The sequence below is a fragment of the Salvelinus alpinus genome, chromosome 1 (assembly GCF_045679555.1).
Source record: "Salvelinus alpinus chromosome 1, SLU_Salpinus.1, whole genome shotgun sequence".
Taxonomy (NCBI): Eukaryota; Metazoa; Chordata; class Actinopteri; order Salmoniformes; family Salmonidae; genus Salvelinus; species Salvelinus alpinus.
In genome coordinates, this window is record NC_092086.1 from 103,428,261 (window position 1) to 103,649,962 (window position 221,702).

The 221,702-nt window shown below is 44.3% G+C and overlaps 3 protein-coding genes and 1 long non-coding RNA gene across 6 annotated transcripts in view; 1 reads left to right on the forward strand and 3 right to left on the reverse strand.

Annotated features, from left to right (window-relative positions):
- The window catches only part of LOC139555023 (membrane-associated phosphatidylinositol transfer protein 2-like), an 81,123-nt gene extending 11,810 nt beyond the window's left edge, over positions 1-69,313 (forward strand). Inside the window, exons 3-28 of the mRNA XM_071368447.1 lie at positions 17,383-17,591; positions 30,011-30,225; positions 33,130-33,248; positions 38,144-38,377; positions 44,239-44,580; positions 45,409-45,504; positions 48,258-48,368; positions 48,552-48,616; positions 55,138-55,228; positions 55,365-55,518; positions 55,600-55,789; positions 56,585-56,704; positions 56,964-57,184; positions 57,317-57,483; positions 61,885-62,055; positions 62,559-62,705; positions 63,076-63,243; positions 63,377-63,676; positions 64,694-64,842; positions 64,971-65,087; positions 65,238-65,354; positions 65,564-65,712; positions 65,957-66,106; positions 66,625-66,808; positions 67,198-67,326; positions 68,813-69,313. Of these exons, the coding sequence (XP_071224548.1) occupies positions 17,514-17,591; positions 30,011-30,225; positions 33,130-33,248; positions 38,144-38,377; positions 44,239-44,580; positions 45,409-45,504; positions 48,258-48,368; positions 48,552-48,616; positions 55,138-55,228; positions 55,365-55,518; positions 55,600-55,789; positions 56,585-56,704; positions 56,964-57,184; positions 57,317-57,483; positions 61,885-62,055; positions 62,559-62,705; positions 63,076-63,243; positions 63,377-63,676; positions 64,694-64,842; positions 64,971-65,087; positions 65,238-65,354; positions 65,564-65,712; positions 65,957-66,106; positions 66,625-66,808; positions 67,198-67,326; positions 68,813-69,169 (4,341 nt within the window). The 5' untranslated portion in view covers positions 17,383-17,513 and the 3' untranslated portion in view covers positions 69,170-69,313. The remainder of the gene's footprint in view (positions 1-17,382; positions 17,592-30,010; positions 30,226-33,129; positions 33,249-38,143; positions 38,378-44,238; positions 44,581-45,408; positions 45,505-48,257; positions 48,369-48,551; positions 48,617-55,137; positions 55,229-55,364; positions 55,519-55,599; positions 55,790-56,584; positions 56,705-56,963; positions 57,185-57,316; positions 57,484-61,884; positions 62,056-62,558; positions 62,706-63,075; positions 63,244-63,376; positions 63,677-64,693; positions 64,843-64,970; positions 65,088-65,237; positions 65,355-65,563; positions 65,713-65,956; positions 66,107-66,624; positions 66,809-67,197; positions 67,327-68,812) is intronic.
- A 16,217-nt stretch (positions 69,314-85,530) lies between these two features.
- Positions 85,531-136,773, reverse strand: LOC139537388 (kinesin-like protein KIF2A). 3 transcript variants are annotated; one of them, XM_071338634.1, is made up of 20 exons: positions 136,751-136,773; positions 114,543-114,637; positions 105,979-106,107; positions 105,631-105,679; positions 97,842-97,973; positions 97,170-97,270; positions 96,935-97,030; positions 96,739-96,796; positions 96,395-96,557; positions 95,560-95,650; positions 91,919-91,982; positions 91,713-91,804; positions 91,365-91,507; positions 90,906-91,221; positions 90,726-90,793; positions 90,335-90,466; positions 88,040-88,193; positions 87,543-87,644; positions 87,304-87,439; positions 85,531-87,177 (listed from the first exon to the last, which is right to left on the reverse strand). In XM_071338634.1, the coding sequence occupies exons 2-20, from the start codon at positions 114,618-114,620 to the stop codon at positions 87,092-87,094; spliced, it is 2,190 nt and encodes a 729-aa protein (XP_071194735.1). In that variant the 5' UTR covers positions 114,621-114,637; positions 136,751-136,773; the 3' UTR covers positions 85,531-87,091. The 3 variants fall into 3 exon arrangements, with proteins under 3 accessions (XP_071194735.1, XP_071194727.1, XP_071194745.1); XM_071338626.1 differs by lacking the exon at positions 136,751-136,773 and adding an exon at positions 116,055-116,254; XM_071338644.1 differs by lacking the exons at positions 90,335-90,466; positions 136,751-136,773 and adding an exon at positions 116,055-116,254.
- A 12,712-nt stretch (positions 136,774-149,485) lies between these two features.
- Positions 149,486-149,724, reverse strand: LOC139537412 (uncharacterized). The gene is made up of 2 exons (XR_011667528.1): positions 149,608-149,724; positions 149,486-149,561 (listed from the first exon to the last, which is right to left on the reverse strand). It is a non-coding gene; the product is annotated as an uncharacterized lncRNA (long non-coding RNA).
- A 966-nt stretch (positions 149,725-150,690) lies between these two features.
- On the reverse strand, positions 150,691-214,792 carry LOC139537405 (zinc finger SWIM domain-containing protein 6-like). The gene is made up of 14 exons (XM_071338656.1): positions 214,319-214,792; positions 182,502-182,858; positions 180,242-180,390; positions 179,937-180,087; positions 173,214-173,384; positions 172,480-172,671; positions 172,193-172,339; positions 168,406-168,552; positions 161,222-161,482; positions 160,983-161,118; positions 156,618-156,775; positions 156,318-156,481; positions 152,251-152,332; positions 150,691-151,883 (listed from the first exon to the last, which is right to left on the reverse strand). Exons 1-14 carry the CDS (start codon positions 214,743-214,745, stop codon positions 151,021-151,023), a joined length of 3,405 nt encoding a protein of 1,134 aa, XP_071194757.1. The 5' UTR covers positions 214,746-214,792; the 3' UTR covers positions 150,691-151,020.
- Between the last annotated feature and the right edge of the window lie 6,910 nt (positions 214,793-221,702).

Below are 221,702 nucleotides of genomic sequence, written 5' to 3' on the forward strand. Positions count from 1 at the left end.
TACAGTTAGCCTGTTAGAGCTGGACACTTGTGACTAGCTGGCTACCACCCGCTTACTCAACCCTGCACCTTAGAGGCTGCCCTATGTACATAGACATGGAATCACTGGCCACTTTAATAATGGAACACTAGTCACTTTAATAATGTTTACATACTGCTTTACTCATTTCATATGTATATACTGTATTCTATTCTACTGTATTTTAGTCAATGCCACTCCAACATTGCTTGTCCTAATATTTATATATTTCTTAATTCCATTATTTTACTTTTAGATTTGTGTGTATCGTTGTGAATTGTTAAATACTACTGCACTGTTGGAGCTAGGAACACAAGCATTTCGCTACACCCACAATAACATCTGCTAACTATGTGGATGTGACCAATACAATTTGATTTGATTTGAGTATTAGCACATTCCTTTATTGGAAACATTCAAACCTTTGCCTTATCAACAAGCAGATGGTGGTGACATTACATTGGGAGAGTGGTACACGTGCAGAGTGATTCAAAAGGAGACAGACTCAGGCCTAGAACATCACAGCCTCTGTGATCTGGACCTGAGCTCAGGATGTTACAGTAGACTGTTCAGGAAGGACCTGAGTTCAGGATGTTACAGTAGACTGTTCAGGAAGGACCTGAGTTCAGGATGTTACAGTAGACTGTTCAGGAAGGACCTGAGCTCAGGCTGTTACAGTAGACTGTTCAGGAAGGACCTGAGCTCAGGATGTTACAGTAGACTGTTCAGGAAGGACCTGAGTTCAGGATGTTACAGTAGACTGTTCAGGAAGGACCTGAGCTCAGGCTGTTACAGTAGACTGTTCAGGAAGGACCTGAGTTCAGGATGTTACAGTAGACTGTTCAGGAAGGACCTGAGCTCAGGCTGTTACAGTAGACTGTTCAGGAAGGACCTGAGCTCAGGATGTTACAGTAGACTGTTCAGGAAGAACCTGAACTCTGGATGTTACAGTAGACTGTTCAGGATGGACCTGAACTCTGGATGTTACAGTAGACTGTTCAGGAAAGACCTGAGCTCAGGATGTTACAGTAGACTGTTCAGGAAGGACCTGAACTCTGGATGTTACAGTAGACTGTTCAGGAAGGACCTGAGCTCAGGATGTTACAGTAAACTGTTCAGGAAGGACCTGAGCTCTGGATGTTACAGTAGACTATTCAGGAAGGACCTGAACTCTGGATGTTACAGTAGACTATTCAGGAAGGACCTGAACTCTGGATATTACAGTAGACTATTCAGGAAGGACCTGAACTCTGGATATTACAGTAGACTATTCAGGAAGGACCTGAACTCTGGATGTTATAGTAGACTGTTTAGGAAGGACCTGAGCTCTGGATGTTACAGTAGACTGTTCAGGAAGGACCTGAGCTCTGGATGTTACAGTAGACTATTCAGGGTGGACCTGAACTCCGGATATTACAGTAGACTGTTCAGGAAGGACCTGAACTCTGGATGTTACAGTAGATAACATGAAGATGGCGTCAAAGAACATGGCTGACGTTTTAATTCTACCAACCAATTGTGCTATTTTGTTAGTGTTTTTGCATTTTGGGTAACTTATTTTTTAACTTATTTTGTTACCGTTTCTTATGACTGAAAATAATTTCTGGACATCAGAACAGCGATTACTCACCACGGACTGGAAGAAACTTTTTCCTTTAATGAGTCTGGCGAAAAGGATATACTGCTTTCACTGGAACAGGCCCAGATCCCCGTAATTTGCTTGAAGAAAAGATGCAGGAAAAGGGGCCGCAGATCAGCCTGCCTTCTGAGAATCCGTAGGCGAGCAGGTAAACTCCCACTGCCGCCCGTTCTTCTTGCTAACGTGCAATCATTGGAAAATAAAATTGATGACCTACGATTAAGATGATCCTACCAACGGGACATTAAAAACTGTAACATCTTATGTTTCACTGAGACGTGGCTGAACGATGATACGGACAATATAGAGCTGGCGGGATTTTCCATGCACCGGCAGGACAGAGAAGCTACGTCTGGTAAGACGAGGGGTGGTGGGTGTGTCTATTTGTCAATAACAGCTGGTGCACAATGTCTAATATTAAAGAAGTCTTGAGGTATTGCTCGCCTGAGGTAGAGTAGCTTATGATACGCTGTAGACCACACTATCTACCAAGAGAGTTCTCATCTATATTATTCGTAGCTGTCTATTTACCACCACAGAACGAAGCTGGCACTAAGACCGCTCTCAACCAACTCTATAAGGTCATAAGCAAAGAAGAAAATCCTCACTCAGAAGCGGCGCTCCTAGTGGCCGGGGACTTTAATGCACACAAACTTAAATCCGTTTTACCACATTTTTACCAGCATGTCACATGTGCAACTAGAGGGGAAAAAATCCTAGACCACCTTTACTCCACACACAGAGATGCATACAAAGCTCTCCCCCGCCCTCCATTTGGCAAATCTGATCACAGTTCTATCCTCCTGATTCCTGCTTACGAGCAAAAACTAAAGCAGGAAGTACCAGTGACTCGCTCAATACGAAAGTGGTCAGATGACGTGGATGCTACACTATAGGTCTGTTTTGCTAGCACAGACTGGAATATGTTCCGGGATTCATCCAATGGCATTCAGGAGTACACCACCTCAGTCATCGGCTTCGTCAATAAGTGCATCGACGACGTTGTCCCCACAGTGACCGTACATACATATCCCAATCAGAAGCCATGGATTACATGCAACATCTGCATCGAGCTAAAGGCTAGAGCTGTCGCTTTCAAGGAGTGGGAGACTAATCCGGACGCTTATAAGAAATCCCGCTATGCCCTCAGACGAACCATCAAACAAGCAAAGCATCAATACAGGATTAAGATTGAATCCTACTACACCGGCTCTGACGCTCGACGGATGTGGCAGGGCTTGAAAACTATTACGGACTACAAAGGGAAACCCAGATGCGAGCTGCCCAGTGAAGCAAGCTTATCAGACAAGCTAAATTCCTTTTATGCTTGCTTCGAGGCAAGCAACACTGAAGCATGCACGAGAGCACCAGCTGTTCTGGATGACTGTGTGATAACGCTCTCGGTAGCCGATGTGAACAAAACCTTTAAACAGGTCAACATTCACAAAGCCACGGAGCCAGAAGGATTACCAGAACGTGTACTCAAAGCATGCACGGACCAACTGTCAAGTGTCTTCACTGACATTTTCAACCTCTCCCTGACCGAGTCAGTAATACCTACATGTTTCAAGCAGACCAACATAGTCCCTGTGCCCAAGGAAGCGAAGGTTACCTGCCTAAATGATTACCGTCCCATAGCACTCACGTCGGTAGCCATGAAGTGCTTTTGAAAGGCTGGTCATGGCTCACATCACCAGTATCCTTCCAGACACCCTAGACCTACTCCAATTCGCATACCACCCCAACAGACGCACAGATGACGCAATCTCAATCGCACTCCACACTGCCCTTTCCCACCTGGACAAAAGGAACACCTACGTAGCCTTGTTATTGTTATTCTTATTGTGTTACTTTTTATTATTATTGTTTACTTCAGTCTATTTGGTAAATATTTTCTTTACTCTTCTTGAACTGCACTGTTGGTTAAGGGCTTGTAAGTAAGCATTTCATGGTAAGGTCTACACTTGTTGTATTTGGTGCATGTGACAAATAAAGTTTGATTTGATTTGACTGTTCAGGATGGACCTGAACTCTGGATATTACAGTTGACTGTTCAGGCTGCCTGGCTGATTGGGTTAACCAGGCTCTGCTCTGCCGATGGCTGGATAAACAGTGAATGACTGTGTGTGTGTGTGTCCACTTGGTGGAGGACCTGTCAGTAAGCCATTTCATTTTGAGAGCGCGTCTGTCCATCACCACAGCCTCGTGGTCCTGTATGACTCAATAGGTAGTGCATGGCGCTTGCAATGCAAGGATTGTGAGTTTGATTCCCGGGGCCAACCAAACATAAAATGTATGCATGACTTTAAATCGCTTTGGATTAAAGTGTCTGCTAAATGGAGAGAGAGATCCTACAGTTGGCTGCTGTTATGAATGAGAAGTCTCTTCTCCAATCTCTGGTTTCCTTCTTCCCTCCTAGCCAGGTTGCCAGATCTGGTTGTGCTTTAGCCAACTCGTCTGTCAGTCCTTTCTTGACATGTCATGTCTGGCAAGAAAAACAGACATACACATTCAAACATCTGATACATTGAGACATTAGAATTCCATTAGAACATGTATAACAATCTATACACATTTGAAATCATGATAATAAGCATTTCTAAAACAGCATTTACAATGTCTAGGGTGGGATCACTGGTTGGTGTTTGGTGTGACTTATGATAATGAATGCATGGATCAGTGATTTGGTAGTCAAAGTGAAAGACCCATGTTGTGATTCAAGTTATGCTCATTCAAAATACAGTATGCAATACAACACCAGGCCAGGGACAAATAATATTATAGGTACAGTACATGGTTTTTTTATGACACCCTGCAGGTGGGAAGTCATTTGGTACTGTGTACTTAGGCTACAGTATGTTTTGCATATCTTCACCCTATTCCAAACTGACCTCTGCAGTCATGAATAGGTTTTTGAAAGCCTGTACAGTGTGCCTCTGTTTTTTAGGAATTCTAACTTGCTTTTGTTTTACGTGTGGATCTCTGTGTGTGCGTGCTAGTGCGTGTGTGTGTGTGAGACTGTGACTGTGGCACTTGAATCAGTAAAGGATTTGAATCAGTAAAGGATTTGAATCAGTAAAGGATTTGAATCAGTAAAAGATTTGAATCAGTAAAGGATTTGAATCAGTAAAGGATTTGAATCAGTAAAAGATTTGAATCAGTAAAAGATTTGAATCAGTAAAGGATTTGAATCAGTAAAAGATTTGAATCAGTAAAGGATTTGGATCCGTAAAGGATTTGAATCCGTAAAGGATTTGAATCCGTAAAGGATTTGGATCAGTTTAGATCAGCGAACAACACATATATCCAGTCTTATGAATACATTTACCATGTAACAAGAGATGGCAGCACAAATATGGAGAGCAGGCAAGAGATAAACATTCACAGTGAAGAGAGGATGGATGAGAAAGAGAGACGATAATAGTGAGAGGGAGGAAAAGGGAGAAGTGGGGTGAGAAAGATAGAGAAAGAAAGAGGGAGAGAGAGGAATGAAGGAGTGCAGTAGCGTTGATTAACCAGTGGGCCGTCCCTCGGACTCGATGCATCATAACAACACCGACCAATCACATCACAGCCTCGTGCATCTCCATGGTAACTGGGCTTCCTAGCTCCAGAGGAGGTGGAGACAAAGGGAGGAAAGGAGAAAAAGGTGGTAGGTGAAAAGATGAAGAGCGAGCGAATCGATGTCTTCTGTTTTTTTTCTTTCTCTGATGGCTGTTTTCACACCAAGCGCTCCTCTCATGCTGCCTTAGCCACATCACAGCTGATGAGACCACAGACCAACACAACAACAATAACAACAACATCATAACCAGACTAAGGCCAGTCATTGATGGTGATACTGTAGGGATGTCAGTGTGGCAGGCTTTCTGGCTGATGGGGCTGTCGAGAGCGGGGAGATGAGATGACCCTTCAGTCACCGTAGATTGGATCTGCTGGTTATGACAAGCTGTCTAAGTGTCGTTCTGCTTCTGAAAGGTAAAACGCCTTGTTTTGAGAACGCTCTTCTATATCAGCATTAGACCTGCTTTTGTTCTGGACTGTGTCAGTGTATGTGTATGTGTTTGTATGTTATTGTATCTCTGATGCAGATGAAGGAGAGGATGCCTGTGTAGACTGTTGGGATGAAGCCCTGGAGTATAGCTGGTTTAGGGGAAACAGGTGGAGTGAGTGGAGTACTAGTCGTAGTGCGTAGCCATACACCATATTATCACATTCATTCTTCATCCTAGAACCTCGACTTAGCTAGGTTAGGTTAGCTACTGTATTGTACGTTTTACTGAACCTGAATTTGTTGAATCTGAATGTGTGTACTGTGCTCTGCAGTAGTTTTTGTTATTGTTGATCCTGTTGTTGTTGTTGTTGATCCTGTGGTTGTTGTTTATGCTGTTGTTGTTGATCCTGCCACTGAAGCCTGTATTGATTGACGCTGTTAAAAACAACATATTGATAAAAGCCTGGCATGTCTGTCTGTGTGTCTGTCTGCCTGCAGGGCTTCAGGAGGGCAGCAGCCATATGATTCGGTGGAATGGAGGCTTGTGATGTGATGGTAATCATAGAGACATCACTGGTCCCTACTGTACTGAATACCCTCCTTCAGATTCTTCATTTTTTAATTAGATTTGGATGTTTAGATGTTTTTGACATTGTATGGCAGTATGGTCCCGCACCCTGACTGTGTCCACAGGATGGAATAATAGACTCAGAGTCTTGTGAAGTGGTGCTCTCACTCCGGAAAAGACATTCTAATAGGCTACAATAGACACATCGTCTGAGTAGAATGGATGGGAGGTGTCCAGTACATTTAGCTGATATAGCTTGCTCCAGTGTGAAAGACAAACCCCCATACAATCAATCAATCAATCAAATGTATTTATTTATATAGCCCTTTTTACATCAGCCGATTTCACAAAGTGCTATACAGAAACCCAGCCTAAATCCCCAAACAGCAAGCAATGCAGATGTAGAAGCAGGCCCCTAGGAAAGGTTTTATTGTTCAGACTGGGCAGCAGCACTCTCAGCTGGACCTAGTAGTGGACATCCCCAAAGTAATCACCAGTCTGGAGCTCTGCCACCTCAGACCCCACGGGGAGTCAAATACAGGGAGAGGACTGGACAGACAGTTGCTGAGGGAACCAGCTGGCGACAAAGTCCCTCCTACATTTGTTGGAATAGAGGATGGAATGGAACTGGCCCGGCTCCAGCTAATTACTGCAGACTGACTATAATACATCACAGTTTGGCTTTTCCTGCTTCTGGTCCAGTAATATCAAATCAAATTGTATTTGCTACATGCGCTGAATACAACAGGTGTAAACCTTACCGTGAAATGCTTACTTACAAGCCCTTAACCAACAATGCAGTTCAATAAATAGTTAAGAAAATATTTAGTAATAAACTAAAGTAAAAAATTTAAACAATAACAATAACGAGGCTTTATACAGGGGGGTATCAATGTGCAGGGTTAGGGTTAGTCGAGGTAGGGGTAAAGTGATAATAAACATCGAGTAGCAGCAGTGTACAAACAAGGGGGGGGGGGGGGGGGGGTAGAAACTGTTAGGGAGCCTTTTGGTCCTAGACTTGGGCTCTCTGGTACCGCTTGCCATGCGGGGGAGAACAGTCTATGACTTGGGTGACTGGAGTCTTTTACTTTTTTTAGGCCTTCATCTGACGCTGCCTAGTACAGTATATACTGTAGGTCCTGGATGGCAGGAAGCTTGGCCCCAGTGATGTACTGGGCTGTACGCACTAGAGGTTGACCGATTATGATTTTTCAATGCCGATACTGATTATTGGAGGACCAAAAAAAGCCGATACCGATTAATCAGCGTTTTTTAATTTTTTTTTTATGTATTTATTTATTTGTTTGTAATAATGACAATTACAACAATACTGAATGAACACTTTTATTTTAACTTAATATAATACATCATTCAAATCAATTTAGCCTCAAATAAATAATGAAACATGTTCAATTTGGTTTAAATAATGCAAAAACAAAGTGTTGGAGAAGAAAGTAAAAGTGCAATATGTGCCATGTAAAAAAGCTAACGTTTAAGTTCCTTGCTCAGAACATGAGAACATATGAAAGCTGGTGGTTCCTTTTAAAATGAGAATTATAGGACTATTTCTCTCTGTACCATTTGTATTTCATATACCTTTGACTATTGGATGTTCTTATAGGCACTTTAGTATTGCCAGTGTAACAGTATAGCTTCCGTCCCTCTCCTACCTGGACTCAAACCAGGAACACATCGACGACAGCCACCCTCGAAGCATCGTTACCCATCGCTCCACAAAAGCCGCGGCCCTTGCAGAGCAAGGGGAATAACTACTTCAAGTCTCAGAGCGAGTGACGTTTGAAACGCTTTTAGCGCGCACCCCGCTAACTAGCTAGCCATTTCACATCGGTTACACCAGCCTAATCTCGGGAGTTGATAGGCTTGAAGTCATAAACAGCGCAATACTTGAAGCATTGCGAAGAGCTGCTGGCAAACGCACGAAAGTGCTGTTTGAATGAATGCTTACGAGCCTGCTGTTGCCTACCACCGCTCAGTCAGACTGCTCTATCAAATATCAAATCATAGACTTAATTATAACATAATAACACACAGAAATACGAGCCTTAAGTCATTAATATGGTCAAATCCGGAAACTATCATTTCGAAAATAAAACGTTTATTCTTTCAGTGAAATACAGAACCGTTCCATATTTTATCTAACGGGTGGCATCCATAAGTCTAAATATTCCTGTTACATTGCACAACCTTCAATGTTATGTCATAATTACGTAAAATTCTGGCAAATTAGTTCGCAACGAGCCAAACTGTTGCATATACCCTGACTCTGCGTGCAATGAACGCAAGAGAAGTGACACAATTGACCTAGTTTAATATTGCCTGCTAACATGAATTTCTTTTAACTAAATATGCAGGTTTAAAAATATATACTTCTGTGTTTTGATTTTAAGAAAGGCATTGATGTTTATGTTTAGGTACATTCGTGCAACGATTATGCTTTTTTTCGCAAATGCGCTTTTGTTAAATGATCCCAGTTTGGCGAAGTTGGCTGTCTTTGTTAGGAAGAAATAGTCTTCACACAGTTCGCAACGAGCCAGGTGGCCCAAACTGCTGCATATACCCTGACTCTGTTGCACAGAATGCAAGAGAAGTGACACAATTTCCCTAGTTTAAAAGAAATTCATGTTAGCAGGCAATATTAACTAAATATGCAGGTTTAAAAATATATACTTGTTTATTGATTTTTAGAAAGGCGTTGATGTTTATGGTTAGGTACACATTGGTGCAACGACAGTGCTTTTTTTGCGAATGCGCTTGTTAAATCACCCGTTTGGCGAAGTAGGCTGTGATTCAATGATACATTAACAGGCACCGCATCGATTATATGCAACGCAGGACAAGCTAGATAAACTAGTAATATCATCAACCATGTGTAGTTAACTAGCGATTATGTTAAGATTGATTGTTTTTTATAAGATACGTTTAATGCTAGCTAGCACCTTACCTTGGCTCCTTGCTGCACTCGCATAACAGGTAGTCAGCCTGCCACGCAGTCTCCTCGTGGAGTGCAATGTAATCGGCCATGATCGGTGTCCAAAAATGCCGATTACCGATTGTTATGAAAACTTGAAATCGGCCCTAATTAATCGGCCATTCCGATTAATCGGTCGACCTCTAGTACGCACTACCCTCTGTAGCGCCTTACGATCAGATGCAGAGCAGTTGCCATACCAGGCGGTGATGCAACCGTTCAGGATGCTCTCGATGGTGCAGCTGTAGAACTTTTTGAGGATCTGGGGATCCATGCCAAATCTTTTCAGTCTTCTGAGGTGGAAAAGGTGTTGTTGTGCCCTCTTCATGACTGTCTTGGTGTTTTTGGACCATGATAGTTCGTTGGTGATGTGGACACCAAGGAACTTGAAACTCTCGACCTGCTCCAATACAGCCCCATTGATGTTAATGGGGGCCTGTTCGGCCCACCTTTTCCTATAGTCCACGATCAGCTCCTTTGTCTTGCTCACATTGAGGGAGAGGTTGTTGTCCTGGCACCACACTGCCAGGTCTCTGACCTCCTCTCTATAAGCTGTCTCATCGTTGTCAGTGATCAGGCCCACCGCTGTTGTGTCGTCAGCAAACTTAATGATGGTGTTGGAGTTTTGTTTAGGGTTGCAATTTTTGGGGAATATTCAGAGGTGGAAACTTTCCGTGGGAATTAACAGGAATATATGGGAATAAACGGGAATATATGGGAATTAACGGAAATATATGCAAATTCATATTAATACCATTTAAATGTAGATGTTTTTTGTATGGGACATATTTACCATATCATATGGAGACAGAAACATAAACATTTTACCTTATCATAAGTAGACATAATGTCACCTTTATTTCCTTTGTTTTGTCTTTATTTAGTATGGTCAGGGCGTGAGTTGGGGTGGGCAGTCTATGTTTGTATTTCTATGTTTTGCAATTTCTGTGTTTGGCCTGATATGGTTCTCAATCAGAGGCAGCTGTCAATCGTTGTCCCTGATTGGGAACCATATTTAGGTAGCCTGTTTTGTGTTGGGTTTTGTGGGTGGTTGTTTTCAGTCTTTGTGTGTCTGCACCAGATAGAACTGTTTCGGTTGTCACTTTTGTTGTTTTGTATTTTGAGTGTTCACCTTTATTAAAGTAAGATGAACAATTACCACGCTACCAAACTTATCCTCCTCAGACGAGGAAGACGACAGCCGTTACACATAATAGCAAATGATTAAATCCTTCCAATAGATATTTTAAAAAACGATTTAGTTACGAATTGAACTTTAAGTAAGTGAGTTGACTCTTCACATGGGATAATTTCACTGAACAACAAAAGAAAGGGAATATTGAATGATCCCCAATGATCCATCGCAACTCCCAAAAACGTTTCCAACATACATCTGTAAAATGATGGTCTAGAAACTAAAGCTTTGGTTGTCTTCCTCTCAGTCTTCCATGTCTTCTCCCTGGACCTCCTCAATGTCCACCTCTTGAACATCAGACTCTGAGGCCTCATCTTCACTGTCACTTTCCAACCTTGTTGAGGATGGCTTGTTGTCAGGCTCAAAAAGCCCAAAAATTTGCCCGGATGGCCACCAATTTTTCAGCCCTTGTATTGGTCAGCCTGTTGTGTGCTTTGGTGTGTGTGTTCCCAAAGAAGGACCAGTTGCGCTCTGACGCGCCTGATGGTGGGATTTGAAGGATGATGGAGGCAACAGTGAAAAGAGCCTCAGATCCATAAAATCCATTTCCAACAGGTGGCTGATGAGATATGTTGGCACGACTGCCATATTGCATCTCCATCCCAAAGCCCTTGCTTGGAAGTGTACTTCGCCAGACTGCCAAGAACCTTGCCCTCATCCAGGCCAAGGTGGCGAGACACGGTAGTGATGACACCATAGGCTTTGTTGATCTCTGCACCAGACAGGATGCTCTTGCCAGCATACTTGGGTCCAACATGTACGCTGGGGCGTTTATGGGCTTCAGGCAGAAGTCTTCACACTTTTTGATGTATTTCAGAACTGCAGTTTCCTCTGCTTGGAGCAACAGTGAAGTGGGCAGGGCAGTATGGATTTATTCTCTTACATCTGCAAGCAGAGTCTGAACATCAGACAGGATGGCATTATCTCCCTCAATCCGTGCAATGGCTACTGCTATAGGTTTCAGGAGTTTCAGGCTGCTTCCCACTCTCTCCCAAAATACATCATCCAGGAGGATCCTCTTGATGGGGCTGTCCATATCGGCAGACTCTGATATGGCCATTTCTTGGAGAGACTCCTTCCCCTCCAGGAGGCTGTCAAACATGATGATAACACCACCCCAACGGGTGTTGCTGGGCAGCTTCAATGTGGTGCTCTTATTCTTCTCACTTTGCTTGGTGAGGTAGATTGCTGCTATAACTCTATGAACCTTCACATACCTAACCATTTCCTTGGCTCTCTTGTAGAGTGTATCCATTGTTTTCAGTGCCATGATGTCCTTGAGGAGCAGATTCAATGCATGAGCAGCACAGCCAATGGGTATGATGTGAGGGTAGGACCCCTCCACTTTAGACCAAGCAGCCTTCATGTTCGCAGCATTGTCTGTCACCAGTGCAAATACCTTCTGTGGTCCAAGGTAATTGATGACTGCCTTCAGCTCATCTGCAATGTAGAGACCGGTGTGTCTATTGTCCCTTGTGTCTGTGCTCTTGTAGAATACTGGTTGAGGGGTGGAGATGTAGTTAATTATTCCTTGCCCGCAAACATTCGACCACCCATCAGAGATGATTGCAATACAGTCTTCTTTCTCTATGATTTGCTTGACCTTCACTTGAACTCTGTTGAACTTTGCATCCAGCAAATGAGTAGATAAAGCAAGTCTGTTTGGAGGTGTGTATGCTGGGTGAAGAACATTCAGAAATCCCTTCCAATACACATTGCCTGTGAGCATGAGATGAACCAGTTTCATTCTCTGACTACGTTCCTCCATTAAGTCAAAAAAACTCCTGATTCCAGAAGGACCATGAGCTGTTGCTGTCGATAAGGTGTCTGATTCATCATTTTCACCTCAAATAGAAGTAGAGGGACTTTTGTCAGAGGTTTAACCTTTATTGTTGTGAGTGCTGAGGGAACTTTATGCACTTGGCCAGATGATTCTGCATCTTTGTTGCATTCTTCACATATGATTTGGCACAGTATTTGCAAATGTACACAGCTTTTCCTTCTACATTGCCTGCAGTGAAATGTCTCCACACATCAGATAGTGCCCGTGGCATTTTCCTGTAAAGATTAGAAAAAATGAGTAAAAAAAAACCAAATACAATTCCATGTACAGATAAATAGTTAAGCAGTTAGATTAAACAACTCCTTCGTAAGATAAATGTTTTCAAATTAAATATGTATGGAAACAGGTGAATTAACACTTGAGCCTGCTTGCTTTAGCAGGCTCAAACAAGCAAAAACCCACATGGTTGCAAAAACTAACTAGCAGAAAATGTTAACAAGTTAGAAATGATTTAACACACTTTTCTGTAGGCTACTGTTCAAGAAATCATGTATGTCATATAATATATATTAACCCCCCCCCAGTATCGGGGTGGCAGGTAGCCTAGTGGTTAGAGCATTGGGTCAGTAACTGAGAGGTAGGTGGCTCAAATCCCTGAGCTAACAAGGTAAAAATATGTTGTTCTGCCCCTGAACAAGTCTGTTAACCCACTGTTCCTAGGCTGTCATTGTAAATAAGAATTTGTTTTTAACTGACTTGCCTAGTTAAAGAAAGGTTAAATAAAAAATAAAAAATTGTAATAAAAACTTACCAGAAAGCATGTAGTCCTTGGTTCCGACAGTGTAGTAGTGTGGGCTCAATAGCATCTCATTTGTGTGCAAGATCTTGAGAATCAGCTGTACATGTGATGGAAGAGTGCACTGTGCAAAATTCCCCAAATTCCCATAAAACAGTTTCGGAAAAATTCCAGACATTTACCGGAAAGTTTCCGACCCTTTGCAACCCAGGTCGTGTTTGCCACACAGTCTTGGGTGAACACCACTGAAGGGCCCCCATGTTGAGGATCAGCGTGGCAGATGTGTTGTTGCCTACCCTTACCACCTGGGGCGGCCCGTCAGGAAGTCCAGGATCCAGTTGCAGAGGGAGGTGTTAAGCTCCCTTAGCTTAGTGATGAGCTTTGTGGGCACTATGGTGTTGAACGTTGAGCTGTAGTCAATGAACTGCATTCTCACATAGGTGTTCCTTTTGTCCAGGTTGGAAAAGGCAGTGTTGAGTGCGATTGAGATTGCGTCATCTGTGCGTCTGTTGGGGTGGTATGTGAATTGGAGTAGGTCTAGGGTATCCGGGAGGATGCTGTTGATGTGAGCCATGACCAGCCTTTCAAAGCACTTCATGGCTGCCGACGTGAGTACTACGCGGCGGTAATCATTTAGGCGGGTAACCTTCGCTTCCTTGGGCACAGGGACTATGGTGGTCTGCTTGAAACATGTAGGTATTACAGACTCGGTCAGGGAGAGGTTGAAATGTCAGTGAAGACACTTGCTAGTCGGTCTACGCATCCTTTGAGTACACGTCCTGGTAATCCGTCTGACTCCGCGGCTTTGTGAATGTTGACCTGTTTAAGGGTCTTGCTCACATTGGCTATGGAGAGCGTGATCACACAGTCATCCAGAACAGCTGGTGCTCTCATGCATGCTTCAGTGTTGCTTGCCTCGAAGTGAGCATAAAAGGCATTTAGCTCGTCTGGTAGGCTCCTGTCCCTGGGCAGCTCACGGTTGGGTTTCCCTTTGTAGTCCGTAATAGTTTGCAAGCCCTGCCACATCTGACGAGCATCAGAGCCGGTGTAGTAGGATTCAATCTTAGTCCTGTATTGATACTTTTCCTGTTTGATGGTTCGTCTGAGGGCATAGCAGGATTTCTTATAAGCGTCCGAATTAGTCTCCTACTCCTTGAAAGCGACAGATCTAGCCTTTAGCTCGATGCAGATGTTACCTGTAATCCATCGCTTCTGGTTGGGATATGTACGTACGGTCACTGTGGGGACGACGTTGTCGATGCACTTATTGATGAAGCTGGTGACTGAGGGGGTATGCCATTAGATGAATCCCGGAACATATCCTAGTCTGTGCTAGCAAAACAATCCTGTTGCGTAGCATCCGCATCATCTGACCACTTCCCTATTGCGCGAGTCATTGGTACTTCCTGCTTTAGTTTTTGCTTGTAAGCCTGAATCTGGAGGATAGAATTATGGTCAGGTTTGCCAAAAGGAGGGCGAGGGAGAGCTTTGTATGTGTCTCTGTGTGTGGAGTAAAGGTGGTCTAGAGTTTTTTTCCCCTCTGGTTGCACGTGTGACATGTTGGTAGAAATGAGGTAAACAGAATTAAGTTTGCCTGCATTAAAGTCCCCGTCCACTAGGAGCGCCGCTTCTGGATGAGCATTTTCTTGTTTGCTTATGGCCTTATACAGCTCGTTGAGTGCAGTCTTAGTGCCAGCATCGTTCTGTGGTGTTAAATAGACAGCTACGAATAATATAGACGAGAACTCTCTTGGTAGATAGTGTGGTCTACAGCTTATCATGAGGTACTCAACCTCAGGTGAGCAATACCTTGAGACTTTTTTAATATTATACGTCATGCACCAGCTCTTATTGACAAAATATAATAGTGTGCGTGTGTGTGTGTGTGAAGCTGTGTGTTTGTGTGTGTGTGTGTTATCACATTTAACCTACGTTAGAGCAGCAGCTCTCATAATTAACTGTAATAGGAATCATTTTAAACCATTGACGTATCACATTGTTGGGCCGTGGAATCGTTATAAGCCAATGACATGAAACAATCATGGGGAGGGGCGAATCCTGTTAAGCCAACGACAAAGGCTGATGCATTCTTTGGACAGCAATAATTTTAAGCCATTGACGTACTCTCTCACATTCTTAGTACCCAGAATGCTCTATACACCCAGTCTTAATCCCAGACCACCTGTTTAACTCTACTCTCTTTCTCTCTTTCTTTCTTTCTTTCTTTCTTTCTTTTTCTCTCTCCCTTTCTCTAGTTCTATACCTCTCTCTCTCTCTCCCTCCCTATCTATCTCTATCTCTCTATCTCTCTCTGTCTGTCTAGGTCCTCCCATACATGCTCTCCCCCTCGGGCAGCCTTCCACCCCCTCTCTTCCATGTCTCCCTCTTATTCCCTCCCTCTTATTCCCTCCCTCCTTTCTCTCTCACACACACACACAAATACACCCAAATTCTGGGTGTAGTGGAGAAAAGTATTGGCACGCTGTTGTTGTGGACAATATGAATGTAACGGAACTCTGTTACTGTTACTACTCCTCAAGAGCAAATCTCACCTAGGACAGTGATTTGACCCCAGGACATAATCCTAGAGGATTATGGGTGATTAGGTCACCTGGTGACCCCTAACGGAGTAAACACATTCTGCTAGACCAACACTTGATGCAGCTCCTACCAAAAGGTCGCCGTTTTGAAAAACCAAGCCGACAAGATGAAAAATCTGTTGATATGCCCTTGAGCAACACACTTAATCCTAACTTGCTCCAGGGGCACCGTACTACTATGGCTGACCCTGTAAAACAACACTGCACCTATCTGGTGTCTGTGACAATAAAAAACATACAGTATATGCTTTGTTAATGTAAACGTAGTAAACCTTACCCACACACACTCCGTCTCGCTATCCATCAGGGTAGCGTCACAGCTGAGCTGCCAATGTCATCAACAGCAGCATGGCAGTGTCTGCCATCAATTGTTTGTAGTGAGAAATTATGATTTGAGAGAGAGAGGGAGAAAGGGGAGGGTTGGGGGAAGGAGATAGGGGGGGGGGCAGAGGGAAGCGAAATAGAGACAGAGAAATATTTGATTTTGTATTGTTTTTAGAGAGTATTTGTATTTGCATTGTGGCTGTAGTCCCTGGGCAGCACTTACCTGCCCAGGGACTACAGGTGCAAATGAGCTCTTGGGTAACCCTGACACATTTACATGGATGTTGCATTACTGTAATATTAATGTTGATTAATGTGCACTGTCCCTGTAAAATAAAAAATAAGACAGAGTTGTGTGATGCTGCGTATTTAATCCCTCTTACACTAAGCTCCCTCAGTCATGTGACGTACTAAACTCGTCCCTGTCAGTCTGTCTGTCTGTGTCTGTGTGTGTGTGTGTTGTCATGCTGCCTTGTCGCTTGATCAGACTTCTACTGTCCACTGGAGGAAACGTTGTTTGGACTTTGCTTTGGCATTACTTTGATTGGATTGGTTGGATGTTGACTGAGTGTTTATGCTTGATGCCTGGGACTTGCCGATGGTGGAATCACGTTGTTAGCAGACTGACTCTACAGTGAATAGGGACTTTGACTTTTTGGGATTTAGTTTGGACGTTACTGGGAAGTTGCTGGAACGTTGGATGTACCTGGATATAGCGTGTAATGACTTGTAATAAATAATATATTAAATGTAAGTAAAGGTTTTGATATATCTGGTGCAGGGCTGAACGTTGACTGAGGACATACACACACAGGATTTGGAGAAGAAGTGTTGTCTTGACTGGATTAAGCATTTATATGGGGAGTCAAGTAGCCTAGTGGTTAGAGCATTGGACTAGGAACCAAAAGGTTGCAAGATCAAATCCCTGAGCTGACAAGGTAAAAATCTGTTGTTCTGCTCCTGTACAAGGCAATGTCTGTTCCGAGGCAGTCATTGAAATTAAGAATTTGTTCTTAACTGACTTGCCTAATTAAGTAAAATATGTTATTCAGTTTTGTATTCACTTATGATGTAAATTTCTCTTGTGAAGATTAGCAGTACAGTTTTTTACATTTTATTTATTTAGCAGATGCTCTTATCCAGAGAGACTTGTGGTTAGTGCATTCATCTTAAGGTAGCTAGGTGGGACAGCTACATATCACAGGCATAGTGAATACACTTTCCTCAAAAAAGTAGCTATCAGCAAAGTCAGATCTTTAAAGGGGGGAGTCAAGAGCAAGTGTTGGTTCAGGGAAGTTGTTTTTGTTGTAGTCTTCATAGTCTTACCCTTGCATGCGTGTGTGTCATCACACAGACATCTTCTAAGACTACTGATCATTCTCACCACCTTGACTTGACCCAATCAAGTATTACATGATACGCGTTTCCTCTCACCCTGTGTTAACTCAGGTATGTGTCTCTTCTGTTCACCTACAGGTCTAAACCGTAATGTGTTCCATCCCGGCTGTTTGATGCTGCTGCTGCTTGGGTAGAGCGGCTCGTTGAGACGACCCTCTGCCCCCCCCCCCCCCCCCCTCCCTCCTGTGTCACCCCACCACCTAGCTACCATGCTGATCAAGGAGTACCGGATCCCCATGCCTATGAGCGTGGATGAGTACCGCATCGCCCAGCTCTACATGATCCAGGTGGGTGGCTACTGGCTAGCATACATACTGAAATACAACACACGGAATACATGTATGTAGCATAGCATTGCATGGCTAACGTGCATCATACAGAATACATTACCTAGCATAGCATGGCTAACACACAGCAGGCAGAATACATTACCTAGCATAGCATGGCTAACACACAGCATGCAATACAACATATGAAGAGTTTATTTCCAAAACACTACAGTGTATATCCACAAATTTTTCACATTTGTGTCTTTTCATCAGAAATGATTGCTTATGAGCACCTTCATGTGTGTGTAAAATATATCTGTTCACAGATTTTTAAGTAATAGATTTTAGATGTGTATGAAAATGTTTTGTTTTTTTTACAAAATGCTATATATCCGTTGTTTAGCTGGAATGGAATGTTGGTATCCTGTGTATTTGACTGTGACATGTGATCGTCTCACCTAGCTATCTTAAGATGAATGCACTTACTGTAAGTTGCTCTAGGTAAGAGCATCTGCTAAATGACTAAAATGTAAAATATAAATGTTTCACATACAGATCTCAAATTACTGTATTGAATTAAAAAATATATATACAGTACCATTCAAAAGTTTGGCCACACCTAATCATTCCAGGGTTTTTCTTTATTTTTACTATTTTCTACATTGTAGAATAATAATGAAGACATCAAAAACAGGAAATAACACATATGGAATCATGTAGTAACCAAAAAAGTGTTAAACAAATCAAAATATATTTTATATTTGAGATTCTTCAAAGTAGCCACCCTTTGCCTTGATGACAGCTTTGCACACTCTTGGCATTCTCTCAACCAGCTTCATGAGGTAGTCACCTACAATGCATTTCAATTATTAACAGGTGTGCCTTGTTAAAAGTGGAATTTCTTTCCTTCTTTATGCGTTTGAGACAATCAGTTGTGTTGTGACAAGGTAGGGGTGGTATACAGAAGATAACCCTATTTTGTAAAAGACCAAGTCCATATTATGGCAAGAACAGCTTTACTTACTTTAAGACATGAAGGTCAGTCAATCTGGAAAATGTCAAGAACTTTGAAAGTTTCAAAGTGCAGTCACAAAAACCATCAAGAGCTATGATGAAACTGGCTCTCATGAGGACCGCCACAGGAAAGGAAGACCCAGAGTTAACTCTGCTGCAGAGGATAACTTCATTAGAGTTAACTGCACCTCAGATTGCACCCCAAATAAATGCTTCACAGAGTTCAAGTAGCAGACACATCTCAACATCAACTGTTCAGAGGAGACTGCGTGAATCAGGCCTTCATGGTCGAATTTCTGCAAAGAAACCACTGCTAAAGGACACCAATAAGAATAAGAGACTTGCTAGGGCCAAGAAACATGAGCAATGGACATTAAACTGGTGGAAATCTGTCCTTTGGTCTGATGAGTCCAAATTTGAGATTTTTGGTTCCAACTGCCGTGTCTTTGTGAGACGCAGAGTAGGTGAATGGATTATCTCTGCATGTGTGGTTTCCACCGTGAAGCATGGAGGAGGAAGTGTGATGGTCTGGGGGTGCTTTGCTGGTGACACTGTCAGTGATTTATTCAGAATTCAAGGCACACTTAACCAGCATGGCTACCACCGCATTCTGCAACAATACACCATCCCATCTGGTTTGCGCTTAGTGGGACTATCATTTGTTTTTCAACATGACAATGACCCAAAACACACCTCCAGCCTGTATAAGGGCTATATGAACAAGAAGGAGAGTGATGGAGTGCTGCATCGGATGACCTGGCCACCTCAGTCACGTGACCTCAACCCAATTGAGATTGTTTGGACCGCAGAGTGAAGGAAAAGCAGCCAACAAGTGCTCAGCATATGTGGGAACTCCTTCAAGACTATTGGAAAAGCATTTTTTTTTTTTATTATTATTATTATTGTTTTTTATCCCATTTTCTCCCCAATTTTCGTGGTATCCAATCGCTAGTAATTACTATCTTGTCTCATCGCTACAACTCCCATACGGGCTCAGGAGAGACGAAGGTCGAAAGCCATGCGTCCTCCGAAGCACAACCCAACCAAGCCGCACTGCTTCTTAACACAGCGCGCCTCCAACCCGGAAGCCAGCCGCACCAATGTGTCAGAGGAAACACCGTGTACCTGGCCCCCTTGGTTAGCGCTCACTGCACCCGGCCCGCCACAGGAGTCGCTGGAGCACGATGAGACAAGAATATCCCTACCGGCCAAACCCTCCCTAACCCGGACGACGCTATGCCAATTGTGCGTCGCCCCACGGACCTCCCGGTCGCGGCCGGCTGCGACAGAGCCTGGGTGCGAACCCAGAGCCTCTGGTGGCGCAGCTAGCTCTGCGATGCAGTGCTCTAGACCACTGCGCCACCCGGGAGGCCTGGAAAAGCATTTCTTATGATGCTGGTTGAGAGAATGCCAAGAGTGTGCAAAGCTGTCATCAAGGCAAAGGGTGGCTACTTTGAAGAACCTAAAATATATTTTGATTAGTTTAATACTTTTTTGGTTACTACATGATTCCATGTGTTATTTTATAGTTTTGATGTCTTCACTATTATTCTACAATGTAGAAAATAGTACAAATTAAGAAAAACCCTTGAATGAGTAGGTGTGTCCAAACTTTACTGGTACAGTATACATAATTAAATATTAATGTCACAAATGTGCCATTTGTAGAGCTCTTTGTTAAAAATTGAATTATTTGTTACATTTGACTGTGTAAAACCTAGCAATACTTCTTATTTCTCTGAGAGTTAGGTGGATATATAGCATTTTGCAAAAAAACATGAGTATTTGTCTCTCTGAAATGAAATCATCAAGTGATAGATTTTAAACAAATACATGTCTGTCATTGAACAACCCCATGCCATGATTAGATAGTGAAAAAACACACCAATCTCTTTCATAATTTCTTTTAACAGTAAAAGCTCATTTACCAACATTTCTGAAAATTAATAAATAGCATTTTGAAAAAAAACTCTTCATATTGCACACGGTGCATCACGTAGCATATATGGGATATAACATCATCCTAAAACAGCGGTCTAGGTCAGAGTCAGCAGATTGTACCTGTGACCCAAGAGCCCTACTGACCCTGGATAATAGGTGGTGAGTTAAGCTGTGTGTGTGTTTGTGCGTTCTTGCTTGTTTTTGTGTATGTGTGTGTGTATAACATGCTGTCAGGTTGAGTTCATGTCTTATAGTTCAGGTCACTAGGTTAATGTGATCTGTCTCAGGCCAGCTGACTCTCCATATGCTTATGGACCATGTTTTATTGAGACTAAACACACACAAACACACACAAATACACCCAAATTCTGGGTGTAGTGGAGAAAAGTATTGGCACGCTGTTGTTGTGGACAATATGAATGTAACGGAACTCTGTTACTGTTACTACTCCTCAAGAGCAAATCTCACCTAGGACTGTGATTTGACCCCAGGACATAATCCTAGAGAATTATGGGTGATTAGGTCACCTGGTGACCCCTAACGGAGTAAACACATTCTGCTAGACCAACACTTGATGCAGCTCCTACCAAAAGGTCGCCGGCAAGATGAAAAACCAAGCCGGCAAGATGAAAAATCTGTTGATATGCCCTTGAGCAACACACTTAATCCTAACTTGCTCCAGGGGCACCGTACTACTATGGCTGACCCTGTAAAACAGCACTGCACCTATCTGGTGTCTGTGACAATAAAAAACATACAGTATATGCTTTGTTAATGTAAACGTAGTAAACCTTACCCACAGACACTCCGTCTCGCTATCCATCAGGGTAGAGTCACAGCTGAGCTGCCAATGTCATCAACAGCAGCATGGCAGTGTCTGCCATCAATTGTTTGTAGTGAGAAATTATGACTTGAGAGAGAGAGGGAGAAAGGGGAGGGTTGGGGGAAGGAGATGGAGAGGGGAGCAGATAGAGAGGGAGGAGGATTGGGGGAGCAGGTAGAGAGGGAGGAGGATTGGGGGAGCAGGTAGAGAGGGAGGAGGGTTGGGGGAAGACAAACAGAAAGAGAGACTGGCAGAGAGACAGAGAAAGATACTGATGGAAATAGACACACAGAGGAAGATTGAGACAGAGAAAGAGAGGCAGAGAAAGAGAGAAAGACAGAGAGAGAGTGGCAGAGGAAGGCATTGAGATGGAGGGAAATGGAGAATGAGGAGAAGTCACAATGATACAGACAGTGTTTCCATGACAACATTATGCTGCTGATTTTGTTATCCTTTCGATTGGATAGGGTGTCTTCCTGTTTGTGTATGCTATACTGAGATGACATAACACCAAATTAGAGACAAAACACTGGGAGAAAAGCTTGGACAAATGATGCAGCTGGAAGGAGAGCCACCTCATGCTGATCCTATTCAGTATGTCCATGTGAAAGACTGCAGGGCTGCAATGTGGACTGTGCTTCATATACTGTACTGTATATCCTTTGTACGTATTCATACATTACTGCCACTTATTGGTCACATACTAGGCCCAAACACCCCTGGTTTCCTTGGGCTGGAGTAGGCTGGAAGGGACTCTGCAGGGTAGACCTTGATAACCAGAGTTTTTGCTGTGTGTGTGTATGTGTTTGTGTTTGTGTCGGTGTGTGTGTGTGTGTGTTTGCTAACCTTGGCGTATCATATAAATGATTCAGGCCAATACATTACTTATTCTGTGATGCTCTGAGTCTCTGCTGCCCTTTCCTACATCCTACATCAGACCTCAGCACTCTCAGCTCCCAGCCCTACATCAGACCTCAGCCCTCTCAGCTCCCAGCCCTACATCAGACCTCAGCCCTCTCAGCTCCCAGCCCTACATCAGACCTCAGCCCTCTCAGATCCCAGCCCTACATCAGACCTCAGCCCTCTCAGCTCCCAGCCCTACATCAGACCTCAGCCCTCTCAGCTCCCAGCCCTACATCAGACCTCAGCACTCTCAGCTCCCAGCCCAACACCAGACCTCAGCCCTCTCAGCTCCCAGCCCTACATCAGTCAGACCTCAGCCCTCTCAGCTCCCAGCCCTACATCAGACCTCAGCACTCTCAGCTCCCAGCCCAACATCAGACCTCAGCCCTCTCAGCTCCCAGCCCAACATCAGACCTCAGCCCTCTCAGCTCCCTGCCCTACATCAGACCTCAGCCCTCTCAGATCTCAGCCCTACATCAGACCTCAGCCCTCTCAGCTCCCAGCCCTACATCAGACCTCAGCCCTCTCAGCTCCCAGCCCTACATCAGACCTCAGCCCTCTCAGCTCCCAGCACAACACAGCTTGCTGCCACCATTACTTGCACACATTCATTTCTCTTCCCATTCTCTTTCTTTCTTTTCCATTCAGTCATTTTAGTTATCCTTTCTTTTCTTTCTGCCCCCGGGCTGACCCTCCCCGTCCCTCCACGCATGTCCTCAGGCTCAGATTCTGTAACCAAGGAACTCTCTTTTGTCTCCCTAGACTTTTTCCTTTTTCTTTTTGTTGTTGATTTCTTATTTTTCTAGTTGTCTTTTGGTCCTTGGTGACTGGGCTTCACTCTTCCTCTCATCACAAAACATTCGAGCTGAGATTCTCTGTTCAATGTTTTCTCTCTTTCAACACTTCTCTGTCTTTCTTTACTCTTACAAGCACTATTTAATAGACTTGGTGCATCTCAGTAGTTTACTGTTGTCAAACTGCATGACAGGTGGAAGCAGATTCCTAGTAGGCTTCCAACATGTAGCTTTTTTCCACCTATCCCCCTTTTTCAAAGAGAAGACGAGGAGAGAAGACGAGAGGAGCAGACCTTGTAAAGGTTTTCTTCCTGGGGTGAAGGAGAGGACCAAAATGCAGCGTAGCCAGTGCTCAACATGTTTAATTATAAGAACAAGTGAACACTACAAACAACTTACAAAATAACAAACGTGCAAAACCGATACAGACCTATCTGGTGCAGAACACAAACACAGAGACAGGTAACAACCACCCACAACGAACACAGTGAAACAACCTACCTAAATATGACTCTTAATTAGAGGAACGCAAAACACCTGCCTCTAATTAAGAGCCATACCAGGCAACCCTAAACCAACATAGAAACACACAACATAGAATGCCCACCCAAAACTCACGCCCTGACCATCACACACATACAAAACAACAGAAAACAGGTCAGGAACGTGACAGAACCCCCCCCTCAAGGTGCGAACGCCGGGCGCACCAGCACAAAGTCCAGGGGAGGGTCTGGGTGGGCATCTGACCACGGTGGTGGCTCAGGCTCCGGACGCTGTCCCCACACCACCATAGTCACTCCCCGCTTCTGTATCCCCCTCCCAATGACCACCCTCCAACTAAAACCACCTAAATGAAGGGGCAGCACCGGGATAAGGGGCAGCACCGGGATAAGGGGCAGCACCGGGATAAGGGGCGGCAGGTCCTGGCTGAGGAACTCTGGCAGGTCCTGGCTGAGGGACTCTGGCAGGTCCTGGCTGAGGGACTCTGGCAGGTCCTGGCTGAGGGACTCTGGCAGGTCCTGGCTGAGGGACTCTGGCAGGTCCTGGCTGAGGGACTCTGGCAGGTCCGGGCTGAGGGACTCTGGCAGGTCCGGGCTGAGGGACTCTGGCAGGTCCGGGCTGAGGGAAGGCTCTGGCTGATCCGGTCTGGCGGAAGGCTCTGGCTGATCCGGTCTGGCGGAAGGCTCTGGCTGATCCGGTCTGGCGGAAGGCTCTGGCTGATCCGGTCTGGCGGAAGGCTCTAGCGGCTCCTGTCTGGCGGACGGCTCTAGCGGCTCCTGTCTGGCGGACGGCTCTGTAGGCTCATGGCAGACGGGCGGCGTTGCAGGCTCATGGCAGACGGGCGGCTTTGCAGGCTCATGGCAGACGGACAGTTCAGACGGCGTAGGGCAGACGGGCAGTTCAGACGCCGCTGGGCAGACGGGCAGTTCAGGCGCCGCTGGGCAGACGGGCAGTTCAGGCGCCGCTGGGCAGACGGGCAGTTCAGGCGCCGCTGGGCAGACGGGCAGTTCAGGCGCCGCTGGGCAGACGGCAGACTCTGGCCGGCTGAGACGCACTGTAGGCCTGGTGCGTGGTACCGGAACTGGAGGTACCGGGCTAAGGACACGCACCTTCAGGCTAGTGCGGGGAACAACAACAGGGCACACTGGACTCTCGTGGCGCACTCTAGGCCTGGTGCGTGGTACCGGAACTGGAGGTACCGGGCTGAGGGCACGCACCTCAGGGCGAGTGCGGGGAGAAGGAACAGTGCGTACAGGGCTCTGGAGACGCACAGGAGGCTTGGTGCGTCGTGCCGGAACTGGAGGCACTGGGCTGGAGACACGCACCATAGGGAGAGTGCGTGGAGGAGGAACAGGGCTCTGGAGATGCACTGGAAGCCTGGTGCGTGGTGTAGGCACTGGTGGTACTGAGCTGGGGTGGGAAGGTGGCGCCGGATATACCGGACCGTGAAGGAGGACACGTGCTCTTGAGCACCGAGCCTCCCCAACCTTACCAGGTTGAATGGTCCCCGTAGCCCTGCCAGTGCGGCGAGGTGGAATAGCCCGCACTGTGCTATGCAGGCGAACCGGGGACACCACCTGTAAGGCTGGTGCCATGTACGCCGGCCCGAGGAGACGTACTGGAGACCAGATACGTTGGGCCGGCTTCATGGCACTCGGCTCGATGCCCAACCTAGCCCTCCCAGTGCGGCAAGGTGGAATAGCCCGCACTGGGCTAAGCACGCGTACTGGGGACACCGTGCGCTTTACCGCATAACACGGTGTCTGACCAGTACGACGCTCTCTCACTCCACGGCAAGCCCGGGGAGTTGGCTCAGGTATCCAACCCGGCTTCGCCACACTCCCCTTTAGCCCCCCCCAAGAAATTTTTGGGTGAGCCTCTCGGGCTTCCAGCCTCTCTTACGTGCTGCCTCCTCAATCCACCGCTCCTGGGCTGTGGCTGCCTCCTTCACCTCCCGAGAGCGGCGATTCTCTCCAACCCTTCCCCAGGGTCCTTTTCCGTCCATGATCTCCCAAGACCATTCCTCCTGTGTCCAGTAGTCCTGTGTACTGGGCCGCTGCTGCTCCCCGTTGCTACGCTGCTTGGTCCTGGTTTGGTGGGTGGTTCTGTAAAGGTTTTCTTCCTGGGGTGAAGGAGAGGACCAAAATGCAGCGTAGCCAGTGCTCAACATGTTTAATTATAAGAACAAGTGAACACTACAAACAACTTACAAAATAACAAACGTGCAAAACCGATACAGACCTATCTGGTGCAGAACACAAACACAGAGACAGGTAACAACCACCCACAACGAACACAGTGAAACAACCTACCTAAATATGACTCTTAATTAGAGGAACGCAAAACACCTGCCTCTAATTAAGAGCCATACCAGGCAACCCTAAACCAACATAGAAACACACAACATAGAATGCCCACCCAAAACTCACGCCCTGACCATCACACACATACAAAACAACAGAAAACAGGTCAGGAACGTGACAGACCTGGGTCAAATACATGCGTATTTCATTATTTGTTATTTAAAAACTTTTTTTCTGTGTATTTGAATATTTTTTTAGAATGGGACCAAATCAGCTATTTCTACTTGAAGTATTTTAATGTATTTTCCAATCATTTCATATAAATGTCCGAAACTATTTCAAAAAACATAATTTCAATTACCCCTATAAGACCAAACCTGGGTTAGGGTTAGACCTGGGATCAGATGCATGTAGTATTTCAATATTCAATATCTGTGTATTTTAGTATTTTCAAATATATGCCAATAGATGTACCCCGCCTAGACACACTCTTAGTTCCTTGGTCTCTTCATCAATCTCTCACTTTCTGTCCTGTTTTGCCCTGGAAGCACTCCTCAGGTCCAGATCTCTCTCTCTCTCTCTCTCTCTCTCTCTCTCTCTCTCTCTCTCTCTCTCTCTCTCTCTCTCTCTCTCTCTCTCTCCCTCTCTCTTTCTCTCTCTCTCTCTCTCTCTCTCTCTCTCTCTCTCTCTCTCTCTCTCTCTCTCTCTCTCTCTCTCTCTCTCTCTCTCTCTCTCTCTCTCTCTCTCTTCCTCTCAGGGTGTGTATGTATGTGGGTAGGTGTGTGTGTGGGAGTGATTGTGTGTGTCAGGGCAGGTGTGATGTGTGAGCAGACAGTGTGAGCAGACAGCGCCGCAGGCATCGTTCTCAATACAGCGCTGGAACTGTTTGTGTGTGTGTGTGTGTGTGTGTGTGTGTGTGTGTGTGTGTGTGTGTGTGTGTGTGTGTGTGTGTGTGTGTGTGTGTGTGTGTGTGTGTGTGTGTGTGTGTGTGTGTGTGTGTGTGTGTGTGTGTGTGTGTGTGTGTGTGTGTGTGTATATACTTGCATGTATGTGTGTTCCAGCATTAAACGTCTCCCCTTGAGCTGTCTTAATAGTATCTAACATTTCCTTATTAAAGTGCCTTTACACTGTACAGTATAATGACTTACTGACTCCCTAACCGAGCCTCGATACTCTCTGAGTTTATCATATTAGGCAGCTAATGCTCTCTGTTCCCTGTAGTAGAGCCCTTCAGAGGGGTGGGGAGGATAATGTAAGGCCTCTGCTCCTAAACTAGATTACCTGCTAAATTACTGCAATTTCCACTGCCTCTTACGACCTTCACTTCTCACCACTCCCTAAAACCCATCTCATATCTACAGAATGAGAGAAAGGGTGCGTCCGAAATGGCACCCTATTCCCTATACAGAGCACTACTTTTACAAAAATAGTGCAGTATTTAGGAAATAGGGTTCCATTTGGGGAACCTGGCGGCTACATGGTAATAGTGGGACCCTCATTCTGCAGTGTGTCTGTTACACTCCACTATTTCTTATAATGATGACAATTTTTTTATTGTGCTTTTCTTATGCTCAAAGCACGTATTGTATCAAGTAAGGGTCACAGAAGTGATTAAGCTGAATATGACCTCGTGATGGGTAACCCAGCTTCAGTTGGATTAATCAGACATGAAAAGGATCCGTCTGCTACAGTTTCCCAGGTTGACTGCGGTATCGTGCCTTCTCACTTCTGGTGCTTTGTCAGACCCCTGTGTCTCCCAAATGGCACCCTATTCCCTACATAGTGTACTACTTTTTGTCCAGGGCCCATCAAAAGCAATGCACTAGATATGGACAGGGTGCCATTTCAGAAGCAGCCCTGTGGTCTCAGAGAAAGCCTTTTAGTAAGAGTGGCGTGTTACTGTGTATCTAATCCTCCATACCTCCCCTACAGGAGCAGAATAATACACTGGGCTTATTTACAGGGTCCGCCATCTGTCTCCTAGTCTACCAGAGACTGCTCTTCTCTGTGTCACGGAGGCTCTCCGCACTGCCAAAGCTGATTCTCTCTCCTCTGTTCTCATCCTCCTAGATCTATCCGCTGCCTTCGACACCGTGTACCATCAGTTCCTACCTGGTGACATGGAGAGGATCTGTGTCTGCACCACGTACTCCCTAGAGCTCGGTTCTAGGCCCTCTCCTCTTCTCTTTATACAACAAGTCACTCGGCTCCGTCATATCATCACATGGTCTCTCCTATCATTGCTATGCGGATGACACTCGACTACTTTTCTCCTTCACCCCTTCTGACACCCAGGTGGCGACATGCATCTCTGCGTGCCTGGCAGATATCTCAGCTTGGATGTCGTCCCACCACCTCAAGCTCAACCTCGACAAGACGGAGCTGCTCTTCCTCCCAGGGGAAGGCCTGCCCGCTACAAGACCTCTACATCACGGTTGACAACTCCATGGCGTCTCTGGAGTGGCGTGGCGTCCCTGTCGTTCTCTGCAAATGTCAAAGCAGTGACCCGCAGTGACCCGCAGTGACCCAAAGCAGTGATCTGCAGCCTGCCTGATGTTCAACCTTCCGAAGTTCTCCCATGTCGCCCCGCTCCTCTGCACACCCCACTGGCTTCCAGTCGAAGTTCACATCCACTACAAGAGCAGGGTACCTGCCTACGAAGCAGCAAGGGGAACTGCCCCTCCCTACCTTCCGGCTATGCTCAATCCCTACACCACAACCCGAGCACTACGTTCTGCTACCTCTGGTCTCTTGTCCTTCCCACTCCTACGGGAGGGCAGCTCCCGCTCAGCCCAGTCCAAGCTCTTCTCTGTCCTGGCACCCCAATGGTGGAAACAGCTTCCCCCTGAAGCTAGGACAGAGGAGTCCCTGCCCATCTTCTGAAAACATCTAAAACCCTAACTCTTCAAAGAGTATCTTAAATAATCCCACAGCACCCCCCTCACACCCCATTCTCAACCCAACCCAAATAGCCCTCGCTCTTGAATTTCCCCGCTTACTAGCTCTGACTTTATTGAGGAAAAAATAAATGTACTTATGACTGTGATATCAGCTATCTATCTTAAGATGAATGTACTGTAAGTCGCTTTGGATATGAGTGCCATAGGGAATGAGAGGAGCGGTGTTAAAATCTGCTCACACACACACATGAGCACACACACGCGCGCGCGTCCTGGTAGCAGCTGAGTCATGTACCAGTGCTAGTAGGTAGTGGAAGAGAAAGGTGCATGATAATCAATGTGCAGCCTATTGATTACTGCAGCAGACTAGGACTTCCACCATCCCTCTCTCCTCCCTCTCTCCTCCCTCTCTAGTCCCTCGCTCATCCCTCTCTCCTCCATCTCTCCTCCATCTCTCCTCCTTTCTCTCTCTCTTTCTCCCTCCCTCTCCTCCTTTCTCTCTCTCTTTCTCCCTCCCTCTCCTCCTTTCTCTTTCTCTTTCTCCCTCCCTCTCCTCCTTTCTCTCTCTCTTTCTCCCTCCCCCTCTCCTCCTTTCTCTCTCTCTTTCTCCCTCCCTCTCCTCCTTTCTCTCTCTCTTTCTCCCTCCCTCTCCTCCTTTCTCTCTCTCTTTCTCCCTCCCCCCTCCTCCTTTCTCTCTCTCTTTCTCCCTCCCCCCTCCTCCTTTCTCTCTCTCTTTCTCCCTCCCTCTCCTCCTTTCTCTCTCTCTTTCTCCCTCCCCCTCTCCTCCTTTCTCTCTCTCTTTCTTCCTCCCTCTCTCCTCCTCCTTCTCTATGGGAAAGATGAAAGGTAATACATCACCAGAATGCCATGACTGCTTAGCGAGAGGAAGAGGAGGAGGGAGAGAGGAAGAGGAGGAGGGAGAGCGAGAGGAAGAGGAGGAGGGAGGGAGAGAGGAAGAGGAGGGAGAGAGGAAGGGAGGGAGAAAAGGGGGGAGGTATACATTTGAAGAGGGGAATATTTTGGAGAGGGGAATTTTTTGAAATTGTTCTCCTAACTCAGCACTTTGGTCACCTTTGTGCTTATACTACATTAAACTTTGAGCCGAGGCTAAAGTCTCGAACCCTAACTGTTTGTATGTCTGTGTGTGTGTGTGCGTGTGTGTGTGTGTGTGTGTGTGCGTTTGTGTACGCTGCAAACTGTTCAGCTGGAAAGCAGGCCCTGACTCTCCCCCTTCTTCCTCTCTCCCCTCCTCTTGCAGAAGAAGAGCCGAGAGGAGAGTTGTGGTGAGGGTAGTGGGGTAGAGATCCTAGAGAACAAGCCGTATGAGGATGGTCCAGGCGGGTCGGGTCAGTACACACACAAAGTGTACCACATCGGGAAACACATCCCCTCGTGGTTCTGCTCCATCCTGCCTCAGGCTGCTCTACGCGTGGAGGAGGAGTCCTGGAACGCCTACCCATACACACGCACACGGTGAGAGGGAAGACACGCAGGTAGTAATACAGTATGCATCAACACACCCTTACATCAATCTCACCCTTACATCAATACACCCTTACATCACACACCCTTACATCACACACCCTTACATCAATACACCCTTACATCAATACACCCTTACATCAATCTCACCCTTACATCAATACACCCTTACATCAACACACCCTTACATCACACACCCTTACATCAATACACCCTTACATTAATACACCCTTACATCAACACACCCTTACATCAGTACACCCTTACATCAATACACCTTTACATCACACACCCTTACATCAGTACACCCTTACATCAATACACCCTTACATCAATACACCCTTACATCAACACACCCTTACATCAGTACACCCTTACATCAATACACCCTTACATCAACACACCCTTACATCAACACACCCTTATATCAATACACCCTTACATCAGTACACCCTTACATCACACACCCTTACATCAGTACACCCTTACATCAATACACCCTTACATCAATACACCCTTACATCAATACACCCTTACATCAACACACCCTTACATCAATACACCCTTACATCAGTACACCCTTACATCAATACACCCTTACATCAATACACCCTTACATCAACACACCCTTACATCAATACACCCTTACATCAATACACCCTTACATCAACACACCCTTACATCAATACACCCTTACATCAACACACCCTTACATCAACACACCCTTACATCAGTACACCCTTACATCAACACACCCTTACATCAACACACCCTTACATCAACACACCCTTACATCAACACACCCTTACATCAACACACCCTTACATCAGTACACCCTTACATCAACACGCCCTTACATCAATACACCCTTACATCACGTTACGGCCCTGAGGCCGGGAGTTGTGCATCCCTACCCTACACCCCTACCTTACACTCCTACCCCACACCCTTACCTTACACCCCTACCTTAAACCCCTACCTTGCACCCCTATCTTACTTCCCTACCCTGCACCCCTACCTTGCACCCCTACCTTGCTCCCCTACCTTGCACCCTACCCTGCGCCCCTACCCTACACCCCTACCCCACACCCCTACCCCACACCCCTACCTTACACCCCTACCTTACACCCTTACCTTACACCCCTACACCGCACCCCTACATTACACCCTTACCCCACACCCCTACCCCACACCCCTACCCCACACCCTACCTTACACCCTTACCCCACACCCCTACCCCACACCCCTACCCCACACCCCTACCTTACACCCGTACCTTACATCCTTACCTTATACCCCTACCCCGCACCCTACCTTACACCCTTACCCCACACCCTTACCCCACACCCCTACCCCACACCCCTACCCCACACCCCTACCTTACACCCTTACCTTACAACCTTACCTTACACCCCTACCCCACACCCCTACCCCGCACCCCTACCTTACACCCCTACCCTACATCTCTACCTTACACCCCTACCCCGCACCCCTACCTTACACCCCTACCCTACATCTCTACCTTACACCCCTACCCCGCACCCCTACCTTACACCCCTACCCTACATCTCTACCTTACACCCCTACCCTACATCTCTACCTTACACCCCTACCCTACATCTTTACCTTACACCCCTACCCTACATCTCTACCTTACACCCCTACCCTACATCTCTACCTTACACCCCTACCCTACATCTCTACCTTACACCCCTACCTTACACCCTTACCTTACACCCCTACCCTACATCTCTACCTCACACCCCTACCCTACATCTCTACCTTACACCCCTACATCACACCCCTACCCCACACCCCTACCTTACACCCGTACTTACACCCTTACCTTACACCCCTAACCCGCACCCTACCTTACACCCTTACCCCACACCCCTACCCCACACCCCTACCCCACACCCCTACCTTACACCCTTACCTTACACCCTTACCTTACACCCCTACCCCACACCCCTACCCCGCACAACCCTACCTTACACCCCTACCCTTCATCTCTACCTTACACCCCTACCCCGCACCCCTACCTTACACCCCTACTCTACATCTCTACCTTACACCCCTACCCCGCACCCCTACCTTACACCCCTACCCTACATCTCTACCTTACACCCCTACCCCGCACCCCTACCTTACACCCCTACCCTACATCTCTACCTTACACCCCTACCCTACATCTCTACCTTACACCCCTACCCCGCACCCCTACCTTACACCCCTACCCTACATCTCTACCTTACACCCCTACCCTACATCTCTACCTTACACCCCTACCCTACATCTCTACCTTACACCCCTACCCTACATCTCTACCTTACATCCCTACCTTACACCCTTACCTTACACCCCTACCCTACATCTCTACCTTACACCCCTACCCTACATCTCTACCTTACACCCCTACCTCACACCCCTACCTCACACCCCTACCTCACACCCCGACCCTACACCCCTACACAAGGACAAGATGTGAAAGAGGCATGCTCCTAACCCCCCAACCTCCTTCTCCCCTCATACTACTTTGCTTACTCTCTCTCTCTCTCTCTCTCTCTCTCTCTCTCTCTCTCTCTCTCTCTCTCTCTCTCTCTCTCTCTCTCTCTCGCTCTCTCTCTCTCTCTCTCTCGCTCGCTCTCCCTCTCTCTCTCTCCCTCTCTCCCTCGCTCTCTCCTTCTCTCTCTCTCTCCCTCTCCCTCCCTCTCCCCCTCTCTCTCTCTCTCTCTCTCTCTCTCTCTCTCTCTCTCTCTCTCTCTCTCTCTCTCTCTCTCTCTCTCTCTCTCTCTCTCTCTCTCTCTCTCTCTCTCTCTCTCTCTCTCTCTCTCTCTCTCTCTCTCTCTCTCTCTCTCTCTCTCTCTCTCTCTCTCTCCCTCTCTCTCTCTCCAGGTATACCTGTCCATTCGTAGAGAAGTTCTCCATAGACATTGAGACATATTATAAACCTGACACAGGGACCCAAGAGTGCTTCAATCTGTCATCAGCAGACAAAAGAGCGAGGACTGTAGGTATGGTACACACACACACACACACACACACACACACACACACACACACACACACACACACACACACACACACACACACACACACACACACACACACACACACACACACACACACACACACACACACACACCTCGCCTTCTCAAGCGTACTGTTCTCAGTCTGTCTGTCTTGGCTTCATGGATTTCAGAGAGCAGTCAGTGATTCACTGTTTCACACACACACACACACACACACACACACACACACACACACACACACACACACACACACACACACACACACACACACACACACACACACACACACACACACACACACACACACACACACACACACACACACACACCCACACCTCGCCTTCTCAAGCGTACTGTTCTCAGTCTGTCTGTCTTGGCTTCATGGATTTCAGAGAGCAGTCAGTGATTCACTGTTTCACACACACACACACACACACACACACACACACACACACACACACACACACACACACACACACACACACACACACACACACACCGCACCTTTCCGGCGCCGAAAAGAGATGGCCGCCTCGCTTCGCGTTCCTTGGAAAATATGCAGTATTTTGTTTTTTTATGTGTTATTTCTTACATCGGTACCCCAGGTAATCTTAGGTTTCATTACATACAGTCGGGAGGAACTACTGAATATACGATTAACGTCAACTCATCATCGTTCCTACCAGGAATATGACTTTCCCGAAACGGATCCAGTGTTTTGCCTTCCACCCAATACAATGGATCTGATCCCAGCCGGCGACCCAGTGCGACGCCGAAAAAGGGGCAAACGAGGCGGTCTCGTGGTCAGGCTTCGGAGACGGGCACATCGCGCTCCACTCCCTAGCATACTACTCGCCAATGTCCAGTCTCTTGACAATAAGGTTGATGAAATCCGAGCACGGGTAGCATTCCAGAGAGACATCAGGGATTGCAACGTGCTCTGCTTCACGGAAACATGGCTAACTCAAGGGACGCTAACGGAGTCGGTGCAGCCAGCTGGTTTCTTCATGCATCGCGCCGACAGAAACAAACATCTTTCCGGTAAGAAGAGGGGCGGGGGGGTATGCCTTATGATTAACGAGAAGTGGTGTGATCATCATAACAACACACAGGAACTCAAGTCATTCTGTTCACCTGATCTAGAACTCCTCACAATCAAATGTCGACCGCATTATCTACCAAGGGAATTCTCTTCAATCATAATCACAGCCGTATATATTCCCCCCCAAGCAGACACATCGATGGCCCTGAACGAACTTTATCTGACTCTTTGTAAACTGGAAACCACACACCCTGAGGCTGCATTCATCGTAGCTGGGGATTTTAACAAGGCTAATCTAAAAACAAAACTCCCTAAATTCTATCAGCATATCGATTGTGCTACCAGGGCTGGGAAAACCCTAGATCATTGTTATACTAATTTCCGCGACGCATATAAGGCCCTCCCCCGCCCCCCTTTCGGAAAAGCTGACCACGACTCCATTTTGTTGATTCCAGCCTACAAACAGAAACTCAAACAACAAGCTCCCGCGCTCAGGTCTGTTCAACGCTGGTCCGACCAATCTGAATCCACGCTTCAAGACTGCTTCGATCACGCGGATTGGAATATGTTCCGCATCGCGTCCAACAACAATATTGACGAATATGCTGATTCGGTGAGCGAGTTCATTAGGAAGTGCATTGACGATGTCGTACCCACAGCAACGATTAAAACATTCCCAAACCAGAAACCGTGGATTGACGGCAGCATTCGCGTGAAACTGAAAGCGCGAACCACTGCTTTTAACCAGGGCAAGGTGACCGGAAGCATGACCGAATACAAACAGTGTAGCTATTCTCTCCGCAAGGCAATCAAACAGGCTAAGTCCCAGTACAGAGACAAAATCGAGTCGCAATTCAACAGCTCAGACACAAGAGGTATGTGGCAGGGTCTACAGTCAATCACGGATTACAAAAAGAAAACCAGCCCCGTCGCGGACCAGGATGTCTTGCTCCCAGACAGGCTAAACAACTTTTTTGCCCGCTTTGAGGACAATACAGTGCCACTGACACGGCCCCCTACCAAAACCTGCGGGCTCTCCTTCACTGCAGCCGAGGTGAGTAAAACATTTAAACGTGTTAACCCTCGCAAGGCTGCAGGCCCAGACGGCATTCCCAGCCGCGTCCTCAGAGCATGCGCAGACCAGCTGGCTGGTGTGTTTACGGACATATTCAATCAATCCTTATCCCAGTCTGCTGTTCCCACATGCTTCAAGAGGGCCACCATTGTTCCTGTTCCCAAGAAAGCTAAGGTAACTGAGCTAAACGACTACCGCCCCGTAGCACTCACTTCCGTCATCATGAAGTGCTTTGAGAGACTAGTCAAGGACCATATCACCTCCACCCTACCGGACACCCTAGACCCACTCCAATTTGCTTACCGACCCAATAGGTCCACAGACGACGCAATCGCAACCACACTGCACACTGCCCTAACCCATCTGGACAAGAGGAATACCCATGTGAGAATGCTGTTCATCGATTACAGCTCAGCATTTAACACCATAGTACCCTCCAAACTCGTCATCAAGCTCGAGACCCTGGGTCTCGACCCCGCCCTGTGCAACTGGGTCCTGGACTTCCTGACGGGCCGCCCCCAGGTGGTGAGGGTAGGTAACAACATCTCCACCCCGCTGATCCTCAACACTGGGGCCCCACAAGGGTGCGTTCTGAGCCCTCTCCTGTACTCCCTGTTCACCCACGACTGCGTGGCCATGCACGCCTCCAACTCAATCATCAAGTTTGCGGATGACACTACAGTGGTAGGCTTGATTACCAACAACGACGAGACGGCCTACAGGGAGGAGGTGAGGGCCCTCGGAGTGTGGTGTCAGGAAAATAACCTCACACTCAACGTCAACAAAACAAAGGAGATGATTGTGGACTTCAGGAAACAGCAGAGGGAGCACCCCCCTATCCACATCGACGGGTCAGTAGTGGAGAAGGTGGAAAGTTTTAAGTTCCTCGGTGTACACATCACGGACAAACTGAATTGGTCCACCCACACAGACAGCGTTGTGAAGAAGGCGCAGCAGCGCCTCTTCAACCTCAGGAGGCTGAAGAAATTCGGCTTGTCACATAAAGCACTCACAAACTTCTACAGATGCACAATCGAGAGCATCCTGTCGGGCTGTATCACCGCCTGGTACGGCAACTGCTCCGCCCACAACCGTAAGGCTCTCCAGAGGGTAGTGAGGTCTGCAGAACGCATCACCAGGGGCAAACTACCTGCCCTCCAGGACACCTACACCACCCGATGTCACAGGAAGGCCATAAAGATCATCAAGGACAACAACCACCCAAGCCACTGCCTGTTCACCCCGCTATCATCCAGAAGGCGAGGTCAGTACAGGTGCATCAAAGCAGGGACCGAGAGACTGAAAAACAGCTTCTATCTCAAGGCCATCAGACTGTTAAACAGCCACCACTAACATTTAGCGGCCGCTGCCAACATACTGACTCAACTCCAGCCACTTTAAAAATGGGAATTGATGGAAATTATGTAAAAATGTACCACTAGCCACTTTAAACAATGCCACTTAATATAATGTTTACATACCCTACATTACCCATCTCATATGTATATACTGTACTCTATATCATCTACTGCATCTTGCCATCTTTATGTAATACATGTACCACTAGCCACTTTAAACTATGCCACTTTATGTTTACATACCCTACAGTACTCATCTCATATGTATATACCGTACTCTATACCATCTACTGCATCTGCCATGCCGTTCTGTACCACCACTCATTCATATATCTTTATGTACATATTCTTTATCCCTTTACACTTGTGTGTGTGTGTAAGGTAGTAGTTGTGGAATTGTTAGGTTAGATTACTTGTTGGTTATTACTGCATTGTCGGAACTAGAAGCACAAGCATTTCGCTACACTCGCATTAACATCTGCTAACCATGTGTATGTGACTAATAAAATTTGATTTGATTTGATTTGATTTGACACACACACACACACACACACACACACATATATGTAGCGACCTGTAGTGGCTATAGCCAGCTGTATACAGCAGGGACCTCTAGTGGCTCCTAGCCAGCTGTATACAGCAGGGACTTCTAGTGGCTTCCAGCCAGCTGTATACAGCAGGGACTTCTAGTGGCTCTAGCCAGCTGTATACAGCAGGGACCTGTAGTGGCTTCTAGCCAGCTGTATACAGCAGGGACCTCTAGTGGCTCCTAGCCAGCTGTATACAGCAGGGACCTCTAGTGGCTTCTAGCCAGCTGTATACAGCAGGGACCTCTAGTGGCTCTAGCCAGCTGTATACAGCAGGGACCTGTAGTGGCTCCTAGCCAGCTGTATACAGCAGGGACCCGTCGTGGCTTCTAGCCAGCTGTATACAGCAGGGACCTCTAGTGGCTTCTAGCCAGCTGTATACAGCAGGAGCCTGTAGTGGCTTCTAGCCAGCTGTATACAGCAGGGGCCTGTAGTGGCTTCTAGCCAGCTGTATACAGCAGGGACCTGTAGTGGCTCCTAGCCAGCTGTATACAGCAGGGACCCGTCGTGGCTTCTAGCCAGCTGTTTACAGCAGGGACCTGTAGTGGCTTCTAGCCAGCTGTATACAGCAGGGACCTGTAGTGGCTCCTAGCCAGCTGTATACAGCAGGGACCTGTAGTGGCTTTAACCAGCCGTACTATTTTCCCTCTAATGGTTTTAAAGGTCTATGCTTTTTTCAGTTCTATTCTGGTTCCCTCCAAACCCATTCACTCCAAAATGTGAAATAGTCAAGAAGTAACCATCCAGAATTCACTACATGGCTCATTGTGGTCTGTGCCCTTTACTGACAGTGTGATTGTGTGTTCATCCCCCAGACCCCATTGATATTGTGAAGGATTACATTGCGCCCCATGAGTACCTGGTTGAGGAGGACCCTAAGCTTTATGTATCGGTGAAAACCCAGCGAGGACCACTGACTGACGACTGGATCGAAATGATCAACCAGAACCCCACCCAGAACCCGGTCATGTGTGCCTACAAGCTCTGCAAGGTGGAGTTCAGATACTGGGGTATGCAGTCCAAGATAGAACGCTTCATACACGATGTTGGTAGGTACTGTGTGTGTGTGTGTGTGTGTGTGTGTGTGTGTGTGTGTGTGTGTGTGTGTGTGTGTGTGTGTGTGTGTGTGTGTGTGTGTGTGTGTGTGTGTGTGTGTGTGTGTGTGTGTGTGTGTGTGTGTGTACTGTATTGTGTGTGTGACTGCTCTGTGTGTTGTTCCTGCATGGTGCTTGATCAGTACATGAGGATTGACAGGTTCATTAGTGTATTTCTAATGAACGTATGCATGATTGATGGCTACTGAGAGAAAGAAAGGAGAATCATTAAATTGTTTGGAATTGAGAGAAATGGTTGTGATAATGTTATTTTTTTAATGTATTTATTTATAAAAAAAAAATAAATTGGGGTGGATCAGCTTAATATTGCGGAAAGAATGTTGCTTCCAATGTAATTGTCTGCATCATTTCCAATCCCCCATATTTTTTGGGGTAAATATATATATCCATACACGCATGCATACATATACACATATATACATACACATACCTACAGTGGGGAGAACAAGTATTTGATACACTGCCGATTTTGCAGGTTTTCCTACTTACAAAGCATGTAGAGGTCTGTAATTTTTATCATAAGTACACTTCAACTGTGAGAGACGGGATCTAAAACAAAAATCCAGAAAATCACATTGTATGATTTTTAAATAATTAATTTGCATTTTATTGCATGACATAAGTATTTGATCACCTACCAACCAGTAAGAATTCCGGCTCTCACAGACCTGTTAGTTTTTCCTGTATTAACTGCACCTGTTTGAACTCGTTACCTGTATAAAAGACACCTGTCCACACACAATCAAACAGATTCCAACCTCTCCACAATGGCCAAGACCAGAGAGCTGTGTAAGGACATCAGGGATAAAATTGTAGACCTGCACAAGGCTGGGATGGGCTACAGGACAATAGGCAAGCAGCTTGGTGAGAAGGAAACAACTGTTGGCGCAATTATTAGAAAATGGAAGAAGTTCAAGATGACGGTCAATCACCCTCGGTCTGGGGCTCCATGCAAGATTTCACCTCGTGGGGCATCAATGATCATGAGGAAGGTGAGGGATCAGCCCAGAACTACACGGCAGGACCTGGTCAATGACCTGAAGAGAGCTGGGACCACAGTCTCAAAGAAAACCATTAGTAACACACTACGCCGTCATGGATTAAAATCCTGCAGCGCACGCAAGGTCCCCCTGCTTAAGCCAGTGCATGTCCAGGCCTGTCTGATGTTTGCCAATGACCATCTGGATGATCCAGAGGAGGAATGGGAGAAGGTCATGTGGTCTGATGAGACAAAAATAGAGCTTTTTGGTCTAACTCCACTCGCCGTGTTTGGAGGAAGAAGAAGTATGAGTACAACCCCAAGAACACCATCCCAACCGTGAAGCATGGAGGTGGAAACATCATTCTTTGGGGATGCTTTTCTGCAAAGGGGACAGGACGACTGCACCGTATTGAGGGGAGGATGGATGGGGCCATGTATCGCGAGATCTTGGCCAACAACCTCCTTCCCTCAGTAAGAGCATTGAAGATGGGTCGTGGCTGGGTCTTCCAGCATGACAACGACACGAAGCACACAGCCATGGCAACTAAGGAGTGGCTCCGTAAGAAGCATCTCAAGGTCCTGGAGTGGCCTAGCCAGTCTCCAGACCTGAACCCAATAGAAAATCTTTGGAGGGAGCTGAAAGTCCGTATTGCCCAGCGACAGCCCCGAAACCTGAAGGATCTAGAGAAGATCTGTAGGGAGGAGTGGGCCAAAATCCCTGCTGCAGTGTGTGCAAACCTAGTCAAGAACTACAGGAAACGTATGATCTCTGTAATTGCAAACAAAGGTTTCTGTACCAAATATTAAGTTCTGCTTTTCTGATGTATCAAATACTTATGTCATGCAATAAAATGCAAATTAATGACTTAAAAATCATACAATGTGATTTTCTGGATTTTTGTTTTAGATTCCGTCTCTCATAGTTGAAGTGTACCTATGATAATAATTACAGACCTCTACATGCTTTGTAAGTAGGAAAACCTGCAAAATCGGCAGTGTATCAAATACTTGTTCTCCCCACTGTATATAGACATACATACTTTTTTAAAGAATATACCTTTATTATTATTCCCCGCAACCCTACCACCGATCCCCCAATTGGAGTAAACTAATAAACACTTCTGCTTTTACCTTCAATTTATACATCTTATACCCATTTTACAGACACAGTCTACTTTATAATAGTTCTCTCTTGTTTGTTCTTAGTCCTTCCTCTATTTCTGTTGTCCATCCAATTTTATTTCCACTTGTAACTGTTCTATTTCACAAAAGCTCCGCACCTATACACATTTCACAGATCCCGTATGCCCTACATTGTTTATCTTGTTATTAGTCCCACCCTTCAGTTCCACTCAACACTTCCCATCTAGCTTCCAACATCATCCATTTCGGATTTTTATTTGCCATATATTTTTCAACTGTGCTGTGATGCTTCACAAAAGATTTTAACCTTCCTATTCTCATAGCTTCTACTGATTGTAAATTAAAAATAAACATTTTTGCTAAAATAATAATTATATTATTGATTGATCGACTATGGCTTTTCAAATCCCCCAGTATTGCTATCTGTAGCGTTAGTTCTAGGCAAATGTTGCAATTCTTCAGCCATTCCTGGACCTGTGACCAAAAACGAGCTACATATGGACAATACCAAAATAAATGATCTAATGACTCTGCCTCCTCACAACAGAATCTGCAGAGCTGGGAAGATTGTATACCCCATATATATAACATTCTATTAGTTGCAAGAATTTTGTACAGTAATTTAAATTGAAAAATTCGAAGTTTTGAATCCGGCGTTGTTTTGCGTATCAATTCATAAACCATGTGATAATGTTATTAATGTCCTGCCCTTCCCTTTCCCCTTCTCCCCCCAGGTCTGTGTAAGGTGATGATATGTTAGGTCGGTAGGTAGTTAGTTAGTTAGTTAGTTAGCTAGTTAGTTATGATACTAACCTGTCCTCTCCTCCCTGCAGGCCTGCGTACGGTGATGATGTGTTAGTTAGTTAGTTATGATACTAACCTGTCCTCTCCTCCCTGCAGGCCTGCGTACGGTGATGATGTGTTAGTTAGTTAGTTATGATACTAACCTGTCCTCTCCTCCCTAGAGGCCTGCGTAAGGTGATGATGTGTTAGTTAGTTAATTAGTTAGTTAGTTAATTAGTTAGTTATGATACTAACCTGTCCTCTCCTCCCTGCAGGCCTGCGTAAGGTGATGATGTGTTAGTTAGTTAGTTATGATACTAACCTGTACTCTCCTCCCTGCAGGCCTGCGTAAGGTGATGGATGATTCGTTAGTTAATTAGTTAGTTAGTTAATTAGTTATGATACTAACCTGTCCTCTCCTACCTGCAGGCATGCGTAAGGTGATGATGTGTTAGTTAGTTAGTTATGATACTAACCTGTCCTCTCCTCCCTGCAGGCCTGCGTAAGGTGATGGATGATTAGTTAGTTAATTAGTTAGTTAGTTTATTAGTTAGTTATGATACTAACCTGTCCTCTCCTCCCTGCAGGCCTGCGTAAGGTGATGGATGATTAGTTAGTTAATTAGTTATTTAGTTATGATACTAACCTGTCCTCTCCTCCCTGCAGGCCTGCGTAAGGTGATGGATGATTAGTTAGTTAATTAGTTAGTTAGTTATGATACTAACCTGTCCTCTCCTCCCTGCAGGCCTGCGTACGGTGATGGATGATTAGTTAGTTCATTAGTTAGTTAGTTAATTAGTTAGTTAGTTATGATACTAACCTGTCCTCTCCTCCCTGCAGGCCTGCGTACGGTGATGATGTGTTAGTTAGTTAGTTATGATACTAACCTGTCCTCTCCTCCCTGCAGGCCTGCGTACGGTGATGATGTGTTAGTTAGTTAGTTATGATACTAACCTGTCCTCTCCTCCCTGCAGGCCTGCGTACGGTGATGATGTGTTAGTTAGTTAGTTATGATACTAACCTGTCCTCTCCTCCCTAGAGGCCTGCGTAAGGTGATGATGTGTTGGCTAGTTAGTTATGATACTAACCTGTCCTCTCCTCCCTGCAGGCCTGCGTAAGGTGATGATGTGTTAGTTAGTTAGTTAATTAGTTAGTTATGATACTAACCTGTCCTCTCCTCCCTGCAGGCCTGCGTAAGGTGATGGATGAATAGTTAGTTCATTAGTTAGTTAGTTAATTAGTTAGTTAGTTATGATACTAACCTGTCCTCTCCTCCCTGCAAGCCTGCGTAAGGTGATGATGTGTTAGTTAGTTAGTTATTATACTAACCTGTCCTCTCCTCCCTGCAGGCCTGCGTAAGGTGATGATGTGTTAGTTAGTTAGTTAGTTAGTTAGTTAGTCATTATACTAACCTGTCATCTCCTCCCTGCAGGCCTGCGTATGGTGATGATGTGTTAGTTAGTTAGTTAGTTAGTTAGTTAGTTAGTTATGATACTAACTTGTCCTCTCCTCCCTGCAGGCCTGCGTAAGGTGATGATGTGTTAGTTAGTTAGTTAGTTAGTTAGTTAGTTAGTTAGTTAGTTAGTTAGTTATGATACTAACCTGTCCTCTCCTCCCTGCAGGCCTGCGTACGGTGATGATGTGTTAGTTAGTTTGTTATGATACTAACCTGTCCTCTCCTCCCTGCAGGCCTGCGTACGGTGATGATGTGTTAGTTAGTTAATTAGTTAGTTAGTTAATTAGTTAGTTATGATACTAACCTGTACTCTCCTCCCTGCAGGCCTGCGTAAGGTGATGATGTGTTAGTTAGTTAATTAGTTAGTTAGTTAATTAGTTAGTTATGATACTAACCTGTCCTCTCCTCCCTGCAGGCCTGCGTAAGGTGATGATGTGTTAGTTAGTTATGATACTAATCTGTCCTCTCCTCCCTGCAGGCCTGCGTATGGTGATGATGAGTTAGTTAGTTAGTTATGATACTAACCTGTCCTCTCCTCCCTGCAGGCCTGCGTAAGATTATGGATGATTAGTTAGTTAATTAGTTAGTTAGTTTATTAGTTAGTTATGATACTAACCTGTCCTCTCCTCCCTGCAGGCCTGCGTAAGGTGATGGATGATTAGTTAGTTAATTAGTTAGTTAGTTTATTAGTTAGTTATGATACTAACCTGTCCTCTCCTACCTGCAGGCCTGCGTAAGGTGATGGATGATTAGTTAGTTCATTAGTTAGTTAGTTTATTAGTTAGTTATGATTCTAACCTGTCCTCTCCTCCCTGCAGGCCTGCGTAAGGTGATGGATGATTAGTTAGTTCATTAGTTAGTTAGTTATGATACTAACCTGTCCTCTCCTCCCTGCAGGCCTGCGTAAGGTGATGGATGATTAGTTAGTTCATTAGTTAGTTAGTTAATTAGTTAGTTATGATACTAACCTGTCCTCTCCTCCCTGCAGGCCTGCGTAAGGTGATGGATTATTAGTTAGTTAATTAGTTAGTTAGTTATGATACTAACCTGTCCTCTCCTCCCTGCAGGCCTGCGTAAGGTGATGGATGATTAGTTAGTTCATTAGTTAGTTAGTTAATTAGTTAGTTAGTTATGATACTAACCTGTCTTCTCCTCCCTGCAGGCCTGCGTAAGGTGATGGATGATTAGTTAGTTAATTAGTTAGTTAGTTATGATACTAACCTGTCCTCTCCTCCCTGCAGGCCTGCGTAAGGTGATGGATGATTAGTTAGTTCATTAGTTAGTTAGTTAATTAGTTAGTTAGTTATTATACTAAACTGTCCTCTCCTCCCTGCAGGCCTGCGTAAGGTGATGGATGATTAGTTAGTTCATTAGTTAGTTAGTTAATTAGTTAGTTAGTTATGATACTAACCTGTCTTTTCCTCCTTGCAGGCCTGCGTAAGGTGATGGTGCGTGCCCACCGGCAGGCGTGGTGCTGGCAGGATGAGTGGTACGGTCTGACCATAGAGGACATCAGACAGCTGGAGCTGGAGACCCAGCTAGCCCTGGCCACGAAGATGGCCCAGTACAGCCTCAGTGACACCGAGGAGGGGGCAGCAGAGTCCAACAGGACCCCCGTCACGCCCGACCGGGACTTGGAGGGGGCCCTGCGGGACGGGGGAGAGGTGGAGGGAGGAGGGGCAGGGCTGGGAGATACGTTACAGACGCGTGGAGAGCTCACCAAGCAGTGGTCAACTTCGTCTAGGTCGTCTAACAGATCCTCGATGAGAGGAGGTGAGTGGGAAAAGCCTTTAACTTTACAAATCTCAAATCAACCCCTAGACCCTAGACACTTTTTAAGTGGGCAAGGTGGAGCTTATAAACATCACTGCTACACTACAAGACGTTTCCCTAGCAGGAGTTTCACTTGACCCAAAAAAACATGAGAGAATTGTGCCCTCACCATAGAGAATGATAAAGGCCTCTAGTGGCCAAAAGGCTGTGTTAGCATGGGCAGCGACATTGAGGGCTTCCACCATTTTAATGTAATCAACTGGGTGGGACTTCCAACTTCATTGGCTGTTCCCTCCTGGTGACCCTGTTGGAGTCATGTCCAACCGGGTCATCAGGAGGGATCAGCTAATCATGAAGAAGATAATTGACTACTTTAAAATGGAGATGGCCTCAATGGCGCTGCCCATGCTGTCACAGACGCTATAATGGCACAGATACAAAGATTAGTCATCAATCTATCTATCTATCTATCTATCTATCTATCTATCTATCTATCTATCTATCTATCTATCTATCTATCTATCTATCTATCTATCTATCTATCTATCTATTTATCTATCTATCTATCTATATATCTATCTATCTATCTATCTATCTATCTATCTATCTATCTATCTATCTATCTATCTATCTATCTATCTATCTATCTATCTATCTATCTATCTATCTATCTATCTATCTATCTATCTATCTCTTGCTCTCTCTCTCTCTCCCTCTCTCTCTCTCTCTCCCTCTCTCTCTCTTTCTCTCTCTCTCTCTCTCTCTCTCTCTCTCTCTCTCTCTCTCTCTCTCTCTCTCTCTCTCTCTTCCCCCCCGCCACACACACAGGAAGTCCTGTGAACCAGAACATTTCAGAGTGGCGGATGCAGAGTATCGCTCGTGACTCAGAGGACAGCACTGACGACGAGTTCTTTGATGCTCCCGGTATGCTATTACATGTTATTACAAACAGTTATTACAGTGACTACAGTAACTACTATCAGCTCCTACTGATGTTATATCTATCTCATCAGAAGATTTGTCTGACAACGAAGATATCTTATTCCATTATTAAATGTTATTCCATGTCATTAAATGTTGTTATATTACTGTTATTACAACGACAACTGTTACTGATGTTAACCTCTAACGCCTACCAAACCCGGATCCGGGATCCCCCCATCAACAGAGCTGACTAGCGTAGCCTAGCCTAAAGCCACAGGGATATCATATAATCAAATGTTCATGAAATCACAAGTCCAAGACACCAAATGAAAGATACAGATCTTGTGAATCCAGCCATCATTTCCGATTTTTAAAATGTTTTACAGGGAAGACAAAATATGTATTTCTATTAGCTAACCACCATAGCAAAAGACACAACTTTTTTTTTCTCCACCATTTTTCCCTGCATAGGTAGCCATCACTAATTCGACCAAATAAAGATATAAATAGCCACTAACCAAGAAAAAACTTAATCAGATGACAGTCTGATAACATATTTATTGTATAGCATATGTTTTGTTAGAACAATTAGCATATTTCAGGTATAAATCATAGTTTACCATTGCAGCCACCATCACAACTCTCACCGAAGCGACTAGAATAACTACAGAGAGCAACGTGTATTACCTAATTACTCATCATAAAACATTTCTTAAAAATACACAGCGTACAGCAATTGAAAGACACAGATCTTGTGAATCCAGACAATATTTCAGATTTTCTAAGTGTTTTACAGCGAAAACACAATATAACATTATATTAGCTTAGCACAATAGCGAACATCACACCAGCATTGATTCAAGGCAAAAATAGCTATAACGTATAAACCACCAAAATATATTAATTTTTTCACTAACCTTCTCAGAATTCTTCAGATGACAGTCCTGTAACATCATATTACACAATTCATATAGAGTTTGTTCGAAAATGTGCATATTTAGCGGCACAAATTGTGCTTATACATTGAGAATAGTGTCCAAAATCTCAAGCAATCTGTCCGGCGCCATCTTGGAACGGCACCTATACTTATCGAAAACTATTCATAAACTTGACTAAAAAAATACAGGTTGGACAGCAATTGAAAGACAAATTAGTTCTTAATGCAATCGCTGAATTACATTTTTAAAATTAACCTTACTGCGCAATACAGGGTCCGATAACGCAAGGCTACACTGCAAGAAATGGCGTCTCATGCATTTTACTTTTTTCAACAGAACAATGAATTATCAGCATAAATAGTTCTTACTTTTCGATGAACTCTCATCAGAATCTTGGGATAGGTGTCCTTTGTCCAAAAGAATCGTTGCTAGGTTGGAGAACGTCGTCTTCAGAGTTGCAATTAGCAGTAAACATTAGCACGAAAGAGAGAGATACCCAAGTTCCTACAGCGCCAAGGAAATAAATACCCGAAAATTGCAATATACTGACATAAACTGATATAATTCGGTTCAAAATAACAAGATTATGATGTCTTTAAAGCCTATATCGAATAAAAACATGACCGGAATTATCTAAGGAGCTAAAACCAGAGCTTCTACAACGACATGCCAAGCTCCTCTTTGCGCCCGAGCGAAGATCCAAAAGAACGGCCACCGTGATTCCAATCAATTTATAACCTTTGGGAACTACGCAGAAACTCCATTTCAAGTCTCCCTATTCGCTGACACCCAGGGGAAGGCGTATGCAGTGCATCTCAACCAATAGAGGACAGGCAAATTAATACACAGGTCTCAGAACAGCCAGTAAAATTCTGCATTCTGACATACACATAGGAAAATTGCTCTAAGTCGAGTTCTGTTTCACCCACAGATATAATTCAAACGGTTTTAGAAACTAGAGAGTGTTTTCTATCCAATAGTAATAATAATATGCATATTGTACGAGCAAGAATTGAGTACGAGGCAGTTTAATTTGGAAACGAATTTGTACTATGTCGAAATGGCACCCCCCTAGTGGCAAGATTATACTGATGTTATGCTGATATGCTAATGTTGAACTGTTGTTGAACTGATGTTATGCTGATGTTATGCTGATGTTATACTGATGTTATACTGATGTTATGCTGATGTTATGCTGATGTTATACTGATGTTATGCTGATGTTATGCTGATGTTATGCTGATGTTATACTGATGTTATGCTGATATGCTAATGATGAACTGTTGTTGAACTGATGTTATACTGATGTTATACTGATGTAACGCTGATGTTATGCTGATGTTATACTGATGTTATGCTGATGTTATACTGATGTTATACTAATGTTATGCTGATGTTATGCTGATGTTATACTGATGTTATACTGATGTTATGCCGATGTTATGCTGATGTTATACTGATGTTATGTTGATGTTATACTGATGTTATGCTGATGCTATGCCGATGTTATGCTGATGTTATACTGATGTTATGCTGATGTTATACTGATGTTATGCTGATGTTATACTGATGTTATGCCGATGTTATGCTGATGTTATACTGATGTTATACTGATGTTATGCTGATGTTATGCTGATGCTATGCCGATGTTATGCTGATGTTATACTGATGTTATGCTGATGTTATGCTGATGTTATACTGATGTTATGCTGATGTTATGCTGATGTTATGCCGATGTTATGCTGATGTTATGCTGATGTTATACTGATGTTATACTGATGTTATGCTGATGTTATGCTGTGTCTGTCTCTTCAGAGGACTTCTCTGGAGATGAGGAGATGTTATTACATGCCAAGGAGATGAACAAGTGGAGTTCCAATGACCTGATGGACAAGATAGAGACTACAGAGACAGACGAAGGCCAGGGTAGGAGCACACACACACGTTCCGTTCCTCATTTAGATTCCAGATCTTCATATCCAATCTCGTCCTTCAGGAAGTTCATTTGTTTAATGAAACTTAATGGTGTGTGTGTGTTTTCACATGTGTTTGTCTTCGTGTCTGTCTGTGTGTGTCTGTCTGTCTGTGTGTGTGTGTGTGTATTTACAGAGAGCCTGTATCAGGAGTCGGGTGAAGACTATACAGTAACCAGTAGTGAGGAACGACTGATTGAGGTATGCTTCCACTGTAGCTACAGTATGAAGACTGTATGAGAGTATTCATGAGGTTCTCACAGACCTGGTAAACAACAACATGAGGTTCTCAGAGATGTTAGGTTCTAATTATTAGATTAAGAACTCAACGGACACTGTGAAAGCTTAAACCAAGTTTATTCTTCCCAAAGGATGGAACAGCTGAATCAACAAAGACATGGTTACTATAGTGGTAGTATATGTACCCCACTTTGGGTGGAGTCTCCTCCTTCTCGCTAATTGCTAGACAGGAAACTACTTGATACGGGCAATACACTTTTTCTTCTCCCTTAACGTGACCTGACCTGACCTCGACCCCCCTCATCACTAATCCATGGCTCTCTCCCCTTATCAATGCCTGCCACGTGATCGCTTTCCCTACACTCAGTACATTCCAAGCTTAATTACACACACTATATACCTTCCTCCTACAGATAACCATTCACTTCTGGTGTAGCCCCTCTAAACCTAAGCACTCAATATTTCAATAGGATACCTGATAATGAACCCTATCCCAAGTTTAGGAGTTAGTACCCAGAATCCATCACAGACAAGAGTAAACATCATTGTGAGGTTCTCACAGACCTGGTAAACTACGAGGATTATTTACTCTAGAATCACAAGTTCTTAACAGCATTTCTTAACAATACATTAACAGCAGTTAATGCAGTTAATGTTTGCAGTTGAACTGTACGTCTTTGGTACTGTAACAGTTGACTTGGTAAAGTTGTCTGAAGCTGATCCCAGGAGGAGAGAGAACATCACAGCGTCTCTGGGGATCACACACACACATATTATATGAATGTTTGTTGTTGCGCTTTGTGTTCAGCGGCACGTCTCTCTGATACAGACACGTAGACACCACATAGGCACACACACAGACACACACAGACACACACAAATACACACAGACACACACAAATGCACACAGACACACAGGCACACACAAATACACACAGGCACACACACACACAGGCACACACACACACACACACATACACACACACAGACACACACACACATACACAAACAGACACACACACACACACACACACACACACACACACACACACACACACACACACACACACACACACACACACACACACACACACACACACACACACACACACACACACACACACACACACACACACACACACACACACACACACATCATCTCAGTGTGTTATCCTCTCTGTGTCCAGCGTCACGTCTCTAGTAAACGGAGACGTCGTTCCACTGTCAGGTCCCACAGACGACCAGCTGTAAGTCTGACCTTTAACCTCTGACCCCTAGCCCCAGCCGCAGTGCACTGAGGTTCAGAGGTAGCCTTTAGAACTCCAATGTCCTGTGGTGTGAGTAGGTTCCCAGTAGTACAAGGTAAAACAAATCCTGTTGTGTTTATGGTAACTTACTGGCATCCAGTTACTTGTAAGTTACTGTCAACTGTTAAACCAAAGTTTCTTTGGAAATTACGGTAACATACTGTACTTTTTTATACAGTAAATTGCAGGTAAATGGCTGCCAGTAAGTTACAACTGGATATTTTTGTTCGTGTAGGGTGTTGTGTTAGGTGACTCAGATCATACTGTAGGCCAATGTTCCCTCTAACCTGCGCCAGTGTGCGGGTGCTCAGTAGCCCAGAGACTGGCGTGCAGGGCGCAAAATAAATATCAGCCAACAGAGACAAGCACGAGATTGAACTTCACTCAACTTTGTAGAGTTTTCCCGGTTATTTAAAACTATCAACTTTCCCTTTACTGTGGCAATTGTGACCGAATCAACACAATATTAGCCACTTTCAATAAAACATACCGAAACATGATAGAGATTTTGTTGTAGGCAGAACACATTGGAGTAGGATTCTATTGCGCATGACTCAGCCCATACTCTACACAGACCGGTGTGGCATAACCAATCAGAGCTGCAGTAGGCCTATATGCAAATAGACCATTGCCATAAATGGATCTGTGCCATTTACTTTGAATTGGACTGTGTTTGCAGCTGTGGTCGTGAGTAGATGCGCTTGTTTTGAGTTTAAAGTAAGAGCTGCATGTAGCCACGTGTGAAAATGTTGTTCATATCCTTTGCTAGTTAGTGAGTTATTAGCCCAGTTATAAACTCAACAAAAAAAGAAACATTCTCTCACTGTCAACTGCGTTTATTTTCAGCAAACTTAACATGTGTAAATATTTGTATCAACATAACAAGATTCAAAAACTGAGACATAAACGGAACAAGTTCCACAGACGTGACTAACAGAAATTGAATAATTGTAAAGGGGTGCGTAACTGGTGGCAGGGAAGTCAGACCCAGGAGAGCAGAACTAGGTAGTAGCCAGAGCAGTTTAATCCAAAAACCAACGGCATAAAAATACAACAGAATACGGGTACAAAACCCGACGAGCACCAGTAAACATGTGCACAAACACTTACAACAAACAATTCCACACAAAGACATGGGGGGAACAGAGGGTTAAATACACAACAATTAATGAGGGAAATGGAAACCAGGTGTGTAGGAAAACAAGGCAAAACAAATGGAAAATGCAAAGTGGATCGACGATGGCTAGAAGACCGGTGACGCCGCCCGAACACGGAGAGGAAACGACTTCGGTGGAAGTCGTGACAATAATGTGTCCCTGAACAAAGGGGGGGTCAACATCAAAGGTAACAGTCAGTATCTGGTGTGACCACCAGCTGCATTAAGTACTGCAGTGCATCTCCTCCTCATGGACTACACCAGATTTGCCAGTTCTTGCTGTGAGATGTTACCTCACTCTTCCACCAAGGCACCTGCAAGTTCCCGGACATTTCTGAGGGGAACCCTCTGATCCAACAGGTCCCAGACGATGGGATTGAGATCCGGGCTCTTCGCTGGCCATGGCAGAACACTGACATTCCTGTCTTGCAGGAAATCACGCACAGAACGAGCAGTATGGCTGGTGCTGTTAGTGTCTTAACGACCATTCCACGGGTGCATGTTCATTAATTGTTTATAGTTCATTGAACAAGCATTGGAAACAGCGTTTAAACCCTTTACAATGAAGATCTGTGAAGTTATTTGGATTTTTACAAATTATCTTTGAAAGACAAGGTCCTGAAAAAGGGATGTTTCTTTTTTTGCTGAGTTTATATAATTTGTAGTGAGCAATTTCTTTATTAACATTTATTTAACTAGGCAAATCGGTTAAGAACACATTCTTATTTACAATGACAGCCTAGGAACAGTGGGTTAACTGCCTTGTTCAGGGGCAGAATGACAGATTTTTACCTTGTCAGCTCAGGAATTCAATCTTGCAACCTTTCGGTTACTGGACCAATGCTCTAACCACTAGGCTACCTGCCGCCCCAGGTGATTGCTTCCTACAAGAGCACAAACCGGGTACAGTGCATTCGGGAAGTGTTCAGACCCCTTGACTTTTTCCACATTTTATTACGTTACAGTTTTATTCTAAAATCGATTAAATCGTTTTTTCTCATCATTCTACACACAATACCCCATAATGACAAATTGAAAACAGGCTTTTAGAAATGTTTGCAAATGTATTAAAAATAATAAACGGAAATATCATATTTACATAAATACACATTTGTACACAGACCCTTTACTCAGTACTATGTTGAAGCACCTTTGGCAGCGATTGTAGCTTTGAGTCTTTTTGGGTATGATGCTACAAGCTTGGCACACCTGTATTTGGGGAGTTTCTCCCATTTTTCTCTGCAGATCCTCTTGAGCTTTGTCAGGTTTGATGGGGAGCGTTACTGCACAGCTATTTTCAGGTTTCTCCAGAGATGTTCGGCTGGGTTCAAGTCCGGGCTCTGGCTGGGCCACTCACGGATATTCAGAGACTTGTCCCGAAGCCACTCCTACGTTGTCTTGGCTGTGTGCTTAGGGTCATTGTCTTGTTGGAAGGTGAACCTTCGCCCCAGTCTGAGGTCCTGAGTGCTCTGGAGCAGGTTTTCATCATGGATCTTTCTGTACTTTGCTCTGTTCATCTTTCCCCCCGATCCTGACTAGTCTCCCAATCCCTGCCGCTAAAAAAAAATCCCACAGCATGATGCTGCCACCACCATGCTTCACCGTAGGGATGGTGCCAGGTTTCCTCCAGACGTGATGCTTGGCGTTCAGGCCAAAGAGTTCATTCTTGGTTTCATCAGGCCAGAGAATCTTGTTTCTCATCGTCTGAGAGTCCTCTAGGTGGCTTTTGGCAAACTCCAACCATGCTGTCATGTGCCTTTTACTGAGGAGTGGCTTTTGTCTGGCCACTACCATAAAGTCCTGATTGGTGGAGTGCTGCAGAGATGGTTGTCCTTCTGGAAGGTTCTCCCATCTCCACAGAGAAACTGGAGCTCTGTCAGAGTGACCATAGGGTTCTTGGTCACCTCGCTGACCAAGGCCCTTCTCCCCCAATTGCTCAGTTTGGCCGGACGGCCAGCTCTAGGAAGAGTCTTGGTGGTTCCAAACTTCATCCATTTAAGAATGATGAAGACCATTGTGTTCTTGGGTACCTTCAATGCTGCAGAAATGTTTTGGTACCCCTCCACAGGTCTGTGCCTCGACACAATCCTGTCTCTGAGCTCTACGGAGAATTCCTTCAACCTCATGGCTTAGTTTTTTCTCAGACATGCACTGTCAACTGTGGGACCTTATATAGACAGGTGTGTGCCTTTCCAAATCATGTCCAATCAATTGAATTTACCACAGGTGAACTCCTATCAAGTTGTAGAAACATCTCAAGGATGATCAATGGAGCCCAATTTTGAGTCTCATAGCAAAGGGTCTGAATACTTATGCAAATAAGGTATTTCTGTTTTTTATTTTTAATAAATTTGCTAACATTTCTAAAAACCTGTTTTCGCTTTGTCGTTATGGGGTATTGTGTGTAGATTGACGAGGGAAATGTAAAAATATATATATTTTAGAATAAGGCTGTAATGTAATTAAATGTGGAAAAAGTCAAGGTGTCAGGTAAAGAGTTGTTTTGTCGTTAAGGGGCAGTGTTGTATTTTGAGATAGGCTTGAATAAAATAAGTAGCCAATAGGCAGAGGGTAGCATAATTTGTCTGATTCTCTGTAATAATGGTATGGGAATAATGACACATTTTATTTTGTGAAGTGGTTTCTTGCATCGAACAACACAACATTTTCAGTCACCTCCTTGTCTGAAGGACAAGTGGATAAACAGGTTAATGTCAAGCCCTGCATGTTTTTTTCAAAAGGCTCATGGAATGGGCTCCCGAGTGGCGCAGGGGTCTAAGACACTGCATTACAGTACAAGAGGTGTCACTGCAGTACCTGGTTCGAATCCAGGCTGCATCACATCCGTCCGTTAAAATGTTACGGGATGCATTTTCTCCATTCTTTTTGATGGTAGGCCACTCTGGTAGGCTTACATTATGATCAAATAGCTACGGTGGCCTACTTGGTCACTGTTAAAACTGTACTTTAAAGTGGGTACAGCCTCAGCGTTCACAGTAACTTCAATTGGGTACAGCCTCAGTGTTCACAGTAACTTCAAGTGGGTACAGCCTCAGTGTTCACAGTAACTTAAAGTGGGTACAGCCTCAGTGTTCACAGTAACTTAAAGTGGGTACAGCCTCAGTGTTCACAGTAACTTAAAGTGGGTACAACCTCAGTGTTCACAGTAACTTCAAGTGGGTACAGCCTCAGTGTTCACAGTAACTTCAAGTGGGTACAGCCTCAGTGTTCACAGTAACTTCAAGTGGGTACAGCCTCAGTGTTCACAGTAACTTAAAGTGGGTACAGCCTCAGTGTTCACAGTAACTTCAAGTGGGTACAGCCTCAGTGTTCACAGTAACTTCAAGTGGGTACAGCCTCAGTGTTCACAGTAACTTCAAGTGGGTACAGCCTCAGTGTTCACAGTAACTTCAAGTGGGTACAGCCTCAGTGTTCACAGTAACTTAAAGTGGGTACAGCCTCAGTGTTCACAGTAACTTAAAGTGGGTACAGCCTCAGTGTTCACAGTAACTTAAAGTGGGTACAACCTCAGTGTTCACAGTAACTTAAAGTGGGTACAGCCTCAGTGTTCACAGTAACTTTAAGTGGGTACAGCCTCAGTGTTCACAGTAACTTAAAGTAGGTATAAACCTCAGTGTTCACAGTAACTTAAAGTGGGTACAGCCTCAGTGTTCACAGTAAAAACGCGCTAGACGTTGCATAGAATTTCCACAATGTTGAAGTTTGCACTCATCAGACCTAAAATTTGCTCAATGGTGGAAAGAATTAGAGGGAACATTGCTGTAGGCTGTGAAAATATGTTGTTTTAGTTTTTCTTTAAAAAATCCATGCCATTGTTTACTTCATTGTGCTCCTTCACATATATACTCTATATGCCATTTATCAAAGCGACTTACAGTCATGCGTGCATACAGTAGAACCCACTACCATGGCGTTACAAGCACCATGCTCTACCAACTGAGCTACAAAATAATAATAATAATCCGTGTCCACCGTCTCTCCTCCTCTTTATCCTGTAGGATGGGTCGTCTCAGCAGTGTCTGACGCCTTCCAAGATCCACGTTCTGGTTCTGGTTCTTCACGGGGGTAACATATTAGACACTGGAGCAGGTATACACTATAAGAACTTTATTTATAGAGTGGACAACACTTAAACAGTTACAGTAAACACTAAACAGTGTTCTTACTTTGTTTATTATTGTAAAGACAATGTAACAATTTTGTATTTACTCATAATTACTCCCAGGTGAGCCAAGTAGTAAGCAGGCTGACGTCAACACTCTGAGTGGAGCATTTGAGACGGTGATGAGAGTGCATTACCCAGCAGCCCTAGGACACATTGCCATCCGCATGGTCCCCTGCCCGGCGGTGTGTGCCGACGCCTTTTCACAGGTTTCCAAGTGAGTACACAGGTTTCCAAGTGAGCACACGCACACACACAAACACACACTCTAACCCTCGCTCCTCTCTCTCTGGTCCAGTCTCAGTCCCTATAGTTTTGATGAGGGCTGCCTTTCCAACAGTCAGGACCACATCCCTCTGGCTGCACTGCCTCTATTGGCCACTTCCGCTCCGCAGTACCAAGACGCCGTGGCAACCGTCATCCAACGAGCCAATCAGGTGTATGGAGACTTTATCAGGTCCTTGGAAGGGGCATCCTTCTCCGGACAGGTCAGTGCAGGAGTCAGGGGTCAAAGTTTAGGGGTTAGTGATTTTTGCTGATTATACAATACAGTGAACTCCGAAAGTATTGGGACCGTGGTAAATATTTGTTTAGGATTTGTACTCCAGCATTGAAATGATACAATGACTGTGCAGTTAATGTTCAAACTGTCAGCTTTCATTTGAGGGTACTTTCATCCATATTGAGTGATCCGTTTAAAAATTACTTTTTGTACATAGTCCTCCCCCAAAAGTATTGGGACTAATTCACTTATATGTGTATTAAAGTAGTCAAATGTTTAGTATTTGTTGGATGCATTTGCTGTTTGTTTTGGTTGTGTTTCAGATTATTTTATGCCTAATATAAATGAATGGTAAATAATGTATTGTGTCATTTTGGAGCCACTTTTATTGTAAATAAGAATAGAATATGTTTCTAAACACTTCTACATGAATTTGGATGCTGCCATGATTACGAATTGTCCTGAATGAATCATCAATAACGATGAGTGAGAAAGTTACAGAGGCATAAATATCGTACCCCCCCAAAAATGCTAACCTCCCCTTTTACTTTATAGTAATGGTGAGAGGTTATCATGTCTTGGGGGCAGGATGTTTGTGCGTCTGTAACTTTCTCATTCATCAATATTCATGATAACCTCAACGTCATTGTATCATCTCAAATCCAAACTGCTGGAGTACACAGCCAAAACAACAAAACGTGTCACTGTCCCGATACTTTCAGAGCTCACTCTATATACTGTATGTACTCAATTTAAAGGTGTGTGTTCTCTCCTCCTGTAGGTGTGTGTGATCGGGGACTGTGTAGGTGGTATCCTAGGGTTTGATGCGCTGTGCAGCAGTAACGTCATCGTTTCAGAAAGCCAGAACAGCAGTAGACGAGGCAGCACCGTCAGCGTACAGGTACCTCTATCTCCTTTAATTCCATCCCACAGGGCTACTCTAGGACTAAAAAGCACTTTCAATGTAACTCTCTTAATCTCTGTCTGGGAAACCGGTCCTATCTGTAGCATAGATCTGACAGCTACTAACTATGTGTGCCCTCTCTCTCCCCCTCTCTTTCTCTCCCCCTCGTCCTCTCTTTCTCTTTCTCTCCCCCTCTCCCTCTCTTTCTCTCCCCCTCTCCCTCTCTTTCTCTCCCCCTCGTCCTCCGTCTCTCCAGGACACAGACCTCCTCTCCCCTGGCATCATAATAAACAGTGTCTCTCTGTCTTCTCCGTCTTCTCCGACTCTGGAGAGCAGTCGCCATCTTAGTCGCAGTAACATTGACATCCCTCGCAGCTCAGGACCTGACGACCCCAAGAGAATGCTGCCTCGCAAACGCAGCGACTCCTCCACCTACGAACTAGACACCATCAAACACCACCAGGCATTCCTGTCCAGGTCAGACACACACGCACATTCAAGGTATAGCTACATTGACCGACCAGTTATCAAATGTTAACTTTTCTACCATTTATTTCCCCCCCACTCTTTTGCCGTTCCCTCTCTCTCTCTCTCCCCCTGTCTCTCCAGTCTCCACAGCAGTGTATTGAGAACAGACCCAGGTTCGAGGCGCTCCAGCGGGAGTACCATGCTAGAGGGAGGGAGGCTGGACTTCGAGGTGGCAGACTTCTTCCTCTTTGGTTCACCTCTGGGGCTGGTGCTGGCACTGAGGAAGACTGTGGTGCCGTCCATAGATGGTGAGGGACACCTTCATCAGTGGTTGATCTCACTAGCCTGGGTGTGAATATATTACTGCTGCAGCCAACAGTCTTTGCCATACATGGAGTTGACTTTTTAAGGAGTTGGCTTAAGCAGAAATAGACTATTTGCTAAGTCTGCACTTTTCATGATTGCATTCATGTGTGCAGTCTTCAATTTTGCGTTCAGCCAATTCAAACATATCAAACATTCAGACAATTCAAAGATTCAGACAATTGAAACATATCAAACAATCATCCAATTGAAACATATCAAACAATCATCCAATTCAAACATTCATCCAATTCAAACATGTCAAACATTCATCCAATTCAAACATATCTAACGTTCTAACAATTTAAACATATAAGTGAGAATCTGTAAACTAAGCCAATCAGCATCTGTGTGGTGAGAGTGACGTTTCCTGCAGTTGTGGGGTCGGGCTCTGCCGGGACATCGCTAAGTGAGGTCACATCATAGTTCAGAGATTAGAGGTCATGTTTTACATCTCTGATGCCAGACATCCATTAGCTGTGACATTTAAGACACAACATGGTCCAAAGTAAACTAAGAACTAAGATAAATAGGAGGTTTAGGAAGGAGCTGAGAGGCAGCAGAGGAAACAGACGGGGTTGTGACACAGATTCTTCAGGGGTTCCATGGAGTTCTAGAGAGTTCCGGAGATATGACTCATCAGCAGTTGCCTGTGTCACTTCTGGACCCTTGAGACAAGAAGCTTTGATTGAAGTTGTCCTTAGTTCCGCCATTGTTTGGTCAAATGATTTTCAATATGTGAGCTTTGGAAATAACTTGGATGGCTGTTGTTATTTTTCCCTGCTCTTTTCCTCATCTCTCTCTCTCTCTCTCTCTCCCCATCTCTCTCTCTCTCTTTCTCTCAATTCAATTCCATTCAAAGGGCTTTATTGGCATGGGAAACATATGTTTAAATTGCCAAAGCAAATGAAATAGAAAATAAGTAAAAGTTAAATAAACAATTAACAGTAAACATTACACTCAAAGGAATAGAGACATTTCAAATGTCATGTTATGGCTATATACAGTGTTGTAACGATATGCAAATAGTTAAAGTACAAAAGGGAAAATAAATAAGGGTTGTATTTTCCCAATGGTGTTTATTCTTTACTGGTTGCTCTTTTCTTGTGGCAACAGGTCACAAATCTTGCTGCTGTGATGGCACACTGTGGTATTTCACCCAATAGATATGGGAGTTTATCAAAATTGGATTGTCTTTCAAATTCTTTGTGGGTCTGTGTAATCTGAGGGAAATATGTGTCTCTAATATGGTCATACATTTGGCAGGAGGTTAGGAAGTGCAGCTCAGTTTCCACCAAAAAAATTTGGTAGTGTGCACATAGCCTGTCTTCTCTTGAGAGCCAGGTCTGCCCACGACGGCCTCTCTCAATAGCAAGGCTAAGCTCACTGAGTCTGTACATAATCAATGCTTTCCTTAATTTTAGGTCAGTCACAGTGGTCAGATATTCTGTTTGGGGCCAAATAGCATTCTAGTTTGCTCAGTTTTTTTGTTCATTCTTTCCAATTATCTTTTTGTTTTCTCATGATTTGGTTGGGTCTAATTGTGTTGCTGTCCTGGGGCTCTGTGGGGTGTGTTTGTGTTTGTGAACAGATCCCCAGGACCAGCTTGCTTAGGGGACTCTTTTCCAGATTCATCTCTCTGTAGGTGATGGCTTTGTTATGGAAGGTTTGGGAATTACTTCCTTTTAGGTGCTTGTAGATTTTAAGTATTTTCTGGATTTTGATAATTAGCCGGTATCGGCCTAATTCTGCTCTGCATGCATTGTTTGGTGTTTTATGTTGTCAATTTTTTTTGCAGAATTCTGCATGCAGTCTCAATTTGGTGTTTTTCCCATTTTGGTTAATTATTGGTTGATGAGCGGACGGACCCCAGACCTCACAACCATAAAGGGCAATGGGTTCTATAACTGATTCAAGAAGTTGGCATGTCGAATTTGATGTTCTTTTGATAGCGTAGAAGGTCCTTCTTACCTTGTCTTTCAGATCGTTCACAGCTTTGTGGAAATGACCTCTGGCACTAATGTTTAGGCCGATGTACGTATAGTTTTTTGTGTGCTCTAGGGCAACGGTGTTTAGATGGAATTAGTATTTGTGGTCCTGGCAACTGGACCTTTTTTGGAACACCATTATTTTTGTCTTACTGAGATTTACTGTCAGGGCCCAGGTCAGACAAAATCTGTGCAGAAGATCTAGGTGCTGCTGTAGGGCCTCCTTGGTTGGGGACAGAAGCACCAGATCATTAGGAAACAGTAGACATTTGACTTTAGATTGTAGTAGGGGGAGGATGGGTGCTGCAGACTGATCTAGTGCCCTCACCAATTTGTTTATATATACAGTTGAAATCAGAAGTTTACATACACCTTAGCCAAATATATTTAAACTCAGTTTTTCACAATTCCTGACATTTAATCCAAGTAAAAATTCCCTGTCAGTTAGGTCTTTATTTTAAGAATGTGAAGTGTCAGAATAATACTAGAGAGAATTGATTTATTTCAGCTTTTATTTCTTTCATCACATTCCCAGTGGGTCAGAAGTTTACATACACTCAATTAGTATTTGGTAGCATTGCCTTTAAATTGTTTAACTTGGGTCAAACGTTTCAGGTAGCCTTCCACAAGCTTCCCACAGTAAGTTGGGTGAATTTTGTCCCATTCCTCCTGTCAGAGCTGGTGTAACTGAGTCAGGGTTGTAGGCCTCCTTGCTCGCACACGCTTTTTCAGTTCTGCCCACAAATTTTCTATGGGATTGAGGTCAGGGCTTTATGATGGCCACTCCAATACCTTGACTTTGTTGTCCTTAAGCCATTTTGCCACAACTTTGGAAGTATGCTTGGGGTCATTGTCCATTTGGAAGACCCATTTGCGACCAAGCTTTAACTTCCTGACTGATGTCTTGAGATGTTGCTTCAATATATCCACATAATTTTCCTCCCTCATGATGTCATCTATTTTGTGAAGTGCATCAGTCCCTCACAACATGATGCTGCCACCCCCGTGCTTCACGGTTGGGATGGTGTTCTTCGGCTTGCAAGCTTCCCCCTTTTTCCTCAAAACATAACGATGGTCAGTATGGCCAAACAGTTCTATTTTTGTTTCATCAGACCAGAGGACATTTCTCCAAAAAGTATGATCTTTGTCCCCATTTGCAGTTGCAAACCGTAGTCTGGCTTTTTAATGGCGGTTTTGGAGCAGTGGCTTCTTCCTTACTGAGCGGCCTTTCAGGTTATGTTGATATAGGACTCGTTTTACTGTGGATATAGATACTTTTGTACCTGTTTCCTCCAGTATCTTCACAAGGTCCTTTGCTGTTGTTCTGGGATTGATTTGCACTTTTCGCACCAAAGTACATTCATCTCTGGGAGACAGAGCGCATCTCCTTCCTGAGCGGTATGACGGCTGCGTGGTCCCATGGTGTTTATACTTGCGTATTATTGTTTGTACAGATGAACATGGTACTTTCAGGCGTTTGGAAATTGCTCCCAAGGATGAACCAGACTTGTGGAGGTCTACCATTTTTTTTCTGAGGTCTTGGTTGATTTCTTTTGATTTTCCCATGATGTCAAGCAAATAGGCACTGCGTTTGAAGGTAGGCCTTGAAATACATCCACAGGTACACCTCCAACTGACTCAAATTATGTCAATTAGCCTATCAGAAGCTTCTAAAGCCATGACTTCATTTTCTGGAATTTTCCAAGCTGTTTAAAGGCACAGTCAAATTAGTGTATGACCCACTGGAATTGTGATACAGTTAATTATAAGTGAAATAATCTGTCTGTAAACAATTGTTGGAAAAATTACTTGTGTCATGTACAAAGTAGATGTCCTAACCGACTTGCCAAAACTATAGTTTGTTAACAAGAAATTTGTGGAGTGGTTGAAAAACGAGTGTTAATAACTCCAACCTAAGTGTATTTAAACTTCCGACTGACAAGCTGCATCCCTGTCTCCCCCACGGCCCATGGAAAGAAATAGGTGTGTTTTTTGCCAATTCTAACCCCACACTGTATACATTGATTTTATAATGTTGAATGTTTTTCTCCCAACACTGCTTTCCATCAACTTGTATAGCAGACCCTCATGCTCAAATTGAGTCAAAAGCTTTTTTGAAATCAATAAAGCATGAGAAGACTTTGCCTTTGTTTTGGTTTGTTTGTTTGTCAATTAGGGTGTGGAGGGTGGTCTATCGTACGATAATTTGGTTGAAAGCCAATTTGACCTTTGCTCAGTACATTGTTTTCACTGATGAAATGTACGAGTCTTCTGTTAATGATAATGCAGAGGATTTCTCCAAGGTTGCTGTTGCTCTTGACACATATCCCACGGTAGTCTTTCTCTCTCTCCCTCCAGTCTCATCCTTGCGTCCGGCCTGTCAGCAGCTATATAACATGTTTCATCCAGCGGACCCCTCTGCCTCCCGCCTGGAGCCCCTTCTAGAGAAGAGGTTTCACCAGCTGCCCCCCTTCTGTGTCCCCCGATACCAACGCTTCCCTCTGGGGGACGGACACTCGGCTCTGCTGGGTGAGGATTGATACACACACACACCAGAAGTATTTATTTATGTCTCTCCTCCAAAAGCAAGCACTCAATTGGCTGTGTGGTTTGCTTTCCATGTCCATATGCTGTCATGGTAGCGCATCTGTGTGCATGTGTTATCAGATATAATGTACTGTGCTTTACGTCCGTCCAGTCAGTCTTATTTTGTTTTATTTTTAAATTGAACCTTTATTTAACTAGGCAAGTCAGTTAAGAACAAATTCTTATTTTACAATGGTGGCCTACCCCGTCCAAACTCTCCCCTAACCCAGATGATGCTGGGCCAATTGTGCGCCGTTCTATAGGACTCAGCAGTTATTACGCATTGAACTGGTCTGTAGTCTATTACATACGTTTATTTCTGCCTCTCTGTCCCATGTCTCTTCTGCCTCCCCTGTCCCCATCTCTCTCCCCTGTGTCTCCCCCCTCTCCACATCTCTCCGTCTCCCTCTTGCCCATCTCTCTATCTTCCCCTCCCCATTCCCCAGTGGAGACTATGCAGAGTAACCCCCATCTCCTGTTGGAGTCAGTACCCCTGTCAGTACCCCTGCGTTGCCAGGAGGGGAGCGTCAGTGAGACCTCCATCCCCGTCCCTGTACTCAGCTGGCCCCAGCAGGCCTCACAGCTCAACGACAGTGTGTACCCTTTCTCTGTCTCTGTCTGTCTGTCTGTCCACTGCTTGGTTCCCTTTCTCTGTTGCTCTGTCTGTCTGTCTGTCTGACTGTCTGTGTCTCTCACTCTCTTTGTCTGTAAAATGTAATTGGTTGCCTGATCAAAAATCTCTCTCTCTCTCTCTCTCTCTCTCTCTCTCTCTCTCTCTCTCTCTCTCTCTCTCTCTCTCTCTCTCTCTCTCTCTCTCTCTCTCTCTCTCTCTCACTCACTCACTCACTCACTCACTCACTCACTCACTCACTCACTCACTCACTCACTCACTCACTCACTCACTCACTCACTCACTCACTCACTCACACACACTTTCTCTCCGGTATCTCCTTCCCTCCATAGCGGACATGCTCCACTCCCACTGTGGTATGTTTGTGGACACCCAGTACCCGTCCTCCCCGCTGACTGGACCCCCCCACTCCAGGGGCCCCCGTAGGTCCAGTGAGGCCAGCATCGCTAGCCAGGTGTCAGGCATGGCCGACTCATACACTGCCTCCAACATCACCAACAGTCAGTATGGACTTTATACTGTTTATACTGTTAACAGCAGTGTTTGTGGCTCAGAGAGATAACATTAATTCTCTGAAATGTTTCACATTTTGTTTATTTCTTCCTTTGTACCGTCTGTTTTGTTGTTCCGTAGCTACTAAATGCTATAGCAGTTCGTCTAAGAAGCTGGGTCTCCTCTCCCAGCTTGCTCTTTCTAAACTCCCCTCGAGGAGCCCCTCTCCACGAGCCAGGAAGAAGATACGACCCTTCCTCACTCTCAGACACACCGACTCAGAGCAGGGTGACGATGATGTCACCTCTGACGTCACTTCCTATGATGTCTCCTCAGACCTGCCCTCTGACTTCACTGATGTCACCTCTGATGTCACCTCTGACATCCCCGATACGAGCTCTGACCCTCCGTCGCCAGATACGCTGATGGACATAGAGCAAGGTAGTCTGGGTACTGTAGTTTCCCTGGAAGGAGGAAGGTTTGAATCCTGTGTGACCCCCAGGACACTCATCTGTGTGCCCTGTCATTGGTCATCTTCCAGCTACAGTTGAACCATCACACTGTACTAGATGTCCTCTCCATCCTTTTCTCCTCTACAGCATTTACCCTGTACCGTACTGCAGTGGTTCCCAAACAGGAGTTATGGCAATGTCCTCAATCAAGGACTGGATTAACCCTATCAGTCCCGAGACCCTCATATTTAACCATTTTCCATTGACAAATGTCAATAAAACAAATAAGGTCTGCCAAAGCAAACACCTGATAAAAAGGAATTTATATGAATGCTGTAAGTACAGAATTTGTTTGCTTAGTGGAAAATGAATATCCAACTAGTCAGTGACAACTGTGGGGAGTTTGTGAAAACAACTATGTGAGCCTATTACAGCATTATAGGTGTTTTTGTAGAAAGACCCCGGGCCCCTTGGGATCCACCCTTGTCTCACAAACAATGCTCTAGCTCCGCCCCCGTTAATCACACAGACTAATCCAATGACACAACCTGTAGTCTGTAGCTCAAACACACTTATGTTTAAAAGGAATTAGAAGTCCAAATTGCGCCGGCATCAAGGTGGGACTCATTGTGTTAAAATGAGGGACCACTGTTTGGAAATCGCTGATATTGTATGTTACCCTGTCCTTCCTCCTTCCTCCAACCAAAACTGTCCCTCTACTCCAGTTTAATCTGTCCCTGGACTGAAAGCCCATTCTTCTCCTGTGTGGACCTGTGACTCTCCGTCTGTAATATACAGCCTCTCCCTTGGACTGTACATCTCTGGATGAGCACACATCCCTCTACTGTGGAACCCCTCTTTATCTGGAACTATCATTGACCAGAAATATGTCTATCTCTTTTTTTTAACACTATCTTCTTTTCTCAACCGTGATTACCTATTGCTTGTTTTATGCCAGGACTGTTTCTGTTGACTGATAGACTTCTCTCTCACTCTCTCTCCCTAGTTGCGTCTCGGTGGTGGGGCAGTAAGCGGATGGACTTTGCCCTGTACTGTCCTGATGCCCTCACAGCCTTCCCCACTGTAGCTCTGCCTCACCTCTTCCATGCTTCATACTGGGAGTCCACTGACGTCGTCTCCTTCCTACTCAGACAGGTACAACTGTTTATGAATGCCCTATGAATGTTTACAACATAATAAAGGCATTGCCTCCTTTGACCTGTTATAAGGGCTCATGTATTCTATATGAATGCTTATGTAATCATCCCTGTCTGCTTCTCCAGGTTATGAGGCATGAGAACTCTAGTATTCTGGAGCTGGATGGTAAAGAGGTGACCGAGTTCAAGCCCTCTAAACCCAGAGAGAAATGGCTGCGCAAGAGGACACATGTCAAGATCAGGGTGAGCACAGGCCCCTTCCTAACCACCTTTAGCCATTAGTGATATCTCAAGCTAATGCATTTATCAGGAGTTTACTGGTTTCTGTATCAGTACACCAATGGTAAATATATATGTGTGTGTGTGTGTGTGTGTGTGTGTGTGTGTGTGTAGAACGTTACGGCCAACCACCGTGTGAATGATGCTGTGTTTACTGAGGATGGAACACAGCTGGTGATGGGACGCTTCATGTACGGACCTCTGGACATGGTCACTCTCACTGGGGAGAAGGTAAAGCATTGATGCAAACTTGTGGGACAAACTTGAGTTCTGCCACTGATTGAGAGACACTGGGATAGAGCCAAACCCTAACTTGAGATACTTCCATGCAACTCAATTTTTGTTTGCATAAATAATTTATTTCTGTCAATGCAACATATGGGTGTGTATGGGCGTGTATGGGCATGTATGGGCGTAACCTCCTCTTGCTCCTCCTCCAGATTGACATCCACATCATGACCCAGCCCCCCTCAGGGGAGTGGGTGTACTTTGACACCGAGCTGACCAATAGCAGCGGACGCATCTCCTATGTCATCCCAGAGAGCAAGAGGCTGGGCATCGGAGTTTATCCTGTCAAACTGGTCGTCAGGTAGGTTACAGGATTCATCTGATTAGCTGATTTTCATGGTGTTTTTGAGTATTAAAACAAGTTTTGAATTAAGTGTATTTGTTACAATTCCCCTTTCCTGCACCTCTCCTCCTCTCTCTCTCTCTTGCCCTCCCGTCCCCTCCCTCTCTCTCTCTTGCCCTCCCGTCCCCTCCCTCTCTCTCTCTTGCCCTCCCGTTCCCTCCCTCCCTCTCTCTCTCTCCCCCTCCCTTCCTCCCTCTCTTAGGGGTGACCATACGTTTACGGACAGCTACCTGACGGTGTTGCCGCGGGGAACAGAGTTTGTAGTGTTCAGTATTGACGGCTCGTTTGCTGCCAGTGTGTCCATCATGGGAAGTGACCCCAAGGTCAGAGCTGGAGCTGTAGACGTGGTCAGGTAGGAACATGATGAGTTTTATTGAGTTTTATTTAATGTACTGTTATGTGGTTGTAGCTATATGTTCCTGCCCAGGAGTCACACTAGCTAATGTTGACATACAAGTTGTGAATAGTCCCTGGCAATCATCAAATTAATAAATTAATAGACAAGACACCCAACCCTTTGGGCTTCTACTTGTTCACCCACATCCTGGTCTCCCTCCCTCCCTCCCTCCCTCCCTCCCTCCCTCCCTCCCTCCCTCCCTCCCTCCCTCCCTCCCTCCCTCCCTCCCTCCCTCCCTCCCTCCCTCCCTCCCTCCCTCTCCCTCTCTCTCTCTCTCTCTCTCTCTCTCTCTCTCTCTCTCTCTCTCTCTCTCTCTCTCTCTCTCTCTCTCTCTCTCTCTCTCTCTCCCTCCCTCCCTCCCTCTCTCCCTCCCTCTCTCTCTCCCTCTCTCCCTCTCTCTCTCTCTCTCTCTCTCTCTCTCTCTCTCTCTCTCTCTCTCCCTCCCTCCCTCCCTCCCTCCCTCACTCCCCCAGACACTGGCAGGACCTGGGCTATCTGATAGTGTATGTGACGGGTCGTCCAGACATGCAGAAGCAGCGTGTGGTGGCCTGGCTGTCTCAACATAACTTCCCTCATGGCATCGTGTCCTTCTGTGACGGCCTGGTCCACGACCCCCTCAGACACAAGGCCAACTTCCTCAAGGCCCTCATCTGTGAGGTACAGTAACGGGGGCAGAGATGAGGGTGTAGGTGTAAGGTGTAAGGGGTTAGGGTAACACTGGGTTTGAGGAAGGGTAAGTGGGTTGTTCAGGGTGAGGGGACTAGGCGAGGTAGGTTTCTACTGTCAAAATACAATGTGATAGAAACAACAAAACTATCCCTACTGATGTGGTGTTTCTAACAGTCCATTCCTCTGTGTGTGTGTGTGGGTGTGGGTGTGTGTGTGTGTGTGTGTGTGTGTGTGTGTGTGTGTGTGTGTGTGTGTGTGTGTGTGTGTGTGTGTGTGTGTGTGTGTGTGTGTGTGTGTGTGTGTGTGTGTGTGTGTGTGTGTGTGTGTGTGTGTGTGTGTGTGTGTGTGTGTGTGTGTGTGTGTGTGTGTGTGTGTAGGCCCATATGAAGATCTTTGCTGCGTACGGCTCTACTAAGGACATTTCAGTGTACTCCTCAATAGGCCTGCCCCCATCACACATCTACATAGTGGGACGGCCCACCAAGAAGATGTCCAGCCAGTGTCAGGTACTTAACTAGCTCTTAGAAAATACACTGTCCCCCAAAAAAAAGTCATACATTCAAGTGTATAATAGGCAGAATCTACTACACACCCAGAGCTCATTAATGAAGGTGCTGAATCTACCACACACCCAGAGCTGATTAGTTAAGGTGCTGAATCTACCACACACCCAGAGCTGATTAGTTAAGGTGCTGAATCAACCACACACCCAGAGCTGATTAGTTAAGGTACTGAATCTACCACACACCCAGAGCTGATTAGTTAAGGTACTGAATCTACCACACACCCAGAGCTGATTGGTTAAGGTGCTGAATCTACCACACACCCAGAGCTGATTAGTTAAGGTGCTGAATCTACCACACACCCAGAGCTCATTAATGAAGGTACTGAATCTACCACACACCCAGAGCTGATTAGTTAAGGTGCTGAATCTACCACACACCCAGAGCTGATTAGTTAAGGTGCTGAATCTACCACACACCCAGAGCTGATTAGTTAAGGTACTGAATCTACCACACACCCAGAGCTGATTAGTTAAGGTGCTGAATCTACCACACACCCAGAGCTCATTAATGAAGGTGCTGAATCTACCACACACCCAGAGCTGATTAGTGAAGGTGCTGAATCTACCACACACCCAGAGCTGATTACATTTACATTTACATTTAAGTCATTTAGCAGACGCTCTTATCCAGAGCGACTTACAAATTGGTGCATTCACCTTATGATATCCAGTGGAACAACCACTTTACAATAGTGCATCTAACTCTTTTAAGGGGGGGGGGGTTAGAAGGATTACTTTATCCTATCCTAGGTATTCCTTAAAGAGGTGGGGTTTCAGGTGTCTCCGGAAGGTGGTGATTGACTCCGCTGACCTGGCGTCGTGAGGGAGTTTGTTCCACCATTGGGGTGCCAGAGCAGCGAACAGTTTTGACTGGGCTGAGCGGGAACTGTACTTCCTCAGAGGTAGGGAGGCGAGCAGGCCAGAGGTGGATGAACGCAGTGCCCTTGTTTGGGTGTAGGGCCTGATCAGAGCCTGAAGGTACGGAGGTGCCGTTCCCCTCACAGCTCCGTAGGCAAGCACCATGGTCTTGTAGCGGATGCGAGCTTCAACTGGAAGCCAGTGGAGAGAGCGGAGGAGCGGGGTGACGTGAGAGAACTTGGGAAAGTTGAACACCAGACGGGCTGCGGCGTTCTGGATGAGATTAGTGAAGGTGCTGAATCTACCACACACCCAGAGCTGATTAGTGAAGGTGCTGAATCTACCACACACCCAGAGCTGATTAGTTAAGGTGCTGGAGGCAAAAGGCAAAACTGGATGAACAGGACATAATAAATTCAAGTGTATAAACGCTCATCTACCAACTTCCCTTATGAATAAATAGAATGCATAAATGTATCCCTATAGCTGGATAGTTTAGTAGATACATAAAGTGATTGATCTGATCTCTCATCCATTCATTCCCCTTCTGTCTATCTGATCTCTCTCAGTTCATCCCAGATGGCTATGCGTCTCATCTCTCCCAGCTGGAGTACAGTCAGAGGTCTCGTCCTGCCAAGACCGCCAGCGCCCGTATCGTCCTCCGTAAGGGCAGCTTTGGACTGGGCGCGGCCGGGGGGGACTACCTCCGCAAGCGCAACCACATCCTGCGCTCAATCAACCCAACTGGGGGGGCGGGTTCTAGCTCCTCTGGCCAACCAGGACGTACGGAACGTACGCTGAGCCAATGCGAGGTGGAGAGGGAGAAAGCAGCGGGGACCCAGAGGAGTATGAGTATAGCAGCTGGGTGTTGGGGCCGCACCGGGAGCACCAAGGAGGAGTCAGGAGGATTACTCAGCCCTAAGTAGGGCTCACCAGACTGGGCTACAGGGGGAGGGGACCCTGCCTGACTGGACCTGAGCACCATCTCTGGACTGGCCCTGAGAGAGAGATGGAGAGAGGAGGAAATATGGTTAAGAGAGAGATAAAGAAAATGATGGGATGAAAGAGGGGAGGGATATGGTTAACAGAGGGATGGAGAGGGAGGGAAAAGGGCAGAGAGAGGGTCTCTGGGGAAATGGATATAAAGCCAGAAAGATGGGTGTTGCTCTAACTTTGATGTACATTTTATAAAGACGTTCTACTGTATCATGAGAGTCTCACAGTCAAGACTTTTATATTACCTATCTTGGCCACGAAAAGAACTGTAAGGAAAAACGAAACATTTAAACAAACTATCGTAAGCCTTAATCGTTGCCCCCTTGGGGCCTGGAGGGCCCACCCTGGTCCGAGGAATGGTTGAATTTACTCTCTGCATCTAAAGGACAATGGGAATTCACAACCACTCCAGCTCAGGACAGGCCCAGACAGTGGAGCCACCAAAAGAAGTGTCAATGGTGACCTGGAGGTCAGGGTGGTCAGTCTGTAGCCATGGCAACAAGCCAACAACTTCACCTCTGATTTTATCCCTTTATCTCCGCTGAGATACTGTCAACAAAGAAGCACCATTACCCTAAGGAAAGATTGAGGGAAGAGGAGAAGAAAGAGGGAGAAGGGTAAATGGAAAAAGGGTAGATACAGAGAGAGATGCAAGGCAAAGGGGAGGGAGGGGCAAGGTTATGGATGAGGTGTAGAATTTCCCTCTAGTCTCTATTTTCCTCTACTGTTTTCAGTGTGGTACTACACAGTGATTTGCATTGTCAACGTTGGCTCCGCTCCAGTCCTTTTCAGTCAATAACAGAGTAGCTACAGTACAGTACCATGTATCTCAGTATGGCCTGTGGGCTGTCCCAGGCCTTAAACACCAACGACATGTTTATGAGTCAGACTCTGAAGGAACCCAGGACTGAGCTAAACAAGACTTGGCTTTGATATAACAGAAGACATTAGTGACACTTGACAGAAAACAGCAACAATCCCTTTACCAGACCATCTGCTTGCAATACCTTTGAGCCACAAGTGGTGGGCGTTGCCACTCTCCCGCTCTGTTTTCCATAAGCATGATGCTGTTGGTAGTCATTCATTCATCCTGCGGCGCCCCCTAGTGCTCAACATTTGTCATTACATACAATTCAGTGGACTTTCCCTATGATACTCTGAGGAGTCTGAGCTCTTTCATTCTTGAGGGATGGGATGAATGCTATTCATTAGACATTACTACATTTCAGTCTGGATAAAGACATGATTTGATTTGATTACACTTTATTTTACAGTTCCCCTATCTTGTTTTAGTTTACCTGGTAGTAATACCTCATGATAGACGCCTTCTGATACCAAGTTGTTTCCAACTGTGATTATCTGAAGTACCAGAGAATATACAATGTTATTCCTTAGCAAATACCAGCTGTCATAGGACTGTAAAATAAAGTGTTACTGATACTTTGACTAAATCTATGGCAACCTGTACACAAAATGAAAGATGAACACCTAACAGAGAAGCAGTAGTAGGGTTGGCACCCTTTTCTCTCATACTGTCCTGTTTTCTGGCTCCTACTGGTTAGATATTGATATGAGAGAGTGTTCCTTTATCATCCACTTCAAATATATTCCCATTACTAATCACACAAAGCCAACGCACGGCCAAAACACCTATCTCTCTCTTAACGGCTGCAGTATCTCAACCTGTTCAACCTCGTTGTTCTTAGCACTAGTTTATGGTGGAGAATCTAGTTACCATCTCATGTAGCTACATATTGTTACCTTTGTAGTGCATGATATAATAACTATTCATTATTGCAGGGTATGTGTGCTACAGCAGTACTTACACTCATGTACATTTCTTAAATGTCAGGATGACTTAATAATGTAAGTAAATGTGCCAAGTACAAGACAGTTGTTGGTTGGGTGTGGAAAGATGATGTACCAGGCTGTAACCCACCTTTCCTTTGTGCTGTGTATGGTGAGATGAGTTGGAGCTTGTTGCATTCAGATCATGACGGCGTGGCTTTAACTAAAAGGCTGTGCTGTTATATACTGTATTTTACAGATGTAAATCAGATTAGATCTATGAATTTGTAGATATGTTTTAATCCAATATATTGTCCATATCTAAGTAAAGGACATAATTGCTGATATAGGATGTGGTTATGGTTTTACTTATGACTTGAGCGCTTGTAAGCTCTAGCATGTTGCCTTGATTCTAGGGACATGCTACTATTGTCAACTACAGTAGGGTGGCAGGTAGCCCAGCTGTTAGAGTATTGGACCAGTAACTAAAAGGTCGCTGGTTTTAATAACCCAGGCTGACAAAGTGAAAGAAAATCTGTTTATGTGCCTTTGACCCTAATTTGCCCCCTTATAATACAACTAATCTTACCTATGTGGTGGGATGTAGGGATACCTAGTCAGTTGTCCAACTGAACATATCTTCCGCATTTAACCCAACCCCTCTGAATCAGAGAGGTGCGAAAGGCTGCCATAATCGACATCCATGTCTTCGGCACCTTGGCACCCGGGGAACAGTGGGTTAACTACCTTGCTCAGGGGCAGAACGACAGATTTTTACCTTGTCAGCTCAGGGATTAAATCCAGCATCCTTTTGGTTACTGGCCCAACACTCTAATCACTAAACTACCTGCCACCCTATGTATGTGACAATAAAACACCCTTGTATTGTCAACCTAAATTGAAGGTTTTATTTATTGCTACCTGTTATACAACGGGTGGGTCTAATACTGAATGCTGATTGGTTTAGGTGAGGATTGTTCGTGTGATTAAAGCAGTAGTTTTTGTCAGACATTGATCAGACCAAAAAAAGAATCATCTAATGTCAAGTCAATTTGTTGTGTACAGTAGATCCAGTTACCTAAGGCCACTTTTGAGGTCTTAAAAAAGAAAAAGGTTGAAATTTGGTTCTGCAGTGAACTACGATTTTAACCAAGGATGTAGACTAGAGCTGTAGCTGATTGGCTGGAAGGCACTGTGAGGTTTTAGATACAGCCATACTGTTCCCCTTTGGCCTGTGGGTTTGTGATGATGAGCTAGTGAAATGTCCTCCTGCTACAGGGCTGGAGAGCCAAGACTGTACAGGAGCCACAGATGTCTGTCTCAGTGTAGATAAGGTCAAAATGCTACTGTATATGTAGGAATATAATGGTTGAGAGGTATTTATTTACATAACTCATGAGGTTACTTAATATGATGAATCTTTCAGGTGAATAGCGTTTTGTTTATGATGATGATCTAGTTGTGAATTGGAGGACCAACAGTCAGTGGAAGGTGTTTTGTTTATGATGATGATCTAGTTGTGAATTGGAGGACCAACAGTCAGTGGAAGGTGTTTTGTTTATGATGATGATCTAGTTGTGAATTGGAGGACCAACAGTCAGTGGAAGGTGTTTTGTTTATGATGATGATCTAGTTGTGAATTGGAGGACCAACAGTCAGTGGAAGGTGTTTTGTTTATGATGATGATCTAGTTGTGAATTGGAGGACCAACAGTCAGTGGAAGGTGTTTTGTTTTCTTAGCCAGTGCAATATTATTATTGTTCCAGTCGCAGAACCACAAGGAGACACAGACAGTCAGAGACCACAGCAGAGACAATCTACATATTGTATCTAACATGCACGAGCATAGACAACATCTAGTTCTACTCTCCCGCCCCTTCACACTTCTACTGTCCCTTTACAAAGGTTAACTGTTACCATTTTATAGTGCAAACAAAACTATTTTTCAAACCGGACCATTTTACAAAGCCTTTGACAGAATACTGTATTGCTTCCTATCTTGTGTGAAGGTAGATTTTTTAGTCAGAATGAAGAAGTGGTTGAATGTGAACATGTGAACGTGAAACTCCATCCGCTATTTGAATTGTATTAGGTGGTGTTCATCATTCAGACTGGGTTAGCCTTCAATACTGTATACAGTATGTATATATCAGTTATGTTAAAACCACTTAACCGTACAGTATGTCTTGAAATAGAAATGTATGTCAGAAAAAACGACTGTTTATATTTGACAATATTACAATTATTGCCACTTTAGTAGCAGTCTTGCATGTACTCCTATTAGAGGTCAGTGTACACACTGTACAGGACATGTTCTACTGTATGGGGCTGAAATCTTATTAATAGTTCTACACCTTGTAGAGTTACAGGTATAACGAGAACTATATAACAATGTGTTCCATCTGTTCTGTACTAGCATTCCACTCCTTGTCATGACAACAATTTTTTAAATGTTTGGCATGGCAAGGAGTAATGTAAACCTTTTTGGGGGGAGGTCAGTTAATGCTTTTTACTAAGGAGTGTAATATTAGCACAAACAGACTGCATTTCAGGCTAACAATGTGTACTTACACTGTACCTGCTTATGTAGCTACCATGTAAATACATAGATTTCTGAATACTTAATATACTGTAAAGTGGGACCAATATATTTAGCTACAATACAGTACATACAAAAAATGTATGTAATTTACTCAAGTATTAATAATATAAAATGTACACAAGCTGAACATGATTATATCCATGAACAGATTGGGAATGTTTTGTACAGTATTAGTACAATACAGTAATGACATATATTATCACTCTAAATATATAGATATATAGGGGTAACTTATACTGGTTGAGGTGGCAATAATTTAATTCTATTTTGAGTATATGCAGTTTATTGGACGTAAAGGTAGAATAGTAATCATATAACGCATATTTGAATTTGAAGGCATGTACATAAATGAAGTAGTGTTCTGTACCTCTTACAATCTCATCCATTTCCCTTTGTAGCAGGTCTGAATTTCACATTGTTTCAGATAGTTTTTATATTTGACAGTTTATCATTGTTTTCTTTTACAGAAAAACAAAACCTCAGCATCAGCATTATTAGGCAAGGCCGTAAGACGTATACTTATGTACTTGAAGTGGCACATATTTGAAACACCTCCAACATCAGATTTTTTTTCTCCCAAAAGAAGGAGCAGGTACTAATATTTAGATCTGTATGCAGATCCCTCACTGCTCACTCTCTCCTCTGGTTCATAGCTCACTTTTAACCTTCCTGGGTGAGAGCTCGCTGTATCATTGTCTCTGTACTGTGGAATAAATACATTTGGAAAACAAGCACTCTCTCCTTGTGGATTTTATGGTTTATGTGGGATAAAATTTTATAGCGAAGTATTATTTGTACATGTAGTGTTTTGTTTATGATGATGAATCTATTGTATTAATTGGAGGACCAACAATAATATTGACATAGAGAAACAGACACAGCAGAGACGAGATGTTCACATAGATAATATTTCCCACAGATAACAAATCACACCCACACACAGATCCAGATTTAGTTACCATCATTCCAGAGAAAACATGTGAGTACCTACACTCTTATTACAATCTACTTATGCAACTACTGTATATTACAAAAACATGTATACATCATGTCACAAAACTTTAATTTTTAAAAATAAAATAGCTCCATTTAAGCTACAAAGCTGTCATAACTGTTGTATAGGCCTACAGGACACCTTTATGAAACAGTCATAACACCTTTATAGTGTTGCAGTATTATTCATAACCATCAAAACACATTTATTCAACATCATTAATAAGCAGTTTTCTAAATAAATACCAACATTAAAGTTTGTATTTTTTCTGTCACAGTACCAAACTCCTGGCACACTGTTCAGGCAACAGGCTAGGAGCAGCACAGGGTCAGCCTTACAGCATTACCCTGGTAGCAGTTTAGGGGTAATGTCTTGCTCAAGGCCACAATGGTAGTAGGGGATGGAACCAGCCCAGGGGAGGAAGATGAAGAGAGAGGCTGGTGATGGCAGACAATACAATGCCAAATTGCTTAGAGTTACACCTAACCAAATATCTACCCCAATCTCTCACCAGAAGTCTGGAAAGAGTCAAAGGTTATTCCACTACCTAAGGATAAAAAAGCTACATTCACTGGTCCTAATAATCATCCTATAAGCTTGCCGACTGTGTTAAGTAAATTATGGATAAAAATTGTATCTGTACAAATCAAGGATTATTTCTCATGTAATGATCTGATAACGGGTTTCCAGCATGCATACAAATAAGAGCATTCTATGAGTACGGCCTTAGCACAAATGACAGATGATTGTTTAAAGAGTATGGATGACAGGAAGTAAGATGGTGCAGTGTTGCTAGATTTAAGTGCTGCTTTTGATGTAATTGATCATGAACTGTTAATAGGTAGGCTATCTATCCAGGAGAAGGCAAAAAGTGTTCTTCGATGGTAACTTTTCAAACAATTAAGATATACACTGTGGTGTTCCTCAAGGAAGTTGCCTAGGCCCACTTTTCTACTCTCTTTACTAATGATTTACCTTCAGTAATGAACAAAGCAAGAGTGGTCATGTATGCTGATGACTCTACTAAGCCCTCTGGTGTTCATCCGGTGTGTTCTTGACCTGCAGTTACTCCCCCTGTACACTCTCTCTCTCCCTCTCTGTGTTATTGTGTGGTTGGAGACAGGTGTGCTGGAGTCAGAGCAGATCCTACCAGCTGCAACTCGTTCCATAATCAAGACCTCTACAAATAGTCAGTCCTGCCACTTCCACTCTGCCAGATTGTAATCTCTGCTCAGTCAGTTCATGAGTCTAGCCATTTATGATTATTCAAGATCCTGTTACTCTGATGTGCCTGTTTCCCGGCCTGACACCGTTTATCCTCTCATTGCAGTTACCGCTCTGTCTCTGGCTCCTGTCTCATGTTCCACATCTCACCACCCAACTATCTTGCTCTGGATTTTACTCACCACCACTACCTTGGATTCCCCTCAGGACCTGTTTACCCTGTTCTACTCAGCAAACTCCAACCTCAGTCTCCACATCTGATTTTTCTGCAACTCATCTGAGCTTCCCCGGATCTGCACTCCATATCTCCCTGTGTAACAATAAATATTTTGGTTCATTCATCCCTGTTTCCTCATCTGAGTCTGTTCTTGGGTTCCCCTATGTCGCTCTGGTTAACAGAACTAAGAATGGTGTCTGAGTAGGTTGATATGAACAAATTGGTGTTGAACATTTCTAAAATGAAATGTATTGTATTTGGTTCAAGATATATGCTTGCTGATGATCCCCAGTTGAATTTGTTGATGAACAGAACACATGTAGAGCACGCGAGAAAAAAAACGAATCTACTAGGCGTCTGTAACGATTGTCGTCGGGAGAAGGAGAGGAGGACCAAAGTGCAGCGTGGCACGTATCCATAATACTTTTAATAAATATGAACACGCAAACAAAAAACAACAAAACGACCAACGAACAGTTCTGAAAGGTGCAACAAACACTAAACAGAAAATAACCACCCACAACTCAAAGTGGGAAAACAGGATACCTAAGTATGGTTCTCAATCAGAGACAACGATTGACAGCTGCCTCTGATTGGGAACCATACCAGGTCAAACACAATAGAAATAGAAACCATAGACATACAAACATAGAATGCCCACCCACATCACACCCTGACCAAACAAAAAATAGAAACATACAAAGCAATCTATGGTCAGGGCGTGACAGCGTCATGTTGGACGCAGCTTTATCATGGTCAGAACACATAGATAATATTATTAAGATGTGTAAGGGAATTGCTGTTACAAGAAAATGGTCAGAGTATGTAACATCTAGCACTCTGAATTTGACTTGTTGGGGAGGGATTAATAGTCAACAGTACACACCTTGAATTGCTATCAAGCACCTGAGCAAATATGCATCATGTGACATGTCTCTTCTTGGTTTCAATCAAATGCAGGCGTGGCAGCTTGTGTCCTGATATGCAGGATGAACAGGTAAATACAGATTATTCTGTTTGCATTTGTTCCTTATAAATCAGCTTGACTCTGACTTCTTGTACTGCTCATCTATTGTGGTGTATATTTGAGTTATCTTCAGTTTCCCTTGATGTAAGTCATTGACATCACTCAACCTCTTATCTTTTTTTTCTGCATGGTAGTCAAGTCAAGCCCCCATGGTAGTCAAGTCAAGCCCCCATGGTAGTCAAGTCAAGCCCCCATGGTAGTCAAGTCAAGCCCTTCATGGTAGTCAAGTCAAGCCCCCATGGTAGTCAAGTCAAGCCCCCATGGTAGTCAAGTCAAGCCCCCATGGTAGTCAAGTCAAGCCCCCATGGTAGTCAAGTCAAGCCCTTCATGGTAGTCAAGTCAAGCCCCCATGGTAGTCAAGTCAAGCCCCCATGGTAGTCAAGTCAAGCCCCCATGGTAGTCAAGTCAAGACCCCCATGGTAGCCAAGTCAAGCCCCCATGGTAGTCAAGTCAAGCCCCCATGGTAGTCAAGTCAAGCCCCCATGGTAGTCAAGTCAAGCCCCCATGGTAGTCAAGTCAAGCCCTCCATGGTAGTCAAGTCAAGCCCCCATGGTAGTCAAGTCAAGCCCCCATGGTAGTCAAGTCAAGCCCCCCACAGCGCTACTGGCAAAATATTCTGTGGACAGATGAAACTACAGTTGAGTTGTTTGGAAGGAACACACAACACTATGTTTGGAGAAAAAAAGGCACAGCACACCAACATCAAAACCTCATCCCAACTGTAAAGTCTGGTGGAGGGAGCATCATGGTTTGTGGCTGCTTTGCTGCTTCAGGGCCTGGACAGCTTGCTATCATCAACGGAAAAATGAATTCCCAAGTTTATCAAGATATTTTTCAGGAGAATGTTAGGCTATCTGTCCGCCAATTGAAGCTCAACAGAAGTTGGGTGATGCAACAGGACAACAACCCAAAACACAGAAGTAAAGCAACAACAGAATGGCTTCAACAGAAGAAAATATGCCTTCTGGAGTGGCCATTGAGATGCTGTGGCATGACCTCAAGAGAGCACTTCACACCAGCCATCCCAAGAATATTGCTGAACTGGAACAGTTTTGTAAAGAGGAATGGTCCAAAATTTCTCCTGACCATTGTGCACGTCTGTGCAGAAAACACTTGGTTGAGGTTATTGCTGCCAAAGGAGGGTCAACCAGTTATTAAATCCAAGGGTTCACATACATTTTACACCCTGTACTGTGAATGTTTACACTGTGTGTTCAATAAAGACATGAACATGTATAATTGTATAAGTGTGTTATTAGTTTAAGCAGACTTTGTTTGTCTATTGTTGTGACCTAGATGAAGATCAGATCAAATGTTATGACCAATTTATGCAGAAATCCAGGTATTTTCAAAGGGTTCACATACTTTTTCTTGCCACTGTAGTTGTAACTAACAAATCTCACCATCTCAACTGGAATTTCTTCCTGAGCTGAAACCAATTGCTGTGTTGGACTTTGACCCAGAGTCAACTAAAAAGGGACTGCACCGTGTCTTTGATGATAAGATGAAAACAAATGCACTTACCAAAACAATATAGAATCCCAGACACAGTGGAGGACCTCATTAGCAAACAAAAAATCTCAAGAATCACCAGTTGGGTTTTCTGCAATGGGGGGGTGGGGGTCAATAGAGAATCATCCTCAACTGTAGATGAATGGCGAAATGAGAAGAAAGCCTCTGTGCAAGATGTGGTTTCACTCCTGTGCCGTGAGGATGTACTGCCAGAGAAGGAATTTCTTTCTTTTGTTGTCTCTGTGAGTGACCGTTTCAACCCTTTATTTGATACCTTCCTTATGTTCCAGGACAGACTTTATGTACAACAAATCCTATGTTTGTTTGAAAACCAAAATACAGTCACTTGTTGGAAGGACCTGAGTCTGACTGAGGCCTGCAGAATCGACATTGAAAGAAGATGTATATATGAGCTCAGTTTGGCTGAGATCAGCGGAACTGTCCTCAGTCTGTATTCTGACAATCATAGGTCCAGACGTTTCTTGCTTGGTTTGGGAGAAAGCAAGGTGCTCCTAGAAAGGAAAGTTGAGAGCTGCCTGGGCATCCTGGACATTCTGTGTGTGAACCAGTGTGAGGGAGGAAATTAAGACATAAACTCACTATAGGATAACTTTTACAAAGGGGGCAAGGTGGAATGGTGTGTTGTGTCTTTGGCATCATTAAAGATGAAGACTGTTATTTTATCAAATCAATTCTCTGTAATTATTCTTACGTGATTAAACTAATCATGTAAATTTAATTAACTAGGAAGTCGGGGCACATGGAAAATCTTCAGATTGCAAAGTTAGAATTTTCCGAATATAACTCTTCAGATATTTTAATATCTGATCAATGTCTTCTATTAATGAATTATTCTTTACCTCATGTCAGTCTCATTCCAAACGTCGTAAATTGTTGGTTATCTGCACAAACCCAGCCTAAACTATGAATCATCCATACACCAATTGGCTTAATCATTTATTTACTAACAAACTAAATAATCACAGAAATGCATAAACAAAAAAACAGTAGATTTTGGTTACTAACAATGATAGGGAAGATCCCCTTGTGGGCTAAACCGATATGACGGCTTGGTGGACAAAGAGAAGGGGGTGTGGACTGAGAAAGAGCGGGAAAGACAAAAGGGATCACTACACACTGTGGTTAATTATATTAAATGAAATGCTAATCCTTTGCACATGAACGCTCGCTTTTTCGGGAATAATTGCATTCAATATATTTACGGCCATATGTCGTTGTTGTCTTCTCTGTTGGAATCGTCGGTCTGTCTGCGGGAGAGTCAGTTCATCAGAGTCTCTGGTTACTCATGGTGGTTGCTCTATCGGCGGCTCCTGATAGTGTCTGTTGTAATGGATACGTCAGGCGTCCATTGTTCTTAGAGTAGATGTTTCGGCGGTTGTCGGTATTCGCATCCCAGGTTTACATCATTTCTAGCTGCAGACTAGTAATTAGTATCTAAGATTTGATTTTATTGTGTAGGGATTGATAGTCTCCGAGTTTAAATAATTACCAGCCATGTAGTCAATGCTCCACGTAGTTTTCTAGTTTTGGTACTCAAACCTGTACCACCTCAGCTTACACCGAGGTATGCATGGTCTTCAGAGGATTTCCTCAGGAGGGGGTTTTATTCGTAACAATTGAAAAGGGCGGTTCCATGATGCCAGATCATGTCTGTGCTCATGGGGGCGTGGCCGCTGACTAGTTAAACTTTACAGGGAATACAATTCTTTCAAAATTAAAGGTTAACATCACATTACATAATTTCACAAATAGTTTCATCTTTACTCATTAATTTTTTACAATAATTAGGTGCAAATCCCACAATTGAGAAATGTACACATTCAGAGATATAGTTATGTGTGTTTCCTGTCCTCCGTGAGCTCACCAAATGAAACACACTTGTCATACGCATCCCTTAAGTGTCCACCGACCATTCCCACACTCTCAAAGGTAAACATATTGTTTAAAGCTCCCATTTTGGGATTTAGGAGTTTGGCTAAGTTAAATCCTTTGTTCTCTCTGTGGTCTCTCTCTCTCTGCATGACCAGGGGGAGACAGTCTCCGCAGGAATTTATGGCCTGAGATAACAGAACCTGGGTGTAGGAGAGAGTGAGAGAGAGAGAGGGGGAAGCCACGATCTACACCCAGAAAGGGCCCGGTCATGACAGGTGGAATGGTGGAACTTCCATTTTTCTGAGCAGCCTGGAAAGATGCCATTTATTAAACGGGACAAGTTCAATTATATCAAGGACACCATTATCCCAGATCTGCTTTCTTTGAAAAGGCCTTGTGTCACGCCCTGACATATTACATTTACATTACATTACATTTAAGTCATTTAGCAGACGCTCTTATCCAGAGCGACTTACAATTGACTGACCTTAGAGATCCTTTTTATTCTCTATTTTGGTTAGGTCAGGGTGTGACTAGGGTGGGCAATCTATGTGTTCTATTTCTTTGTTGGCCGGGTATGGTTCCCAATCAGAGGCAGCTGTCTATCGTTGTCTCTGATTGGGGATCATACTTAGGCAGCTTGTTTTCCTCCTTAGTTTGTGGGATCTTGATTTTGTTAGTTGCTGTATAGCCTGCAGAACTTTACGTTCGTTTTGTATTTTGTTGGTTTTTGGTGTTCATTTTAAATAAAAGTAAAAGTACCACACTGCACCTTGGTTTAATTCATCTAACGAGCGTAACACCTTGTGTGTTCCTCAACCTATTGCATGAGCCAGGGTGTGGGGGAACGACATTAGCCAAACATATGCTGTGGGAACTGAGAGACAAATTCTGTTGTGCTGTTCTGAAAGACACAAATGCAGTCCCCACTGAAGTTGCCCAACAAGTAGTCGAGCTGTTGACTTTTGAAACAACATAAAGCACTCAAAAGTAATTATTCTCAATTGCATGAGAAATTAATCTCAAATACAGACCAAGACAACAGATCTTACAGAAACAGTAGAAACTGTTGTAATTTATAGTAAACTTGCAGCAAGAGAGAGGACTTATTGCAAAGAAAAACAAAAAAAATCAAGACCGCCTACAAGAATGCATGGAAGACATTCAATGGTTTTAGGATCCTAATGGAGAACTTTTCAGAAGAATATGTTGAGGCTATTGTCAGAAAAACCCTAAAGAGCTTAAACATTGAGCAGAAAAGTGCTCAACTTTTTGCTGTTTTGGTTCTCTTAAATGTGTACTCAAAGATTGAAACACTTTCAGTCTCTCTTTGTAAAAAGTTTCTTGACCTTCAACACAAGCCAGTATTTGACTCCTGGACAGCTGAGAATACCTTTGGAGTACTCTCCAGACTGTTGATCTGTTGTGCTGATAAAGATTCTAGAAATGTTGAAGATTTGAGGTTTATCCAGCCAAGCATAGTTTGAATGTACTTGAGATCAAACACAAAGTGTCAAAAGCTGGCATAATCAATCTAGTTCTGACTACGGACATGCTGATTGGAGCCTGCATAAAGGAGAGAGAAAAACACAGGCATGATATTTGCAACTTATTGTTGAGAAGGCAGCAGTCAGCCAAAGGACAGGAGTCACAGTTCTCGCAACTCATCAATGACATTGCAAAGGAGACGCCAAAAGATATGGAAACTGTACTGTTGAATGCAGGCAAGTGCCTTCCACACAATCCTGATATCTCCCAGCTTCTTGTCAGATACCACGCAAGCTCATAGATGATGAAAGTGAATCTTCGTAAAGCAATCTGAGTGATTAAGAAAGTATTTTATGGCACAGCATTGAAAGGTTCTGAGCAATATATATATTTAAACATAATTCTTATCTCCTTGTTCAAAGGGAGTTTCAGGCACATTTTTTGAAAATCAGAAAAACCCAAGAACTCCGAAGAGTCAGACTTTTTTTTGTTGAAGATGAGCAAAACTATTACGTCATTAAGTGTCTGTAGACAAACAGCTACTGAAGTTATAAAATATATTGTTTAGACACCTTTGGGGTTGAAGTTCACAAAGCCAATATTCCTTATTACCCCCCAGGGAATCTTGCGTTGGCTATTTAAAAAACAATTAAAATGTTTTTCTTTCATGTTCATAGTCAATGAAAGAAAGCAAACTAAGTAAGACTCATTACACATTAATTACAGGTTTCAAAAGATAAAGGAAACAAAATACATTTACATTTCCTCTCACTCAGAGGGACTGAGCGAGCCACGCAGAGGCAGAGAGCAGCAGTTAACAACAACAGATAGGCTAGCAACTGAACAAGTTAGCCTGGAAAAAGGTAAAGATGGCAGACTCACTGTTTTCAATCAGCCCATCGGAAAACATTAACTTCACAGACTTTGGTATCTGGCCCAATTGGATCCAGAGGTTTGAAAGATTTCGTATTGCAGCAAGCTTAAATTAAAGATCTGAAGAATACCAAGTCAACTCAGTAGTGTACACAATGGGGGATAAATCTGATGTTCTCTCCATTTTAGCCTTAACTAGTGAAGACAAAAAGAGCTACATGAAAGTCTGAGATGCTTTTGAGAAGAATTTTGTGTGCAAACACAATGTAATCTATAGGTAGGTCTTTTCCAACTGGCTACATATTTTCATGTGAATATTCTAAAATCCACAAAGAAAATATGTGCATTTTCCCATCAGTTGTGTTTCCATCAAACTGACGTGATGACGTAGTGCACACAAAATGTCAGTTTGGTGAGAATGACCCGGTTAGAGACGGACTGGTAGTAGGCATTATGGATCACGGGCTGTAAGAGAGACTACAACGAGATTTAGAGTTGACTCTCACAAAAGCCATTACAAAATAAGGAGGAGATCAAGAAACAGCAGACAACACTACGTAGCACTGGTAGCTCAGACATGAAAGAGGCAAACATGGATGCAATGAGATTCCAAAGAATGGGCAAACAGCATCCAGGGAAGATTGTACAGATATGGAATGGAACTGTCAATCAAACCACAGGAGGTGGAAGATGTGGTAAGCCACAGCCACACTCACTGTACAGTTGCCCTGCACGACAGGAAGAGTGTAGAAAACGCCACAAGAAAGGACATTTCGCAGCTGAGCTGTGTGTAAGCCATGGATTAGATGAAATCCATCATGTCACCGAGAGAATTGAAGATATTATTTTTGGACAAATAGACTCTATGGATTCAGTTGATGTTTGGAGACAGAATGTGAACGTGAAAGGTCAACATGACATTCATGACATTCAAGCTAGACTGGAGCAGCGGTGACAGCAATCCCAGCCAGTCTCTTCTCCAAACAGAGAGATGGAGCCCTCAGCAGAGCGACAAAGAACCTGTGTGGACCAAGAAACTCACCGATACAGGAATGTGGACAATTCAATGGCACTTTAGAGCACATGGGCAAAACAGTGAAACACCCAGTGTTTGTCATACCAGGCCTGGTTATCCCACTTCTAGATTTGCCTACTATACAAGACCTGCAGCTACTCAAACCAGTGAATGCCATACACCTAACAACAGAGAACTGTATCCCAGAGTGTTCACAGGAGAAGGGAAACTGCAGGGGGAGTACAAGACAAAGTTGAAAGAGTCAGCCACACCCTTTGCCTTGTCGGTGCCACGCCATGTCCCGCTACCCCTGTTGAAAAAAGTGCAGATATGACACATCTGAATGAGAATGTGTGTAGGGAAAACACATCCTACCCACAGTGGATGAGATGATGGCCAAACTGTCAGGAGCAACAGTTTTCTCCAAGCTAGACGCTAGCAGGGTTCTGGCAGATCTCCCTACACAAAGACCCACACGCCACCTTCATGACACCTTTAGAAAGGCAGAATCAAAGCCATCACTGAGATGCCAGTGCCCAAAGACATTGCAGATATTCAACACTTCATGGTGAACTACGTCGGCAAGTTCTCTCCAAACATTGCAGAGCTGACAAAACCCACCAAGGACCTCCTGAAAGCTGACAATGACTGGATATGTGACAGCACACAGCGTTTGAGAAGCTTGAAAACAGAACTACGTTCTCTCACTGTCCTGACAAGCGTCTGCAGATGCATCCTCACATGGACTGGGTGGTCTTTTCCCAAATGCAACAGTCAGGTGAATGGAGGCCCATGGCCTTCATATCACACATCATGACAGAGACAGAGCATAGATACGCTCAGATTGAGGAGGCGCTTGCTGCTACATGGGCCTGTGAGCATTTCCAGACTTACCTGCTAGGGTTGGACTTTGTGATCAGAACAGACCACAAGCCTTTGATTTCACTCCTGGGCACAAGCGCTGGATGACCTACCTCCTCGCATACTGAGATTCAGACTCCTATCGGATCATGTAATTCCCAGGCAAGAATCTGGTGAATGCTGATGCTCTCTCAAGAGCTCATCTCCCAGGGGAGCCTACAGAGGATGACATTACATGGGGTCCCCGAGACCCTAGTGACAGAAAATTGGCCCAGGTTCTCAGCCTCTGAATTTGTTGTTTTTGCAAAAGAGTACAACTTTGTGCATGTGACAAGTAGTCCATCTCAACTCAAATCCGAGTGGCCAGATCTCAAGTCCTTTGAGGGGAAGAATAGGGAAATGAAGGGCAAACAAGTTGCCTGGTACAACAGACGATGGAGAATGCAGGAACAACACGTCTGGATCAAGAACATCCCCAGCAACACTTAATGCAACACTTACGCCTTTTAAACCACAACTACAATTATGCATGAAAATACAATATGCAAACACTATTTTTTATATGTTTTGGTAAATGTTCTGTTTAATTTACATTGAAGAAAAAAAATTCTTAAGTGTAATTTATCGCACTGTTGAGGTGGGTGGGGTACTTCCGTAAACAAATGTGTCATGAGAATTATTGTTGTATATGGGATGTAAAACAAAATAAAATTGGTGTGATTGGAGATCATGGTCTCTACGGATGTCAATGTCTGAATAATTATTGTCAGAACAAGCATATCAGAAGGTGCAGTATGTCCAGTCAGTCATGTGGTTCTTTATTCTTTACGCCAGGCAGCGTTACATCTGATGCACACATATATTATCATAAGGTACTGTAGTCAAGTCCCAGTTACACCGCAGCAGCTAGAACCAAACTCAGTCCTCACTATACATCTATCTTCCCTTTTATAAACAACTTTCAAATGGGATGGTGGGAGAAAACAGAGACTTTTTACAAGATTCATAGTACCAGGGGATTTCTTCAGTTAATAGCATATTGATTGCCTTGTAAACAGAATGGACAGATACAACTGAGACTGGGCTTGTTAAGAGGCAGGTTGGTACATATAAATATTTATCCTGGCAAGAAACACATATAGCAGTCTTCTACAAGCTAGTCATTAGAAGCATTTGTAAGACAGTGTTTCCGAAATATGTATTCTTTGGCGAGGCGCAACGCCCCCCAAAAGCAACATCAGAAGGTTGAAGACACTGAACATTTCAAATCAGCCTTTTTAGATGTGGGGGGCAACAGTGCTGACCAGGCGGGCCACCTTGCCTAAGAAATGGTAGGAGGAAACACTGGAGGAGAACACGGTCCTAAAGAGTAATGGATTTATGTACAGTAGACACAGGAGGGTACAGTTAGATCAATGGAGGTTTATAGTACAATCAAAGCTGGTTTGTGCATGCATGCATCTGGTTGGCTCCCAGACCAACACCTGATCACTTCCTTAACCCATATAGGCTACATGATCAGAAGAGGTGGTCAGACAGGTATTTCTTACTAAATCAGTGTTCGTTGCTCTTGGTCCTGGAGAGATGAATGCAGTGTGTGCAGGCTTACACTAACACATCTTATTCAGCTGGTCACGGTCTTGGGGTTTAGTTGATTTGTTGAATCAGGTGTGTTAGTGATGGACTGGAAAGAAAGCCTGCACATACTACAACTCTCCAGGAGCAAGATCTAATGAAGTACTTCATAGTTACTAAATAAGTGGTTTTAATTCTTCAAATAAAAAAAAACGATCATATCTCACATTTTAATCTTATAAAAAGGTGCTTAAAATAAATCCTTCCGTCTTTTCTTTGTTTAAATGAGAAGCGGTCGATAGTCGTTACACCACACAGATACATTACCCATGTACATACAGTCTACAGGGGGATGGAAAGGAGAGGGAATCTGCCCTCGCTTTTACAGATGGATGGATGGATGATATTAACAAGCAGCAATGGGAGGAGCATGTACATAGAAAATGGTGCAACACCTCATAATCCTTAAATCATAACTTACACCATAGCACTTTGTTCAGGTCTAAACAAGGGTGTAAATCAGTTGCTTGTCAACAGTGGTTTCCAGATGTTTTGTGCTGTGACCCCAATTATCTTAAAGCCTTTCACTATACCCCTCTGGACAAGTCAAACAATGCTTTAGGCCACCACCCACATTTAGAAATATACGACCATCGATTAGGGACAATTCACTTATGACATCAGTTATCCTTTACGCCAGAGGGTTCCAGTTAAGTGTTAAGATTAGTGTGTGTTTGTGTGTACGCGTGTGTGTGTGTACATGTGTAGGTGTGTGTGACATGTCTAAAGAGCACGAGGCCTCTTGGGGTTGATCTGTTTGCTCGCCTGCTCCTCTTCCTGGAGTGTAGAACGGAAACCCTTCACTTTGTCTGAGATAGGAGAGAGGGGAGGAGAGAAGGGGTGCTAAGATAAAAATCAGAAAAATATACTTGCTAATTACTTGCAAATAATGTGACTTATTCTGATCTAGAATCAGTTATAGAATACCCCATTACCTCTGAGCTCAGTGAGGATGTCTATCTTTTGATCCAGGATCTGTTCTAGCTGCGTGGCGTAAGAGTCCACATCATAATCCACCTCTTCTGTCATCTCCAACAACACCTTCTCATCCTCCAGCCAACGGATAGACTCCTGCACCGGACACACACAGAGAATAAAAGACACACTCTGAATAATATGTGTGTGATTGTGTATGTGTGTATGTACTTGTGTGTGTTTGTATGTGTGTGTGTACCTGGAACACAGCTCGGTGGTCCTCCAGGACCTGTTCCTCCATCTCCACCAGCTGAGACACAGCTTCATGGAAGGTAAAGAGCTGAGGAGACACCTCCTCTTCCTGGGGAGAGAGAGGGGAGATAGATAGAGGAGAAGGAGAGAGAGAGAGAAAAAGGGATGAGAGGGAGGGGAAGGAGAAAGAAAGGAGATAGAGGGAGGGGAGAGAGGAGAGTGAGAGGGCACAGGAGAGGGGAGAGATTAAGAGTCAGAGGGAGGGAGGGAGGGAGGGAGGGAGGGAGGGAGGGAGGGAGGGAGGGAGGGAGGGAGGGAGGGAGGGAGGGAGGGAGGGAGGTGTTATGCTGAATTATAAAATCATTCCTATATTGAAGAACCACACACATTTTATCTGACAGTAAAATAAACTGATATTCTTTCGTGAGTTGAGAGAGGCAGATGAGAGTACTAGTCAGTACATAGAGAGGTGACTGTACGGAAGGAGTGTGCGTATGTTCTTACGTTCTGTTCACAGAGCAGTTTGAGGTCATCCCTCTGAGGTGAGCTGCCGACCCCCCACTGAGCCTCCAGGACCTCCAGCTGGGTGACGCTGTGACCCCCTCCTCCCCCCCGCCCCTCCATCATCACCCCTGGGTCCACCGTTAGCTCCTTCGCCCTGTCGACACACACATATTTTTGTAATTTAGCAGACGCTCTTATCCAGAGCAATTAGGATTAAGTGCCTTGCTCTAGGTCACATTGACAGATTTTTCACCTAGTAGGCTAGGGGATTCGAGCACAAACCACACTCACATTAGTAGGATTCAGTTTTCCCTGACCATGTGATCTGACTGATCTGATTGGTTAAAACAGTCAATGAACCAATGGCAATGAATGGACATCTTATTGGCAGACTCAACAGCCTTGGTTTCTCAAATGACTGCCTCGCCTGGTTCACCAACTACTTCTCTGATAGAGTTCAGTGTGTCAAATCGGAGGGCCTGTTGTCCGGACCTCTGGCAGTCTCTATGGGGGTGCCACAGGGTTCAGTTCTCGGACCAACTCTTGTCTCTGTATAAATCAATGACGTCGCTCTTGCTGCTGGTGATTCTCTGAGCAACCTCTACGCAGACAACACCATTCTGTATACTTCTGGCCCTTCTTTGGACACTGTGTTAACAAACCTCCAGATGAGCTGCAATGCCATACAACACTCCTTCCGTGGCCTCCAACTGCTCTTAAATGCAAGTAAAACTAAATGCATGCTCTTCAACCGATTGCTGCCCGCACCTGTCCGCCCATCTAGCATCACTACTCTGGACGGTTCTGACTTAGAATATGTGGACAACTACAAATACCTAGGTGTCTGGTTAGACTGTAAACTCTCCTTCCAGACTCACATTAAGCATCTTCAATCCAAAATTAAATCTAGAATCGGCTTCTTAAGTCGTAAAACTGACCATCCTACCGATCCTTGACTTCGGCGATGCCATTTACAAAATAGCCTCCAACACTCTACTCAGGAAATTGTATGTAGTCTATCACAGTATCATCTGTTTTGTCACCAAAGCCCCATATACTACCCACCACTGCAACCTGTATGCTCTCGTTGGCTGGCCCTCGCTTCATATTCGTCACCAAACCCACTGGCTCCAGGTCATCTATAAATCTTTTCTAGGTAAAGCCCCGCCTTATCTCAGATCACTGGTCAACATAGCAGCACCCACCCGTAGCACGCGCTCCAGCAGGTATATTTCACTGGTCATCCCCAAAGCCAACTCCTCGTTTGGCCGCCTTTCCTTCCAGTTCTCTGCTGCCAATGACCGGAATGAATTGCAAAAATCACTGAAGCTAGTGTCTTATATCTCCCTTACGAACTTTAAGCGTCAGCTGTCAGAGCAGCTTACAGATCATTGCACCTGTACACAGCCCATCTGTAAATAGCCCAACCAAATACCTTATTCCCATATTGTTATTTATTTTTTACTCGTTTGCACCCCAGTATCCCTACTTGCACATCTATCACTCCAGTGTTTACTTGCTAAATTGTAATTATTTCGCCACTATGGCCTATTTATTGCCATTCCTCCCTAATCTTACTACATTTGCACACTGTATATAGACTTTTCTATTGTGTTATTGACTGTACGTTTGTTTATCCCACGTGTAACTCTGTGTTGTTTTTGTCGCACTGCTTTGCTTTATCTTGGCCAGGTCACAGTTGTAAATGAGAACTTGTAGCTCAACTGGCCTACCTGGTTAAATAAAGGTGAAATATATTTTTTAAATATTCTCAGGCACAAGAGTGAAGGACAAGCTGGGAATGAAAAACATGAAAAACAAAACACCGCTTCTGAAATTAATGAAAGAAAGAGTTAAACATAGATGAAATGCAATAAATGATGGAAGGGTAAAAGATATAATCATGCCACAACTCAGCGCTGACAAACTGAAACTGAAGGACCAATGCTGGTTAAATAAATGATATTAAACAAGCTGTAAAACGTGAGGCCGTGCACGTTTGTAGCCATCCCTTACTAATATGGACACTAGACATTAGCAACCCTTAACATGATGGTTAATAGAAAAGAAAGGGGTTAAAAAGGAAACGAAAGGAGTAGGTAAAAGTTACCCCTGGTCCAGGATCAGATTGATATCATTTTTAATCGCCTGATTGGCCTTATAGTTATTATATGGTTACAGTTAATTTGATCCTAAGTCTGTGTTTAGGGGTAACCTCTCCCTGGAGTGAAATGAGAGGCAGAACAGAGAACAGGTACAGGATGGTAGCTAGTAGAAGTCGTAGAGAGGAGAGACCTGGTGGGAGAGGTGGGAAAGTCATCGTACTCGTAGGTGTTAGTGGGGGAGAGTTCAGCACGACCCCCCCCTCCACCACCCTGCTGCTGGGAGAAGGGGATGTCTGAGGGGCTGATCCCAAACTCCTTCACTCTGTTTGGAGAGGGGGAGAGAGACACACACAGATAGATGCACACACACACACACACACACAGGAGGTAGAGGATCTGGTCAGGATAAGGGTAAATGTTTTGGCTCGTATCAAGAAGGGGGAGTGAGAGGAGGAAGAATATTCTGCAATGACAACTTGAATTAATTAAACTTCTCCCCATTGACTAACAGTCTTAGTAATTAGTAGTAGGTGAGATGTAGACAGTCTGTTAGGTTGAGGTTAGGCAGCTGAATGTCTCACCTGTTGGCGTATCTCAGAGTGTTTAGAGTGTTTTCACAGGAAGCCATTCCAGGAGATATAGTGGCAATCTGTGGGGGGATTAACAGTTGGTACATCATTAGACAATCATTATCGTAGGTGATTTGTGGATAAACAGCAAACCAGGCCAGTATGTGTTAAAGGAGGTGTATATTATGTCACCATGCAGGTCCTGGAGTTCTCCCCGATGAAGGAGTCTCTGAGGACCTGGGTCAGCTTGCTGGCTCTGAACGGGGTGTGGGGCTTGTTCCGACCCAGAGCCCTGATACACTCCTTGAGTGCCAGCAGACTCTTGTTGATCTCAGCCCCCTCCAGGCGTGTCTGGCGGTCAGCGCTGGATGTGTCGGCACCCCTCTCGTTCCCCGCCAAGTCAATCAGCGAGAACTTGCCGTGCATCTTCCCTCGCCGCCGCAGAATGATCTGGAACACGGCGTGGCTACGGGACGAGTGGGCATTGGCCGAGGTCTGACCTGACGTCCTGGGAGAGAGATGTTGGAGAGAGAGATCGAGAGTAAACAGCAGGAAAAGATACAAAACTAGGAGAAAGACGATTTTTAAACATCTTTTAGAACATAAAATGGCAATCTATTAAACAATCCCTCTCTTCCTCCGTGGTTTTACCTGCAGCTGTTTCCGACCTCTATGAGTTTGAGGACGTCTTCAGTACATTTGACGTCTCTCTCCTGCAGCCCCACCACCTGCACCTGCTGCTTCCCATCCTCCAGAACCCTCAGCTTGGCTTTCCGGTTCAGCAGGTCAAACACCTAGACAACCACAAGACAACGACAACACAACAACGCGGCCAGGTTAACACAACCACAACCATCCTCCAGCACACACAGCTTTACGTTCATACAAACAGGTCAAACACTGAAATAACTACAACCACAAGATAACCATACATGGTCATATAAACACGGTCAACACATCCTCCAGGGGGTTTGAAGATATATTGGTCACTTCACTTGCCTTCCCGCTGTAGATCTCAAAGAAGGTGGCGAAGACATTGAGGTCTAACTTCTTGTAGTTTGGCTTCTTCAGCATGAGAAACACGTCTCTCGCTGCACAGAGAGAAAAGGGTTTCACTGAAGAGACAACTTTACACAGAAGGAACACGTTTTAACTCAAGAAAAGCAACTTTATCTGGAGAAAGAGATATGGTGTAGTGTTCGTACCAGCCAGCGCGTAGATCCCTTTAGAACAGTCCTGGTTCTTCCCCGAAAAATCTCCTCCCATTGTCTGAAAGGGAATGGGGTTGAGTCTCCTCTCAAACAAAGGCAATGTGCCAAAAAAGAAAGACTAGAAAGTGTGTGATAACAAACATACAGTATATGCTTTATCAAGTTAGGCCAGACAAAATTGATATATGTTTAAAACCTTTTACTGCCGTGGGCAAAATCAGGGTCACACAGTGTGTTTCTTGGTAGTCTTAAACACTTTTTAGGCTTGATAAAATGCAATAATGTTTATTAATTATGAAATTATGAAAAATATAAATAATATTCCACCCATTAATTTTTATACTTTTTTATTTCACCTTTATTTAACCAGGTAGGCAAGTTGAGAACAAGTTCTCATTTACAATTGCGACCTGGCCAAGATAAAGCAAAGCAGTTCGACATATACAACAACACAGAGTTACACATGGAGTAAAACAAACACACAGTCAATAATACAGTAGAAAAATAAGTCTATATACAATGTGAACAAATGAGGTGAGATAAGGGAGGTAAAGGCAAAAAAAGGCCATGGTGGCGAAGTAAATACAATATAGCAAGTAAAACACTGGAATGGTAGATTTGCAGTGGAAGAATGTACAAAGTAGAGATAGAAATAATGGGGTGCAAAGGAACAAAATAAATAAATAAATACAGTAGGGGGAGAGGTAGTTGTTTGGGCTAAATTATAGATGGGCTATGTACAGGTGCAGTAATCTGTGAGCTGCTCTGACAGCTGGTGCTTAAAGCTAGTGAGGGAGATAAGTGTTTCCAGTTTCAGAGATTTTTGTAGTTCGTTCCAGTCATTGGCAGCAGAGAACTGGAAGGAGAGGCGGCCAAAGGAAGAATTGGTTTTGGGGGTGACCAGAGAGATATACCTGCTGGAGTGCGTGCTACAGGTGGGTGCTGCTATGGTGACCAGCGAGCTGAGATAAGGGGGGACTTTACCTAGCAGGGTCTTGTAGATGACCTGGAGCCAGTGGATTTGGCGACCAGTATGAAGCGAGGGCCAGCCAACGAGAGCGTACAGGTCGCAGTGGTGGGTAGTATATGGGGCTTTGGTGACAAAACGGATGGCACTGTGATAGACTGCATTCAATTTATTGAGTAGGGTATTGGAGGCTATTTTGTAAATGACATCGCCGAAGTCAAGGATCGGTAGGATGGTCAGTTTTTAAAGGGTATGTTTGGCAGCATGAGTGAAGGATGCTTTGTTGCGAAATAGGAAGCCAATTCTAGATTTAATTTTGGATTGGAGATGCGTAATGTGAGTCTGGAAGGAGAGTTTACAGTCTAACCAGACACCTAGGTATTTGTAGTTGTCCACATATTCTAAGTCAGAACCGTCCAGAGTAGTGATGTTGGACGGGCGGGCAGGTGCGGGCAGCAATCGGTTGAAGAGCATGCATTTAGTTTTACTTGTATTTAAGAGCAATTGGAGGCCACGGAAGGAGAGTTGTATGGCATTGAAGCTCGTCTGGAGGGTTGTTAACACAGTGTCCAAAGAAGGGCCAGAAGTATACAGAATGGTGTCGTCTGCGTAGAGGTGGATCAGAGACTCACCAGCAGCAAGAGCGACATCATTGATGTATACAGAGAAGAGAGTCGGTCCAAGAATTGAACCCTGTGGCACCCCCATAGAGACTGCCAGAGGCCCGGACAACAGGCCCTCCGATTTGACACACTGAACTCTATCAGAGAAGTAGTTGGTGAACCAGGCGAGGCAATCATTTGAGAAACCAAGGCTATCGTGTCTGCCGATGAGGATGTGGTGATTGACAGAGTCGAAAGCCTTGGCCAGGTCAATGAATACGGCTGCACAGTATTGCTTCTTATCGATGGCGGTTAAGATATCGTTTAGGACCTTGAGCGTAGCTGAGGTGCACCCATGACCAGCTCTGAAACCAGATTGCATAGCGGAGAAGGTATGGTGGGATTCGAAATGGTCGGTAATCTGTTTGTTGACTTGGCTTTCGAAGACCGTAGAAAGGCAGGGTAGGATAGATATAGGTCTGTAGCAGTTTGGGTCAAGAGTGTCCCCCCCTTTGAAGAGGGGGATGACCGCAGCTGCTTTCCAATCTCTGTGAATCTCAGACGACACGAAAGAGAGGTTGAACAGGCTAGTAATAGGGGTTGCAACAATTTCGGCAGATAATTTTAGAAAGAAAGGGTCCAGATTGTCTAGCCCGGCTGATTTGTAGGGGTCCAGATTTTGCAGCTGGGAGAAGGAGAAATGGGGAAGGCTTGGGCGAGTTGTTGTGGGAGGTGCAGTGCTGTTGACCGGGGTAGGGGTAGCCAGGTGGAAAGCATGGCCAGCCGTAGAAAAATGCTTAGGTGGCCAGCCGTAGAAAAATGACAGTGTTTCCTATCCTCAGTGCAGTGGGCAGCTGGGAGGAGGTGTTCTTATTCTCCATGGACTTTGAGGCCATGAGGCCACTAGAGTGCGATTTGGTCATCTGACTGCAGGTAAGCCCAGCTTCACATAAAAACAAAAATGAAGAAGTGTTGAATAAAGACTTCAAGATGAATAGAAGCTGAAGCAGATGCCTTTAGTGGACTGCTATATATTTCAGCTAGCACATCCGTTATAAAAAACTATGTCTCGAGAAAATGTCTAAAACTCAGCCGGGACATATCCAACTCCTGACAGCAATTCTTTACCATTCGGCCATCAGATTTGCCACCAACTCTACCAACACTGCACTCTATACTCTTCTGTAAACTGGTCATCTCTGAATACCCGTCGCAAGACCCACTGGTTGATGCTTATTTATAAAACCCTCTTAGGCCTCCCTCCCCCTATCTGAGATATCTACTGCAGCCGTCATCCTCCACATACAACACCCATTCTGCTAGTCACATTCTGTTGAAGGTCCCCAAAGCGCACACATCCCTGGGTCGCTCGTCTTTTCAGTTCGCTGCAGCCCCTGGAACAAGCTGCAGCAAACACTCAAACTGGACAGTTTTATCTCAATCTTTTCATTCAAAGACTCAATCATGAACACTCTTACTGACAGTTGTGGCTGATTTGCGTGATGTATTGTTGTCTCTACCTTCTTGCCCTTTGTGCTTTTGTCTGTGCCAAATAATGTTTGTACCATGTTTTGAGCTGCTACCATGTTGTGCTGCTGCCATGTTGTGTTGCTACCATGCTGTGTTGTCATGTGTTGCTGCCTTGTTATGTTGTTTTCTTAGGTCTCTCTTTATGTAGCGTTTATTTTTAATCCCAGCCTTTTGGTAGGCCGTCATTGTAAATAAGAATTTGTTCTTAACTGACTTGCCTAGTTAAATAAAGGTTAAATAAAATAAATAAATACATGTATTTAAGGGGTATAAAAGGGGTAACATGACCAGGACCCAAACTTTAGTCCCTGTGACTGTCATTCCAAAACTATTAAACCAAAAGTGGCAAATCTTTTGTTGTACTAAAGGTTGTTTAGTATTTTTGTAAGTGGTTCAAATAGTATTTCATTTGAATTTGTTATTATCTTTTATTAGCTCGCCTCACTTCTCAAAAAATGAAATCCGTTAAACAGTAAATAAACTTTGTAAGGCCTTAGCATTAAAAAGCTAACACACACTGAAAGTGTTCAACTCACATGTGTTTTCCCACTTCCTGTCTGTCCATAGGCGAAGCAGGTGGCCATGCCCCTCTCAAAGATGGTCTCAACCAGTGGCCGGGCGGTGAACCTTGGGAACGAGGGAAGAAATGCTTTAAATAGGTCAACCAAATCACAGTAAAGAGCATTTAAAATTACAATATTATACACTACCAGTCAAAAGTTTTAGAACACCTACTCATTCAAGGGTTTTTCTTTATTTTTCCTATTTTTTACATTGTAGAATAATAGTGAAGACATCAAAACTATGAAATAACACATATGGAATCATGAAGTAACCAAAAAAGTGTTAAACAAATCAAAATATATTTTATATTTGAGATTCTTCAAATAGCCACCCTTTGCCTTGATGACACATTTGCACACTCTTGGCATTCTCTCAGCCAGATTCATGAGGTAGTCACCTGGAAGGCATTTCAATTTGTGGAATTTCTTTCCTTCTTAATGCGTTTGAGCCAATCAGTTGTGTTGTGACAAGGTAGGGGGGGTATACAGAAGAGAGCCCTATTTGGTAAAAGACCAAGTCCATATTATGGCAAGAACAGCTCAAATAATCAAAGAGAAACAACAGTCCATCATTACCTTCTTCAAGTGCAGTTGCAAAAACCATCAAGCACTATGATGAAACTGTCTCTCACAATGTAGAAAATTGTAAAAAAAATAATTTAAAAAAACCCTTGAATGAGGTGTTGTAAAACTTTTGACCGGTAGTGTACTTTGGAATAAAGGATGCGTTTATCTCAATGGAAGATTTGACTCATACACACAAGAATTTGGCCCAGTTCACACGATTCTTTTTGTTCTTGAAACGTACCTGTAGACCATGTCGTTGTCGGTGCTGTCGTCAAAGGCGTAGTCGAAGCGGAAGGTCTGGTTCTCCAGGTACCTGGTCAGGTCCACCTTCTGCTTGGGTTCATGGACCATCACAACGTCCTTACTGGGGATGGTGATCACATCCAGGTCCTTCATAGTCAACTCTGAGGGGTGAGGTGAAAAGGACTTCTGAATAACCCACTTTTGAAATAGAAAGAATGTTTTCAAGTGAAAGAGAGAGGAGTGTGATGCTTACGATGCTGTTAAATCTCTGCATGTAAAAGACCATCTGATCATGAAACAGTTGGTGTGCCTGTGTTCGATTTATGAAATTCTGATACTCACCTTTTTTATTGAGGGGCCGTGCTCGTACACACACACATATCCTGTGCTCCTCATCGATCTGAAAGGTGAAACAATATCATACGTACAAGATGTGATTCAGTTAGAGGCGAATGAAGACGTGTCACCACTCTATCTATGAAAGTAGATCTACAGCTAACTAGACCAGGAGACAGATCAGATTTAGATATATACATACCAGATCAGCAGTGGTTAGAGGCCTGTAGTCAAGACTGGCTCTGAAGTCTCTGATCATACACATGATCTCATAGTTTGGTACAGTCACATCTACCTCCTGGGAGAGAATGGCACACGGTTAAAGGTGTGTGTGTGTGTGTGTGTGTGTGTGTGTGTGTGTGTGTGTGTGTGTGTGTGTGTGTGTGTGTGTGTGTTGGTGTGTGTGTGACGGTGTGTGTTTGTGTGTGTGACCCTGCCTGTGCTTTCTTCTCTCTCAGCTCCTGTTGTTGTAGTCTCCTCCTCTCTCTCTTCTCCTGTAGTTTCTCCACCTCCTTCACACAGTTGGATTTCCGCCGCGCTGAAACAGTTCAGGGAAGACAATAATCAAAAATAATCTAGTACAAATGTATAATAGTGATCCACGGTACGTCTGTCCTTTTTCAATACACTTCAACGCTCTTTAGAGGCAAATGCACAAGACAAGCAAAAGATCAAAGCATGAGCGCTAAGCAACACATTCAATAACATTGCAATAAAAGTGAAGCCCACCCCTCCAGGATAGTGGATATATAGAGAGAAATTACAATAGCTCAGTGAGAGAGCTATTCTCTGGCTGCCTCTCTGTTCTTCCAGCAGTACAGCTGGGCTAATAGGCCTATCTGTGTCTTTCTGCCTGGGAACATTATATCACTGGTCATGTGTCCCATCGTAACCCACCAGGGGGAACAACACATCTCAACACACAGCAGAGAGCTCTGAAACCAGGGTTTACATTAATAGGAAATGAAAACGACTGGCTGTTAGCATGGCAATGTATTTAGCAATAACCAGGACTATTTAGCAATACCCAGCTGGAGTGTGTGTATGTGTATGTGTGTGTGTGTGTGTGTGTGTGTGTGTGTGTGTGTGTGTGTGTGTGTGTGTATTACCGTTCTGCTGTTGTTGTAGTGTCATCTGCTGTGTTTGTAGGGCTGTGAGTGCTACAGGTGGGGGTGGTTCTGGTTGGCTTTGCTGGTGCTGTATTTGACTGGGTCTGGCTCGCGTTGTCCCCACTGCTGCGGCTGGAGACACACAACATCATTCACAATACAGTTTAGTCATTGTTAGTACATTGTTTAGTAAATGCACATTGAGTACATCCCATATTATCTTTGGACACAACGCTTTCATCTCGTTTAATTGTATGTATTTTAAATTCAAAATATGAGTAATGACTGTCACATATCTGCAGTGTCATCAACAGGTTATTATCTCATTTCCATTACTAAGCTAGTTATCACTCCCCAGACCCTCTCTCTCATTTCCATTACTAAGCTAGCTATCACTCCCCAGACCCTCTCTCTCATTTCCATTACTAAGCTAGCTATCTCTCCCCAGACCCTCTCTCTCATTTCCATTACTAAGCTAGCTATCACTCCCCAGACCCTCTCTCTCATTTCCATTACTAAGCTAGCTATCTCTCCCCAGACCCTCTCTCTCATTTCCATTACTAAGCTAGCTATCTCTCCTCCCGACCATATCTCTCCTTTCCATTACTAAGCTAGCTATCTGTCCCCAGACCCTCTCTCTCTCCTTTCCATTACTAAGCTAGCTATCTCTCCCCAGACCCTCTCTCTCTCCTTTCCATTACTAAGCTAGCTATCACTCCCCAGACCCTCTCTCTCATTTCCATTACTAAGCTAGCTATCTCTCCCCAGACCCTCTCTCTCATTTCCATTACTAAGCTAGCTATCTCTCCTCCAGACCATATCTCTCCTTTCCATTACTAAACTAGCTATCTGTCCCCAGACCCTCTCTCTCTCCTTTCCATTACCAAGCTAGCTATCTGTCCCCAGACCCTCTCTCTCTCCTTTCCATTACCAAGCTAGCTATCTCTCCCCAGACCCTCTCTCTCTCCTTTCCATTACCAAGCTAGCTATCTCTCCCCAGACCCTCTCTCTCTCCTTTCCATTACCAAGCTAGCTATCTCTCCCCAGACCCTCTCTCTCTCCTTTCCATTACCAAGCTAGCTATCTCTCCCCAGACCCTCTCTCTCTCCTTTCCATTACCAAGCTAGCTATCTCTCCCCAGACTCTCTCCCCTTTCCATTACCAAGCTCGCTATCACTCCCCAGACCCTCTCTCTCCTTTCCATTACTAAGCTAGCTCTCTCTCCACTCTCTCTCATTTCCATTAGTAAGTTAGCTATCTCTCCCCAGACCCTCTCTCTCTTTTCCATCTGTTTATTTGTATATTTAGACTGTTGCTAAAGATATCATGGTCTTTCTCGCTCTCTGTCTTGCTGTCTACAGATATCATGGCCTCTCTCTCCAGATATCACGGTGCCTGAGGGCTATTTTCCCCATGTATTCACAGATGGGCTTTTTATTTCCCCCATGTATTCACAGTTTCAGCTTCTTTTGAAACAGAAACTAAGAGTTTCAGAAATATTTGCAAAGTGATATAACACTTACTCATTCAAGGGTTTTTCTTTATTTTTACTATTTTCTACATTGTAGAACAATAGTGAAGACATCAAAACTATGAAATAACACATTTGGAATCATGTAGTAACCAAAAAAAGTGTTAAACAAATCAAAATACATTCTTCAAATAGCCACCCTTTTCCTTGATAACAGCTTTGCACACTCTTGGCATTCTCTGAACCAGCTTCATGAGGTAGTCACATGGAATGCATTTCAATTAACAGGTGTGCTTTGTTAAAAGTTAATTTGGTGAAATTTCTTTCCTTCTTAATGCGTTTGAGCCAATCAGTTGTGAAGGTAGGGGGGGTATACATAAGATAGCCCTATTTGATAAAAGACCAAGTCCATATTATGACAAGAACAGCTCAAATAAGCAAAGAAAAACAACAGTCCATCATTACTTAAAGCCATGAAGGTCAGTCAATACAGAAAATTTCAAGAACTTTGAAAGTTTCTTCAAGTGCAGTCGCGAAAACCATCAAATCAAATTTTATTGGTCACATACACATGGTTAGCAGATGTTGATGTGAGTGTAGCGAAATGATTGTGCTTCTAGTTCCGACCATGCAGTAATATCTAACAAGTAATCTAACAATTTCACAACAACTACCTTATACACACAAGTGTAAAGGAATGAATAAGAATATGTACATAAAGATATATGAATGAACGATGGCCGAACGGCATAGGCAAGATGCAGTGAATGGTATAGAGTACAGTATATACATATGAGATGAGTAATGTAGGATATGTGAACATTATATAAAGTGGCATTGTTTAAAGTGGCTAGTGATACATTTATTACATACATTTTTCATTGTTAAAGTGGCTAGAGATGAGTCAGTATGTTGGCAGCAGCCACTCAGTTAGTGATGGCTGTTTAACCTCTCTTGGGTAGGGGGCAGTATTTTCACGTCCGGATGAAAAGCGGGCCCAGAGTAAACTGCCTGCTACTCAGGCCCCGATCCTAGGATATGCATATTATTAGTAGATTTGGATAGAAAACATTCTGAAGTTTCTAAAACTGTTTGAATGATGTCTGTGAGTATAACAGAACTCCTAAAGATTGATTCTATACATCGTCTGACATGTTTCTACGGACTGTAACGGAACTTTTTGACTTTTCGTCTGCACCTAGTGATCGCGCGTCATGAATTTTGATTACTGGGCTAAACGAGCTAACAAAAAGGAGTTATTTGGACATAAATTATGGACTTCATCAAACAAATCAAACATTTATTGTGGAACTGGGAGTCCTGGGAGTGCATTCTGATGAAGATCATCAAAGGTAAGTGAATATTTATAATGCTATTCTGACATCTGTTGACTACACAACACGGCGGATATCTCTTTGGGTTGTGTTGGTCTCTGAGCGCCGTACTCAGATTATTGCATGGTGTGCTTTTTCCGTAAAGTTTTTTTGAAATCTGACACAGCGGTTGCATTAAGGAGAAGTGGATCTAAAATTCCATGCATAACAGTTGTATCTTTTAGCAATGTTTATTATGAGTATTTCTGTAAATTGATGTGGCTCTCTGCAAAATCACCGGATGTTTTGGAACTACTGAACATAACGCACCAATGTAAACTCAGATTTTTGGATATAAATAGGAACTTTACCGAAAAAAACATACATGTATTGTCTAACATGAAGTCCTATGAGTGTCATCTGATGAAGATTTCATTTTATCTCTTTCTGCTTTTTGTGACTCCTCTCTTTGGCTGGAAAAATGTTTTTCTGTGACTTGGCTCTGATCTAACATAATCGTTTGGTGTGCTTTCGTCGTAAAGCCTTTTTGAAATCGGACACTGTGGCTGGATTTACAAGTGTATCTTTAAAATTGTGTAAAATACTTGTATGTTTGAGGAATTTTAATTACGGGATTTCTGTTGTTTTGAATTTGGCGCCCTGCAGTTTCACTGGCGAGGTGAGACGCTACCGTCCCACATACCCTAGAGAGGTTAACAGTCTGATGACCTTGAGATAGAAGCTGTTTTTCAGTCTCTCGGTCCCTGCTTTTATGCACCTGTACTGACCTCGCCTTCTGGATGATAGCGGGGTGAACAGGCAGTGGCTCGGGTGGTTGATGTCCTTGATGATCGTTTTGGCCTTCCTGTGACATCGGGTGGTGTAGGTGTCCTGGAGGGCAGGTAGTTTGCCCCCGGTGATGCGTTGTGCAGACCTCACTACCCTCTGGAGAGCCTTACGGTTGTGGGCGGAGCAGTTGCCGTACCAGGCGGTGATACAGCCCGACAGGATGCTCTCGATTGTGCATCTGTAAAAGTTTGTGAGTGTCTTTGGTGACAAGCCAAATTTCTTCAGCCTCCTGAGGTTGAAGAGGCGCTGCTGCGCCTTCTTCAACACGCTGTCTGTGTGGGTGGACCATTTCAGTTTGTCCGTGATGTGTACGCCGAGGAACTTAAAACTTTCCACCTTCTCCACTACTGTCCCGTCGATGTGGATAGGGGGCTGCTCCCTCTGCTGTTTCCTGAAGTCCACGATCATCTCCTTTGCTTTGTTTACATTGAGTGTGAATTATTTTCCTGACACCACACTCCAAGGGCCCTCACCTCCTCCCTGTAGGCCGTCTCGTCGTTGTTGGTAATCAAGCCTACCACTGTAGTGTTGTCTGCAAACTTGATGATTGAGTTGGAGGCGTGCATGGCCACGCAGTCATGGGTGAACAGGGAGTACAGGAGAGGGCTGAGAACGCACCCTTGTGGGGCCCCAATGTTGAGGATCAGCGGGGTGGAGATGTTGTTTCCTACCCTCACCACCTGGGGGCGGCCCGTCAGGAAGTCCAGGACCCAGTTGCACAGGGCGGGGTCGAGACCCAGGGTCTCGAGCTTAATGACGAGTTTGGAGGGTACTATGGTGTTAAATGCTGAGCTGTAGTCGATGAACAGCATTCTTACATAGGTATTCCTCTTGTCCAGATGGGTTAGGGCAGGGTGCAGTGTGATTGCGATTGCGTCGTCTGTGGACCTATTGGGGCGGTAAGCAAATTGGAGTGGGTCTAGGGTGTCAGGTACGGTGGAGGTGATATGGTCCTTGACTAGTCTCTCAAAGCACTTCATGAATACGGAAGTGAGTGCTACGGGGCGATAGTCATTTAGCTCAGTTACCTTAGCTTTCTTGGGAACAGGAACAATGGTGGCCCTCTTGAAGCATGTGGGAACAGCAGACTGGGATAAGGATTGATTGAATATGTCCGTAAACACACCAGCCAGCTGGTCTGCGCATGCTCTGAGGACGTGGCTGGTGATGCCGTCTGGGCCGGCAGCCTTGCGAGGTTTAACACGTTTAAATGTTTTACTCACGTTAGCTGCAGTGAAGGAGAACCCGCAGGTTTTGGTAGCGGGCCGTGTCAGTGGCACTGTATTGTCCTCAAAGCGAGCAAAGAAGTTGTTTAGTTTGTCTGGGAGCAAGACACCGTGGTCCGCGACGGGGCTGGGTTTCCTTTTGTAGTCCGTGATTGACTGTAGACTCTGCCACATACCTCTCGTGTCTGAGCTGTTGAATTGCGACTACTTTATCTCTATACTGACGCTTAGCTTGTTTGATTGACTTGTGGAGGGAATAGCTACACTGTTTATATTTGGTCATGTTTCCGGATACCTTGCCATGATTAAAAGCAGTGGTTCGCGCTTTCAGTTTTGCGCGAATGCTGCCATCAATCCACGGTTTCTGGTTGGGGAAGGTTTTAATTGACGCAGTGGGTACAACATCATCGATGCACTTGCTAATAAACTCGCTCACCGAATCAGTGTATTCATCAATGTTATTGTCCGATGCTATGCGGAACATATCCCAGTCCACGTGATCGAAGCAATCTTGAAGCGTGGAATCCGATTGGTCGGACCAGCGTTGAACAGACCTGAGCACGGGCGCTTCCTGTTTTAGTTTCTGTCTATAGGCTGGAAGCAACAAAATGGAGTCGTGGTCAGATTTTCTGAAAGGAGTGCGGGGAAGGGCTTTGTATGCGTCGTGGAAGTTAGAATAACAATGATCCAGGGTTTTGCTAGCCCGGGATGCGCATTCGATATGCTGATAAAATTTAGGGAGCCTTGTTTTCAGAGTAGCCTTGTTAAAATACCCAGCTACAATAAATGTAGCCTCAGGATATGAGGTTTCCAGTTTACATAGAGTCAAATGAAGTTCTTTCAGGGCCGTCGATGTGTGCTTGGGGGGGATATGCACGACTGTGATTATGATCGAAGAGAATTCTCTTGGTAGATAATGCGCTCTGCATTTGATTGTAAGGAATTCTAGGTCAGGTGAACAAAAGGACTTGAGTTCCTGTATGTTGTTATGATCACACCACGTCTCGTAATCATAAGGCATACACCCCCGCCCTTCTTCTTACCAGAGAGATGTTTGTTTCTGTCGGCGAGATGCGTGAAGAAACCAGGTGGCTGTACCGACTCTGATGACGTATCCCGAGTGAGCCATGTTTCCGTGAAACAAAGAACGTTAAGATCTCTGATGTCTCTCTGGAAGGCAACCCTTGCTCGGATTTCGTCTACCTTGTTGTCAAGAGACTGGACATTGGCGAGTAGTATGCTCGGGAGTGGTGCGCGATGTGCCCGTCTACGGAGCCTGACCAGAAGACCTTCTGCGGCGCTGTTGTTTTGGGTCGCCGGCTGGGATCCGATCCATTGTCCTGGGTGGTGGACCAAACAGAGGATCCGCTTCAGGAAAGTCGTATTCCTGGTCGTAATGTTGGTGAGTTGACGTTGCTCTTATATCCAATAGTTCCTCCCGACTGTATGTAATAAAACTGAAGATTTCCTGGGGTAACAATGTAAGAAATAACACACATCAAGCGCTGTGATGACACTGGCTCTCATGAGGACCTCGACAGGAAAGGAAGACCCAGAGTTACCTCTGCTGCAGAGGATAAGTTCATTAGAGTTACCAGCCTGAGAAATTGCAGCCCAAATAAATGGTTCACAGAGTTCAAGTAACAGACACATCTCAACATCAACTGTTCAGAGGAGACTGTGAATCAGGCCTTCATGGTCGAATTGCTGCAAAGAATCCACTACTAAAGGACACCAATAAGAAGAAGAGACTTGCTTGGGCCAAGAAACATGAGCAATGGACATTAGACCGGTGGAAATAGGTCCTTTGGTCTGGAGTCCAAATTGGAGATTTTTGGTTCCAACCGCCGTGTCTTTGTGAGACATGTCTTTGTGTATTTCCCACCGTAAAGCATAGAGGAGGAGGTGTTATGGTGTGGGGATGCTTTGCTGGTGACACTGTTGGTGATATATTTAGAATTCAAGGCATATTTAACCAGCATGGCTACCACCGCATTCTGCAGCGATACACCATCCCATCTGGTTTGGGCTTAGTGGGACTATCATTTATTTTTCAACAAGACAATGATCAAACACACCTCCAGGCGGTGTAAGGGCTATTTTACTAAGAAGGAGAGTGATGGAGTGTTGCATCAGAGGACCTGACCTCCACAATCCCCCGACCTCAACCAAATTGAGATGTTTTGGGATGAGTCGGACCGCAGAGTGAAGGAAAAGCGGCCAACAAGTGCTCAGCATATGTGGGAACTCCTTCAAGACTGTTGGAAAAGCATTACAGGTGAAGCTGGTTGAGAGAATGCCAAGAGTGTGCAAAGCTGTCATCAAGAAAAAAGGTGGCTATTTGAAGAATCTCAAATATATTTTGATTTGTTTAACACTTTTTTGGTTACTACATGATTCCATATGTGTTATTTCATAGTTTTGATGTCTTCACTAGTATTCTACAATGTAGAAAATAGTAAAAATAAAGAAAAACCCTTGATCTAAAACTTTTGATCGGTAGTGTATATCCATACCCAGTGCATTCATCTTAAGATGGCTAACCACATATCACAGTCAAATATACAGCATACCATCATTCCATTATAGATAAACAATGGATATATAGCATTTTGCTAAAAATATATAAAAAAATATAATTCACATTTAAAATCTATGAATGAAAAATCTGAGAACAGCAATATTTTACACACACATGAAGGTACTCATTACCAATCATTACTGTTGAAAAAACACAAATATGAAAAACTGGTGATTATAGCATTTTGGAAATAAAATCTTCAAATAGAGAGCTACTATCATTACTTTCATGGTAAAAGTTGGTCAGTAGGATGTTATGTAGCAGCCTGGTTGAATCCAGTGTTACATTGTGTACAGACTGTGGAACACGAGGAATCTTGGAGATCAATGTTCTGTTGAAGCTTTCTTACCTCTGTTTGCTGGGGTTTCAGTCTTGGGGGGCGCTATTGTTCGTCGGTTCTACAAGAGACAAATGAATACAATATGAACTTAAAGAACCAGATGTGGCAAATGCTATACTTAAAACTATACTATACAGCCACAGGAGGTTGGTGGCACCTTAATTGGGGAGAACGGCCTTGTGGTAATGGCTGGAGCGGAATTAGTGGAATGGTATCAAATACAAACACATGGTTTCCATGATGCCATTCCATTTGCGCCGTACCAGCCATTATTATGAGCCGTCCTCCCCTCAGCAGCCTCCACCTGTACAGACATATGGCTATTGGCCACAGTATAGGACATTATAATTGAATGACCTTGGGTGGCTTGATTTGTTTAGCAGCGGAGGAGATGGAGGAAGCAGGAGGAGGGGTTTCAGGACTCTGTACTACCTCCTCTTCAGGAGCCACATCTGGGTTCAGAGCAAAGATGCTCTCCAGGTCTATCTGCATGGGGAGAGAGTACAACATGTTAAAACTCTGTTCCAGCCTCTCCAACCTAATGCGTGTTTGTATGTATATACAGTGGGGTCTGGACTTATTGGATCCCTTGATAAAGATGAGCAAAAAATACTGTATAAAATAAATAATACAAATACTGAGCTTTTTACAATGGATGGTTTGGAATTCCCATTGTTAGAGCCTATCCTGCCCATGACATACTAGGCAACACACATGGCCAGTACATTCATAAAAAGTGCCATTGTTTACATCGTTACCTAGCAACGTACTACTACTACTAATACCAGCAGTAACTCCTCATGGATGATTTAAAAGTAACTTTGGATATTTATTTATTTTTACATTTGAAGAATGGTGCCAACAAGAAGAGGAGGAGGATATGAAAGAAATGAAACAAGAAGAAGAGCAAGTGGACCAGGAACCGGAGCCAAGAGAAAGAGATTTTGTTTAACAAGTAATTCCCCAAAAATCTGATAGTGGTAAAATTATTGGATTCCCTGTTTTCAATACTCCAGCACCCTCCCCTTGTGAGGATAATGACAATGAGCCTTTTTCTAAAATGTTTTATAAGATTGGAGAACACATTGGGAGGGATCTTAGACCATTCCTCCATACATAATCTTTCCAGATCCTTGATATCCTTTGTCTGCGCTTATGGCAGCTTCATTAAATAGTACCCGCAAAACACCAGTCTCAACGTCAAGAGTGAAGAGACTACTCCGGGATGCTGGCCTTCTAGGCAGAGTTCCTCTGTCCAGTGTCTGTGTTCTTTTTTCCATCTTAATCTTTTATTTTGATTGGCCAGTCTGAGAAATGGCTTTTTCTTTGCAACTCTGCCTAGAAGGCCAGCATCCCGGAGTCGTATCTTCACTCTTGGCGTTGAGACTGGTGTTTTGCGGGTACTATTTAATGAAGCTGCCAGTTGAGGACTTGTGAGGCGTCTGTTTCTCAAACTACACCACTGGGCAGAGGCAACCAGGTTTTTGGCTAAAATGTCCTGGTACCTGGTAAAGTTCATGATGTTGTTGACATTAACAAGGGCCCCAGGACCAGTGTAAGCAAAACAGCCCCATAACATCAAAGATCCACCACCTTAACCATATTTAACAGTAGGGATGAGCTATGTTCTGCATATGCATTGTTCTTTCTAAGGCCAAACTCACCATTAGTGTACGTGGCCAAAGACCTATATTTTCATGTCATCTGACAATAGCACTGCCTGGACTTTGCTAAACGGCATTGGTACTGGGATTGGAACCGGTGCTATGGTCATATGACACGAAAATAGAGGTCTTTGGCCACGAACAGTGGTGGGTTTAGCCTTTTAAAGAATAATGCACATGTAGCGTGGTTCGTTCTGCGTTGTGTAATTTTAATTAGGACGCTGCCACAACTGACGGTCTGCTCGTTGAAATCTTTTTATTTGCCACACTGCTACACACATGTAGAAAATACCTCCTTATTGTAAAATATGGTGGTGGAACTTTGATGTTATGGGGATGTTTGCTTCCACTGGTCCTAGGGCCCTTATTAAGGTCAACGGCATTATGGACTTTACCAAGTACCAGGACATTTTAGCCAAAAACCTGGTTGCCTCTCCCAGGAGGCTGAAACTTGGCCGCAAGTGGATCTTCCAGCAAGACAATAACCCCAAGCTAGGGTTGCACATTTGGGGAATATTCAGAGGTGGAAACCTTCCGTGGGAATTAACAGGAATATATGGGAATTAACGGGAATATATGGGAATTAACGGAAATATATGGGAATTAACGGAAATATATGCAAATTCATATTAATACCATTTAAATGTAGATGTTTTTTGTATTGGATATATTTACCATATCATATGGAGACAGAAATATAAACATTTTACCTTATCATAAGTAGACATAATTGCAAATGATTAAATCCTTCCAATAGAAATAAAAAAAACGATTTAGTTACGAATTTAACTTTAATGAAATGAGTTGACTCTTCACATGGGATGATTTCACTGAACAACCAAATAAAGGGAATATTGAATGATCCCCAATGAGCCATCGCATCTTCCAAAAACATTTTCAACATACATCTGTAAAATGATCGTCTAGAAACTAAAGCTTTGGTTGTCTTCCTCTCAGGCTTCCATGTCTTCTCCCTGGACCTCCTCAATGTCCACCTCCTTGATCATCAGACTCTGAGGCCTCATCTTCACGGTCACTTTCCAACCTTGTTGAGGATGGCTTGTTGTCAGGCTCAAAAAGCCTCAAATTTGCCCGGATGGCCACCGATTTTTCAACCCTTGTATTGGTCAGCCTGTTGCGTACTTTGGTGTGTGTTCCCAAACAAGGACCAGTTGCGCTCTGACACGGCTGACGTTGGTGGGATTTGGAGGATGATGGAGGCAACAGGGGAAAGAGCCTCAGATCCACAAAGTCCCTTCCACCAGGTGGCTGATGAGATATGTTGGCACGACTGCCATATTGCATCTCCATCCCAAAGCCCTTGTTTGGAAGAGTACTTCGCCAGACTGCCAAGAACCTTGCCCTCATCCAGGCCAAGGTGGCGAGACACAGTAGTGATGACACCAAAGGCCTGGTTGATCTCTGCACCAGACAGGATGCTCGTCACCATACCTGGGGTCCAACATGTACGCTGCGGCATGTATGAGCTTCAGGCAGACGTCTTCATGCTTTTTGATGTTCAGAACTGCAGTTTCCTCTGCTTGGAGCAATAGTGAATTGGGCAGGGCAGTATTCATTTTTTCTTTTACATCTGCAAGCAGAGTCTGAACATCAGACAGGATGGCATCGTCTCCCTCAATCCGTGCAATGGCTACTGCTATAGGTTTCAGGAGTTTCAGGCTGCTTACCACTCTCTCCCAAAATACATCATCCAGGAGGATCCTCTTGACGATGCTGTCCATATCGGCAGACTGTGATATGGCCATTTCTTGGAGAGACTCCTTCCCCTCCAGGAGGCTGTCAAACATGATGACAACACCACCCCAAAGGATGTTGCTGGGCAGCTTCAATGTGTTGCTCTTATTCTTCTCACTTTGCTTGGTGAGGTAGATTGCTGCTACAACTTGATGACCCTTTCATACATAACCATTTCCTTGGCTCTCTTGTAGAGTGTATCCATTGTTTCAGTGCCATGATGTCCTTGAGGAGCAGATTCAATGCATGAGCAGAACAGCCAATGTGTGTGGTGTGAGCGTAGGACTCCTCCACTTTAGACCAAGCAGCCTTCATGTTCGCAGCATTGTCTGTCACCAGTTCAAATACCTTCTGTGGTCCAAGGTCATTGATGACTGCCTTCAGCTCATCTGCAATGTAGAGACCGGTGTGTCTGTTGTCCCTTGTGTCTGTGCTCTTGTAGAATACTGGTTGAGAGAACATTCGACCACCCATAGAGATGATTGCAATATAGTCTGCTTTCTCTATGATTTGCTTGACCTTCAGTTGAACTCTGTTGAACTCTGCATCCAGAAAATGAGTATATAAAGCATGTCTGGTTGGAGGGGTGTATGCTGGGCAAAGAACATTCAGAAATCTCTTCCAATACACATTGCCTGTGAGCATCAGAGGTAAACCAGTTGCAAACACAGCTCGAGCAAGACATTCATCAGCATTTCTCTGACACGTTCCTCCATTGAGTCAAAAAAACTTCTGATTCCAGGAGGACCATGAGCTGTTGCTATCGATAAGGTGTCTGATTCATCATTTTCACCTTGAATAGAAGTAGAGGGACTTTTGTCTGAGATTGCTTTTTGTCAGCGCTGAAGAAACTTTATGCACTTGGCCAAATGATTCTGCATCTTTGTTGCAGTCTTCACATATGATTTGGTACAGTATTTGCAAATGTACACAGCTATTCCTTCTACATTAGCTGCAGTGAAATGTCTCCACACATCAGATAGTGCCCGTGGCATTTTCCTGTAAAGATGAAAAAAAAATGAGTACAATTCCATGTAAAGATAAATAGTTAAGCAGTTCGATCAAACAACTCCTTTGTAAGATAAATGTATTAAAAAGAAACATGTATGGAAACAGGTGAATTAACATTCCTCAGTTAGTAGGCTCAAGCGAGCTAAAACCCACATGGTAGCAAAAACTAACTGGCAGAAATTGTAATAAGTTAGAAATGATTTAAACACCCTTTGCTGTAGGCTACTATTTACTAGTTAACAAAAAATCATGTATGTCATATAACATATATTCACCCCACCCAGTATTGTAATCAAAACTTACCAGAAAGCATGTAGTCCTTGGCTCAGACAGTGTAGTAGAGTGGGCTCAATAGCATCTCATTAGTGTGCAAGATCTTTAGAATCAGCTGTACATGTAATGGAAGAGTGCAGTGCACATGTGATGGAAGAATGCACTGTGCATGCAGAGGGTTGCAATTCCATTGAATTGGGGATAGTTTAACCAAAATATGCCACAAGACCTAGAATTGCCTTATGTGTATCCCACAAAAAAGGTTCAGTGTTATAAGCTAACTTTTTTGATGAATTTAAGCAAAATTCCCCAAATTAACTTCCCATGGAAAATGTCTGGGGAAATTATGGAAATTTACCAAAAAAGTTTCTGACCCTTTGCAACCCTACCCCAATCACACATTAAAATCCACAAAGAAATAGTTAATTGACCACACAATCAACATTTTGAAATGGCCATCTCAGTCTCTGGACTTGAAAACCTGTGGTTTGAATTCAAGAGGGCAGTTCATAAGCGCAGACAAAGGATATAAAAGATCTGGAAAGATTATGTATGGAGGAATGGTCTAAGATCCCTCCCAATGTGTTCTCCAATCTCATAAAACATTTTAGAAAAAGGCTCATTGTCGTCATCCTCGCAAGGGGAGGGTGCTGGAGTATTGAAAACAGGGGATCCAGTCATTTTGACCCCTATGTTTTTTTTGCATACAATATAGGCCTAGCTCAGTACTATTTTATACTGTATTTTTTGCTAATCTTTATCAAGGTATCCAATAATGGTAAGGCAAGTAGTAGAAGTAGTGGTAGTAGTGCGTTGCTAGGGTAACGACATAAACAATGGCACTTTTTAAGACTCTAACAATGGGAATTCCAAACCACCCGTTGTAAAAAGCTCAGTATTTGTATTATTTATTTTATACAGTATTTTTTGCTCATCTTTATCAAGGAATCCAATAATTCCAGACCCCACCGTATTGGTGGTGTTGGGTGAAAAAAAGCTGAAGACAAATGTTTGTCTTGTATGGACTAATAAAGTAATCTCGTAACTCAGGAAGACGAGAAAGTCACACTTTTTCGCTTCATGTGCAGTGAGGTTGATTAACCAGTGACATTTAAGAAGAGAAATAGGCTACCATGTTTTAAAAAAGACATGTGTGAAGGAGCTCGCTCACGCGCACACACACAAGGGCTGCACAATTAATCTAATTCACATCGGAATCTAAATATTGACATGTGCAATGTCCATATCGCAAGAGAGCCACACAGCAGCGTGTAATGTCCGTTTTTATAGTTTACTCTGTTTGTTGTCTCTCTCTCTCCCTCTGTCCTCTTGAGGCTGCTTCCCACACAAAAGCCCAGCCCCTGTCAATCAAGCAGCGCAGTTCCTCCTTGCTGTAGGAATCACAGTAAGTATACCAAACATTAGGAACACCTTCCTACTATTGAGTTGCCCTCAGAACAACCTCAATTAGTCGGTGCATGGGCTCTACAAGGTGTCGAAAGCGTTCCACAGGGACGCTGGCCCATGTTGACGCCAATGCTTCCCACAGTTTTGCCAAGTTGGCTGGATGTCCTATGGATGGTGGTCCATTCTTAATACACACGGAAACTGTTGAGCATGAAAAACCCAGTAGCTGTGCAGTTCTTGACACTAACTGGTGCGCCTGGCACCTACTACCATATCCTGTTCAAAGACACTTACATTTTTTTGTCTTGCCCTTTCACCCTCTGAATGGCACACAAACACAATCCATGTCTCAAGGCTTTAAAAAACATATTTAACCCATCTTCTCCCCTTCATCTACACTGATTGAAGTGGATTTAATAAGGGACATCACTAACGGATCATAGCTTTCACCTGGATTCACCTGGCCAGTCTATGTCATGGAAAGAGCAGGTATTCTTCATGTTTGTATACTCAGTGTAAGTTTACATGATGTTCTGTCAAATGCAGTCAACAGATTGTTCCAAACAAGACAACGCTGCTTTCCACTTTGCTTCTTAATATAAATCATTTTATTTCTATGATTCCATCAGTTCACCTATCTAAAGTGTTATGATGTCTATCGCAAGACACACACACACTAAAGCACACTACTTAAAGTGGAACTGACAGCATTTTAACAACATGAAATCTTATTCAGATCTGTTCCTATACACCCCTAGGAATAATATGACATGGTCATATTATGGTCATTCTTAAAATGTTTGGGCATTCCGTATACTAAGGCATTTGTGAAAATTCTCTAGCAGTATAGAGTGGGAAAGCGGCCGTGCATTTAGACACTGCAGTAAATAAAACATCTGTCTCGTACAGGACTGGAGTCTAGGCAGATGGGTGCACCATAGCCAACCAGAGCTACAGTAGGCCTTTATGCTATGCAAACAAGCCATTTGCCACACAGGCCTGCAAATAATTATGTCAATACCACGGGAGTCCTCTTACATTTGGGAACGTTACAGTCTTATTGATCAAACCATGAAAATGTAGGCTCTCTCGCCTCAGTTATGTACATCAACAAGATCAACAACTAATGCTAGCCAGAGCAAGATGAGCTAAAATCTAACGAAGGAACATAGATAAACCCTTTCAAACATGTTTAGCTTGTTAGCCGTCAAAATTGCACTGATAAACGATGGGGAATTGTAGCCTACTCATCCTTCTGCAGCTTTCCTGCAACCAAGCACCCAAGCAAACTGGCTACAGTTGGTTAGCTTACTAGCTAGCTACTTCCAGGCACAAATGAAAGAACACCTCACTGACCATTTTACTTGCCCTAGCAGAGCTGTTTATCTAGGCTGTTTACAAATTCTAGAGCGTTTGTGACTAACTATTTGTTAGTCTAGAGCGTTTGTGACTAACTATTTGTTTTTGTGCCTATATTTACTGACATATTGACTTGCCTAGTATGAACGACGTGCCAGTCATACTGACTTGACTAGCTAAATAAAGGTTAAATTAAAAATTAAAAAATTAACATTCACCCGGTGTTTTGTGCGCATTCGTAAATTCATCAGTTACTCTACGCTCTGGCACACTCGGACGAGAGTGCTCTGAAATCGGAGTAGATAGCCAGAGTTAACTTGTGAATGCAAGATATGTTAATTAACTGAATAAGTCGTTCAAGTTCTTGCTAGCTAACCAAATGACACCTGTATCTCTAGCTGTGTAGCCACCGAAAAACGATATGAGGCGAAAACGTCAGTCACTCACCCACTCCTTCAATGACTTGACATGACATCCTCCTAGCAGCTAGCTACTTAGTAAACGTTAGGCTCCGCATTTTTAGCTTGCTACATAAATAGATACTCTTGAATGTCATTGTATGCTGTAGCATTAATATTTCCCTTCACTGGAACTAAGGAGCCCAAACCATGAAAAACTGCACCAGACCATTATTCGTCATCCCCCAAACTTTACAGTTGGCACTGTGCATTCGGCAGGTAGCGTTCTCCTGGCATTCGCCAAAACCAGATTAGTCCTTTGGACTGCCAGACGGTGAAACGTTTCCACTGCTCCACAGTCCAATGGTGGCGAGCTTTACACCCCTCCAACCGACGCTTAGCATTGCGCATGGTAATCTTAGGGTTGTGTGCGGTTGCTCGACCATGGAAACCCACTTCATGAAGCACCCGACGAACAGTTATTGTGCTGACGTTGCTTCCAGAGGCAGTTTGGAACTCTGTAGTGAGTGTTGCAACCGAGGACAGATGATTTTCACTTGGCGGTCCTGTTCTGTGAGCTTGTGTGGTCTACCACATCGCGGCTGAGCCGTTGTTGCTCCTAGACTTTTCCATTTCACAATAACAGCATTTACAGTTGACCTGGAAAGCTCTAGCAGGGCAGAAATTTGACAAACTGACTTGTTGAAAAGGTGGCATCCTATGACGGTGCCATGTCGAAAGTCACTGCGCTCTTCAGTAAAGCCATTCTATTGCCAATGTTTGTCTATAGAGATTGCATGGCTGTGTGCTCGATTTTATACACCTGTCAACAATAGGTGTGGCCGAATCTACTCATTTGAAGAGGTGTCCGCATACTTTGTATATGTAGTGTATTACGATTGTCTGTTTGTTTCATATCTACAAAGTAGTTAAAACGTTGTCAGTTCCACTTTAAGGGCATCTATAGTAAAGCTGATTTGCAGTAAATCCTCTTTCTGATACAAGCTGATAGGGGGTCAGACATGAATGCGTAACACACACACACACACAGTACCTCTTTCCCTTTCGTGTCGCCATTCTCTATCCACTCCACCGTGACACTCTCGTTATCTTCATTCAGTGATGTCACCATGGCCTGGTGGATTCGACCTGCAAGATACATGTTATAAACATATAGATAACATCTGTATTGTAGACTACTACAGTCTACAGAACCATAAAATCTTCATTCAGCCATGTGACCACGTCATGATGAATTCGTCCTGGCTGCCATAGACGAGAGAAAACAGTTGTAGACTCTTGACTATTGAAATGCAGCCATGACCAAAATACATTAGATCACACTGACCAAAGAGGATGATGAGACCAGCCAGAATCTGCCAGGATGGGCAAGGGGCCTTCAGTGACCGATGTGTCAATAGCCCTGGATCTGATTGGTTGTCAAAAGCTTTTATGCATGTCTACATTAAATTGTTTGCCTTTCGTTATGTTACTGTACATGCAAAATGGTTTGTTTCCATAATGTCTCATTCTAAACAGCTACAGCTCTTCTCTTTGCGATGAGTCCAAATTACAACAAACATACAAAAATACAGTCACATACAGTTGCTTGATAAGAAATAGTCATACAGTTGCAGATAATAAAACAATCAAGACATACTCATTGCTGCTGAAACACTAACAGAGCATGTATTTGGCTAGTCCTTCCCCAGAGCAAGAACAGGCGGGAATTAAATAAATAGCAACCAAATACTATTCACTTTAGACTAGCAAGCCCTACTTTATAAAGTAGTAGCTAGTAGGCTATAGTCAGTGGCTACTGCCAGCTACACTACTAGGCTACTATGCGCAATGGGCGTGGTCCTGATGTTTGATTACATTTGTCTACTACTAGCACAGATCCGAGCAAAGACAACAGTCACAAGTCATCATCATCATCATTCTGGAAATGCTCTTAGATGTATTCACCATACACCATATCACCCCATAATCTCACACCCAGGCAATGAAGTGGATCTGATAGGCCATTGTAATCTAATCACAAAGCAATGAAATCAATATGATCACCCGATATTTGTTCAATGAGAGTGTAAGCTACTGTAATGACAAGCGCATGCATGCTAGAGCTGAACAGTCTACTGTGACTATTCCCACTTTGCCTGTTAGCTAAATGCTATAGCGGATGAATGAAGTATCATTGCCAGCCAGCCAGCACGGCCTATAACCGCACAGGTGGATGCATCCTCCCTGCTACTAGCTAGCCGGCTAGCCTCATCCACTAAAGGCTACGTCATTCAGGTAATAACCAATTTGATTGACAGCCGCTATGTCAGACAGGGACGCTATGTCAGACTGTGATGCTATGTCAGACAGGGACATGGCAGTAGCGCCGAGCACAGATCTCCATGCCATTGCTACGCTAGTTATCCAACTCAGCATCCTGCCTGCCTAGGCGCTGCCTGAAAGCAACAAAGATGATGTAGCTAACGCGACAGCGCCTCAATGAAAAATGCATCTTCACCCAGCTAGCTAGCTAGCGGTCGACAAGGGGAAATCTCTGTCTTACCATCACTCCGTTTGATTTCCACGTAAATGCCGATTAGAATCTTTCCGAAGACAGCGACAGCCATCCCTCATGTGTGTAGTATGTGTGTGTATGGCTGTAATATGGGTGTGTAGTTGTTCAATTGGAGGGGGACCAAGTTGCGCCGCAGAGAAGAGAAACCGGGAGGAGGTCAGGAGGATAGAGGGAGAGACAGAAGTGCGCACGCGCCAAGACAACCTACCCTCCGCCAGAACCGAGAAAACGCTAAAGAACCGAAGCATCCAAGAAGCCAGTTGGCTGCTATTTGTGCTTTTGTCTTCTAGCTGCAATTATAATATTTATGCAATGTTCTGTTGATGTGCATTTGAGTGAAAAAGCAGCACGCTTACTATATTGCAAGATAAGAGGCTTATATGGACTTGCCTAATTCTATAAATGCGTATTATTCACCTTTTATAACCAATGATTGAGAGTATAATAGTCTATAAGTATGTAATATTGTTATTTTAAAGGTTTACAATTTAAATAATTATGATATGCACATATATTATTATATGCATATTGTATATATGCTAAATTGGTCAACATGATTGTTAAATGCTCTGTTTAGATTGTGATATTATTATTGTACTAGGCTAAATGTTAATTTCCTCTTGATTTCACATGCACTTTATTATTCTGAAAAACAAGTCTGGATGATATGCCTCTCCATAGCTGCATCGGAAGAACAGTGTGTCTGCATCTCAATCAGTGATGCAGTTGTCATTACAGACATGGTCTTAGAATGCACCATTGTTCCTCCCTATGGGAATCTACAAATAATCACATTGTAGAAGAAGCAAAACACCAGTACCACAACTCTGTCATCAAGTTTGTTAAAACTTTTTTTCTAGATCAAGTTGTTCCCAACCCCACTTATACATTAAGATTTCCACAGAAAATTGACTATTGGAATTGATAAGTAAGTCTACTTATTTTCATCAAGTTAAGCCCAACAGAAGAGAAAGTTGATTGGGGCCATTATAAACTGACTATACAGTATGTTGTGCAGGTTGACGTTTATTGTCTTGAGTCTTGTCCTGGAGGCAGAACTGCGCAATTTAGCCTTAGACCAACTGCAAAGTCAAAATTGGCTAAATTCATGAAAACAAAAATGTGCTTTTTGGTTTTAATTGAAGTTTAGGGTTAGGAATTACGGTTTTCAGTGTGGTTAGGGTTAGGTTTAAAATCAGATTTTATTACTTTGTGGCTGTGCCAGCTATTGACCACGCTGCAGAGCTGCCTCCAGAACAAGATTCATGACAAAAAACGCTAACCTGCGAGAGGTATAGTCCCATCTTGTCATTCCCACCTTGGACCATACCATGGCAGCAGAGGGCCATCTAGTAGGCATCTCTCACATGGGCCCTATTTTAATATTTTATAAACGCATCCTAATCTCACCTATTTGATTGGAAGATTCTGGCAAGGAAGTGAGAACGGAGGGATGCATATTGAACTTTTTAAAACAGGTCCTTCATTTGTATTTCTCATGTGGTATTTTACGTTTCACTTTTTGTTGCTGAAGAAAGGTATAGTTTGGTGAGTTGTTGGATCGTTTTGTGATGTTCTAAATCTAATACAACTCATTAATATAGGTCAAACACAAGTTAATCCCAGTCAGACATCCATACAGTCAGTCAGAACAGACACACTGTTAGTCACTCTGTGGATGGTGAGGATGATGATGAGGATGATGACAATGCATTCACAGTGTCTCACATATGCAGAGGCATCTGTCAGGGAAACTAACAGCAGTAACACTGTCCCTCTACCCAGCCCTGAGCTGCAGCTGTCACTCCTACACAGACAGAACCACAATCCATTCCAAAAGATGAATGAAGCTGCCTGCCTCTCTTCTCGCTCACTCTCACTCGCACACACGCACGCACACACACACACACCCTGCATCTCTCTTCCTGTCAATCCAGAGGGCCCATCCATTCCCCAAGGTGTCGGCCATCGTTGTCTGGCCTATCTGTTTCCCCAGCAACCACGTCCCTCGCTGTCAGCTGTGAGGGACTACCTTCTGTCTGTCTGCTTTGTCTCCTACTGGATTAAGATGGACATAGTACAGCTTGATGGTGTTTGATGATTGTTCTTTGTTTGTGTGTATAGGGGTGGATGTGTATGGAGAGAGAGACTGTGTGTGTGTGTGTGTGTGTGTGTGTGTGTGTATGTTTGTGTGTGTGTGTGTGTGCGTGTTGGGGGGGATGTGGGTGTGTGTGTGTGTGTGGAGACTATGTGGGTGTGGGTGCCGGTGAGTGTGCCGTTGTGTGTGCGTTTTGGGGGAATGTGTGTGTGTATGGAGTGTGTGGGTGTACAATATCCAAAATAGATATGATTCTTCCTACGATCAAAGGAAGTACTTAACAAATAGCCCCATTGGCACCAAGTCATATTTATTACATTATCATCGCCATAGAAATACCTCTTCCCCAAACTCATTGGTCAGTAGGACACAGTGACTGAACTGTAAGCCCATAAGCCCAGAGCAGCCTGCCATGCATAGGCAATTTGGAGATCATTCGCATTATTTTACATACCAATATCTCATGTACTGCAGGCAGCGATCGCTGGGAGTCTATTTTGCAGTCATGGATAATTCAGGATGCAAGCAGACAGTGCAAATGGAGATCCTTTGTAGGGGGCTGAGGAGGATTTGGAGATTGCTCAATTCACCCCTCATTCAGCCTCCTCTCCACTCCTCACTCCCCACTGTAATAGCACAGGCCTCGCTCTCAAGCTGTAATAGGGAAATGTCGTATACCGGTACCTCCATCCATCCCTCCAGGGCTGCAGTCATGTCTAAGTCTATGCTCACTAACCCTGGCATTTTCAGTATTGCCATTACCACTGTGCAGCCAAGACTGAGTGAGTGTGTACGCTCTCACAAGCTAAAGCAATGCTTTCTACTTCTTTGTCCCCCCCCCTCTCTCTCTTACAGAATGCCCATCTAAATGAAAGCATGTCAGCCTTGCTTAGGCCTGCGTAGCTCTAATGGTGAATCCTCATTATTAATTTCCTTAGAGACTCTGCTTTTCAACATGGCTGCAACTGTATAAAGGCCTGTCATGCCGTTCCACTGTCTGTCCATGGTCTGGCATGCAGATAGCTGGCTCCAAGATAACCCGGGCATGGCTTCCTCACTCCACATTCCATGTGTGTGCGTGCGTGCATGCTGTGACATGGCAGACATCCCAGTGCTAATTACCATTGTCATGGCAGTAGATCTGAGCTGGACAGAACAGTCAGGAGGGAGGAGCATTACAACCAACATTCAGTGTTCTGTGTTCTTAGTGGACATTGTGAGCCATAGAAATAGAATGACTACTATGCACATACCGGCCACAGAACCTTGATTACAATGGGAATGTCCATTCTAATGTAGTTCTATGTTGGGAGCAGAGGCAGGGGAACAGATTCTGTGTCTAATGGTTTCTGGCAGCGATGGGCCCTTAGTCCTGTTCACTGGAGCCGCAACATCCCCCCAGGGATACACCGGCTGTTAGAGCTACCCCTCCTCTATATTCTATCACTCTATCGCTCCTGTCCTCTCTTTGTTACACACGTCATTAAAAAGAAGAAAGTTCTGCATATATCTGATGTACTCTTATAGCTAGACTACATATCCTCTGTATCCCCTCATATCCTATACCCATCCATCTTTTTAATAGGAAATGTATTTTCAACCAAACTCTATGGAGTCCAATTTCAGGGTAGAAGTTCTAAATTGGGATTTATATGTTTTAGTATTTATGTAATCTTGGGAATCACATATGAGTAGTTGAACTGTTTTCTTGTCTTGGGCTAAGGTTTTGCTAGGGTTAGGCTGGGGTGTGGACATCAAGCTAAGGTAAGGGTAGGGGTTAGGGTTTTGGCTAGTTAGGGTTGAGTAGGGGTGTAGACATGAAGCTAGGGTTAGGGTTATGGTTAGGGTTTTGGGATAGTAGTCTATTAGTACGTTCACCAAGACACAAAGAGGACAGGGAGGAGGAGAGAGGGAAGGAGGAGAGGTGGGGAGGAGGTTAGGTGGGGGGGGGGCGAAAAGGAGGAGGAGCGTGAAAGGGGAAACGGGTGAGGAGACCTCTTGGGACAGGATGCATCACTTTGAAGTGCATTCTGGGATAGCGTGCTGTACCCCCCCCCCCCCACACACACACACACACACACACAGTCTCCCACCACTGTGATGCTTGCTCATTACGTTTTCATAGGCTGTCCCTCCTGAGGCCTGTGTGAATCTAAAGGTCCAGGAGAATTCAATCTAAAGGGGATTCTATAGGAGAGTGGCAGAAATAGATGGTTTTCTTGTCTACGGTATTTTCAGATGGAGGCGCTCATTATCCACTTCACTCATTAATATGGTTTCATATTCTCATTATACTAGTACTCTTTACAGAGTTTACTAGTCATTAAGGACAATAACATGTAGCCTATTCACTCTACTAACACCTTACAGCCTGTGATTTCTGTATTCTTCCTCTCCCTGTCCCCCCATAACAAATATCTATCTCTACATTGAGTTTGACAAACAAACATTTTCCCGTTTCATGAATTATTTTCACGCTCGTCATGTCTCAAACTCTCTGTAATGATACCAAGCAGATGATCCTTGGCTTCCTAACGACCGTATGAGACCTAGTTGTGTCAGTAAGAGGGACTTTCTGCAGTCATGGTGCTCTCCTTTACCTCTACAATGACTCAATACATGACCTCAAACAGAACCGGTTATATCTAAACTAGCCCTATGAGATGCAAGACAGGAGTGGAACTTTAATCCAATGCAGCCAGACTTTTCACATATCCCATATCAGCTACATAGACTATAAACAGTGGTCTCTCTCTCTCTCTCTCCCTCTCTCTCTCATATACAATGTTAATTTGACTACTGAGACTTGTCAACTGCTGGAAAATGTGTATCTTGTCAGTTGATCTTCCTTGTGTTTCTCAACATGTTTCAATCGATGTTTTGTCCGAGAGGCAGCAAATGTGCTTTATCTTTCAGCCAGAGTGTTCCTGTGTTTTTCATGCCCGGCCTGCCATACTGCTTCTTGTCATTTATTTCAATATGGCCACTTCATGGTTAGATGATAAAGCCATTATCTGAGCTATTCAATATCTGTCTCACACCGTCACCATACGGGTAGCAATTAATTGTCTCCCGTGATGATGCAGGAGCCGTCCCCTGAACCCAGATTACATTTCTTTGTCAATTTTTATTTGAAAATATATATTTCACCAAATGGGCGTGCCATTCAGATTGTCACGCGGGGCCACGCTCAGAACCAATGTGAATCTCTGTCAGTGGAGCACAGAGCTGTCACAATAGGAATCAATGGAATGGTGTGATGGTGACAAACTGCTGGGGATGACAGTAAAAAGAGGGGGGACTGGGAGGAAGAGATGTGTGCGAGTAGTGTGTTTGTAGTGGGGAATCTGTCATGAACGTTACCATCACCAGATGCTATTATATTGCCACATTAATAAATTAAGCAAGAAGGCACGAGGGGGTGTGGTATATGGCTAATTTACCACGGCTAAGGGCTGTTCTTATGCACAACGCATCACGGAGTGCCTGGATACAGCCCTTAGCCATGGTATATTGGCCATATACCAACAAAAACAGGTGCCTTATAGCTATTATAAACTGGTTACCAACATAATTATAACAGTAAAAACAAATGTTTTGTCATACCCATGGTATAAGATCTGATATACCACAGCTTGCAGCCAATCAGCATTCAGGGCTCGAACCACCCAGTTTATAACATTGAATAGATACAGGTACATTGAAGAAATTATTTTGTGTTCAGTCAGACTATGAAGGGTTCCAAACAGGTTTCAGAAAAGTTGGGGTGGCAGGTAGCCTAGTGGTTAGAGCGTTGGGCCAGTAACTGAAAGATCCAATCCCCGAGCTAGATCGAATCCCCAAGCTGACAGGGTAAAACGCTGTCATTCTGCCCCTGAACAAGGCAGTTAACCCACGGTTCCTAGGCTGTCATTGTAAAGAAGAATTTGTTCTTATTTAAATAAAGGTTAAATAATAAAACATTATTTGACATCTCTGGTCAAGTTGTCTTAGACTAAAGAGTACTTCTCAAGCAAAAGTCAGTCAAATCAAATCAAATTGTATTTGTCACATGCACCGAATACAACAGGTACCTTACCGTGAAATGCTTAACCAACAATGCAGTTTTAAGAAAATATTTACAAAATAAACTAAAGTTAAAAATAAAAAGTAACACAATAAAATAACAATAACAAGGCTATATACAGGGGGTACCGGTACAGAATCAATGTGCGGGTACGGTTAGTCAAGGTCATTTGTACATAGGTAGGGGTAAAGTGACTATGCATAGATAATAAGCAGCAGTGTAAAAACAAAGGGGGTGGGTGTCAATGTAAATAGTCCGGGTGGCCATTTGATACATTTTTCAGAAGTCTTATGGCTTGGGGGTAGAAGCTGTTAAGGAGCTGTTAAGGAGCCTTGACTTGGCGCTCTGGTACCGCTTGCCGTGCGGTATTAGAGAGAACAGTCTAACTTGGGTGACTGGAGTCTTTGACAATTTTTTAGGCCTTCCTCTGACACCGCCTGGTACAGTAGACGATACAATACAGTAGGCCTGTATAACAGATGGGCCAATGAAAACTGTACTGTACTGACTCCGCCTGGTACATTAGACGATACAATACAGTAGGCCTGTATACAGATGGGCCAATGAAAACTGTACTGTAGCAAATGGTCCTCTCAGCTGAACAAGATCACATTCTCACATCTTACAGCGGTAGAACACTTCTTGATCGCTCCCAGATCCTCGGCGAACATGCATCCACAAAGCTGGGGAGACGACTGTTTTCTTGATGAGATATGCATGGTGTGTATTCAGCGCAAAATATGTCACCGCCGTCTTACTCCGTACAGCATTCTTGTGATCTGCCTTTATGAAAAACGTATGTGTTGTTGTGTTAGGAAACTTCAGCACGGCAAACTTCAGACCGATTAAGAAGAAATCAAAGTGCAGATCGTCACTGAGGAATAATTCATTACCTTTTCAAGTGCATTCGGTTGCCACAAACTCACATAACACAGAGAAGCGTCGCTACTGGTGTGTGGAAGAGTCTGTGCTGGCAACGTCACACACATCCCACAGCTCCATGTGCATTATAAGAATCAGGACTCAAACAAAGTTACACTCCTAAGACAAGTCATGATAAATAACACACAGAACCTCAAACTAATGCACCGGGTATGAAAACACATGAATAAAACAATGAAATAGGGAAAAGGGAGACAACGGCATATCCAACATGAGGTCTATGGGAGGATAGCGATTACACACAGAGTTACAGAGACCTGTGTTTAAAAAAGAGGAAGTCTGTAATCCAAGTTAAAAGATGATCTTCAAAGAATGACTGACGATCAGACAGAGGGCCGTCAACCCATGGCCTGTCTGTCTCTCTTTGTATTTATGGCTGATGGGCTTCTCAGGGCCTTGTCCTCGGAGTCAGAGAGTCACCCATGAATTACATATACCCAGATTAAAGATGGCCGCCTACTGTAATTAATAACCAACCAGCTCCCTACCTCTCAAGTGATGAAGAGCACTGAACCATCTGGTGCCACTGGCTTCCTGCAGTTGCAGTGCATGACCTATAGAGGATGCTCCTAACCACACTGACTGATTTCCCCACACAAATGCGCGCGCACGCACGCACGCACGCACGCACACACATCTACTCAAAGGTTTTCTACACTACAGAGGGGCCTTTATACCAAGTGAGAAAGTGCTGACCACAGATGTAAATGCAGCACCAGCCATATGGTAAGAAAACAGTAGGATTGAATTGTGAGCCATGGCAAAGTTATAAGGGTTTTCAATCTGTTGCCAATGGCTTGGCAGTTGGCACTGAAATGTTCTGTTTCAGACAAAGCTAGACTATAAATAGTCACACAACAGACACCACTCCTCAGGTAGGCTATACAAGCTATTTCAACTCATCAAGTTCCTTCCTTCCTCTCTCTACCTCTCCCTCCTCCTTCCTGCTCTGTCCGCCTACCCCATCTATCTAAATCTCGTCAAGTCCGCTGTGAATATGCACAGCTCATCTTACATGAGATCCATCTATCTCCTGCTATACAACCGTCCCTCCCATTCATTTCCACAGCACATTAAAGAGAATAGAATATCAATCTAACCTTACGACTGTAATCCTATGAATCCAGCTATCCCTCCCCAGGCAGCCCCCAAGGAGGAGCATATAGAATCCAGAGAAATATCATTCTAAGTATATTATAAATATATGATAGAATGTCTGGAATACTCAGGGAATCTCTCCCTCCTGTACTGTAGATCCAAGGCCAATTTGATGACACTGTGATCAGAGCCCACGGCAGGTGTGCTTGTAGGCATTAGCATGTATGGTTAGCCCTGACAGCACTACCCAAGATGGATATTACAGATAGTGGGAGGAGAGATGGATTTTATTCTACTGAGGATCTCTATTGAGAAAGTATAATGTCCTCTTCATGTGGTGCAGCAGCCATTTTCCAACTCCTCTCTGGCGGAACCAGACACACTCCACAATTGAAATGACAGTTTCTGCTTTTAAATGATTTATAGTTTTAAGTGGTAGGAAGAGACCTGTTGAAGTAAAGTTTACATGACACAGGGAGAATGTTCTGGGCTTTATTCTAGACTATTGCTTGGCAAGGGAATGTTTTGTGAGGACAGGATTGAGATATTGCAAACTGTCAGTGTTGTTAAATGCTGAAAGGCAGCCAGAGCCATCTACCTTTGAGAGTTTTCTGGTGACTCAGTAGGTAATAAAAAGCAACAGTATGTTACCAGGTATATTGTAGTAGACACTCATATACAGATGTAGGATCTTCATTTGACCTATATGTCACAGCAGAATAATCCTACAGCAACAAGATTTGAACATTTTGTCCATAATGTTGCTTGACTGGTGATTAGGTTATTAGCTAGCCAAAAGTAGGCTACATGAAAAGTGAAATACTGTGTGATCAAATTAAGATCCTACATCATGTTGGAGAAATTGCCACAATACGCCACTTCATGCAGAAACCAATGACCTCAGTATATCTCAGTGGAACATCAGCCTTCAGTCTCCCAGGGGACAGCTCCTGTTGATCCAGTCTGCAGGTGAAAAGGTTTCTGACGTGCTGATCTGTTCACTCTGTGTTCATCTATGCTGCTCACGTTTGGGCCCAGGCTCAGCTCAGCTCAGCTCAGCTAACCCTCCAAAATGTAATCGCTGGCCGGGGCAGGCAGAGAGGTTGTCATGGAAACACAGCCCCCATCCACCATCTTTGATTTGGATTGAAGCCAAGGTTGTGAATGTGATTAGCTTCCTCTCCTCTCCTTTCTTTCCCCCATGTTTTTACCAGTGCTGCTCCTCTCTTCGTTGCTCCTCTCCTCTCCTCTCCTCTCCTCTCCTCTCCTCTCCTCTCCTCTCCTCTCCTCTCCTCTCCTCTCCTCTCCTCTCCTCTCCTCGTTGCTCCTCTCCTCTCCTCGTTGCTCCTCTCCTCTCCTCGTTGCTCCTCTCCTCGTTGCTCCTCTCCTCTCCTTGTTGCTCCTCTCCTCTCTGCTCCTCTCTTTGTTGCTCCTCTCCTCGTTGCTCCTCTCCTCTCCTTGTTTCTCCTCTCCTCGTTGCTCCTCTCCTCTCCGCACCTCTCCTTTCCTCTCTGCTCCTCTCCTCGTTGCTCCTCTCCTAAATTCTGAAATTGTGCTGAATGAGGACAAAGAGTCTTCTCGTCCTGAAATAGGATGCTATGCACCAAACAACACAATTCAATCACAAAAACAGTATAACGAGTGTACACACACGTACACGCACACACACAGAGTACCCAATTGACATACTTGAGTAAAAATAATGATACTTTAATAGAAAAGCAAAAGTGAAAGTCATCCAGTAAGATACTACTTGAGTAAAAGTAAAAAAGTATTTGGTTTTAAATATACTTAAGTGTCAAAAGTAAATGCTATAAATCATTTAAAATTCCTTATATTAAGCAAACCACATGGCACGATTTTCTTGTTTCTTTTTAATTTACGGAAAGCCAGAGGCACACTCCAGCACTCAGACATAATTTACAAACAAAGCATTTGTGTTTAGTGAGTCCGCCAGATCAGAGGCAGTAGGGATGACCATGTGTTCTCTTGAAGTGCGTGAATTGGACATTTTGCCTGTCCTTCTAAGCATTTGAAATGTACTTTTGGGTGTCAGGGAAAATGTATGGGAGTAGACAGTACATATTTTCTTTAGGAATGTAGTGGAGTAAAAGTGTAATATGCAGAAGTCGCTCCTCCATTTCCTGGTTGCTAAAATTCTAATAGTGTCTAATTTCAATTTATGTGACAAAACAAGCAGCGTAGAGAATCATTGTACCATCTACACTGATATGAAATATATTTTCAATAACCCCAGAATATTGTATTTTCAGCTGTTTGAAGCTGGTGTACAGAACTGGAAGTAAAAGATGAACAAACTTATGAACGGGAAGCATAGAAATAGCGCACATAAAACAGATCTACCACTTCTTAGACTTGCTTGCAATGAGAATAACAGGTATATAACTGACATTTCTATGTGAATTTGGTCAGGTCGCCCAAAAAGTTACATGTTGCAGCTTTAAAGTGAAGTACAGATACCCCAGGCCTAGATTCAATCAGATAAAGCATTAACCTGCGATAGCAGACACCCGTGTAGGCTACAGTATATAGAAATAATTACGCTCAAATTGAAAAATCATTCAACAAAATAATGAGGATATCTATCAGCCTAATCAAGCTGTAGATTACATCTCAAGTGTTCTAACTTGTAAAAAATGGGATTTCTGTTAATGTGACTCCGTGCAGCCAATGGCAATGTGCGCTTTAGGTCAAATGCTGGGAGCCACATGAGCATTTGACAGCTCTAATGCAGTTCCACCTCTATCAAAACAACCACTATGCAGATGTCGGCTAAAGCGGATCTGATTGAAAAGAGCACTTTAGTTACTTTACACTGTGACACATCCACACACACACACACACACACACACACACACACACACACACACACACACACACACACACACACACACACACACACACACACACACACACACACACACACACACACACACACACACACACACACACACACACACACACACACACACACACACACACACACTATACTGGCCGTGGCTGCAGTGTGAACCGTGATGTGTCTAGACATCCATTAGCAGCCAGGTCTTAAAACACAGGATCAATACCATCGCAGAGAGTCATAATGACCCAATTACCATCTGGAGGTTTGTCAAGGCCACCTCTCGGAGGACGCTGTGCATGTGTGTCTGTCTGTGTGTGTGTGTGTTTCACTGCAAGTCTCTGAGGAAGACTGGGAAATGCCACACATACACACAACGAGCCCAGGAGTAATACATTTTGATCATTGTGTGTGTGAGTTCACCTTCTCCCACTCCCCACCACACTGTGGCATTTCAGAGGACATGGTGGACTGGCAGACCAATACAATCCTGTTTATGTTGTTGTGTCCTTGTATATGGTTCTGACAACGTGGTTCACACTTAGGTCCATGTCAATGTTATGACGTCCTATAGTGATATTTGCTTGTGCTTCTAAAGGTTAGTGGGTGAATCACAACCTACAACGGGGCGGCAGGGTAGCCTAGTGGTTAGAGCGTTGGGCTAGTAACCGAAAGGTTGCAAGTTCAAATCCCCGAGCTGACAAGGTACAAATCTGTCATTCTGCCCCTGAACAAGGCAGTTCCTAGGCTGTCATTGTTCCTAGGCCATCATTGTAAATAAGAATATGTTCTTAACTGACTTGCCTAGTTAAATAAAGATTAAAATTTTTTTTTTTAAAGGAGTAGGTTACATCACATACAGAACCAGGTTACATCACCATGCAGAACCAGGTTACGTCACCATGCAGAACCAGGTTACATCACATACAGAACCAGGTTACATCACCATGCAGAACCAGGTTACATCACCATGCAGAACCAGGTTACATCACCATGCAGAACCAGGTTACATCACCATGCAGAACCAGGTTACATCACATACAGAACCAGGTTACATCACCATGCAGTCCTTTAGGAAACTAATATCCACTAGACGTACAGGAGCATTGACAGGACTAAAATAGAGACTTATCATTTTGTCAATAATAGATCTGTTTATCTGTGATTGTTCTATTCTCGTGATGGATTTCATCAATTACACTGTGATCTTATCCCCCGGCGGATATTCATATGATAAGGAGTTATAGACCAGGCTGATATTGATATGATCAGGAGTTATAGACCAGGTGGATATTCATATGATAAGGAGTTATAGACCAGGTGGATATTCATATGATAAGGAGTTATAGACCAGGCGGATATTCATATGATAAGGAGTTATAGACCAGGCAGATATTGATATGATCAGGAGTTATAGACCAGGCAGATATTCATATGATAAGGAGTTATAGACCAGGCAGATATTGATATGATCAGGAGTTATAGACCAGGTGGATATTCATATGATAAGGAGTTATAGACCAGGTGGATATTCATATGATAAGGAGTTATAGACCAGGCGGATATTCATATGATAAGGAGTTATAGACCAGGCGGATATTCATATGATAAGGAGTTATAGACCAGGCGGATATTCATATGATAAGGAGTTATAGACCAGGCGGATATTCATATGATAAGGAGTTATAGACCAGGCGGATATTCATATGATAAGGAGTTATAGACCAGGCGGATATTCATATGATAAGGAGTTATAGACCAGGCGGATATTCATATGATAAGGAGTTATAGACCAGGCGGATATTCATATGATAAGGAGTTATAGACCAGGTGGATATTCATATGATAAGGAGTTATAGACCAGGCGGATATTCATATGATAAGGAGTTATAGACCAGGCGGATATTCATATGATAAGGAGTTATAGACCAGGCGGATATTCATATGATAAGGAGTTATAGACCAGGTGGATATTCATATGATAAGGAGTTATAGACCAGGCGGATATTCATATGATAAGGAGTTATAGACCAGGCGGATATTCATATGATAAGGAGTTATAGACCAGGTGGATATTCATATGATAAGGAGTTATAGACCAGGTGGATATTCATATGATAAGGAGTTATAGACCAGGCGGATATTCATATGATAAGGAGTTATAGACCAGGCGGATATTCATATGATAAGGAGTTATAGACCAGGTGGGCACCATACTCAAACCCTCTAGTTCTGCATTCCTGCTGGTTTCTGTCTCGCCCTGGTACTCAATGGAGGTTCCTGATTGGCTGGCCAAGCAGGTAGAAATCAGTAACAGCCATGAAGAATGGTCTCATGCAGAATACATCCATCAACACCCAGAGATGTTGGTAGAGAGAAAGAGAGATTTTGAAAATGCAATCCAATCTCTTTTACTGGTCACAATGCTACAGCACCAAAAAATCTTTGAGCTGGCGATCTTTTGTCCTCCCTCCCTCCCTCCATCCATGGTACTGCGTAAGAGGTGCACAGGCAGGGACATGTTATAATCAAGCAGATGTAATAAGCAGGCATTAAGACGGTGGTTTTAGGGCCATTAGTCAGAGACTGGGGCACAGTGAGAGGTGGTTTGATTACAACAGTACTGTGGGGTATTTTTCTCTCCAGACCTCACTACACCTCTTCTTCATTCATATTCTACTCTTTAAACAACCCATTCACCAGTTACCACTGCTGCAGTCCTACACACACTGACAATATGATTCTCTCACACACACATGCACGCACATACGCGCGCTCGTGCACACACACACTCTTAAGAACGTACCCACAGTCGCACACACAAATGTGTACAAAAATATAGACTACAAACAAACATATTCACATTTGTATTTCTCATACATACATACACTACATATACAAAAGTATGTGGACACCCCTTCAAATTAGTGGATTCGACTATTTCAGACACACCCGTTGCTGACAGGTGTATAAAATCGAGCACACGGCCATGCATACTCCACAGACAAACATTGGCAGTAGAATGGCCTTACTGAAGAGCTCAGTGACTTTAAAAGTGTCACCGTCATAGGATGCCACTTTTCCAACAAGTCAGTTTGTCAAATTTCTGCCCTGTTAGAGCTGCCCTGGTCAACTGTAAGTGCTGTAATTGTGAAATGGAAACGTCTAGGAGCAACAACGGCTCATCCGAGAAGTGGTAGGCCACACAAGCTCACAGAAGAGGATCACCGAGAGTTCCAAACTGCCTCTGGAAGCAACGTTAGTACAAGAACTGTTCGTCGGGAGCTTCATGAAATGGGTTTCCATGGCCGAGCAGCCGCACAGAAGCCTAAGATCACCATGCTCAATGCCAAGCGTCGGCTGGAGTGGTGCAAAGCTCGCTGCCATTGGACTCTGGAACAGGGGAACCACGTTCTCTGGAGTGATGAATCTCGCTTCACCATCTGGCAGTCCGACGGATGAATCTGGGTTTGGCAGATGCTAGGAAAACCCTAACTGCCCAAAAGCATAGTGCCAACTGTAAAGTTTGGTGGAGTAGGAATAATGGTCTGGGGCTGTTTTTTATGGTTCGGGCCCCTTAGTTCCAGTGAAGGGAAATATTAACACTACAGCATACAATGACATTCTAGATGATTCTGTGCTTCCAACTTTGTGGCAACAGTTTGGGGAAGACCCTTTTCTGTTTCAGCATGACAATGCCCCCATGTACAAAGCGAGGTCCATACAGAAATTGTTTGTCGAGATCAGTGTGGAAGAACTTGACTGGCCTGCAAAGAGCCCTGACCTCAACCCCATCGAACACCTTTGGGATGAATTGGAACGCCGACTGTGAGTGCCGTACCTTACTAATGCTCTTGTGGCTGAATGGAAGCAAGTCACGGCAGCAATGTTCCAAGATCTAGTGGAAAGCCCAGAAGAGTGGAGGCTGTTATAGCAGAAAAGGGGGGACCAACTCCATATTAATGCCCATGATTTTGGAATGAGATGTTCGACGAGCAGGTGTTCACATTCTTTTGGTCATGTAGTGTACATACATACAAGCACAAAGGGAAACACAAAGCAAGACTCTTTCCTTCTCCCACCCACCCACACATTGCATAAACATAAACACAGACACTTACAGCTATTGCACAGAGCTTCTCAAATCCTGGCACACACACATACACTCACACACACACAGCCCTACAGTGAAGCTCTCTTTCTATCTGACTCTTGCTCTCTCTCCCATAGGAATTATAGATACTATTTTTCACACATGCATACATGTACACAATGCAGATAAACACACACACACACACACACACACACACACACACACACACACACACACACACACACACACACACACACACACACACACACACACACACACACACACACACACACACACACACTCTCGCTCTCTCTTACTACAGTACTGTACCTCTTTCTTTCTCTGTCTGTCACTACTTCTCTCGCTCCACCCTTTCCTTCTTGTGTTTGTGTGTGCCAGCAGCTTGAGTAGATGTTTATGTGTCCAAAAGTGCGAGAAACAGAACATATGATATTCCTATTCAAGCTGTGAGAACATACATGCACAAAAAAAAGAGCGTTAGCTAGTGTGAGCCACATAGCTAGCTACGTGTGTGGTTCATTCCTGTTGTCTGGTATGCAGGAGACATTAACATATGCATGATATGTACATGAGGGATGGCTGAACCCTGCAGGGCCTTGCCTGGTGCTGTATTAGTATACATTATGTGTCACACCCCTCATTGACTTCACAAATTGGATTCTGTGGGATGGTGTTGTCGAGCTGTGGCCGCTGTACACACACACACACACACTCTCTCTCATTCCTATGTCTCGTGGTATATAGCCACATTCCCTGAGATGAAAGCAATGTGTGTTAAATGTGTGTATAATATATTATAGTGACTGGAGGTGGCTCAGTGAATAGAAGAGAAGAAAGTGAGGAGAGGAGGAGAAAGGAGAGGAGAAAGGAGAGGAGAACAGAGGAGAAACGAGAGAGCCGAGTGCTTGTTCTGCAGAATGAAAAAGCAAAAGCTCAGACATGAGAGAGAGAGAGCGACAGAAACAGGGACGAAGAAAGAGACAAGGATTGATCTATTCCAAAGCAAACAGTAAAAGTCACAAGGATTAGAGAAGAGGGAGGAGAGGAGGAGAAAGAAGAGGGAGGAGGGGAGGAGAGAGAAGAGGGAAAAGAGGAGGAGAGAGGAGAGAGAAGAGGGAAAAGAGGAGGAGAGAGAAGAGGAGAGAGAAGAGGGAGAAGAGGGAAAAGAGGAGGAGAGAGAAGAGGAGAGAGAAGAGGGAGGAGAGGAGGAGAGAGAAGAGAGAAAAGAGGAGGAGAGGGAAGAGAGAGGAGGAGGAGAGAGAAGAGGGAGGAGAGGAGGAGAGAGAAGAGGAGAGAGAAGAGGGAGAAGAGAGAAGAGGGAAAATAGGAGGAGAGAGAAGAGGGAGGAGAGGAGGAGAGAGAAGAGGGAGGAGAGGAGGAGAGAGAAGAGAGAGAAGAGAAGGAAAGAGAAGGGGAGGAGAGGAGGAGAGAGAAGAGGGAGGAGAGGAGGAGAGAGAAGAGGGAGGAGAGAGAAGAGAGAGAAGAGGAGGAGAGAGAAGAGGGAGGAAAGCAGGAGAGAGAAGAGGGAAAAGAGGAGGAGAGAGAAGAGGGAGGAGGAGAGAGAAGAGGGAGGAGAGGAGAAGATGAGGAGAGAGAAGGGGAGGAGAGAGAAGAAGAGGAGAGGAGGAGAGAGAAGGGGGAGGAGAGAAGGAGAGAGAAGAGGGAGGAGAGAGAAGAGGGAGGAGAGGAGGAGAGAGAAGAGGGAGGAGAGGAGGAGAGAGAAGAGGGAGGAGAGAGAAGAGGGAGGAGAGGTGGAGAGAGAAGAGAGAGAAGAGGAGGAGAGGAGGAGAGAGAAGAGGGAGGAAAGGAGGAGAGAGAAGAGGGAAAAGAGGAGGAGAGAGAAGAGGGAGGAGAGAAGGAGAGAGAAGAGGGAAGAGAGGAGGAGAGAGAAGAGGGAGGAGAGAAGGAGAGAGAAGAGGGAAAAGAGGAGGAGAGAGAAGAGGGAGGAGAGAAGGAGAGAGAAGAGGAGAGAGAAGAGGGAGGAGAGGAGGAGAGAGAAGAGGGAGGAGAGAAGGAGAGAGAAGAGGGAAAAGAGGAGGAGAGAGAAGAGGGAGGAGAGAAGGAGAGAGAAGAGGAGAGAGAAGAGGGAGGAGAGGAGGAGAGAGAAGAGGGAGGAGAGAAGGAGAGAGAAGAGGGAGGAGAGGAGGAGAGAGAAGAGGGAGGAGAGGAGGAGAGAGAAGAGGGAGGAGAGAGAAGAGGGAGGAGAGAGAAGGGAGGAGAGGAGGAGAGAGAAGAGGGAGGAGAGGAGGAGAGAGAAGAGGGAGGAGAGAGAGAGAGGGAGGAGAGGAGGAGAGAGAGAGAGGGAGGAGAGAGAAGAGGGAGGAGAGGAGGAGAGAGAAGAGGGAGGAGAGAGAAGAGGGAGGAGAGGAGGAGAGAGAAGAGGGAGGAGAGAGAGAGAGGGAGGAGAGGAGGAGAGAGAAGAGGGAGGAGAGAGAAGAGGGAGGAGAGGAGGAGAGAGAGAGAGAGAGGAGAGAGAGGAGAGAGAAGAGGGAGGAGAGGAGGAGAGAGAAGAGGGAGGAGAGAGAGAGAGGAGAGGAGAGGAGAGAGAGGAGAGGGAGGAGAGAGAAGAGGGAGGAGAGAGAGGAGAGAGAAGAGGGAGGAGAGGAGGAGAGAGAGAGAGGGAGGAGAGAGAGGAGAGAGAAGAGGGAGGAGAGAGGAGAGAGAGAGGAGAGGGAGGAGAGAGAAGAGGAGGAGAGGAGGAGAGAGAAGAGGGAGGAGAGGAGGAGAGAGAAGAGGGAGGAGAGGAGGAGAGAGAAGAGGGAGGAGAGGAGGAGAGAGAAGAGGGAGGAGAGGAGGAGAGAGAGAGGGAGGAGAGAGAGGAGAGAGAAGAGGGAGAGAGAGAGAGGGAGGAGAGGAGGAGAGAGAAGAGGGAGGAGAGGAGAGAGAGAGAGGAGGGAGGAGAGGAGGAGGGAGGAGAGAGAAGAGGGAGGAGAGGAGGAGAGAGAGAGGGAGGAGAGAAGGAGAGAGAGAGGAGGAGAGAGGAGGAGAGAGGAGGAGAGAGAAGAGGGAGGAGAGGAGGAGAGAGAAGAGGGAGGAGAGGAGGAGAGAGAAGAGGGAGGAGAGGAGGAGAGAGAAGAGGGAGGAGAGGAGAGAGAGGAGAGGGAGGAGAGGAGGAGAGAGAAGAGGGAGGAGAGGAGGAGAGAGAAGAGGGAGGAGAGGAGGAGAGAGAAGAGGGAGGAGAGGAGGAGAGAGAAGAGGGAGGAGAGGAGGAGAGAGAAGAGGGAGGAGAGGAGGAGAGAGAAGAGGGAGGAGAGGAGGAGAGAGAGAGGGAGGAGAGGAGGAGAGAGAAGAGGGAGGAGAGAGAGAGAGGAGGAGAGGAGGAGAGAGAAGAGGGAGGAGAGGAGGAGAGAGAAGAGGGAGGAGAGGAGGAGAGAGAGAGAGGGAGGAGAGAGAAGAGGGAGGAGAGAGAAGAGGGAGGAGAGGAGGAGAGAGAAGAGGGAGGAGAGGAGGAGAGAGAAGAGGGAGGAGAGGAGGAGAGAGAGAGAGGGAGGAGAGGAGGAGAGAGAAGAGGGAGGAGAGGGAGGAGAGAGAAGAGGGAGGAGAGGAGGAGAGAGAAAGAGGGAGGAGAGAGAAGAGGGAGGAGAGGAGGAGAGAGAAGAGGGAGGAGAGAGAAGAGGGAGGAGAGGAGGAGAGAAGAGGGAGGAGAGGAGGAGAGAGAGAGAGGGAGGAGAGGAGGAGAGGAGGGAGGGAGGAGGGAGGGAGGAGAGGAGAGAGAGGAGGGAGAGGAGGGAGGAGAGAGAGGAGGGAGGAGAGGGAGGAGAGAGAAGAGGGAGGAGAGGAGGAGAGAGAAGAGGAGGAGAGGAGGAGAGAGAGAGAGGGAGGAGAGGAGGAGAGAGAAGAGGGAGGAGAGGAGGAGAGAGAAGAGGGAGGAGAGGAGGAGAGAGAAGAGGGAGGAGAGAGAAGAGGGAGGAGAGGAGGAGAGAGAAGAGGGAGGAGAGGAGGAGAGAGAAGAGGGAGGAGAGAGAAGAGGAGGAGAGGAGGAGAGAGAAGAGGGAGGAGAGGAGGAGAGAGAAGAGGGAGGAGAGGAGGAGAGAGAAGAGGGAGGAGAGGAGGAGAGAGAAGAGGGAGGAAAGGAGGAGAGAGAAGAGGGAGGAAAGGAGGAGAGAGAAGAGGAGAGAGAAGAGGGAGGAGAGGAGGAGAGAGAAGAGGGAGGAGAGGAGGAGAGAGAAGAGGGAGGAGAGAGAAGAGGGAGGAGAGGAGGAGAGAGAAGAGGGAGGAGAGAAGGAGAGAGAAGAGGGAGGAGAGGAGGAAAGAGAAGAGGGAGGAGAGAGAAGAGAGACGAGGGAGGAGAGGAGGAGAGAGAAGAGGGAGGAGAGGAGGAGAGAGAAGAGTGAGGAGAGGAGGAGAGAGAAGAGGGAGGAGAGGAGGAGAGAGAAGAGGGAGGAGAGAAGGAGAGAGAAGAGGGAGGAGAGGAGGAGAGAGAAGAGGGAGGAGAGGAGGAGAGAGAAGAGGGAGGAGAGGAGGAGAGAGAAGAGGGAGGAGAGGAGGAGAGAGAAGAGGGAGGAGAGAGAAGAGGGAGGAGAGGAGGAGAGAGAAGATGAGAGAGAAGAGGGAGGAGAGGAGGAGAGAGAAGAGGGAGGAGAGGAGGAGAGAGACGAGGGAGGAGAGGAGGAGAGAGAAGAGGGAGGAGAGGAGGAGAGAGAAGAAGAAAAAAATCTGACGTCTCACACTTGATCAGGAATTGTGACTATTGGTCTCCATAGCAACTGAATATGGCTTAATTTGCTCCCTGAAGCTATGAGTATTTGTATTTTTTTTTTGTATTTATTATGGATCTCCATTAGTTCCTGCCAAGGCAGCAGCTACTCTTCCTGGGCTCCAGCAAAATGAATGCAGTTTATACAATTTTAAAAACATTACAATACATTCACAGATTTAAACTACCAACGGGACATTCAAAACTGTAATATCTTATGCTTCACGGAGACGTGGCTGAACGACGACACTATCAACATACAGCTGGCTGGTTATATGCTGTTTACACCTCCCCCTCTTTTACACCCCTGCTACTCTCTGTTGTTACCATCTATGCATAGTCACTTTAATAACTCTACCTACATGTACATATTACCTCAACTAACCGGTGCCCCCGCACATTGACTCCGTACCGGTACCCCCTGTATATAGTCTTGTTATTATTATTTTACTGCTGCTCTTTAATTACTTGTTACTTTTATTTCTTATTCTTATCTGTATTTTTTTAAACTGCGTTGTTGGTTAGGGGCTTGTAAGTAAGCATTTCACTGTAAGGTCTACACCTGTTGTACTCCTAAGTCCTTTTTTGTGGCACCTGACCACACAGTGAATGAGTACATGCACGTAAGTGTGCTTGTGTGTGTGTGTGATGTTAGAGGTTCTTTTCAATTCAAAGCTCATTTCAGGAGACGATTCAAAGCAGTGTCGGTGCTGCAACTCACCACAAAGAGTGTTAAAAGTCTGTGTCTTCATCATGAAGTTTCTCACCCAGTCCACTTCGGTCAAGTTTCCAACAATGATTACTCACCAGTGATTACTGTGTTCCCGTGTTCAAATCAGACGATTGGCCCGTGGCAGGTGCTGACGCTAACGTTGCCTTCTCAAAGCTTCTTGTCTTCTTGCCCTCCTATGACACCGAATGTTACCATGAGCCGCTCGCTCAGAGCAGATGGGAGCTTCCGTCCATCTAGCCAAAATACCACGTATTTGTCTCTGTGTCGTTGTCGCAAAGGATTTAAAACCCTACCAAACAGGCATGTCAACATGTGTACCATCAGCAGCACCACTTGTTCCATGGAGAGTGTCATGATTGATCTGAGGTAAACAAAATACTTTAGGGGGCTGGTCAAGGCGCTGCGCGCACATACGCTTCAAGCCCCCGAGCCATGCCCGAGCCATGCCCGAGCCCTCTCTCGGCTCATGACATTCCCATTGCTAATGTGAATAGAAAAGCTTATGTACATATTATGTTAATTGACATTTTGTCCAGATATTTTCACTCCAAGTCTCTTCAATGAGAATAGCGCCTTTCTATCTCACCAGAGGGGAGCCAGGATAGTTTAGTGGTGGTATAATCTAACCTAGAGACATACAGTTTATTATCCCTCCATTAGACACACTAAAATGGTCCTGGATCCCCTCTGGTAGAAAGGGCTCTGCTTTAACTAAGCTTTGTCAATGAACTTATCAATGTATGAACGTCTATCTCCCTCCATCTGTCAGCGGAGAGGGGGGGTCTAACGGTGTCTGGTGAGGAGTGGTGGGGGGCCATTTTGAATTTAAATCCACCCCTCCTTTCTTTGTGTGAGATAATGAGTTGTAGAGGCCTGATCTGTTAATCATGGTGGCGAGCTGCCTATAGGCTCCTTAGGTTACTTCATAAATGGATGAATGGGGATCAGAAATCATGGGACTGGAGAGATTTGTAATAAGGCATGCTGCAACCCGGCACTAAAGTTATTAATTAGTATTTAATTATAAACCCTTCACTATAAATAACAATAAAAGTGAGGGATTCAGCAGGCTTTCACTGGAATACACTGGGGATGAGAGAGAGATGGGGGAGAGAGAGATGGGGATGAGAGAGAGATGGGGGAGAGAGAGAGAGATGGGGGAGAGAGAGAGATGGGGGAGAGAGAGAGAGAGATGGGGATGAGAGAGATATGGGAGAGAGAGAGAGAGAGAGAGATGGGGATGAGAGAGAGATGGGGATGAGAGAGAGGAAGGAGAGTGGAATAGAAAAATAAATCACAGTTTGTTAAGTGGATTGCCTCATTTGTTTGTAGTAGAATTAGGTTTCATGAATTGAAAAGCAAAGAGGGAAAGTGTTCAGATAAAGCTCAGACAGTACAGTCAATTTGAAAGTGTCTTTGAGGCAATACATCACTAATAAAATATAAATAAAAGGCTGTATCTCACCTAGGCTACTAACCTAGATAGGCCACCGGTCTCCACCATATTGTATCTCACCTAGGCTACTAACCTAGATAGGCCACCGGTCTCCACAATATTGTATCTCACCTAGGCTACTAACCTAGATAAGCCACCGGTCTCCACCATATTGTATCTCACCTAGGCTACTAACCTAGATAGGCCACCGGTCTCCACCATATTGTATCTCACCTAGGCTACTAACCTAGATAAGCCACCGGTCTCCACCATATTGTATCTCACCTAGGCTACTAACCTAGATAGGCCACCGGTCTCCACCATATTGTATCTCACCTAGGCTACTAACCTAGATAAGCCACCGGTCTCCACCATATTGTATCTCACCTAGGCTACTAACCTAGATAGGCCACCGGTCTCCACAATATTGTATCTCACCTAGGCTACTAACCTAGATAGGCCACCATATTGCTTTCACCCATTTCCTCCAGGATTGACCCTGGCCGTGACCCCACTCTCCGAGGGGGCTGGGATATGCAAAAAATACTTTCCCCACGTGAAATAGGACAAATATAAGCACCCACAAAATGATTACTACTGTTGCTTTCACCCATCACGTTCTCTAAGATCAGTGCCTATGAAGGAGGAGGAGGCAAGGAGAGGATATTTAGCACTCTTGAGGAGGCAGCAGCAGAAGGTACACCACAATCACCCCCACACCTTGTCAACACCCATCAACACTCTGGGAGGCCCTCTCTGTTGCTAGGTAACAGCAGAGGAGAGTTTCCTGCCTCACCCCCAGTTGGGACTCTGATTGGACTGTCATTAGTGTTCCACTGTGGTACACTGATAGGAAGCTATTTTGGTTGAAGACACTTTTCCACCATGTTCCATTCATGTTATCCGGAATCCTTGGGACGTCCCAACGTTACCCCATTTAATATGAAATGTAAAATAATTAAGGGTTAGGTTAGGTGAGGGTTATGGTTAAGGTTAAGGTAAGGGTAGGAGTTAAGGTTAGGGTTAGGATTTAGGGTAGGGTTGTCCTAAGGATCCCAGATAGCACTAAGCTTTCTACCATTAAAGATAATTCATATTCATTATCACAAGTGCAATTGAAAGAAAAAGGGGGAAATATTTCAAGAGAAAGAGCTGACTTCCATTACTTAGCAGTGCTACTGAGACAAAGGAGCATCTTTATGAAGGACTTTCATAGTTGGCCTCAATCTATGCATCTAAAAACTCTAAATACTTTTGCTTTTAAAGACCTTTTCAAAAATAAAATATTTGCTGTTGCCTATTTCTTTCAAAGTGACATTTATGAAAACTATTGACAGCACTGTTCCAACTTGTGATATTTTAGATTCCATTTATAAATGTGAAATAGAAGGTTTCTGACTTTAGAGGCCAAGGACCCCCTAATGAACATGACAGTGACACCATCCCTTCGAGCCCTGTTGGTTCAGATGAAAGAGGGATGAGAAAGAAAAAAGAAAAGAAAGAGAGAGTGATGGGGCGATTCATCTTTAAGAAGAAGGTCACGAACGGAGTGATAGGCTACACTGCGCGAGATACTGGTGGATGTTAAGGATGTGGCAGAGAGATACTCGCCTGCTGGGGTAACAGCAGATCTGTGGAAAGGTTCAGGATGGATAGGAAAGATTGACACGTTTTAAATCTTTGAAACTTTTAAGCTTGAAGCTTTTTTGCTTGAAACCTGTTTTTCCCTTTCAAGTCCTATTCAATCAACCGAACTGCTAAAGACTTTTCTTGGCGTAGACGTCTGTCTTTCTCCATCTTTGGGAAGAGGATGCTATCTGAGGGATTTGAGGTCTGCTTTGAAGCCTTTTGAGGAGCTTGGGGGGAGATGACATTTCAGATTGCAGGTCGATGGGTGAGTTACATGGGTTCTTGAGATACATTAAGAACCCATGTCCAAAACGGCACCCTATTCCCTATGTAGGACACTGTGTGTGTGAGAGAGTGTGAGTGTGTGTGTGAGAGAGTGTGAGTGTGTGTGTGTGTGTGTGATGGTATGTTAATTCATGGCTATCCCCCCAACCCAGAGGAGGAGCAGGGATTAGGTAGGCCTATCTCCCAAGGACACCCTTTCAGGCGTGAGCGCGCGTGTGTGACTCTCTCTATTCCCCTTTGCGTTCTTTAATCCTGTGAGGAGCGATAGTCTCATCACCCCGAAACCTCCTCAAAACACACAATACAGTTTCTCCTTTGTACAACCCTTTGAATTTACCATCAGATGCCCTTCATTTCCCCCAGCCCTGAGTTGTGTCAGCTACCTTAAAGCGTCCTAAACAATGCTGTTTGAAGAATCTGTTCTCTATCTGTGGGTGAGGATCTGCTGCAGGATGGATCTACTGTGATATTATACAATTACCAAAAATACAATATATACATTGAGTACACCAAACATTAGGAACATCTTCCGATTATTGAGTTGCACCCCTTTTGCCCTCAGAACAGCCTCAATTTCTTTCGAGGCATGGACTCTACAAGGTGTCAAAGCGTTCCACAGGGATGCGGACCCATGTTGACTGCAATGCTTCCCACAGTTGTGTCAAGTTGGCTGGATGTCCTTTGGGTGTTGGATCATTCTTGATACACACAGGAAACTGTTGAGCATGAAAAGCCCAGCAGCATTGCAGTTCTTGACCAAACCGGTGCGCCTGGCACCTACTAACATACCCTGGTAGCCATTCTTTTGGCTAGCATGGCCATGCCTCATAGGATGACATTGTTCCCATCCATAGAGCACGAGTGGTCACTGAATGGTTTGATGAGCATGAAAACGTGTAAACTATATTCCATGGCCGTCTCAGTCACCAGATCTCAACCCAATTGAACACTTATTGGAGATTCTGGAGCGGCGCCTGAGACAGTGTTTTCAACCACGGTCAAAAAAACACAAAATTATGGAAATTCTTGTGGAAGAATGGTGTTGCATCCCTCTAATTGAGATCCAGGCATTTGTGGAATCTTTTTTTAAAGCTGTTTTGGCTTGTGGTGGCCCAACATGTTGATTTATTTTGGTCGTTTTATTGTCACATACACCAGATAGGTGCAGTGAAATGTGTTGCTTAACAGGGTCAGCCATATTAGTACGGCACCCCTGGAACAAATTAGGGTAAGTGTCTTGCTCAAAGGCACATCGAAAGATTTTTCACCATCTCGGCAAGGGTATTCGAACCAGTGACCTTTCAGTTACAGGCCAGACGCTCTAACTGATATAATGTAATATTATAGAAGTATCACAGAGACAAAAGAAGAAGAAGGGTTGGTCTGTTAATAAATGTCAGAGAAGCTGGACACTACGGGGCGATTTCGCCAACACATATTACGCCTAATCCAAGACTAAATTGCACTTTTAAACTGGACTAACTGAAACTGAAATGGTTGAAAATAGTCTCAGATCTGCCCTAGTCTAGATTGAAAAAGACTGATTTCCAGAAGGACGATTAGAGTTAATCTAGATCTATTAAAAGGAAACCTGGCCATCTGTTGGGGCGGTATGCAAATTGGAGTGGGTCTAGGGTGTCCGGAGGATGCTGTTGATGTGAGCCATGACCAGCCTTCAAAGCACTTCATAGCTACCGACGTGAGTGCCACGGGACGGTAATCATTTAGGCAGGTTACCTTCGCTTCCTTGGGCACAGGGACTATGGTGGTCTGCTTGAAACATGTAGGTATTACAGACTCGGTCAGGGAGAGGTTGAAAATGTCAGTGAAGACACTTGACAGTTGGTCCGCACATGCTTTGAGTACACGTCCTGGTAATCCTTCTGGCCCAGCGGCTTTGTGAATGTTGACATGTTTAAAGGTTTTGTTCACATCGGCTATGGAGAGCGTTATCATACAGTCATCCAGAACAGCTGGTGCTCTCGTGCATGCTTCAGTATTGCTTGCCTCGAAGCGAGCATAAAAGGCATTTAGCTCATCTGATAGGCTCGGTGTAACCGGGCAGCTCATGTCTGGGTTTCCCTTTGTAGTCCGTAATAGTTTTCAAGCCCTGCCACATCCGACGAGCGTCAATCTTGATCCTGTATTGACGCTTTTCTTGTGTGATGGTTCGTCTAAGGGCAGAGCAGGATTTCTTATAAGCGTCCGGATTGGTCTCCCGCTCCTTGAAAGCGGCAGCTCTAGCCTTTAGCTCGATGCGGATGTTGCCTGTAATCCATGGCTTCTGGTTGTGATATGTACGTATAGTCACTGTGGGGACGACGTCATCGATGCACTTATTTATGAAGCTGATGACTGAGGTGGTATACTCCTCAATGCCATTGGATGAATCCCGGAACATATTCCAGTCTGTGTTAGCAAAACAGTACTGTAGTGTAGCATCCGCGTCATCTGACCACTTCCGTATTGAGGAAGTGGTACTTCCTGCTTTAGTTTTTGCTTGTATGCAGGAATCAGGAGGATAGAATTATGGTCAGATTTGACAAATGGAGGGCGGGGGAGAGCTTTGTATGCATCTCTGTGTGTGGAATAAAGGTGGTGTAGGATTCTTTCCCCTGGTTGCACATGTGACATGCTGGTAAAAATGTGGTAAAACTGATTTAAGTTTGCCTGCATTAAAGTCCCCGGCCACTAGGAGCGCCACTTCTGGGTGAGCATTTTCTTCTTTGCTTATGGCCTTATGGAGTTGGTTGAGAGCGGTCTTAGAGCCAGCTTCGTTTTGTGGTGATAAATAGACGGTTACGAATAATACAGATGAGAACTCGCTTGGTAGATAGTGTTTCTACATCTTATTATAAGGTACTCTCCCTCACGCGAGAAATACCTCGAGACTTCTTTAATATTAGACGTTGCGCACCAGCTGTTAGCAAACAAAAAGACACAAACCCCCATCCCTCATCTTACCAGAGGTAGCGTCTCTGTTCTGCCGGTGCATGGAAAATCCAGCTAGCTCTATGTTGTCCGTGTCTTCGTTCAGCCACGTCTCGTTTAAGCCACATCTTAAACATAAGATGTTACAGTTTTTAATGTCCCGTTGGTAGGATAATCTTAATCGTAGAGCATCCCTTTTATTGTCAAAAAATTTCACGTTAGCGAGAAAAATGGAAAGCAGTGGGAGTGGGAGTTTATTCGCTCGCCTCCGGATTTTCAGAAGGATTCCTGAACTTTGACCCCTTTTCTGGCGTCTTTTCTTCACACGAAAGGCGTGGATCTGGGCCTGTTCCAGTGAAAGCAGGATATCCTTCTAGTCGGACTAGCAGGACTCGTTAAAGGAAAAAGTTTCTTCCAGTCCGCAGTGAGTAATTGCTTTTTTGATGTCCAGAAGTTATTTTTGGTCATAAGAGATGGTAGCAGCAACATTATGTACACAATATGTTTAAAAGTAAGTTACACAAAAAGCAAAAAAATAACAAAATAGCACAATTGGTTGGGAGAATGTAAAACATCAGTCATGTTCTTCGGCGCCATCTTCATATACGTTAAACCTTTAAACAGGTCAACATTCACAAGGCCGTGGGCCAGACGGATTACCAGGACGTGTAGTCCAAGCATGCGCTGACCAACTGGCAATTTTCAACCTCTCCCTGTCTGAGTCTGTAATACCAACATGTTTTAAGCAGACCACCAACTTGCTTAAATGACTACCGACCCGTAGCACTCACGTCTGTAGCCATGAAATGCTTTGAAAGGCAGGTCATGGTTCACATCAACACCATTATCCCATAAATCCCCAACAGATCCACAGTTGACGCAAACTCGATTGCTCTCCACACTGCCCTTTCCCACCTGGACTAAAGAAACACTTATGTGAGAATGCTGTTCATTGACTACAGCTCAGTGTTCAACACCATAGAGCCCTCAAAGCTCATCACTAAGCTAAGGATCCTGGGACTAAACACCTCCCTCTGCAACTGGATCCTGGACTTCCTGACGGGCCGCCCCCAGGTGGTAAGGGTAGGTAACAACACGTCTGCCACACTGATCCTCAACATTGGGGCCCCTCAGGTGTGCGTGCTCAGTCCCCTCCTGAATTCCCTGTTCACTCTTTGTTTACATACTGTGTCCCACGGTGAGGTGGGTGTGGATGTGGGTGGGTTTGGGTGTGGGTGAGGGTGTGTGTGTGTCTGTTTGTGTGTGCGTGCGTGCGTGCGTCTGTTTCGATAAAGAAGTAACACAGCATTGTACCACCACATCTAATGACCTAAATTAGTGTGACGGACATAGTGCATTAGGCCAGTGGGATTGTGAATAGAACTGCGTCGCTTCCAGCTCTGACATGGATTATAAGGAAGGCTGCTGAAACATAACATCTCTCTCTCTATTCAATACATTCACACCAAACAGCAGTATGTACTGTAGACTGCCTCACCATTGCTCCAGGGTCAGCTGTTTATCCATCTACCTAATGGTTAAGGTTAGATGTAGGCGAGAGAATCTGACCCTAGATCTGTGGTTAAGGCCAGTGTCGATCTCAAGCCACAGATAATGATGGTACTGAGGACAGGTGTGGTGTTCATTTACAGCCAAAATCAGATTATCAGGACATGATGTATTCCAACGACCTGAGCATGATGGATGCAGTCTAATCCCCTCCAGGTAGACAGGGATGGAGGGATAACTGCAATTATGTACTAAAAATAAACCAATTAAAACTTTGTGCAATTAAGACATCAAAGTCAGTGGGAAATGTCTGTGGACATTTGACTTCCAGGACATATATCTCTAGAATTCCACACCTAACCAGCAACTGATTTTGACAGAGTGACCATTCTTCTGTACCATGACAAGAACTCTTAGAAATGAATTAATAGAGCAAGCTCAAATCTGTCCATAGAAGACATGGAGACATTGTGAGATAAGCGACACATTGATTAGAGAGGAGGACGTGTTGTTGTTGTATGAGGAGATCTGTGGAGGTTAAACTACGCCAGGAACAGAGAAGGTGCTCCACTGTCCACACAAGCATTCAAATGTAGAGTTCACAAGGTTTGTTGGTGGTAGATGAAATCAAATGCAGATCCTTTATACACGCACAGAGGAATCACAAACAGTAACCAGCCTCTAAAGCGAGTGCATCGATCAGAGAATATTGCTTTAGAATATGGAGGTGAGGGGTAAGGGAATAACAGATGTAGAATCAAAACATTGGGGTCAAGCCAGCTGAGAAAAAGTATATACATTTTAAATGACAAAAGAAAGATCACACATTCACACTTTTGAACAATCAATGGTTATGCTGCTTTGTATGTGTATTTTTTGCAGGCAGGTAAAATTGCTCTCAGCTCCTGGTTGTATACGTACGATTAGAACGGCTTCTCTTTCCTACCTGCAGTATCCTTAGATCTGACATGATCAGAGAATGCCTTAGAACTGTCATGATCAGAGAATGCCTTAGAACTGTCATGATCAGAGAATGGCTTAGAACTGTCATGATCAGAGAATGCCTTAGAACTGTCATGATCAGAGAATGGCTTAGAACTGTCATGATCAGAGAATGGCTTAGTTGAGAGGGAATGTTAAAAGGAGAAAATATTCCACAGCCACGTTGCACAATCGATAGAATCATACTCAAAAGTATGAACAAGCAGCACAGCTCCAGTAATGGCAGTAGCAGTCTCACAGTAGGGGCTCCATTCCACCTTTGCTAAACGGCTCTCCGCCTCGTTCTAGAATGTTGTGTTTAGGGGCTGGCTGTCTCCTGATAAAGTATCAAAGCACTGCCGTGAAACAAATCACAAAACAAGACGTGTCTATCAACACCAGACTTTTACAATGGGTCATTTCCTGTCCAGAGAGGAAGTGGAATGCAGACATTCACTAGTGCAGTGGTCGTTAGACTGAAATGGATACGGAGTCTCCTTCCTCTGGAGTCTGGACAGTCTCTGTGGTGATGTAAAGGAGTAGGATAAAGTTGACCCTTGACAGACAGATCAAAGCTCCTCTCTCCTTACCTCTCTGACCAGCTGTTTCTGTAGCAGGAAGGAGACGCATCACCATGAGAGACAGGATGGGAAATGACTGATGGGTGTGACGGCAGACACAGGATTTGAACCAATTTAAAGAGAGGAGTTAGTGCTGGATCAGAAATGTGTGCACCCTCAGGATCCCCCAGGGATAAATGGAAAAACAGTAGATTAGTTGCCAGTGCTGAGTGGTGATATTACCTCAGCTATAGTTGCCAGTACTGAGAAGTGATATTACATTAGCTATAAACACAAACTCAAGGCTGTAACAGTTTGTTCTTCCAGAGGTAATGAGAGAACAGAAATCTGGAGAGAGAGAAAGACAGATGCAGAGAAAGAACATTGCCGTCCCAGATGGACTGGGAACCATGTGGCATTCCCGGGAACGAGAACAGGAATGGGATCATGGTCTGGTTCAGCCAGGATGTGTGTGTGTGTCCCAGCTGATCTCTGGTGCCAGATATGGGGTTACAGAAACTCCCCACTGCCGGGCTATTTATACAGGATATACACTCACTGACGTGGATACTGTAAATAAAATCAAATGTATTTAAAAGCCCTTTTTACATCAGCATGTCACAACGTGCTTATCCATAAACCTAGCCTAAAACCCCAAACAATGAAGACCCCCGGTCTCAGTTTCTCTAACACTTTCTGAGAAGGGGGGGGGGTCTACAAACCCAAATAGACAGGGAACACTACATCTTGGAGTAAATCTATATAATAGTGCATGTTAGAGTCCTGACAGGGGACAGCGCAGTCCTGACTCTGGTCCTGACTAGTCAGGTGCAGACCTTTCTCCCGGTTGTATAAGAGGTCAGTCTTATCTTGCTCTCCCAAATACATAGGAAGGCGGAGATATATAGGCCTAATCTCAACCCCAACCTTTTTTATCTGGTTCCTGTTTAGTAGAGTTCATTGTTAGCTTGGGGATTTACTGTGGCCAGTACTGATACATACAAAACACTTCACAGGTAGTAAATCCAGACAGTGGTGATTGATTTGAATGGAACGACTACTGGGGCGAGGGGGTCAAAACATTGTTAACAATAAGACAAGCCATAAGGCTGCTGAATAACTAATCAAATGGTCACCGGTCTATTACATTGCCTGCCCCCCCCCCCCCCATTGTTTTGTACACTGCTGCTACTCGCTGTTTATTATCTATGCATAGTCACTTCACCCCTACCTACATGTACAAATCACCTCTAACCTGTACCCCCGCACACTGACTCGGTACCGGTACCCCCTGTATATTGCCTTGTTATTGTTATATTACTTTAGTTTATTTGGTAAATATTTTCTTAACTCTTCTTGAACTGCACTGTTGGTTAAGGGCTTGTAAGTAAGCATTTCATGGTAAGGTCTACACTTGTTGTATTCGGCGCATGTGACAAATAAAGTTTGATTTTATATTGTTTGGAGTAATTGGGGCTGTTCCTGTTCCTCCATCCCCCTCCCTTTGTGGTTCCAACTCAAACTTCCTGTACCCTCAACAGCCCCCCTGGATGCTGTTAACGATAAAAGACAGGAAGAGGAAGGAATCTTCCTATCGTCATCTAACCAAGTAAACTAAAGCGTCCAGCCTGTATCACAAAAAATATCTAGGGGAAAGACTACTTTTGAATTCCACAGAATCATCTGGAGTGGAATGTATACATATCTCTATTAGAAACAGCATGGACTATCAGGAGTGATAAAGAACCGAACACTTGGAATACTCCCCAAATTCACCAAACACTTTAAAACACTGTTTCCAGGAAACAAATGAGCAGGAAAAAACCTTGACATCCTTTCTAGTACTACTCTCAGTGGATTCATCATTTCCCAGGAGGCCCAGCGTTTCACTCACTTACATTCTGGCATAAAAGAAAGGAAAACATAGTGTTTCTCCTTTTTCCACTGATGATGCGGTGTGTAAAATAGCAGAACTAGGAACCTTCAGAAATAAATGCAAATAAACACTACACAAGATCTCCTCTCAAAAAACAAATTTTAATTCAAACAAAAAAGTTCAATTATTAACAAGTTTAAAAAACAGTGATTTAGTTACATAAATAAATTGATATTGGTGTATCAAATCTGAATTTTAACATCATGAGCAATGTTGACACGGTTGAAGAAGTACAATCGTTTACCTATCATAATAAATAAAATGGAACATGAATGATATGTCTGGACAAACCTCTAGAGGATGAGGGGACAAGAGACACTAGACAATGTTTCTGCACCCAAAAACAAAAACAGAGGAGAAGGGCTTTTTAAAGCACAAAACACAGAACCATTCAGCTAAAAATGAAAGACACTAAAAGTTGTAACCAAAGTTGGTTGGCTTTTTCATTTCAATGAACAAAGTTTGGTAGTCAGAACTCCCGTTTGGTTGTTTTAAAGCGTTAAGACAAGGCAAGAAAGAAGGCTGTTCTCGTTGAATAATTCTAGAGAGATAACTAAAAAGTTAAAAAAGGAGAAACATATAAAAAAGCGTAACAAAACAAAATTGAACAGTCAAGACCAACATAGCAACTTTCTGTCCTGCACAAAGTCAAGGAGTCGACAGAAGAGGCATGTTGTAGGTTCGTTGTAGAGGCATGTACATGTTTTAATTTGTTGTTGTGCATATAATGGAGATTATTTTTTGTGACTTGAACACTGTGGAAGGAGACATGATGCGTGAACAAACCAAATTTCACCACAGCGTATTACTATGCTAATTATTAGTAAAAAGTCAGGGATTTTGTCGGATCTACATTTCACGGCTTCGTAGGCACTGGGCCGGAGTTCTCCACTTGTAATGCTAAGGCTCACTGATCGGGCTCCTGGGCAGTTTCTCTCTCTTCTCTTTCTCTCCTCTTATACCACGGTGCCCAATACAACAGTGTTCAACTGGAGGATACATATATTTTGCTGGTCCACACAAAATACAACATCCATGTCCTTTTTAGCAAACAGCCGGTTCCTGTCAAGCAGTCCAGTGGATGTCAGTCTGTCTGTCTCTCCGGGGTCGCCCAGCTAACAGTCCTACTGAGATGACCCCTAACCTTTGACCTTTGTCCTGGCCCCTGATGACGCAACGCGACACGTTTTAAAAGTCCTTCTGATATGTTTTGGTTATAAAAACCATGGTACTGCAGCTTCAAGTATTTTGCATTACATAGAATATGATTTAATAAATTAGTTAACGTATACATTTGTTTTCAATATTCAGACATATACTATCATATATACAGTACAATAAAATGCTCTCATTCTCTCTTTTTTATTTTCCTTTGCTTTTTTTGTTGAGAAATCCCTGAGAATGTATGTTGACAGTTGCTAAGTTTCCACAAGCGCAAGCACTATGACAGTATAATTGTATTTTTCTGCAAGTGTGTGTTTATAGGTTGTTTCTGCAACTGCATGAGTTTGATTGTGTCCGTTACTATGTGTTTCTATGTGTGTGTGTGTGCGTGTGTTTCTGCACGTGTCTAAAGCATCAGGGTAAACAACACTGCAAAGCCACAGCAGACAGTCAGCCTGGAGTTGATGATCTCTGTTACTAAAGCCACAGCAGACAGTCAGCCTGGAGTTGGTGATCTGTTACTAAAGCCACAGCAGACAGTCAGCCTGGAGTTGGTGATCTGTTACTAAAGCCACAGCAGACAGTCAGCCTGGAGTTGATGATCTCTGTTACTAAAGCCACAGTACAGTCAGCCTGGAGTTGGTGATCCCTGTTACTAAAGCCACAGCAGACAGTCAGCCTGGAGTTGGTGATCTGTTACTAAAGCCACAGTACAGTCAGCCTGGAGTTGGTGATCCCTGTTACTAAAGCCACAGCAGACAGTCAGCCTAGAGTTGGTGATCCCTGTTACTAAAGCCACAGCAGACAGTCAGCCTGGAGTTGGTGATCCCTGTTACTAAAGCCACAGCAGACAGTCAGCCTGGAGTTGGTGATCCCTGTTACTAAAGCCACAGCAGACAGTCAGCCTGGAGTTGATGATCCCTGTTACTAAAGCCACAGCAGACAGTCAGCCTGGAGTTGGTGATCCCTGTTACTAAAGCCACAGCAGACAGTCAGCCTGGAGTTGATGATCCCTGTTACTAAAGCCACAGCAGACAGTCAGCCTGGAGTTGATGATCCCTGTTACTAAAGCCACAGCAGACAGTCAGCCTGGAGTTGGTGATCCCTGTTACTAAAGCCACAGCAGACAGTCAGCCTGGAGTTGATGATCTCTGTTACTAAAGCCACAGCAGACAGTCAGCCTGGAGTTGGTGATCCCTGTTACTAAAGCCACAGCAGACAGTCAGCCTGGAGTTGGTGATCCCTGTTACTAAAGCCACAGCAGACAGTCAGCCTGGAGTTGGTGATCTCTCTTACGAAAGAGAAATAAAACAAGAAATTGTGGACTGAACTGGATAGTGAACTGTTTGTGTTGTTATTTAACTGTTAACACACACTGACTACACTGAGTGGGGGAAGGAGGGGTGAGGAAGGGCTGAGTACAAGGGGGGAATAAAGCTGGGTCCGTATGAGGTACTGGTCACGTCTGATGGAGTTGCTCTGTTTGGTTTTAAGCCTTGTTTGTCTCATTGTCTCTGAGCTGTGAGCATTTAACAGAGGGGGACAGGAGTGCTATGTGGACATCTCGCCACTGGACAACATATACTCAGTGTAAAAAGATTTTATTTTTCTCTTTAGTTCTCTCTCTCTTACACTCTTTCACACTGTCTTTATACATAAAGGGACACACACACACTTCCACAACATGACAATTTTCTTTTTTGTTTGCTTGTTTGTGAACTAAATAGGGTCTATACACATTAATACCGATGTGGCCTTTTGTTGTTTTCAGGTTTTTCTTTCACTTTTTCCGTCACTTTTTAAGTTAAAAGGGATACAAAGGCAGAATCAAGTAAAAGGGGGCGTGATCGCTCTCAATCTCCATCTCAATAGATCCATCGACCAATCACAATAGTTTTTAAGTTTAGTCTTTCGTCAACCGAACCTCTCCCGTACAAGCATCATGAGTTTCTTCTTGCCCTTGTAGATCTGTTTGAGGTTGTCTATGAACTGGGTGAACTGGATGTGTCCGTCCTGGGCCATGAGGAACGTCTCTCTGGCCTTACTGAGGAACTCTATAAACTCGCTGTAGTGGCGCGGGCTGATGTGCGTGAGGCGAGAGTGCGTGGTGTTGATGTAGGCTCCGATGGTGGCGTCCAGCAGTTGCCTGAGTGGAGCCTTGTCCAGCGACATCAGCTTCCCAGAGTTCCTGCGGCTGTGCAGTGCCACCATGCCCGGCGTGGTCAATGTGCACCGTCTCAAAATGTCTGACAGCACAGTGGCGCACTTCACACTTTTCACCACCAGGGGGATGACTGCAGCCAGCTCATTCTTCCCCAGAGAGTGACTCAGAGCACAGGCCCACAGCACGTCGTTGATAGCCGGGTGGGTGTCCTGGTTGTAGCTGAGGTTAAGGTGGGCCATGGCTAGCGTGGCCAGCTTGTATGCCCTCATGGGATATCCTCTGTGCTCCATGTACCTGGCTATCGTAAAGAGCTGTGTGTAGCTCATCCCCGTGACGGCCGCGTCCAGAACGATCTGGTAGGCCGTCTCGAAGGCGATGTGGTCCTTCTCACAGAGGGTGAGTGCGGAGAGGGAACAGTTCTGGGGGTCCTTCATGGCACACTGCAGGGCCAGGGTCCGGGCGGAGGAGGCCAGGTTCTCCTGCTGGTGACAGTCCAGGTGCAGGCGGACGATGGTGGTGTTGGACATGACGGTGGTGGCCACGATGCTGGTGGCCTCGGTCGGGGTGAACAGGGTGAACCAACTCTGCATGATGCTGTCCAACGCATACACCCCTAGAGCAGTGGAGAGCAGAGGAGAAGCTGGTTAGGTCATGGAAATATGTTCTACACACACACATACAGTGGGGAAGTCAAGGAGTTTCCTCGTTTAAGTGAGTTAACAGTTTTTCAGAATTTAGCGGGATCACCAGCAGACTCTGTCATAGCATCAAGAAAATACCTAGATTTTGCCTTCTTTATTCCTCCGGTCCATTTATTTCTCAATTGCCTAAAAAGCAGCCAATCAGCTGTTTCACCAGTTTTCCACAGTTGACACCACAGTTGACATTATGCACAATGGAAATGGGAACCAATTCAACAACAGGATACTTATGTTCTGCAGCCACACACACTGGAAAACAGCATTAGAATAGTAACTCACCAACTTCTGTGGCACAGGTGACCAGCCACCGTACCATCTCTCTCCTCCTCCAGTTCAACGTGGACAGAGTCATTCTCATCACCTTCAGGGGAGAAAGGAACAGGTACAGGTTAGAGAGGTGTGTTTGTTTGCTTGCGAATATATATATATAACATAAACGCACCCCAAAAATTATAAAATGTCCCTTTTCAGGACCCTGTCTTTCAAAGATAATTTGTAAAAATCCAAATAACTTCACAGATCTTCATTGTAAAGGGTTTAAACACTGTTTCCCATGCTTGTTCAAAGAACCATAAACAATTAATGAACATGCACCTCTGGAACGGTCGTCAAAACACTAACAACTTACAGATGGTAAGCAATTAAGGTCACAGTTATGAAAACTTACGACACTAAAGAGGCCTTTCTACTGACTCTGAAAAACACCAAAAGAAAGATGCCCAGGGTCCCTGCTCATCTGCGTGAATGTGCCTTAGGCATGCTGCAAGGAGGCATAAGAAATGCAGATGTGGCCAGGGCAATAAATTGCAATATCCATACTGTGAGACGCCTAAGACAGCGCTACAGGGAGACAGGACGGACAGCTGATCGTCCTCACAGTGGCAGACCACGTGTAACAACACCTGCGCAGGATCGGTACATCCGAACATCACACCTGCGGGACAGGTACAGGATGGCAACAACTGCCCGAGTTACACCTGGAACGCACAATCCCTCCATCAGTGCTCAGACTGTCCGCAATAGGCTGAGAGAGGCTGGACTGAGGGCTTGTAGGCCTGTTGTAAGGCAGGTCCTCACCAGACATCACCGGCAACAACGTCGCCTATGGGCACAAACCCACCTTCTCTGGACCAGACAGGACTGGCAAACAGTGCTCTTCACTGACGAGTCGCGGTTTTATCGAAGGAATGAGCATTACACCGAGGCCTGTACTCTGGAGCGGGATTGATTTGGAGGTGGAGGGTCCGTCATGGTCTGGGGCGGTGTGTTACAGCATCATCGGACTGAGCTTGTTGTCATTGCAGGCAATCTCAACGCTGTGCGTTACAGGGAAGACATCCTCCTCCCTCATGTGGTACCCTTCCTGTCTGGGACCTGTTGGATCGGAGGGTGAGGGCTTGGGCCAGAATTCCCCCCAGAAATGTCAGAGAACTTGCAGGTGCCCTGGTGGAAGAGCGGTGTAACATCTCACAGCAAGAACTGGCAAATCTGGTGAAGTCCATGAGGAGGAGATGTACTGCAGTCCTTAATGCAGCTGGTGGCCACACCAGATACTGACTGTTACTTTTGATTTTGATCCCCCGTCTGTTCAGGGACACATTATTCCATTTATGTTAGTCACATGTCTGTGGAACTTGTTCAGTTTATGTCTCAATTGTTGAATCTTATGTTCATACAAATATTTACTTATTTTGTTAAGTTTGCTGAAAATAAACACAGTTGACAGTGAGAAGATGTTTCTTTTTTGCTGAGCTTATATGCAGTTGAAGTGGGAAGTTTACATACTCTTTTGGCTGGAGTCATGGTTAGAGTCATTAAAAGTCATTTTTCAACCACTTCACAAATTTCTTGTAAACAAACTATAGTTTTGGCAAGAGGGTTAGGACATGTACTTTGTGCATGACAAGTAATTTCCAACAATTGTTTACAGACAGATTATTTCACTGTATCACAATTCCAGTGGGTCAGAAGTTTACATACACTAAGTTGACTGTGCCTTTAAACAGCTTGGAAAATTCCAGAAAATGATGTCATGGCTTTAGAAGCTTCTGATAGGCTAATTGACAACATTTGAGTCAATTGGAGGCGTACCTGTGGATGTATTTCAAGGCCTACCTTCAAACCTAGTGCCTCTTTGCTTGACATCATAGGAAAATCAAAAGAAATCAGCCAAGACCTCAGAAAAAAAATTGTAGACCTCCACAAGTCTGGTTCGTCCTTGGGAGCAATTTCCAAACGGCTGAAGGTACCACGTTCATCTGTACAAACAATAGTATGCAAGTTTAAACACCATGGGACCACGCAGACGTCATACCGCTCTGGAAGGAGACCCGTTCTGTCTCCTAGATATGAACGTACCTCGATGCAAAAAGTGCAAATCAATCCCAGAACAACAGCAAAGGACCTTGTGAAGATGCTGGAGGAAACAGGTACAAAAGTATCTATATCCACAGTCAAATGAGTCCTATATCGAAAAAAACCTCAAATGCCCCTCAGCAAGGAAGAAGCCACTGCTCCAAAACCTCCATAAAAAACCTAGACTACATTTTGCAACTGCACATCGAAACAAATATCGTACTTTTTGGAGAAATGTCCTCTGGTCTGATGAAACAAAAATAGAACTGTTAGGCCATAATGACCATCGTTATGTTTGGAGGAAAAAGGGGGAGGCTTGCAAGCCGAAGAACACCATCCCAACCGTGAAGCACAGGAATGGCAGCATCATGTTGTGGGGGTGCTTTGCTGCAGGAGGGACTGGTGCACTTTACAAAATAGATGGCATCATGAGGCAGGAAAATGATGTGGTTATATTGAAGCAAAAGCTCAAGACATCAGTCAGGAAGTTAAAGCTTGGTCGCAAATGGGTCTTCGAAATGGACAATGACCCAAGCATACTTCCAAAGTTGTGGCAAAATGGCTTAAGGACAACAAAGTCAAGGTATTGGAGTGGCCATCAAAGCCCTGACCTGAATCCTATAGTAGCCACCTTTTGCAGACATAACAGCCGAACATACTTGTGGCATTCTTTCTACGATGGAAATCAAATATTGTTCGGAAATTCCTTCCCAACACTGTTGCAGAAGTTCCCACAAATGTGTTGCACTTGTAGGTTGCTTTACTTTCATCCTTCTGCCCAGTTCATCCCAAACCAGCTCGATGGGGTTTAAGTCTGGAGATTGTGCTAGCCATTCCATGATTTGAAGACTACCGTCTTGTTATTTTCTTCTAAGGTAGTTCTGACATAGCCTGGAGGTATGTTCTGGGTCATAATCTTGCTGTAGGATGAACCCCTGACCAACTAGACGTACACCAGAGGGTATAGCATGGCACTGCAAAATGCTGTGGTAGCCGTTTTGGTTCAGGGTGCCACTCACTCTGTGCAAGTCGCCGACTCTGGAATCAGCAAAAGAGCCCCAAGACCATCACGCTTCCTCCTCCATGTTTGACAGTTGGTGTCACACACTGAGGAACCATCCTTTCGCCTACTCAACGGCATACAAAAACCCTGCATGATGAACCGAAGATGTCTTCAGTCTTCAGTAGTCCACTGGCAGTGCTTCATGGCCCAGGCAAGCCTCTTTTTCATATTTAGCAATGGATTTCTTACCGCCACTCGACCTGTCAAACATTCAGCTCGAAGTCTTCTCTTCACAGTTGAAACTGAGACTTGATTACATCCAGTGTTAAGCTGTGCTTGAAGATGTTGTCCTGTGAGTCGCCTATCACCCAAGCTGTTGACTCTAAGAAACGTGTCTTCTGATTCTGTTGTGGCTTTGGGTCTGCCAGACCTCTTCCTGTCAGAGTTTCCTCCAGTTTCCAAGTGCCTTTTGATGGTGTAGGAAACTATACTCACTGACACCTTGGCTTTCTTTGCAATTTATCGAAAGGAAAGACCTACACTTTTAAGGGTTATAATGGTCTGTCTTCCTTTGTTAATTGCATTTGTCTTACCATTATGATAGCAATATACTACTTCCTGTAGTACAATACTGTCCAAATAATGCTTAAGAGGGTGTAGTAACAGTCTGTACCAACACCGCTTTAATACAGACACATGTAGGAATTGTTAGCACCAACTTTCAAAGCTTCATTTACTTCCATCGCTGCAGAACAGCTGTAAGTTGTTAACCCATTACTTGTTCCCTGAAAAAGGCCTTTTTAAATAACTGTGAAATGTACATTATTTTTCCGTTTTTGGTAACCTAAACTTTTTTTAAACCTCTGGCAGTTTACCGCTTACCTTTGTACCATTTCAGGTTATTCACTGGACTTGAACTGCTTAAATGTCTATAAAAACTGGGAAAATGTGGGTGGCTAAAACATTTGACCGGTAGTGTATATGTTACCTGAAGGCCCAGCTCCAGTGAGACTTTAAGCAGTGTGAGGTCTGGCAGGCTGTCCATCAGAGTAGCGATCTTGAAGGCATCCTGAGCCAGTTTGAAGATGTGAGACGAGGAGTGGATGTTCTTCTGGATGGACTCTAACACCGTTTCTAACTTACGCCCATCACCTGAGAGACAAAAACCCAATATAAAACCACCTATTTGCAGAAAAGATCGTAAACATTATTGTCTGAGCATGTGTGTATTTTTGTTTTTGTACGGTGTGTGTGTTTGTACATACAGTACGTTTGTTTGTGTACGTACCTTTGGCTGCGGTAAGCATGGTGGAGGCCAGTTCACATTGTTGTGACTCTATGTGAGACAGAGTGAACCAGCGAGGGTAGCGGTTGGGGACCATAGATACTATATGGTGAGGTCTGGATAGATCACCTGATGGAGCTGTGGTTTCCAGGACCGGTAACCTAAAGACACACATTTAATACACTGATGTTTAATATAACTGTTTTGCTTCTAATAAGGAAGCATGGGCCTTAAGGGGTCTTCTAAGGCTTATGGGAAATCCCGGTCTCTCTGCAAGATCCAGTGCTTCTGTTAAAGCAGAGTTCAGAAATAGAAAGTCTTCATGCCACTGATGCTGATATCTGATGCTGATTCTAGACTGTGTTGTTGAAAATAAAGATTGAAATATAATACAATTCAGTTTAACATGGGCAAAATTAAATAAAGTTGTAAACGTTTCATAAGCCTCTCAATGGTCAGAAAGATACCCAAATGAAAACCCACGTCATAAAATAGTGTACAAAACATTATGGACACCTGCCCTTTCCATGACAGACTGACCAGGTGAATCCAGGTGAAAGCTGGATTACTGATGCCACCTGTTAAATCCACAGTGTAGATGAAAGGGAGGAGACAGGTTAAACAAGGATTTTTATGCTTTGAGACATGGATTGTGTGTGTGCCATTCAAATGGTAAATAGGCAAGACTAAAGATTTAAGTGCCTTTGAACAAGGTATGGTAGTAGGTGCCAGGCACACCAGTTTGTGGAAAGAACTGCAACGCTGCTGGGTTTTTCACACTCAACAGTTTCCCGTGTGCATCAAGAATGGTCCACAACCTAAAGGACATCCAGCCAGCTTGACACAACTGTAGGAAGCACTGGAGTAAACATGGGCCAGAATCCCTGTGGAACGCTTCGACACCTTGTAGAGTCCATGCCCCAATGAACTGAGGCTGTTCTGAGGGCAAAATGAGGGGGTGCAACTCAATACTAGGAAAGTGTATTTAATGTTTTCTACACTCAGTGTATATCTCTCTATCAATATATATATATATATATATATACAGTGGGGAGAACAAGTATTTGATACACTGCCGATTTTGCAAGTTTTCCTACTTACAAAGCATGTAGAGGTCTGTAATTTTTATCATAGGTACACTTCAACTGTGAGAGACGGAATCTAAAACAAAAATCCAGAAAATCACATTGTATGATTTTTAAGTAAATTATTTGCATTTTATTGCATGACATAAGTATTTGATACATCAGAAAAGCAGAACTTAATATTTGGTACAGAAACCTTTGTGTGCAATTACAGAGATCATACGTTTCCTGTAGTTCTTGACCAGGTTTGCACACACTGCAGCAGGGATTTTGGCCCACTCCTCCATACAGACCTTCTCCAGATCCTTCAGGTTTCGGGGCTGTCGCTGGGCAATACGGACTTTCAGCTCCCTCCAAAGATTTTCTATTGGGTTCAGGTCTGGAGACTGGCTAGGCCACTCCAGGACCTTGAGATGCTTCTTACGGAGCCACTCCTTAGTTGCCCTGGCTGTGTGTTTTGGGTCGTTGTCATGCTGGAAGAACCAGCCACGACCCATCTTCAATGCTCTTACTGAGGGAAGGAGGTTGTTGGCCAAGATCTCGCGATACATGGCCCCATCCATCCTCCCCTCAATACGGTGCAGTTGTCCTGTCCCCTTTGCAGAAAAGCATCCCCAAAGAATGATGTTTCCACCTCCATGCTTCACGGTTGGGATGCTGTTCTTGGGGTTGTACTCATCCTTCTTCTTCCTCCAAACACGGCGAGTGGAGTTTAGACCAAAAAGCTCTATTTTTGTCTCATCAGACCACATGACCTTCTCCCATTCCTCCTCTGGATCATCCAGATGGTCATTGGCAAACTTCAGACGGGCCTGGACATGCGCTGGCTTGAGCAGGGGGATCTTGCGTGCGCTGCAGGATTTTAATCCATGACGGCATGGTGTGTTACTAATGGTTTTCTTTGAGACTGTGGTCCCAGCTCTCTTCAGGTTATTGACCAGGTCCTGCCGTGTAGTTCTGGGCTGATCCCTCACCTTCCTCATGATCATTGATGCCCCACGAGGTGAGATCTTGCATGGAGCCCCAGACCGAGGGTGATTGACCGTCATCTTGAACTTCTTCCATTTTCTAATAATTGCGCCAACAGTTGTTGCCTTCTCACCAAGCTGCTTGCCTATTGTCCTGTAGCCCATCCCAGCCTTGTGCAGGTCTACAATTTTATCCCTGATGTCCTTACACAGCTCTCTGGTCTTGGCCATTGTGGAGAGGTTGGAGTCTGTTTGATTGAGTGTGTGGACAGGTGTCTTTTATACAGGTAACGAGTTCAAACAGGTGCAGTTAATACAGGTAATGAGTGAAGAACAGGAGGGCTTCTTAAAGAAAAACTAACAGGTCTGTGAGAGCCGGAATTCTTACTGGTTGGTAGGTGATCAAATACTTATGTCATGCAATAAAATGCAAATTAATTACTTAAAAATCATACAATGTGATTTTCTGGATTTTTGTTTTAGATTCCGTCTCTTACAGTTGAAGTGTACCTATGATAAAAATTACAGACCTCTACATGCTTTGTAAGTAGGAAAACCTGCAAAATCGGCAGTGTATCAAATACTTGTTCTCCCCACTGTATATATATATATATATATATATACACACACACATACATATACACACACACACACATGCATGCATACATACACACACACTCAGCAAAAAAAAGAAATGGCCTCTCACTGTCAACTGCGTTTATTTTCAGCAAACTTAACGTGTGTAAATATTTTTATGAACATAACAAGACTTAACTGAGACATAAACTGAACAAGTTCCACAGGCATGTGACTAACAGAAATGGAATAACGTGCCACTGAACAAACGGGGGGTCTAAATCAAAAGTAACAGTCAGTATCTGGTGTGGACACCAGCTGCATTAAGTACTGCAGTGCATCTCCTCCTCATGGACTGCACCAGATTTGCCAGTTTTTGCTGTGAGATGTTACCCCACTCTTCCACCAAGGCACCTGCAAGTTCCCGGACATTTCTGTGGGGAATGTCCCTAGCCCTCACCCTCCGATCCAACAGGTCCTAGACGTGCTCAATGGGATTGAGATCTGGGCTCTTCGCTGGCCATGGCAGAACACTGACATTCCTGTCTTGCAAGAAATCATGCACAGAACGAGCAGTATGGCTGGTGCCATTGTCATGCGGAAAGGTCATGTCAGGATGAGCCTGCAGGAAGGGTACCACATGAGGGAGGAGGATGTCTTCCCTGTAACGCACAGCGTTGAGATTGCCTGCAATGACAACAAGCTCAGTCCGATGATGCTGTGACAACGCCCCAGACCATGACGGACCCTCCACCTTCATCACCCCTGGTGAGACAAAACCGCGACTCGTCAGTGAAGAGCACTTTTTGCCAGTCCTGTCTGGTACAGCGACGGTGGGTTTGTGCCCATAAGCGACTTTGTTGCCGGTGATGTCTGGTGAGGACCTGCCTTACAACAGGCCTACAAGCCCTCAGTCCAGCCTCTCTCAGCCTATTGCGGACAGTCTGAGCACTGATGGAGGGATCGTGCGTCCCAGGTGTAACTCGGGCAGTTGTTGTTGCCATCCTGTACCTGTCCCGCAGGTGTGATGTTCGGATGTACCGATCCTGTGCAGGTGTTGTTACATGTGGTCTGCCACTGTGAGGACAATCAGCTGTCCGTCCTGTCTCCCTGTAGTGCTGCCTTAGGCATCTCACAGTATGGACATTGCAATGTATTGCCCTTGCCACATCTGCAGTCCTCATGCCTCCTTGCAGCACGCATAAGGCACGTTCACACAGATGAGCAGGCACCCTGGGCATCTTTCTTTTGGTGTTTTCCAGAGTCAGTAGAAAGGCCTCTTTAGTGTCCTAAGTTTTCATAAGTGCGACCTTAATTGCCCACCGTCTGTAAGCTGTTAGTGTCCTAACGACCGTTCCACAGGTGCATGTTCATTAATTGTTTATGGTTGTTTGAACAAGCATGGGACACAGTGTTTAAACCCTTTACAATGAAGATCTGTGAAGATATTTGGATTTTTACGAATTATCTTTGAAAGACAACGGGGCGTTTTTTTTTTTGCTGAGTTGATATTTAAATAAAACTGTATTATTCAACCATTCTCTTGAACTCATTTTCAGTGCTGTTTAATTATTTAATAAAGATTCCAGTGAAAGGGAGCTTTGTGATTAAACAGCACCCAGGATAGCTTTCTCGTCACAGACACACACACAGAATTTGAGACTCAAATGAGGCTGAGCTCCTTTTTCAACTGAAGTGTTATTTTCTGATACAGGTTTGTGTGTGCGTTTGTTACTCACCTCATGGCTCTCAGTGCAATTTTGTACGCCAGTTCAGCGTCGTGAGGTAGTAGGGAGGTGAAGAGATACTTGGCGAAAGTATGCATGGGAACACTCTCTCTGTAGAGCAACTCTCCTAGACCACTGTATGGACCAGCTACAGGAGACAGAATACAGGGTTAGGGAGTAGAGGTAGAGAGGTAGAGAGAGAGGGTGTGTGTGTGTGTGTGTGTGTGTGTGTGTGTGTATCTCCCCCTCACCCTCTAGCAGGAAGACTGCTTGCTTGCGGAAGATCTTGACCAGGGCATCGTTCAGTTCCACTTCCTGGAGCTTGGCCAATAGCTGCTCTTCGTTGCGACACACCTTCTCCTGGGCGTATAGGCCGTCAGGCATCACCCTCTGCTGCCCTAAGCCAATCAGAGCAGTCTCTACAGCCAGTGCTACGAACGATTGGCCATCGTCCAGGAAGTGTTGTGCTGTGAAGAGGTGGGGCTCCAACCTTTTGGCTGAACTCACAGAGCCTGTAGACAGAAAGAAACGAAAGAACAAAAGAAACCACATAAAAAAACAGCACTTCTTTGAAATGTCACCAAATCTAATAGAGAGAAACAGCAAGGTTGTGGATCAACCCGTCAGATTCAATACAGCAAGGTTGTGGATCAACCCATCAGATTCAATACAGCAAGGTTGTGGATCAATCTGTCAGATTCAATCTACAGCAAGGTTGTGGATCAACCCGTCAGATTCAATACAGCAAGGTTGTGGATCAATCTGTCAGATTCAATACAGCAAGGTTGTGGATCAACCCGTCAGATTCAATCTACAGCAAGGTTGTGGATCAACCCATCAGATTCAATACAGCAAGGTTGTGGATCAACCCGTCAGATTCAATACAGCAAGGTTGTGGATCAACCCGTCAGATTCAATACAGCAAGGTTGTGGATCAATCGGTCAGATTCAATCTACAGCAAGGTTGTGGATCAACCCGTCAGATTCAATACAGCAAGGTTGTGGATCAACCCGTCAGATTCAATACAGCAAGGTTGTGGATCAACCCGTCAGATTCAATCTACAGCAAGGTTGTGGATCAACCCGTCAGATTCAATCTACAGCAAGGTTGTGGATCAACCCGTCAGATTCAATCTACAGCAAGGTTGTGGATCAATCGGTCAGATTCAATACAGCAAGGTTGTGGATCAATCGGTCAGATTCAATACAGCAAGGTTGTGGATCAACCCGTCAGATTCAATACAGCAAGGTTGTGGATCAATCTGTCAGATTCAATACAGCAAGGTTGTGGATCAACCCGTCAGATTCAATCTACAGCAAGGTTGTGGATCAACCCGTCAGATTCAATACAGCAAGGTTGTGGATCAACCCGTCAGATTCAATACAGCAAGGTTGTGGATCAACCCGTCAGATTCAATACAGCAAGGTTGTGGATCAACCCGTCAGATTCAATACAGCAAGGTTGTGGATCAACCCGTCAGATTCAATACAGCAAGGTTGTGGATCAACCCGTCAGATTCAATCTACAGCAAGGTTGTGGATCAACCCGTCAGATTCAATCTACAGCAAGGTTGTGGATCAACCCGTCAGATTCAATCTACAGCAAGGTTGTGGATCAATCGGTCAGATTCAATACAGCAAGGTTGTGGATCAACCCGTCAGATTCAATCTACAGCAAGGTTGTGGATCAACCCGTCAGATTCAATCTACAGCAAGGTTGTGGATCAACCCGTCAGATTCAATCTACAGCAAGGTTGTGGATCAACCCGTCAGATTCAATCTACAGCAAGGTTGTGGATCAACCCGTCAGATTCAATCTACAGCAAGGTTGTGGATCAACCTGTCAGATTCAATCTACAGCAAGGTTGTGGATCAACCTGTCAGATTCAATCTACAGCAAGGTTGTGGATCAATCGGTCAGATTCAATACAGCAAGGTTGTGGATCAATCTGTCAGATTCAATACAGCAAGGTTGTGGATCAACCCATCAGATTCAATACAGCAAGGTTGTGGATCAACCCATCAGATTCAATACAGCAAGGTTGTGGATCAACCTGTCAGATTCAATACAGCAAGGTTGTGGATCAATCTGTCAGATTCAATACAGCAAGGTTGTGGATCAATCTACCAGATTCAATACAGCAAGGTTGTGGATCAACCCATCAGATTCAATACAGCAAGGTTGTGGATCAACCCATCAGATTCAATACAGCAAGGTTGTGGATCAACCCATCAGATTCAATACAGCAAGGTTGTGGATCAATCGGTCAGATTCAATACAGCAAGGTTGTGGATCAATCGGTCAGATTCAATACAGCAAGGTTGTGGATCAATCGGTCAGATTCAATACAGCAAGGTTGTGGATCAATCTGTGTCAGATTCAATACAGTAAGGTTATTATAGTAAATTAAAACTGAAACTCAACTGAAATATAAATAATTAACAAATCTGTAATTTTTTTTAAATAAAAAAAACACTATTATTATCTTTGAATCGAAAACAAAATAAAAACCCTCTTGAATTATGTTCAGTTTTAGTTTGCGAGGCAAAAATCGAATGGGGTTGTCAAGCTTTTTTTCTAATGGGGTTTTCAAGCTTCTGAATCTGGCGGGGCACATTGAGATTGACTTTATAATTTACAGATAGACTCATCGAGATGACGAGCAGCCACGCAGAGATTGGGCACATTTGAGTGGCAAGGCTAAAGAAACCAACTGTAGACAAAAGTCAAGGAGTGGAGTCGGGGGAGGTGACTCTGCAACAGTCGGACACTAATGTGGTTTTCTAACAGCAAGGCTCAGATCAACATGGCAGTGTTGCCACTGTTTATAAAATGTTTTTCTATATGATGTCCCACCCCCATATTACACACTGAAAACATAATATTATTATGCATGTACACCTTGCAGAATCAGTTAGAGAGAGCCTCAAATCATATTTATTTGTATATATCCACTGTACACATAAATTAAGGAAAATTGGTCCCTGTTTCAGTCATGTGTTTGGTCACGTTCGTGTGGGTCAAACAAAAACAGCCTAATGATTAGTTGACAATAGAGCCTCCCACCGTGCAGGCAATGGCTGCAGGATGAAGCCTGTGAGGAGCAACTGCAGAAACTTGCAATCGACTGCAGTCAAAACTTCACCTTTGACCACATAATTTTTGTAACGTTCATGCAGTCGACATGTCTGACAATTTTTCCCCCCAGAATGCAACACACTTTAAAAAGGCACCGACTTGACAAAAGTGATCTGCTCCAATGAGCACGATGCAAGACCGAGTATCTGCGCATATGCACCGGTGGGTTTCACGCTGCTATAACCTGGTAGCTACTGGACCAAAACAGTGAAGAAGTTTAGCTTCGCGCTTCAACGCTCCTGGTTGTTGACCCACTACTAGTGTTTACTGAGTCTACCTTTAAACCTAACCTATGACCTGACCCATCACCTTATACATTACTGCCCCACAGTGGCAAGAAGTGACATCCCCCCACAAACAGTGTATTGGATAGGCTTCTTTCTGTCACTAACATAAAAACTAAACAATATAAAAACTAAATAAATTTTTATAAAACTTTAAATAAAGACGAAGAAAGTGGATCTGAAAACAAACTAAAACTAAACTGAATTTCAAATAAAACCTTAAAAACAAATAGAAATAAAAACACAAAACTATAATAACCTACAATACAGTCACCTCCATTATTATGAAATTAGCTCTGCGCTGTCCCAGAACACCACAACATGCCATTTCAGTGATGCAGAGCTACTGGGTGTCCAGGCGCTAGTTTTACCCCCAGCACCAACACACCAGATACGGATATAGTCTACAGTCTGCACCAAAATGACTTATTTCAACCAAGGCCAAAGTCTCTTAGGGCTTCACAATGATCAATGTTTGATGTGCTGGTTCCGTAATTGAGATGTATACGCTGATCAAAAATATAAACGCAACATGTAAAGTGGTGTTTACATGTTTCATGGCTGATATAAAAGATCCCAGAAATATTCCATACACACAAAAAGCTTATTTCTCTCACATTTTGTGCACAAATTTGTTTACATCCCTGTTAGTGAGTATTTCACCATTGCCAAGATAATCCATCCAACTGACAGGTGTGGCATATCAAGAAGCTGATTAAACAGCACGATCATTACATAGGTGAACCTTGTTCTGGGGACAATAAAAATACACAAATGTGCAGTTTTGTCACACAACAATGCCACAGATGTCTCAAGTTGAGGGAGCGTGCATTTGGCATGCTGACTGCAGGAATGTCCACCAGAGCTGTTGCCAGAGGATTGAATGTTAATTTATTTACCATAAGCCACCTCCAACGTCGTTTTAAAGAATTTGGCAGTACGTCCAACCGGCCTCCCAACCGCAGACCGCGTGAGCGGTTTGCTGATGTCAACGTTGTGAACAGAGTGCACCATGGTGGCGGTGGGGTTATGGTATGGGCAGGCATAAGCTATGGACAATGAACCCAATTGCATTTTATCAATGGCAATTTGAATGCGCAGAGATACCGTGACGAGATCCTGAGGCCCATTGTCGTTCCATTCATCCAACGCCATCGCCTCATGTTAAGGAATGATAATGCACGGTCCCATGTCGCAAGGATCTGTACACAATTCCTGGAAGCTGAAAAAGTCCCAGTTCTTCCATTGCCTGCATACTCACCAGACATGTAACCCATTGAAAATATTTGGGATGCTCTGGATCGACAGCGTGTTCCACTTCCCTCTAATATCCAACAACTTCGCAAAGCCATTGAAGAGGAGTTGGACAACATTCCACAATCAACAGCCTGATCAACTCAATGCGAAGGAGATGTGTTGTACTGCATAAGGTAAATGGTGGTCACCAGATACGGACTGGTTTTCTGATCAACGCCCCTACATTTTGTTTCAAGGTATTTGTGACCAACAGATGCATATCTGTATTCCCAGTCATGTGAAATCCATAGATTAGGGCCTCATTTATTTATTTCTATTGACCGATTTCCTTTAATGAACTGTAACTCAGTAAAATCTTAAATTGTTGAGTTTATATTTTTGTTCAGTATATATACACACACACACCTCGTGTTGTGACGAGGTAGGTATACAGAAGATGGTATTTTACCAAATAGGGCTAAGTCCATATTATAGCAAGAACAGTTCAAATAAGCAAAGAGAAACAACAGTCCATCGTTACTTTAAGACATGAAGGTCAGCCAATCCGGGAAAATGTCAAGAACTTTGAAAGTTTCTTCAAGTGCAGTTGCAAAAACCATCAAGCGCTATGATGAAACTGGCTCTCATGAGGACCGCCGCTGGAAAGGAAGACCCAGAGTTACCTCTGCTGCAGCGGATAAGTTCTTTAGAGTTACCAGCCTCAGATATTGCAGCCCAAATAAATGCTTCACAGAGTTCAAGTAACAAGTAAAAGAAACCAGTACTATCAAATCAAATGCATTTACAAAGCCCTTCTTACATCAGCTGATGTCAAAAGGTGCTGTACAGACACCCAGCCTAAAACCCCAAACAGCAAGCAATGCAGGTGTAGAAGCACGGACATCAATAATAAGAAGAGACTTGCTTGGGCCAAGAAACACGAGCAATGAATATTAGACCGGTGGAAATCTGTCCTTGGTCTGATGAGTCCAAATTTGAGATTTTTGTTTCCAACCGCCATGTCTTTGTGAGACGCAGAGTAGGTGAACCGATGAACTCAGCATGTGTGGTTCCCACCGTGAAGCATGGAGGAGGTGGTGTGATGGTTTGGGGTGCTTTACTTTTCCATATGTGTTATTTCATAGTTTTGATGTCTTCTCTATTATTCTACAATGTAGAAAATAGTACAAATAAGGAAAAACCCTGGAATGTGTAGTTATGTCCAAACTTTTGACTGGTACTGTGTGTGTGTGTGTGTGTGTGTGTGTGTGTGTGTGTATGTGTATATACACTACCGTTAAAACGTTTAGGGTCACTTAGAAATGTCCTTGTTTGTGAAAGAAAAGCAAATTTTGGTCCATTAAAATAACTTAATATTTATCAGAAATACAGTGTAGACATTGTTAATGTTGTGTAGACTTTGTTAATGTTGTAAATGACTATTGTAGCAGGAAACGGCAGATTTTTTTAATGGATTATCTACATAGGAATACAGAGGCCCATTATCAGCAACCATCACTCCTGTGTTCCAATGGCACGTTGTGTTAGCTAATCCAACTTTATCATTTTAAAAAGGCTAATTGATCATTAGAAAACCCTTTTGCAATTATGTTAGCACAGCTGAAAACTGCTGTTCTGATTAACCTCTCTTGGGTGGAGGGGCAGTATTTTCACGTCCGGATGAAAAGCGTGCCCAGAGTAAACTGCCTGCTACTCAGGCCCCGATCCTAGGATATGCATATTATTAGTAGATTTGGATAGAAAACACTCTGAAGTTTCTAAAACTGTTTGAATGATGTCTGTGAGTATAACAGAACTCATATGGCAGGCAAAAACCTGAGAAAAAAATACAACCAGGAAGTGGGAAATCTGAGGTTTGTAGTTTTTCAACTCTTTGCTTATCCAAGATACAGTGGAAATGGGGTCATGTTGCACTTCCTAAAGCTTCCACTAGATGTCAACAGTCTTTAGAACCTTGTTTAATGCTTCTACTGTGAGGTGGGGGCGAATGAGAGGGGATTTTGTAAGGTCTCTCCCAGATTGCCACAAGCTGACCATGCGCGTTCATGTGAGAGTTAGCTTGAGTTCCATTGCATTTCTGAAGAGAAAGGAATTCTCCGGTTGGAACATTATTGAAGATTTATGTTAAAAACATCCTAAAGAATGATTCTATACTTCGTTTGACATGTTTGTACGGACTGTAATATAACTTTTTTGACATTTTGTCCGTACTTTCCGCTGGACTTGCACGCGCGTCGTGAGTTTGGATTGTGTACTGAACGCGCGAACAACAAGGAGGAATTTGGACATAAATGATGGACATTATCGAACAAAACAAACATTTATTGTGGAACTGGGATTCCTGGGAGTAAGTGAATATTTATAATGCTATTTCTGACTTCTGTTGACTTCAACATGGCGGATATCTCTTTGGGTTGATTTGTCGTCTGAGCGCCGTACTCAGAATTTTGCTGGCCTCGAAGGCCAGCATCCCGGAGTCGCCTCTTCACTGTTGACGTTGAGACTGATGTTTTGCGGGTACTATTTAATGAAGCACACAAACACAGTGTCTGATCTAGAAGAACAGGAACACTAGAACCCGTCTGACAGAACCAATCACACCAAATCATCATTGATGACATCACTAATTTCTTCCTCAGCCATCCTCCAAATCACAGCTCATGAATAAGAGATGGCGCAGAATAAAATAAACTGTAGAAATACAATGAATTAAATATGCAGGAAAGAGAGTGAGAAAGTGTGTGCCTACGTGTACCTGAGAAGTCTAGGAAGGTGTTGCCCCCCTCCTCGTCTCCTCGTCCCGTGTCCAGTAGGGTGCTGAACAGAGTGCCAATAGGGTCCAGGGGGTGGCCCACCCAGCCCTCCATGTTAGTGACTGACGTCATGCCTTTATGGAGCAGCTCTGGAGAGGACACCGACCACATACTGTTATTACTCTATTTACACAGTTAATACACAGTTATTACTCTAGTTACACAGATAATACACATTTTACTCTATAGTTACACAGTTAATACACATATTACTCTATAGTTACACAGTTAATACACATATTACTCTAGTTACACAGTTAATACACATATTACTCTAGTTACACAGTTAATACACATATTACTCTAGTTACACAGTTAATACACATATTACTCTAGTTACACAGTTAATACACATATTACTCTAGTTACACAGTTAATACACATATTACTCTATAGTTACACAGTTAATACACATATTACTCTAGTTACACAGTTAATACTCTAGTTACACAGTTAATACATGTATTACTCTAGTTACACAGTTAATACACATATTACTCTACTTACGCAGTTAATACTCTGGTTACACAGTTAATACATGTATTACTCCAGTTACAGTTAATACACAGTTAATACCCTAGCTACGCAGTTAATACCCTAGCTACGCAGTTAATACCCTGGCCACGCAGTTAATACTCTGGTTACGGAGTTAATGATCTGGTTACGCAGTTAATGCTCTGGTTACGCAGTTAATACACGCAATACTCTAGTTACACAGGCAATACACTCATTACCCTAGTTACACGGTTAATACCCTAGTTACACGGTTAATACCCTAGTTACACGGTTAATACCCTAGCTACACGGTTAATACCCTAGCTACACAGTTAATACCCGTATTACTCCAGTTACAGTTACAGTTAATACCCGTATTACTCCAGTTACAGTTAATACCCGTATTCCTCGTTACACGGCCAATACCCTAGTTACACGGCCAATACCCTAGTTACACGGTCAATACCCTAGCTACACGGTTAATACCCTAGCTACACGGTTAATACCCGTATTACTCCAGTTACAGTTAATACCCGTATTACTCCAGTTACAGTTAATACCCGTATTACTCCAGTTACAGTTAATACCCGTATTACTCCAGTTACAGTTAATACCCGTATTACTCCAGTTGCAGTTAATACCCGTATTACTCCAGTTGCAGTTAATACCCGTATTACTCCAGTTGCAGTTAATACCCGTATTACTCCAGTTGCAGTTAATACCCGTATTACTCCAGTTGCAGTTAATACCCGTATTACTCCAGTTGCAGTTAATACCCGTATTACTCCAGTTGCAGTTAATACCCGTATTACTCCAGTTGCAGTTAATACCCGTATTACTCCAGTTACAGTTAATACCCGTATTACTCCAGTTACAGTTAATACTCTAGCTACACGGTTAACACTCTAGCTACACGGTTAACACCCGTATTACTCCAGTTACAGTTAATACCCGTATTACTCCAGTTGCAGTTAATACCCGTATTACTCCAGTTGCAGTTAATACCCGTATTACTCCAGTTGCAGTTAATACCCGTATTACTCCAGTTGCAGTTAATACCCGTATTACTCCAGTTGCAGTTAATACCCGTATTACTCCAGTTACAGTTAATACTCTAGCTACACGGTTAACACTCTAGCTACACGGTTAACACTCTAGCTACACGGTTAACACTCTAGCTACACGGTTAACACTCTAGCTACACGGTTAACACTCTAGCTACACGGTTAACACTCTAGCTACACGGTTAACACTCTAGCTACACGGTTAACACTCTAGCTACACGGTTAACACTCTAGCTACACGGTTAACACTCTAGCTACACGGTTAACACTCTAGCTACACGGTTAACACTCTAGCTACACGGTTAACACTCTAGCTACACGGTTAACACTCTAGCTACACGGTTAACACTAGTTACACAGCTAATACACGTATTACTCTAGTTACACAGTTAATACTATAGTTACACAGTTAATACACATATTACTCTAGTTACACAGTTTATACTCTAGTTACACAGTTTATACTCTAGTTACACAGTTTATACTCTAGTTACGCAATAAATACACGCATTACTCTAGTTACAGTTTATACTCTAGTTACACATATTGCCCTAGTTACGCAGTCAATACACATATTGCCCTAGTTACGCAGTCAATACACGCATTGCCCTAGTTACGCAGTCAATACACGCATTACTCTAGTTACGCAATAAATACACGCATTACTCTAGTTACACAGATTATACTCTAGTTACACAGATACACATATTGCCCTAGTTACGCAGTCAATACACGCATTACTCTAGTTACACAGATTATACTCTAGTTACGCAATAAATACACGCATTACTCTAGTTACACAGATTATACTCTAGTTACACAGATACACATATTGCCCTAGTTACGCAGTCAATACACGCATTACTCTAGTTACACAGATTATACTCTAGTTACGCAATAAATACACGCATTACTCTAGTTACACAGATTATACTCTAGTTACACAGATACACATATTGCCCTAGTTACGCAGTCAATACACGGTCATTACCCTAGTTACGCAGTCAATACACGGTCATTACCCTAGTTAAGCAGTCAATACACGGTCATTACCCTAGTTACGCAGTCAATACACGGTCATTACCCTAGTTACGCAGTCAATACGCGGTCATTACCCTAGTTACGCAGTCAATACGCGGTCATTACCCTAGTTACGCAGTCAATACGCGGTCATTACCCTAGTTACGCAGTCAATACACGGTCATTACCCTAGTTACGCAGTCAATACACGGTCATTACCCTAGTTACGCAGTCAATACACGGTCATTACCCTAGTTACGCAGTCAATACACGGTCATTACCCTAGTTACGCAGTCAATACACGGTCATTACCCTAGTTACGCAGTCAATACACGGTCATTACCCTAGTTACGCAGTCAATACACGGTCATTACCCTAGGTACGCAGTCAATACACAGTCATTACCCTAGTTACGCAGTCAACACACTGTCATTACCCTAGTTACACAGTTAATACACTTATTACCCTAGTTACACAGTTAACACACTATCATTACCCTATTTACACAGCTAATACACTGTTATTACTCTAGTTACAGTTAATACACTACTAACTCTATTACCACAGTTAATACAATCAAATGTATTTATAAAGCCCTTTTTATATGTCGGCCGATGTCACAAAGCGCTGTACAGAAACCCAGCCCAAAACCCTAAACAGCAATCAATGCAGGTGTAGAAGCACAGTGGCAGGGAAAAACTCCCTAAAAAGGCAAGAACCTAGGAAGAAGCCTAGAGAGGAACCAGGCTATGAGGGGTGGCCAGTCCTCTTCTGGCTGTGCTGGGTGGAGATTATAACAGAACATGGCCAAGATGTTCAAACGTTCATAGATGACCTGCAGGGTCAAATAATAATAATCACAGTGGTTGTAGAGGGTGCAACAGGTCAGTACCTCAGGATTAAAATGTCAGTTGGTTTTTTATAGCCAATCATTCAGAGTTAGAGACAGCAGGTGCGGTACACTGTTATTACATGGTTTATACACAGCTAATACACTGTTAGTACATTGATATTACAGTTTATATACTGTCCCTACAGTTAGTACACTTGTATTATATTGTTAACATACAGGTACAGACAAAGACAGGAGTGAGAATGAGGCCGTCCTTTAGTGAAACAGTATAAATGAAACGATGAAGAACTAACTGACCTTTTTTGTGGTTACGGAGGAGCTGTAGTTGTTTCTGTTGCTGCCGCTTGAGTGTGTTAACAATAGCAATGGCCAATCGCAAGGCTTCTCTGGGATAACCATGTGACCGCAGCGCATCAACCCTCGCACACGCTGTTGGGACGTGCTCTGCAAGAGGGATGGGAGGGGGGATTTCAACAGACTACCAAAACCAAAGCTACGTCAACTAAATAAAATTAAAAATCCCCCAAATTGTCTTCTAAATCCCTCCCCTCCTTTCGTCATTGTCAACACAAATACACACTCACCGTGCCAGAGGGGCCAGCCGCGGGCGTCAAACAGTGCCCCTCCACTGCCGTGGTTGTCGTGGGGACAGTGTGTGTGTGTGTGTGTGCAGAGGTCATGTGTGATGACGCGCTGCAGATGTGTGTCCTGCCAGTGCAGGTCGCAGGCCTCAATGGCCCTCGTAAACACTGTCCTATGAGGACGAGACAACAAGTCTGGGAGAGAGAGAGGGGGGAGAGAGGGCGATTAGGGAGAGGGGTGAGGGTGGGTAGAAAAGGGGAGCGAAAGAAGAGGACAATGTGGACAATTCTAATTTTCATTAGAAAACGTTGCTTTGATCAGCCACCTAAAGCTAAAGCTTCCTGGGTGAAAAGCTCATTCACTGCACTGGCCCTACTCAGAAGCCTCATATACATTTTTAAAGGGATTGTATTTTCTCTAATTTAGCTCAGATAGGGACAGGGGCAGGCGTAGCTATAAGATCCCGCTTGGGTTATTGGGTTTATTCCATCAGACAGAGAAACTAATAAGAACAGAACGTAGGGCAGAGACATGGAGAGGGAGAGAGTTGATTAAAAGAGGCATGAGACCGAGCGAGGGATCGACAGAGAGAACATGATGAAAAGAAGGAGGCTTTTCTCACACACGCTCAGTGTGGTTGTCCCACCTGGGTGGCAGGGACGCCCTGAGGCAGTGTGTTGGTCAGGTGTGTGTGAGATGTGTGCATGTTTGTCTGTCTACGTGTGCGTTTTCTCACCTGGGTTGCCGTGCGGTAGTGCGTGTGTGAGGTTGGGTAGTTCGTTGCCATGGTTTCCATCCTCCCATGGACACACATCGACGCTGTTCCACCGTCTAAGCTGTCTCAGCCACACACACTTCTGCTCCGACTTACAGTGGGGGTTCAGCACAATACACATCCACAGGGTACCTACACACACAAAGGATGTTTCTGTCATTATTATTCATCCTTGAACCATGTCATTTGATTCTGTGAAAAAGGGAAAAATAGATGCCATTAAAAGGTTTTGGACCTTGTGTTTATCTTTTCAATAAACACATGCCTACATGCCTGCCACACACACACTTTGATTACCTGAAGCATGAACTGAAAGGGAGATGGGTTATGGATGAAGGGAGTGAGGGAAGGATAGAGGCAGAGGAAAGAAGAGAGATTTAGAAAGTAAACCGAAGGCATCAAAAATAAGTATGCAGGAAAAAAACTGGGAAAAACTGACAATTATGAAAAATGAACAGAAAAATATGACAAAATGAGACACGAGGAGAGAGAGGTGAAGCTAAAGAACAGGAGGAGAGGGGGATGAGATAGGAAGGAGGGAAGGAAGGGGGGAGGAGTCACTTTATCCTCTGTCTTTGCACGGCATCAAGGAAAACAGAAAGAAGAGAGGAGAGGGGAGAAAACAGAGAGTGGATGAGATGGGAAGGAAAAGTAGGGAGTGAAGAAAATTAAGAGAAAGAATGAAAAGGAGGCAAGATTGTCTTCTTTCCTTCTCTCCCTTTCTGCAAAGGGAAGAGGAGAATGTGCATCCATCAAGCAGGAGGAATCTCCAAAACATTAAAAACATGATGATGCATTCAAATTATCCAGAAATAAGAGATGAACTACCCTTAGAACAGAAAGAGAGAAAGAAACCAAAACAGACAAAGAAAGGGGGGATAAATAATACACTTCCAACAATCAACTACCATGACAACAGGGTTGTGGTTATGGGATGATGCTAGGGCAGGTTACTATTGGATGTTGTTGCGAGGCTAGGGCTGAGTTCTACTGGATCTGGTTACTAGACTAGGGTCTATCTAGACTCTCCCCCGATTAGACACTAACAAGGAATAATTCCTAAAGCCGCCCTGCTTATCGTGAATATGGACAGTGTACAGTTCAGTGTTCACACACAGCTACTTCAGCTGTGGTTCATTATGACAAGAGGAAAGGAGGAGAGAGGGACTACAGAAACACATTCAACACTGTACATCCAGTGGTCTCCTGAACTGGCTGGCACCCACACACACGTCCGCAGTGAGAAATCATGGCTTCTATTTCTCCAACCTAAGCCAGATGAGAACCAGCATCTCAGACTCCGAATGATCCAACACGCACATGCATTAAAACAATATTGGGCTCAGCAAGATGGATTTATCTCCTGACACACACTCACACAGAAATCCACACACACACGCACAAGCACACAAACACACGCCATCACACTTCACCCCCTCGCTCCCATCCCCCTTTATTTCCTTGGATGGGTCTAATTTGAGCATTCAGCCCACATTTCATCTGTTCTGTCAAAAGAGGGAAAGAGAGAAAGAAAGAAAAATAGAGGGAGACAGAAAGAGAGAGTGAAATACCCAGCTCACAATATCAGAACCCATTTTAGGTTGTGAAAAGCATATTTCATAAAACACCTAGCTCACACCCTACAAATACATAACAGACTGACAATACAATACACTCCTGATACATGCCAAACACTACCCATCATGCAATCAGTCGTCATATCACAATGTGCAGAGAGATAGTGCCTTCGGGCGATTTTTTTCTCACCATCTACACACAATAACCCGAAATGACAAAGTGGGAAAATGTTGAGATTTTTTTGCACCCAATGAGCACTGACAGAACTAAAAAGTTCCTTGGCTGAGATGGGAGAACAACCGTCTCTGCAGCACACCAATCTGGCCTTTATGGAAGAGCGGCCAGACGGAGTTTATAAAAAAGGCACATGACAGCACACCTGTAGTTTATAAAAAAGGCACATGACAGCATACCTGTAGTTTATAAAAAAGGCACATGAAAGACTCAGGCAAAAGATTCTGTGGTCTGATGAGATGAAAATGTAACTCTTTGGCCTGAATGCAAAGTGCTATGTCTGGAGAAAACCAGGCACAGCTCATCACACCATCATGCTATGGGGATGCTTTTCAGCGGCAGGGACTGGGAGACTGGTAAGGATAGAGGGAACAATGAACGGAGCCAAATACAGGCAAATCCTTGATGAGAACCTGCAAACAACCTTAGACTGGTGCAAAGATTTACGTTCCAACAGGACAATGACCCCAAACATACAGCCAAAGCAACACTGGAATGGCTTCAGAACTAGAATGTGAAAGTCATTGAGTGGCCCAGCCAAAGCCCAGACTTGAATCCCATTGAAAAATCTGTGGAAAGACTATGCGTGCTGTTCACCACCACTCCCCATCCAACTTCACCCCCCAGAGTTGATGTCCACGCCTCTGTGGAAATCTAAATAGTATAATAACAACATCCCCATTAAAATCCATCTGTTTAAACTAGAGATGTCATTTCTTTTGCATGTGCTGCGTCTCAATCCCCCAAGTCTGCCAATGGCGTCACGGGATGCGTCTGAAGTCGGTACCGCCGATCTGCGTCTGTAGTGTCCGAACAGTTTGGGCGACACACTAATATTGTTTTGCTCTAGGACACCCACAAGCCTCACAAGACTCGTCTGAAGGTGGCCCAGTACCAATTTGAAAAATATACAGTACCAGTCAAAGGTTTGGACACACATACAGTGGGGCAAAAAAGTATTTAGTCAGCCACCAATTGTGCAAGTTCTCCCACTTAAAAAGATGAGAGAGGCCTGTAATTTTCATCATAGGTAGTACACTTCAACTATGACAGACAAAATGAGAAAAAAAATGGCTTCGTAAGAAGCATTTCAAGGTCCTGGAGTGGCCTAGCCAGTCTCCAGATCTCAACCCCATAGAAAATCTTTGGAGGGAGTTGAAAGTCCGCGTTGCCCAGCAACAGCCCCAAAACATCACTGCTCTAGAGGAGATCTGCATGGAGGAATGGGCCAAAATACCAGCAACAGTGTGTGAAAACCTTGTGAAGACTTACAGAAAACATTTGACCTCTGTCATTGCCAACAAAGGTTATATGAACAAAGTATTGAGATAAACTTTTGTTATTGACCAAATACTTATTTTCCACCATAATTTGCAAATAAATTCATAAAAAATCCTACAATGTGATTTTCTGTTTTTTTTTCTCATTTTGTCTGTCATAGTTGAAGTGTACCTATGATGAAAATTACAGGCCTCTCTCATCTTTTTAAGTGGGAGAACTAGCACAATTGGTGGCTGAATAAATACTTTTTTGCCCCACTGTACTCAATCAAGTTTTTTGTTGTTGATATCTTTACAATTTTCTATATTGTAGAATAATAGTGAAGACATCAAAACTATGAAATAACACATATGGAATATGTGTATCATGTAGTAACCAAAAAAGTGTTAAATCAAAATATATTTTATATTTGAGATTCTTCAAGTAGCCACCCTTTGTCTTGATGACAGCTTTAAACACTCTTGGCATTCTCTCAAACAGCTTTATGAGATAGTCACCTGGAATACATTTCAATTAACAGGTGTATCTTGTTAAAAGTACATTTTTGGAAGTTCTTTCCAACTTAATGAGCTTGAGCCAATCAGTTGTGTTGTGAAAAGGTAGGGGTGGTATACAGAAGATAGCCCTATTTGGTAAAAGACCAAGTCCATATTATGGCAAGAACAGCTCAAACTAAGCAAAGAGAAACGACAGTCCATCACTACTTAAAGACATGAAGGTCAGTCAATCTGGAAAATGTCAAGAACTTTGAAAGTTTCTTCAAGTGCAGTCGCAAAAACCACCAAGCACTACGATGAAACAGGCTCTCCTGAGGACCGCCACAGGAAAGGAAGACCCAGAGTTGCAGAGGATAAGTTCATTAGAGTTAACTGCACCTCAGATTGCAGCCCAAATAAATACTTCACGGAGTTCAAGTATCAGACACAACTCAACATCAACTGTTCAGAGGAGACCGCGTGAATCAGGTCTTCGTGGTCGAATTGCTGCAAAAGAAACCACTAATAAAGAACACCAATGAGAAGAAGAGACTTGCTAGGGCCAAGAAACACAAGCAATGGACAGTTGACCGGTGGAAATCTGTCTTTTGGTCTGATGAGTCCAAATGTGAGATTTTTGGTTCCAACCGCTGTGTCTTTGTGAGATGCAGAGTAGGTGAACGGATGATCTCTGCATGTGTGATTCCCACCGTGAGGCATGGAGGATGAGGTGTGATGGTGTAGGGGTGCTTTGCTCGTGACAGTTTGTGACTTATTTAGAATTAAAGTCACACTTAACTTCTCTAGGGTAGGGGGCAGCATTCGGAATTTTGGATGAAATGCATGCCCAAATTAAACTGCCTGCTTCTCGGGCCCAGAAGATTTAATATGCATACTGGTAGATTTGGATAGAAAACACTCTACAGTTTCCAAAACTGTTAAAATAGGGTCTGTGAGTATAACAGAACTGATTTGGCAGGCAAAAACCTGAGAAGAATCCATTCAGGATGTAGTTTTTGTTTGTTTTGTAGTTTTCTATTCAATGCCATTACAATATCCATTGACTTAGGACTCAAATGGCAGTTTCAATGCCTTCCACTAGATGTCAACAGTCTTTAGAAATTGTTTCAGGCTTGTATTCTGAAAAATGAAGAAGTAAGAGCAGTCTGAATGAGTGGACCCAAAAGTGTCACAGAGCTTTTTCATTTGCGAGACCGAGAGATTGCGTTTCTTGTTTACCTTTTAAATTGACGACGTTATTGTCCGGTTGAAATATTATCGATTATTTAGGCTAAAAACAACCTGAGGATTGAATATAAACATCGTTTGACATGTTTCTATGAACTTTACGGATACAAATAGGATTTTTTTGTCTTCCTGTTTTGACTGCGTTTGAGCCTGTGGATTACTGAAGAAAACGCAAACAAAACTGAGGTTTTTGGATATAAAGAGATTTATCGAACAAAAGGAACATTTATTGAGTAAATTAATGTCTGCTGAGTGCAATCATATGAAGATCATCAAAGGTAAGTGATTAATTTTATCTCTATTTCTGACTTGTGTAACTGTTCTACTTGGCTGGTTACTCTTTGTAATGATTTGTCTAGTGGGCTATGTTCTCAAATAATCGTAAGGTATGCTTTCGCCGTAAAGCATTTTAAAAATCTGACACCGTGGTTGGATTCACAAGAAATTAATCTTTAAACCTATGTAAAATATGTTTTGTTTTCTGAATTTTTATAATGAATATTTCTGTATTTGAATTTGGCGCACAGCAGTTTCACTGGCTGTTGAAGAGGTGGGACGCTAACGTCTCACGTACCCAAGAGAGGTTAACCAGCCTGGCTACCACAGCATTCTGCAGTAATACGCCATCTATCTGGTTTGGCATTAGTGGGACTATCATTTGTTTTTCAACAAGACAATGACCCAACACATCCAGGATGTGTAAGACCTATTTGACCAACAAGGAGAGTGATGGAGTGCTGTGTCAGATGACCTGGCCTCCACAATCACCCGACCTCAACCCAATTGAGATGGTGTGGGACGAGTTGGACTGCAGAGTGAAGGAAAAGCAGCCAACAAGTGCTCAGCATATGTGGGAACTCCTTCAATACTGTTGGAAAAGCATCCAGGTAAAGCTGGTTGAGAGAATGCCACTTAGCTACTTTGAAGAATCGAAAATCTATTTTGATTTGTTTAACACTTTCTTTGGTTTCTACATGTTTCCATATGTGTTATTTTATAGTTTTGATGTCTTCACTATTATTCTACAATGTAGAAAATAGTACAGATAAAGAAAAACCCTGGATTGAGTATGTGTGTCCAAGCGTTTGACTGGTACTGTATATGGAAGTAGTTTAGTGCCATTTTTTGTTCGTTAAATATGAGTTTTTAAAAAACTAAAACATCCTGATCTTTCTTATATGTCTCAGATATAGGACACACTTTAAAACAAACTTCCTTTTGATATTTTTTGCACATGTATGAATCTGTTATTCAATGAGTTTCTATGGGACAATAGCAGTAAGGCCAAATTCAATGTTTCATCAAATAATTGTATGTATATATCTTTTTTTATACCTAAAGGGGTCCTAAAACTCTAAATCAAATAGCTAAATTATCCCTGGTATGACAATCTTAAAACAATCCATATGTTAGCTTAGTAGAACCCAGCAAAGCTGATACAGACATACCCAAGACGACTCACCTCTGTAATCGCCGCCAAAGGTGCTTCTACAAAGTATTGACTCAGGGGTGTGTATACTTACTGTATGTAAATGAGATATTTCTGCATTTAATTTTCAATAAATGTGCACTAATGTCTAAGAACATGTTTTCACTTTGTCATTATGGGGTAGTGTGTGTAGATGGGTGCAATTTTTATTTATTTAAATCACTTTTGAACTCAGGCTGTAACATAACTAAATGTGGAGTAAGTCAAGGTGTATGAATACATTTTGAAGGCACTGTAGGTCTAACACCACTGACTAACACACACAATCAAACAGTACCAGGTTCACAGCAACACTCATATGTGTGCATGTGTATTCTCTTCAGCACCTAGTTCTTCCAAGTGATGTCGGTCCTTGTGTGTGTGTGCATTGCCTCTTACCTAGCTCATCCCACAGCTGTCTGTATTTGTCGGTCATGGTGGTTCCCTGTTGTCTCCACAGTGCCAGACGAGGGTCGCCCATAAACTGTTCTGTGATCAGTGTTAACATCCTGGCACCGTTGGAGTCACGCATCTTCAACATCTCTCTCACCTAGAGGAGAGAGGGAGGGAGAGGGGGAGAGAGCGGGAAGGAGAGAGGTCAGCAAAGAGACAAGGGCTGTGTGTGTGTGTGTGTGTGTGTGTGTGTGTGTGTGTGTGTGTGTGTGTGTGTGTGTGTGTGTGTGTGTGTGTTTTGTATATGTTACCTTGTTGAACAGCAGGTTGAGTTGTTTCCCAGAGCCGTGGTATCCTCCCTGTGAGAGGAAGAGTTTCACCTGCTCCTGGACCTGCTCCTCATCCAGGTGCCAACAGTTCTCATCATCTACACTGGCCCCTGCCGTGGGGTCTGGGGCTCCTACACACACGGAGACAGAGAGAGGTTAGTCTCACACACACACAGCTCATTATTTAGATTGAATGAGTTTCCATGTCTCAGCGAAAGCATTGGGCTCTCAGACACAAACAAAAAACCAAACAAGATGAAAATAGCCCTCATATGACACCAGCTTTAGTAAAGTATCATCACACACACATTAGTGCTGCTCATACGGACAGGGAGGTGATTTGGAGGCCCCAGGCAGAGGCCCCAGGCAGAGGCCCCAGGCAGAGGCCAGTCTGAGGCCAGGCAGAGGCCCCAGGCAGAGGCCAGTCAGAGGCCCCAGGCAGAGGCCAGTCTGAGGCCAGGCAGAGGCCCCAGGCAGAGGCCCCAGGCAGAGGCCCCAGGCAGAGGCCCCAGGCAGAGGCCCCAGGCAGAGGCCCCAGGCAGAGGCCAGGCAGAGGCCAGGCAGAGGCCCCAGGCAGAGGCCAGTCTGAGGCCAGGCAGAGGCCCCAGGCAGAGGCCCCAGGCAGAGGCCCCAGGCAGAGGCCCCAGGCAGAGGCCCCAGGCAGAGGCCAGGCAGAGGCCAGGCAGAGGCCCCAGGCAGAGGCCAGGCAGAGGCCAGGCAGAGCCCCCCCCCCCCCCCCCTTTAATGTGCCATGAACAAAACCAGTCATGTCTTCATCAGGTTGTCAAACAATTCACTTCAAAAAGTAGGTTACATTTGCACGTTCATCCAAAACAATTCCAGCATCCGAACAGTGTAATGTGCAGCTGCCAACTTTCCATCAAGTGGCTGAAACCATCTCACCAGAGAAAGCATCCAAGCTAGCGAAACAGTGCCCATCTGTCTTACTATGTGTAGGTCATGTATCTGATGCTGTCTGGCCAAAAAGAGTCCAGACAGCATCAGATACATGGGCTACACATACACTATGTATTTACATTAACATTTGAGTAATTTAGCAGACAAGTGACTTAAAGTAGTGAGTACATACATTTTCATACTTTGGGGAATTCGCCCGTGGGAATCGAACCCACAACTCTGGCGTTGCAAGCGCCATGCTCTACCAACTGAGCCACACAGGACTATAAATACAAAAGTATGTGATGTTAGTGGTGTAGAAGCAAGCTCACAGAACAGGATCACCGAGTGCTGAAGGGGGTAGCGCGTAAAAATTGTCTGTCCTTGGCTGCTACACCCACTACCAAATTCCAAACTACCTCTGGAAACAATGCCAGCGCAAGAACTGTTTGTAGGGAGCTTCATGGAATGAGTTTCCATGGCCAAGCAGCCACACACACAAGCCTACGATCACCATGTGCAATACAAAGCGTCAGCTGGAGTGGTGTAAAGCTCGCCGCCATTGGATTCTGGAGCAGTGGAAACGCGTTCTCTGGAGTGATGAATCATGCTTCATCATCTGGCAGTCCGACGGACGAATCTGGGTTTGGCGGGTGCCAGGAGAACGCTACCTGCCCCAATGCATATTGCCAACTGTAAAGTTTGGTGGAGGGGGAATACTGGTCTGGCATTCTAGACAATTCTGTGCTTCCAACTTTGTGGCAACAGTTTGGGGAAGGCCCTTTTCTGAACTTGACTGGCCTGCACAGAGCCCTGACCTCAACCCCATCAAACACCTTTGGGATGAATTGGATCGCCGACTGCGAGCCAGGCCTAATCAGTGCCCGACCTCACTAATGCTTGTGGCTGAACGGAAGCAAGTCCCTGCAGCAATGTTCCAACATCTAGTAGAAAGCCTTCCCAGATGAGTGCAAGCTATTATAGCAGCAAAGGGGGAACCAACTCCATATTAATGCCCATGATTTGGGAATGAGATGTTTAACGAGCAGGTGTCCACATAGTGTACATGATCTCTGCCTTGACGATTGCTGTATTATCAGCAGCACCTGTCTTTTTACTAAAGGAATGTGTTAACTTAGGTAATTTTTCTGTTACAATTACATCTTTCTTCTTCTCTTCCCTGCCCTGTTCTGAAAGCACCACATTGCTGCAGCTTCATTTCAATGAATGTCAAGTTTGCAATCATATCCGGTAAGGATTCACTGGAGCCAGCCAATCATATCAGCCAGGGGGAAATCTATTCCAGAAAAACACACACACACACACACACCCCAACCCCACTCACCATGGACCTGGTTGATCTCAGAGTTTGTTGACAGAATCTCATCAGCTAGTTTCTGAGCAGTGGGCAGCACCTCCGTGTGGTGTACTGTTATCAGGTACTGGACAAATTTCTGCAGCTGGTCTCTGTTCATCTGGAACAGTGTCTCTGAGATGGGCAGGTGCAGTTTGACCTGCTCGGGCTTCCGTACGCGGTACAAGGCCAGTGCTACCACGTGCGCGCAGTAGAAGATGTCCTTGTTGCCACAGCTGCACGTGACCGCGGTGATCTTGCAGCGGTCGAAGCTGACACTCACGCTGCAGACGAGCTCGGATTCCGACGGCGTGGCCGGTTCTGTTACCGTTCCGCTGAGGTGGAACCCTGAGAAAGAAAAGAGGAGAACCATTAGATGATCAGTCAGTCACTCAATCAAGTAGTCAATCAAATTGTATTCATGTAGCCTTATAGTTTTACACAGAAGTGCGTAACAAAGTCATGTTCGGAATATTTGAACACCCCAATGGCATTCATGTTGTTGTCATTAACCTGTGGGTGTGCGGCTCAGCATCCTATACGTGCAGAAGACCCACTGTACCAGCTAGCTACTAGTCAGATTATAATGGTAAGGGGGGAAGGAAGAGAAATAGCAGTCCCTGAAGCGAAGAGAGGGGAACATCGCTCTCTTCTTTCTCTCTCTGGGGAAAAGGTCAAACTGCTGATCTCCAGAGTCCCTCAGTGTGATGCCCTCCTAATGCAATAGAGTTCAGCCGTCACTCACGCACTCATAACCCCCCCCCCCCCCCCCACACCTATTTTCTATAAACATGAAACATGACATTCTCTGGCTAAGAGGTCACTCATTGGTGATACAGCCTGGGATCGAACCCAGGTCTGTAGTGACACCTCTGGCACTGCGATGCAGTGATTGCTGCGCCACTCAGTCCCTGAAATAGCTACCCGACTAACTATTTAGCAGTCTTTTGGCTAAGGAGAAAGGGGAAGTCCAAACAAAGGAATCCATTTTATTTTGGGCTTTCTCAAAGTACACACACAGACACCAGGAGGAGTGGTTCTGCTACCCAGTACTGGAGGCTCTGAATCAGGTTCTCCCCACTATGATATGCTATGCAATGTCTCACATTGCTACTTTTCCTGACTGTCTACTGAGAATCCTCTGTGAGCCTGATATTGATGGGCTGAAATGGTGTATCTACACAACATGACCAAAAGCATATGGACACCTGCTCGTCGAACATTATTATGGGCATTAATACGGAGTTGGTCCCCCCTTTGCTGCTATAACAGCCTCCACTCTTCTGGGAAGGCTTTCCACTAGATGTGGGAACATTGCTGCAGGGACTTGCTTCCGTTCAGCCACAAGAGCATTAGTGAGGTCGGGCACTGATGTTGGGAAATTAGGCCTGGCTCGCAGTCAGAGTTCCAATTAATCCCAAAGGTGATCGATGGGGTTGAGGTCAGGGGTCTGTGCAGGCCAGTCAAGTTCTTCCACACCGATCGCGACAAACCATTCCAGTATGGACATTGCTTTGTGCACGGGGGCATTGCTTTGTTGAAACAGGAAAGGGCCTTCCCCAAAGTTGGGCCAGAAAGTTGGAAGCACAGAATCGTCTAGAATGTCATTGTTTGATATAGAGTTGAGATTTCCCTTCACTGGCCCTAAGTGGCCTAGCCTGAACCATGAAAAATAGCCCCAGACCATTATTCCTCCTCCACCAAACTTTACAGTTGGCACTATGCATTCGTGCGGGTAGTGTTCTCCTGGCATCCGCCAATCCCAGATTCGTCCTTCAGATTGCCAGATGGTGAAGCGTGATTCATCACTCCAGAGAACGCGTTTCCACTGCTCCAGAGTCCAATGAAGGCCAGCTTCACACCACTCCAGTCGACACTTGGTATTGCATTTGGTGATCTTAGGCTTGTGTGCAGCTGCTTGGCCACGGAAACCGATTTCATGAAGCTCCCAACGAACAGTTCTTGTGCTGATGTTGCTTCCAGAGACAGTTTGGAACTCGGTAGTGAGTTGTTTTTTTACACTCTACACGCTTCAGCTGTCCTGTTCTGTGAGCTTGTATGGCCTACCACTTCGCGGCTGAGCTGTTGTTGCACCTAGACAATTCCACTTCACAATAACAGCACTTACAGTGGATCGGGGAAGCTCTAGCAGGGCAGAAATTTGACGAACTGACTTGTTGGAAAGTTGGCATCCTATGACGGTGCCACGTTGAAAGTCACTGAGCTCTTCAGTAAGGCCATTTCGCTGCCAATGTTTGTCTATGGAGATTAATGGCTGTGTACTCGATTTTATACACCTGTCAGAAACGATGTGGATGAAATAGCCAAATCCACTAATTTGAAGCAGCGGTGTCCACATACACTGTATATACAAAATGATAAGACCAAACATCCATAGCTTAGCCTGAAAGGCTCAGATGTCCTAGAGTGTGGGTCAAAGGTCAACTTTGCCCTAAATCTCTTAAGGGTTGATGTAAGGCCTGGATCTGGCTAAGCTGATCCTAAAATCAGTGCTTATTAAGCAGTGGACAAATAGTCCTTTGGTCTGAGATTGATTTTATAAGAACTCAATAACTGTCACAGGGGAGGTTTGGCAGACAGCACACACACACGTTTCGCGACAGGTTTTTGCTCAATCAGAATACAGGAAACTCACACTCAGACGTGACTAACAGAAGACGGGGGAGAGAGAGGGTGAGTGACAAAGAGAGCAGCGAGCTAAGAGACAGAGGTATAGACGAGAGGAGAGAGAAAGAGGGAGAACCCCCTCCCTTTACTCCTCCATTTCCTTCCTAGCAGTCAGCTGACACAACGACACAGGGGATCACCTTTTACACACACACGCTTGCGTAAGTACATCCCCCGGTTGGCAGTTGCTTGCTAATGTACTAGTTCGCACACACACTAACACTGAGGGCACTCCCCTGTATTATATGGCCCAACCCGGGTCATGCATGGCCCACAGCTGAACTACTGACGTCAGAGAAGAGGAAGGGAAAGAGAGAGAGAGAGGAGGGAGAAAGAGAAGGGAGAGGCAGAGAGAATTCCAAAACAGGGGAGGAGACCGCTGGGCTGGTGGGAAGCTTGGAAAGCCCTCAGCTGAGTGTGTGAGAAGATATTTGGCTACGTGCCAGAGCCCTGAGCTCAGCATTCTGTAATGTACTTCCCCTCTTCTGCTCTGTAGCTTGCATAATACTGCTTAGCACTGCACGACAACCAGACTTAACCCTTACTTACCAAAACAACGAGACAACCCTTAACTACCACTACCGACCATAATAGTGCCTAGCGCTGAGCGGCTACCAGACTTAACCTTTAACCTCTTAGATGTAATAGCAAAATTGAGATTGCTGCCTAAATAGACATACCCAAAAGTAAATGCTATTCATGTGTAATTGCATGATTTTGACATTCCAAAACTTGGTATATTTGGAAAGATGATATCTGGGAAATTGTGAGGAAATTATCAGAAGATAGGAGTTGCATAGTTCAGAAAACACAAGACCAAGCACACACAAAACAACTTTGTTTTTTATTTATTTTGAAAGTAATCTTTGACTGACAAGTTAAAAGGGAATTATTGAAGCCCAGAGCTGGAAACACAGATGGCTTCCACAACATCAGAAAAGAAAAATGGGATTGATACACCTAACTAAACTCAGCAAAAAAAGAAACGTTCTCTCACTGTCAACTGTGTTAATTTTCATCAAACTTGCCATATGTAAATATTTGTATGAACATAACAAGATTCAACAACTGAGACAAACTGAACAAGTCCCACAGACATGTGACTAACAGAAACAGACTAATGTGTCCCTGAACAAAGGGGGGGGGGTCAAAATCAAAAGTAACAGTATCTGGTGTGGCCACCAGCTGCATTAAGTACTGCAGTGCATCTCCTCCTCATGGACAGCACCAGATTTGCCAGTTCTTGCTGTGAAATGTTACCCCACTCTTCCACCAAGGCACCTGCAAGTTCCCGGATATTTCTGGGGGGGAATGGCCCTAGCCCTCACCCTCCGATCCAACACGTCCCAGATGTGCTCAATGGGATTGAGATCCGGGCTATTCACTGGCCATGGCAGAACGCTGACATTCCTGTCTTGTAAGAAATCACGCACACAACGAGCAATATGGCTGGTGTCATTGTCATGCTGGATGGAGATTCATGTCAGGATGAGCCTACAGGAAGGGTACCACATGAGAGAGGAGGATGTCTTCCCTGTAACGCACAGCGTTGAGATTGCCTGCAATGACAACAAGCTCAGTCCGACGATGCTGTGACACACCGCCTCAGACCATGACGGACCCTTCACCTCCAAATCAATCCCGCTCCGGAGTACAGGTCTCAGTGTAACGTTCATTCCTTCGACGATAAACACGAATCCGACCACCCCTGGTGAGACAAAACCGCGACTCATAAGTGAAGAGCTCTTTTTGCAGTCCTGTCTGGTCCAGCGACGGTGGGTTTGTGCCCATAGGCGACGTTGTTGCCCGTGATGTCTGGTGAGGACCTGCCTTACAACAGACCTACAAGCCCTCGGTCCAGCCTCTCTCAGCCTATTGCGGACAGTGAGCACTGATGGAGGGATTGTGCCTTCCTGGTGTAACTCGGGCAGTTGTTGTTGCCATCCTGTACCTGTCCCGCAGGTGTGATGTTCGGATGTACCGATCCTGTGCAGATGTTGTTACACGTGGTCTGCCACTGCGAGGACGATCAGCTGTCCGGTCCTGTCTCCTTGTAGCGCTGTCTTAGGCGTCTCACAGTACGGACATTGCAATTTATTGCCCTGGCCACATCTGCAGTCCTCATGCCTCCTTGTAGCATGCCTAGGGCACGTTCACACAGATGAGCAGGGACCCTGGGCATCTTTCTTTTGTGTTTTTCCAGAGTCAGTAGAAAGGCCTCTTTAGTGTCCTAAGTTTTCATAAGTGTGACCTTAATTGCCCACCGTCTGTAAGCTGTTAGTGTCCTAACGACCGTTCCACAGGTGCATGTTCATTAATTGTTTATGGTTGTTTGAACAAGCATGGGAAACAGTGTTTAAACCCTTTACAATTAAGATCTGTGAAGTTATTTGGATTTTTACGAATTCTCTTTGAAAGACAGGGTCCTGAAAAATTGACATCTCTTTTTTTTGCTGAGTTTAGAAATGGGCAGAGGTTTTAGTAAACGGTGTCAGGTGTGGTCTCGGGATGTTTCCAAGTGTCCCTAAACCTCTCCAAAGTGGCATAATGTTTGTAAATTAGATAATTCCAGTGCTATTCCAGTTGAAGTCAGAAGTTTAAATACACTTAGGTTGGAGTCATAAAAACTTGTTTTTCAACCACTCCACAAATTTCTTCTTAACAAACGATAGTTTTGGCAAGTCGGTTAGGACATCTAATTTGTGCATGACACAAGTAATTCTTCAAACAATTGTTTACAGACAGATTATTTCACTTATAATTCACTGTATCATAATTCCAGTGGGTTAGAAGTTTACATACACTAAGTTGACTGTGCCTTTCAACAGCTTGGAAAATTCCAGAAAATTATGTCATGGCTTTAGAAGCTTCTGATAGATTAATTGACATAATTTGAGTCAATTGGAGGTGTACCTGTGGATGTATTTCAAGGCCTACCTTCAAACTCAGTGCCTCTTTGCTTGACATCATGGGAAAATCAAAAGAAATCAGCCAAGACCCCAGAAAAAAAAAATGTAGACCTCCACAAGTCTGGTTCATCCCTGGGAGCAATTTCAAAACACCTGAAGGTACCACGTTCATCTGTACAAACAATAGTACACAAGTATAAACACCATGGGACTACGCAGCCGTTATACCGCTCAGGAAGGAGACGCGTTCTGTTTCCTAGAGATGAACGTACTTTTGTGCGAAAAGTGGAAATCAATCCCAGAACAACAGCAAAGGACCTTGTGAAGATGCTGGAGGAAACAGGTACAAAAGTATCTATATCCACAGTAAAACGAGTCCTATATCGACATAACCTGAAAAGGCCGCTCACTGCTCCAAAACCGCCATAAAAAAGCCAGACTACGGTTTGCAACTGCACATGGGGACAAAGATCATACTTTTTGGAGAAATGTCCTCTGGTCTGATGAAACAAAAATAGAACTGTTTGGCCATAATGACCATCATTATGTTTGGAGGAAAAAGCGGGATGCTTGCAAGCCGAAGAACACCATACCAACCGTGAAGCACGGCGTGGCAGCATCACCTACCCTGTCTAGAACTGTGAGGAGTAACAGTGAAACCTACGTTGCTAGCTGCAATGACAAAGACCAAAGCCAGCGGGAGTACCGTTGAGGACAGTGGTGTGTCTCTATCACACGTGAAGGGTCTTTTAAAAGAGCAAAAGAGTTCTACAAGCAGCTGTTACAACAACAAGAAAATAGCTTCAAGTGTTTTGTCCAAATACCGGTAGTTTCAACTAATAAAAGAATGGACGACTTGACCAGAGAGGTCCAGGACCTGAAGAACAGTTTGCAGTTCTCCCAGGGTCAGCTCGATGAGTTGAAACAGGAGAACAGAGAGGTCCAGGACCTGAAGAACAGTATGCAGTTCTCCCAGGGTCAGCTCTATGAGTTGAAACAGGAGAACAGAGAGGTCCAGGACCTGAAGAACAGTTTGCAGTTCTCCCAGGGTCAGCTCTTTGAGTTGAAACAGGAGAACAGAGAGGTCCAGGACCTGAAGAACAGTTTGCAGTTCTCCCAGGGTCAGCTCTATGAGTTGAAACAGGAGAACAGAGAGGTCCAGGACCTGAAGAACAGTTTGCAGTTCTCCCAGGGTCAGCTCTATGAGTTGAAACAGGAGAACAGAGAGGTCCAGGACCTGAAGAACAGTTTGCAGTTCTCCCAGGGTCAGCTCTATGAGTTGAAACAGGAGAACAGAGAGGTCCAGGACCTGAAGAACAGTTTGCAGTTCTCCCAGGGTCAGCTCGATGAATTGAAACAGGAGAACAGAGAGGTCCAGGACCTGAAGAACAGTTTGCAGTTCTCCCAGGGTCAGCTCTATGAGTTGAAACAGGAGAACAGAGAGGTCCAGGACCTGAAGAACAGTTTGCAGTTCTCCCAGGGTCAGCTCGATGAATTGAAACAGGAGAACAGAGAGGTCCAGGACCTGAAGAACAGTTTGCAGTTCTCCCAGGGTCAGCTCTATGAATTGAAACAGGAGAACAGAGAGGTCCAGGACCTGAAGAACAGTTTGCAGTTCTCCCAGGGTCAGCTCTATGAATTGAAACAGGAGAACAGAGAGGTCCAGGACCTGAAGAACAGTTAGCAGTTCTCCCAGGGTCAGCTCAATGAGTTTAAACAGGAGAACAGAGAGTTCCAGGACCTGAAGAACAGTTTGCAGTTCTCCCAGGGTCAGCTCTATGAATTGAAACAGGAGAACAGAGAGGTCCAGGACCTGAAGAACAGTTAGCAGTTCTCCCAGGGTCAGCTCAATGAGTTTAAACAGGAGAACAGAGAGTTCCAGGACCTGAAGAACAGTTTGCAGTTCTCCCAGGGTCAGCTTGATGAGTTGAAACAGGAGAACAGAGAGGTCCAGGACCTGAAGAACAGTTTGTAGTTCTCCCAGGGTCAGCTCAATGAGTTTAAACAGGAGAACAGAGAGTTCCAGGACCTGAAGAACAGTTTGCAGTTCTCCCAGGGTCAGCTTGATGAGTTGAAACAGGAGAACAGAGAGGTCCAGGACCTGAAGAACAGTTTGTAGTTCTCCCAGGGTCAGCTCGATGAATTGAAACAGGAGAACAGAGAGGTCCAGGACCTGAAGAACAGTTAGCAGTTCTCCCAGGGTCAGCTCTATGAGTTGAAACAGGAGAACAGAGAGGTCCAGGACCTGAAGAACAGTATGCAGTTTTCCCAGGGTCAGCTCGGTGAGTTGAAACAGGAGAACAGAGAGGTCCAGGACCTGAAGAACAGTTTGTAGTTCTCCCAGGGTCAGCTCAATGAGTTTAAACAGGAGAACAGAGAGGTCCAGGACCTGAAGAACAGTTTGCAGTTCTCCCAGGGTCAGCTTGATGAGTTGAAACAGGAGAACAGAGAGGTCCAGGACCTGAAGAACAGTTTGCAGTTCTCCCAGGGTCAGCTTGATGAGTTGAAACAGGAGAACAGAGAGGTCCAGGACCTGAAGAACAGTTTGCAGTTCTCCCAGGGTCAGCTTGATGAGTTGAAACAGGAGAACAGAGAGGTCCAGGACCTGAAGAACAGTTTGCAGTTCTCCCAGGGTCAGCTCAATGAGTTTAAACAGGAGAACAGAGAGGTCCAGGACCTGAAGAACAGTTTGCAGTTCTCCCAGGGTCAGCTCGGTGAGTTGAAACAGGAGAACAGAGAGGTCCAGGACCTGAAGAACAGTATGCAGTTCTCCCAGGGTCAGCTCAATGAGTTTAAACAGGAGAACAGAGAGGTCCAGGACCTGAAGAACAGTATGCAGTTCTCCCAGGGTCAGCTCAATGAGTTTAAACAGGAGAACAGAGAGGTCCAGGACCTGAAGAACAGTATGCAGTTCTCCCAGGGTCAGCTCAATGAGTTTAAACAGGAGAACAGAGAGGTCCAGGACCTGAAGAACAGTATGCAGTTCACCCAGGGTCAGCTTGATGAATTGAAACAGGAGAACGGCAAGAGGACAGCAATCTGTAAGTCATTGAGAGAGGACATCAGTTCTGTGTGTGAATCCATGAAGTCTGATTTATCCGTCATTGTTATCTCAAGGGACAATCAAGGCGGAACAACATGTTGTGAACGGAATTGTAGAATCTCAACGTGAGACCTGGACGGAGTCTGAGGACAACTTGAGGGAAATTATCTCTGAAAAATTGAAGATGGACCACAGGGTGATTGAGGACTATCCTGAAGCTGTGCGCCAGAAGAGGAAAGAAATGATCCCAGCCATGAAAGCTGCCAGAGCGCGTGGGGACATTACTTACATCCGTTATGACAGGCTCATTGTCCACCCTCCCTCCCAGAAGCCTGGAAGGGATGAGAGAGCCAAGCCTATGGGTTTGTAGCTTCTACCCCGCAGCACACACACACCAATTGATTAATGGACTGCTGAATGTATATTTTTTTCTCTTGCTTGGTTTGCTCTTTTCAGTATAATGCCCATCTCTAGTAAGCTACCCAGGAAAGGGCTGAAAATAGCCCATATTAATATATGTAGCCTTAGAAATAAGGTTCATGAAATCAATCACTTGCTACTGCATTTGATGATACAGCAGTAGCAATACAAGGATATTACATCCATAAAAGAGACAGAAATGCATATGGGGAGGTGCTGCTGTGTGTATATATATATATATATATATATATATATATATATATATATATATATATATTCAGAACCATATCCCTGTAATGCTTAGAGAAGATCTTATGTCAAGTGTAATTGAAGTGTTGTGGTTGCAGGTTCACTTGGCACATCTAAAGCCTTTTCTTTTGGGGTGTTGCTATAGGCCACCAAATGTGAACAGTCAGTATCTAAATAATGTGTGTGAAATACTTGATAGTGCATGTGATGTAAACAGAGGTCTACTTTCTTGGGGACCTGAATATTGACTGGTTTTCATCAAGCTGTCCGCTCAAGAGGAAGCTTCTTACTGTAACCAGTGCCTGTAATCTGGATCAGGTTATTAATCAACCTACCAGGGTGTTTACAAACACTACAGGAACAAGATCATCCACATGTATAATCACATTTTTACTAATACTGTAAAACTTTTTTCTAAAGCCGTACCCATTGGATGCAGTGATCACAATATTGTGGCTATACCCAGGAAGGCCAAAAAGTTCAGACAGTTGGGCCTGAAATAGTGTATAAGATATCATACAAAATATTTAGCTGTGACTTATGTAGAAGTAAAAAATATTTGTTGGTCTGATGTGATTAATAAGGAGCATCCAGACGCTGCACTTGATGAATTTATGAAATTGCTTCTTCCAATTATTGATAAACATGCACCTGTTAAGAAACTGACTGTTAGAACTGTTACGGCTCCATGGATTGATGAGGAAATTAAAAACTGAACGGCTGAAAGAGATGGAGCAAAAGGAGTGGCTAATAAGTCTGGCTGCACATCTGACTGTCTAACTTGCTGCAAATTGAGAAATTATGTGACTAAACTCAACAAGAAAAAAGAAGAAACTGTATTATGAAGCCAAGTTCAATGATATAAAGAACGATGGGAAAAAAACGTGAGTACTTTAAATTATAGGCAGAAAGACTAATTCAACTGATCTTTCATCGAATCAGATGGCTTATTCATCACAATCATTTGACGTTGCCAATTATTTATATTTGGCAAACCTTAGGCAGGAAATGCCAATGAACAGTGAGCCATCGTATTCATGCATAAACAAAATTATAATAATGAAGAAGAAAAGCATTGCAAGTTTGAATTTTGGAAAGTTCGTGTGGGAGAGGTGGAAACATTATTGTTATCAATCAATAATGATAAACCCCCTGGCATTGACAACTTAGATTCAAAACTACTGAGGATGACTATGGCCACTCCTATCTGTCATATATTTAATCTGAGCCTAGAGGAAAGTCTTGTCCTCGGGCCTGGAGGGAAGCCAAAGTAATTCCGCTACCTAAAAGTGGTAAAGCGGCCTTTACTGGTTCTAACAGCAGACCTATAAACTTGCTGCCAGCTCTTAGCAAACTGTTGGGAAAAAATTGTGTTTGACCAAATACAATGCTATTTCTCTGTAAACAAATTAACAACAGACTTTCAGTATGCTTATAGAGAAGGGCACTCAGCATGTACTGCACTGACACAAATTACTGATGATTGGTTGAAAGAAATTTAGAATAAGAAGATTATGGGAGCTGTACTGTTAGATTTTAGTGCAGCCTTTGATATTATTGACCATAACCTGTTGGTGAAAAAAAACTTGTGTTATGGCTTTTCAACCCCTGACATATCATGGATTCAGAGCTATCTATCTACTAGAATTCAAAGGGTTATTTTTAATGGAAGCTTCTCTAATGTCAAACATGTAAAGTGTGGTGTACCGCAGGGCAGCTCTCTAGACTCTCTACTCTTTTCTATTTTTACCAATGACCTGCCACTGAACAAAGCATGTGTGTCCATGTATGCTGATGATTCAACCATATACGCATCAGCAACGACAGCTAATGAAGTCACTGAAACCCTTTAACAAAGAGTTGCAGTCTGTTTTGGAATTGGTGGCCAGTAATAAACTAAAACTAAGAGCATTGTATTTGGTACAAATCATTCCCTAAGTTCTAGACCTCAGCTAAATCTGGTAATGAATGGTGTGGCTGTTGAACAAGTTGAGGAGACTAAATTACTTGGTGTTACCTTAGATCGTAAACTGTCATGGTCTAAACATATAGATTCAATGGTTTTAAAGATGGGGAGAGGTCTGTCCGTAATAAAGAGATGCTCTGCTTTTTTTTTACACCACACTCCAACAAGCAAGTTCTGCAGGCTCTAGTTTAGTCTAATATTGATTATTGTCCAGTTGTGTGGTCCAGTGCTGCAAGGAAAGATCTAGTTAAGCTGCAGCTGGCCCAGAACAGAGTGGCACAACTTGCTCTTCATTGTATGCGCAATGCGCAGACCAGCTGGCTGGTGTGTTCACAGATATATTCAATCTCTCCCTATCCCAGTCTGTTGTCCCCACATGCTTCAAGATGGCACCATTGCCTTCTTGGGTACAGGGACAAAGGTAACTGAACTAAATGACTATCGCCCTGTAGCACTCACCTGTCATCATGAAGTTCTTTGAGAGACTAGTCAAGGTTAATTTCACTTCCACCTTACCTGCCACCCTAGGCCATCTTCAATTTGCATACCGCCCCAATAGATCCACAAACAATGCAATCACCACCACACTGCCCTATCCCATCTGGACAAGAGGCATACCTATGTAAGAATGCTGTTCATTGACTACAGCTCAGCAGTCAACACCATAGTACCCTCCAAGCTCATAATCAAGCTCGAGGCCCTGGGTCTGAACCCCGCCCTTTGCAACTGGATCCTGGACTTCCTTGCGGGTCGTCCCCAGGTGGTGAAACAACACCTCGTTGCTGATCCTCAACACTGGGGCCCCACAAGGGTGCGTGCTCAGCCCCCGCCTGTACTCCCTGTTCACCCATGACTGCGTGGCCAAGCATGCCTCCAACTCAATCATCAAGTTTGCAGACGACACAACAGTAGTAGGCTTGATTACCAACAACGATGAGGCAGCCTTCAGGGAGCAGCTGAGGGCTCTGGGAGTGTGGTGCCAGGAAAATAACCTCTCACTCAATGTAAACAAAACAAAGGAGATGATCATGGACTTCAGGAAACAGCAGAGGGAGCACCCCCCTATCCACATTGGTGGGACCGCAGAGGAGAAGGTGGAAAGCTTCAAGTTCCTTGGTGTACACATCACTGACAAACTGAAATGGTCCACCCACACAGACAGTGTGGTGAAGAAGGCGCAACAGCACCTCTTCAATCTCAGGAGGCTAAAGAAATGTGGCTTAAAACCTAAAACCCACAAAATTTTACAGATGCACAATTGAGAGCATCCTGTCGGGCTGTATCACCGCCTGGTACAGCAACTGCACCGTCCACAACCGCAAAGCTCTCCAGAGTGTGGTGCGATCTGCCCAACGCATTACCGGGGACAAACTTCCCGTCCTCCTGGACACCTACAGCACTACGCCATAGGAATGCGAAATATCATCAAGGACGTCAACCACCCGAGCCACTGGCTGTTCACCCCACTATCATCCAGAAGGCGAGGTCTGTACAGGTGCACCAAAGCTGGGGCCGAGAGACTGAAAAACAGCTTCTATCTCAAGGCCATCAGACTGCTAAACAGCCATCACTAGCACATCAGGGGCGGCTGCTTATAAACCGATAGGAGTCACTGGCCACTTTTAGAAATGGATCACTAGCCAGTTTAATAATGTTCCGTATCTAGCATTACTCATCTCATATGAATAAACTGCACTCCACACTATCTTAGTAACTTTTAAATTGTGTTTCCATATTGGATCACCCATTTCATATGTATATACTGTAGTGCACTCTATACTACACCACTGACTGTTAAACAGTAATCTCCAGCACATCAGAGGCTGCTGCCTATAGACATAGATTAGGAATCACTGGCCACTTTAATGTCTCCGTATCATCATTTTTTCTATTATTGTACCTTTATTTAACTAGGCAAGTCAGTTAAGAACAAATTCTTATTTTCAATGACGGCCTAGGAACAGTGGGTTAATTGCCTCGTTCAATAACATAACGCTAAACACGTGTATGTGACCAATAAAATGTGATTTGATTTGTAATCAGAGGGCTGATATTAATACTATGCATGCCAGTCTCTCTTTGCTAAGAGTTGAGGAGAGACTGACTGCATCACTTCTTTTCATAAGAAACATTGATGTGTTGAAAATCCCAAATTGTTTGCATAGTCAACTTACACACAGCTCTGACACACACACCCACCAGACATGCCACCAGGGGACTTTTCACAGTCCCCAAATCTAGAACAAATTCAAGAAAGTGTACAGTATTATATAGAGCCATTATTGCATGGAACTCTGTTCCATCTCATATTTCTCAAGTGAACAGCAAATCTGGTTTAAAAAAAACAGATGATAAAGCAACACCTTACGGCACAACGCCTCTCCTATTTGACCTAGATAGTTTGTGTAAGCATTGATATGTAGGTTACGTGTGCCTTTAAAATGTTTTATGTAGTTCTGTCCTTGAGCTCGTCTATTAATGTTCTGTATTATGTCATGTTTAATGTGTACCCCAGGGGTCGGATTCACAAAACATTACTTATGAAAAAAACATAAGAAGTTTCTTAAGGAACAAAATAGGAAGTTCTTAAGAGTTCGTAAATGCAATTCCTCAAAATGTTCTTAGGAATTTGTAAATATCTTTAAGATCTTCGTAAATATCTTCTTATGTGGCATTGACATTAGTGACGTGCTTGACACCAATAAATAAACCTGTGACAGGGAAGGTAAAAACATTTTTGCGGTTATTTCGTTATTTTTCATACATTATAGCAATCTGACTAGCTATATCAAAATCAAAAATGCATACAAAGAGATTGAAGTCATGGTGGAGGAAATGGCAGCCAGGAAAAGGTTGATGTTGGGGAGACTTGATAACTGTGGGGTCACTGCAGAGACCAAAAAGAAAGGCTGGGCGAGAGTGGCCGAGTCGGTCTCTGCCATCGGGGGTATGGCAAGGGACAGTGACGCCATAAAAAAGAAGTGGTTCGACATCAAGTCGGCTGCTAAGAAGGGAGCTGAGAGACCATTCATGTGGACCAGCTGGAGGAGAAGGTGACGTCCATCATAAAGATGGTGGTAGAGGGACTGCGCGGCCAGTAAGTTAGTTGGCTACGTTAACTAGCTAACATGTAAAGACATTATAGCCAACATTAGCTAACGTTAATATCGTTAGCTAAGTCAGCCAAGTTCTTCTTTGCAAATTGACGAGATAGCGCTAGCTGTTTAACACTTCTAGAATATTTTAATATATTGTTAATTACTAGCTAGCTAGATAATGCGTGTATAATTTGTATTCTTGCTGTATTTAAATATCCGGTAGCCAACTGTGTCTGTAGCGCAAGACAATGTTCATGGTTACAAAAGTATCCATTTATCTCAAGACGAGTTTAGCTGTCCTAAAGTTAAATCATTATTTTCAAGAATCCCATTTATTCTTAACTTTTTTCTTAGGAAGAAACTTAGGAAAACCATTAAGAACATTTCCAATAACTTTATTGAGGAATAGCAACTTTGCTTAACTTTTTTCTTAAGTCTATAGTTAAGGAAAAAAATGGCAGTTAAGAAATTTCTTCTTAAAAACTTCTTCGGGGTCGGTGTCCCTTCCACGGGACGGTTGAGCTAACGTAGGTTAATGCGATTAGCATGAGGTTGAACATTTCCCAGGACATAGACATATCTGATATTGGCAGAAAGCTTAAATTCTTGTTAATCTAACTGCACTGTCCAATTTACAGTAGCTATTACATTGAAAGAATACCATGATATTGTTTGAGGAAAGTGTACAATTTTGAACATAGGAAGTTATTAATAAACAAATTAGGCATATTTGGCCAGTCTTGATTCAAAATTTTGAACAGTAATGCAATAGTTCATTTGATCAGTCTAAAACTTTTCACATACACTGATGCCATCTAGTGGCCAGAATGTATATTGCACTTGGGCTGGAATAGTACATTATGGCCTCTCTTGCATTTCAAAGATGGTACAAAATAAAATACAAAAGAACGGTTGGTTTTTTCTTTGCATTATCTTTTACCAGATTTGTGTTATATTCTCCTACATTCCTTTCACATTTCCACAAACTTCAAAGTGTTTCCTTTCAAATGGTACCAAGAATATGCATATCCCTGGTTCGGGGCCTGAGCTACAGGCAGTTAGATTTGGGTATGTCATTTCAGGCGAAAATTGAAAAAAAGGGGCGGATCCTTAAGAGGTTGTTAAGAAGGTTTTGTGAATCCGGCCCCAGGAGAGTAGCCGCTGCTATTGCAACAGCTAATGGGGATCCTAATAAAACACAAAGAAATACCAACTACCATTACAGAAAATAATACTGCCTAGCAGTGCACAGCAACCAGACTTAACCCTCAACTACCACTACAGACTATATACACACTACCTAGAGCTGCATTAACCCTTAACTGCCTACCACGGCAACTAGACTTAACTACAATTTTAAAGGGTAGACTGTGATATGACGTAGATTCAGAAAGTAATCAGCATAGTGGGTCAATTTCCGCAACAACTAAGAGCAATGAAGCGCAAGGCTCAACTTCTCTGTTTTGGTCCCGTGACTACCATCCTGGAAGAGCGAACCCGTGCACATGCGCAGATGCTGTGTGAGACTGTGTAAGAGCAAAGTCTTGCATCTCGCTGATCTAAATATCTGCGGTGCTGCTCTGAATTAGAGGAATCAATGTTATCACTCCACATACAATGGAGTCAACGGATGATTAACTATAGGTCCAGTAAATGGAAAACTGAGAAGGGCTTTTAGTGGGGCATAATAAGGGTCAGCCCATCATGGCCTGTGAGAGAGCAGTGGCACCCTATGGGGCGGTCTGTAAGGACCCTGTCATGCCAGAGGCTGTCCAGTTGGTTGCCCGTCGAGACGGCTGGCTAGAGGGGCTATTCTGGTTCTCACAGCACTGTGACAAAGACCGCCTTTAACTGTGTAGTTATTAGACAATGGCTAGCTACCCTCCCATTCCTTACCTCTGCCACACAGCCAATAGGAATAGAGCATGCTCTGTAGACAACAACAAGAGGTGTGGGGAGGGTGTGATGGGGAGGGCATGAGGGGGGAACAGGGTGTAGGGTGGAGAGGCGTGTGTCTGTGTGGAGGAGGATGCTCCACAAAGCTCTGAATTGGGTCAATGAGGATTTGAGTAAAGTAGGCCAATCTGTGTCCCTCTGAAGACGTCTCCTCATATAGAGCGTCTCCTCACTGTACCAACACACACTCACCAATTAACAGAAGGTTATATCTGACAATGCTGCTGTCGCTACGTGTGGTGCCGTAAAACCAAGGTGCATGAACTGACATGTTAAACCTTTCAACTCAGAGCTGCCGTCATCCCGTATACGCAATGAAAATGTCAGATTTTGTAATTGATGAGTGCCTAATGCAGTGGCTGTACAGTAACATGCTATACGTTACGTCAGAGCTCAGGTTCTGCGCTATACAGTGCTGTATTGGTTTTGACTGACAGTCGTTCTGAACTTGAGGACCGCGCGCCACAAGAAGATGCCCCCATCCCTCCAGCTAAATTGGGCTACTTTTGCACGTGTTGTTCTCAAAGTGAGGACAATGCTTTAAATCATGAGGAGTCGATGTGTTCTGAAAGATGAGATTTGTATTTATTATGAATCCCCATTAGTTTCTGCCAAGGCACCAGCTACTCTTCCTGGGGTCCAGCAAAATGAAGGCAGTTTATATAATTTTAAAACATTACTCCACCACATATCTACAGTACTAAATCCATGTGTATGTATAGTGTGTATGTTATCCTGTGTGTGTGCGTGCATGTGTCTGTGCCAATGTTTGTGTTGCTTCACAGTCCCCGCTGTTCCATAAAGTGTTTTTTTAATCTGTTTTTTAAATGTAATTTTACTGCTTGCGTCAGTTACTTGATGTGGAATGGAGCTCCATGTAGTCATGGCTCTATGTAGTACTGTGTGCCTCGCATAGTCTGTTCTGGACTTGGGGACTGTGAAGAGACCTCGTGGCATGTCTTGTAGGGTATACATGGGTGTCTGAGCTGTGTGCCAGTAGTTCAAACAGACAGATCTGATGTTGAGGAGTATAATAAATATAACTTTGATGTCATACAAGCAAACCACACACCCATGAGTCTAAACGTGCACTTCACATTTCCATTTCCAGTATCAACGTTTATGATCTCCACATTGGCAGTAGAATAAAGCTTTCAAATGATGCCCACCTGACACAGATTGCGATTTATAATGGAACTTTTTTGGATTGCGTAAACAGCAACAGTAATTGTGTGATTCTGGGGACGCAAGGCTGTGTTCCAAACAAAAAACTACAAGTGTGTTTGTTTCAGTTCCTCAATGGTAAAGCTAAGAGAGCTCAAAAAAAGCACCTTATCATTGAAGGCTCTTTCCTTGAGTCATAAAGGTGCATTAACATGACGTAGGAACTGTACACAGTTGGAAGAAGTGTGTGACCACTTGGAGACACCAGTTAGATCTCACACTCAATCCCTTCTAATAGTTTCTCCTCATCTTGCACCTTCTCCAAATATTAGTATCATGTTACTGAACGTATCCAGAGTATTCTCACATTTCATTATCAATAAATGCTGTGAAAAGTACAGTAAATGTAAAACGCACATCAAATCAACAGTGTAATGTTTGGATTCATCCTTGTGTCAGGTGACCTGTTGTGTCCTCACTGTTTGGTCTGATCATTTCCCCATAATGTCCAAAGTGTAATCTTTTAATTGCTATCATGGTCATGCATATGATTTGTATAGTTCTTCTGTTAGAAACATTTCAATTTGGCCATTTCCACAATGTAAGAGGTTCCCATGCGGCTCAGTTGGTAGAGCATGGCACTTGCAATGCCAGGGTTGTGGGTTCGATTTCCCCAGAGACCAGTACAAACATATATGCACTCACTATTGTAAGTGGCTCTGGATAAGAGTGTCTGCTAAATGACTCACTACTGTAAGTGGCTCTGGATAAGAGTGTCTGCTAAATGACTCACTACTGTAAGTTGCTCTGGATAAGAGTGTCTGCTAAATGACTCAAATGTAAATGTAAGGGGTTACTGACTACAATTCATTGGCCTATTCAATAACTATAAGGATCATTTCTTCTTGAATTTCAATGTATATGTTTTCCTTTACACCACTAAAGCCAGTAGCAGACTGTATACCTCAGAAGAAGAGATTCTTTCCAAACAGACCCTGCAGCTCTGTCTGAAAACAACACGAATTGACCTCAGGAAAAATGAGGAGACACCCTATACAACAAGAGACTCAAACCCACACATCAATGGTTTATAACTACCTCAGAAAAGGAGAGACCTTGGAAAAAGGAGAGAGAGAAAGGTCCTTAACAACAGTGGAGGAGGTTTAAAGAGTCTGGCAGCTCAGACTGGACACTATTGTAGCTGTGTATTTTATGGCGTCCATTTCACTGGCCACAAAAGGGACCGGTGTGTGTGTGCTGTCACACGTTAAGTTAGCTGGTGTAGGCCGCTCTCTTTTTCTCTGTTTATGGCCTCCAACAGTGACACATAGTCACACACGCACACTGATCCACCAATCCACAAAAATGTACTATGCACTGGAGCACGTCTACTTATTTAGTTTCTTTCTTGTTTTGGCTGTATTTTTCTCCATCTTGTATTTCAGTTGAAGTATTCAGAGCAGTCACTGCATTGCAAACAGCACTCATCCCTTTCCTATGCTCACTGACTTAAGACTTAAACAGAGAGAAGGGGATGGCGTTTAAAAAGACACTTTAGGGAGGGAGAGAGGGACAGACGGAAAGGGATGAACAGATTTTACAGACAGTACAGAAAGAGCGAATCTGGCTGCTTTTAAGTGAGAGGGGACGCACAGACAATCATAGTACACTATAATTATCTCAGAGGGGTAAGTTGCTTTTCTATTTTTATTGATCATTAGTAGCAGTTAAGTAGCAATTAGTTGTACTTCTATAACAAACAATTGTATTTATTTCTCATAAGTGTGTGGAAAAATCAAGGAAAAGTGAAAAGGACAGAGAGGGCAAGGGGGAGAGATGAAGAGTTGATTATGATCCACAGCTAACTAACACATTCCCTCTCCTAAGAACAGCACAACACTGTAACCCAGATCTGTCACACACATACACACTGACTGCACTGATTACCAGTCCAACTCCTGGACACAAAGACCTGCTGAGAAATTAAACTGTCAGCGTATCAGGTGGATGAGGGAAAATAAAAATGGCTGGCATTACATTTGTTCTCATTTTAATTTCAGTAGTGTTCCCTGACGTATACTGTCCCAAATCATTTATTTAGCCTCACACACACACACACACACTGCTGGGAGCACAAATAGTTATCTTTCCCAAAGGTCTCTCGTTCCCACCACTCGGATAAACAACTCCAGACAACAGATCCATTCTGCTGGTGTTGGCAGAGGGAGCATGTTAAAGAAACTAAACTATGTACACAGTTTCAAACTATAACAGATGAATGGCACCTCAGAACAACAGTGTGACCAAACTGTGCTACACAGCCAGGAGGTTTCAATGAGGCTGGGAAACATTTACTCAACAAGGATAGATACCATTCATTACTGAAAATGATGGAATTACATAAAGGTGTGGGAGAGAGACAGAGACACAGACACACAGACACACAGACACACAGAGACAGAGACAGAGACAGAGACAGAGAGAGAGCGAGACAGAGAGACACAGAGACAGAGAGAGACAGAGATGGGGAAAGGATCCAGCTCTGGGTTCTATTACCGAGATGTGTTTGCTAAACCCCTCCAGTGTTGAGCTGTGGAACATGATGGAGCTCCCACAGCCTCTCACAGCAGAGCAGCCTTCCAGTGAGCCAAGTTTGGTCAGCTGTTATAATGGCCAGCTGCAGAGCGGTGTGTGTTACCGTCCATAACCTCTGGTTCCGTCCTAATGTTTAAAAAGAGAGTAACACACACACACACACACACACCTGCTGCACTGCATTTGGAGGAGGGGGGCACCCACATGACCGTTAACGTTTCAACTCCAACAGTTGCACATAAACAGCCTGGAGAATCCATCCCAGTGCATGTGACGAGGGCAGCACGTGGTCTTCTACCACCTGTCAGTTGACACAGCACCTTTCCCTTGCCCCGTCACGTACTTCTACCATGCAAGCTCACACATGCTTACTTCAGTGTTAGGGTCTAGGGTCTTCCTCCTCTTTGTCCAACATTACACCAACATCCTGCTTCTGACTGGTAGGGTCCTGTTGTAGCAGAAACCCCCAACCCTAACTAACCCAGCAGGAAATTAATGAGTAACTGATTTATGGCAATGACACACTCTTACCCACAAACATCACACACACACCTTATGCCATGGTACACGACAGAGAGAGGTAGTAACACTCCTTCTGTGACTCAGACTGCTGGTGTGTGTGTGAGTTAGTGTGTGAAATTGTAAGAGTCTTAGTGTGGTGGTGGGCGTTACTGATACCTGAGGGAGTTGATGTACAGTAATGTTCAGTGGAACAATAACTGCCAGTCAGTTAGATGACATTATAACAGACAGCAGACGTGGAAATCCTTTATGGCTTTTGAGTGTGACTAAGAATAACCGCTTCAACTGTGTGTGTTTGTCAGGGCCATAGGCTACAGCCCTGCTTGTCTGTTCTGTAAATCAGCAGACCAGCTCAGCACTCCCTCTCCTCGCTGCTTTACTCAGCACACGCACCTACTGATACGCTTGCCCCTCTGCTTGCCCCTCCCTGACTCTCTGAACTTTCCCCTACTCTCCATTTCCCTCCCCCTCACCCTGTACCAGTGAACCAGTTTCCCTTCAGGCTGGTCTGGTTTTCTCTGCTTCATTCGTTCCGTTGTATTTGGCCATCACACACACACACACAGACACACACAGAGTGCGCGTTCACACAAAACACACAGGAAAGCCAGGTAGGGCATGTGTGAGCCTGTGTAGGACCCAGAGGGGGTGTGTGTGTTAGTAGTCTGGCTGCTATGGTAACCAGAGGGGCCCACTAAAGCTCCTAATCTCTAATTTGTCCGTCATTAGTCAGACACAGAGAGGGAGGAGAGAAAGAGAGAGAGAGAGGAGAGAGCGGGAGAGAGAACAGGAGAGAGCAGGATAGGGGAGAGGGAGAGAGAGAGAACAGGAGAGAGAGCAGGATAGGGGAGAGGGAGAGAGAGAGAACAGGAGAGAGAGCAGGATAGGGGAGAGGGAGAGAACAGGATAGGGGAGAGGGAGAGAGAGAGAAGGATAGGGGAGAGGGAGAGAGAGAGAGAGAGAACAGGAGAGAGAGCAGGATAGGGGAGAGAGAGAGGAGAGAGAGCGGGAAAGAGAACAGGAGAGATAGCGGGATAGGGGAGAGAGCGGGATAGGGGAGAGGGGTAATGTAACCCAACCCAGAGAGTCCCTGAAGGAAGTGGTGCATTAAAGCAGGAAGCAGCAAATGCCTGATAATAGGTGACTGGGGGTTCAGGAGGTCAGTGAGCACACACACAGCCATTTACGTCTCTCTACAGGTTCAGTAGAAGTGTTCTATAAAACAGAGAGCAGGCCAAGGTCCAAACATAGGGTATTATCCTGGGCGCCTACCTAGTACCTACCATCCTGTCTGGCCATCCCTGTCCCTTCCCCAGGATGCTGGCTAAACACGCCGGGCATACGGCTAACACCCTGACGTGTGTGACGCACAACCAGTGTCCCACAGATACACACAGTGAGGTAGAGCTCTGGCACCTCAACATGCCAACACTATTTCTATTCAGAGATGGGATAGGCAATGAGAAGAGGGGGGGAATGTGTTGGTCTGTCTGACATGTCATTAAGAAAGGTACGTACAGCACATAGAAGCTCTCATCTGTAGACGAGGTATTTTCCGTCTTCTAAAGACTCTTGGACCAGCTAGGCCTCTCCTCTGCCTTTATCTGACCCACTGAAGAAAAGAAGATTTAGGAAACATGGCAAGTAGCAAAGCAGTGTGTTTTGGGTGTTAGAATGTTCTAGAAGTGTCAAGCATGGTGTGTTTGGAATGTTACAGGCAGGCAGGTAGTTGTTGGCTCGGGGGACTGGTTCCATAGCCTAATAGTTCCATGCTGCCAGAGTTTTGTTGGGTGTTGCGCTGAGCAACAGTAATCCCATGATGCTTTGGGAGCAGCAGGCTTTGACTTGATCAGAGCTCTATGGGTACAAATAATCCTAAACAGACACATCCCCTCTAAGGGAGGCCACTGGGTGTGTGTGTGTGTGATAGATGTGGTCTGTACGGCTGATAAGAAGAAAGATACAGCCAAATTGTGGTATGTGGCCGTTTGTGTTTCAAGTTTCATTAGTCGTATGTACGGGATATGCATGGTATACATCGTCCAACAAAATGCTTCTTGCAGGTTACTTCTCGACAATGTAACAACAACAATAAAATGTGAGTGACTGAGTGAGTGACAGAGACAGAGAGATAGACTACTTTTGCTCATGTCTGTATTTCTCCTCCTGAATCCAGAGGTAAATTATGTCGTTTGGGAATTTCAGGCAGAACTAGGCAGAACTCCAGGACTTAGAACAACAGGAAAACTAGACAGGATTTACACACGGGACATGAGAAACGACACCAGAGGCAACATTTCACCTCTACCACGGCTACCTCTCTTCCCACCCTTTACCATACCTCTTTAGTTTTCAACCTCCCTCTCCAACTACCACTACTGCAGAACCACTACAATACATTGTACAATCTTATGAAATATTTACCAATCTGTACATCATACTACGAAAAGCCTAAATAGGCCTACATCCCCACCTCTGCCTATTGATAAAGTATGTCAGACTAACTCTGATATCTCGAAAACGCTTCATATTCATGTGGGCTGTACAGATCTGGACTTCTCTGCTATAATGTGTGTGATGGCCTTTGTGTGGTGCAGTTCTGCCTTGGTTCACTGCCTAGCCATACTGCAGCTCCAATAAAAATGGATAATGTGAGGCAGAAAAAGTCGCCATTTGCTCTCACTTTTATACTGATAAACAACGTCGAGCCCAGTAGAGAGACAGCGTGTGAGTGAGTGCACGTGATCGTTCAGGAGAACGCCGGAACATTGATTGGATTGAGGATAGCAGATGAGATAGCCAGCATTAAAATACGTGCCTAAATCTGGTAGGGCCTTGGGGTTTCACGTGCACTGCAGTGAGTGAGTGTTACAATAGCGTCAGTAAACAAACATTCTATTTGCATTCTGTTCGGTACAATTCTATTGTGCGTGTTCAACACCATCACTTCAGAATCAAACTCGCCCCTCTACCACAGTGGAATTCACCAACAGGCTGGGCCACATCTCTCACATAACAGACATGAGTCTATAAAGCCTAGCCAGCCACCCCCCATAAGGCATTGTCTGGTGTGTAAACCATAACCGGCTGTACAGAACTCTACCATATGTACAGACCCTATATTTTATGGAGAATACATATGAACCTTCACCATCTGACACTTCAAAGCACACGGGTCATGGTGTGTGTGAATATATATATATATATATAGAATGTGTGTGTGTCTAACTGAGATGATGATGATGAGAGGGGAAAGGTCAACATTGGTCTTACTGAGCGACAATGGAGGTTATGAATGTGTTATTATTACACAACGTGTCATTATCCTACCATTATTACCCTGAACACTCGTCTGGTAGCTGGAGATCATGTCGGCCTGTTCTGCCGTCCTTCGCACAACCTTTACACTTGCTTTGTCTGGAACAAAACCCCGGCCTTCTGGTACACGAGTGAACGTAGCCAGAAGTAGTGTCCTGTGCTGTAGTCTGGTTGTAAATGGTTGTAGCAGAGGGAGGGACATCAAAGCCCTGTGTGAGAGTCTGGTCTGAGGCAGGGTGAGATTTGACTATGTGGTGACACTCTGCCATCCCCACGCCAGGACCAGACCACAGCCCTCAGCTCCAAACACTGACCAGCAGGATGCACCTGTAATGAGGAAGAAGACTTGCTCTATCACTCTCCTGCGCTCCTCCTCCTTCATGTCTCTGAAACATGAGTAGACAACCAGCTATAAGAGCTCAAGCTTTGATACTGACTTACCCTTAAGTATACCGTCTTCCTTCCCTCCCCTCAGCCCAGTGCCCCTAGAGCCTCTACAACAACAGGCCCATGCCAAGTATTCAATTCTGCACTCTGCATTCTGATGGTGAAAACCTCGGTAACACTAATCTCAGTGATGTTGTAATGAAGTTAGCCTAGGTTAAACAGAAATAGCTTTAAAAAGAGGTAAACGGCTGTAAATGGAGGTAAGCGGCTGTAAATGGAGGTAAACGGCTGTAAATGGAGGTAAACGGCTGTAAATGGAGGTAAACGGCTGTAAATGGCTATAAATCCAGAATAATAGTGACAGAAGCTCTAAATACAGAAGTAGCCTCCAGAAACACTTGACACACAAACCCTTTGCATCGTGTCCTCTACTTAATCTGTAATGATCTGAAAAGAGTTGGAAGAAATAGTGAAAGTAACATGGCGGAAGCACGTCATGGCTGTCTTTCACCTGCTCAACTCTCTCATATCAGCACAGAACGAGGAGAGGAGACAGAGGAATGAAGTCACTTCAGAGGACCAGAGAAACAGTTAGGTAGTTAGGCAGTGAAGCCTAGGTTCTGTAGACCTTGGCCCTGATATGCATATTCTGTCATTTATGGGCCTAAAATGGAAGTGTGCTATTCTGTCATGCATGACTAGCAGTGTGTATGGCCTGCATGGTTATAATGAACTCAGCACACTAAACACTGCTAGGACTTACACAAAGAAAATAAACATGCCCAGCTCCCTTTCTGATGATAGACTGGGTCTACGTCGCTCACATATCTTATGGCAGACAGTCTTAATGCCAATCATTTCTGGATTAAGTTGCAACCACAGGGGGCCTCCCGGGTGGCGCAGTGGTCTAGAGCACTGCATCGCAGTGCTATGCTGCGCCACCAGAGTCTGGGTTCGCGCCCAGGCTCTGTCGCAGCCGGCCGCGACCGGGAGGTCCGTGGGGCGACGCACAATTGGCTTAGCGTCGTCCGGGTTAGGGAGGGTTTGGCCGGTAGGGATATCCTTGTCTCATCGCGCTCCAGCGACTCCTGTGGCGGGCCGGGCGCAGTGCGCGCTAACCGAGGGGGCGGGTGCACGGTGTTTCCTCCGACACATTGGTGCGGCTGGCTTCCGGGTTGGAGGCGCGCTGTGTTAAGAAGCAGTGCGGCTAGGTTGGGTTGTGCTTCGGAGGACGCATGACTTTCGACCTTCGTCTCTCCCGAGCCCGTACGGGAGTTGTAGCGATGAGACAAGATAGTAATTACTAGCGATTGGATACCACAAAAATTGGGGAGAAAAGGGGATAAAATTTAAAAAATAAAAATAAAAATAAAAAGTTGCAACCACAACATTCTCCTTCCTGGCCCAGTGTCATATGGTCAGAGGCAACGTTGTTGTACAAACATGACATCAGGTTATACTGGGGCGCTTGTATCTTTATCTAGCAGCATATTCATCTGTTATGTCATGTTAAATGGCCAAACTGTCCTGTCAACACTAGATACTGGTCAGTGAATGACTGAGAGCAAGACAGTTCACACCAGCCTACATTCTGGTCGACACAAATACACTCCGACTTCCCTCAGTAGAGAGAGTAAAACCTTTGCTGTCTTCTGGTTATGATTATCAAAGATATCATCTCTCCCATCCCCCAAAACAACACGTACAGGCAAACACGCATGCATGGATCCACGCGCACACACACCATAACGTCTCACTCAAATCATCCAAAGTCCTGTCTCAGCAATAAGACACTCAAAGCTAATAGGATCAGTGTCGACGAACTCTGACCTCATAGAACAGAGACAGATGGAAACAGACAGACAGGGGGGGAGGAGAGGGTGAGATGGGGTCACCGAGGTAAAGGAGAGGGGGAGGGGTTGAACTTGACCCCGGTGGGGTGCCGTGTGGGGGGGTTTAGGAGCTGCTTTACAAGCTGGATCAATGTTGACACGACACGCGCTGCTAGAGGACAGGATAATGCATTTATAAAGGGGATAATGAATACTAACGTATAATAATGAGGTTATGAATGCATGATACATAATACACAACATTAATAACGTCTGTGAATAGAAAGACATGGTTATAAACGTGTAATAGGCCTACACCATTTATAACCAGTCATTGGAGGATGACAACACATTGCATAATAATAACAACCTTGTAGGCACGTATGAAGACATTGGTTATAAAAAAAATAATAATATTTATTTCCCTTCACTTTCCTACGTCTGCCTTATCACGGTTCTGTATTCCACATGCCCATATGGAAAAGGACTCTGCCTTGCCTGCACCTGCTTACACAGTGAAACGTGTATTTATCCACACAGAAAGACACACACACTGCAACGTGTCAGTGTTTATAGACCGCTAACAGCAGTGATAGATCCCTGTGAGGGAGAGGAGCGCTAGCCATAGCCCGTCCTGTGTGTGTTTCTCTCTCGTCCAGGCAGTCATGTCCATGACATGTTTACTATGGGCTGGCTATCAGATAAGTAGCTTTCCAATCAGCAGGACCTGAGCAGGCTACATAGGTAGGGCCTCTAATTTGGCCTTGGGATAAAACAGACTGACTGGGATACCTGCCAGTGACAGACAGTTCAGCAGAGACATAAACAACAGTATGTTTTTCATCCAAAACAACATTGAGGAATATGATAAGTAACACTTTACTTAATACCCAGTGTCGTAACACATTCATAACCATGTCATAATAGCTAACACAACATGGTCATAACACTGCAGTGACATATATTGCGTTATTTTATGACATGTTATGACACCTAAAGTAAAAAATGACATTTATTCTACATTATAGAATAATAGTGAAGACATCAAAACTATGAAATAACAAATATGGAAACAAGTTACCTTTGCTGCAGATTAAAAGTTAATTTGAGTTAACGCAAATAAATGCTTCAGAATTCAAGTAAAAGACACATCTCAACATAAACTGTTCAGAGGAGACTTCATGAGCCAGGCTTTTGTGTGTGAATTGCTGCAAAGAAACCAATACTAAAGTACACCAATAATAAGAAGAGACTTGCTTGGGGCAAGAAACACAAGCAATGGACATTAGACCGGTGGAAATCTGTCCTTTGGTCTGATGAGTCCAAATTTTAGATGTTTGGTTCCAACCGCTGTGTCTTTGTGAGACGCAGAGTAGGTGAACGGATAATCTCAGCATGTGTGGTTCCCACCGTGAAGCTTGGAGGAGGTGTGATGGTGCTTTGCTGGTGAGACTGTCTGATTTATTTAGAATTCAAGGCACACTTAACCAGCATGGCTACCACAGCATTCTGCAGCGATATGCCATCCCATTTGGTTTGCGCTTAATGGGACTATCATTTGTTTTTCAACAGGACAATGACCCAACACACACCCAGGCTGTGTAAGGGCTATTTGACCAAGAAGGAGAGTGATGGAGTGCTGCATCAGATGACCTGGGCTCCACAATCACCCGACCTCAACCCATTTGAGATGGTTTGGGATGAGTTGGACCGCAGAGTGAAGAAAAAGCAGCCAACAAGTTCTCAGCATATGTGGGAACTACTTCAAGACTGTTGGAAAAGCATTCCGTATGAAGCTGGTTGAAAGAATGCCAAGAGTGTGCAAAGCTGTCATCAAGGCAAAGGGTGGCTACTTTGAAGAATCTCAAATCTCAAATATATTTTGATTTGTTTAACACTTTTTTGGTTACTACATGACTCCATGAGTTATTTCATAGTTTCGATGTCTTCACTATTATTCTACAATGTAGAAAATAGTAAAAAATTTAATATATTAAAAAATGCAATGAGTAGGTGTAACCAAACTTTTGACTGGTTCTGTGTATAGAACTATATCAGAAACATACTGTTGACACGTGGACTATGGTGTAATGGAATGTTTTGTCTTGTGTGGTAGGTTGACACCTATGTAGATGTCATAACCAGTCATAAAATAAAACAATATATATCACAACAGGTCTAACTATATGTCAGTGTTATGACCATATTATAAAAACAGGTTATGTCAGCTGTTATGACATGTTATGACACGGTTATGACCGTGTCATAACGTGTTATGGGTGTCAAATTGTTATCATATGATTTTGACCGTCAATAAGGTAATAATGATTTGGTTGTTAAGCAGGCAGTTAACCTACACGTCACATATACTGTGTGTGTGTGTATGTGTACTTCCTGTGTAGAGAGGGTGTGTACTGTATACCACACTGTACATATGCATGTGTGCCAAACAGATCTGTAACGGATCCTCTCCCCCAGGTCTGTTCACAACGAACCCCCCTCTCCTATTCTTCCCCCTCTTGCTGAAGCACGTGTGGGAAGATTGCATGTTTTATTTATCAATTCTTGGCTCCATTCTTCCAGTAAATTCCAGGCTGTGGTGCAAGAAGCCAAGAAACCCTCCCTGGGTTTTTTCTGCTGTCATTCCCCATTGCTAGCATGCAGATTGAGCCCTACGCACACGCTTATACACACACAAAGGAGAGGCATGCTCATCTCTGCCAGGAAACCCCCCCCCCCAAAAAATGGGAAAATCGTCAGCAAACCCCGTGGAAAACAAGGAGAAAGGAGAGCCTCTTGATAGAGGAGGAATCATTTATCTTCTTTCTTTCCCAATAAGATCAGAAAGACTAGAGGATATACAGCAGAGGCGGAAATAATTGACACCCTTGATAAAGATGAGCAAAAATTACTGTAAAATAAATAATTTAAATACTGAGCTATAATGTGGGGGACATTATATTGTATACTAATACAATTTCTCAGAGAAAGAGATTTTATTTAACAAGTCAACAAACAAAAACATTTCTCCAAAAAAGGTAGGGGTCAAAATGATTGACACCTCTGTTTCCAATACCTTTCAATACCTCCCCTTGTGAGGAGAACGGCACTGAGCCTTCTCTGAAATGTTTGAGGAGTTGACGAACACACTGGGAAAGATCTTAGACCATTCCTCCATACAGAACCCTTCCAGATCCTTCAAATCCTTCATCAGTCCTTATGGACTGCCCTCTTTAATTCAAACCACAGGTTTTCAACGGGTTTCCAGTCCGGAGACTGAGATAGCCATTGCAAAATGTTGAGACCAATTAACCATTTTTGTGGATTTTGACGAGTGCTTGCAGTTATTGTCTTGCTAGAAAATCCACTTGCGAACAAGTTTCAGCCTCCAGGCAGAGGCAACCAGGTCTTCGAATAAAATGTCCTGGTACCTGGTAAAGTTCATGATGTCGTTGACCTTAACAAGGGCCCCAGGAACAGTGGAAGCAAAACAGCCCCATAACATCAAAGATCCACCACCATAGTTTACAGTAGGTATGGGTTTATTTTCTGCTTATGCATTCTAATTTCAACATCAAACCCAACACTGGTGTGATTGGCCAAAGAGCTCTATTTTCATGTCATCTAACAAATGCAAACGCCTGGATATTGCTAAAACGGCATTTTGCACATATTGGAACCAGTGCCTTGGTCAGATTAAATGAAAATAGAGCTCTTTGGCCACACACACCTGTGTTGGGTTTGGCGTAGAAATTGGAGTGCATAAGCAGAAAAGAGCCCCATACCTACTGTGAAATATGTTGGTGGATTTTTGGATGAAAGAGGGCAGTCCATAAGGGCAGACGAAGGATATCAAGGATCTGGAAGGATTCTGGATGGATGTGTTTTCCAACTCTTTTAGAAAAAGGGTCAGTGCCATTATCCTCTCAAGGTGCGTATTGAAAATGTATTGAAAACAGGGGAGCCAATAAAAATATTACAAAAAATATTTCTCTGAGCAATTGTATTAGTAAAAAAGCATACAATAGAGCATACAATAGAGCTCAATATTTTAATTATTTATATTATACAGTAATTTGCTCATCTTTATCAAGGGTGACAATTTCAGACCCGCTGTAGCCGTGCTCTGCCTATAGGCTAGATAAAGACAGGGGCCTGGGTCTATAGTATAATGTGTTAGATAGTCAGCAGCCTGGAGCTCTGTTGGCACTGTGGCTAGGGCACAAAGCCCAGCCGATCCACTGCGTTCAGAGGGAGGAGGGGACAGGGAGGGATGGATTGCCATGCAGAAAATTACTTTTGCATATTGTATTACAATTCAGATTAACCACGCAGAGTAATGGGATTAGAACGCTGAACGCTTTCCAAAGGCGGGGGATGGAGAGCTCTAATGAACTCACAACAAAGGTGGCATATGAGTTGGAATATAGAGGGAGCCCCGCAGGTATCTCAGCGTCGGCAGGGGGGTAAATTACGTGACCATGCGTTCATTCGAGTATGTAAGGCTACATTTTGGTAGGCCTGATAATGATTATTACAATGACGCGTCTCAGTTATTTCCATCCTGGCGTCAGAACATTTGCTAAAATAACAAGGAAATAAGCACACTTGACCCAATTAGCAGCAAATTGGTGCATATCAAGGTCCATTTAAAAAAAATAGTCTATGTGGCTTTAAATCGCGATTACTTCCACTCCTTTCCAACATGCAGTGAAAATAAATAAAAATACGCCTTTTTTTACCTTCCTTTTGGAGGGTGACAGAAAGCTGAAAAGACAAATGAACATGAAAATGGGAACAAAGTACCAAGGCTTTCAATGGGAATGCCTCACGGCTGTTCGATATGCGCACTGGGTAGGCTAAAATACGATCCTCGGTCAAAGCTGTGTTACCAAAACTGCTATTTCTCAGTTACTCAAATATAACATGATTTGATTGCATAACATACTCGTCTGTAATCGTTTTAGTCTACATATTTCAAGTGAAGAAACAGGGTGGCACGTACGTAGAAAGAACTGTCAATTCAGCTGAGAGCTATGTTCTAGCTGGTTAAACCAGAAAACCTCCCCCATGCCTTTCACTTCGGAAAATAAACACAGTCGACAAGGTTCAGCCCTGAACCTTATTACGCGACACACTAACTGCCCAGAAAAGCATCGCCTTTTTCAGTTCAAAGTATGAAAATAGGTTATTAGCCTATTTGTGGCAGGTTAAATGGAAATATGAAACAAATGTTCGAATGCGAGTCAAGTATATGGTCACATTTATTAAATCCCCCATCTACTTCCGTAATGGTTACGCTATTATTCAACCAAGCAAACAAAAAAAAAGACTTCAAGCATAGCACATGTATTATGGTACATAGACATAGCCAGCTGTATATTATAATAGCCGTTATATTGTTAGAAAAATATAATTAGGATTTTTGTAAAAAGGACCATCGTATAGCCAACACACATAGCGCAAACGCAGCTCGGCGATTTAACCCTCCCCCCTTTTGTCGCCTCATTCCCCTTTGTTCAAACCTAATTCAACACACTTCCTTTTTCGTTTCTCGCTGCTATAGTAATATATTTCAACCTATGTTGTTTCGTGTTCTAGGTTTGACCATAACTCAAATAAAATATGTTATTTTTCATCCGCTTGGGTCCTTCTACTCACCGACTTGCAATACGTTGTCCACACAGCCGCTCTCCAATAGAGCGATGCCTCGTCTGAAAGGCAGCCGCGTCTCATCACTATTTTCCCCGCTAGTTCCACTCTCCTCTCCCCCTGTACTGAACGAAGAATACATGCAGATCTCCCGTTCACTCCTTGGGAAAGACCAGTAAACGATCCGTCTCTGTACAGGCTCCGGGATCCGTTCGAAGCGCTCCTCTACCCGTTGAAACGGCCACTTCTCAGCCACTTTCCGGGCCGAGATGTCCAACAGAGACTCCGGGGTCTGGGTTTTGCTCGACCCGCCTTGTGCCGCACCCGAACCGCCACATAACGTACCCCCGGCCCGTTGTCCCTGTCTACAATTCGTGTTATAACCCGGTCTACAGCAGAGCCGTTTTGCTGGGGGCTGCTGAACGCGCTCCGCCATGATAGCACTGCTTTAACATCGACGGCGGAAGTCAACGTACCATATAAACGGGATAAGGAAGGGAAAAGGTTATGCTTGAATCAATTGTGTGCCGTGTATGGGCAAATGGACCTTATTTGGGCATGGTGGGCGGTCCGTTTACAATGTTGTCAAATCCCTTTGTGTTGACAAATTAAGAAAGGGGCGGGGCCTATCCGGTTCTAAAAAGGGAATGAAGGGGCGGAATTCCCGAACGTCGGCAAATCCTTTGTGAGGCCGCTCGTTCAAACAGGACGATTTGGGAAGGGGCCGGGGAACTTGTATATATGTTTTTTAGTATGTACAGGGCTGGTAATGAAAATGATGGGCGACCATTGACATTTCTCTCGCGATTGACGGACTGAGAAGGCAGTCGTGGCCGCAAAACACGACAAAGGGGGGTGGGTGGATCCGTTGGGTGGTGATTGTAACTGTCAGTTGGCCTGGCCTCGTGGCTCCGGGAGAGGGGGACGGGCGTGCTGGAATACAGAGACGCCCTATGTGACGTACAGTTCCAAAGGAATGTGGTGGGAATGAAAAGAGGGAAAGGTGGAGTGAGAAAGGAAAAAGAGGGGAGAGAGAGAGTCATGAAAATGGGGTAAAGGTAGAGAGAGAGAGAAAGAAAGAGAAGGGTAGAGAGAAATATGCAGAGTGGAGGTTAATTTAATCTGATGTGGGAGTATCAGTGGTGTTCAGTAAAACCCTGCAGCCTGGAGGCAGGCTTAATTAATTAGAAACTGTGATGTATTATTGCATCTAAAATGGAGAGTGTTGTAATCTTTGGACAATCAATGCAATGTCATTCATTGCAACAGATTCAGACAAGTCAGCTCGTTCCCCCTCTATCTTAGATTTTATTCTCTTTGATTTATTTTCATAATTTTAGTTATTTTAAGAGTATTATTCCTATCCACAACATTGTTATTACACTAGGACAGATCCCCAATGTCACATTTTCTCCCCTTATTGAGAGGAGTAATTACACAGGAACAAGACAGACCAAGTCCCCCCAGCCCAGCTGCTGTCAATGGGCCTTAACGGACTGCCCTGCCTCAATGCTCCCCTGAAGGCAGGCAGGAATCCACTGTGCCAAAGAGGTCATTTCTCAGTGTGATTCATGTCTCGATAAAGTGGCGAGAGAGCCCAGGGGAACCCAGAAGTGTCCTGTTTTTTTCCCAGGGGATAAATAAAGTTGTGTTGAATTGTTTAGGTGTTGGTGACACGGGTCAGCCAAATGAAAGCCATACAGCAAAAACATTTTAAAAAGGGGGAAAGTGATTTTGATATTTAAAAAAGTGTGTGAGCATAAGTGTGTTTGGGTCCAACTCGGCCTCTGAAACAACACCACGGGTTACTACTGGTTGCTCTGAAACACCACCACGGGTTACTGCTGGTTGCTCTGAAACATTACCACGGGTTACTACTGGTTGCTCTGAAACACCACCACGGGTTACTGCTGGTTGCTCTGAAACACCACCACGGGTTACTGCTGGTGGCTCTGAAACACCACCACGGGTTACTACTGGTTGCTCTGAAACACCACCACGGGTTACTGCTGGTTGGCTCTGAAACACTACCACGGGTTACTACTGGTTGCTCTGAAACACCACCACGGGTTACTGCTGGTGGCTCTGAAACACCACCACGGGTTACTACTGGTTGCTCTGAAACACCACCACGGGTTACTGCTGGTGGCTCTGAAACACCACCACGGGTTACTGCTGGTGGCTCTGAAACACCACCACGGGTTACTGCTGGTGGCTCTGAAACACCACCACGGGTTACTACTGGTTGCTCTGAAACACCACCACGGGTTACTGCTGGTTGCTCTGAAACACCACCACGGGTTACTGCTGGTGGCTCTGAAACACCACCACGGGTTACTACTGGTTGCTCTGAAACACCACCACGGGTTACTGCTGGTGGCTCTGAAACACCACCACGGGTTACTGCTGGTTGCTCTGAAACACCACCACGGGTTACTGCTGGTGGCTCTGAAACACCACCACGGGTTACTACTGGTTGCTCTGAAACACCACCACGGGTTACTGCTGGTGGCTCTGAAACACCACCACGGGTTACTACTGGTTGCTCTGAAACACCACCACGGGTTACTGCTGGTGGCTCTGAAACACCACCACGGGTTGCTGCTGGTTGCTCTGAAACACCACCACGGGTTACTGCTGGTGGCTCTGAAACACCACCACGGGTTACTGCTGGTGGCTCTGAAACACCACCACGGGTTACTGCTGGTTGCTCTGAAACACCACCACGGGTTGCTGCTGGTTGCTCTGAAACACCACCACGGGTTACTGCTGGTGGCTCTGAAACACCACCACGGGTTACTGCTGGTGGCTCTGAAACACCACCACGGGTTGCTACTGGTTGCTCTGAAACACCACCACGGGTTACTGCTGGTGGCTCTGAAACACCACCACGGGTTACTGCTGGTTGCTCTGATACACCACCACGGGTTACTGCTGGTGGCTCTGAAACACCACCACGGGTTACTGCTGGTGGCTCTGAAACACCACCACGGGTTGCTGCTGGTTGCTCTGAAACACCACCACGGGTTACTGCTGGTGGCTCTGAAACACCACCACGGGTTACTGCTGGTGGCTCTGAAACACCACCACGGGTTACTGCTGGTGGCTCTGAAACACCACCACGGGTTGCTGCTGGTTGCTCTGAAACACCACCACGGGTTACTGCTGGTGGCTCTGAAACACCACCACGGGTTACTGCTGGTGGCTCTGAAACACCACCACGGGTTGCTGCTGGTTGCTCTGAAACACCACCACGGGTTACTGCTGGTGGCTCTGAAACACCACCACGGGTTACTGCTGGTGGCTCTGAAACACCACCACGGGTTACTGCTGGTGGCTCTGAAACACCACCACGGGTTACTGCTGGTTGCTCTGAAACACCACCACGGGTTACTACTGGTTGCTCTGAAACACCACCACGGGTTACTGCTGGTTGCTCTGAAACACCACCACGGGTTACTACTGGTTGCTCTGAAACACCACCACGGGTTACTACTGGTTGCTCTGAAACACCACCACGGGTTACTACTGGTTGCTCTGAAACACCACCACGGGTTACTGCTGGTTGCTCTGAAACACCACCACGGGTTGCTGCTGGTTGCTCTGAAACACCACCACGGGTTACTGCTGGTGGCTCTGAAACACCACCACGGGTTACTGCTGGTGGCTCTGAAACACCACCACGGGTTACTGCTGGTTGCTCTGATACACCACCACGGGTTACTGCTGGTGGCTCTGAAACACCACCACGGGTTACTGCTGGTGGCTCTGAAACACCACCACGGGTTACTGCTGGTTGCTCTGAAACACCACCACGGGTTACTGCTGGTTGCTCTGAAACACCACCACGGGTTACTACTGGTTGCTCTGAAACACCACCACGGGTTACTGCTGGTTGCTCTGAAACACCACCACGGGTTACTACTGGTTGCTCTGAAACACCACCACGGGTTACTACTGGTTGCTCTGAAACACCACCACGGGTTACTACTGGTTGCTCTGAAACACCACCACGGGTTACTGCTGGTGGCTCTGAAACACCACCACGATTTACTACTGGTTGCTCTGAAACACCACCACAGGTTACTGCTGGTTGCTCTGAAACACCACCACGGGTTGCTGCTGGTTGCTCTGAAACACCACCACGGGTTACTGCTGGTGGCTCTGAAACACCACCACGGGTTACTGCTGGTGGCTCTGAAACACCACCACGGGTTTGCTGCTGCCCTAATCAGGTAATTGATCAAATAATCTGAGCAGCGTTGGCCAAAACAAACCCGTCTGATCTGACAAGTCCTGGCAGCATTTAAATGAAGCAGCTGGCAACATCCTCTGAGCTGGCCACTGATGTGCTAAGTGTGTTTGATTTCTTCATTGTTAGAAAGGCAGCCATGTTTGTTTACAGACCCTACCTCTCGGTTTTTCTGTGTCATCTGCCATTTTGACATTCTGTTTGACTTTACTGTCTTACTGGTACTTACTTAAAATCATTTTATTTGACTGAAGTATACCTGGCACAATATGGTCCATAGTGATGCTTATGCAATAGTTATTATCATCAATGTTGGTGTTGGCATACCTCTGGTATATCTTTGTATGTTTCTCTTTCTCCTCTGATCAGCTTAGTTGTTTCTCTTTCTACCGTAGGCAACAATTTCCCGCATATATCCATTTACACTTACATTACCACCTGCCGATGCTTCCCCATCTTCCCCATTCTAATGAACAGTAGTTGCTCCACGCTGGGTGAGTGATATGAGCCTGGTGGCTGAATATGTTTTCCATTGTCTCATCTCACCATGCAGTGACAGGCAGATACAGTCAGGCAGCCTCTGGGATAACTGAGCCTATTCTCTCAGCATGGGAGGAGCAGCGGGGGTCTGGGGAGATGTATACACTGATACACACACACACACAGATACATGCAAACACACACACATACAAACACACACACATCACATACACAAGCAGTACAGTACACATGTGTTGTCTAATGTATATGCTGTAAATGTATAGTGACACAAATCAAATCTCTTTAGTTCTATTGATTTGTGAAATAAAATAATAGAACCCAACATTGATTGCGAAATATAGGTCCTTTCATGAGTCACATAAATGCAGGCAAAATTACAGTTTCTACTGCAGCTGGAGAAGAAATACTGCCATTCATGTTTTAATTATGACTCTGTATTTCCATGTCATTGTACAGTCTCTCAATTTATATTTTATAACTAATTATAGTAATGTGATTCTTATCATCTATTTTCCACCCTGTATCTTTTCATCAGGCTGAAATCGCATTGAATTAACCATGTTCTCTCTCTCTCTCTCTCTCTCTCAATTCAATTTAAGGGCTTTATTGGCATGGGAAACATATGTTTACATTGCCAAAGCAAGTGAAATAGACAATAAACAAAAGTGAAATAAACAATATTTTCTTTACAGTAAACATTTTACTCACAAAAGTTTCAAAAGAATAAAGACATTTCAAATGTCATATTATGTGCAAATAGTTAAAGTACAAAAGGGAAAACAAATTAACATAAATATTGGTTGTATTTACAATGGTGTTTGTTCTTCACTGGTTGCTCTTTTCTTGTTGCAACAGTTCACAAATCTTGCTGCTGTGATGGCACACTGTGGTATTCCACCCAATAGATATGGGAGTTTATCAAAATTGGGTTTGTTTTCGAATTCTTTGTGGGTCTGTGTAAACTAAGGGAAATGCGTGTCTCTAATATGGTCATACATTTGGCAGGAGGTTAGGAAGTGCAGCTCAGTTTCCACCTCATTTTGTGGGCAGTGTGCACATAGCCTGTCTTATCTTGAGAGCCAGGTCTGCCTGCGGCGGCCTTTCTCAATAGCAAGGCTATGCTCACTGAGTCTGTACATAGTCAAAGCTTTCCTTAATTTTAGGTCAGTCACAGTGGTCAGGTATTCTGCCACTGTGTACTCTCTGTTTAGGGCCAAACAGCATTCTAGTTTGCTCAGTTTTTTTGTTAATTCTTTCCAATGTGTCAAGTAATTATCTTTTTGTTTTCTCCTGATTTGGTTGGGTCTAATTGTGTTGCTGTCCTGGGGCTCTGTGGGGTCTGTTTGTGTTTGTGAACAGAGCCCCAGGACCAGCTTGCTTAGGGGGCTCTTCTCCAGCTTCATCTCTGTGTAGGTGATGGTTTTGTTATGGAAGGTGTGGGAATCACTTCCTTTTAGGTGGTTGTAGAATTTAACGTCTCTTTTATGGATTTGGATAATTAGCAGGTATCGGCCTAATTTTGCTCTGGATGCAATTTTTGGTGTTTTACGTTTTCCCCGGAGCATATTTTTTGCCGAATTCTGCAAAAAGTCTCAATTTGTTGTTTGTGTCACGCACTGACCATAGAGAGCCCTTGGGTTTCTCTATGGTGCAATAGGTCAGTGTGACTAGGGGGTGTTCTAGTCTTGAATTTCTATGTTGGTGTGAGTATGGTTCCCAATTGGAGACAGCTGATGATCGTTGCCTCTAATTGGGGATCATACTTAGTGTGGTCCTTTTCCCACCTGCGTTTGTGGGATATTGTTTCATTTTGGTTTAGTGCTATGTGCGCTACGAACTTCACGTTCGTTTATTCTTTGTTGTTTTTTGAAGGTTCACTTTAATAAATATGTGGAACTCTACTCACGCTGCACCTTGGTCTGCTCATTATGTATACGACGAACGTGACAGTTTGTCCCATTTTGTGAATTCTTGGTTGGTGAGCGGACCCGAGACCTCACAACCATAAAGGGCAATGGGTTCTATAACTGATTCTAGTATTTTTAGCCAGATTCTAATTGGTATGTCGATTTTTATGTTCCTTTTGATTGCATAGAAGGCCATTCTTGCCTTTCCTCTCAGATCGTTCACAGCTTTGTGGAAGTTACCTGTGGCACTGATGTTTAGGCCGAGGTATGTATCGTTTTTTGTGTGCTCTAGGGCAACGGTGTCTAGATGGAATTTGTATTTGTGGTCCTGGCAACTGGACCGTTTTTGAACACCATTATTTTTGTCTTACTGTGACTTACTGTCAGGGCTCAGGTCTGACAGAATCTGTACCGAAGATCTAGGGGACAGAAGCAACAGATCATCAGCAAACAGTAGACATTTGACTTCAGATTCTAGTAGGGTGAGGCCGAGTGCTGCAGACTGTTCTAGTGCCCTTGCCAATTCGTTAATATATACAGTACCTAAGGAAAGTATTCAGACCCCTTGACTTTTTCCACATTTTGTTAGGTTACAGCCTTATTCAAAAATGTATTAAATAAAATAATTTCCTCAGCAATCTACACACAATACCCCATAGTGACAAAGTGAAAACAGCTTTTTAGAAATGTTTGCAAATTTATTTAAACCAAAAAACAGAAATACCTTATTTAC

Bases quoted from the DNA above. Each gene is read 5' to 3' on its own strand.
- LOC139537388 (XM_071338626.1), bottom strand. From the start codon at position 116,118: ATGGCTGTCGCTGTCTTCGGAAAGATTCTAATCGGCATTTACGTGGAA. The intron at 96,558-96,738 runs GTGAGTATCAGA...CTCACCCCTCAG, and splicing joins ACGGCCCCTCAATAAAAAAG to AGTTGACTATGAAGGACCTG. The intron at 87,178-87,303 runs GTAATGGGGTAT...CTCCTATCTCAG, and splicing joins CATCCTCACTGAGCTCAGAG to ACAAAGTGAAGGGTTTCCGT.
- LOC139537405 (XM_071338656.1), bottom strand. From the start codon at position 214,745: ATGGCGGAGCGCGTTCAGCAGCCCCCAGCAAAACGGCTCTGCTGTAGA. The intron at 173,385-179,936 runs GTAAGAGGCAAT...TTGTGTGTGTAG, and splicing joins ACAGCTGTGGGATGAGCTAG to GTACCCTGTGGATGTGTATT. The intron at 156,776-160,982 runs GTGAGTAACAAA...GTGTGTCTTTAG, and splicing joins ATTGCACTGAGAGCCATGAG to GTTACCGGTCCTGGAAACCA.